The 288,358-nt window shown below is 36.6% G+C and overlaps 1 protein-coding gene, 1 long non-coding RNA gene, 1 other non-coding gene and 1 pseudogene across 6 annotated transcripts; 2 read left to right on the top strand and 2 right to left on the bottom strand.

The window, feature by feature from the left end:
* Positions 1-28,273: 28,273 nt before the first annotated feature.
* SPOPL (speckle type BTB/POZ protein like) lies at positions 28,274-110,553 on the bottom strand. 4 transcript variants are annotated; one of them, XM_047871989.1, is made up of 11 exons: positions 110,318-110,553; positions 54,225-54,361; positions 53,912-54,033; positions 53,270-53,421; positions 51,092-51,219; positions 45,500-45,677; positions 45,364-45,419; positions 43,634-43,756; positions 33,485-33,627; positions 33,342-33,395; positions 28,274-29,983 (listed from the first exon to the last, which is right to left on the bottom strand). In XM_047871989.1, the coding sequence occupies exons 2-11, from the start codon at positions 54,300-54,302 to the stop codon at positions 29,839-29,841; spliced, it is 1,179 nt and encodes a 392-aa protein (XP_047727945.1). In that variant the 5' UTR covers positions 54,303-54,361; positions 110,318-110,553; the 3' UTR covers positions 28,274-29,838. The 4 variants fall into 4 exon arrangements, with proteins under 4 accessions (XP_047727945.1, XP_047727944.1, XP_047727943.1 ...); XM_047871988.1 differs by lacking the exon at positions 110,318-110,553 and adding an exon at positions 106,640-106,722; XM_047871987.1 differs by lacking the exon at positions 110,318-110,553 and adding an exon at positions 106,086-106,261.
* Positions 107,188-198,089, top strand: LOC125173122 (uncharacterized). Its single transcript, XR_007154933.1, has 4 exons — positions 107,188-107,543; positions 188,067-188,158; positions 196,898-196,993; positions 198,012-198,089. It is a non-coding gene; the product is annotated as an uncharacterized LOC125173122 (long non-coding RNA).
* Positions 198,090-222,419: 24,330 nt separating this feature from the next.
* LOC125171644 (40S ribosomal protein SA-like) lies at positions 222,420-235,489 on the top strand (annotated as a pseudogene).
* Positions 235,490-263,536: 28,047 nt separating this feature from the next.
* LOC125174146 (U6 spliceosomal RNA) lies at positions 263,537-263,643 on the bottom strand. The gene has a single exon (XR_007155277.1). It is a non-coding gene; the product is annotated as a U6 spliceosomal RNA (small nuclear RNA).
* Between the last annotated feature and the right edge of the window lie 24,715 nt (positions 263,644-288,358).

Below are 288,358 nucleotides of genomic sequence, written 5' to 3' on the forward strand. Positions count from 1 at the left end.
AGTACCAAGTGAATTCAGTGGGGTAATGGAAAGTCTTTTCAACACAATAACACTTGAACAACAGGATATTCCATTGAAATTAAAAAAAAAAAAAAAAGATCCTTGACATTTACCTCATGCCATTCACAAAAATCAATTCAAAATGAAATCATAAAACTGTACAAGCCAAATTCCAAATGTTTTCGAGGAAAACAGAAAAAAAATGTTTCAGCAAACTTGAGACAGGCAAATTTGGGGGGGGGGGTGGGAGGAGGCAGGACACAAAAGCACTAACAATTTTGGAAAATACAAAATGGTATTTCATCTACATGTATAATTTCTTGTGCATCAAGAGTTCCCATTAAGAAAATGAAGAAAGAGGGGCTCCTGGATGACTCAGTCTATTAAGTGTCCTACTTTGGCTCAGGTCATGATCGCACGGTTCTTGGGTTTGATCTCTGCATTGGGCTCTCTGTTGACAGCTCAGAGCTTGGAGCCTGCTTTGGTTTCATTGTCTCCTTCACTCTTTGCCCCTCCCCTGCTTGCTCTCTGTCTCTCTCTGTCTCTCAAAAATAAATAAACGTTAAAAAATATTTAAAATAAGATGTCATGGGGAGCCTGGGTGGCTCAGTCAGGTACGTGTCCGACTTCAGCTCAGGCCATGATCTTATGGTTCCTGAGTTCGAGCCCTGTGTCAGGGTCTGTGCTGACAGCTGAGAGCCTGGACCCTGCTACAGATTCTGTGTGTCCTTCTCTCTCTGCCCCTCCCCCATTCATTCTCTGTCTCTCAAAAATAAACATTGAAAAAATATTAAAAAAAAAAAGAAAATGAAGAAAGACACCATAAACTAGGATGAAAAAATACATACATTTGAAAAAGGATTTGTATCTAGAATACACAAAAAACTAAAAATCAATAACACAATTAGTAATAAATAAAAAATACATTAATTATATTGTATTAAAAATAAAATAAAAAATAAATTAAAAAATCTTAAAGTGAGCAAAACTCTTGAATACTTCACAAAAGAAGATATATGACCAACAACATTTAGTGTTCAATGTCATCCATTTAACAATTAAATCACCAAAGATACTATTTCACACACAATGGAATGGCAATAATTAGAAATGTGGGCAAGAATGTGGAGAAACTGTAACTCTCATACTTTCCTGTGGGAACATAAAAAAGTACAATCACTTTGGAAAACTGTTAGTGTGTTGTAAAGTTAAACATACACATATCCTATATTCCAGTAATTCCACTCATAGGAATTGGTCCAAGAGAAATGAAAATATTCCAAAATTATGAAGCAAAAACTTGTACAGCAATGTTCATAGCAGTGCCATTCATAATAGTTCTCAGATGGAAACAATTCAAATGTGCATCAACAGGAGAATTAATAAACAAATTGTTATATCAACATATAATAGACTACACTTAGAAATTAAAAAAAAACTACTGATACATACAAATTAATAAATCTGCAAAGCATTATGTTGAGTGAAGGAGCAGACATAAAACAGTACATACTGTATGAGTTCATTAATATGAAGTCCAAGAACAGACAAAACTAGTGTATGGCAATAGAAATCAGACAGTGATGTTGTCTCTGGAGCAAGAGGATGGGCTGAAAGGGGCAAGAGGATGGGCTGAAACACTCTGGGGTAATGGAAATGTTAAAAATTATTGCAGTAGGTTGAAAATAAGAAAAGCTCATTAAACTGTACACTTAAGATCCATGCATTTTTTAATGTAAGTTGTACACCAGTTAAAAATATTGGAGGAAAAGAAAAGCCATCTGAAAAAACACTAGAAGAAATTTCTAAAGAAAATTAAAAAAATCAATGAAAGCTATAGAAAAATATGGATAGATTAATTCTCTTTAATATATATATTATACTGTACAATGTATATATATATCCTCTTTAATATATATATATTTTTCTTTTGAACTGCATATGGCTTAAAGACACCATAAAAGAATGAAAAAACAGATGGCACACCAAAAAATAGAAAGAGTTGCAACATATGAAACAGTCTTAATATTCTTAATACACAGAATTTCTTTCAAATCAGTAAGAAAATAAAAGTAGTTCAAAAGAAAATTTATCCAAAACACTTACTCAAATAAAGTACCAATAATATTTTCAGTCCAGAAGTTCCACTTTGCATTTTCTACATGTAAATATACACAGAGGCAATATGTACAAGACATCCATTGTTCATAAATTGAAAAATTCAAGAAATCAAAGGTAGATCTTATTATCATCCTTCTATTGACAAGCCACAGTATAACCATAATATAGGATTGCTCAAGCAATTTGAAAAGAATGCAGTGGAAGTATGTATATTCACACTGAAAGATTTTTAATACATGCATTAAGTAAAACATAAAACCAATTAAAGACTGGTTTTGATTTCAAAATTGATGTTTGGGTTATTTTACAATTAAAAAAAATTTAAAAATCTATCTATACTTCCTATTCCCTACTCCTTCCTGAACAATTTCATTTCTAAAGTCATTACATTACATGGGTACAACAAAATAGGTGACCCCAGAAAAAGAAGCTTCAGTGCACTACAGTGTGATATCACCCTACAGGATGAAAATGATGCGCATGTGAACTTGGGAGGTGGGTGGTGGTGGAGATAGGAGATTGATTGCACTCAGGAAACGTGATGAAATAACTAAACCTATTAAGGGTAATGTGAGACAATTTTATCACTAGCAAAAAGGGGTCTCTTCACTAAAATTTTGAATTATCAATATGAAACTGTGGTTTTCAATATACAGATGGAAATAGAGTAAGTGCAGAAAAAAGATGCAAATATATAAATGCATATATATATGTACACACACACACACACATATACATAAACATATATTCTCTAGCTTTGTCCATGAAAAAGATCTGGGAACAGAGATGCTCTAGCAGCAGTAAGCATACCAAGTGTCTAGATCCTGGCTTCTGAATACCATTCTCCACTGAAAAGAACTGGGATTGCTTGAAGAAATGGCTGATTCTAGGGCTGAGGCAGAAATAGAAGTCTGAAACATCTTACTGTATCAGGAAGCAAGGGAGTGCTTAAAGACTATCAGGAGACATGACAAAAAACACAAAAGTCACCCTGATGAAGCCCTCACTGGCCAGATCAGGGACAAATAGACCATCAAAAGAAATGATGATAGTAATGGGTTATAACCCATTGAAAAAAATAGGAAATCATGCATGTTCATATGGATATAAATAACTACATAAACAAATTCGTAAAAATTTTCATGAAGAGTGGGATACTTACTTGGTTTCAAAATAACTCCTCACAAAATGCTAATTACAAAAGTATACCAGTAACATCACCATGGCAAAATCTTGCAGACAGAACCTTAATTAAACGATCAAAGTGAATATAATCAGTAATGGGACAAATGAGAGTCATGTACCACCAGATAAGACACAATGAGAAGAACACAGATTTACTTCTGTGATATTCCTGCCACTGTGTTCCTGGGTGTAACCTGAATTTAATTAGGAGAAAAAAAAATCAAACCAACCCAAATTGAAGGACATTGTACAAAATATTGGCCAGTAATCTTCATAGGAGTCAAGATCATGAAAGTCAAGGAAAAACTGAAGGAGACTAAAGACATTACAACTAACTGTAACAAGTGAGGCTAAACTGGATTCTTTTGCTATAAATAACATTACTGACACAATTGGTGAAATGCAAATGGAGTCTCAGGTTAGATGATTTTAATGTATTGATGTTGATTACCTGATTTTGATGATTCTCTTGGATAACATCCTTGTATGTAGGAAATTTACACTACTTCCTTTAAAATGATTCAGGAAAGCAAGTCTTTGTTCTGTACCTGCAAACTTCCACATCTGTGATTGTTTGAAAGAATTATTCTTAAAGACTATGATGTAAAATGATAGTATATAAAGTACATTCTAAATATGAATATAGAAAAACAAAACTGAATAATTTCACATATGTACCTATGGAAATATACAGAAAAAACTTCAGATGAACAGTGGGTTACATTTGAGGAAAATGGTTGGTTGGGGAAGTTAAAAAGGATTCTTGTTTGTGATTCACAATATTTCTGCATTGCTTGATTTTTTTATTCAATGACTAATATATTCATATATTGCTTGTATAAAATGGGAAGGACATGAAACTGTCACTATTTGCAAATGATATGGTAATATACTTGGGAAATAAAACTAACTTGAAAATTACTAGAAGGAACAAGAGAATTCAATAAGGTAGTAGAGTAGAAAATTAGTATTCACAAATCAATAGATTTCATACATAACAGAAACAAGTTACAAAATGTAATAGGAGGAAAAAAATACTGTTTCTAATTGCAACAAAGAAAAGGTATAGTTTCTAGGGGATAAAAGATGTTGGTTCTCCCTAAATTAACTTAAAAATGTACTGCAATATCAAAAGTATCAACAGGACACTTTTAAAAACTGGAAAATTTATTCTAAAACATATGGGAAAATAAACAAGAAAAAATAACATGGAAAATTTTGACAAAGAGGAGCATTGAAAAGGGACTAAAACTATTAGATGCTAAACAGATAATAAATTTTATATAATGAAACCAGTGTGATATAGGTGCAAGAATAGACAATGGAACAAAATAAACATGGAACTATCTCTCCAAAGATAAACCTATATAAAGGTGCATCTGAAATGACAGGGGGCAAGATGGACTTTTCAATAAACAATGTTGGAAGAGCTAGATAGGCATCTAAAAAATAATGTTGGTTCAAATCTTACATTTTATAATATGATAAATTCGGTAAGAATCAAATAATTGTTTAAAAAAAACATAAAAGTATTAGAAGAAAACTTGAAATCCTTTACAAACCTGGAGCCCTTCTATGATTTAAAATCTAGAAGCTATTAAAGAAAAGATAAATAAATGGATACACTCACTTCTATAAAAATAAAAACTTCTATTCAGTTAAAAAACTAAACTATAGGCAAAGTCAAACTATAAGTGACTACCTGGGAAAAACAGTTAAGGTTTGAAGAACTTCTAGAAAATGATAAGTATAAGAACCATAACTTAACAGTAAGAGGAGAAAAGAGATGAGTAGCCTCCTTCTGAGCAGAGGGCGGGGAGAGTTCCTTAAATGAAAAATACACTAAGCTTTATTCATAGTAATAGAAATACTATTTAAAACCATACAAAAATACTATTTTACTTCTGTCATATAGCAGAAATTCTAACCATTTAATGACATATTATGCTGACAAAACTTCAAGGATATGGCTTTTTTATTCATTGCATGGCAATGGTAAATATCCAAAGTGCAAATATGTTCACCATTGGATCCAGCAACCCCATTTCTGAGAATGTATCTTAATCCTACATCTGCACACATAGGATTGTAATGTCACTGCTATTTACTACTACATTGTTTATAATAGCAGATGATTTACCTGACGATGTCAATAGTCATCTTAAAAATACCACCAACCAGAAAATCCATCAGTTGGGGCTGATAAAATAAATCAGATTCTTACAATGGAATATTTATATACTGTACTTGTTTTTTAAAAAAGGAGAGGTGCAGAGGACAAGAAGCTACTGATACATAAATTGTGGTGTTAAGTTTCTTTTTAAAAAGCAAAGCATATAACAGTGAGTATGGTCTACATTTTTTTTTTATTAAAAAAAGGAAAAATAGGGGCGCCTGGGTGGCGCAGTCGGTTAAGCGTCCGACTTCAGCCAGGTCACGATCTCGCGGTCCGTGAGTTCGAGCTCCGCGTCAGTCTCTGGGCTGATGGCTCAGAGCCTGGAGCCTGTTTCCAATTCTGTGTCTCCCTCTCTCTCTGCCCCTCCCCCGTTCATGCTCTGTCTCTCTCTGTCCCAAAAATAAATAAACGTTGAAAAAAAAATTTAAAAAAAAAAAGGAAAAATAAAGATTATGTATTTTTTGGCTTATACTGAAGTAAAGATATTTTGAATGAAGACACAATTACCATTAAAAGGAGCAATGGGTTTGGATGGAGATAAAGATGGGAACAATTTTTCCCTCTATTACTAAACTTAAACTAATGAGATATGATTTTATGCCATATGAAATTGGCCATATTTAACTATTTTGACCTACAAAAATGGAGAATTCTAATAGCTACTATTACTATGCCATTTTACAGATATTGCATATAACTGAGAGTCTTGAAGAACATGGGAGATGCTGATATTATTGGAATGTTGTAATCTGATCAATTACATTAGAAGTTGACATTTAAAAGACATCATCTGAGGAACTGGTACATTTCCTTTTATGGGATAATGTTAATTCATCAGATTTCTCTTTTTTCCTTGGCTAACTAGTGTCTCAAAAATATATTGACATTTAGTGATTGTCATGTTTTCTCTTGTTCTTTTCTTCTTAATTTTTGTGCATGCTTCAAAATATTTTTGACTACAGTATTAAATTTATAAAAGATGTAGTACAAAAACAATTGTAGTTTAAACAGCTAGTGATCTTCGCTATCTAGAGGAAATAGAAGATGTAAATAGCAGTGATATATGCTCAAATAAATTAAGCCTTGAGTTTCGATGGTCACATACAAGGTACTGATGAAGGTCAGTGAGTATACTGTAATCAGAGTTAAGATATCCACAAAATTGGGGCACTTGGGTGGCTTGGTTAAGCGTTTGACACTTGGTTTTGGCTCAGGTCATGATCTCACAGTTTGTGAGTTTGAGCTCCCTATTGGGCTCTGTGCTGACAGCCCAGAGCCTGCTTGGGATTCTCTCTCTCTGTCTCTCTCTCTGCCTCTCCTCTGCTCATGCACGCGGTTTCTCTGTCTCTCTCTCTCTGTAGATAAATAAACTTTTAAAAAATTTTAAAAAAGATATACACAAAATTTTTGTTGCCACTTGGATCTCTAGAGATGTTTCACTTGCAGTTGGAATAATGACAGAAAGATGTAAGAGATAAATTATTAAGGAGAACACTGTGGACTAAGTGAGAAATGTGGATTAAATATAAATAAAAAATGGAGGTTGGACCTTGAGTTCAGGTGGCTGGTGAGACATCTATTTTAATCCAAAGTTTTTTAAGTTTTTTATACCAAGTAAATATTTTCTCAAAATATCTTACAGAGGATTGGAGTGGTAGCTCTCCCAGAAGCAGAGAGATAAAACTTAATTTCACAACTCTAAGAAACATTTCTCTAAGTTCACAATCATTTACTTCTACTGGTGGCTCACAAAGTGTCTGTTCCTTATGTGATGTTCTGATTTCACCAATGGTTGCAATCCAGGCTGAGATCCAAATGGTTTCTAGGCAGAAACTGTTCTCTTGAGTGACGCCATCAGTAGTCATCTTGTCAAGGTGCACCGAGTCCCCTTCAGCTCCCAGTAGAGAGTATGAGAACCAGCAAGTAACTTCTTGCTCTCCCCAGTCTTCCCTGAATGATAATGAAATCAAGGGGAAGGGACCAGGGAGAGGAAGAAAGAACAGAGAAATGGAGGGAAAAGGAGTAGGAGAGTACCAGCAAAAACTCTATGTCTGAAGACTCTAAGTAGAAGGTCACTTAATAACTGAGACAACTTTGGAAAGAGGTTCTCAGCATCTTTTTCACAAAACAAACTCAAAATCCTAAGAGATATAAACATTGACCAAGAAAACAGGAAGTTGCTAAACTTAAATGTAGATGAGATACAGAGAGAGATTTCATTCCACTAGGAGGTACAAAAGGAATAAATATAGCATTATGTAAAGCCCCTTCTATAAATATGAAAATAAAGAAATGTTTTGGAGGGGAAGAGGAGGAATGAAACACTGCCTGATTGGAAACCGCAAACAAGCAGATGTCTGATCCAGGCTGAAGGAAGATAGACCATGTGAGGATCATTTAATTTACAGATTAGCAAAATGCAGCAGCTTCATGTCTGCTCTGCTGTCTTTTCATTCCCATGGCTTCTAGCTCAGGAAGTTGGTTCAACATGCTTGTTTTGAGAGTTGAGAAACCAGGGCATAGATCTTCTTATTAAAAAGACTGACGATTTTATCCTCGATAAAGATGAAAGTCAAATTTAATATCCACAATCTTAATATTTCATTTGTAATCACTGTAACAAAGAGCACCTGGTTTTATCTCAGAAACAATTCAAGCCCAATTTGTAAGACATAAAGAGATTTCCTAGGGTTTATACTTCATTAAAAAAAAAAAAAAAGGAAAGAAATTAAGATAAACTCTTTACTTAGAGCAATAACAGAAAGAACATCATAAACTTTTCTTTTGGTATCTCTAGATCCTGTGTCCTGGCTGCCCCATTTTGCTGGGAGGAAACAAGGCTTGAGAGGTCTCATGCTAATTTGAAAGAGAAAGTCATTAAGTGCAAGGATGCCCCAAGGCTTTAGCCAGCATCTGCTCTAGGATGTGGCTGATCCATTTCGGAGAATTAAGAGACCGTAGCTAGGTACTAAAAGAAAAGAAGTCAATTTCTGAAAGTAGCCCCGTCTGTGGTATGATTCATTCCAGTTTAGTGATTAACTGGAAGCTCTCAGCAGCGTTAGGAGTGAACTAATGTTCCTTTCTAGAAAAACTATTCTATCCTGCATTATCTCACTGTCCAGGCAGGGTCAACTTTTATAAGGTTTGAGGTTCATACAATTTGGTTGGGGGGTTAAGAGAAAAAAAAGAACTAAATTATTACTACAATTTTTTTTTAGAAACGCGAATATTTATTTTGAGTGAGAAAAGAAATTACAATAAATTGAAAACTTTTCAAAGCTGATATAAACATCACAAAATCAATATAAGCACAATATTTTTACTAATTGCCTGACATACACTATACTTCTTTTTCTTTACAGTGTGCATAACCTTTGCATACTTCTTCATATTGACAATTTTGTAATATAGTCTTTCTAATGAGGTAACAGAAACATAATTCAGCCTGAAACATGGCTGATGAAATTTGTTACAGTACTGATACTTTTTTAAAAAATGTCAGCTTCACAACTTCATTGGTAATGAGATGCGGTATATTGGGATGCATAAAACCTGACTTCACACCCAGTTGTACCGCATCTTCAATACTACCACAGGTTTTGTGCTTTACATACAGACATTCTGATAAATTTCACACAATTCCATCAAGAAAAAAATGATCATGCACTGATAATTATATATGGTGCATTATTGAGTATATTCTTAACACAACTTTTTTCGAGGTATTAATGAGAACTAAATTCACCTCTTGAAAATGGACATATCTGAAGGCTAGACTCTTGCACAAGCCATTTGGCTCCATACTTTTTAAACATTGTTTCTCCTCCATTACACATTACTTCAATGCCAGGTGCAGTAGGACATGTTTATACCATGAGACAACACATGGCCCTGTGCCTTTTTTTTTTTTTTTTTTTTTTTACAGGTTTTTAGGGATATTGCATAGTGGGCAGTAGGATTATTCCTGGAAACCATTCCTAACAGAACAGCTAACAATAACTTAACTGAACATGAGCATTTGTGACCCACAAATACTCATCCCACAAAATAAGCTAAATGTATTCCCAACTCATCTTTCCTTGGTAGGAGCCTCAAAATGCCTGTGGCCACTCCATCCCCATTTCCACCTCCCCCCCCTGGCCAATATGATGGGAAAAATGACAGAGAAAGCTGAAGTGAAAGGCAACTGTCTTAACCAATTGCAGTCCAATCTTTTGCAGATTTTATGAAAACACATGAATATGCAATCACATTACCAGAATTTCTCCCAGAGCCCTGGAAGGAGCTCACTTGTGCAAGTGAGGGAACTTTGAAGCTGAAGCTTTATTAGTTCATAATGAACCCGCATTTACACACTGGTCACGTGAGCACAGTTTGGAAATATTGCGTCTGCCCCTACATCTATGCTCATGACCATAAACCCAAGTTAAGACTTCAGCATCTTTGTTCTATAATTGCTCTCCTACTCTTCTGTCTCTTACTCTATCTCCTCTCTCCCTTTCCCTAACCTTCCACATTAACCTCATCTTTCTCCATTTTGTTTTCATGCTTCCTACATCAGAATCTTAAAACTGATTGCTAATTTCCTCATTGAAAGGATGAAACCTTGACTCTCTAAAGAGCAAGTTTCCTTAAATTTAGATGAGCTGGTGTTTTGTTTAACTGCTGATTGATTAATTGATGGTGACAGTGAGCGATAATAGCTACTTCCTCCTGTAGCCAAGTATATGCTTGTATGTATGTCAGGTGTGATAGGTGCATTCACATCCACTGTGTCATTCAATCCTCACAACATTCCTGTAAGGTAATAAAGTTATCAACACTTTAAGGAATGAGGCAATAAACTCAGAGTTTACATAATTTGCCCAACACACAGCTGGTAAGCAATGGGGCATTCAACTGCAGTGACACCAGCTCCCAGTTGCTCAATAAAATCTACGAGGTCTGAGAACAGGAAACACTAGTGGTTAGTGGACCCAAGTTCTAATCATCAGGCTTAGTATCCTTCAATGTCTATGCATCTTTCTCCAGTCACTATCAGGCATACCAAATCCTTCCTCTAGGCTCAAAGCACATCTACCAGGCTCTTTGATACAGAAAGTTATCGACAGGAGACTTTGTTTTGCATCCCCATTTGATTTCAAGCTTCTTTAACATTTTGACAATATATTATCCAAAGCACAGAAGGAATGCAGAAATTATGGGGATAACATAGACATTTATAATTTTTCTTCAGATTTAACACTTAATAATTTTCCTCAGATATTCATAAACAAAGCTTATTTTGGTTATTCAGAGAATAGACAAAGAACACATCTTCACAAGACTACAGAAGTCTTATGAGGGGAGTAAACCTGAGACTAAGTGGAAGAAAAAGAGAAATTATGAAAGGAAACACATACAGAATAAACTAAACAGTAAAGTATCAGGATATAAGGATGAACACAACAACAAATATAACCCAAAGGAAACTAATGGAAATTTTTTAAATGATTAAAAAAAAAAGTCCTCTCATCGTCATCACTACTGGGCCTCAGGAAAAAGCAGTGACACTTTGCTTCCATTTTATTCTCATGCTGACTTCTTCATAGAGAAGATAGAACCAGGATGTCCTTCAGTTTCCTATCACCAAACACAGAAACCTACCATCATCTACTCTGATCCTATCATCCTTTCCTCTTGTTCAATTGAGCAGAACAACTATCTACCTTTTCTTCTATTTAGGCCACTTACTTTGTTGATTATCATCCCAATGTGTGTAGTTGAAAATCTTACCTTGTCCATTAGCCTGTTTCTTCTATACTCATGTTTTTCCTCTCCACTGGGATATTCCCATTAGCTTTACAATTGTTTTAGTTATCAGATTAGTACATGTACATAATATAAAAAGGCAAATAGTAAAATTAAGCCTGTTAGGAGAAAGAGCAGTCCCCTACTTTACTGCCACTCCAACTTCCCAGAGTCAAACTCCGACAACTGTGAAATCTTCCATTTGGAACTATCTTCCCCTTTCCAAACTCCAAACTTGCTATTATGGCTATTTATTATTTTTTTACTTAATTTTTAACTTTTTAGTTTCAGACATTTTTAATTTCCCACTAAGAAATATTAAGAGCATAAAATCACAATTCATGGTTATGGCAATGTTCACTGTTTACATCATCGTGTTGGTATAAAAATATCATTCTCAGGTGAGCCACACAGTATGCTCAGGTTCATTCCCTATATAGAACTGTTTTGGTTCTCAGGCGTTAACAAATATTTTTTTTTTTGTACATTTGCTTACTTTTCAGATAATCAATCATTAACTTATCCAAAACTCTCTCCACAGCTCTCTGAATAAATGCAACTAATAGATGGGAAAGAGAGATCTATGGGTTATTCCACAGAATAGTAAAGAGCATTGAAATAGTAGAAAATGTTTTTTCATTTTTCTTTTCTTAATTTCTTTAAAAGCACTACTGACTTTTAGAATAACTGTAACATGATATTGTAGGGTTTATAGTATATACAGAAGTAAAGCATATGACAAAAGTGGTGCAAAGGAGAAGGCGGTGATAAATGAGACAGTAGTATGTGTTTTATAGTTTACATGAAGTGATGAAATATTAAGTGCAAGCAGACTGTAATAAGGACACATATTGTAATTAATGTCTGAGTAACTAACAAAAATGCAAAAAAAGGATAGATTAAAAAGTAAACAGAAGAAATAAAATAGTATATTAAAAACATTTTTAAAAACACAAAAAGAGCAGGAAAGAAGCAACAGAGGAACAGAAAACAAGGCAAAGTTCAAACATATCAGTAATTAGATAATTCGTGTAACATATTTATAAAAGGCAGAACTTATTGGACTAGATAAAAAAGACACAACTATATGTTGTCTACAAGAGACTCACTTTAGATATAAAAACACAAGTAGGTTGAAATTGAAAGAGTGGCAATACATGTACCATGCTAATGTAAGCTTTAAAAAGCTGATGTAGCTATATTAATACGACTAAAGTAGACTTCAAGACAGCATTCTGAGAGATAAAGAGGACTATTTTATTATGATTAAAAGATCAAGTCATTAGAAAAACATAAACATCCTAAGTATGTGTATGTTTGATAAAAAGAGCTTCAAATACAAGAAGTAAACGTTGACAGGACTCAAAGGAGAAATGAAGAAATCCACAATTACAGTTGGTGAGAACATTTACTAGGCTACTGCTACCTCTAGGAAGCTGCATTAATCTTACACATATGATTTCATTTACTTTTTGCAATTTCCTAAGGTTACCTGGTTTATAGTAGCTTAAAAGAAAATAATTTTCAGTAGTTACTTTAATTCACGTATCATGGGAATGATCAGTTCCTAGGAAGTTTGAAATCATTTCCATATAAAGTCAACCTAATTCCAAACCTTTTGTGGAGGTAATATTTCCATTTTTAACTTGATCTAGTCAATTTGAGTTAGTCTTATTAGAATTCTCTCACTTGGATTTCTATCGCCAAGAAAAGACACACAGAGACACTACACATAAACAAGAAGCACTGCCCTTCAGCTCTACTGAATTTCAGTAAAATCATCATCCCCTCTTACCCCTGAGCCTTCACACTTGTTCCTTTATAAAAATGCTCTTCCTCCTCTATGCTGGGCTAACAATTGTAGACTGTGAGATGTGCTACACAACACCTTTATTTCCCATTGCACAAGGCTTATTTTTTATTTTAAACTACTTAAAAAAAATTTTTTTTATTTACTTTGAGAGACAGAGTGAATGGGGGAGGAGCAGAGAGGGAGAGAGAATCCCAAGCACAGAGCCTGATGCGGGGTTCAATCCCAAGAACCATGAGATCATGCCTGAGCCGAGATCAAGAGTTGGACGCTTAACAGACTGAGCCACCCAGATGCCCGAAGGTTTATATTTTATGATTGATTTCATCAAACTCAATCAGAAAAGAGCATTTCTCTCTCATTACATTCCCAGCTAGCACAATCTGATGAATGAGATCATTGCTGAATAAGTTTTTCTTACAGTAGGTGTGTTTAACCTATTCCATTTGTCATACTAGTTCTACTACATCTTTGTAATGTTATCTTTGCCTTCTAATTTGTGTGGTGTCCTAATTGACTTTGCCACACACACAATGTTTTGTTTGTGCTTTGGAGGATGGATATATATACATATATATGTATATATATATATATATATATATATATATATATATATATATATATAGAGAGAGAGAGAGAGAGAGAGAGAGAGAGTCTATTTTAAATTCTACCAGTGGTTATAAAGCTTCTTTATTACAAAAAAAAAAATCCTTGAATGTTTACAACTCAAAATTTAAAAATCAGTAAGAAAACATTTTTACTTCCCATTTATGCAAGAGGAAGAATTTTAGACTTTTATTTCCCAATCCCAGTTCTCCATTTTCTTCCTGTCTGGTTTCCTTTTTATTTATAATAGATGACCACTTTTACATATGTATTTATATTTTTACACTTTATATAGTTTATACTTCTAAACCAGCCAGGGTTCATCAGCAAAGCAAGATGATCCCTCTGCAGGGAGGCTAAGAGCTATCACCCTGAAGGACAGGAAGGGGGGGGGCGCAGGCGGGATCGGGAGTGCAGCAGGTTGGGGTGAGGGGGTTGTGGTCAACTTTTAGATGTGCAAATGTTACAATAAGTTAGACTTCCTTATAATAGTTTAATACTCACTGCCAGTCCTTTTAAGCCTCAACTTCCTAAGCTTGAATTAATTTTTATCAATATTCAGCATTGCCTATGCTTTGGGTACTATGTTAATATACTACTTCTATATAATTTAAATGTTAACTTCAGAAATGAATCACTATAAAGCTAAGAGTTACTGAGTAAAAATTTTTTTCATGTAAACTATTGTCAGAGAAATAGGACTTTAAAATATTTACTTCTTGGAGGCTCATACTACCCATCTTTCCAATTTACAAGTCACCCAGTGTGCCTAGGTTTGGACAATTGTTCATCAATTCTGCCTGGAACCTATATATTTTCTCATTTCCAAAATGTTTTTTTTTTTTTTTTAAGATTTTATTTTTAAGTAATCTCTACACTCAGTGTAGGGCTTGAATTTAAAACCCAGAAGTCGAGTTGCATGCTCTACTCGCTAAGCCAGCCAGGAACTCCAAAATTCATCTTTTTTAAAGAAACAGGATTAATATCTTTAGTCACTGTTTGTCTTCCAATTATTTCTCTGGTAATATCAATTGTGCAGCAAATATTTGTTCTCCTCATCCTCTGTAAAGTCATGGTCTCCAATCGCAATTGGGCCATCCATATTTTTTTTTTAATTTTTTTTTTTCAACGTTTATTTATTTTTGGGACAGAGAGAGACAGAGCATGAACGGGGGAGGGGCAGAGAGAGAGGGAGACACAGAATCGGAAACAGGCTCCAGGCTCTGAGCCATCAGCCCAGAGCCCGACGCGGGGCTCGAACTCACGGACCGCGAGATGGTGACCTGGCTGAAGTCGGACGCTTAACCGACTGCGCCACCCAGGCGCCCCTATATTTTTTAACCTTATCAGTTATTCCAAAACTCCTCTGGTCTCCTCAAACCTTTGAATTCAGCAAACTATAGCACAGAAGTCAAATCCAGCCCACTGCCTACTTTTGTAAATAGTTCTAATGGAACACAACCACATTCATTTGTTTACATATTGTCTAAGGCAAGGGCTTTCACACTATGGCACAGCTGAATAGGTAAAGTATTTATTACCCAAGTCCTTTAAAAAGAAAGTTTGCTGACCCCTGCTCTAAACCTATCACCTGCCCCTTTTACTGTGAATTCCTGACTTCACAAGGAATAAAATACATAAAATAAGTATATCAACTTTCAGATCAAACCAAAGTCTAAATCTGACTCTGTATCCATACATGTGTCCCTTGCACATGTTAGGGGCAATCTTCCTGTCAGGCATCTGATTTCCATTTCTCTTCTCTTCTGATTAGAACCTCAGTAATCCCATCTGTTTTCTACTTTCTAACTCCTTATCTTCATTGTAATATACTGATACTTCTTTTACCATAAAAGAGAACAAATTAAGAAACTGATTCTAAACTCCATCCCATAATGTCCCATGTTCTATACTTGGAACATCCATTTTCTCACTCCAATCCTACTTCTTTCCCCATTTCTGACTCTGGTCATGTCCGCTTTCAAATACATGTGGAATTCATATTTTAGCTTCCTATTTGCTCAGCATGACGCTGTCTTGAAACATTCTTTTTTCCAACTTCTGGGATGGACCACTCTTTGTTTACCTCTGTGACTATTCATCCTGTTTTGTAAGCTGCTCTTTCTCTATCCTTGGTTCTGCCCTGTGCTGTCTTCTCATTACTAGCCTGCACGCACCTATTGTCTTCTGTATTGAGGATTCCTGACTTTATAACCCAGATCACTCTCCCGTTTAAGATTCACATACCCAACCAGAATGTCCCATAGGAACCTTAGGCTCAACAGGCTCCAAATTGAAATAATTGGTTTTTCTCTCAAAGCTTCTGCTACTCTTGTGATTACTAGGAGTCACCTGTCTCTTCCTTTTACCATACACAATTTATTTCCAACCCCTTGCAGTATTTCATCATAAATCTCTCCCTTTTGCTCCATCTCCGCGCTCCTAGCCTAGCACAGAGCACTAGCATTCCTCACCTCTTCAGGGTCTCCTTACCTTCTCCTTTAGTCCCATGCAATTCATCTGAAGATTGATGGTGTTGATCGTGACATAACCTCACTTAAAACCCCTCAACACTCAGGAATCTACTCCTGAGATCATTGTTGCACTATATGCTAACTAATTTGGATGTAAATTTTAAAAAATAAAAAAATCATTAACTTCACCTTCTGGTTTACTCTTCTTTTCCCTTCACTTACACATTAGCACACAGCCATGTTCATCTTCATTCCCATACACGTTCTATATGAACCTTGGTCAACCTCTGGGACTTCACACAAGTCCCAGTTGGAGGACACTCCCACGAACTGCCTAACCTCCACTCAATTTCAATGTAGACATCACTTCCTCAGAAGCTTTCTGGGATCTCCATCCCCGCCTCATATTAGGTGCCCCTCTTGTACTCCTATCACAATTCACATACTGTGTTATATAATTATGCTTTCCTCAAGAATATAGACTTAGGAGGATATGGACCATTTATACTTTGTTTACGTTATCAAATTCAGTACAGTGCTTGGCACTCCATTTGTTGTTGATAGAATTCTTGTCTTTGTGATCTGGGAGCATTTAGGAGCCTTGTCTTCTACTTATTCAAATTTCTGCTTACATTTCTGGTATTTATCAAGTTTAATGCATCTAATTTTACTAATTTTCTTCAACTGCACGTCATTTTCATTTTTCCTCATTTCTGCCCATTCCATTTTCGTAAACTGCATTATCTTTTTAGCTAAAATTAAGTATACATCTAATAACCTATGACAATAAATCTATTTTAGAGCCAAGTAAATATCACAATTGCCAGGTCACTATTTTTCTGGGGGGGTGGGGGGGTGTGCTGTATTGTTATTCCTTTTTTTTTTTTTTAAATTTATAAATTTTTTTTTTCAACGTTTATTTATTTTGGGACAGAGAGAGACAGAGCATGAACGGGGGAGGGGCAGAGAGAGAGGGAGACACAGAATTGGAAACAGGCTCCAGGCTCTGAGCCATCAGCCCAGAGCCTGACGCGGGGCTCGAACTCACGGACCGCGAGATGGTGACCTGGCTGAAGTCGGACGCTTAACCGACTGCGCCACCCAGGCGCCCCTGTATTGTTATTCCTAAATAAGGAAACAATTCTACAATTGTTTGGCTATACCTGAGTCCTTTAAAAAAAATTAAGGATGGAAGGCAAGAGAAGAAGAGATGAAAAGGAACCATTCTTATCAGGAAGGACAAACTTTTTTGCCAATATTCACTGCAGATGCATACAAACCTCTCTGGTACCCCAACAAGTAGCAACAACATATGAAAGATTTTTGCCAATGTGCCTTCTATTTAAAAATAGTGATCTAGGTGGGGAGGAACCAAGATGGCGGAACAGCATGGAAGATTTTTGTGTCTCGCATCCATGAAATACAGCCAGACCAACACTAAACCATCCTACACACCTAGAAAACTGATTGGAGGATTAACACAACACTCTGCACAATGTGAACCACAGAATTCAGCAGGTACGCGGTGCGGAGAGCTGAACTTGGGGAGTAAGAAACCGCAGAAGGTAGGGAACTGCTTTTGTGGGCGGAGAGAGGATGGAGACTGGGGAGAGGGGGAGAATAGGGGAAAAGCACCCCTCCCCAAAAGCAGCTGGAGAGAAAGTGGAAAACTGTAAATAGCCACAGGGACTAAACTAAAAAAGGAGAAGGGAGAAAGGAGAGGGTTTAAATTCCAGTAAGACTGTAAACAAGGGGAATGCAAAGGCTGCAACTCCGCAGCTCCATACCTGGTTGTGCTCTAGTGGGAAGGGTGAATCCCCAGGAACAGAGTGGGGGCCGGGAGGTTCTCGGGCCACACGGGGAAAAGCGGCTCCACTGCTGGAAGGACATTTGGTAGAGACTATTGAAGCCATCTGGTCCCAGCAGACCCTGGAAAGCGGCCATATACGCTGGTGCTGGGGGAAGGTCATCAAGGGTGAAGCCCGGTGCCAGATGTGTTGTGATTTTCCATAATCCCTGCAATGCTGCTGCTACACTGTCTCTCGAACTTTATCTGGGGCGGGCTGGCACCTGCCCGCAGTCCCGGGGAACTGGCAACAGCAGGGTCCAGCAAGCATTCCTGGATGCAGCTGACATTTGGCCATTGCTCATTCGGCCATTGCTCGGTGAGACCCTCCTGCAGAGGGGCAGAACAGGTCAAAGCTGCAGTCCTTCGGAAGTAAGGGGCCAGGGAAAACAGCCGCATGAGACAAAACTTGAGAGACAGGTACTGCCTGGGGCCTGGTCACGGAGAGTGAAAAAGTGGGGAGTGGACGAGAGCTGAAGACAGAGGTCAGGTGCTCGACTGCTGATCCAGAACAGACTGAGTAGCTGGGTGGAGTCATTTCACCGCTCCCGCGCATGCGCATACGCACCTAAGGAGCACGGCAACAATCCACCCGAGTAGGCTAGCAGCGCCATCTACTGGACAGCGGAGCTGTTACACTGAGCCCGCCCAACTGGGCCAACTTCGCTTTTTAAGAACACAAGTCTCAACGCCTGCTTAGTTTATGGACAATAAAGCACTACATAGACTTACTTCTAGGGGAAAACGAAGCAATTTTAGTCCTACTTCAATCTGTTAGCAGATTCATCTATTCAATTTTCTTTCTTTTACACTTTTTATTGAATACAGAAAGAAAAAATTCATTTTTATTTTCGATTTTTATTAAAAATATTTTTAATTTTTATTACTCTATTTTTTACTTGTGTAAATTTTTTCAAATTCTATTTTACTTCCATCATTTTATTTTAGTCTACTACAGTGTATTCACTTTTTCAAATTTGCAAACAATTTCCTTTTTTTCATTTTCATTTTTCTTTTTCTTGAATGCAGAAAGAGAAAAAACTTCATTTTTACTTTCAATTCCTATTTCAAGTATTTTCATTTAATTTTTTTACTATATTTTTTGCTTTTATGTAATTTTTTTCAAATTCTATTTTACTTCCATCATTTTATTTTAGGCTACTACAGTGTATTCACTTTTTCAAATTTTCAAATGATTTTTTTTCTTTTTTTAATCTTTTTTCTTTTTCCTTTTTCTTTTTTCCTAAATACAGAAAAAGAAAAATTCACTTTTTTTATTACAAATATTTTTCTTTAATTTTTTCTACTAAATTCTTTATTTTTGTGTATATTTTTTCAAATTCTATTTTACCCACATAACCTCATTTCAGTCTACTTCAGTGTATTCATTTTTTCAAATTCTCAAACGATTTTTTTTATCCCCCCCCCTCTTTTTCTCTAATCTGTCAAGCCACTTTCAATACCCAGACCAAAACACACCTAGGATCTAGCATCACCTATTCGACTTTTGTGTGTGGGTGTGTTTTTAATTTTTAATTTTAATATTTTTTGATTTTAGTTTTTTTAATTTCAATTTTTCTACCTCATTAATTCCTTTTCTCCCTTCAAAATGACAAAACGAAGGAATTCACCCCAAAAGAAAGAGCACGAAGAAACGACAGCCAGGGATTTAACCAACACAGATACAAGCAAGATGTCTGAACAAGAATTTAGAATCACGATAATAAGAATACTAGCTAGAGTCAAAAACAGATTAGGATCCCTTTCTGCAGAGATAAAAGAAGTAAAAGCTAGTCAGGATGAAATAAAAAATGCTGTAACTGAGCTGCAATCTCTAACGGATGCCACAGCTGCAAGAATGGCTGAGGCAGAACAGAGAATCAGTGATATAGAGGACAAATGTATAGAGAATAATGAAGCAGAAAAAAAGAGGGAGATTAAGGCAAAAGAGCACGATTTAATTAGAGAAATCAGTGACTCATTAAAAAGGAACAACATCAGAATCATAGGGGTCCCAGAAGAGGAAGAGAGAAAAATAGGGGTAGAAGGGCTTTACGAGCAAATCATAGCAGAAAACCTTCCTAACCTGGGGACAGACACAGACATCAAAATCCAGGAAGCACAGAGGACCCCCATTAGATTCAACAAAAACCGACCATCAACAAGGCATATCATAGTTAAATTCACAAATTACTCAGCCAAGGAAACAATCATGAAAGCAGCAAGGGAGAAAAAGTCCCTAACCTAAAGGGGAAGACAGATCAGGTGGATCAGACAGATCAGCAGACCTATCCACAGAAACGTGGCAGGCCAGAAAGGAGTGGCAGGATATATTCGTGTGCTGAATCAGAAAAATATGCAGCCAAGAATTCTTTATCCAGAAAGGCTGTCATTCAAAATAGGAGAGACAGGGGCACCTGGGTGGCTCAGTCGGTTAAACGTCTGACTTCAGCTCAGGTCATGATCTCACACTCTGTGCATTCGAGCCCCGTGTCAAGCTCTGTGCTGACAGCTCAGAGCCTGGAGCCTGCTTCAGATTCTGTGTCTCCCCCTCTCTCTGCCCCTCCCCTGCTCATGCTGTCTCAAAAATAAAAAAATAATAATAAAATAAAAAAACAAAACATTATGAAGGAGAGATAAAAAGTTTCCCAGACAAACAAAAATTAAGGAGTTTGTGACCACTAAACCATTTGAGGGGAGAAAAGATGAAAACAAATATATATAAATAAATAAATACCAAAAGCAACAAAGGTTAGAAAAGACCAGAGAACACCACCAGAAACTCCAACTCTACAAGCATCATAATGGCAATAAATTAATATCTTTCAGTACTCACTCTAAGCATCAATGGACTCAATGCTCCAATCAAAAGACATAGGGTAACAGAATGGATAAGAAAACAAGATCCATCTATAATGCTGTTTACAAGAGACCCACTTTAGACCTAAAGACACCTTCAGATTGAAAGTAAGGGGATGGAGAACCATCTATCATGCTAATGGTCAACAAAAGAAAGCCAGAGTAGCCATATTTATATCAGACAATCTAGACTTCAAAATAAAGACTGTATCAAGAAATGAAGAAGGGCATTATATCATAATCAAGGGGTCTATCCACCAAGAAGACCTAACAATTGTAAACATTTATGCGCCAAATGTGAGAGCACCCACATATATACATCAATTAATCACAAACATAAAGAAACTCATGATAGTAATACCATAATAGTAGGAGACTTCAACATCCTACTCACAGCAATGGATAGATCATCTAATCAAAAAATCAACAAGAAAACAATGGCTTTGGATGACACACTGGACCAGATGGACTTAATAGATATATTCAGAACATTTCGTACTAAAGCAGCAGAATATACAATCTTCTCCAGTGCACATGGAACGTTCTCCAGAATAGACCATATACTGGGCCACAAATCAGCCCTCAGTAAGTACAAAAAGATCAAGATCATACCATGCATATTTTCAGACCACAACGCTATGAAAGTCGAAACCAACCACAAGAAAAAATTTGGAAAGGTAACAAATACTTGGGAGACTGAAGAACACCTTACTAAAGAATGAATGGGCTAACCAAGCAGTTAAAGAGGAAATTAAAAAGTTCATGGAAGCCAATGAAAATGATAACACCACAACCCAAAACCTCTGGGACACAGCAAAGGCACTCATAAGAGGAAAGTATATAGCAAGCCAGGCCTTCCTAAAGAAGGAAGTAAGATTTCAGATACACAACCTAACCTTACACCTTAAAGAGCTGGAAAAAGAAGAGCAAATAAAACTCCAAACCAGCAGAAGACAGGAAATAATAAAGATTAGAGCAGAAATTAATGCTATCAAAACCAAAAAAAAAAAAAAAAAAAAAAAACAAAACCCAGTAGAACAGATCAATGAAACCAGAAGCTGGTTCTTTGAAAGAATTAACAAAATTGATAAACCACTAGCCAGTTTGATCAGAAAGGAAAAGGAAAGGACCCAAATAAAATCAAGAATGAAACAGGAGAGATCACAACCAACACAGCAGATATAAAAATAATAAGAGAATATCATGAGCAATTATATGCCAATAAAATGGGTAATCTGGAAGAAATGGACAAATTCCTAGAAACATATACTACCAAAACTGAAACAGGAACAAATAGAAAATTTGAACAGACCCATAACCAGTAAGGAAATCGAATTAGCAATCAAAAATCTCCCCAACAACAAGAGTCCAGGGCCAGATGGCTTTCCAGGGGAATTCTACCAAACCTTGTTAACAAGGAAGAGTTAACACCTATTCTCTTGAAACTGTTCCAAAAAATAGAAATGGAAGAAAAACTTCCAAACTCTTCCTATGAAGCCAGTATTACCTTCATTCCAAAACCAGACAGAAACCACACTAAAAAGTAGAACTACAGACCAATTTCCCTGATGAACATGGATGCAAAAGTCCTCAACAAGATATTAGCCAACCGGATCCAACAATACATTAAAAAAATTATTCACCACGACCAAGTGGGATTTATACCTGGGATGCAGGACTGGTTCAATATCCGCAAAACAATTACCATGATTCATCACATCAATAAAAGAACAAGAACCATATGATCCTCTCAATAGATGCAGAGAAAGCATTTGACAAAACATAGCATCCTTTCTTGATAAAAACCCTCAAGAAAGTAGGGAGAGAAGGAGCATACCTCGAGATCATAAAAGTCATATATGAACAGCCCAACGCTAGTATCATCCTCAATGGGGAAAAACTGAGAGCTTTCCCCCTAAGGTCAGGAACAAGACAGGGATGTCCACTCTCACCACTGTTTTTCAACATAGTATTGGAAGTCTTAGCCTCTGCAATCAGACAACACAAAGAAATAAAAGGCATCCAAACTGGCCAGGAGGAGGTCAAACTTTCACTCTTAGCAGATGACATGAAACTCTATATGGAAAACCCAAAAGATTCCACCAAAAAACTGCTAGAACTGATCCATGAATTCAGCAAAGGTGCAGGATATAAAATCAATGCACAGAAATTGGTTGCATTCCTATACACCGACAATGAAGCGACAGAAAGAGAAATCAAGGAATTGATCCCATTTACAGTTGTGCCAAAACCCATAAAATACCTAGGAATAAATCTAACCAAAGAGGTGAAAAATCTATACACTGAAAACTATAGAAAGCTTATGAAAGAAACTGAAGAAGACACAAAAAAGTGGAAAAAGATTCCATGCTCCTGGATAGGAAGAACAAATATTGTTAAAATGTCAATACCACCCAAAGCAATCTACATATTCAATGCAATCCCTATCAAAGTAACACCAGCATTCTTCACAGAGCTAGAACAAATAATCCTAAAATTTATATGGAACCAGAAAAGACCTTGAATAGCCAAAGTGATCTTGAAAAAGAAAACCAAAGCAGGAGGCATCACAATCCCAGACTTCAAGCTATCCTACAAAGCTGTAATCATCAAGACAGTATGGTACTGGCACAAGAACAGTCACTCAGATCAATGGAACAGAATAGAGAACCCAGAAATGAACCCACAAACATATGGCCAACTAATCTTTGATAAGTGGTGCTGGGAAAACTGGACAACAACATGCAGAATGAACCTGGACCACTTTCTGACACCATACACAAAAATAAACTTAACATGGATGAAAGACCTAAATGTAAGACAGGAAGCCATCAAAATCCTTGAGATGAAAGCAGGCAAAAACCTCTTTGATCTTGGCTGCAGCAACTTCTTATTCAACACATCTCCGGAGGCAAGGAAAACAAAAGCAAAAATGATCTACTGGGACCTCATCAAAATAAAAAGCTTCTGCACAGTGACGGAAACAATCAGCAAAACTAAAAGGCAACCAATGGGATGGGAGAAGATATTTTCAACTGACATATCAGATAAAGGGTTAGTATCCAAAATCTATAAAGAACTTATCAAACTCAACACCCAAAGACAAATAATCCAGTGAAGAAATGGGCAAAAGACATGAATAGACACTTCTCCAAAGAAGACATCCAGATGGCCAACTGACACATGAAAAAATGTTCAACATCACTCATCATCCAGGAAATACATATCAAAACCACAGTGAGGTACCACCTAACACCTGTCAGAATGGCTAACCTTAACAATTTAGGCAGCAACAGATGTTGGTGAGGATGCAGAGAAAGAGGATCTCTTTTGCATCATAGATGGCAATGCAAGCTGGTGTAGCCACTCTGTGAAACAGTATGGAGGTTCCTCAAAAAATTAAAAATAGAACTACCCTACGACCCAGCAATTGCACTACTAGGCATTTATCCATAGGATACAGGTGTGTTGTTTCGAAGGGACACATGCACCCCCATGTTGAGAGCGGCACTATCAACAATAGCCCAAGTATGGAAAGAGCCCAAGTGTCCATCGATGGATGAATGGATAAAGAAGATGTGATACACACACACACACACACACACACACACACACACACACACACACACACACACAATGGAGTATTACTCAGCAATAAAAAAAAATGACATCTTGCCATTTGCAACTACATGGATGGAATTGGAGGGTATTATGCTAAGTGAAATTAGAGAAAGACGAAAATTATATGACTTCATTCACATGAAGACTTTTAAGAGACAAAACAGATGAACATAAGGGAAGGGAAACAAAAATAATATAAAAACAGGGAGGGGGACAAAACAGAAGAGACTCATAAATATGGAGAACTGAGGGTTACTCGAGGGGTGTGGGAAGGGGGATGGGCTAAATGGGTAAGGGGCACTAAGGAATCTACTCCTGAAATTGTTGCACTATATGCTAATTTGGATGTAAATTTTTAAAAAATAAAAAATAAAATTAAAAAAAAGTAGTGATCGAAAACCAATGCCACTCTTGGCATTCTCTTGGAAAGAAATGATTCTTGAGTGGTAGAACTGAGGAATACTATATCCCAATGTTCTAAAAAAATCTGTTTTTTCAGGGTGCTGGCTACTGCAAAGTAGAAGGGGAATGGTTATACACAATCCACTTAAAGTTTAGAATATGACCACCATTTGTCCTATTTTACTTTAATTGCATAGACAATATTCTTAAGTGTTTCAATCCTTCCTTTATTCTTCTAAGGAAAATTCAGTGTGTGTGTACATGAGTATGTATGTGTATGAGAGATTTTTCATTGCATTCGTACTGTCACTTTGGCCATAATTTTTAAGCATTAATTGTGTTACTAAGTTAGGCCAAGAATGCATTGCCCCAATTCTGGTCTTTTTGATGGAAGCAAATAATTAAGTTGTCAGTTAAAAGTAAGAAGGGATAGAAGGACCAGGGAAAGGGGATCTTTACTTACTACATTAAAGTTATATGACATAAAGTCTTTCAATATTGATGGCAATACATACGTCAAAGCAGATATAGGTATAGTATCTCACAGTTAAGGAATAAGTCTTTAGTAGGTTCCAAAAAATACTAGCTTTCCTATGGAGGAAAGACAATTAGTATGCATAATTTAAAGTTACCATATCAAACACATGGCCCTTTTGCAAAGCATCATAGCAATCTGAAAAAGAAAAGTTCATATATTGAAATAAACACAAAATAAACCAATTAATTCTGAATAAGTAGTAACAACTTTATTTTAACTCAACGTGCTGAAATGCAAAAAATATTTTCAGCAACAAGATACAAAAAGTATGTATCTTATCATTAACATCAGCTGATTAAAAATGAGGCTGAAAAGTTCAATATAAGTCTTTACACATTTTAATCTTGAAAATCAATTTCCCCCAAAATTAATTTTTAAATAATTTTAGCATAATTTTATTTTCAAAAATGGGACTCACTTAAGTTATATCTTCATTCTAAAAAACTGGATGTGAAATTAGCTGGGTTACAGTATACAACAATAAACTCTAACAGAAAAATATTTAAATATAAGAATTCCTTTTCAAACATAAAGTCCACATACTGCAAACAGAAGACACGGTGTGGTGATTTCATTCCTAGTGAAGAGGAAGTCTTGCATATGTTAGGCACTCAATATTTGTTCACCTGGACCTAAAATTGACATCATTCCATGAACACTTAAATAAAGTAGAGCTCATAATCTGTATAAAAGAGGTTTGCAAAATACTCTTCTATATGCTGAAAGTGCTGTCTTTATAATCTGAAGACACCCACCCACCCACATTATTTTGCAAGAATACACTGAATTTTATCCATCAAAGAGCATGAAGGTCCAAGTCAGAATAATTCACCTTTTCATATATACATGGTTATGAGGAAAGCTTTGTTGAGGTGGATTTTAACAAAACAACTTACTGAAGTCTCTAGTGTTCTAATTTAGTAACATTGGGTAGCATATATGACCCATATTTTAATAAAACTTTTACTTGGGTTTTAAATTTATGCACAAAATTTAAATGGATAAATAAATTAGTATAACATTTTTGGCAATTTAAATTCTAACTTAGGTCTAGTTTAAAAATAAGCTAATAATGCTCATGGTTACTTTTTAAGAGTTCTTTGCGAATATTTTAAAACTGAACTTTAAAACTGATGTCCTAAAAAGGCACTGTTTTCATATTTCATCATGCAGTAAAGGTCACATTTTTGAAAATTATAATTGCTTGTCCATCAACTGTCCCCCCAAATAAAGCACATTTAATGAAATATTTCAACTAACCTGAATTTTCAACATTTAACTGAGTCCTATTTTCAGAAATTCACTCTTCTGAACATACCACACACAAGTCTAAGCAAATACAAGCATATGTACACACACACACACAAACACACACACACACACGCCCAAATGACATAATACATGCATGGTTCTCCAATTACTATTTCAAGACAATGACACATGAGTATTCAAGGAGGTAACAATGGCAAGCCATAACATTATGGCACCTTCATATTTGTGCTCTAAATACCAATATACGTTAAAATTTAAAAACAAAAAAGGCACAAATATAGTGTTTCTGTATCTCAAGCTGAAGAACAGTTTTCTAATGGTTACTGTGATAACGTATAACATTTAAAACCAGTCACTTCTTTTTTAAGGAAAAGTTCTGTTTAGGTGACAAAAGGAAAACAAGAGCAGGCTGATAAAAGGCAAAGCTGCTCAGGACAGTCTGTGCCTACTGAACACAGTAGTGTGTAGTTTCAAAACGAGAAAATAAAAAGGCTATTAGAGCACTTTTGTCAGAATACATTAAGTTTTTTTTTCATTGCCTCAAGAACCCACAATACCAAAAAAAAACCCAACAAAAAACAAAAACCAAAAACAAAAAACCAAAAAAAACCCCAAAAAAACAAAAACCCCCCAAAAACCCCAACCCATAATAAATAAAAAAATAAATCAACTATGATAGGATTCTGTTAGTATAATGGTAGGCATTATATTATCTGAAACGTGGACATTTCTAGAGACATGGATATTCTCACAGCACAGTGTTTGACGTTTTTGGTACAAAATGTACTACCAAACTACAAACAAAAAACGAAAAAAACCCTTTATAATAAAACCCTTAGGATTTGCAATAAACACTAAATTAAGTAGGTAAAAGCAAGCCGAAATGTTCATTATACGGGTGTTATTACTGAAGTCACTATGGTTAGAAACGTAGATGCAAGCAGTGAATTAATTCACAATGTGCCTACGTGCATTTGATATAAATGGATACACCAATATATATATATATTTTGACACATGACAACAAAATCTATAGCCTGAGGAATTTTGTTTTGTTGTAAGACCCTGGCAAAATATTAAAAATCTTAACGTGTATATGTATGTGCGTATGTACTTTTTAAATTGTACATTGTAAATTTAATGGACTCAACTTGGTTAAGGAAGTGAGTTTCTGTTTCCTATAGTATTCTTACATAGGATGAAGTTCAATCACATGTAAGAATCCTTCTATCTCAAGGGATTCTTCCAATTTCAAATTTAACAAGATTCCAATTAAACTACATAGAAAGAAATGAAGATATCTGAAAATATGATCTTTTCAAACTAGTTTGCTGTGGTTAACAAATGCTTATCTGATAGTGATTGTTCAATGTAAATATGAATCACTCTTGATATATTCTGACTGCTTCAGTGAATATGTAACAAAGAGATAACAAAAATAAAATCTATTTTAAAACCTCAGGCTCCTTTTTTTTCCGTTTGTTCTAAATTCAAAAACTAAATAAACAAATTATACAAATTTTAATATGGAGAATAAAGTATGTGTGAATATATAGGTATATGCATTTTTTTCCAGTGACACACTTTTCCCCTTGTGGTCAAGTATAAATCTTGTCTAAGAAGCATATTGTCACTATTCCATGAAATCAGATGCAGTGACTTGCCACTGCTCCTACTTCTCCGGGACAATGCACCAGGACAGACCTTCACTGCGAACAGAGCTATCAAACACTGAACATGTGTATGTGTTTAAAGCTAAATTCATTTATAATAAAGAACTGGCCCATGAAAAGCAGTTTATAAATAGTTTATCCTGTTCACATTATGCAGAATTTCAGTATCATCCACAATGTTAGTACAGTAACTGAAACAGAAAGGAGAAAGCTAGGGGGGGAAAAGGTTCAGAGTGTGGCCTAATATATTTCTAAGGGTTCTCTCCTTTAGTCTGCAAATATCAGTTCACTATTTTTAGAAGGAGAGTAGAGTGTCCAGAATTTTATTGTTCAATTGCCTTCTCCAAAGTGGGATAAGACAGAGTAAATTCAATAATAAATATCTGAAATTCAAACCAATTTAACTATAATCAAGAATACCTTTCTTATCTATTATCATAAACATCCCAGTTGCCTCCCTCAGTCTTAAAAAATTCTTGCAAAAGTTAAGACACAATTAATTATACCTTATTAATACCCTCAAAAACAAACAAAAAATATATGTACCATTTAGCATACAAAAGTTACACATGAAAAGTGCATATATAGCTTTCTTAATTGGCCCACTCATTAAATTTACATTTGGTCATCCTTACTTTCAACATGGACAGAATGTAGGTCATATAAATGTAGGTCACTACAAATTAAAAAAAAATTAATTCAGCACAAAACATGCTTTCTTTTTATTGAAATCTTAACCTCAATCAGTTCTCAGTCATTGTAAACTTGAACAAACCCACAAAGAAACACAAGCAAAGGTTTGTTATGCTTCTCTTAGTCTGCTGGACAGTCAACACACAGAAAAACATCCAAATTTTACTAAAAATTTGGGCCAACTCATTGCATATTTGCCCCCTGAAATGAAAAATAAATTAGAATTGAAGCAGTGTATTGCCGTAACTTACTTTGAAGGTAAGCAGGTTCTCCTATATGTATAGGACTTAGACTGGAGACATTACCAGTAATCTCCAATACGAGTGCTTTTAAGAAGAACCTAGTTTTAAACTTTGAGATAGCATAGGACAAACCCTATAAAATTCATTTTGCTTTTCTCAAACTAATGGAAGATCCTTTTGAAACTTAATATCTTCAGTTATCAATATTACTGCATTATGGAGCTAGTGCAATCCTGCATAGCCTTAGTCAAAATGACAAGGCACAATAAAAAAATTAAAGTATTATATGAACAAGAGAAGTCATTGAAGATAATTTAAGGCCTTGAAGTGAATTAGAGTATAATCAGTCTAATTTAAAGCTGAAGAATAAACCATAAATTATCCACCTGAAATGCAAGCAATATGCTTTTTCAGCTTCTGTTCGTGGACAAGACAACAGAAACAACTCTTGCTTATGGTTTGTTATTAGAATCCTTCTGGACCTGGAGGAGTAAAAGTCAATTCCATTTTTCTACAGTTCATGGAAGATTTCAGGACTGTTTTAGCCGTTTGCGTGGAATGCCAAACTGTGGACATTGTGCAGATGCTAGTGCTCGGAAGGCTTCTGCTACTAAATGAGGGTGAGACTGAATCATGGACTTCCACCCTGATGTTTCCATTATGTCTGCTGCTTGGCTGAAAAATAAAATTAAGTGATGTTTATTAAAGAGTACTTTTCAAAATGCATTGTTGCATTGTTAGTTTTAGAAAAAATCACACATTTCAAAATGTTTCAAGCACTTTTGCCTCTCTATATCGTCAAGCCATGTGAATTCATTAAAATACCATCTTTATGTTACCGGTATTTTCTGTTGCAATTGAAACTTAAATTCTTCTGGAAGTTCTATACTCTGGAAGTATGTGACACTTTTCTCCATAGTCCCAACTCCCATTGTTACCATTTCTGTACCAGCTTTTTAAGAGCTCTTTTCCCTGGCTGTTACACATAGGTTTTCTCTAGAGTTCCAACTTTTGCCCTCACTCTTCTCTCTTAACTTCATCATTCATCCTATTGTATCCACTCTTTACAATTTTAACTATCATACTCAATGATGGTAAACTACTGATTTGCTAAATCTAGCCCTCCCCACAAGATACAGTCCCAACCACTTGTTCTCTTTATTTGGACAGCCTCAAGCCCTAAAAATTCAGGATCACCAGGAAAGAACTCAACACGTCTCTATCCAAGCTGCAAATTCTTCTTCCCTCATTTCTAATCAGCTGATGCTTCCACCACCACCCAGAGGTAACATCAAAAACCTGGGAATCATCTTAGACTCCATCCTTTCCAATCAATCATTAAAGCCCTATTTTAATTTCCAAAGATATTTTGAATTCCCAGTCAAGGTTCACATCATCTCACATTTGGATTATCACAACAGTCTCCTAAATTGTCTTCTAGTTTCCTATCTTGCTCCTCTCAAACTGGCTTCCATGAACTGCCTTAGTAACACAAATATGACTATGTTACACCCTATTTATTGTTCCCTAATGCCTGTATCCAAGTTCTTTAGAAAAAGAAACAATTTTTCCTACTTCCTCTCTCTACCTTTGTATCTCTCCTTACATGCTCAGGTAACTGCTCATTGTATACTGAATGTACAACATGGTCTACTGAGCATGCAGAGTAAATACCTAATCTAGTTATCCTGGTCTCTTTTCTCCCTTATATCCATCCACCATCCAAATAATATCCAAATATTATAGACTGTCCTTTCAAAATGTTTTATCCTTTCATTTCTCTCTAGCCCCAACTGTCACCAATCAACTCTAATTTCAACTCTCATCTCTTGCTCATCTCTTGCCTGCACTACTCCAGCAACTTTCCAATGTATCTCCTATATTTAACCTTGCTCAACTGTCACCACAACCACCACCTCAAGCTCCCCACAATATATTCTCTACCTTGTATGCAGAGAGATTGCTAAAATTGAAACTCTGATCATGCCCTGTACTAGGTTAAAACCTTTTATTGGATACCCATTTCTCTTTGAATGTCTAAAAGTCCCAATGTTATTTACATGGCCTTCCAGGATCTGACCTTTGTCTGCTTTCTCCAGCTTCTTCTCATAACCTCTCTCTGACTCTATATTGTTCTTTCTTTATCACCAAAACTTTGCACACGTGATTCCCTTTTTTTGGGATAAACTTTCATGCTTCTTCCCTCTTCTTTACCATGGTAACTCCTACTAATACTCCAGGTGTTTATTTATACAATAATTCCTCAAAAAGGCTTTCTTTCACTCCTAGTTTAGGTAAGGTTCTTTTGCTGTATGCTTGGGATATACATTATCTATTGTTATGCTTTATTTCAATTACTTGTTTAATTCCTATTTGTTTCTTGCTAAACTAAACACTCCATAAAGGTAGGGGAAACATTTGTCATGTTCATCACTATATTTTTTTGTACTAAGCACACTGCCTGAGGTATTTACTTGATAATAAATATAAACGTATGTCAAATGAATGGATCACCTACTGCTTCATGCTTCTATACTTTGGATCAAGTGATCCCTTCTGTTTATAATGCTTGTTATTTCCTTCTTAGTTTCACTAACTCCTATTTGTGTTTAAAGACTCAGATGTCATCTGCAGGAAGCCATTCCTAAACCATCCAGCCTTTGTCAAGTGCCCTGCACATGTCTTCCTTTATCATGTTACTTACCACATTATGAAATAATATATACATGTATTTCTTTCATTAGACAAATTTCTCAAGAAAAGGATTTTTCCCTATTTTTATATGCAGCACCCTAGCACAGTACTTGAGACACAGATGCTAGGTAAATGTTTGTGGAACTAAACAGTAGCTGAATAAAACAACTTTTTAAAACTTTGCCTGACATCATATTACCTGTATGTAATTATGTTTATCATTTTAACTAACTGTTTGGAGTCACATAAATACCTCTTAATATACCTGGCATTTTCATTTATTTAATTCAAAAAGATCTACTGAAAATCTGTACATACAACAGCTACTCCAGGGGATATAAAATAAGGGGATAAAAAAATTATCATTGAATGCTAATATATTTTAAATTTAAATAGATTTTTCTGTGATCATATACCATGACAATAACGTATCATCAAATACTAACCAATATACCACCAGTGACTTAAACGTAGTTACTAATTTTTACTTTGTGAAAACAGAATTCACAAACTGATAGGAATTCAGAGTTAACAACATAATACAGTTTAAAAGAATGGGAAGTAATCAGGTCAACATTCATTTTATTGTCTCTAACACTGTCTTTTTTCACGTAAATCTACTTTTGATAAAGTGTGAAAATGGAATTTAAGGGTTTATTGGTAAAAACTAATCAAAAGCAGGTGAAAATTCTTCAAACTATCAACTCTTCACCTTTTCTGATTTTGAAAAATTACAAAAAGTAGAAAATCACTCTAAAAATAGGAGAAGAAAACAAAAAAAGGAAATAATAAGTTCTAATAGTTCATATTCAGAAGGTTGTCTTAGAAAAATGTAACAACTACCACACAGTTTCAACAGGGAAAGGAAAGAACAAACTGCTACCAGTAGGGAATATGAAGCAGCTAGCCTAAAATACTATATGATGCAAGGTACTTGGCTAACCTAAGAAGCAGTGGGTGAGCAGTCAAATATAAAGACTGTCTAGGCAAATGGGGTACATTCCTCATAGGAAAAAATAAGTATTTCCTAACATCTTTAGAAATGTTTTCTGAAGGGACAGGGAAAAAATCTAGTAGCCACTGAAATACATGGGCTCAGCTATATACTGTGCTTAAAAAATTAAACTGTCTATCCCAGTTCACATTAGAAGCTGATCTACAAGGGAGCATAGCCTCAAGAATCCACCAAATCATATTATTATGTTTTAAAATAACTGGCAGTTTGCTTCATACAACTAATATCTGGATTCATACTTATTGTAGATGAGCAAAAGGCTATGCAAACACTTAATTTCATGTATGCAGATCAACTTTAAGTCAGAAACTGATGTCATCTTACTTGCTGTTCCAGTTTTTCCCATCTTTACACCCAAGTTGTCGAAGTACACTGCACCTGCATTAAAGATTTAAACACACTTAAAAAAAAGTCCAGTGAAAAAATGTTGAAGGTGTCATGCCCACTGAAATACAGGCATAGCTTACCTATTAATAAAGTCTATGGCTTGTGCTTTCAACTGTTCTGCACTGTGCAAATCTGCAAGGACAAGGGTATCAGCAACATTTTCTACCGAGAGGTTACTACACAAAGCTTCTTCACACATGACCTTCAGCCGTTCCAGTGCATACTATCCAAAAGGAAAACACAGCAATTAAACATTTACTCAAACTACCAAGTTTTAAATACTTGGTATTTATAACTTAGAAAATAAATTTAAAGCACATTATACTTTGAACTGAGGGTAAAAAAAAGTCCTGAAGTTATTTTAACCTAATATTAAGAAGATACAAATCAATGAATTCAAGAGAAAGACCAATTTTCTTTAGGAAATTTCAATCTGTGCAAAATATGTACTGTCAATTTTAAAAACAGGGTTTTATTCTTTAAAAACAAAACAAAACAAAACAAAAAAACCAAAAAAACAAAAACCCTTCTTGCTCAAACTCTTAATGAGTGAATTTCTCTTCTCTATTTTAAACACCAGAGTGTACCAGCCAGTACACTGTCTGTTGCCACTGCTCAATCTTGAAGAATGAATTATAAAAGGCCAACAAATCATTTTGATAACCACTTCTTTAGTTATTACGACTTTAGCAGCTTTACTGAAAATTTATAATTGATATACAATAAACTGCAAATGAAGTTTATACAGTCATATGACCATCATTAAATCATGACACTGAACATAATCATCATCCCCAAAAGTTTCCTCCTACCCCTTTATAATCCTTCCTTTTCACCCCACCTCAGGCCACACCTCTGGTATGCTTTCTACTGCTGTAGTTTAAATTTTCTGGTATCTTCTATAAATGGAATCATATAATTTGTGACTGGCTTCTCAGCATAATTATTTTGAGATTCATACATGTCACTACCATTTTATCAACAGTTCTATGCTTTTTATTGCTGAATAATATTCCATTGTGTACAGACATACCACAATTTGTTTCTGCAATCCTCTCTTGATAAACAATTGGTGTTTCCAGTTTTTATCTATTACAAATAAAGCGACTATAAACATTCATATAAGTTACTGTATGGGAATATGCTTTCTTTTCTCTTAGATAAAGTAGACTCACTGAATCAGATGGCAAGTGTAAAATGTTTTTTCTTTTTTAATATTTGAGGGGGAAGGGAAGGACAGAGGATCAGAAGCAGGCTCCGTGCTGACAGCAGATAGTCTGATGAGGGGCTTGAACTCATGAACCATGAGATCATGACCTGAGCTGAAGTCGGATGCTTAACTGACTGAGTTACCCAGGAGCCCCAAGTGTAAAACTTTTTAAGAAGCTGCCAATCTTCCAAAATGGTTGTTACCATTTTATATTTCCATCAGCAGTGTATGAGAGTCCTTATGCTTCCATATCCTTGACTATACTTAGTATGGTCTTTGTAATTTTATCTATTACAATACATTTGTAGAAATATCTCATGGTTTTAATTTACATTCCCCTAGTAACTAATGGTGATGAGCATCTTTTGATGTTGTTAACTGACATTAGTTCAGGAAGTGTTTGTTCAAATATTTTCTCTATTTTTAGAAATAACATTGTTTTCTTATAGCTGAGTTTTGAGAGTTCTTTATATAGTTTATATACAAAAGTCTGTTAGCAGATATATTCTGAATATAAGGTGCTCATCAGATATATGCTTTGCAAAGAATTTTCTCCTAGTTTGCGGCTAGTCTTTTTTATTCTGTGTTTTCTGAGGAAGTTTTAAAATTTTATTTAAGTCTAATTTGTCTATTTTTCTTTTATGTATTGTTTTTTGGTTTTATAGCTAAGAATTCTTTGCCTAACACAAGATTACAAAGACTTTCTCCTATGTTTTCTCTTAGAAGTTTTAGATTTTAGGTTTAAAATCAATTTTGCATGACTTTTTGTACTTGGCGTGAAGTTCACATAAAAAGTTCATTTTTTTCAGGAATATAGGTATCCAACTGTTCCAGCACCACTTGCTGAAAAGACTATCCCTTCTTCACTGAATCGTCTTTGCACTTTCATCAAAAATTAGATATCCAGGTGCACCTGGGTGGCTCAGTCGGTTGGGCGTCCGACTTCGGCTCAGGTCACGATCTCGCGGTCCGTGAGTTCGAGCCCCATGTCGGGCTCTGGGCTGATGGCTCAGAGCCTGGAGGCTGCTTCCGATTCTGTGTCTCCCTCTCTTTCTGCCCCTCCCCCATTCATGCTCTCTCTCTGTCTCAAAAATAAATAAAACGTTAAAAAAAAAAATTAGATATCCAGATATGTGAGAGCCTATTTCTATACTCTCCATTCTGTTCAAATGAGTTGTCTATCTTGTCACCAATACAACATGGTCTTAAATTCTGAAGCTTTATAGTAAGTCTTGTCATCACGCAGTGTGAGTCCTCTATTTTGACCTTCTTTTCTCAAAGTTATCAGATTTCTCTAGGTCCTCCCACTTGCACATAAATTTAAAATTCATTTGTCAAAAAACCGCACACAAAACCTACAAGAGACATGTTGGTTCTACTAATGAATTTTAAGAACTGAAATTTTAACAATATTGAGAGTTCTAATCCATGAACAAAATTTCTCTTTCCATTTATTTAAGTAGTACCTGAATTTCACTTATCAATATATTGTAATTATTGGTATAGTCTTGAAGATCTTCTCAGATTTATGCCTATATGTTTAATATTTTTGATACTACTACAATGTCATTTTTTTAATTTAAATTTTTATTAAGACAGTTATAGATTCATGTGCAGTTGTAAGAAATAATAGATTCCAGAGCTGCCTGGGTGGCTCAGCTGGGTTAAGCGTCTAACTATTGATTTCGGCTCAGGTCATGATCTCACAGTTCATGATCAAGCCCCACATTGGGCTCTGCGCTAACACATGGAACCTGCTTAGGATTTTCTCTCTCCTTCTCCCCGACTCACACTCTCTCTAAATAAATAAATATTAAAAAAAGAAAGAGAGAAATAATAGATTCCAGCTCAAGAAGAAAGTGGCAGAGTAAGTAGACCCTAGGCTCCTCTTGTCCCATGAACACAACTAGATAACTACCAAATCATCCAAAATACGCCAGAAATAAACCAGAAGATGGACAAAACTAACAACTAAAGGGAGAGAAGAGGCGATGTTGAAGAAGGTAAGAAGTGTGGAGACGTGGTTTAGGGGAGAAATGTATCATGGGTGCTGTGGAGGGGAGGAGCCATGGTCATGGAGAAGGGCCAGAGAGAAAGAAGCATACAGGGGGATATAAAGGAGAATGTTTCCCCAAAAATATTGGTTTGCAAAACGAGAAAAGCTGAATTTCATGAGTTCTTGCAACACGTGGAGATTAAAGCCTAGAGATTTAAAGGTCAGTAAGTGGGCTTGCTCTGCTCCTGGAAGGAAAGCAGACAAACAAGCCAGGAACAGACAGAATGAAACAGCAATCTGAAGAAAATCTGGGACAAACAGGGGGAGATTATTTGCTCCTCTAGGAGGACATTCTTGAGAGGCAGCATTCATGGAGACACTTCTCCCAGAACAAAGGAGCTGGCCAGCACCAGTTACTTCCCCAACCCCTCAGCATAAACACAGAGCCACATGCAGGAAACAGCACAGGATGGCACTGGCTGCTGAACTTGCTTACACCAAGCTCCACTCCCCTGCGTTCAGGCAGAACTGCCCTTCTCAGTCAAGCTTCCCTCAGTCCCAGCACAGAGAGACCTGAACAACGCCCAGCCCATACTATATCTAACCATGAGTTCTGCAGGGCCTCAGTTCTGGATAAAGTTGTATCAGGTCTCATTTCACAAGCAGATCAGAGCACATCTAGGTAAAACTTTCCACAATGAGGCCAGGTACCAAACACTGCCTACAGCAGGCAAGGAGAGCATCTGTAGACAATCAGCCTGAAGGATAGAGCAAACAAAACACAATAGGAGAGCTCACACAGCACATATCTGAAGGACTCTCTGAAGCATCAGGCCCTGGGAACATGACTTAGGCCATTACTTTCAGAAACAGGAGACATAAATCGCCTTTCTAACACACAGAAGCAGGCAGACATAGACAAAATGAGAAGACAAGGAAATTATTCAAGAACAAGATGAAGTCACAGCCAGAGGTCTAAGTGAAACAGATATAAGTAACATGCCTGATGGAGAATTAAAGTAATGAACACAAGATACCCACTGGGCTTGAGAAAAGAATGGAAAAAGTTAGTGAGACTCTTACCACAGAGATAAAAGAGTTAAAAAAGAATCAATCAGAGATGAAGAATACAATAAATGAGATTAGAAACAGGCTTGATACAATGAACAGCAAACTGGAAGAAGCAGAGAAATGAATTAGTGACTTAGAAGACAAAATAGAAAATAATGAAAACTGAACAAAAGAAAAAGAATTATGCAACCTGAGAATCGAGTTAGAGAACTCAGTGACTCCATGAAATGTAGTATTTGTATCATAGGAATCCTAGAAGATGACAGAGTAAAAGGTGTCAGAAAATTTGAGGAAGTAATAGCCTAAAACTTCCCTAATCTGGGGGAAGGAAAGAGACATACAGATCTAGAAGGCAGAGAGCTCCCATCAAAATCAGCAAAAGCAGGCCCACACCAAGACATACTGTAATTAAGTTGCACAGTATAGTGATAAAGAAAAAATCTTAGAAACAGCAAGACAGAAGACATCTTTACTTACAAGGTAAGACCCATAATGGTAGTTAGAGATTTCTCAACAGAAACATGGCAGGCCAGAAGACAGTGGCACGACATATTCAAAGTGCTGAGTGGGAAAAATCTGCACCCAAGAATACTCCATCCAGCAGGATACAATTCAGAATAGAAGGAAAGAGAAAGAGTTTCATGGACAAGCAAAAACTAAAGAGTTTGTGACTACTAAACCAGTTCTTGCAAGAAATATTAAAGGATATACTTTGAGTGCAAAGGAGAGGCCAAAAGTGACAAAGACAAGAAAGGATCATAGAAAATCTCCAGAAACAATAGCAAAACAAGTAATAATATGGCTGTAAATATATATCCATCAGTAATTACTCTGAATGTAAATGGACTAAAAGCTCCAATCAAAAGACATAGGAGGTCAGAATAGATAAAAAATAAGACCTATCTATATGCTGCCTACAACAGACTCATTTTAGAACTAAAGACATCTGCAGATAGAAAGTGAGGGGATGGTGGGGGACTTGAATGGTTCAATCAGCTAAGCATCCGACTCTCGATTTCAGATCAGGTCATGATCTCCTGGTCATGGGATTGAGCCTCACGTCAGGCTCCATACAGAGCATGCAGCCTGCTTGGGATTCTCTCTCTCCCTCTCTCTGCTTTTCCCTCTCTCTCTCTCTCAAAAATAAATAAATAAACTTAAAAAAAAAAAGTAAGTGAGGGTATGGAAAAACATTACCATGCAAACAGATGTCAAAAAAAAGCTGGAGTAGCAATACTTATATCGGACAAACTACACTTTAAAACAAAGACTGTAACAAGAGACAAAGAAGGGTATTATATCATAATAAAGGGGACAATCCAACAAGAAGATATAACAATTGTAAATATTTAAGCACCCAAATACATAAATGTCAATAGCAAACATACAAGAACTAATTGATAAGAATACAATAATAGTAGGGAACTTTAATACCCCACACACCAATGGACAGATCATCTAAACAGAAAATCAACAAGGAGACAATGGCTTTGAATGACACACTGGACCTGATGGACTTAACAAATATATTCAGAACATTCCATCCCAAAACAGCAGAATACACATTCTTTTCAAATGCACTTGGGAAATTCTCCAGAATAGATTACAGATTAGGCCACAAATTAGGTCTTAACAAATACAAAAAGGCTGGAATCATACCATCCATCTTTTCTGATCACAATGGTATGAAACTAGAAGTGAACCACAAGAAAAAATTTGGAAAGACCACAAATAACATGGAGGTTAAACATGCTACTAAACAATGAATGAGTCAAACAGGAAATCAAAGAAGAACTACAAAAAGTTCATGGAAACAAATGAAAATGAAAACACCAGGGTCTAAAACATTTGGGATGCAGAAAAAGTGGTCCTAAGAGGGACATATATAGCAATACAGGCTTACCTTAACAGGCAAGCAAAATCTGAAATATACAACCTAACACTACACCTAAAGGAGTCATTAACAGAACAACAAATGAAGCCTAAATCCAGCAGAAGGAGGGAAATAATAAAGATTACAGCAGAAATAAATAATACAGAAACTAAAACAAAACAAAACAAAACAAACAAAAAATAATAGAACAGGTCAATGAAACCAGGAGCTGGTTCTTTGGAAACATTAACAGAATCTATAAACCTCTAGCCAGACTTACCAAGAAGAAAAGAGAAAGGACTTCAAAATAAAATCATAAATGAGAGAAGAGAAATAATAACACCACAGAAACACAAGTATAAAAAAATATTATCAAAAACCATATGTCAACAAATTGGACAACCTGGAAGAAATGGATAAATTCCTAGAAACACATAAACTGCCAAAGCTGAAACAGGAAGAAACAGAAAACCTGAACAGACTGACTACCAGCAAAGAAATTAAATCAGTAATCAAAAACCTCCCAATAAACAGAAGTCCAGGACCAGATGGCTTCACATATGAATTTTACCAATCATTTAAAGAAGAGTTAGTGCCTATTCTTCTCAAACTATTCCAAAAAATAGAAAAGGGAAACTTCCAAATTCATTCTGATGAATGAATTACCCTGATATCAAAACCAGATAAATTCTTCATTAAAAAAGAGAACTGAAGGCCAATATGCCCGATGAACATGGATGCAAAAAATCTCAATAAAATACTAACAAACAGAATCCAACAATACATTAAAAAAATCATTTACCACAACAAAGTAAGATTTATTCCTGGGTTTCAAGAGTGGTTCAATATTCACAAATCAATCAAGGTGATATACCATATTATTAAAAGAAAGGATAAGAACCATACAATCATTTCAATAGCTACAGAAAAAGCATTTGACAAAGTACAACACCCACTGATGATAAAAACCCTCAACAAGGTAGGTTTAGAGGGAACATACCTGAACATAATAAAGGCCATATATGAAAACCCACAGCTAGAATCATCCTCAATGTGGAAAAACTGAGAGCCTTTCCCTTAAGGTCAGGAACAAGACAAGGATGTCCACTCTCACCGCTTTTATTCAACATAGTACTGCAAGTTCTGGCCACAGCAATCAGACAACAAAAAGAAACAAAAGGCATCCAAATCAGCAAGGAAAAAGTAAAACTTTCACTATATGCAGATGACATGATACTCTATATAGAAATCTGAAGGCTCCACAAAGAAACCACTAGAACTGATACATGAATTCAGTAAAGTTGCAGGATATAAAATCAGTGTATAGTTATGTGTTGCATTTCTATACACCAATAATGAAGCAGCAGAAAAAGAAATCAAGGAATCAATGCCACTTACAACTCTACCAAAAATGAAAAGATACTCAGGAATAAACCTAACCAGAAGTGAAAGTACTCTGCAAACCATAAAACACTGATGACACAAAGAAATGACACAAAGACATTCCATGCTCATGGATTGGAAGCATATTGCTAAAATGTCAATACTACTCAAAGCAATCTACACATTTAATGCAATCCCTATCAAAACACCAACAGTACTTTTCCCAGCAATAGAAGAATCCTAAAATTTATATGGAACCACAAGAGACCACAAATAGCCAAAGCCACTTTGAAATAGAAAAGCAAAACTAGGGGCACCTGAGTGGCTCAGTTGGTTAAGTGTCCGACTCTTCATTTTAACTCAGGTTATGTTCTCACAGTCATGGGATTGAACCCCGCATCAGGCTCTGTGCAGAGCATGAAGCCTGCTTGGGATTCATTCTCTCTCTCTTTCTCTCTCTCTCCCCACCTCCTGGATATCGCCTGCTTACACGCTCACATGCTCATTCTCTCTTTACAAAAAAAAGAAAGAAAAAGCTGGACATATCCCAATTCCAGATTTCAAATTATATTACGAAGCTATAATAATCAAAACAGTATGGTAGTGGCATAAAAAGAGACACACAGATTAATGAAACAGAGTAGAAAACCCAGAAATGAGCACAAAACTATATGGTCAATTAATCTTCAACACAGCAGTAAAGAATATCCAATAGAAAAAAGATAGTCTCTTCAACAAATGATGCTGAGCAACTGTACAGCAGCATGCAAAAGAATGAAACTGGACCACTTTCTTACCCCATGCACAAAAATAAATTCAAAATGGATTAAAGACCTCAATGTGAGACCTGAAACAATAAAAATCCTAGAGGAGAACACAGGGAGTAACCTCTTTGACACTGGCTGCAGCAACTTCTTTCTTGCATGGGCTAGGGAAACAAAAGCAAAGATAAACTTTTGGGACTTCATCAGAACAAAAAGCTTCTGAACAACAAATGAAACAATCAACAAAACTAAAGGCAACCCATGGAATGGGAGAAGATATCTGCAAATGATATATCCAGTAAGGGGTTAATATTTCAAATATATAAAGAACCTACAAAATACCCCCCAAAAAGAATAATCCAAGTAAAACATGGGCATAAGACATGAGTAGACATTTTTCCAAAGACATCAGATGGCCAACAGACACATGAAAAGATGTTCAACATCACTCATCACCAGGGAAATACAAATCAAAACTACAATGAGATATCACCTCACAGCTGTCAGAATGGCTTAAAATCAAAAACATAGGAAACAATAGGTGTTGGTGAGGATGTTCAGAAAGGAGAACCTCTTGCACTGTTGGTGGGAATGCAAACTGGTGCAGCCATTCTGGAAAACAGTATGAAGGTTCTTGAAAAAATTAAAAATAGAACTATCCTATGATTCAGCAATTGCCCTACTAGATATTTACCCAAAGAATACTAAAATACTAATTCAAAGGAAAATATGCACCCCCATGTTTATAGCAGCATTATCTACAATAGCCAAATTATGAAAACAGCCCAAGTGTCCATCAACTGATAAATGGATAAAGAAGTTGTGGTATAGATATACAATGGAATATTACTGGGCTATAAAAAGGAATGAAATCTTGCCATTTGCAACAACATGGATGACACTAGAGAGTATTATACTAACAGAAATAAATCAGTCACAGGAAGACAAATACCATATGATTTCAGACAAATACCATATGATTTCATTCATATGTGCAATTTAAGAAACAAATGAGTACAGGGGGGAAAAAAGTGAGAGAGAGGTAAACCAAGAACACAGGGTCTAAACTACAGAGAACAAATTGATGGTTACTAGAAGAGAAGTGGGTGGGGAAATGGTTTAAACAGGTGATGGGGATTAAGGAGTGCACTTGTGATGAACACTTGTGTGTGGAATGGGTGAATCACTATATTGTACACCTGAAACTAGTATTACACTGTATGTTAACTAACTGGAATTTAAACAACTTGGGAGTGGAGGAAAGAGAAAGAATAGATTCCATATACTCTTGGATTGGTAATGGTTCCAATGGTAATATTTTGCAAAACAAGTACAATATCGTACTCTCTTCCCTACCCTCTATGTGGTATATGTGTATGTGTACATAAAGACATGTACATATGTGCATAGACAGGCATACTCATAAACTTATTTATATGGACAGAAGCATAAACATGAAAACGTTCAAGAAAACCTCCCAATGTGCTTTCAGGATTGAAAACTACTGGCTTTGAGATTTTCTGGTATTTTTGCATTGCTTCTGAAACTTTAAGAAATAACCATTACAAAAGAATATTATAAAATTAGCATTATTTTTTCTCTTTCTATGCTATCATGTTAAAAAATATATATCTCTGAATACAGGCAATTAAGTTAGGAAAAAATCCAATACTTTTTTCCTTTTTTATTTCATTATTTTATTTTATTCATATATTCTAACTGGCTCAAGATATTTATATGCCTTATTGATTAAAAAAAATCTCATTTCCATATCATCTCATTGCATGCTATTTCATAATACACTCAAGAGCCATCTACAAACAGTATAAATTAATTCCTCAGCATTTCAAGTTACTTAGGATTTTCATTTGACGATAACTTTCTAGATACATCAAGCTTGAGTACAGTTTTCAGTGCTTTAGACCTACTTACTTTGTCTGCAGCTGCCAACAAGTTGTCAGCCATTTTATCAAGGTTTGGTGCTTTCCCTGTGTAAATGAATCTCATCATTTCTTTAAAAACCTCAGGGTCTACATCATTTATTTCCACTCGATTCTGATATTGAAAAAAACACAAAAGTTATACTCAAACAACACACACACACAAATGAACCTAAGAGAAACTTTGACAATAATTTAACTAAATTTGCACTCAAATACTCTATTTTAAAATGGAGGTAAGTAAATCTTCAGTAACCTAAGCAGGCAAAGTGAAGCAAGCAGGTTAATAGGAGAAGTATACCGAGTCAAGCACTACCACGTGGGTATATAAAACCTCAATATCTCTTGGGGCGCCTGGGTGGCGCAGTCGGTTAAGCGTCCGACTTCAGCCAGGTCACGATCTCGCGGTCCGTGAGTTCGAGCCCCGCGTCAGGCTCTGGGCTGATGGCTCAGAGCCTGGAGCCTGTTTCCGATTCTGTGTCTCCCTCTCTCTCTGCCCCTCCCCCGTTCATGCTCTGTCTCTCTCTGTCCCAAAAATAAATAAAAAAAAGTTGAAAAAAAAAAAAACCTCAATATCTCAATTAAAAAGGGTAAAACAACAAACCAACAAAAAGAAAACCAAATTAAGGTCTTTAGGCCAAACAAAATACGTATGTTCAATTTCTAACCTGTATCTTAGAAGAAGATACCTATTAACTTTTTCTTTGTTGAATTCTGAGGTCGTAGTACAATGCCTAAGACTCTGTAACCAGTGGGTTTCAGCAAAAGTAGGGTCAGGTATTTGAGATACTTCCAGAGCCCACTACCTCGGAACTCTCCCTTTGGCAAAAATGGCATGTCATACTATCTATACACTGGCATTCCCTCTTTGCTTGAAACACACTCCAGTCCAAAGAGTAGTAATTCCTTTTTTATTCCTACATCTTTGTATTTGGTTTCTCTCATGGGATCAATGAAGCTAAATATCTAACACTAAACAATACCAAATTTTTCTGACCCTCTGCTGACAATAACATTTGCAATTATTCACGTCTCCTTATGTGAAAGTGGTCAGAAGGCTAATCATAGTACCTGGTTGACCAACAATCAAAGGAAAGAAAGCAGCTATGTATTTCAGCCTTTAGTTCTACAGAAAGAATGAAGTTGAGCCACATAAATAAACTTTGGAGTGGTCCCGTTAGAGCATGAAGGCTCACATGTAATGCAACCAGCAAAGAATCAATCTCTGATCTTTAATCTGACTACATTTCAAGATGACAGGTGACAGAGAAACATTTGGGAAAACCAAAGAGGTAACATACTGATTAAATATATAATAACACTACTGTGATTTGTCTTTTTTTTTTTTAAATCTTTCTTATTTTAGTGGCATTATTTTTGTTCTAGAAAAAAAAAATTCCAAAATCAATGTATAATTTAGAAAAGAGGAATAAACACCTTAAGTAGAGAGATCTCAAATAGCTATGGACCAGAACCACCCTTTTGGATAAAAACTACTCATTTATTTTGCCACTAGATGGACATCAAAATAGTTATTATTTGGAATATTCACCCACATTAGGCTATATCTATTGTTCTACTACAGAACATACTTTTTCCCTTTCTACTTCTATTTCTGAAATTTTAGTGTAACAATAAGATCATGCACAATTACTTTCAAAATATACATTCCACTATTCTACATTTGTACAAATTAAATATTAGCCTTTAAATGATGTTTACCTTTTTGCTTTCTTCCATTTCATGTTCAAACATTGCATTAAAAACTGGGGATCGAGCTGTAACAACATTAAGCATCATTATTTAATGTACAGATTTATGGAAGAAATGTACAATATTACCCAAAAGTTGTAAGTACCTGCAAGTACAGATTTATGAGCCTTAAATTCTTGTCCTCTCACAAAAAAACTGCAATCTGTAAATCTTGTGTTTTCCCAGAGATTACCTAAATCTTCTGCTAGTCGACATTCAGGCACCTTCAAAGTATTTGTATTAGTATGTCCTGATATATTTACTGAATCTTGGACCACACTCACCTAATAAAAAATGGACAGCAAGAAAAACACTTTTATAAATTAGTATCAGTAATTAGTAAGTCTATACTTAAATTTCTTATCATTAGAATTATTGGGATAATTCAAAATACTGATTAAAAACACTAATTCTTGGGAATTAAATTTAAGGATATAATTTAAAGAACATAGAAAAAAAACAGAAACAAATTTGATCATTTTCAAGTAACATTTTATGTAAATAAATGGCTTACCGATTGGTTAGAATGCTTGGTTATTAAAGTAATTAAAAAAACTCCTCAGCAAAATAAAAGTCATAAAATGATATCAAATTGAAACAAGCAGGAGACATTTTTGTGAGGTGAAGCAAGAAATTTCTTTAATTTTTATTTTCTCACTTACACCACAGACCTATCAACATTTAAAGTCTATTACATATGTAATAAACATGGCATCACACTCACAAGGACTTTTTATAGTACTAAAAAAGGTTATAAAACTATAGTCTATGATATTCAATTTGGGAAGTATTTTAAGTGTAGTTCCTACATGTTTCGACTCCAGTAAAATTGATTTAAATATTTAGTAATATTAATTTAAATTGTAAAGTACAAGAATTCCCACAAAAGCAATCGCACTTATTAAAATTCATGTAAATCTTTTATAATAATCAACAGTACAAATACAATTTAGTTCTATTTGCAGACCTTTTATTTATCTATGAAATAATAAAATTAGTATGATGAAAACACTGGTTTTATAAAGATTTCAATATAACATAGATTAAATTTTCTCTCATTAGAAAAGACTATACACTGAATAAAATCCTAAAACACTACTGGTGAAGTCTTGTGCATCACTTTTAAGAAAACGTATGGTACTGGGACCCTGGCTGGCTCAGTCAGAGGAGCACATGAGTCTTGATCTCAGGGCTGTGAGTTCGAGTCCCATGTTGGGTGTTGACATTACTTAAATAAATAAAACTTTAAAAAAGTATGCTACTAATATTAGAAATTTAATGTTACATTTAATAAACAAGAAAATACTACTCAACTAGTAATGCAAATATTTCAGAGTAAATGAACCATTACTGTTATATGTTAGTTATCTACTGTTTTAAGCTTCTAAGTTTTGTTGTCATTTGTTATGCAGCAAATTATATTAATTGAAAAACATTTCATAAGGCTTTTATTAAATAATGATAGGCATAAATAAGGACACATACCAATAAAGTAAACTACATAGAAAATGTAAATTGGAAATGGATAAACTAGACCAAACTACTAACATGCTAATAACACAGCATAATAATAGTCCAATAAACTATTTAGAGAATATTAAATCTCAGAAGTGCTCCTTCACCCTGATGTATCAAATGGGAATGAATGGATACTTCTAAAGAAAAACTATTTTTCTGAGGATATTTTTATTAACCACTTTGTTTTTTTCCAACTGGCATTATTAACCATTTGGAATCATACATATAGAAATCATCTAATCCAATCAACTTATTTTATAAAAAGATGTCAAAGGGAGATCAAAGAAGGTAACTAATGCGTCAATCAATCACACTTCATTCAATACCAAAGGAAGGCTAGACATGTAATTATCAGATTCCTTTTTTTTTTTTTTTTTTTTTTTTAATTCTTGGCACTACACAAATATTTCTTTGGATACATTTTAAAATCAGTAGTACTACTCTGATGCAGTTATGGCTCAAAAAGGATCTATTACAACAATCTTGTGAGATGATTTTCTAAATATAGGAACCAAGATATTGTGTAAACAAATAAATAAAATCCAGTAACAAAGGTTCTCTATTCTATTAAGTTTTTAATTATTGAAACTGTTTCTAAAATGACTACACATAAGAAAAAAAGCTTCACTAATCCTTACCTGATTGCTCTTTTACACCATCCACTATAACTTAATGATACTTTAAAAATGTTGGTGTTGATATTGAAGGTTTAGTTAGAGATCAGTTTTTTATCACATAGACAGTATTTCTTTGTTCCTATCAAGCACTACTCTTAAAAATTTGTAAGACAGAAGGAAGTGGATCAGTTCAATTATGTGCATAAAATATGCAGTGGATTTATAAAAATGTTACAACCTATTTAATTTAGGAAAGGATTTCTTAAATTCTATTTATTGCCTATTATCCTAACTCAAAAGAATATATTTAATGTAAAAATCTTACAAAAATAAAGTGACAGAAGAAATAAAATGATCAATAATTACAGCCATTTTTATCAGGCATAGACACTGATGTTTTATTTTTATTTTGCATATGTAATCATAATTCAGAAGTTATATTACTGACATACACATCTACGTAGCATTATTATGCGTACCACAAATTTAAACTAAGAATTAACATTTCATACTGTAAGGGGTATTCAAGGGACTATTTATATGGCAAATTTAATGACCTAATTAAAAACTGATACAGAACAAATTCTAATGATTATTTTCTTGATGCCTATAATTAAGAAATTGGTATAATTTTAGCTTTTTTCCTAGCACATATTCAAAAACAGGTAATGAACATTCTTACTGCATGGAACCTAGAGTAAAAAATTCAGAAAAAAGTCTGAGATTCTTTCCTACAGTTAAGTGCTGTTCTTTCAAAATAAAAATGCGAAGGTATAATATTCAAAATTGACAAATACTGCAAAGGAAACACTCATTTGAAAGCTCTTTTTAAAATCTGGTTTCAGCTAAACTGTGAGAATATAATTCAGACTAAAGATAAACATGTGCAAACTCTAATCAAACATGACTGCCCTGAAAATCTGGGTCTCCGATAGTGTGGAATAGAGGTGACTATTATTTCTAGTTTGAAAAAAATCTCAATTCTCCAAACTAGTTTTAAAACTAGGAATTTACAATAGTTCACAGTGTATAAATTTTGCCACTCTAATCAACTACCTAACCATTCCTCACACTGGCTTCACAGTGAGAAACTTTTCAATAGTCCAATTTCACATCATCTACTAAAATAGTGGGTCTTAGACTTTTTGACTGTCATAGATAGGCATCCTTTTTAAAAATCTGGGTGACAGAAATAGGGTTGTCAACTTTTCATTTTGCCATAAAAGGGCTTTTTTAAAGAATGAAACCTAACTTCCATCCATTATCACAAGTATTTTAAAACACAAACGATATCTTGGCAACAAAAAACAGGATGAGAAAAAAGGTGTGTCCTTCTAAATGAATTAACTTTATGAAAAACTCAATTTATACACACATTCTAACTGTACATGTATAATTTTCTGCAATCAAGAGATGGTATGGGTCTATATGAGATTATTTAAAATCTGTTGGACTTAAAAAAAATGAACTAAAGTTTTCTATTTCTCATACTTATTCCTCAATTCCTGTCTTCTCCGTCACTTTGGGAGAGTATGGGCAGAGCTGTTTACACTACTAGAAATATCTACTCTGGCTACTTGATTCACAATATGGAACTTGCAAGATGAGGTTATTTCTTGCAGAAAAAGGGTAGCACCAAACTGCCTTACCTGTCTACAGCACCACTTGCAGGGGAGGGGGAGGAGGCAGTTCTTTAGGTAGGGCAGTGCAATGCTTCCTCCTCTTCTGCAAGCAGTGCTGGAGGTGCTGTAGAAGGAAGGGCATCAATGAGAGGTATGGAAGAAACGGTGGAGCACATGAGGAATGTTCGTGCAAAGTACTTTTTGCCCACCGATGCTAAATACAGTGCCCAGGGTATAAGTCTCCACATCAGTAAAAAAATACCTATTACAGTCTCCAAAACTGAATACGATCAATGCCAACTTAAAATGTAAGGCATGGAAGGTTATGTTTTTTGAAGTTACTAGCATGTGGATAAAAAATATACTTCAAAAGTTATGTATTGAAAAAAGATCTTAATTTCAGCCTTCATTCTGAATTTCTTGTTGACTAGGTTCCGATATAATATACTTAAAATATCTATAAACATAATTTCAATTCTAAAAAAAAGGAATATTTTCTTAAAGAGTTTATTTACATAAGATTTACCTGCAGTAAATTTTTGAAATTGGATTGCATAGCTTTTTTTAAGGTCCTTTAAATTAAAAGATTGTACAATTTAAAAAATTAACATGTTGGAATTTAAGATAACTCCTAAAATTCTGAAGAGTCTATATTACGGATGCTAAAATTCTTAAATAATATAATCTGTATTTGTTTAAGATACTACTCTGAATATATGTCTATTGGCAACAAATGCTTTATAGTATTTGTTTTTCAAATTATTTAATGATAAATTCTGCTGAAGACACTTGTGGTATGTGCTTTACCAACCAAATAATTATATTCATAACAAATTTATCCTACAGTTCGTTTAACTTGTCTAAGTGAAAATAAGATGCACTATATTTGCATTATGTAGTCTCTAGAGCCACATTTCAATTATTTTTCTGACACAGCATAATAACATAAAATTACTTTATAATGCTGCCATGAAATTTTATACATTTTCTACAAAGAAATTAAAGCTAACTTAATAGCAGTTAAGTAACTTATCATGCTTCTAATACATTCATTGATCTAAAATAACTTATTAACATATATCTAACATTGAGTTTACTTGATCATAACCTTTCAATTAAGTTTTCCTATGAAAATTATCAACTACCTTAAACATTTTGATAAACTATGTTACTGATGTATATTCTCTATAAACTGTATTGGTAGATAATATAATCCTCGAAGTCACTCCAAGGAATAATCTCAACAATTTGTACAGACAAGAGCAAATTCCAGCCTCAAATTAAAAGAAATCATTACTGTAAATTATTGGCAGGGCTATGTTCATAACTGTTAAAATATGACACTTTATGAAAATAAATAAATCTCACAAGTTTGTCAACAGACATGGGTATATCTTAAAAATTTGGGATGCTATTGCTTATAATGCCAACATCTATTTAATTAAATGAACCCAAATGTATAAATATCAAGCTTCTCAATCTTTTCAGGCACTTTCATTATGTATGGATGTACATATTTCAGTCTGTATTCAAACTGATAAGCTACTAATCATGTTTAATATGGTCAACCTGAATATGACAAAAAATAGTGATTACCTATTTCAGAATGAAGAAGATACTTAGAAATTTTCATATAAAGATATACACATCCATAGTCTTTCTAGAAGGAAGAAGTACTTACTATGTGGTAGTATAACTACCATATATAATTTATAGCTGTAGACATGACAGATTCTTTTCAGAATGGGCTACTTACTATATTGAAGACAATCTAGTCTTACTGGTAAAACATCTACAAATGAAACCTTATCAATTATACTGATTACTGAATTTTAAAAGTATTCGCAATAAAAGAAAGTATGCCAATATTGTTCTAGCTTATATTTTTGCTTTATCATTAAATATAACTTTGGAGTTCCTTGAAATAAAAAACGTACCCACCTCACAAAATAATGTAAGCTTGTCATCTGGTAAAAGACCATTAGCTTCATCAAGCAAAAAATCCCTTCGAATGAATTTTTTAAAACCCCAGTCTTTCCCTTGTACAAATCGATATGCTCTTTGGCTTTCTGGTGGAAAACAGAACAGAAGTTTAAACAAAAGAATCATCTAAGAATGTTAATGACAACACAGTTAAATGAATGTACAAAAATAAAACTTGGCCAATACATTCATTATAAAAATTATAGATATGTGTGTTCATAAAATGTCACAAGATTTACATCAGGTAGGACCAGATTGGTTCACAGCACTACTCAGATTTTGGCCATTATCAGTGAGCTCACTTTCAGATTCCTCCATCTTTAAGCAGAAGAAAAGCAGATCAAATCTCTTGGAGAAGGAAGAGATCTCTCTAACAATGCAGGCTCTTTAATGATGAAAAAGGATCAAAATACATTGGCATAGTCATACTCCTCCTCCTCCTCAGAACCTGATAAGAAAACATAGCTCTCATTTCTTGTTTCTCCCTTTAAAAATGGATGCTCTAAATCACAATGGCATCCTTTAACTTTCCTGGGGCATCTACCCCACCAGAGAAAAATCCATTAACTGGTAAAAAGAAGCTAAATAAAGTCTCTTATCACCCTAGATCTTTGGACATAATCTCTTCATCCCTAAAAACAACTTTCATAAAAGTCTAAAAGATGGATTTAGTATAATCTGTAAATGCCTTAATAATGTCGGAGGTAAATTTTTCAAATGTCTAACATACTGGAGAACTGTATATTAAAAAAATAAACAAGATCCTCTACAGAAAGTATTCACAATCTGTTATACAAAGAATTAACTGGAGGTGAAAAACCAAAAATAAATTTAATTGAAAGACTCCATGTTACAGGCTGAATGTTTGTTTGTATCTCCTCAAAATTCTTACATTGAAATCCTATCCCCCAATGTGATGGTATTAAGAGGTCAGTGAGGGGCGCCTGGGTGGCTCAGTTTGTTGAGCATTCGACTTCAGCTCAGGTCATGATCTCACTGTCTGTGAGCTGGAGCCTGCTTCAGATTCTGTGTCTCCCTCTCTCCCTACCCCTCCCCTGCTCACGTTCTCTCTCTCTTCCTCAAAAATAAACATTTAAAACAATTAAAAAAAAAAAAAAAGAGAGACTGGAATTAGAGGAGTTCATAAAGGTGGAGCCCTTATGAATGTGATTAGTGCTTTATAAAAGACACTCCACAAAGCTCCCTAGCTCAATCTGCCATGTGAAGATGCAGCAAGAGAAATCAGTAGTCTACAATCCAGAAGATGGCCTTCACCAGAACCTGGCCATGCTGGTACTTTGATCTTGTACACTCAGCCTTCATAAGCCAGCCAATCTATAGCACTTTGTTACAGCAACCTAAACTAAGACACTCCACTACCGTAAATGTCAGACACCATGAAAATATATGTGAAACTATGTTATTAATTCGGCAAAAGATAATTTTTAAAAGTGTATTTTAAAAGTTTTTTTTTTTTTGTAAAGACATTACTTGATTCTGTGATTCACTTCTAGAAATCACTTAAAATTTAATGTGGCGGTTCAAGATATATTTTCTTACTATGCACATTGTATATTTCCTACAATGCTCTTCTTTATGAAGCTCCAGACCACATGGTTTCAGTTGGCTATATATGTGAAGCTTGAGATGAATTAAATAGATCTGGAGACTAAGAAAAACTGATTTCCTTTCGGTCAGTGTTTAGTCCACCGCTTAAAAAAATTCTAGTGACAAAATATCAGAACATTCAATCTCCTTTCACACTGTTCCTCAGATTTTATTATCTGGTAAAAACAGCAAGGGAGAAATATTTCCTGAGCACCGATTATATTTGCCAGAAATTGAACCAGGCACCTTGCCCTAAAAGCAACAATTTTTCTAAGTGACAAGTATATATTGTTTTAGGACAAGAAAAAGTAAAATTTTAATATTATTTTTAACAAACTGTACATGTCTTATGAAGTCTAAGATTTAGTAAAACAACCATAACTACACTGGCATTTAAAATTAAATGGCCACATTACATGTTTTAGGTTAAGCAGATTTCAGTGGGGAAAAAATATCCTTTCCAGGGAAAAGTATGTAAGTTAACATGTAGTTAGTTACTCAGAGACTTCTTTATCCCAAATCACTTACCCATTGCTTTTGTTTCTTCCCTTTTAGCGTTTAGAAGGGAAAATTTGAATTTTGCTCGAACTTCACTTTTTGGGCAGCTGACTAAAAGCAAATATAAGGACAAGTAGTCTTTACTTTCATCATCTAATCCCTTTGGGTTTACCCTCAGGCACCTAAAACAAAACAATAGGCTCATATGGAGGAATACAAAACGTAAAACTCAAAAGAGAGAGGCAATACTGAAATTCGTTGTCAGATAATATCACAAACAACACTCCCATCAATATCCCCAGTTCTTTGTAATTCTCTATACTTTTAGGAACTTACAAATCTAGTATAAAATTAGACTAATGTCCATGAAGAAACAATAACAGAGGCGCCTGGGTGGACCAGTCGGTTAAGCATCCGACTTCAGCTCAGGTCATGATCTCACAGTTCGTGGGTTTGAGATGCACGTTGGGCTCTGTGCTGACAGCTCAGAGCCTGGAGCCTGCTTCTGATTCTGTGTCTCCCTCTCTCTCTCTGCTCCTCCCCTGCTTACACTCTGTCTCTTTCTATCTCAAAAACAAACATTAAAAAAAAAAACAACCAAAAAACAGTAACAACCAAACTATAAAGTAGATGAAAATAATATCAAAACAAAATTCAAAACAAAAATCTTACCATTTCATTTTGTCACTGGGGCTAGATGAGAATGTTGAACTTTTTAACACTTCACCCATTTCCTCTCGACAAAAGCTGAAGTTATTAATGGTCCACATGTAGGAAAATTTTACTACTTTAACCTAAGAGATTCAGAAAACTATTTTTACAATGATGACTTATATGCTTTTAGCTTATCACATGTTAAACATCCTATGACTCACTTTTCTTAATACTTGGAATAACTATGACAAAGTGCTTTACAATATTCTCAAAATGCTATAACATTTTTAAGTGACATAACATAAAGTAAGGCATTTTTAACAGCATGTACCTGTGTATAACACCAGCTTTCTGCTATAGGACCAGTAGACATATCTCCAGGGAGAGGTGGGGTAGGTTCCCGGGACATTGCCACTTTATTGCAGTCTTCCAAGATTTATGCAATATCCCACACAGATGAATACTTTACTACAAAGAAAAGAAGTTTCATTGCTGATGAAAAAGTTTGGATCAAGATAGTACTTCAACAATCATAAAACAATTACTTTCTCAAATTTGATTATGAGGGAACATGCAAGGATTTCATTATTTCAATAATTAAAAAAAATCATAACCCTTTGGGACATATAACACTTAAAATCTAAACAAACAGAATGCTTATAGATAAGACATTATTTTATACAGGTATATTTATCAAAATACCACAAATCAATAAATAACCTACATATACACATAAAATCACAAAATAACATGGAAGCTTACCGGCAACAATTACAATTTAGCTTTGAATGAGGCAGGAGTTAGACCTCCAAGCAGTCTAAAATCCACCTATATGACTCCCCAAAACTTACTCATGGCCTAACGTTTACCAGAACACTTACCAATAACATGTTGATTAACACATATTTTGTATATGTGTTATATGCTGTATTCTTCTAATAAATTAAGCCAGAGAAAATGTTAAGAAAATCATAAGAGAAAATACATTTACTGTACTATATTTATCGAAGAAGAATCTGCAAATAAGTGGACCTGTCCAGTAAGTGGACAGTTTAAACCCATGTTTTTCAAGGGTCAACTTTAATATCTGATTCACCTTTCTTCATCTTTTCATTGATATATTCACAAAAATCTAAAGGGTTGCAAAGTTAGAACAGTCCTGAAAACTACAAATATTAGTCACTCATCTGTCAAAGTTTTGGCCAACTAGAACAAAGAATGAGAACTCAGAAGCAATGCTGTATTAAGAAGAATTACACAGATTTCCACAGAAGTCCACCTATATCTCAGACTAACAGGTGTCTCTGTTAATATTTTGTTCCTATCAGAGTGCCCCCTACTACATAATATGTACCTTATCAGAAAATTTCTTTCTCGTTAGCTGTTCTCATACTACATTCACTTGGGCATATAATTAATTCAGCATAACTTGGCCAGGACATTAGTAACTGGAGAGTGATACTTTGCAACTTGGAAGGTCTATAAAAGAAAGAGGAGAAACCCAAGAGCTACATAGGTAGTATAGTTTGCAGGGGTGTGGGTGAGGATGTTTGAAGCTTACACTCAAACATAGAAACATCATCCAGAATTCAAAAGGAAATATTTGTTTTGTGTCTACAACCAATGTAACAATAGTATGAAACAAGAAAACAAAGACTGAAGAAAACTATGGGAAAGATGCACAGAAACAAAAATACCTACAAAAGGTATGAAAAAATGTAGACGTACAAATGAAGAAGTATGTTATAAATTTGCACCAGAAATAAACAGTGAAAATACAAAACTACCACTGAGATATACTGCTGTGAAATTCAAAGTGAGAAAAAAATGTTATAAGTATACATGTGTTCCTTTAAAGGAACAAAAATCAAGATGGCCCTATTTTTCTCCACATTGTTAAACGTCTGAAAGTAACAGGATAATTACTAAAGAGTTCTAAGTGAAAAAGAGCTGTAGCACAAGGACTGTACATTCTATCATGTTTTTATTCACGTTTAAAGCAGCAAAAATTCACTTCCAGATGTGTGAAATATGTAAACCACCTCCATAGCTATTTGGTGAAGGAATGAATTCACTCAAGTTATTTTTCTGCCAAAGACAGATGAATCAAAAGTAAAAAGAGACAAAAAACCTCCACTATGATGCTAAGTTCTGATTTTTAAACCTCTGAACATGTACAACAAATCTATAATGTTTTAAAACTGCAGAGACATGCAAAAAAAGCTTTTAGAACACAGTAACAAAATAAGTGAATAAAATATTAAGTAAAATTATGAAATAATTGGAAATCTATATATGAAAGGGTGACATTCATCTGACCCTCAGATTAAGAAACAGCTGATTCAAATGAAAAGTCAGGTTTGTGGGGGAAAAAAACTACCAACTTAAATGACTCAAAGTTTAGTTTAAAAGGAAGAAAACCTGACGAATTAATTGTAATTCATTCATCCACTGGTAACTACTATTTATAATATGTTCTTCAAGCACAGGAAACATGTTGGGGCAAAAACATAAACTAGTAAATAAATAAGACAATAAATTATAGTAAATGAAACTAAAAGGAAACAAAGAAACAGGAAAAGTAATTGTTATGCAACAGCTGAAAATTCTTCAATTAGGTACTGAGAAAATCAGTTAAGTCGGCTCTGAAGGGTAGATATTTGAGTTGAGAACTAAAAGATAAAAAACAGCTGAGACACATCAAGGAAAGGTGTCTATCAGAGAGTAGAAAGAACAGCCAACGCCAAGGCCCTAGTTCAGGAAAGAATTTGATCAAATTTCAGGAAAAGGAAGGAGTCCAATGTGGTTGATGTCACTGATGGATTTTTCAGTATAATTTAGACAGTAAGATCAGAATTAGAGTGAAAATACTTCAAATGGAACAGTTTTAAAACTAATCCTTTATGATTAGATTGTTCATGTAATTTCTCTTTAAAAATATTTTTTGAATGTTTATTTTTGTGAGAGAGACACACCATGAGTGGGGGAGAAGGAGGCAGAGGGGGTGGGGGAGAGGAGAGAAGGAGAGAGAGAGAGAGAGAGAGAGAGAGAGAGAGAGAGAGAGAGAGAGTGTCCAAAGCAGGATTCAGGCTCTGAACTGCCAGCACAGAGCCGGACTCAGAACTTGAACTCAAGTACAGTGAGATCATGCCCCCTGAACCGAAGTAGGCATGACCTGAGCCGAAGTCATATGCTTAACTGACTGAGCCACCCAGGCACCCCTGTTATTTCCTTTTTAAATTATGGCATTTATACTAACACACTCACCCAAATGTATTTATATTTATGTTAACTTCCTCACATACAAGAAGTTCTTATCATGTGATGTACCTGCAGGACAGCACAATGGGAGAATCAGCAAGGTAGGCAGGCAAGAAAGTGAGAATAACACTAGGAATACTGTACCAGGAGTACTTAAAAGTTATCAGTATTAAAGAAGAGGGGTGAAAACCAAGTGGATGTTCCTTAACTAAACAAGCAAAAATAGAATAGAGATGAATGATGGCAGAAGAATGGCTCAAAGAAAAGGGAATATATAATTTAAGAGCATTGCCCATTGTCACTTCAACAAGAATTACTCATTTCTGATAAAAAATCAGATACTCCCCTTAGGTACCTCCAAGTTGTTACCTTCAATTGCTTTTATAAACCACAAATGGTTATTTTTATTTGAAAACAGAACAGCAAACAGGCAATCATAACAAGATCACTAACAGAACACTATCATTTTAAAGATATTAGTCCTGAGAGATTGAAGAAGATGGCGGCTTAGGAGGACGCTGGATTCACCTTGCGTCCTGCTGATCACTTAGATTCCACCTACACCTGCCTAAATAACCCAGAAAACCGCCAGAGGATTAGCAGAATGGAGTCTCCGGAGCCAAGCGCAGACGAGAGGCCCACGGAAGAGGGTAGGAAGGGCGGCGAGGCGGTGCACGCTCCACGGAATGGCGGGAGGGAGCCAGGGCGGAGGGGCGGCTCACCGGCCAAGCAGAGCCCCCGAGTCTGGCTTGCAAAAGCTGAGGGGCCCAACGGACGGAGTGTGTTCCGACAGCAAGCGCGACTTAGCGTCTGGGAGGTCATAAGTTAACAGCTCTGCTCAGAAAGCGGGAAGGCTGGAGGACAAAGGCAGGGAGAGCTGCTGAGCCCCCTGACGACAGAGCTCAGTTTGGTGGGGAACAAAGGCGCTCGCCAGCGCCATCTTCCCCGCCCATCCCCCAGCCAAAATCCCAAAGGGAACCAGTTCCTGCCAGGGAACTTGCTCGCTCCGCGCAAACACCCAACTCTGTGCTTCTGCGGAGCCAAACCTCCGGCAGCGGATCTGACTCCCTCCCGCTGCCACAGGGCCCCTCCTGAAGTGGATCACCTAAGGAGAAGCGAGCTAAGCCTGCCCCTCCTGCCCCCGTGCACCTTGCCTACCCACCCCAGCTAATATGCCAGATCCCCAGCACCACAAGCCTGGCAGTGTGCAAGTAGCCCAGACAGGCCAAGCCACCCCACGCTGAATCCCACCCCTAGGAGAGGGGAAGAGAAGGCACACACCAGTCTGACTGTGGCCCCAGCGGTGGGCTGGGGGCAGACATCAGGTCTGACTGCGGCCCCGCCCACCAACTCCAGTTATACACCACAGCACAGGGGAAGTGCCCTGCAGGTCCTCACCACTCCAGGGACTATCCAAAATGACCAAGCGGAAGAATTCCCCTCAGAAGAATCTCCAGGAAATAACAAAGCTAATGAACTGATCAAAAAGGATTTAAATAATATAACAGAAAGTGAATTTAGAATAGTCATAAAATTAATCGCTGGTCTTGAAAACAGTATAGAGGACAGCAGAGAATCTCTTGCTACAGAGATCAAGGGACTAAGGAACAGTCAGGAGGAGCTGAAAAGCGTTTTAAACGAAATGCAAAACAAAATGGAAACGACGACAGCTCGGATTGAAGAGGCAGAGGAGAAAATAGGTGAACTAGAAGATAAAGTTATGGAAAAAGAGGAAGCTGAGAAAATGATAAAAAAATCCAGGAGTATGAGGGGAAAATTAGAGAACTAAGTGATACACTAAAAAGAAATAATATACGCATAATTGGTATCCCAGAGGAGGAGGAGAGAGGGAAAGGTGCTGAAGGGGTACTTGAAGAAATTATAACTGAGAACTTCCCTGAACTGGGGAAGGAAAAAGGCATTGAAATCCAAGAGGCACAGAGAACTCCCTTCAGACGTAACTTGAATTGATCTTCTGCACGACATATCATAGTCAAACTGGCAAAATACAAGGACAAAGAGAAAATTCTGAAAGCAGCAAGGTATAAACGTGCCCTCACATATAAAGGGAGACCTATAAGACTCGTGACTGATCTCTCTTTTGAAACTTGGCAGGCCAGAAAGAATTGGCACGAGATCTTCAGTGTGCTAAACAGGAAAAATATGCAGCCAAGAATCCTTTATCCAGCAAGTCTGTCATTTAGAATAGAAAGAGAGATAAAGGTCTTCCCAAACAAAAACTGAAGGAATTTGTCACCACTAAACCAGCCCTAAAAGAGATCCTAAGGGGGATCCTGTGAGACAAAGTACCAGAGACATCACTACAAGCATAAAACATACAGACATCACAGTGACTCTAACCGGTATCTTTCTATAATAACACTGAATGTAAATGGATTAAATGCGCCAACCAAAAGACATAGGGTATCAGAATGGATAAAAAAACAAGACCCATCTATTTGCTGTCTACAAGAGACTCATTTTAGACCTGAGGACACCTTTAGATTGAGAGTGAGGGGATGGAGAACTATTTATCATGCGACTGGAAGCCAAAAGAAAGCTGGAGTAGCCACTTATATCAGACAAACTAGACTTTAAATTAAAGGCTGTTAACAAGAGATGAAGAAGGGCATTATATAATAATTACAGGGTCTATCCATCAGGAAGAGCTAACAATTATAAATGTCTATGCGCCGAATACCGGAGCCCCCATATATATAAACAATTACTCACAAACATAAGCAACGTTATTGATAAGAATGTGGTAATTGCAGGGGACTTTAACACCCCACTTACAGAAATGGATAGATCATCTAGACACACGGTCAATAAAGAAACAAGGGCCCTGAATGAGACATTGGATCAGATGGACTTGACAGATATATTTAGAACTCTGCATCCCAAAGCAACCGAATGTACTTTCTTCTCGAGTGCACATGGAACATTCTCCAAGATAGATCATATACTGGGTCACAAAACAGCCCTTCATAAGTTTACAAGAATTGAAATTATACCATGCATACTTTCAGACCACAATGCTATGAAGCTTGAAATCAACCACAGAAAAAAGTCTGGAAAACCTCCAAAAGCATGGAGGTTAAAGAACACCCTACTAACGAATGAGTGGGTCAGCCAGGCAATTAGAGAAGAAATTAAAAATATATGGAAACAAACGAAAATGAAAATACAACAATCCAAACGCTTTGGGACGCAGCAAAGGCAGTCCTGAGAGGAAAATACATTGCAATCCAGGCCTATCTCAAGAAACAAGAAAAATCCTAAATACAAAATCTAACAGCACACCTAAAGGAACTAGAAGCAGAACAGCAAAGGCAGCCTAAACCCAGCAGAAGAAGAGAAATAATAAAGATCAGAGCAGAAATAAACAATATAGAATCTAAAAAAACTGTAGAGCAGATCAACGAAACCAAGAGTTGGTTTTTTGAAAAAAATAAACAAAATTGACAAACCTCTAGGCAGGCTTCTCAAAAAGAAAAGGGAGATGACCCAAATAGATAAAATCATGAATGAAAATGGAATTATTACAACCAATCCCTCAGAGATACAAACAATTATCAGGGAATACTATGAAAAATTATATGCCAACAATTTGGACAACCTGGAAGAAATGGACAAATTCCTAAACACCCACACTCTTCCAAAACTCAATCAGGAGGAAATAGAAAGCTTGAATAGACCCATAACCAGCGAAGAAATTGAATCGGTTATCAAAAATCTCCCAACAAATAAGAGTCCAGGACCAGATGGCTTCCCAGGGGAGTTCTACCAGACGTTTAAGGCAGAGATAATACCTATCCTTCTCAAGCTATTCCAAGAAATAGAAAGGGAAGGAAAACTCCCAGACTCATTCTATGAAGCCAGTATTACTTTGATTCCTAAACCAGACAGAGACCCAGTAAAAAAAGAGAACTACAGGCCAATATCCCTGATGAATATGGATGCAAAAATTCTCAGTAAGATACTAGCAAACCGAATTCAACAGCATATAAAAAGAATTATTCACCATGATCAAGTGGGATTCATTCCTGGGATGCAGGGCTGGTTCAACATTCGCAAATCAATCAACGTGATACATCACATTAACAAAAGAAAAGATAAGAACCATATGATCCTGTCAATCGATGCAGAAAAGGCCTTTGACAAAATCCAGCACCCTTTCTTAATAAAAACTCTTGAGAAAGTCGGGATAGAAGGAACATACTTAAACATCATAAAAGCCATTTATGAAAAGCCCACAGCTAACATCATCCTCAACAGGGAAAAACTGAGAGCTTTTTCCCTGAGATCAGAAACACAACAGGGATGCCCACTCTCACTGCTGTTGTTTAACATAGTGCTGGAAGTTCTAGCATCAGCAATCAGACAACAAAAGGAAATCAAAGGCATCCAAATTGGCAAAGATGAAGTCAAGCTTTCGCTTTTTGCAAATGACATGATATTATACATGGAAAACCCGATAGACTCCACCAAAAGTCTGCTAGAACTGATACATGAATTCAGCAAAGTTGCAGGATACAAAATCAATGTACAGAAATCAGTTGCATTCTTATACACTAACAATGAAGCAACAGAAAGACAAATAAAGAAACTGATCCCATTCATAACTGCACCAAGAAGCATAAAATACCTAGGAATAAATCTAACCAAAGATGTAAAAGATCTGTATGCTGAAAAGTATAGAAAGCTTATGAAGGTAATTGAAGAAGATATAAAGAAATGGAAAGACATTCCCTGCTCATGGATTGGAAGAATAAATAGTGTCAAAATGTCAATACTACCCAAAGGTATCTACACATTCAATGCAATCCCAATCAAAATTGCACCAGCATTCTTCTCGAAACTAGAACAAGCAATCCTAAAATTCATATGGAACCACAAAAGGCCCCGAATAGCCAAAGGAATTTTGAAGAAGACCAAAGCAGGAGGCATCAAAATCCCAGACTTTAGCCTCTACTAGAAAGCTGTCAACATCAAGACAGCATGGTATTGGCACAAAAACAGACACATAGACCAATGGAATAGAATAGAAACCCCAGAACTAGACCCACAAACGTATGGCCAACTCATCTTTGACAAAGCAGGAAAGAACATCCAATGGAAAAAAGACAGTCTCTTTAACAAATGGTGCTGGGAGAACTGGACAGCAACATGCAGAAGGTTGAAACTAGACCACTTTCTCACACCATTCACAAAAATAAACTCAAAATGGATAAAGGACCTGAATGTGAGACAGGAAACCATCAAAACCTTAGAGGAGAAAGCAGGAAAAGACCTCTCTGACCTCAGCCGTAGCAATCTCTTACTCGACACATCCCCAAAGGCAAGGGAATTAAAAGCAAAAGTGAATTACTGGGACCTTATGAAGATAAAAAGCTTCTGCACAGCAAAGGAAACAACCAACAAAACTAAAAGGCAACCAACGGAATGGGAAAAGATAGTTGCAAATGACATATCAGACAAAGGGCTAGTATCCAAAATCTATAAAGAGCTCACCAAACTCCACACCCGAAAAACAAATAACCCAGTGAAGAAATGGGCAGAAAACATGAATAGACACTTCTCTAAAGAAGACATCCGGATGGCCAACAGGCACATGAAAAGATGTTCAGCGTTGCTCCTTATCAGGGAAATACAAATCAAAACCACACTCAGGTATCACCTCACGCCAGTCAGAGTGGCCAAAACGAACAAATCAGGAGACTATAGGTGCTGGAGAGGATGTGGAGAAACGGGAACCCTCTTGCACTGTTGGTGGGAATGCAAATGGGTGCAGCTGCTCTGGAAAGCAGTGTGGAGGTTCCTCAGAAAATTAAAAATAGACCTACCCTATGACCCAGCAATAGCACTGCTAGGAATTTATCCAAGGGATACAGGAGTGCTGATGCATAGGGGCACTTGTACCCCAATATTTATAGCAGCACTCTCAACAATAGCCAAATTATGGAAAGAGCCTAAATGTCCATCAACTGATGAATGGATAAAGAAATTGTGGTTTATATACACAATGGAATACTACGTAGCAATGAGAAAAAATGAAATATGGCCTTTTGTAGCAACGTGGATGGAACTGGAGAGTGTGATGCTAAGTGAAATAAGCCATACAGAGAAAGACAGATACCATATGGTTTCACTCTTATGTGGATCCTAAGAAACTTAACAGAAACCCATGGGGGAAGGGAAGGGAAAAAAAAAAAAAAAAAAGAGCTTAGAGTGGGAGAGAGCCAAAACATAAGAGACTGTTAAAAACTGAGAACAAACTAAGGGTTGATGGGGGGTGGGAGGGAGGGGAGGGTGGGTGATGGGTATTGAGGAGGGCAACTTTTGGGATGAGCACTGGGTGTTGTATGGAAACCAATTTGAAAATAAATTTCATATTAAAAAAAATAAATAAATAAAGATATTAGTTGTCCTTACATACTTAAGAGTATTTATTAAGGTATAATTTACAAATCACAAAATTCACCCATTACAGATGAATGATTTTTAGTGAATTTATACAGCTGTGCACTCATATAAATATAAATATTTAACATTTATATATTTAACATTTAAATATAAAACAGTTTTAGAATTCACCCATCATCCCAAAAGATCCTTCCTACCCCCAAATTTAGGCAATCTGTTTTCTACAGTTAGACCTTTACCTAGATACCTAAATACAATTGTACAATATGTAGTTCTAGTTGACTTCTGCTTTTTTTTCCTGAATATGTGTTACAGTTTCCTGCTTCTTGTCTCATAATTTTTGGCTGAAAGCTGGACATTTTGATTAATACACTGTAGCAACTCTGGATTCTGAATTGAGTTACTGTGGGTTGTTGTTGTTGTTTTTAGTAACTTGCCTGGACTCAACTGCAGTGTCTATTGCCACCATACCGTCTGGATGCTGATGTCCCTGCTTGGCTTTTTCTTCTTCTTCTTCTTCTTCTCTTTGCCTGGTTAAGCAAACCTTGCAGATTGCCCCCTTCCTTCACACTGAGTTTGCTAGTTTTCACTGACAAAACCACAGGTTCCCTGCTCCCTGCCCAAAATCAAATCACCTGATCTGCTATTTTCCTGGCTGGCCCCAGACTGATAAAACTATCACTTTTGCCTACTGGGTTAGGAGTGGAAATAGAAGCACTAAGTGGAGCTGGATGTTTCTCTTAAACAAATTCATAGTAAATGTACTAAAAATGTACTGAAAAAATTATCAGACTTACCTATTAGAAATATGGGAAAGGGCCCTGTCCTAGTTAATAGCTTTTGCCAATTGGTTCTGAAGCGAGCTGATAAACCTTTACGAACAATTTCAAAAACATAAACCAAGAAAAGTATTTGCACTCCATGATAGCACATGAGGGGTTAATTTCCCTATGACATAAGAAATTCCTGAAAATTAGAAAAAGTCAAGAATACTAATAATTCACAGAAAAAGAACTTTACTCATGACTAAAGAAATACAAATTAAAAGAAAATTAAGAAGTCATTTTGTAACCTATCAGACTGGCAAAAACAATCCAAAAAATTGTGACAATATAAGGACAGGCACTCTCATATGTTTCTAGTGGGAATATAAATTATAAAGTTGTTTTAATAATCTCCCTTCTCATTTTTTATGGTGAAATTCCTGGAAAAGAAGAGAAGGAAATAATGCTAATAAGCCACTAATTTTGTAAGTTTGAAAATACCTATAGCATTACTTGATGGCCATGAAAACAATTTATACCATTTCTGGTGGCTAAGAAAAAATTTAACCTCATTTGTAATCAATAAAATACAAAAAGAACACATATAATTTTTTACTTATAGTATGGTCAAAGATTATTTAAATCATTAATCTCTACAACCAGCAAAACTGCAGAGATGCAGACATTACTGATATGCCTGTTTGTGAAACAATTTTACCATTAATATCAAAAGAAATTCTTTATCAGATTCAGCCTAGAATTTTATCACAATATTACAACTGTGGAGAAAGAGAATTAAGTATTAACACAGTATGTTTCTATGATCTACATGAAGAAGTATGAAACTATTAAGAGTATAAATTTTCTTAATGACAGGAAAAGTATTCAAGATCTGTAGGATGTGTATGTACACAAAATTTTTAACAATACATTTAATAATATATAATTTTATATACCTATGAAAATATGCCTAAAAGGATCTCACTTTTATAAATATAAGTAGCATACAGAGTTAATACACATGCACGAAGAAAAACAGATTGGCACATAGATGCGCTTAATTGTACTTTATCGGTGTAATGTCAACACTGATAAGGTGTACACCTAAATATTAATAGAGTCTATGTCTGGGTGGTGAGATTTTTATATTAAAAAAATTTAAGTCATATTTTTAAAAATAGAAAATACAATTGTTTGCATACCATACAAACCCACAGAAAACATGTGTGTGAGTATATGTATCACTTTCCAAGTAGTAGAGATTGAGAAATGTTCCAAGAAGATGGTAGGTCAAAGAAAATTTTAATGTAACCTTTAATGTTTAACTTTTCATAAGAAGACCAACTAATTTAATATTAATAAAATATATAAATAGGGGTGCCTGGGTGGCTCAGTCGGTTGAGCATCCAACTTTGGCTCAGGTCATGATCTCAATGGCTCATGAGTTCATCATGCCTGGCGTGTGGCTCTGTGCTGACAGCTCAGAGCCTGGAGCCTGCTTCAGATTCTGTGTCTCCCTCTCTCTCTGCGTCTCCTCTGCATGCATTTGGTCTCTCTTTCTCTCAAAAATAAAAAAAACAAAAAAAAATTTTTTTTAAAAAGCAACATAAATACATTTAAAAAACTAGAAGAGTAAAAGAAAGTTCTTTAATGCCTCTTCAAGAGTTATTACTCTCTTCAAGTGTACTCACAGCATAATTCATATATAAACGCCAACTAGAGGTACCTGGGTGGCTCAGTTGGTTAAGCGACCAACTCTCTGATTTCAGCTCAGGTCATGATCTTGCAGTTAGTGAGACTGAGCTCTGTGACAGGCTCTGTGCTGACAGCATGAAGCCTGGTTGGGATTCTGTCTCTCCCCTACTCTCTCTGCCCCTCCCCCACTCACGCACACATATGCACTCTCTCTCAAAATAAACATTTAAAAGCCAACTAAATAAAAGGCTACAAAGATTTTTGCTTTTTTTCCCCAACTACTCCTATAAATGATGCAGTCATGGAATGGGGGTATGAGAATGCTGGTGAGCAGGCTGTATTTGTGAGTCCTTACAAGACATCATGTACCTTGCGAAAATGACCAGATAGGTTAGAAAGATTACTTTAAAGATTGCAGATAATCAGAAAATGGTTGAAACGTGGAGCCAGTCTATACTCTTTCCATGGAATCAGCTACCCCTTCTGAGTTTAGAGAGCTGAAACAGCTCATACCTATCTGGTCCAGCTCTCCAGGAGTAAGACCAAGAAAAATGGAGGAGCAAGGCAAGAAAAATGGACTAGAGAAATAAACTAAGTTTATACTGTTAGATGAATAGTATAAGATAGAAAAAGATCTCCCAATATCCTTTTCAGTGCTCTTTCCAGTATTCTATTTTTAGTTCTCAAACAAACAAACAAACAAACAAACAAAAAACCAAAAAAAAAAAAACCAAACAAAGAAACCCCACAGTGGACTATCAACTACATCCGGGACATTCAGGACATCCTAATCTTGTTATTGCAGAAATGCTTACAGGAAGAGAGAGCAAAACTAAAATAAGTACTAAAGAAATAGCCCAAGATAATCAACACACATTAGTAAATACATAAAAGTTTCTTCCACATTACATACATGCTTTTCAAAATTTTTAGTGTAAAACTTATAGCATAAGTTTTACTTATTAAAGGAAATTAAGTATAGGAGTTAAGATGGCAGAGTAGCAAGAGAACCCTATGCTTGCTTTGTCTCCTGAACACAGCTAGATAAGTATCAAGTCATTCTGAACACTCAGAAAATTGATCTAAGTGCTAAGAGGAAAAAAAAACTGCACCACTAGAGGGAGAAAAGAAGCCAAATTGTGGAAGGTAGCAGGGGAGGAGACATGATTTTTGGGGGTGGGAAAGAATTACCAGTGCTGCGAGGAAAGTGAGCACTGATCAGGAAGAAAGGAGAGAAAGAGAGAGAGAGAGAGAGAGAGAGCGAGCGAGCGAGCAGGGAGCAGGGCACTGTACAAGAAAAACTTCCCCAAAACCACGGACAGGGAAAACAAGAGGAGCTAATTATCACAATACAAGCAGTGGAGCTTAAAGTCTGAAGTTTTAGAAGTTATGCCATCAATGGGTAGAATGTGGTGTTTGTAGAGGTGCTCCGGTGGAGGAGGGCAGAGGCCCAGGAGCAGATAGCATGGTCTGAGAATTCCCTGGGTCATACTAGGTGAGACAGTTCCCTTTCTTGGAGTGCGTTTAGGAGAGGTGGCACTGCCTCTCCGGGGACAAAAGCCAGCAGGCACCATTGAGCTACCCCATTCATTAGATAGGTACAGAGGCACCTGCTGATCGCAGCTAACCTGGACACCGGCTTTTTGCTGAGCTTTTACTGTAAGCTTCAAGCCCCTGCACGTTCATGTGACTGCCCTTCTGGGACAACCCTTCTGGGACAACCCAGCACCAGCCACAGTGTGGCAACATCCTCCCCTAGATGATCAACACCAGTCTGTAAGGTTTGGAGTTTTGAAACCCAGCCAACGTCCCTGGGATAAAACACAGGAGGACTGCACTGCAGGTACGCAGAGGGCTCAGACACAGTGTGAAGAGAGGGATCTGAGGGATGCCTAGGACAAGCAAGGAAAGGAGAGATTGTTTGTTCATCTCTGAGGGCTTCCTGAACAGTGGCAGGCATGAAATCCCCTCTCTGGGGATGAGAGATCTGGCTAATGCCATTTTTATCCCCTGCCATCAGCAGGGATGGACTTCAGTGAGCAGCACAGTGCCACAGCGGATGTTTTGGTGTCATACACCAAGCCCCGCCCCACTGCGCTCTGCAGGTGTTTCTGAACTAGGGAAAGTGTACCTGAGGGTCAAAGCAGCAACAGGCCCCTCCCCCCAGAAGACCAGCACAAACCTCCAATGCACCAAGTCTACTGACCATACTGTGCTGCAAAGCTTCAGCTCTAGGGAAAATAGGATCTAGCCTATTTTAACAAGCAGACCATAACACACCAAGTTAAAACTCACCAAATACTAGACAAGGTCCAAATACTTCCCACTGCAGGCAAGGAGAAACTCTGTAGAAGACTGACCTGAGGGAAAGAGCAGCCAAAACACAGCAGCAGAGTGTACACAGCATATACCAGAAATACTTCCTAAAGTGCCAGGCCCTGAACAGCATATGACTTAATATAGCCATTACTCTCAGAAGCAGGAAACATAACAGCCTTTTCTAACACACAGAAGACAGAGGCCTAGGATGAATGCCAAGACAGAGGAACTCATCCCAAAAGAAAGAAAAACAGATCGTGGCCAGAAATCTAATCAAAACAGATATAAGTAATATGCCTGAACCAGAATATAAAACAATTGTTAAGGATACTAGCTGAGCTTGAGAAAAGCATAGAAAACACCATGGAGTCACTTACCACAGAGATAAAAGACCTAAAAACTAGTCAGACTGAAATAAAAACATTCTCTGAGATGTAAAACTGACTGGATGTCATGACCACAAAGATGGAGGAAGCAGCAGAACGAATAAGTGATACAGAAGATAAAATTATGGAAAATAATGAAGCTGGAAAGAAGAGGGAAAGAAAAATACTGGATCACAAATATAGACTTAGGGAACTCAGCAACTCCATAAAGTGTACTAACATTCAAATCATAGGAGTCCCAGACGAATAGAGAGAAAAAGGGGCAGGCAGAAGGCTTATTTGAGCTACTTAGAGCTGAAAACTTCCCTTAATCTGGGGAAGGAAAGAGACACCAAATCCAAGAGGCACTGAGAATTCCCATTAAAAGCAACAAAAGCAGACCAAAATCAAGACATATGGTAGTAAAATATGCAAGATACAGAGATAAGGAAAGAATCCTGAAAGCAGCAAGAGAAAAGAAATCCCCATCTACAAGGGAAGACAAATAAGGTTAGCAGCAGATCTCTCCACAGAAACATAGCAGGGCCAGAAGGGAGTGGCATAATATATTCAACGTTCTGAATGGGAAACATATACAGCTAAGAATACTTTTTCACCAAGTAGGAGAGATAAAGAGTTTCCCCAAAAAACAAAAACTAAAGGAGCTCATAACTACTAAATTAGCCTTGGAAGAAATATTAAAGGGGATTTTTTTTTTCCGGGAGGGAGGGGGGAAGCAAAAAAAGATAGCAAGGAACAGAGAAAATCTCCAGAACCACTGATTTTACAGGTAATACAATGGCACTAAATTCAATGGAACTAAATTCACTAAATATCAATGGACTAAATGCTCCAATCAAAAGACAAAGGGTATCAAAATGGCTAAAAAAACGAACCCATCTATATAGCACCTACAAGAGCATTTTAAACCTAAAGACACCTGCAGGTTGGAAGAGACAGGATGGAGAAACATCTATCATGCAAATGGATGTCAAAAGAAAGCCAGAGTAGCCATACTTCTTTCAAACCAGATTTTAAACCAAAGAATGTGGGGCGCCTGGGTGGCGCAGTCGGTTAAGCGTCCGACTTCAGCCAGGTCACGATCTCGCGGTCCGTGAGTTCGAGCCCCGCGTCAGGCTCTGGGCTGATGGCTCAGAGCCTGGAGCCTGTTTCTGATTCTGTGTCTCCCTCTCTCTCTGCCCCTCCCCCGTTCATGCTCTGTCTCTCTCTGTCCCAAAAATAAATAAACGTTGAAAAAAAATAAATAAATAAACCAAAGAATGTAACAAGAGAAGAAGGGTACTATATGAAAATAAACAGGTCTATCCAACAAAGAAGATCTAGCAATTGTAAATATTTACACCCCAACGTGGAAGTATTTAAATATATAAATCAGTTAATAACAAACATAAAAAAGCTCATTGACAATAATAATAGTAGGAGCCTCTAACACCCCACTTACAACAATAGACAGATCATCTAAGCAAAAAATCAACGGGTAAACAATGGCTTGACAGACATTGGACCAAATGGACTTAACAGACATATTCAGAACTGTCATCCTAAAGGAGAATACACATTCTTTCCAAGTATACACATGGAACATTCTCCAGAACTGATCACAGACTGGATCAGAAATCAGGCTTCAACAAGTACAAAAAGATTGAAATCATACCACACATATTTTGAGATCAAAACACTATGAAACTTGAAGTCAACCACAAGAAAAAAATTGGAAAGACCACCAATACATGGAGATTAAACAACACCCTACTAAAGAATGAATGTATTAATCAGGAAGTTAAAGAAGAAATAAAGAAATACATGGAAGCAAATGAAAATAAAAACGTGACAGTCCAAAACCTTTGGGATGTGACCAAAGTGGTCAAAAAAAGGAAGCACATAGCAATACAGGCCTACCTCAAGAAGCAAGAAAGTCTCAAATATACAACCTAACCTTATACCTAAAGCAGGTAGAAAAGGAACATCAAATAAAGCCTAAAGCCAGCAGAAGAAGGGATATAATAAAGATCAGAGCAGAAATAAATGATATAGAAACAACAATAAAAAAGACCAGTAAAACAGATCAACAAAACTAAGAGCTGGTGGTTCTTTGAAAGAACAAAATTGATAAACCCCGAGCCAGATCTATCAAAAAGAAAAGAGAAAGGACCCTAATAAATATGGAAAAAATAAATAAAAATGAAAGTGGAGAGATCACAACCAACACACAGAAACACAATTATAAAAGAATATTATGAAAAATTGGATGCCAACAAACTGCAATTTGGAAGAAATGGCCAAATTCCTAGAAACTCACAAACTACCCAAACTGAAACAGAAAGAAACAGAAATCTGAACAGATAAATAAACAGCACAGAAAACGAATAAAAAACTGTCACAACAAACAAAACGCCAGGGCCAGATGTCTTCCCAGGGGAATTCTACCAGACATTTAAAGAAGAATTAATACCTATCCTTCTCAAACTGTTCCAAAAAATAAAAATGGAAGGAAAACTTCCAAACTCATTCTATGTGGTCAGCATTACCTTGAACCAAAGAACTGCTAGAACAAAGTAGGATATAAAATCAACATACAGAAAACCATTGCATTTCTATAAATCAATAATGAAGCAGCAGAAAGAGAACTCAAGGAACTGATCCCTTTTACAGTTGTACGAAAAACCATAAGGTATGTAAGAATAAACCTAACCAAAGAGGTGAAAGATCTGTACTCTGAAAACTACAAAACATTTATGAAAGAAACTGAAGATGACACAAAGAATGGAAAAACATTCCATGCTCATGGATTGGAAGAACAAGTATTGCTAATGTCTATACTCCCAAGCAATCTACACATTTAATGCACTCTTTATCAAAATATCAACAGCATTTTTTGCAGAGCTAGAACAATCATAAAGTTTGTATGGAACCACAAAAGACCCCAAATAGCCAAAGCAATGTTGAAATGGAAAAGCAATGCTGGAGGTATCACCATTCGGGACTTTAAGCTCTATTACAAAGCTGTAGTCATCAAGACAATATGGTACTGAACACAAAATTATTCATTTCGTGTTCATAAAAAGTGAGGAAGTACTGATATATACTACAACATGAATGAACCACAAATACCATGCTAAGTGCAAAAAACCAGACACAAAAGGCCACACACACTGTACGATTTCATTTATGTAAAATATCCAAAATAGGCAAATATATACAGACAGAAAGCAGAGTAGTGGTTGCCAGGGCTGGAAGGAGCGGGGACTGGGGAGTTCAGTACTCAGTGGGTATTACTTTCCTTCTGAAGTAATAAAAGTTCTGGAACCAGTCAGTGGTGATAGTTGCAAACCATCATGAAATGTACTAAACACCAATGAACTATATACTTCAAAACTTAAAACACTGAGTTTTATATTATCTGAATTTTACCTCATTAAAAAAAATATGCAACACATGTCCATATCCACATATACATTTCTTTTTGACTAAAAAGTAAATAATTATAAAATTTCTATAACTGCTGAGTCTAAACTAGCCATTATTAGATAATAAAATACTAAACAGATTGTTTTTAATGATTCTTAAAAGAAAAAGTAAGGGTTTTATTTTTTTTAAGAATTGTCTTCAATTAGGCAGTATTCCTAGTGTGTTAGCTATCAAGTTTCCACCAATGAAATAAACAGCAAAGTAGAGTTGTTCTTTTTTTAAAAAATCACTGAAGAATATTATCAAAATTCTATTCAGTTATAAAATGTGACTACCATGTTAATGAGATGCCACTTTGTGATATTAATCATCTAGCATTTTATTTATTTTATTTATTTTTTTTTAATTTTTTTTTTCAACTTTTTTTTATTTATTTTTGGGACAGAGAGAGACAGAGCATGAATGGGGGAGGGGCAGAGAGAGAGGGAGACACAGAATCGGAAACAGGCTCCAGGCTCTGAGCCATCAGCCCAGAGCCCGACGCGGGGCTCGAACTCACGGACCGTGAGATCGTGACCTGGCTAAAGTCGGACGCTTAACCGACTGCGCCACCCAGGCGCCCCAATCATCTAGCATTTTAATTAATTCTTCAACAAAATGTAAATCATTCAACTGTCAAATACTACCTATCTATGCTAAAAGTTATTTGAGCTGCTTCATGAAGTTATAACTGAAAATACTGTCTGAAATGGCCAAAGCTATTTTATTATTTTTTAAAAATTTTTTAGAGGGGAAAGGAGCAGAGAAAGAGGAAGAGAATCTTAAGCAGGCCCCACACTCAGCTCAATCTCAGGGTCCTGAGACCATGACCTGAGCCCAAATCAAGAGCTGGATGCCTAAAATGACTGAGCCACCCAGGTGCCCCCAAAGCAATTTTATATATATGATGATTATGATTACAAAATGAAAGGAGACGATCTAATATATAACAATATACCGTGTTCAACAATTTTGCTAAAACTATCAGGAAGAATAATTACAGTAATAAATATTTATAAAAATGATAAACTAACAATACATGTTTCATAAAATTCTTAAATCTCTTTGAATTAAGCATATGATGACTTCATGGGAATGAAATAAGCATTTATTATACGCTTAGATATATCATGCACTCTAATGGGCTTTGAACTACAAAGATAAATAACATATAGTCTCTACTCTGGAGAAGATAATAATATAGTAGGAGAGAAAGATACATGCTAGCCTACTTCCAATATAGTAATATGACAGAGTAACCTATAAAGTAATAATGAAGCAGGGCAGGAAGAATATCCAGAAGATAGACCCTGAGCTCGATTCCAAAGGAAGTGAATAAATAATAGGAAGACTATATAAACTACAGTACAGATCTTATAGCAAGCATTCTACACTGAGACCAGTGTAAATCAGTGTTTTGTCATGTATTCTTACATGACTTTACAGACATTGGTCCTTTCTCTATTAAAGGATTATAGTACCTCATTTCCCTATGGTTTGTAAGAATAAAATAAAGTGTGTGTGGGGGTGGAGGGATGGGGGTGTAGGCTTACACTTAGTACAAACTGAATACCAGAATAGACATATAATAATGAAAACTTCACAAGTGACATCTGAGAGTAAGTGGGGGTAAGGGCAGTGGTGGTAAAGGAAGTAATAACCAAAACAAATAATTAACATATATAAAAGGTACTTAAAGACTATCACAGGTCTTCTGCTTCTGAGGATAATGGAATACCTGGCAAGTAACTTAAGTTCTGCTGTTAAATAGAAAACTTGAAATAAAAATAAAATATCTATTTAAAGACATCTAGAATTGCTCAAGCAATCAGGACAGGGGATCCCAAGATTCCAGAGAAGAGGGAATAATCTAAAGGCAAACTGACAGATCCTAGCTACATTTTTTTTTTTTTTTTTCCTGAGAGTACTTGCTCAATCTAGCCACAATGCACAGTGAGAATCCAGGCTTTGCCCAGGCCAGGGGCTGCTGCCAAGGGAAGGAAGTATCTGCAAAGATTCTGTTCTCCTTGTGGGCAGGAGATAAAAATAGGATACTGGAGGGGCTAAGACCCTGATGAAGAGTGACCTTTAAAATTTCTGCCAAATGGTGACCTTGCATGGAGCAGGAAGCCAAGAAAAAAAGCTTCCAAAAAGCACAGCAAAGTTTTCAGATATTTTATACGGCTGAAGAGATAAGGATTAGAGTTCAGGATCAGCCAGAGAAAGGGACCTGAGTAAGAACATGAAATTCTCATTTGGAAGGCCTGGAAAGCTAGGCTGAAAGATGGGAGAAAGTAGATGAAAATAACAGCTTTATCTCAATTCCCTAAGAAACAGTCAAGCGGAAATTCTAGGACTGGAAAACAACTTAAAATGTTAGTTTGACAGCAGACAAAACAGCAAAAGATAGGACTAGAAAACTTTTAAAAGAGCAATAAAAGGTACTTGCACTGAAGCACAAGAAAAAAATTTATGGAAAATACAAAAAGGACCTAGGACAAATGTGAGACACAGTGAAAGTCTAACATATATTTGAGTGAATCTACAACATTTAAAAAGATAACTGAAAATTTTTCAAAACTGGTCAGCAAAACAGTAATTATAATGTCTTTTAGGAATTAAATATATGTACAATTAAAATGTATGACAACAATAATGTAAAAGACATGAGGATAAATGGAATAAAAAGTGTTCTAAGGCTCTAGAATTCTTGGGGAAATGGTAAGCATAAGTACTGGTATTAGTTGTAGTAAGTCATGGGTAATTATTAGGGTAACCACTAAAAGAAAAGCAAGTCAGCTCAACTAAACATATGGTAAACAACAAAAAGTGGGAAAAATACAGAAAAGAAATAGTAAGATGGTAGATAACGATATAAATAATTCGTTTATATGTAAATAGGTTACCTATGCCAATTATCAGACTGGATTAAATAAATACTCAAAGACTTAACTAAGTGCAACGCCACATCTTAGAATGGTAAAAAGAAAGTGGTAGGAATACTGGTACAAATATGATTCAAGTCTTCAGTTAGTTAAGAGTATATTATACCAATATTAATTTCTTATTTTTTAATAACATTGCTATTTTATTCAATATAATAACAAAGCATTTACATTTAATTGCTGTTTAATATGGGGCTTAATATAGTATTAACATTATGGGAAGCTGTGTGAAGAAAGAAAAAGATGCCATTATTTGCTTTTTGCAGAGACATAAACACAAGGGTACTGAAAGGTTTAAACTGAAAGAATGGAAAATGTATACCTTATAAATCCTATCCAAAACAAAGCAGGTACAACTATACTAGGATCAGACAAAATAGACTTTAAAGCAAGAAGCATTAGGAGAGATAAAAAGGAAAGTAATAAAAAGACAAAAAAGGTCAATCACAGAAACATAATGCTAAGTGTGTCTGTATATAATAGGATTGCTTCCAAAAATCATAGATGTTAATTCTCTCAACAAGTGAAAGAACGACCTTAACGACATATTTACATACATGTACAAAAAGAGAACATGGCACCCGACAGCAAAAGAATGAAAATTCTTCTCAACTGCAGAGAAAACATTCACCAACCCTAACCATGTTATTATTGCAGGATAAAGAAAGCCTCGCAAACAAATTTCAGGCTGCTGAAATCATTCACAGTATGAATCTTAATCATAGTAAAATTAAATTAATATCAATTGGGAGAAGATAACTAGAAAATACCTAAGTCTCCAGAAAGTAAATAGCTTTCCAAATCTATTCGTGAAAACAGAAATCATAATGGGAATTAGAAAATATTTTGAACTTAATATTAAAGATAAGAAATTTCCATACTTGTAATTTATAGTTAACATGGATGCTTAGGAAATTTATAGCCTTTCATGAATATACCAGAAAAGGAAAGCTGAAAATCACTGGCTTAAGTTTCCATCTTACAGAAGTTAGAAAAAAAGTCAAACCCAAAGAAAGCAGAAAAAATAATAAGGTATGAGCAGAAACCAATGACTGGGACACACACACACACACACACACACACACACACACACACACACGAGAAAATACAAAGCCAAAAGCTGGCTCTTGAAAAAACAGTAAAATTAATAGCTTTAGTCAAACTAATCAGGGCAAAGAGAGAGGACACAAATTTATAACACCAAAATGATGCCCTAAATGATGAGGCTATCATGAAAATGTTACAACAATTTAATTTTTTATGGTTTTAATTAATTTATTTATTTTGAAAGACTGGAGAGGAGCAGAGAGAGGTAGAGAAAAAATCCCAAGGTGACAGCACAGAGCCTGATGTGGGGCTCAAACTCACAAACTGGGAAATCATGACCTGAGCTGAAATCAAGAATCAGATGCAACCCAATGTTACAGCAATTTAATTGATAATTCAAATGAAATAAGACAATTACTTGAAAAACATAACTTATAAAACTGACATACAATATGAGAAAATCATAAATAGTCCTATCTTGATTAAAATTAAATTCATTATTAAAAACACTATCACAAGGAAAACTTACACAGATGGCTTCACTCATAAGCTCTACCACAGAATAGGAGACAAAAACAAACTTCACAGTTTGTTTGATGAAACCAGTGTTAACTTTTATAGCAAAACCTGTCAAGCACATTAAAAGAAAGGAAGATAAAGAAAATCTCTCAGGAACACAGATGTAAGAATCCTAAGCAAACCAGCAATAAATCAAACCTAGCACTGCATAAAAAGTATACTATTTCATGACCAATGGAGTTTTATTTGAGTAATACAAAGGAGATTAACATTAGAATCTATTAATGTAATCACCCTGTAACAAAGAGGAAAAACCACCTTGATAAATGCAGAAAATGTGTTTGATAAAATTCAATACCCATTCAGGACAAAAACTCTTTACACTAGGAATAAAAAACTTTCTTAATTTTACAAGTGTCTTAAAATGCACACCTGCATGCCTACAGTAAGAGTTCCCACTGAGATGATATAAGGGACCACTTTCAGTGCTTTCATTCAACACTGTACTAGAAGCTCTAGCCAGTACCTTCAGGCAAGAAAAAGAAAAGAAAATGATCATCATTCAATGATAACATGATTGTGTACAAAGTAATGGAATTAACAAGCAATTTGCCCAAGTTGTTGCACACAAGGTCAACATATAAAAATCTATATTATTTCTATATGTTAGCAACAATCAGAAAATAAAATGTTAAAAGATGACATTTATAGTAATTAAAAAATCCACTTCTCCTAGAAATAAACCTAATTAAGGATGCTCACAATCCCTACAGTGAAAGTACAAAATGGTATGAAAGGGTAAAGATAAGCTAAATTAATGGAGGAATAAGCTTAGGTTCATGAAATGGAAAATTCAATCTTGTGAAGAATTCTCCCCAGATTGACAAATAAAATCAATGTAATCAAAATCAAAATACTAATAGTGCTCTTTGTGGAAACTGGCAGGTGAATTCTAAAAATTTATATGGAAATGAAAAAGAATCAAGAACACCCAAAACAATTTTGAAAGAACAACCAAGCTGAATGACTATAAGTAGATCAAATATAGAACACCCAGACCTAACTATAAAACCTAAGTATAAAATATCAAGACTTAGATCTTGGCTGCAGCAACTTCCTACTCAACATGTCTCTGGAGGCAAAGGAAACAAAAGCAAAAATGAACTATTGGGATCTCAACAAAATAAAAAGCTTCTGCACAGCGAAGGAAACCATCAGCAAAACTAAAAGGCAACCAATGGAATGGGAGAAGAGATTTGCAAACGACATATCAGATAAAGGGTTAGTATCCAAAACCTATAAAGAACTTAGCAAACTCAACACCCCAAAAAACAATCCAGTGAAGAAATGAGCAAAGACATGAATAGACACTTCTCCAAAGAAAACATCCAGATGGCCAACTGACATATGAAGAAATGCTCAACATCACTCATCATCAGGGAACTACAAATCAAAACCACAATGAGATACCACCTTACATATGTCAGAATGGCTAACATTAACAATTCTGGCAACAACAGATGTTGGCGAGGATGCAGAGAAACAGAATCTCTTTTGCATTGCTGGTGGGAATGCAAAACTGGTGCAGCCAATCTGGAAAACAGTATTGAGGTTCCTCAAAAAATTAAAAATAGAACTACCCTGTGACCCAGAAATTGCACTACTAGGTATTTATCCAAGGGATACAGGTATGCTGTTTCGAAGGGACACATGCGTCCCAATGTTTAGAGCAGCACTATCAATAATAGCCAAAGTATGGAAAGAGCCCAAGTGCCCATCAATGGATGACTGGATAAAGAAGATGTGGTATATATATACAATGGAGTATTACTCGGCAATCAAAAAGAATGAAATCTTGCCATTTGCAACTATGTGGATGGAACTAGAGGGTATAATGCTAAGCGAAATTAGTCAGAGAAAAACAAATATCTTATGACTTCACTCATATGAGGACTTTAACACACTCAACAGATGAACATAAGGGAAGGGAAGCAAAAATAATATAAAAACAGGGAGGGGGACAAAACATAAGAGACTCTTAAATATGGAAAACAAACAGACAGTTACTGGGGGGTTGTGGGAGGGGGGATGGGTTAAATGGGTAAAGGGCATTAAGGAATCTACTCCTGAAATCATTGTTGCACTATATGGTAATTAATTTGGATGTAAATTAAAAAAAATAAATAAATAAAAAGGCACAATGATATCCAAATTTTAGGAATCAGAGTCCAGTATCAGTAAAACAACATTTGGGTTCTGGCCACTAATGTATGTGTAATTATTTAATAAGTGTATATATGAATCATTTTAAAGATGTAAGGCATGTATTACAAGCCATAACACAAAAAGAGAACATAAAATATTTTCAGTAAAATGATATGGATAACAAAAAAAAAATATATCAAGACTTAAAATATAGCCACTGAAATTAAGACAAAGAGCAGTACTTGGGCAAAAACAGAGAAACTTACCAATGGAAGAAAATAAAGAGTCCAGAAACTAACGCACCTGCATTTAGCTAGTTCATTTATGACAAAGGTAATAATGAACTTCAATAAAGAAAGGTCTTTTAATAAATGGTGCTGTGTCAAATGGATAGTTATACAGAAAAATAAAATCCTGACTCCTACATCATATACAATGACCAATTCCACATATACTTCAGATATAAATATGAAAGTAAAACAATAAAGCTTTTGAGGGGAAAAATTAAGTCTAATACAGGACTTATATCCAGAATCATAGGGAATTCCTATGAATCAGAAAAAAAATGCAGGCAAATGAACAGAAAGATTGGTCAAATACTTAAATACAGCACAACAAGTAAAGCAGGGGAAGGAAGAGAATATTCAGAAGGTCAATAAACATGAAAAGGTGTTCAACTTCATTAGTTATCAAATACATTAAAACAACAATGTAATACTGCTATTCAAGCAACAGAAAGGCTAAAATTTTAAAAGACAATACAATAAATGTTGGTAGATAAGGAGAACTGAGTTTTAAAAATTACACTGACAGTGAAAGTATAAATTAGCATAACCACTTTGGAAAAATGTTTACAGTATTAAAGCTAAACAAATGAATAGTTTATAACCCATCAATTCCACTCCTGTGTATATATTCTAATGTTCATCAAAAGATTGTACAAGAATGTTCCAGGTGGACTCTAGATATAAATACAAAAATAAAGCAATAAAGCTCTTGTGACAGACAAAAACTTTTTAAAAGACCCAAATGTCCGTCAACAATAGAATGGATAAAATGTGGTACGTTCACATTGTGCAAATCTATACAGCAATGAGACTGCAGCATGGATGAATCTCACAGACATAATGTTAAGACAAAAAAAGCCAGAAATGCTGTATGATTTCATTCAGACAAAGTTTTAAAGCAGGGAAAACTAAGATATAAGAAGTTGGAATAGCAAAATTGTAAGTAGCAAGATTTTGAGAAATTATGAATGCTATCAAGGTTTGTAGTTTTGAAAACAGACTTAATTCAATGATCAAGGGGGTTTATGTCAGTGACAGAATAAGAAGTTGGGTTAAAAAAAATTTTTTTTTAAGTTTTATTTATTTTGAGAGACAGAGTGCAGAGGAGGGGCAGAGAGAGGGGGAGAGAGAGAATTCCAGGCAGGCTTACGCTGTGAGCACAGAGCCCAATGCGGGGCTCGAACTCACAAACCATGAGATCATGACCTGAGCTGAAACCAAGAGTCGGACACTTAACTGACTGAGCCACCCAGGTGCCCCACAAGTTGGATTTTTAAACAATTTAAGAGTTTGAGCTACAGGAAGGGGGTGGGGGGGTGGGCAGAGGTAGAACTGCAAACATATTCAAAAAGGCCAAAAAAATACACATCATGTTTATTATAGTTTTACAGATGTGGGCACAGAGAAAAATGAGACAATCAGATGAGTGTTATTTATTGGCTTCCCATGAGCACAATAATGCAGAGCTCTACTATTCCAGTAGGTATTTCCTAAGAAGGAACAAGACTCTAGCAGCCAAACCCCTGCAAGTATGCTTCATATGGATACTAGAACAGCACTAACAAACTTCACCAAAAGTTTTCAATTAACAAAGGGATTTTTCTCTGCAAACAAATCTTCAGTATTACAAAGAGAATCATGTAAAAATGTTTTCTAATAATCCACTTCATTGTCAACATTTTGGAAACTTACCTGTTCTATAAGGAAAGTGCTATTTAAAATGTGTAACTTTTAGGGTGCCTGGGCGGCTCAGTCAGTTAATTGTCTGACTCTAGATTTTGGCTCGGGTCACAGTATCACGGTTAGTGAGTTCAAGCCCTGCATTGGGCTCTGCACAGACAGCGTGGATGAAGCCTGCTTGGGATTCTCTTTCTCCCTCTCTCTGCCCCTCCCCCACTTGTATACACTCTCTCTCTCTCTCAAAACAAACAAAAAAATAAAAAAAATAAAATGTATAACTTTTTCCTAATAGAAGCAATTTAATAGTGGCAAGAACACATATTTTGTAAAGACTTTCCACATGTCAAACTATTTATCTAATTTGACCCCCAAAATAACTCAATAAGCCAGTAACTGCCTCTGCCAATGTTACAGATGAGTAAACTAGGGTGCAAAAAGGCTATGAAACCTGCCCAAGATTTTAATGCTAAAATATGGCAATACCAGCCTTGATGTGAGCCTAAGCTTATACTAAATTCCTAAAGATATCCTTTCTTGTGTGTTAGTAACAGAAGGGAAAACAAACAAACAAACAAAAAGACTGGTTTAAAAAACCTAGAACAAAAGGGATATTCCGTCTTCGAAACTCATGTGAAAGGTATGTAGCCTTCTATCAATTTTCTAATTTCTAAATACCTGGATCATATATTGCACCCATATATTGCACCTGGATCATATATATCCACCCAAGATGAAACTTTGAAAACAGAATATGGTTCTAGGCAGAGAAGTGAGCACACTTATGTCTCTTTTATTTTCTAATTTATCAATGAGACAAGTTCTTACAAAAGAATAAAGCCTCAACAGGGCTCGAAAATAAGGGTGGTATCAGTAGATCAGACATTTTGAGAAATTCAAAGCACATGAATGGGAATAAATTAGCAAAAAAAAAATAAATTAGGTGGGAAGAGATTAGTGGAGAAATTAAGGGAGAAAGTCACAGTCCCAGACACTAGAGGTATTCACAGTTCTTTGAAAGGGGCCCAAAGAAGAACTGACCTTTCATCAAATACAAAGGGCAGGAAAAGGCCAAGGGGCAATCATAAGGTTAATTATTTTAGAAACAGTATTTGGGCTAGCTGAGACAGCTGGGACCCTCCCCTTTCCCAAGGCTGGCAACTGTGGCTTTTACCATCATGCCAAAGTCGAAGAATTGCTCTCTAAAGGAAGTTGGCCACCTGTCTGGGTACATTCTTTATAAGAGTATCAAGTGCTTAAGAAACAAATTGGACACAAACTGGACTAACTCTGAATATCCTAAGAGACATTAGGAATGGGACAGGAAGAAGAGATGATACCTAACAGAAATTAAATACTCGACCACACAAAATAAAGCCCTCCTTACTTTGATGTGGGGGGCGGGGGGTCCCCAACCTACCCATACAACCTACAGATAAGTAGGTAATGTTGAAACGCTTTGCCCACTTACACCAAATGCATCCACAGCCTTTCCATTCAGGGAAGAAGCCTGGTGGGAAAAAGACCTATGCAACTTCAGGGAAAACCATGCCAGACAGACACTAGTAACTTAGTTCTTACTAGTTAAGAACTAGTAACTTAGTTCTTCATCCCAAAATATTAATGGAAACCAACAGACATTTGGGGAAAGATCCAAAACTGAAAAACAAAGCAAAATAACTCTGGTAGAAATGGGAGAATACAGGGAGCAGCATGGTCACTCAAAAAAATTTCCCCTAGGGGCACCTGGGTGGTTCAGTCAGTTAAGCGTCTAACTTTGGCTCAAGTAGTGATCTTGCAGCTCAAGAGTTCGAGCCCCATGTCAGGCTCTATGCTGACAGCTCGGGGCCTGGAGCCTGCTTTGGATTCTGTGTTTCCCTCTCTCTCTGCCCCTCCCCCACTCATCCTGTCTCTTAAAAATAAATCTACATTACAAAAAAAAAAAATTATCCTAGAGTATACTTCAGTAAAACAACAATAAGCCGCTTTGAAAACCTGGCTAGAAAAATAATTCTTCTAAATTCAGTTGGTGGAATGAGAACAACAAAGTCATAAGTGATGCATAAGTCGAAGGATAAAGACTACTTTTGAGGAGACAAAAAAACACAAAGAATGTAGGAAATAAGAGAAACTAGAGACCTGGAGATCAGGTTGAAGAGATCGAATATTCACCTCACAGGTGCTCCTGGAGGAGATATAAACAGGAAAAATAGGGACATATAAAGGGGAGTAGGAAAAAGAGAAGACGATTACCATGATCCAAAGGAAGACACAAGTTCATCTTACCAAGTACCAAGAATGTTTCATGAAACACTGTCTATACCTAGACACATCCTGGTAACACTGTTCAGAGTGTTGCCATTAAGACATAGAATAAATCCTTTTAAGATTTATAAGGAAAAAAAATTTAACTTAGAATTCCATACTCAAATTTATTCAAGAATGTGAACCAAATAAAGGATATTTTCAGACAGCAAATATTTGAAAAGTTTGCCAGTCTTTATTGAGAATTACTCAATAAGACATTCTGAACCCAATGAAATCTAAACTTTTTTGTATGAAATTTAATCAGATAAAAATTAACAAATAATTTACAATATATTCTGACACCCCCTAAAATTACTTTGTGCATCCCCTTTAATGTGTATGGATGTCTCATTTTGAAGACCACAGCTCTAAACCAAATGAAAAAGAAATCCAAGGAGAAAAAAAACATGGAACTGAAAAAACAATAAAACCAAACAGGTCTCAGAGGACGAGAAGTAAACTGAAGAAAACTAAAAGAGAATCTACTAGAAAATGACATTTGGAAATTTTTCAATTGGTAAAGTTTTAATGTACATAGAATTATATTTCATTCTCTGTGAGACCATTCTACTTTGTTTTACAGTGGCATATAATCACATTATAAATATTTCAAGGTTTAAAGTTTTTAGAATTGATGTGTAAATAAAACAAAAAAGAATTTATAGGTACAAAACATAAATACCTTGATGATATAAAATTAATAATGAATAATTAGGAGATGGACGGAGTGAGGAGAGGAACAGGACTATTATTCACAGAGGTAATACTGTCCAGAACTAATAAACAAAAAATAACATTGTTAATAAAAACCACTAACAGAAATAAAAGGAGGCACCATTTACAGCAAAAAGTGGAACTGGGGGTGGGAAGGTGACTTCTTATCTTTTTCACTCTCATGGAACATGAAACTCAACACAATTATGACTAAAAAAAGTATCATATTAGAAGTATTATAACAGTATATGACGTAGTATGCCCATTTAAAAAACTGAAATTGAGGGGCACCTGGGTGGCTCAGTCGGTTAAGCAGCCGACTTCAGCTCAGGTCACGATCTCGCGGTCCGTGGGTTCGAGCCCCGTGTCGGGCTCTGGGCTGATGGCTCAGAGCCTGGAGCCTGCTTCCGATTCTGTGTCTGCCTCTCTCTCTGCCCCTCCCCCGTTCATGCTCTGTCTCTCTCTGTCTCAAAAATAAATAAAACGTTAAAAAAAAATTTTTTTTAAACTGAAATTGATTACTCATTGTCATAGTCAGCTCACATTAGATACTTCTAACCACCTCTATCACCCCCTTCATTTACTGCATTTTATTACTTAATCTATGACACCTGTGAAAGTTTTTGTGTTTTTGTCTATTTCTGCACTGCAAAACCTCAGTGTGTGTTTAAAAGAGGGAGGGGACTAATTATATCATCTGAGGGAATTAATAGAATAGCTAATTCAGACCTATACACGAAAATAGAAGTCATCTTGTAGTTCTGATCACGTGAAAATCTGAAGTTCACTAAAATGTGCATACTACGAGACAAAGTCTCTTCTTCCAATCAGAAATTGCTTTGACTCTCAGTAGAACAATCTGACTCAGTGACAGTGTATCTGGACACAGGTGCTACTGAGAAGAATCTTAGGGGGCAAGAACAAGGGGTGATAAAAAATACAGCAACAGCAATATTTAAAATTTTGTGTTTCTTTATTTTTTTGAGAGAGAGGGAGAGAGAGGGAGAGAGAAATCCCAAGCTGGCTCCATGCTGTCAGCACACAGCCCAATGTGGGGCTCAACCTCACTAACTGTGAGATCATGACCTGAGCCGAAACCAAGAGTCAGATGCCCAACCGACTGAGCCACCCAGGTGCCCCAACACCAATATTTTAAACCCTCAAGGGAAAAACTGGCTAGGGATAGGAAGATCACTCCTTCTTCCTGGCTACGAGGGAAAACCAAAAGAGCTGGAGGGAGTAGGAGAACATGGGCACCCAGGAGCCATGGCTGCTGCTGCTACTGCTGAAATTATACAGGGCCTTAGTTCTAAAAAAGAAAAACAAATGCATGAAGGTTGAGCCAATACCTTTGTTTACCTTTTAGTCTACTGACCTGGGCTCTTAATTCTTTCCTACTTTGACTACTGAGAGGCCTAAGTAAAATAACTTTTACAGTTTGAACTCTCTGTCCCAAATAAAGGATGCCCTTCCTTCAAAGCTTGACAAGTTTGAAGTTTTTATAAGTCAAAAGCAGGAGAATATTGGTAATTTTATATGGTCCAATTTAATAGTCCTAGTCTCTGAGTGATTACAAATGGCAGACTTACAGGTTATATTTCTCTAAAGCAGTGATTCTCAAATATAAGTGTGTATTAGAATCACATGGAAGTGTTAGCCAGAAAGCTAGGCCTCAACCCCAGAATTAATGATTTAGTGGGTCTGATTTGGGCCCTAGAATGTACATTTCTTTTTTTTTTTTTTAATTTTTTAATGTTTATTTATTTTTGAGTGAGAGAGAGAGAGAGTGAGAGGGAGGGAGGGAGAGAGGGAGAGAGCAAGCACATACAGGCAGGGGAGGGGCAGAGAGAGAGGAAAACAGAGAATCTAAAGCAGGCTCCAGGCTCTGAGCTGTCAGCACAGAGCCAGATGTGGGGCTCAAACCCAAAACCGTGAGATCACGACCTGATCCTAGAATATGCCAAACCTGAAACTGCGAGATCACGACCTGATCCTAGAATGTGCATTTCTAACAAAGATCTTAGGAGGTGCTGGTGCTGCTGATCTAGGGATCTCACCTTGAGAACCACTGTTCTAGTCTGAGGGTTACCAGAAAGCTATTAATACGACGAATACAAAAACCCCATCCTCACTGCCCTAGCTATCCACGTGGCCTCTAACTCTGATTGAATCTTCCATTTTACCATGGTATTATCCTGAGGATTGAGCTAGCTTTCAATTTCTTTGTTCCAGAGTCTTATTCCAGTGTTATGGAATCTATTTTGAAATTCGCAACATCCTCTAACACAAAAAGTAAGCAGGTAATTTCAATGGCACACACACATGAAAACTTCATAAGGATGGGCAAAAGACTTAGAGACACTTAATACCAACTCTTTTTCTATTTGATAATTCATAAAGGCCATTAACACACAGAGGTGAAGGCTTCTGCACAGAGATTTAAAGCCTCTGCTTACTGTTGCCTTGTCATTCAATAACAAAGTTCTCCCTTAAACAAAAAAACAAAAACAAACTAAAAGGCAACCCTGTGTACACACACTGTAGCTCCACAAAAATCACTGCATTTCTGTTACTTTATCGTATTTTCAAAGAAAGGACTAAAAGTAAAAAATCATTTAACAATATTTCTAGGTACAGACATAATATGTCATCTTCCTTAACAACGGTAAAAATGGAAGGAAAAAAAAAAGGCTCTGGGGCCCATGTGTTGAGAGATGTGTATTTTATTCCTAGCCATTTCAAAATGGTTTCAGACCCAAGCCATTTTGCACATCACTGAACTTTAGCTATACAAAGAGTTTGAGGCAAGAATCATTAAGTCCCATCTAGTTGTACAAGTTAATGTTTAGTAAGACATATACTCTGTAGACTAAGACTTACTTGATATCACCACATAATTTCCTCACAATGAACTTCTTTAAAAAAAAATCTACTATAGATCATAGAGCACCTGATTGCTTTTCCTATAGCATAACATATTAAGAACACACTGGATCTTTGGAAGCCACCTTTGAAAATCATCATTCGCAGGGCACCTGGGTGGCTCCATTGGTTAAGTGTCCAACTTCAGCTCAGGTCATGATCTTACGGTTTGTGGGTTTGAGTCCTGCATCAGGCTCTCTGCTGTTTAGAACAGAGCCTGCCTTGGATCCTGTGTCCCCTCCCCCACTCATGCTAGCATTCTCTCTCTCTCTCTCTCTCTCTCTCTTTCTCTCTCTCTCAAAAATAAATAAACATTAAAAAATTTTTTAAATGGTTAATTCCTGGGTTTTGGCACCAAAAAAAAAAATTTTTTTTTTTTTTAAATCATCATTTGCAAACAACTAAAATTATATGTCCCGCTAGTTCAATTATTTTCTTATCACTTATGTAAAAAATTATATACAGGGCATAAGAAAAATATAAGCCTATCTGCAAATAAATATTTCACTTTTTAGAAGGAGGTTATTTCCAGAAATCTTGTAAAGACAGTACTGGGGTTTTTAAAAATCAGGTTTAGTTATCATAACAGTTTTTAACCATGGTTAATAAACCTCATAAGGTAATCATTTTAAATTGTAGTAATATATAAACTGTAGTGAACTTTTTAAAAAGGGGTGAGACTAGCAGTCAGGAGACTATTCAATACAGCCAAACTGCAAAACATCTCAGTTTTTTTTTTTTTTTTTTTAAATCATTCATTTGTTGTTTATTCACTCTCTTATTCACTGACCCACTGGGGAACCTACACTTAGGCCCTGTGGAAACAAAGAAGGATTACAGACAGCCCAGCCTCATAATTTGAACTAGACTTCATAAGTCCCCCAGGAAAAATCTTCTATAACTTCAAATGTGCTTAAGAGAACAATGAAAAAAAACAAAAACCTGACCACGTCTTTTTTGGTACAAATTTCAAAAAGTTGAAACTAAACGTTGTTACCCAAATGTGTGTATGTGTATTTTTAAGCAACACAAGCATGATTCAGAAAACAAGATAATGCTTTAATACCAAAGCATTACCTCTGAATTCACTATAGTCTCTAAAGCAAGTTTACTTAGGCATTAGCCTATTAAGTTTTGAAAATTTCAGCAGTGTCTTAAAGCTCCTAACAATTAATCGGAAATTACCTATGCATAATTGTGTAAAACGTGTGTCAAACAACATGGAAATATATACATGCTACAAACTTTTGAAGCAATTAAAAAATTTCAAAGTTAATTTAATTCAAACTCTAATTTATAAATTACAGTACTATCCCACACTTATTTTACCCAACTCAGAATAGTAATGATCTCAATTAACAAATGATAATTTAATCTTATCCCTTCTTTAAGTACCAATATTTTTTTAAATTTACTTTATTATTTTGAGACAGATAGAGAGCATGCAAGCACAGGAGGGGCAGAGAGAGAATACCAAGTAGGTTCCACACTGTCAGCACAAAGCCTAACACGGGGGCTTGAACTCACAAAACTGAGATCATGACCTGAGTGGAAATCAAGAGTCAAACCCTTAACCAACTAAGCTACCCAGGCATCCCAAAGCACCAACACTTTTTTTGGTCTGTCCATCTTAATTGCCACCTCTTCTGCAAATCTTTTACTAATCAATCTATAACCCCACACCATTTTTCTCAGTATAATGAATTACTACTCTCTAGCTACTCAAGTACTTTTATAACCAATGCCTCTTGCACAAAATAAAATTTATTGTAGTTATTAGTACAATAATCCCTAAGGTTTAACTTCACACTTTAGAACTTTACTCTTACACATATTATCTCATTTGATCCTCTAAACAACCCTGTGAAGTAGTTACTTCTATTTTACAGACAAGGAAACTAAAACATGGAAGTAATGTGATCTAAGGTCATACAGTTAAGAAACAACAACAAATTATAGCCAGTTAGTCACAAATTGAATATGAGTTTTAATTGACAATACTACAATTTTTCTAACTGATCAAATATGTTAAACTCCTTGAGATTACTATATTTTCAAATTTATGTAACCAATGGCCTCATAAAGAAGACAGCAGATAGTAAGCAAAGATACACTGACTGGATTTGAAGTTAACTACTGGAAAAGTATTATATATTTCCTAGCAGTGTATAGCTTAATGCCTCCTAAAAACAAAGTACCAAATATAACTTAGTATTACAAAATAATCCAGGGAATACAACCAGTGTTAAGAATTTGGTTTCTGATATTAGACTCAGGTTCAAATCCTGAAACTGTGTGAGTTCTCCGAGCCTCAGTTTTCTTGTTTGTAAGATGATGATGATGATGATGATGATGATAACATAATAATAATAATAATAGTAAAATGGTAATATCTCAACAAATGGAATAATATATGATAACCACCTCAAATAACTGGTGTACTTTTTTTTTTTTTTAATTTTCTGAAATGTTTATTTTTGAGAGAGAGAGAGAGACGGAGTGTGAGGAGGGGAGGGACAGACAGAGAGGGAGACACAGAATCTGAAGCAGGCTCCAGTATCTGAGCTGTCAGCACAGAGCCCGATGTGCTGGAACCCACAAGCAGCAAGATCATGACCTGAGTTGAAGTCAGATGCTTAACTGACTGAGCCACCCAGGCGCCCCAAATAACTGGTATATTGAGTGGGAATGTATAGGAGGCACCTAGCATTGTGTCCGGTACACAGAAATCACTCAATAAATTAGCTTAATGTGTGTGAATATCAATATGAAACTCAAAGACAGAACTAGTTTATAAAACATGAACTATTCAGAAGAGCAGAGTGAAATTTCCTTAAATATGTATTTCAGGTTTTATTTTTGCTTTTGCAACCTTTATCACTTGGCTCTCCAACAAGTATTACATCAGCTATTAACACTGTTGCTCTCACATTGCTTATCTCTAACAGCTTCCATCTCCCTTTTAATGCAAGAAATGTGGAGGTATAGTTGGAAAAAGACTGATGTCCAAATGTCTCTTAGGAATTATGTAACATTTAAGGGAACTTTCTGGAGGAATGAAAATGATCAGTATCTTGATGGAGCTGTTGTTATATAGGTGAATACATCTGTCAAAACTCATTGAAATATAGCTCGAAGACCTACGTAAAAAACAATACAAATTAAAAAACAAACAAACTAGGACTTATAACCCTTGACTAAGTTACTTTCATTTTCTGGCCCTTAGCTTTCTCATCTTCAGAAAGGGAATAATTTCTTTACTCAGAAAGATTTTAGTGACTATGAAAGGAAATAAGGGCTATAAAGTACTTACAGTAGTTTCTGCACAGTAGTTGCCAATTCTGGATCCACTAAAATTAACCTTAGACCAGACATTTTTCAAATTCATCTAAGTCTTAAAACGTTTATCCAAAATAAAAGCTATAATATCTCCTCTTCCCTTTTCCTGCTTTCACCCCAACCTCATTCGATTGAAGTTTTTACCCCCCATTGGGTTTTGTTTTCATTTTTTGCAAAATCATAATGGAATCTTTTGCTTTCATATTTTTCCTCCTGCTCATTTAGAGAGGATCAAAAATGTTTACCTTAAATAACTGAAGACTTCTTTACCCAACTTGCCCAAAGTTAATCAATCTGCTACAATTCCTTCCTCCAAGAGATTAATGCTCCAATGCCAGGAAATGACACAGAACCCATTGCTAGAGATTAGAATTGCAATAATTGCTTAAAGATCTGAAAGACAGCAATGTCCTATCAACATCTAAAAGAACAGTCCCCCAAATATATTAACTACCCTTAATAACCCATTAAGAAACTACCATCCACTGATTTATGTAAAGTTATATAATTCATTTCCCATATTACCACTTCAAATACAAACATGTCTAATTAAAATGGGGTAATTAACTCCATTCTTTGAAAATATGATTGTGTTAAAGTAACAGTTCCTTTTTACTAGTTTTCAAATCATTTCTTTAAAGTGTCTAAGCAACACTCTTTGTTCTAGGATTCCAGGGCACTAGAACAATTTCACACTCGCCTAGCATTTATTGAACAAACATTTATGAAGTATGTAAACAGGTCGGGCGCTGGAGCAACAAACATAAGGTCAGAGAGGAAAATACTTAACTAAAGCACATAAAATAGAACTGCTAAAATAAGGTCCTTTCTTACACCTGCGAAGAATCTAGAAAAAGGGAGTTGAGAGTAAAGTTCTTCTGATTTCATGCTGTTGCTTCTAGACCACTTTTATAACCTTTTGCCAAAACTGCAGGACAACTGCATGAGCCCAATGCCACATTCTCTTACTCTCTTCTCCCTTCTATCATCTTCTTGCACCTCTTGCAGTTAGGTTCCTTTATGGAGGACTTCAACACTTGTCTCCATGTCTCCTCTGCAGTTCCTGCCATCACCTTAGATAGCTGCACTCCTCTGGACTTCCAATCTACCAGCAGCAGAATTCCTTAGGATCTTAGCCACTTGAAATTTTAGCAATCTTTTTCAAAGATTCTGACTTGGAACTTACTTAAAATATAAAATAGCTTGAGCAACTATGAAAATAAACTTCAGGATATCATTTTTATAACAGAACTAATTCCCATCTGTCACCAATTTAATCCCCCAATACTTCTTATTAACAACACTTCATTGAGACCTTCCCATTCTTAAGACATTTTGACTTCACTTCCTTCTTTATCAAACTCAAACCCTCAATGCCCCCACTTCAAACACTCTCCAGCAAACATGCTTAACATTTCACTCCTTTGTTCTTTTACTACAACAATTCTGTAAACCCTCCACTCCATGTCAATCTAACTACCCACTGTTCCTTTATTTGGGTTTCTGAGCAATGGTGTAAAAAATCTTTATAGGCAAAAGAGTAGTTTCTTAACTGGATGCTTTCATTAAATACATATTTCTATTTTTAACTCTCTGTTGTCAAAAGGGTTTGTTGTGAAAGAAGTCTTACCAATTAATGATATAATTAAATTAAATTAAGCTGAATTAGAAATTCAGCTCCTCAAGTTGTACTAGACTCATTTTAAGGGCAAAATAGACAAAAGTGGCTAGTGGCTATCATAATGGAAAGTGGAGATTATGGAACATTGCCACCATTGCACAAAGCTTTATTAAACATTGCTGCTCTACACATTCCATGGCAAGACTACTCAGCCACTATTCCAGCTCATATAACCTATAATTTCCCACTATATATTGCATTCCTTTTGACTTTACTCTTGCAAGCTATAGCACCAACCATGGAACAGGCTGGTACCTAAAGTGGTCAATAAGGGCAGTGGCATCATAACTATCTCTTACCATCACCTAAGACCAAATGGAGTTTGTTGCCCCAGTTATTTGTGTCCCAGCCCACTTAAAAAAAAATTTTTTTATTGTGTTTATTTTGAGAGAGAGAGAGAGAGAGAGAGAGAGAGAGAGACAGAAACTGAGTGTGAGCGGGAGAGGGGCAGGAAGAGAGGGAGACACAGAATCTGAAGCAGACTTCAGACTCTGAGCTGTCCGCACAGAGCCCAACATGAGGCATGAACCCACAAGCCATGAGATCATGACCTGAGCCAAAGTCAGACACTCAACCGACTGAGCAACCCAGGTTCCAGCCCACTTCTAATCGTGGAAATCCCCATCCTGATACTGTCATTAAAGGAAGGTGTTAGTTACACTTTATCTGAGAAGGGTTAGAAAAAAAGAGGCATACTCATTAAACTCCTTTCATATTTTGTTACCTGTTAAAGGCAGAACTCATTACTGCACATGTATCTCACATATTACTAGACTAGAGCATGGCAGCAGCTGGAGTAAAATTTCCATAAGATAAGAGAAAATACACTTTTGGAACCTTTTAGTTATTAAAATCTAGGTGAGAAATTGGCAAAATAGCATGCCTTAGGATAAAGGGTAATAGAAATCTTTATGTCTACATCATTACACCCTGCATGCCCATCACCATTAAAATGACTTCATTTTCCTTAAAGAAAAACATTCTTGGGGCACCTGGGTGGCTCAGTCAGTTAAGGGTGTAACTTTGGCTCAGGTTATGATCTCATGGTTTGTGAGTCTGAGCCCTGCATGGGGCTCTGCACTGACAGTGCAGGGTCTGCTTGGGATTCTCACCACACCCCCCACCCCCCACCCCCCACCCCCCCACCCCCGCTGTCTCTGCCCCTCCCCCACTAGTTCTTTCTCTCTCAAAACAAATTGTCAAAATAAATAAAATTTTAAAAAAATTTAAAGAAAAACATTTTTGTGGGGCCTGGGTGGCTCAGTTGGTTAAGCAACCGACTTTGGCTCAGGTCATGATCTCAAGGTTCATAGGTTTGTGCCCCGAGTAAGCTCTGCAGCTAGGAGGCTGGAGCCTGCTTTGGATTGTGTCTCCCTCTCACTCTCTGTCCCTCCCCTGCTCAAGCTCAGTCTCTCTGTCTCAAAAATAAACAAACATTAAAAATTTAAAGAAAAACATTTTTTTTTAAGGAAAACATTTCACAAAGCTGTTTAGTTTACGAGAAAAAAAAAAGAAATAAAAAGAAGTCAAAAAGAAAAGAGAAAGAAATACAGCAAAATGATCTATGAAGAACAACGTGTTAGGAAATCCTGGGTTTTAAGCCAGTCTTTTCTGAAATGATGTAGCACATGGTTGAACTGGACTTAATAAGAGATTACTGCCATCCACTTACCAGCCCTACCTCTCTCACAAGGAAATGCTTTGCAAAATAAACTAAATCACTCTTGTACCTCATGGGAACACTCTAAGGACATGAATGCCATCTCAGCTCTTCTGATGAGCTAATAATTCCAAGGTTCTTATGACTAGCAATAATCAGTAACTACTTAAGAACATGTAGAGCACAAGTATTTACCAAATGGCTGCTCTACCCAGGAACAGTATTTTGCAGCAGTAAGAAATGAAGTCAGATATAAAATATAAGCTATTTTATACATACATACATACATACATACATACATATTTTATACAGCCAGGAGTACCTGGCTGGCTTAATCAGTTCAGCCTGAGACTTGATCTCAGGGTCATGAATTCAAGACCCACATTGGGTATGGAGCCTACTTAATTAAAAAAAAAAAAAAAAAAAAAAAAAATATATATATATATATATATATATATATATATATATATATAAAAGCTATAAAAAGGCATATAAAAAAAGGTATATGAAAATGTTAAAAAGGGAAAAGTACCTTATCGGCAGTTACTTGAGTCTATGTGTGTCTTAATAGAAGAAATCAACAACAACTAATTAAGAACAAAAGGTGCAGGAATGGCACTTCCCTACATATAATTCTAAAATGATCTATACTCAGTGAGGAATAACCACAATCGTAATACTGAAAAGGATACACAAGAGGAAATAAGTTTTTGAATCCTTGGTTTTCACTATTTTATTCAATAATGAAAAATATATTAGTAACACTGCCTTCTCTTGACACAAGAAAAAATTCCATACATAATAAGAAATTAAATATAAAACAGCATACAGCATGCTGTGGGCATATGGTTAAAATTTTCTCAATTTTCAAGATCTGAAAGCTGAGTAAGCTCTGCTGTGTAGACAATGTTTCCCTTATTTAAGGGGTAGCAAAACCTCACACGCACACACAAATGAACTTACACAACCTACAATCTGGGTAGACAGTCAAGTAAGAGCAAGAGCATTCCAGCATTATGTAATGAGAGCTTTGAGCCAATGTTGCAGACTCATTCAATAAACTAGCCTACAAAACTTTTCACCAGCTTGCAAAATCTTAAAACCATTCCCATGTTTAGCAATAGTTAGGGAGAAATGCGCCATCTGTCAGAAAGTCAGTGAACTATATAGTGAAGCTATCATTTTCATGACAGACTCATTTTCCTTAAATTATACTTAAATTTGTTTTATATTCAGCATCTTATCAACTGACAAGGCAGCCAGAATCATCTGATGGGTTTTGTAAAAATAAACATGTCTCTATTCCACTTTTCCTGGGTGTGCATGTGGGAGGGGTATGTGGTACAAATGGAGAAAGGAATCATGCTTATTTTGAAAAACTAGCTTATCCACAATGCAATACCACTTTACAACCACCAGAATGGCTAAATAAATGAAACAATATCAAGCAAATGTTACAGAGTATGTGGGACAAATGGAACTCTCATTCACTACTGATGAGAACATAAATTGACACAACCACTTTGGAAAACACTGGATAATACATACTAAACCTGAACACAAGCACACACCACAATGTAAACAGTTTCACTACAAGGAACATAACCCACAGAAATACATATGCAGCAGCAAAAGACACACACAAGAATATTTTATAGGAGCACTATTCACTGTAGCTCAAAACTGGAAACAACCTATATGTTCACTAACAGTAGAACGGATAACTTATGGTGTATACAGTCATACAATGGGACAGAATACTACAGAACAATGAGAATGAGTAAGTTATGCTATGCACTACATGAATGAATCATAGAGAAAGAAATATTTTGGATAAGAAGCAAGGCATAAAGGTGTACATGCTGTATGATGCTGTATGCATGTCTTCAAATGGATATTAAACTTCAGTAAAAATTTACCTAAAATTAAAAAAACAACAACGAATATTTAATAAATAAATAAGCAGCTTGACGCCTGGATGTCTGCAATAAAATCCTGTACTCAGGGCCATGTTACCTCCAGTCTAAAACTGGGACAGAACACTTTTTAAAATCTTCCTTCTTGCTCACTTAAAAACATTTTTATATTAAAACAAAGAATGCTGTATTAAGGTAACAGAATGCAAGAGTCAAATCCTTTTTAGAAGAAAACACTAAAAGTTGGACAAAATGTTAACACCAAAGCTCTCCCCCACTCCACCATTACCTGGACCACTCAGATCTTCACCTCCCTTCCATCAGCCAAGAGTTCACTCTTCTGCCAAACATTTAGAAGAAACATTTGAAAAGTAATGACCTACCCTAGCAGGGTAGTCATGAGGATTAAAATAAAGAGTGCATATACAGTTTGCAGCACAGTGCCTAAACACTCAATGGCTAGACAGTTTTAATAGATTCGAAGTAATGAAGCTTACAGGTCAAGGGCTATTTCCAATGCATCACTGTAAACACAGAACCTGACATTCAACAGTTGGTCAATAACTCTTTGTGGAATAAATGAATGATGTGCACTCAAAACAAAAAATAAAAACAAAGTGAAAGTGAGAATGAGAAAAATCAAGAAGTTCAAAGGAAGGTCTTAACCTATTTTTTTAAATGTTTGTTTATTTTTGAAAGAGAGAGAGAGAGAGAGAGAGAGAGAGAGAGAGAGAGGGATAGAGAGAAAACGAGCAGGAGTGGGGCAGAGAGGGAGACAGGCTCTGTACTGACAGCAGAGAACCTGGTGCAAGGCTCAACTCATGAACCTTGAGATCATGAACTGAGCCAAAGTCAAATGTTTAACCAGCTGAGCCACCCAGGGGTCCCTTAACTTACTTTTATTATTAAAGTATACGTTAAGATTTTATATCTCAATGAACCAACAAATCATCAACATATGAAACCATCAAAGTAAACAAAAACTACCTCGGTATTATTTTTACTCCATATACTTCACTATGCGGAAGTAGGATGTTTTAACTAAAATTAAAACATGGTTCTTTAGTTTGAAACCCTTTAAAAATATTTCTGAATGAATTCCTTATGAGGTTGACAGGAATCATAAGTATATCACAGGTTATTTTCAAGACATCCATCATAGCATGTCAGTATTCTGAGTAACTATGTCACAACACAGTTGAAAGGAGATTTCAGCTGAAACTATACAGTATTATTTTTATGAAAATAGAAATGTAATTTAGATATCAAAGTTGTCAAGACTGCTATCTTACATTAGTTTTAAAAGACAAATCAACAATACTTTATCTTCATTGTGTGCCCAAAATACCAAAGACCCATTTGATAAGGCCCCTTTTCCCTATCTTTTAAGCAAATCATCTACTTATCCTACATCAAAAATAGCAATATTGTTCCTAATTAACCAACATTTACACATGTAATTATGTAAAAAGCACTATTCTAAACGTAAATGTAACTCATTTACTACTTACAACTCTTTCAAATGATAAGTACTGTTTCATTTCCATTTTATAGACAGGAACATTGAGGCAGAGATGGTAAGTAACTACTTAAATTCACAAAGTTGTTAAATAGCAGTCTGGATTCATGCTCTTAACCACTGTGCTATGCTGCTTAGAGAGCTCTGAAGTAAAGCAGAATTTTAGAATTCTAGAGTGTAGCAGAATTTTAGAATTCAGAAAGCTTTGAGGTAAAGCAGGATAAATTTTCATCTCATTTTGGGAGGTTAGTATTTTGAGGATCTTGGGTGCTAATCATAAAATGAGGCAGTATTAATGCCACATTTCATTAAATCTAAGATGCCCATTTTTCCCCCCGTATTTCAACATTTCTAAAGTTGGTGGCATTTTACAATTATAATTGATAGTGTTCTCTCTCTCTCTGGGGTACTAAATAATATTGCATCTGGTAATTGATGGTAAGTACAATTCAAAGCCTTATAGTATTACCCGTACCTAATGGCATAAAATACCTAATGTACTTGACATAATGTCTGATAAAAGTTCGGTAAAAAAGGGAAGTTCTGGGGGCGCCTGGGTGGCTCAGTTGGTTAAGAGTCTGACTTTGGCTCAATCATGATCTCACCATCCATGAGTGCGAGCCCTGCTGTCAGGGTCTGTGCTGACAGCTCACAGCCTGGAGCCTGCTTTGGATTCTGTGTTTCCCTCTCTCTCTCTCTGCCCCTCCCCTGCTGGTTCTCTCTCTCTCTCTCTGTCTCAAAAATAAACATTAAAAAAAAAAGTTTTAAAAAGGGAAGTTCTGGGGAACCTGAGTGGCTCAGTTGGTTAAGCATCCAACTCTTGGTTTAGGCTAAGGTCATAATTTCACAGTTCATGAGTTGGAACCGACATCGGGCTCTGTGCTGACAGTGAAGAGCCTGCTTGGGATTCTCTCTCCCTATATCTCTGCCCCTCTCCCGCTCTCTCTCTAATTAAATAAATAAAATTTTTAAAAAAAGGGGGGGGGGCAGTTCTTCCCTGTAAACCAAAATGATCTATGAAAAAATTCCATGTAAAAATACCTTTACACCATAGTAAGTTGTCAGTTTCTCATATCCGTGTTCAAATAAACTTGGTTATACTTTGCTAGGAAAAAATACTGGCTTCATTAGACAATTTGATGATGAAACTTTTGATAAGGAACTTGCAATAGGGAAGAGCAGACAAAAAATAATGGTGAAAATAAAGACACCTGAGAAAATAAAAATCATCAAGAATAAAGCATAAACCAAGATATTCCCAAATACCCTTTGATTCAAGCCAGTTCTCAAATGCCATTGATAAGATGCTCACATAAAAAAAAAAAAAAAAATTCAAGTTTTAAATAATACATTTTGAATGCAATGAGAAATGACCAATCCAGTTAGTGTATGCCCACACTCCACTTGAGATCTAACAAAACTGGGAATACTAAACTTGAAGTTCAACTGCCATTTTAGCTTTAAAAAAGGTTTAAACTGATCCTAATTGGGGGCACCTGGGTGGCTCAGTTGGTTAAGCGTCCGACTTCAGCTCAGGTCATGATCTCACAGTTCGTGGGTTCGAGCCCCACGTCAGGCTCTGTGCTGACAGCTCAGAGCCTGGACCCTGCTTTGGATTCTGTGTCTCCCTCTCTCTGACCCTCCCCTGCTCATGCTCTGTCTCTCTCTGTCTCAAAAATAAATGAAACATTAAAAAAAAATTAAAAAAAAAATAAACTGATCCTAATTGCTACCAAAATTTTAATTAAATTAAAATAAATTAACTTATTTGGAAGCTTCCTGTGTTGATACGTGCCTTCACAATTTCAGAATTAATTTATATTCAATAATGGTTTTGTGGATTTGTTTTTGTTTTTTACTTACATGATAAAAACTATTTACCTTTCAGGGGAATTTCCCACTAAAACACCAAAAATTATAACCAAATTACAAGTGAAAAAAGTGCCTTGGGTCAATTGTACTCTTTACCTTGAAAAAAAAAAAAAAAGGAAAAGAAAAAGAAAAATCACTTAATTCCCTTGGGAGGGGGAGTAAGAGAAGCACAAACGCATCTACACAATAGAAAACTGTTAAATTTGCTTCAAAAAATATACCCAGAGAGGAAACAATGATTCCTTCTTTGCTAACAAATCTCTAGTATTTTAAAAGCATCATACTACTTTTCAGTCATACTACAACCTTTGAGATCTTACATTACTTAATAGGAGAGTAAACATCTCTTTTTAAATCGTCATTCCTGATTATGTTTATTCCTGTATCGAACAAAGAATGAAAACAAATATGACAACCTCAAAGGAAGATTTTCTAAGCATATTCATATTGTACAGATAAATTACTCCCATTATATGTTAGTTCTAGGTATATAAACAACCTACCCCAACTATGGTCTAAGGTAATGCAATTTCATATTTGTAGACAATTTTTTTTAATCTATCTTTTACCTATGTAAAGTTTTGTTTCACATGCAGTAGTTATAGAAAATAATTCAGAACATAATACTAATAATTATTCTGTCCTCCTTTAGAACATGTAGGCAAGTCTGAAGAAGGCAAGAAAGAGGAGCTCTACACATGTACATAAATAAAAGCCCTGAAAAAGTACACCTTTAAGAACCATCGTAATATATAAAAAATATACAGTTGTTTTACAAGAACTCAGTAAGATTTAAAGAACTAAAAACCAGGGAGAAGGCAAGAGCAAAAGATACTAAAGCCAGTAAGAACAAAAAAAATAAACTTAAAGAGTTACAATTTTCTTTAAAAATTTTAAAAAGTTACAATTTTCATAATACAAAATTTAAGCAAGACTGCTCAGCAGATTAGAATAGCAACATTTTGGGTGGCTCAGTTGGTTAAGAGTCTGCTGATTTCAGCTCAGGTCATGATCTTAGCTCATGAGTTCAAGCCCCATATCGGGCTCTATGCTGACAGCGTGGAACCTGCTTGGGGACTCTCTCTCTCTGACCTTCCTCGTTCAAGCTGTCTCTCTCAAAATAAATAAACTTAAAAAAAAAAAAAAGGCAACATTTCTACAATAACTCACTGAATTCAGAAGAAAGTTTCGATAAAGCCCATTTCCCTCTTATTTTAAAGCAGGTGAATTCTAGGGGTGCCTGTCAGGTTTGGTTGATTAAGCAACCGACTCCTGATTTTGGCTCAGGTCATGATCTCACGGTTCCTGAGTTTGAGTCCCGCGTTGGACTCTGCATTGACAGCACAGAACCTGCTTTGGGTTCTTTCTCTTCCTTCTCTCTGCCCCCTCACCCTGCTCATGCACTCTCTCCCTTTCTCACGATAAATAAATAAATAAGCAGATGAACTCTAGAATATTTACTGTGTTTTTAAAATTTTTTTTTTCAACGTTTTTTATTTATTTTTGGGACAGAGAGAGACAGAGCATGAACGGGGGAGGGGCAGAGAGAGAGGGAGACACAGAATCAGAAACAGGCTCCAGCCTCCGAGCCCTCCGCCCAGAGCCTGATGCGGGGCTCGAACTCACGGACCGCGAGATCGTGACCTGGCTGAAGTCGGACGCTTAACCAACTGCGCCACCCAGGTGCCCCATTACTGTGTTTTTAAAATCCATTTAACATCATTTTCCCTTTTAATACACTATTTTCTAAGAGACTGATCTTGTCAATTAGGTTTGGCCTATTGCAGTATTTTTCAGAAAGTAATCCCTGCAATTAAACTGTGTCCTCCTCTGGTGCAAGAGGGTAAATCCAGAGACATTTAGACAACTACCTAAAATAGTATTTATGGCTTCAGGGTACTGTTTCTGAGTCCAAAAGCACCATCATTGACCATATACCTGAGGTTTGGTAGCAAACTCTTAGCAATTCTTACCAAGGCCTTCATTTTCAATTCTCTACATTTGAGAAAAGGTTATACATATAAAATTTCTCCTGTAAAAAAAAAAAAAAAATCACTAAAGCATAACAGATATTTAAGTTATGCTATCAATTACTTAATGATTCTATAACATATAAAATATAAAGCTAACCAGTAAAAATAAAACATCACCTTGGACAATAAGTGCTACAACAAAGATCATCTTTAATTTTTGAAGATAATCAGCAGATATCCCCATGTTTGGTGCCTATATGGGTGGTAATAATATTAATCAAAATGGCAAACAGAAAGAGGTATACAAGTTCAAGAAAAGAACTTCTGAATGGCAAGTCAAGCTCTCTAACCTATGATGCACATGCTAGAGCCACAATTCCTTGACTTTGCATGCTTCCAAAATACCTATCATTTCTTTGAACCCCTCAACACTGCATTGCCCTCTCCACCTCTCTACTTGTCTTTCAGAAACACTCTGCTCAAGTGTCATTCTCCTAAGAAAGCCTTCTCTGATGCTACTTCTCTGTGCTTCCAAGGTAACCTGAATAAGCTGCAACGACAGCACTGATCGCACTATAACAATATTTAACTGTCCATTTCCCCTAGTTTCTGAAGTGTAATTGCATTTCTAAAAGTTTAGTATTCAATGCCTAATAGTACTTAAAAAGCATATTCTGTTGGAATATGCTCTGAATAAATGAGCTGTAGAAAGAATGTGAGATACTTATAGAACATCTAGATGGTGATAAATGGAAACACGGGTCTGAAGTGAGGAAGATGGCTCATGCTATAAATATAATTTTATCCTAAATTTAGGACTGTTGCTTTGGCAGATTAAAACAAATTCATCACCAACTAGTTTATGGATGGACAACTACTGAGAAATATAAAATTTTCTTCATGTTGTTCAATCAAAAGTGTACTTTTTAGTTACCAACTTAATTGATTTCTCAGCTTGATTCAATACAGTTGACATAGTTGATTACCCACTCCTTTCTTTCTCAAATAGTCTCCTGCCTTGGGGTAAATTTTTTTCCCAACTCTGGTTACATCTTCTCAGTCTCCTTTGTTCCATTATTTTCTCCCTGATGTTTCATGTTGAAGATTCATAGGGGACTACTATATTCCTTTATTACCTCTCTCCCTAGGGAATCTCATCCCCCACTGCCCACACTAAGATATTAATTGAAAGCCATATATTAACAATTCCCAACTGAACTATCATCAATACTCTCTCTACTTCCCAGAAACAAATAAACAAGAAACTGCTCATCTCCCCAGTATTCCCTATGTTAGGCACAAGAACCACCAACCCTGGAAATCTGCCTTCTCCTCCCTCCAGATCCCTTAGTCTAATTCACCACCAAATCCTATCAATTTTACTTCCCCCCAATCCAGCTACTTTCTATCACTGCCATCCTGGCAAAGGTGTGGTTTATAGACCAACACTGGTCCATGAACCGTTGTTACTGGTCTGAGACAAGATAAAGACAGAAACCGAGAGAAGTATTTAGAAATATTTATACCAATTTGACACTGCCACAACATTCATTTCTGTGTCATTCATATTCTGTGCCACTAAAGTACCAGTACAGATTAGAAACCAAATCAATCCAAAACAGGTTGTTCTCCACAGATGAGTTTGAGAAGCACTGGCCTAACTGGTCTCCCTGCATTTATGCTTGCCCTTCTCCAATCTGTCCTCCGCAGAGCCGCCAAGTGATATTTTATAGTAAAAACGTAAGTAACTTATTCAGCCTTTTAACATTACCAAGTGGCTTCCCACTGCACTTGGTATTTAAGTACAAAATGCTTAGCAATGATTAACCATTGTGGTATGTTTTACATCACCCAGCTTCACATACTAAGGTCCAGCCCCTACAGGACTTTTCAGTTTTAAAAAGCTGAAATTGCCAACATTACTTGGGTAACTCCAGTTACTCCTTCAGGTTTAGCCTAATAGTCATTTCTTCAGAGAAGCATTCCCTGATACATTAGTGGGTTTTCATTGCTTACAATAACTTTCTTGTGTGGCAGTTATCATAATTGTGATCATTATTTTTGTAACTATCTGTTTAGTTTCTTTATGCCAATAGCTTTTGCTTCCATGAATACAGGTAGACTCCTTCGATTACCTCACCAGAGCCTAGCATGGTGCCTGGCACAGATCAGTTGTTCAATAACCTTTTCGTAAGTGAATAAAATGCAAGTATCTTCAACATCTAATCATACACAAGACTTGGGATAAGTCTGTGTACCATGCGCTTTACGAAAGTTACAACTCCTTTACTTCCCTAAACAACCTAAAAAGACAGGAAAACCTCACTGTCAAAACCCAGAAAGGTAAAGAACTTTGTGTAAAGTAACCAACAAGGAACTGGAAGATCTGAGAGACAACAAAAGGTAATAGACCACAACAATACCGTCTGGCTTCATTGCTCAGAAAGCTGTATGATTTTGTGGAAGTTAAGTAATTTCTCACTTTCTCAGGTTCCTTATTTGTGAAGTGGAGATATAATAAAGCCTTCTTCAAGGGATTGTTAGGAGGTTTAAACAAGACATTAAGTTATTCAAAACAGTGCCTGGCACAGGGTTTTATAAGTGTGATTATCATTATCTGTAATATTACCAGTGCTCTCTTATAAAATAATTTTATCTGTTTACTGGCTTATTGTCTGTCAGTGCCATTCTAAAATAAATTGCAAAAAAGCAGAGTTCATATTATTATTTGCTGACGGAGCTCTTCTCAGCCAGGGTTCGCTAAGAATTAAGCCCTACAGAAACTGAGTTAAGTGATTATTTCCTCAGTTCTCGCTCTCAAGGTAGACAGCTAGTACCATCTCAGGTACACGGGAGAGGAGTCAATTCATTACATACCTTGGATGCCTTAGGGCATTAGGGCTTGATATTCGTTGGAACTCTTGGTTCAAAAGGGCTGTTCTTATGTATCCTCAATGCCTGGCATGAAGTAAGTGCTTATTAAATATTTTTAGAATGAATGAATATATACAAAACCAAAGGAAGAGTGCTTAGCACAGAGTAGATGCTGAGTGTCAATTTTATTCCACACCTTCAAAATTCCTATAAACTTCCAAAGTCTTTCTCTAGAGGAGTCATTTTTCTTGAACCAGGGCTTGTATTATTCAAAGTCAAAAATGCAGAATGTAGACAGGAGGAAAACCAAGAGACAGAGAAACCAGTGTTGACAAAAACGATGTGGAAGATAGGTAGACTCTGGGTATGTAGGGAAAAGAGTAGAGGCTATTGTAGGCCAGAGAACAGCATAAGCAAAGGCGCTGTCACTCAAAAGTTTGGAGTACATTTCATTGGTGACACAAAAAATAATTTTAAGCTATATGTGGGCAAACATCTTTATTTTGATAGTTGCATATATCACTATTTATAACAATACTAAACAGTACCTATTTGGATTTTAACTGTGTTGTTACAAAAAAAAGTATCAAGAAAATAATAATGCCCAGGAAGTAAGCAGATAAGACAAAAATTGTCAGGGTTTTAAAGAGTGAGTAAAATCTGGGGAACATCAAGGCATGGTCATGTTAACAAACATAACATCTTAAGAGAGAAAAGCCACTAGTCTTTTGAATGAAGCCAACCTCATGAACAGCAATTCAATATAAAGGACAGATGGGTGTGAACAGTTTTCAGTATTTAATTTGTAGCATACTAAAATTCTTATCAGTAAAATCCTCATTTTCCACTATGATAAACCTGCTATGTATTTCAATTTCATTTATTCTCAAAACAAAGATACCTGAAGCTGGGACTGACCTGCTTGTGGCCTGGTAACTTACCTGAAAATAGGGAGCTAAAACTGCACTTTTCACACCAGAAGGAATTAATTTATACAGTAAAAGAATATGAATCATACCTACATCAAAAAAGGTGTTAGATAAAAAAGAGCAAAAAGCAGCTCTCTATTCCCACCTTCCTTCCCCCAAAATAACCTACCATTAGCCAAACCAAGTTAAGCTAAGAGATGGTAAAGAATATTTACCGTGCCAGGTACTGTTGTATTTTACCTGCATTAAGTTATGCAATTATCACTACCATCTTATCAAGTATATCACTATCCCCATTTTATAGTTGTAAGAATACTGAGGCATAAAGAGATTAAGTAATTTGCCCAAGGCCAGAGCTGGTAAATGGCAAGGCTGGGGTTTAGATCCTGGCAGTATGGCTACATCTGAGCTTTGAACCATTAGGCACCATTTCTCTCAAGAATAAACAGGATGATAATTTGAAATATTCCACCTTTCCCATTATGGCAGCGGAGATGTAATTTCCCAAAGTATAAACCTTTTATTACTTAATTTCTAAGAAACAGTGGATTCTGAAGCTGCAAGGAAAAATCGGGAAGACAAGTACTATAAAGGATATCTAGGCCCAAGATTATTCAAATATAGACAAAGAACCAAAACCCTAAAAACTATGGCTGAATGACACAATTCACAGAGAAAGAAGCCAAAAGTTAGGCCAAGCAAAAGGTGAATCTTATGTGTACCGACTCTACTGCTCTGAAGGAGAAAACTCGATCATTCCCTTCCCTTTATTCAGCACACATAGGCTCAAGAGGAAGAAGAGTTAACAGAAAGGATAGCACAAGGGAATAAAAGGGGAAAGTGAAGACTTGGACCCTGAACCACAGAGTTAGCTTAATGTAACCTGGTGAACCTGAAAGAGAATCTGTGACACGGCAATGTGTGCTTGGAGGGAGAGGTAGGTTGCATGAACACCGCAGTAAACACTGAATGGTCTGGCTGGAGAGCGGAGAATTTACCCTAAAATGGGCTTAATGGGAATAACTTCACACATACATATGTTTCGGATGAGAGGTGTGGGTGAGGACGCTGGGGGGTGGGGGTGGGGTTGGGGCTTCCCTCTCTGGGCTGTACTCCCGGTGGGGAAAATAAAAGGGCGGGAGTGGAGGTATACAGGTATAGAGGAGGCCGACTAGAGAAGGAAAGGGGCGAGGCTTGTAGAGGAAAGTCTAGGGGATCCTGGTAGGCGGAGGCTGGGAAATCGATGGGGGGGCGGGGGATCGCCAGGGGAAGCAGAGACTAGCGAGGGGGAGGACGGGCCCGGAGGGCGGAGGGTGGGGCTGGGGCGGAAGGCAGCCCTGAGAAAGGGAAGGCACGCCGCCGGAGCAGGGGTCCCGGGCCAAAAGGGATGGGGGCGCAGTGAGGAAGAAAGCCGCCTCGCTCCAGCGCCGGCGAGTGGGAGGGGTGAGGGGTTGGAGGAGCAGGCGACCGAGGTGCGGCGGGGACCTCGGAGGGGGAGGGGCACCTACCCTGACGTGCGGGGCGGCGGCGGGCAGTCCCGGCAGCGGCTCCTCTCCCGCTGAGGCGGCGGCTGCGGCGGCGGCGGCAGCGAAGGTGATGGCGGCGAGTCCCTGTGGCGGCCGCCTCCACCGAGCCGCATCCCTCCTCCCCGGCCCGCCCTGCTTCCCTATCTCCCGCTCCTAAACTTCTTCCCCGGGATAAACAAACCCGCCGCCAGGGGCGGCCGCCTCCGCTGCTCCCGCCCCCGCGCAGCCCCCCCCTTCCCGGCCCCGGGCCCGTCCGGGCTCCGGCTTCCGAGTTGCGACTCCAGCCCCAGCCCCAGCCTGCGAGGGCGCGTGCGCGCGGCGGCGGCGTGGGCTCGCAAGGCTCTTCCTCCCTCCCTCCCGCGCCGGGCACTTCCGGGCCGGCCCGGATCCGTCGCCGGGTTTTGGAAGCCACCGCCGCTCCCTGCGCCAGGCGCTGGGCTCTCAGCAGGGCGCGTCCGCCCACCGGCCGCTGTGGAGAGGATGAGTTACCTCGCCTGGCGGGGATCTCCTTCGACCCAGCCTTAAACTTTCCTTACCTAAAAAGTCCACTGATAACGCCTCTTTAGTCGAGAGACGTAGGGTGCGAAAGGAGGCCAACTGTTTCTCCGTACGATTTCCTTGAGGTTGTAGCAGACTAGAAAGCCAATATGCAACTTTTACTAAACCCTTGTTGCGAGCCCGTAACTATGTGAAGGGATAGAACAAAAACAGCAGTGTACGTCTCCAGCTAGAAATACAGACGACTCCGGGTAGGCAAATGAAGTGCCACAGTGGAACGGTTTTCGGTTAGAGAAGATGAGCCTCAAAAGGAAGTCTCAGGCCTAGGAAGGGAGGGGGTCCGCCGAGAGGCAGCCGAGGTTGCTTGCAAAGCACTGAACAGGTGGCATCCCATGACTGACGTGGGTAAATTATGCTGTATCTAAGCAAATGTCTGAAGAGATGAGGAGACTGCCTTATGGAGTTTAAAGAAAGGTGAAAACAGAACGTCATTCAGCATTCGTGAGAGAAAACTTGTAGCTGCCAAGAATATTCTCCTTTAAAGAGGTTTGAGGGACCAAAGCAGGCACGAGTATCATTGAAGGACCCCCGCCCGCATTCCTTTCACTTTAACTGCGCATCCGTGAACTGTTTACCTCCTTTCCCCCCAAAAAGAGAGGTGGAAGAAAAACATTATTTTGAGCACTGTAATCAAAGACCTGTACGATCTTTTTAAATCCTCTCAACTTCATTGCAGTTCCATGGTGGAGATTATTCCCACCTTACAGATAAAGCAACTGAGGATCAGAAGTAATAAGTAACTCATTCAAGGGTGAGTGGAGTTTGAATACTGGGAAAGCAGATTTCTCTCACTTCAAATTAATACTACTTTACCTTATTCAACGTATTTAACACCCAAAACGTGTGGGATACAACCAGCATCAAAGATTTTCAGAAAAAAAGGTAAGATCAGCATAACCATAAAATTCAAAATTGACTTAGCCAAAAGTTAAAAAGCAGAAGTGGAAGTGACCGTTATTATGCTAGGGACTGGCGGGGAGAGGAAATATTAGTGAAAAAGTTCACGTCCAAACAAAGAAAAAGTTAAAACTAGTTGCTGTACTCTTGTAGGTCTCTGTTAACTTTATGATATGTGACAGTGAAAATTATGTATAATTTTTGCCCAGGCCTTATAGCTCTTTCAACCCCTTAAGATTCTGTCACACCCTCTCTTCCACTGATCACTCGTTGTTAGGCACTAATACATGTAATATACTCAATCAATCAAATTATAGTAAATCCTTGAGGTAGATTTTCAGTTGGGAATTAAGAAACGAGTGGGGACTTGGCTTACCCTTGACACTTGACTGGGTTCTAGTTAGGGGTGATTTTACTATAAGGATGTCAAATAGCTCCTCACAGTATTCTCATAGAGTCCTTTCCCTAGGCTTGATCTCTGTGTAGTGTTATGACATACCATTCTTTTTTCTTGGTGACTTCAGCCTCTGATAAAGAATAAATATGGCTTGTAACTAATGCTAATAATAAAACTGTGATGGTTTGGCAAAGTAAAAGATGGCTCTACGGTCAATAAGCTTGGATTAAAGCTTGTTCTATAGTAACAATTCCCTAAAGAACTACCTTTCTTGATTTGATTTCGAAGTTATTGGATACCTATTGAAAAACTACACTATTCTAGGCTATAGTTTATTGCCGCCATAAGTGGTTTTTATACAGGTAAGTAACAGTTTTATCACTAGTATAGAGCATAGTATGCTTCCACCGGTCATTTATCAGGTTTGCATTGCTTGAGGCATTAACCATTAGGGTCATCCAATTCCTTAGACAACAGGAAACTTTTGGTACTCATTTTTCTGTTCATTGTCAGTTTTCTATAGAAAACCATCCAGGTTCCTCAGTGGACAACTTAGAAGTTCTACTTATTGTAATTAATAGGTTCGCAGTTAGTAAAGATCAGGAGAATCATTTTCTGAGCTTCATGAGCACAGATCAGAACTTGCCTGTGGATCTTCTTGACCCAACTCTATGGGGCTCATCTGAAGAACCAACCAAGCATCCCACTTTGATAGTTTAGTGACTGCAGCATTTTATTCCTCTTTTGTGAATTCAGAGATGCTCCCATTTCATGACTGGGTAACCATACAATGGACTGACCACTGCCTTCCATACTACCACCTGTTTTGTACTATCATTTTCCAATTCTAGCTGTTAAAAACTAAAGCATGCAGTGGCAAACAGTTTGCAAATTCATTACTATATTGGGTTTAGAGTCCAGACAGTAGTAACATGCTTTTTAGCAAACACAATATACTTCATGAATCCTAAGTGAGGTACTCTCTGTGCTTCCCTGGACATTTTGCCATTACCCTCACCCTTCCTAAAGTGGTCCACCAAACTCTTCTCTCCGAGTGAGCTGGCTTCCCCATATTTTTCTAACTATTATCCCCTCCTATCTTGAATTTTCTTCAAGGGAACCAAACTCATGCCTTACTTTCATAAACTAACACTTGTGATCAAACATTTAACATAACATGTAGCTTTTGGAATTTATTTTGAAAGAAAAGAACTTGGTTGTTCATTATTTATTACTGTTATAAACTTTAGCTTCTTTATTTGAAAGAAAACACTAAAGCTCTTGTTTAATAACTTGTGAGTTATTTTACATGTAATTTCATTTTCTCTCTCCATGTCTCCATTTCTTTGTTTTTTTACCTTGCTTGTGAATTCCTAGTTTTGTAGTAGTTTTGCATTATATGATACTCATCTATTAAAGATCTGAAAACTTGGGGTACCTTAGTGGCTCAGTTGGTTAAGCGTCCGACTTCAGCTCAGATCATGATCTCACAGCTCACGAGTTCGAGCCCAGCGTCGGGCTCTGTGCTGACAGCTCAGAGCTGGAGCCTGCTTTAGTTTCTGTGTCTTCCTCTCTCTCTCTCTCTCTCTCTCTGCCCCTCCCCATGCTCGCTCTGTCCCTCTCTCTCTCTCACAAATAAGTAAACATTAAAAAAATTTTTTTGAGGATCCAAAAACTTTAGAATTCTAAATTAATACTTAAAACCCTTGTGTACTGATGCCTATAGCAAGAAAAGATCAGTAAGTTTGATATACTTATTATTGAAAAATCATTCCCAGAAAACTGAGATAGGACCCACCCAGAATTATGAGAACAGGATCATTTTTGTTTAAGTCCTTCCTTGGCACCTTTTTTTTCATGTCCCCAGCCACATTATGTCAAATATTTCAGGATACTCTCTTGTTTCAAATTAAATATGCATTCATGTATTTAATGCTTTGGTCCTTTGGCTAATCTATGAGGTCTCCTATAAGAGATGATTTTTGCTGATTTTCTTCTATCACCATTTGAAGAATAAGGGTTGAGTTGCAGTTCACTGGTTGGCATTGTTACATTTTATAGCCACTCAATTAAATATTAATTTTAATCAGTTTTGAAACATTCTGAGGCTCTTAAAACATTAGTTATCCCTAGATTCTGGATCACTAATACCCAATGAATGAGAAAGAGCAATACTGTACGTCTACCTAGGCAATAAATGCTCTTGGAAAAACCTTGGTTACCCTATATACAAGTTCTCTATTTACAACTATTAATAAGGAGAAAAACAACAAAAAATGATCTCTGTGACAGGATTATCCAAAGCTTCTATAGCATCCCTCCAGGCATTCCCTGAGAACTTGCTCTCTTCAAGGTTACTTACAGCTGCTGGAAATCATTTACTGTGCCAGGATCCAGGCGGCTGCTGCTGCCATGATCTAGTAGTCCCTAGTGACCTCTGTCTTCTTCAGCTTGGCTAGCTAAGCTCTTTCTCCTCTGCTGGTGTCCTGGCCCTGCCCCTGCTCTGCTCTCAGGTAACTTGAGAAGTTGTGGTTGATTCTGGACCTTGGAAATAGTCCCAAGGGAAGCCTAGAGCTCTCCACTGTGCTCTCCAGCTAGAGGTCACCAGCCTCTGCAGCAGCCTCAAATGGCTCTAGAAGTACAGCTACTCAGTCTCCTCCTCTTTTATCTCCGCTCAGTCATCACAATGTCTCCAGGTCAGGGTCTTTGGTCCCCTCCCAGAGAGACACACCCTTCTGCCTATCAGGGCAATTTATGGCTGGGGGAGTTTACTTAAACATCTGCCCCTGCAAATCCCATTGGATGGTTCCCTGTCTAGCTTTGTCCTTGAAAATTGGGATCACTTCAGTTTACTCCCCTCTGACCGTGACTTAAACAACAGCTCCATGGCCATTTTCTCTGGACACATTAAAGGGCCCTGCCTCCAGAATAATCTCCAATGACCTGTTTCACTCAAAGCCACCACTCCTCTCAAGGGGCCCTGCTCCCAGACCCCTGATCTAGTAGTCCCAGAGGTCCCATTGCATGAGCTCCAGGAATGTTCCTAGGATTGCCCAGTAGCCAATCACGCTAGGTGAACCTGGGAGCCTTGGAACCTCTATGCACCCAGTGTTCCTTGACTCACTGATTTTCACTGCTTCGCTGCTTTAGAAGGACTGAGTTCTCGGCTCAGTCCTCTCTTCCCTTCTGCCACCTACCCCCTTTAGAAACTAAGACCTGCTGTCTAGCTGTTACCAATTCTGCATTCATACCCCTCCATAACATCAAGTGGCCACCTACCTCCAGATGGTTCTTTCTGCTAGTCAGAGCCCTCTGCTGCCAGCCTGCCTGCCAGTTTGGAAACCCTGGTTTGGCCATTTCCAAAATTAGAAACGAGACTGTGCCATCTTCAGGGACACTGCTGCACCTCCCAGCACCCGGTCAAACCCAACCTCCGCATCTGTCTCAGACACCCTTCCCCAAGCTTCCCTCTTCTCCCCACCCCCACATTTTTGGGCTTCGTGATTTGGGTTTCTGCCTTCCTCTCCTTGCCTGCCCATCCTTACTGAATTTCTAACACATTCTTGACCTTCCCTGCCTGAACTATGCCAGGCTAAAGATGGACCAACTCAAGGGCTACATAATCCCTGGAAATTCTTTTAGAGGCCTTATCCCACATCCTGTCAAACACGAAAATATAACCATACCCTACATGAAAAATACAATGTCTGGTTATGCAAAATGAAAGAGATTCATATAATTTTCCTCTTGAAATATTTATTAATGTCATTTAGCATTTTTCTGCATATTTTAGAGCCAAGACATTTTCTTTTCCTGCACTCAATCTTATAAAACCTGGAAAAGCTTACAGGCTCTGGGGGCTGTGCCTTTATTTAGTGAGAACCCGAACCTTAAAAGGATTTAAAAAATGGCTCTGGAAGGGAAGGACATAAGCACTTCCACACTTGATTCAGGTTCAAGCCCTCCCCTCTACTTCCTGTCATCACTTAAATCTTTTTCTTTTCCAGTTTTTAATAGCTGGGCTTCTCTGTTTGATCCCCTGTCTCAGTCATTCACGTTTTATTCACTCTGTTCACACAGACACTCCTTTTATTACAAATGCCAGCCGGCCTGCTGGGATTTCACAGCATCACAAGAGCCTGGATTTGCTTTCATAGTGCTCCTTCTACCACTGTGGGCCCACCATTACTATCTTAAAGCCCCCGGCCCCCAGGAGACCACAGCTTTGGATTAGGCATTTGTTTGCTTGACCCTGTAGCTATGATGATGTTGCACATCGGACTCTCGTAAGTCTGCAGCTGCATCCAGCTCTCTGGTGGCTCCTCCATTCAAAGTGACAGGTCCAGTACTGCATTTTAGATGCTACAGTCTTACCCTGTGTGCTGGGACTGACCAGTGAGGCCCACTTGTATCTGAGGCAGGATAGCTACCAGAAATCATACTTTACATTTTTATATTTAAGTGCCTTGTTCACATTTATCTACTTTAGGTATCTCCTTCCCTGGAGGCCTTTTATGCCTCAGTTACAAACAGCATTACTGCTATACTTTTCTGGAGGTTTTTGTGATCACCCACTATTGCAGATGGAGAGTATATATAAGAAACCAAATGTCCCCAGTAATTATCCTAGATTATGTCTCTTCTAAATATTAAGCATTACTTAACTGAAATAGCCACTAGAAGTTTGGCTTTTACTTTCTATGATACCTTGTTTTTTGGTAGTGATTCTACAATTTCAGTATACTTCTTAAAATCAAATTATGCATATTCAGTGCACATAGTGAACCAGTTAAGGAGAGTCTACAACAATACATTATTGCCTCTTTAGTCTACTTTCTCAGTTTTGTTTTTTCCCAGAAAGAAAATTAGGCTGGCCTTTTAAAAACTGTGTTCTGCTGTAGTCTACGAATTTGAGAGGAAAAGGTGACAAATGTTTTCATTTTCATGTTATCAAGAGCTCAGCAAGAAATTGCTTCTACTTTGAATATAGAGCCTACTGTGTGCAAAAGAGATGTGACAAAATCCAAGTGTCCTTTCTGAACACCTATTAGAGCTGGGTTGTTTGCTTCTTTTTTGTTTGTTTGTTTCTATTTGTTATTTCTCTCAGTTGTAATTACTTAGGTCTAGATATTTACACAAAATGTTTTTGTGCTTCATCTGTCAAATTCCTTTTCTGAGTTTGAATTTTAGTGTACTTATTTGTTTGTTCCAGGGTAAATCTAAGATGTTTTTCTTACCTTGAAGGAAAAGGTGATTTAGTACTGGAATGTTTACTTGATGTCTTGATCTAATTTGTGGTATCCTTGCATTGGCAAAATGCCCACAGGCCAATGTGATGGTTCTGAGCTTGTTTCCTTCAGATCCTTCCCTTGCTTTTCTCTGCTCCAAATCTTAGTCAGTTCCAGGTTGTTTCCCAAGCCCCTGTGTCAGCTGACTACCTGCTGGGTTAAGCCAGGAACCTACTATCAGGAACCTCAAGGGTGGGAGGAAGGAAGAAACCAGTGTATTTCTTCCCTTCTCTTTCTGCCATAGTCATTGTTCCCTGCAACAACTAAGTATCCTCCCACGTCCCATCTCCTGCTGGATAAGTCTACCATGGAATTAGCCTTGGGCCCTGGCAATACCTTTTCCTCTCTCTTGTCTGTTTAAAAGTGCTATGGCTTCCTTTGGTTGCTAATCCCTGGATTCTCAGTTTTTCCATCACCTATACAATAAGATTCCTTGTATCAGATTCTCTGTTTGAAGTAATGAATGTGGTTTCTTTTTTTCTGGTTGGACTCAGCACATTTATCCATTTTATGTTTTCATAAGAATCTTTTCCCGTTTGTTGGACAAAGAATGATTTTCAGAGAGAAGTAGTAGTCATTTTAAACTTATGGATCTTTCTGTACTTATCCACATGTCTTGAGTAATGTCTTTGTTCTTTCTCCTTATCTCCCATCCTTGCTTCCCACTTCCCATAATACCCAACCTATTCCCTTTTCTCTGCCACTTTCCATCCTTAGAGCATATGACATCTATCTTCTGGAGTCATATCACCATGGATGCACAATGATTTGGTTTTTTAATGTTTAAATTCCTTTTTATATAATGTTCTTAACAAGAATGCCACAGCTGTAGGATACCAAAAAAGGGCACTGGATTTTTCATCCAGAATCTGAATCTGCGTGACCTTGCTCGAGTTCCTAAGCCTCTTGTACAATAGGGCCCTTGGTCGTAAAACAGGAAAAATATAACTTCATCAGATCTAAGAGCAAATGAGATTAAAACATATGAAAGGATTTTGTAAAGGATAAAATGCTAAGCAATTGCAAGAGGTTATTTAAAAACAGTAAATAAGACTAGTTATTTTTTCTTAAAACAAATGTAATTTTAAAAGTCAGCAGCAAAGGTATTTCCCGATTGGAATTTATACAGAGTTTAGCGGCATCACATCTAACACATCACTTCTTAATCTTAGTTCTATTGACATTTGAGACTAGATAATTCTTTATTCTAGGGGGCCATTCTGTACAAGGTAAACTGTTTAGTGGAATCCTTCCGTCTATCTTCTAGATGCCAGTTAGCACCCTTGCCTTCAGTTTTGACAGCCAGAACATCTGTAAACATTGCCAAGTGTCCCCTGGGAGACAAGGTTGAGCAAAAGCACTCCAAATTGAGAACCACTGATGTAACCAAACTTACTTGGAAAAATGTCACCTTGTTTTAAATTTAAGTTGTTAAAAAAATTAATAAAGGAGTTTGGCTTTCTAGAGAAGATTATGGGGAAGGACTTTTTAAAAATGTAGCCATGAGGGGCACCTGGGTGGCTGAATCTGTTAAGCGTCCAACTCCAGCTCAGGTCATGATCTCGGGGTTCACAAGTTCAAGTCCGACATCAGGCTCTGTGTTGACAGCTTAGAGCCTGGAGCCTGTTTCAGATTCTGTGTCTCCCTCTCTCTCTTCTCCTTCCCTGCTCACATTCTGTCTCTCTCTCTCTCTCTCTCTTAAAAATAAATAAAACATTAAAGAAAAAATTTTAAAATGTAGCCACAAAGGATAATCTGTCTTAAGAGATCAATAAACCTTGCAGTGAAAGTCAGTTATTGTCACAGCAGTGATGTGTCTCACTAAGTATTTATGTTCGAGAGATTAATCTTCCTGCTTAGTATTGAGGTTGGGCTACCTAACCAAGATGGGCTTTCTTCATACAATTAATTCCTTTTGTTATTTATATTAGGTATTAAAAAAACACACTAATACTTTATATCTGACTATTGTATGTTGGTATCTTTTGATATCCTTTCAGGCATCATTGAATACTAGTAGGAACATATATTTCAGTCATAATATGACTCAGATTTCTGGGTCTGTACTTGTGTAGACTACCTTTAGTAGCAGCAAGAGTTAGAATTTTATGAGCATCATGATGAGACCATAATCAGTAGAATCCTTCATATTATTATAATTCATAATATGATACTCTGAGCTGCCATTGACTTACCATTGGAGACCAAACCATAGCTATTTAAAATCTAGAAATTATTATTTTGAAAATATTGATTCCAGTTTTCCAAACATGTCTTTTTTAGCTTATATTGTCAGCAGATTTATTTTTTTTTAATATATGAGATTTATTGTCAAATTGGTTTCCATATAACACGCAGTGCTCATCCCAAAAGATGTCCTCTTCAACACCCATCACCCACCCTCCCCGCCCTCCCACCCCCCATCAGCCCTCAGTTTGTTCTCAGTTTTTAAGAGTCTCTGTCAGCAGGTTTCTAAGACCAGTTTCTCATTTCCAACTGTGTCAGTTAGCTTTCTTCCTAGCTTAAGAAAATATTGATCAAAGCAGATTGTAGAACAGGAGCAGCAGGTTGTAGTAATAGGGCTACTTTTGCTGAGAAGACAGAAGAGATGTGCTGTCCTTGACATGAGTATATTGCTAAGCTTTGTGGACACATAGCGTCTCCAAGTCTGGTAAAAAAGATACTTACTGCTTCAAGACAATTAGATTCATTTCCTCATCTATGATTTACATTCTCCTGGTTAATTTTTCTTTGGGGAACTATGGACTCTTTGAAGGATTTGTCAGCACGAATAATACTGCTATAATTATTAATATTATATATTGTTCTTTTAAGGTTTTTTTTTCATATAGTATTTCAATAAAAATAGTCTTAATGATTGAGGTAAGTAGTAGGGGTTTAGGATGAAGACACTGCAATTAAGTTGGGCCAGAAAGTTAGGGTCCTCTTGTTTGTTGTCCTACTACTGAATTTAAATGACTAGTTCAGGCCTACCTCCACATTCACTGCCATTTCCCCAGCTAATAACATATTGGGTCTTTAAACTTCCCATCTATCAGACCCCTGTGGAGAAATTGGATGTGTAAAGTGTCAGGATAAAGCTTGGGCTAGGATACCACACCATAAATGAGCATTTCCCAGTGGAATTCTCTTGTTTCTGGAGAAAGAATGTGTTTGTGGTACCAGTGTTTGCTTCATCTGTGTTATTTTTTTTTTTTTTTATGATCTTAGAAACAAAAAACTATGTAAACACACAAATATATATATATATAATATTTATGTATATTTATACATGTATATATATATATATATATACACACACACACACACACACATATATATATATATATATATATAATCTGAGCCAAATTTCCCACCCATTCTCATTATATATAAAGAAATAAAGACATTGATGATAGGCTATTTCAGAGTCCTTCCTGCTACTACCTTTGCTTCTTAAGAAAAGCTCACAGATGGAGTTACAGAGTCTAGATTCACCTTTCCACCTATAACAACCAAAACAAACAAAAATAAAACAGACAAAATACATTAAACAATGGTTTTAAAGACACTGTGTATCAGGTGTTAAAGGACAATGATTCTGGAAAGACAAGAAACAAAAGAGGTGAGATCCAGTGTTGCCCCAGCATACTGACTTGATACAGTGTTCAGGCCCTGACATATGGAAGGGAAACTGAGGTGAAGCCCAGTTAGGACCATGAATTGAAGAGACAGACATGAGAGTCCAGGGAGATCACGGTAGTGAGAGTTAATAGGATGAAAGACAAAGAGCAGAGAACTGCACAGAAAGCAAATGTGTGTCAGGTGTAGGGGTACTGGTGTCAAATATTCAGCAAAATCCTGATCAGCACATGCTGTGAGGAAACTACCTGAGGCTCAGGAAAGTATCCTCTAGATGGAATAAAGAGAACCTATGCCTGGAGCACATATAGGGCCAGAAATAGTGCCTGTTCCCTTCAGCCCAAGTAGAAACACTCATAGTTCATAAGGCACTGGGTAGCTTACTCAAAAATGTCTTGCTTCATTAGTGGAGAATAATTAGCTCTAGATTGAAAACTGCTCTCAATCTGTCAAACAAACCATAAAAGCAAAGCCTGAAAGGATATCTGTTTTCAATAACTTAGCATCATTCCTGAATAAAGCTCAAGAAGATTTGTGAAAATTCTAAAGTATCCAGCACCCAAGAAAATAAAATCACAAAGTATGCATTTAGTCAAAGACTACCAGGCATGCCAAGACATAGGAAAACAACCCACAGTGAGAATAACCAATTAGTCAAAATTGTCCCCGAATTGACACAGGTGGTATAATTAATAGCAATGAACATCAAAACAATTTTTGTGATTATATTCTATATATTTAAAGGGCTAAGTAGAAATTAAAAAAAAAACAATCAAATTTCTAGAGATTAAAGCTACAGTGTTTAGGATGGAAAATACACTCAATGGGATTAACAGCAAATTACATATGGCAGAAGATGAGATTAGTGAATTTGAAGGCATAGCAATAAAAACTATACAGAATGAAACAGAGAAAAAGGACCCTCCCTCCCCAATTAAAGAGTATTGGTGAGTTATGGGACAACTTTAAGTGGCCTAATATGTGGTGTGGGTAATTAGAGTCCCCCACAGGAGAAAGATGGGTACAGACAGAAAAAAATTTTTTTGAAAAAATACGTCAAGAGCCTTTCCAAATTTAATCATTATAAACCCACAAATTCAAGAAGCTCGATGAAACCCAGTTGCAAAAAACATGAAGAAAATTACATCAATGTTTATCATCACCAAATTGTTTAAAAATGGTGATAAAAAAAGGAAAAACCTAAAAGTATCCAAAGATAAAAGACATGTACAAAACAACAGAGAATGAAAAGAGGTTTGTTTGTTTGTTTGTTTTAATTGGAAGTAATCCAAGTGAAAACACAGTGGAGTATTATCTTTTAAAGTAATGAAAAAACTTGTCAGCTTAGAATTTTATGTCCTGCTAAAATATTTTTCAACAACAGTGATGTAAAGATATTTTCAGACACATAAAAGCTGGAAGAATTCATCACCAGTGGACACATAGTATAAGAAATGTTATAAGAAGTTTTTAAAGCAGAAGGAAAATAATACCAGGTGGAAATATAGATATACACAAGGGAATAAATAACTCCAGAATTGGTGACTACATAGGTAAATACATCAATTGTTTATCTTATTCAAATCCTTTAAAAGATAATTTACTATTTAAACAAACAAAAAATAACACTGTACTGTGGGGTTTATAACATGTATAAGTAAAATGCATGACAACATTAGCATAAAGGTCAGGAGGAGAGAAATTAATGTGTGCTATTATAAAATTATTTTTGAGGAACTTAAGTGTTATACTCTCACTTGAACATAGGCTGTAATAAGATAAAGCAATCAATAAAATAACTAAAGTAAAGCATAGTGAAGAGCCCAATAAAGCAGAGAGCAAATTAAAAAAAAAAAAAATCCAAAAGATGGTAGAAAAAAGGAAAGGGGGAGCAAAGAACATATTTAACAAAGATAAATAGAAAACAAACCAAACCATATTAATTATCACATTACATGTAAATATTGTAAATATTGCCATTAAAACAGTAAAATTATCAGATTGGATTTAAAAGCAAGATCCAACTGTATGCTGCCTACAAGAAATGGACATCAGGGGTACCTGTGTGGCTCAGTCAGTTGGGCATCTGACTTCAGCCCAGGTCATGATCTCACAGTTTGTGAGTTCAAGCCTGGCATCAGGGTCACTGCTGTCAGTGCAGAGTCCATTTCAGATTCTCTGTCCCTCTGTCTCTGCCCCTCCCCTGCTCAGGCTCTTTCTCTCTGAAAAATGAACATTAAAAAAAAAAAAAAAAGGAAATGCACTTCATACATAAAGACAGAAATATGTTAGAAGGTTAGAAAAAAATATGCTAACATTAGTCACAAGAACACTGAGATGGCTATTAGACAAGAATTTTCAGAACAAGATTATTACCAGGCATAATCCTTCATAATCCTTAAGAAATTATTTTTATGTCTATTGTAAAATTTTCATTTTGTAATGATTATGATGGTCATTTCGTAAGGATTAAGTAGTCAATTCATCAAAATAATGTAATCCTAAAGATTTATGCACTTATTAACTGCTTCAAAATACATGAAGTAAAAATTGATAGAACTGCAAGGAGAAATACACAAATGAACTTGGAGACTTAAATACTCATGACAAACTTGATCTGATTGACCTTTATATAACACTGTACTCAACAAGAGTAGGATACACATTCTTCTCAAGTGCACATGAATCAATTACCAAGATAGATCATACTCTGTGCTATAAAACAAATCTCATTCCAATCATACAGAGTTTGTTGTCTGACCACAGTGGAATTAAACTGAAAATCAATAACATAAGATCCTTGGAAAATTCCTAAATACTTCAAAATTAAATAAAGGAATTTTAAATCATCCATTAATCAAAGAAGTCAAAAGAGAAATTAGAAATTATTTTGAATTGAATGAAAATAGAAACACAAAAGAATCTGTGGGATATTTCCCTTGGAAATTTATACCATCAAACCTGTATTTTAAAAAAAATTTAAAAAGGGAAGGTCTTGAGTCAATGACCTTTCACCATGAGAAACTAACAAAGTAAGGGAAATTAAATCCAAAGTAAACAGTAGGCATAAAATAATACATATCAAAACAGAAATAAAATGTAAAAAATAGAGAAAAATCAATTAAACCAAAAGAGGATTCTTTGAGATCATTAAGACAGATATACCTATAGTTGGACTGATCAGGGAAAAAAGAGAAAAGATGTATAACATCAGCATCAGGAATAAGAGAGGACATCACTACAGAATCTACAGATAGTGAAAGGATAATCATTTTGAAAAATTTTATAACAAAGCCATTTGACAATTTGGATGAAATAGATATATTCGTTAAAAAACGCACTCAGGAAGCTGGAAAAAAATGATATCTGTTAAAGAAATTGGAGAGCTTTCCACCCCCCCTCGAAAAAAACTTTCTGTAAAGAAAATTGCAGGCCCACATGGCTTTACAGGTGAATTCTATCAGATTTTTAAGGAAGAAATAATATCAATTCATAGATGAATGGATACACACACACGCACACATCTCCGCACATACTTACAATGGAATATTACTCAGCAATAAGAAAGTATGAAATCTTGCCATTTGTAATGGCTGGATGCAGCTAGAGAGTATTATGCTAAGGGAAATAAATCAGTCAGAAAAAGACAAATACCATTTAATTTCACTCAAATGTGGAATTTAAGAAACAAAGCAAATGAGCAAAAGGAGAGAAAAGAGAGAGAGAGATGCATACTAGAAAGCAGAATCAAGTGCAGTGAACAAACTGATGGTTACCAGAAGGGAGGTGGGTGGGGGTATGGATTAAATATATGATGAGGATTAAGGAATGCACTTGTGATGAGTACCAGGATGATAAATTGAAGTGTTGAATTACTATACTATACAACTGAAACAGATATTATATTCTATGTTAAATTTTAAATAAAAACTTAAAAAAAGTTTTAAAAGTATGATTGTTTGGACTAGCATGTTGACAATGGAGGTATAAGTGGTAGTTGAATTCTATATATATTTTTAATGTAGATCCAAATAAATTTCTTACTAAAGTAGATGTGAGCATGATATAAAGAGAAAAATCAAATAATTATACCAGGTGTATGGTGAGCAACTGGAAGGAGGGGAATGCCATTTCCTGAGTAGGGGGAGACAATTGAAGGAGCATGTTTGGGTATGAGATATGAAGTTTGAGCATTTTCAGTTAAAATCATTTATCAAATATCAAGTAGGAGATATAAGTTATGAATTCTGATGACAGAGCCCAGCTAGAGAAATAAATTCTGGAGTTGTCGCTATATATGTGGTATTTAAAGCCATGAAACTAGATAAAGTCACCAATGAAGGCAGCATGGATATAGAAAAGGCTATGGACTGAGCCCTGAGGCCCTCCAATCATTAGAAGTCAGAGGGATAAGGCAGAGCCAATGAGGAAAGCTGTAATAAAATGACCAGTGAAGTAGGACAAAGACCAAATGAGTTTATTATCCCTTTAAGATTGGTTTAATTGCAGTATATTTGAATCTTGCAAGTAATGGCTTAGTGGAAAGGGGAAAATTGATGATGCAGAAGGAGAAATACAAATTGCTGGAGTGATGTTCTTGAATAGGCAAGAATGTATGGGATTAAAATACTAGACAACATATTGGGGTCTAGGTGCGTTATGGGCAGTGACAGTTCATTCTTGGTAACAGAAAGGAAAGCAACATGGCACAGATGCAGAGGTAGATACTGTGGTGGGAATTTCTCAAGGTTCTCTTTTGAAATACAGATAAGATCACTGGAAAAGGGAAGAGAGGTCAAGGAACTGAGAGGCCATGGTAATATAATCACCAAGAATTATGATAGAAGTGTTAGATAGAATGACAATGAACTAGGTGCTAAAATCTTCAAGGAATAAGGAGGAGTCTTCAAGGGGGTACTCCTAGGATGAGAGATACTGGTATTATGGTGGGAAGATGAGATTCAAAGCTGGAGTTTTGGGGGAAGATGGTGGGAAAAATGATCTAGAAGCAATAAAGAGCTGTTAGGAGGACACTTAGCCTACCATCAGGCACAGCGGTTTGAGGCACCTGAAAGAAGTAATTGGCACTACTTGTGAGGGCTATAGCAGAAGCTTTGTTACCAGGGAAAAGATGGGACATATGGAAACATGAATATGCAAAGAATAAGTTTTGGGTTGTCACAATGACTAGCAACTGGAGGGCTATAAAAGTTTATTGTTCAGGGAAGAGGGATGTTAAAAGTCCTAAAAGTAGGGACAGACCTGTGAAACTGTCTGTCCAAATGCCAATAGCATCCCCTATTAGGAATATAAAGGTGGAAAGTACATTCAGGAAAGAGCTTGAAGATTCTTAGTTGGGTTCCTCCAGGAAGCAACATTGATTGTGAGTAGTTTATTTCAAGGTGCTGAGAAAACCAGTAAAGGAAGAGGGAAGTTATCCAGAGAAAAGAAGTCAACCACTAGTACACTATTAAACCAGGTATCAGTCAGTACTGCAACTTAACCATATGGGAAGTTAAAAATGAGGAAAACTGAGGTAGGAACAAAACACACTTCTTACAATTATTCAATGTCAAGGGTGAGAGAGCTGAAGTAAATATACATCAACATCTGAGAGTCCTTGATTAAGGGCTGCAGATCTCAAGAATATGGGCAAAGCACTGACAAGCCTCTGATACAAGGATGTAGAATAAAGGTTTATCTGTAGGATAAATTACATAAGCAGAATTGCAGAGTCTTAGGACAAGTACATTTGTGATTTTGATAGACATCTCCAAATTGTCCATCACCCAGCATATATCAGAAATGTGTGAATGTCTATGTCTTTGGGCCCTCCCCAATCCTATGTTCTGTTAAACTCTTTGCTTTTTGCAAGTCTTCTGGTTAAACAAGTATTTCAGTGTAATTTTAGTTTTCGTTGATCTTACTAGGAGTGAGTTTGGGGAGCTTAACATATTTAGAAGCTGTTTTTATTTCCTTTCTGCAAACTGCACGTTAGTATTTATTTATTTATTTATTTATTTATTTATTTATTTAGTCTATCAGTCTTTTTCTTACTGATCTGCAGCCCTTTGTGATATGAGGTGCAAGTATTATTCTAGTTTATTATGTGTCTTTATTGTGAATCCTTATGGAATTCTGTTCATTACTTTGTCTACACTGTTGGTCCAAGCCTCTATCAGCTCCCACCTGGGCTAGAACCCTAACCTCCTACCAAATTTCTACTTCTACTCCTCCTCCTGGATACTGTTATCCATGTACAAGACAGAGTGGCCTTTGTAAAATATGAATCAGATCATACTATATCCCTACTAAAAATACCCCAATGACTTTTTCTCAGCACACTTAAGTCTAAACCCTATGCCATGGCCATCATGACCCTGCATGATTCACACCTTTCCTGCCCCTTTGAACTAATCTTCAGCTCTCTGTGCAGAGAATGACCTTCTTTCAGACCCTGGAACAAGTTGAACTTGTTCATGCTTTATGGCTTTTATGCTTTGTGTTTAATATTTCTTGTGGCTGGAATGTTCTTCCTCCAAACTGCACATGATTCTTTCTTCCCCATTTGGCCATCAGCATGCACATCACCCCCTGGGAAGGGCCTACCCTCCCCATCAGAGTCAAAATAACACACACACCCATACCCACACCCCCAGTTTTCAGGTCTCTCTCTGCCTCTTTGTATTATCTTTGTTTTTGTACTGGGCACAATGTCTAGAATATAATAGACTCTTAATACTTTACCCAAAAATATGCCTCAGGATAAAAGGATATTGTCTTACATTCAGATTCTTGTAAGTTGTTCATAATTTAGGGTATTTTCTAAATCACTTTATTTTGAACACATATTGTATGGGAAATACAATTAAGCTGAAATGACCAAAATCAATGCTAGTTTTAAATGTTCATACAGGTCACTTGACTGAACTATTTTAAAGGTGGGGGGAAGGAGACACAATAATGTAAACAGATTTAGTTTTTTGGGCTGGGGGTTATGACCTTAAAATTACAAAGTTAATCATAGAAACAAGCCTTTCAAATATCAAAAGCAATGTAGGGGAGCAGGTAAAATAGGTGAAGGGGACTAAAATATACAAACTCCACTTAAAAATAAATAAGTCATGGGGTTGTAATGTATACCATAGGGAATATAGTCAATAATATTGTAACAACTTTGTATGACAGATGGTATCTAGGCTTATGGAGATCATTTCATAATGCATAAAAATACTGAATTGCTATGTACACCTGAAACTAATAGGTATATGTCAATTATAGGTAATTTTTTTTTAGAGAGAAAGAGAGACGGCATGAGTGGGGGGTGACAGAGAGACAGAGAGATGTAGGGCTCACTTTCATGACTCTGGGATCATGACCTGAGCCGAAATCAAGAGTCAGATGATCAATAGACTGAGATATCCAAGCACCCCAATTATACATCAATGTAAAAAAAGGCAATGTAACAAGTGTAAATATCGTGGAAATAGATGAAAAAAAAAACTACCCTAACATTACATTAATAGATGCTTGTAGTTTAGAATAAAAATTACAGTTGGTAGCATCATACACATATTTTAAAAATGCTCTCATTCGAGTAATTTTAATAATACTTGAAAAATCATATGCTCTGGGGGTGCCTGGGTAGCTCAGTTGGTTGAGCGTCCGACTTCAGCTCAGGTTGTGCTCTCATGGCCTGTGAGTTCCAGCCCTGAGTTGGGCTCTGTGGTGACAGCTCAAAGCCTGGAGCCTGCTTCGGATTCTGTGTCTCCCTCTCTCTGTTCCTCCCCCGTTCATGCTCTGTCTCTGTCTCAAAAATAAATATAAACGTTTAAAAAAATTTAAAAAAAAAGAAAATTCATATGCTCTGTAAAACCATTAGAAGATGATAAAAGCAGCTTAAATTTCTTGAGTCTCCTTATGAATTCAGCATATTTGCTTGAAGAGCTACCTTGACTCACAACAGATTTATAGCAAACAAGAAATAAAATGTTTTTATTTTTATTAAGCTACTAAGATTTAGGGTTGTGTTTTCGTTGTCTTTTGTTTTGTTTTTTAACCAAAGTATGATGTAGCCTATACTGACAAATACAACTGTCTAAAATGTAACCTTGAGTCAACCTAATCATCTAAAAGTAGATTCTCTTGGTTTATATCTCTTCCATCTACCCTACATTCTTTTAGGGACAAAACAATGTATAAAATAATACTTACATAAATAAGTAACTCTGGACATGCTGCCCAGAAATATTCTCACTTATAATTATAAAATTTAAAAACTATTACTTTTTTTTTTTAATTTTTTTTTCAACGTTTATTTATTTTTGGGACAGAGAGAGACAGAGCATGAACGGGGGAGGGGCAGAGAGAGAGGGAGACACAGAATTGGAAACAGACTCCAGGCTCCGAGCCATCAGCCCAGAGCCTGACGCGGGGCTCGAACTCACCGGCCGCGAGATCGTGACCTGGCTGAAGTTGGACGCTTAACTGACTGCGCCACCCAGGCGCCCAAAAACTATTAATTTTTAAAAAATAAAAATAATTCCTTAATTATACCAACCATATAGAGTTTATACTAATTTGTTTTGAAATATCAAAACCATGGTGTTTAAAAAAATCAGTTTGTATATGTTATCTTTTAAATGTCTGCATTTTTGCAAGAAATATAAAGACTGAATATTTTGCAAAAAAATATAAAACTTTTCCTGCTTTCTTCTAAAACATGAAAAGAATATACGTGGTCATCTGTACTTGGAGATAGGAGTATTAATTTACCAGATAGAGGCATTTGTCCGTACTGTTAATACAAAGAGTCAAATCTCCAGTTTCATCAAATATGCTAAAAACATGTCGTTGAAATATCTGTCTTGATTACTTGAGTAACATTTAATAGCAAGATGTATTTTTAATAGTAAAGTATATTTTCCATATCCCCATTTTCCACTGAATATGAGGATTTCTCAAAGTCTGGCTTGAGACTATCTGTGGAAATACCATTTCCCTCTTCTTGGTGCATGCTGTACAGTAATCTGCTCCCTTGGAAAACCAGAGTTTTGACTAAGCTGTGCTCAGTGGAGAGTGATGGCATTCTCTGGAGCAAGGGTAGCATATTTAAAAGCTCTTCATTCCTATTTGGAAATGTCTAGTCCTATATCCTATATCCACTAATTTTAGACTCATTTACCAAGAGACATAGGGACCACAGTAAATTTCTCACCATTTGCACCAGCGTGTGCTACCATATCTTTCTATGATTGTTTCTCTAATTTACAATTCTTCATCCTAGAATTTTATCTCAGACCAGAAATACTCACTATGATATATAGGAATTCTATAATTATATGCATTGGGATGAGAATCTAAATTGCCAATAATGCTTCCTATTATTACTATTTTATTAAAAAGAAAAAAATGTGTTTTATTGCCTACAGTATTCTACAAATGCTTCATTTGTTAATTATAGAGTTGTTATTGTGAAGACACTCTTTAATCAACATTATCTAGCTTGGAAACTTCACAGAACTCAATTACTAAGTTTATGTCTATGGCCTGGTTTATAATAATATGGCTTAAATCAGCCACGATCCCAAAAGAGAAATAGCATGGTGTGGTGGCAGATCAAGGCCTTCCATAAGAGGCAGATGTATTGAATTCTCATGCCCCCTGAACTGTAGAGACCTCAGCATAACACTGTACTTCACTCCATAAAATGAAGACACAGGCATATGCAGGATAGGGCAAAATGATTTTTTCAGGCCTCTCCTAAGACTAAAACCATTGGCTGACTTAGAATTAGGGTCATATTAAGAACTGAAAGTTGTAAAAATATTTGACATTTTTTGGTGAAGATCTATTTATCCAGGTATAATATGTCTATCTATCCAAAATGCCTAGCTAGCTAGAAAAAATTACCAATCCTTAAAAAAAAAAAAAGTACCTAAGTTAACAAAAGATCCTAAATTTTGTTGGTAAATACTATGATTCTGGGAAAGAAAGAAGAAAAGCCAATGAATGAAAGTTCTGTGAATCAGACAGCTCTTATAAGGAGTGAGTTCATATTTTTCCCTTGCACATGTCACAGAAGGATGGGTAAGGATTTATTCCAAGTTTCCTGTGGACTGAAAGGGAAGCAGTGGAACTAGACTGCAAAGGAAAGCTTTTTTGGTACTCTAATCTCTTCCCAAAGGAAGTAGAATGACAGCACATTTAGATATAGGAAGGTATTGATTGATAGAACACCTCGCCACCAACACTCTGGGATCAGTTGGGATGGAACAGGGGAAAAAAACAAAACCTTCAGCCTGTTCATTAAAAACATATGTTTGAAATCTCTTTTTGATTTGTGGATTTTCTTGATGACTTTTCCAGACATCTGCTTTTATTTTCTTACAAGTTATTTCAAAGGATAACGAAAGGTGGGTAAAAAAGATTTTTCAGGCTCTATGGGGAAAAAGAAAGTATAGATTATTTTTGTTCTTGCTTTGATCATTCTTTCCATGACTCTCCAGTCAGCTTCATAAACTATTACTGAGATCAAAATATAACAATTTCTGTTACAATTCTGAACAAGTATCTGCCTGAGTAAATGTGCAGAAGTTTCTTTTCATTGGCCTACTCAGGAGCGTAGTTCTTAGAAATATATAACATAGAACTCCCATAACCCTATTCATTAAAAACTGATTTGTCACTGACAAGGGTTCCATGGACTCTCAGCATATATAACAGCTTTGAAATAAGACTCAAGTGTCATTCCTTTTTATGTAGCTACAGATATGTACCTGTTTTCTTTAATGATCTCATTTTCCCTACTTTTGTTGTCCCCAGTTTTTCCAAGCTCGAGATAGTAGTATCTGTCTCATGCTGGACCAGGCTGACCCTAGTTCCACAGCAGAGTCTGACCAGGTCAGGAGGTTAGAGGAGTTTTGTTATATTGATAGAGCCTACAACTATTCTTCCTGGTTTATAATTGGCGTGGCCTTTGGAAGCTCTTGGATTGGAGTTTATAAACATTTTGTTGCAGATTTTTTCCTCTTTGTTACCACCATCTCAGTCTAGATTATGCATTTGCTCTGCTTTCCCTGTTGGACTTGAGATACTCCCTGAGCCGGAGTTCACTTGGTTCTTGCTCCAATTCCTTATTTGGTTTGCATCAAGCTTCTTTTCTGTGGACCCTGGCTCCAGGCAAGAGGCTTCATGTGAAGAGAATTATAATCAATGTCAGATGGATTCCTGATGTTGCTCTTTGCCTTACTGATGAGAACCCTTACTTACTCAGCCTTGGGGCTGCCATGTCCTTTGGCTTTGGAACATTTGATTTCCTGGCTACCCCCTGAGAAGTAGTGTCTCAAGATTGCTTGGTATTCTCATGTCCTGTTCCTCAGCCTCAGCTTCTCTTTCTTTGGTTATACATGTTGCTAAGTATGCCTCATGCCTCAATCTGTCCAATTTATGATATTCTGGCATTTGTCTCTACATGAGCATATAAATGCATTTATTTCCAGTACTTTAAGATTAACTCAGTAAAGATTAAGGGCACTGTATCTCTGACTTTTCCTGGAGTCCTCGAATACTAATGTGGAAGAAGGCAGTCCTGAAGCCCTTTGAAGCCCTTGAAACCATTGTTCGATTGACCTTAGAGAATTATAGTTACTGTTTAGAACCTGTCCATCTTCTTCTGGATCTATGATGTGCCTCAGTGACACTTCATATATCTCCCTGAGGCTAATAGAAATAACTTCTCATAATTCCATCACTTGATAGTTTTTGGATTCCCCATAACTTCAGAAGGCATTCCTTCTCTTAACAATCCATTCTATATCTAAAGTTGTTTTAAATTTTGTCTTTGACCCAGTTGAGCAAAAAACACAATGCTGATATTTAAATAATGTGTTTTATCTTACAGACTCTGGAAGCTGAGAGATATCAGAGTTGTTACTCTAGCACTGGAGTTTTATTCCCCAAAGCACAAGTTTAGTAGTACAGAGTTTCTTCCCATCTACTAAAAGCAATTTTCCACCCACACTTTTTAATTCTCCTTAGCTTCCTAGAAATCTTTCCCTTCTTGGCATCTTTCCCAGATCATTTCTTCAACCCTATTCAGAAATTTTCATTTTCTCTAATATATCAATTCAGAGAAGCATTCATTTTATTCTTGTCCTTTGTAATAGAGACTGAATTCTTCTTCAGAACACAGAACACAAAAGCAATAATAATCTCAGGCAAAAGCATAATTATGACACATCTAGAGCACTGGAAGAGTCTCATTGGTGTCCCTGCTTCCTGTGGTCACAATGAACCACAAAATTTTGTGGTTCCACCAGTAAACATCCAGACAACTTATTTTTGTCTTGGTCACTAAGAAATCTTCTCATTTTGTTTTAAAACCTGGATTTTGCCTTCCTCTCAGGCTATTAATCACTGCTAATCTGAGACACATTAGTAATTTGCACCTTATGGGTATTCGTTCCTGTTTCCCTAATGGTTATAAGACATCCTATTCAACATGGTCCATAACTATTATTCCGGGGATTTTTAGTCATCATTATCCTGGGATTCTCTTTATCTCTCTAAGTTAAATTCTCTGTTTGCTTGATCCTGGTTTTTCTCTTCTTTGTTGATGAAGTATATTCTCTTTTAGTTGCCTGATAAAGGTTGTATGAGCATATATTACTCAGGGTTCAACCAGGAAAAAACAGAACCAGTAGGAAATATACAATAAGGGATTTATTTCAAGGAACTGGCTTACACAATTGTGGGAGCTGATTAGGCAAGTCTGAAATCTGTAGGGTAGGCTGTCAGGAAAGGCAGGCTGGAGGACTCAGAAGTGAGGCTGCAACTGACAGGTGGAATTCTTTTCTTCTTCCAGAAAAACCTCAGTTCTGTTCTAAAAGCCTTTCAACTGATTAAATGAGGCCCATTAGTGTATCTAGAATAATTTCTTTTAATTAAAGTCAACTGATTATATATGTCTATTTTCTCATGCTTTCTTGAGTTCCTGAAAGTTGTCTAAAGACTATAAGAAAAGCTTGGTGAGCCATCCTTATTCTATGAGAGTGGACCTCTGGTGACTTAGATATAGTAATCTATTAGATAGTGTTAGGTAAATTTTATGAATATTAATTTTTGGTCCCCCCACTTTTTAGCCTCAGTTTGAATGACGGTGCTTCCATAAGCACATCCCTGTCCTTTCTGCAGATAATAAATGGATATAATTAAGTTACTGCTTTTCTTATTTACATTTGATTCTTTGTTTGGATTTAGATCTTCTCAAGAAAACAAAATCTTTTGAGTATGGATCTATATAGTCTATGTAGATAGAATATATATTCTATAGCTGGCTACTTTTGTCTACTGTGTTTTAGTTCTCATTACTTTCACTTTCATATTTTGAGGTTTTTTTCTGATCTTACCTAAGTTTTGAGAGTTTCTTATTGTAGCCATCCAAATAATATAAACCATATATAAATTTGAACTTCTAGTATGAAAATTCTAAGAATCTGGACATTCTGTTCTTTAATCATTAGAAAGCAAATTGTAAAGTTTAGCATCCAATTTCTTACTACTGTGATAAATTCTACCCAAATCAACCTGGGAAAAATTCATTCCAGCTTCATCCATATTAGCAACAAATTCCAATTCATAACCTTACACAGTTGGCTTTAGAAGTACTAGCATTCCCTTCCCACATCCTTATCTATACCTTCAGCCTCCAACCAAATCCCAGAGACATATGATTCTGTATTTTTTTTGGAAGGTTTGCAACAATTCATTACTATGTTCAAAATCCCGTGAGTCTAGCTACAATGCTGGGTAATTAATGTGGAGAAGGGTCAAACTGCATCGAACATGCTTCTCAAATAATTTCTAATCCAAATCTTCAAAATGCAACACATTCTTGCTTAGCTTTTGCAATTGTAGGATGGGAACTCAGTTAAGTATTGTGTATAATGTTACTTTGGGCAGTAAGCAGCAGTAATACATTGGCTATATTCAACATCATACCCTTGGTAAATATTTAAAAAGATTTCTACACTAAAGAAAATACTTGTTAGCATTCCTGTTACTACTCAATAGTAGCTTTGTCAGGACACAACTAGATCAACCAAATGAAATATTCACAATTAGTAGTGGAGGCAACATTACTTATTGTCAAACTATTTTTATGATGTGGAATCCTAATTTATAAAACAGCTAAGGAAGGGGGCGCCTAGGTGGCTTAGTTGGTTAAGCTTCTGATGACTTTGGCTAGGGTCACGATCTCATGGTTTGTGAGTTTGAGTCCCACATGGGGCTCTGCATTGTCAATGCAGAGCCTGTTTGGGTTCTCTGTCTTGGGAGAGAAAATCTTCTCTTTAAAGTTTTCCTTTCAGGTGGCACTGGGTGGCTCAGTTGGTTAAGCATCAGATTCTTGCTTTCTGCTCAGGTCATAATCTCACGGTTAATGAGATCAAGTCTGTGCCAGCCTCCATGCTAAAAGCATGGAGCCTGCTTGGTATTCTCTCTTTCCCTCTCTCTCTCTGCCCCTCCCTCCATTCAAACAAATAAACTTAAAAAAAAAAACACATAAGGAAGTTATTGCTCAAGTTGAGGAGTATGGGATGCATAGAAAGAAGTGAGTTTATCTTTCTCTTCATATCATGGTGGCCAGCAAAGCACATGTATAGAATCCCAGAGCTCTGCAGAACATGCTAGGAAAACCTTAAGTCTATATTATTTCCAAGAACATTTTGGTTGTTTGCTTAATAATATATTGTTTATTTGCTATATAAAAATGTAGCCAGGAAGCTTTTGGAAGACTCGTTGTACATAGCCTTAAAATAAACATCCAAGGGAAGAAGTTGGAAAATTTCAGGAAAATTTCATGGAAAATAAAATCTTTGAGCTGGGAGAAAATCTGAAATAAAGACATAAAAAGGGCACTTTTATGGAAAAATCTTGGAGCACAAATGAATTATAATCACAAACAAATCTTTTTTTTTTTTTTTTTAATTTATTTTTGGGACAGAGAGAGACAGAGCATGAACGGGGGAGGGGCAGAGAGAGAGGGAGACACAGAATCGGAAACAGGCTCCAGGCTCTGAGCCATCAGCCCAGAGCCCGACGTGGGGCTTGAACTCACGGACAGCGAGATCGTGACCTGGCTGAAGTCGGACGCTTAACCGACTGCGCCACCCAGGCGCCCCACAAACAAATCTTTAAAACAATACTGAGCACACCTGATTCTGTTTGATCTGAGAAGATAAGTAGAGCTAATCTTGGTAAGTTTATAGACAGAAAATGCCTAGGGTCACCAAGAGCTATCTACATACCAAATAGTTTTGGAGCAAAGATGTAGTTGTGCTTACCAGAGATCTATTAAACAAATGCTCTGCTCACCAGCACTTTGGCACAGATGTTTTGTTTGCTGTGAGCACAAAAATAACTGCGACGCACCAGGATCCTAAAGTGCTTTATAAGTCACCAAGAGAAGATTACACTACATCCAGGACAGGTATATTTATGATTATAATATACTGTAATGTCATATAGTAGTAAATAGATAACTGTGTACTGTTGTTAGAAATCTGTTGGTGGGGGTGCCTGGATGGCTCAGTCGGTTAAGCAGCTGACTTCAGCTCAAGTCATGATCTTGTGGTCTGTGGGTTTGAGCCTTCGTGGGGCTCTGTGCTGACAGCTCAGAACCGGGAGCCTGCTTCCGATTCTGTCTCTCCCTCTCTCTCTGCCCCTCCCCCGCTCACCCTGTTTCTCTCTCTCAAAAATAAATAAACATTAAAAAAATAAAGAAAAGTAAAAAAAGAAATCTGTTGGGAACCTTGTACGGTATGTCAGAAGCATAGTTTTCCAGTAACCAGAATATTTATAGGACCTGGATATTGTATTAGCTAACTGTATTATATGAGAAACGTTCTGTGTACAATTGTTAAAGAGCAGCTAAAGTTCCTGAAGGTACCGGAATCAAGGATATGAAACAGGAAGGTTTTGAGGACTTTAAAGGTTGAAAGAGTTGGTAAGAAAAGTAGAAGAGGGCATTAATTATAAGATGAACACATTCTGGCAATTTCATGTACAACATGGTGACTACAGTTAACAATTCTGTATTGTATACTTGAAATTTCCTAAAAGAATACACCTTAAATGTTCTCATCACACGCATGTGTACACACACACACACACACACACACACACACACACACAGACTGGTAACTGTGTAATATGAAGGATTTGTTTAACCTTATTGTGGTAAACATTTCACAAAATACATATGTATCAAATCATCATATTGTAAATCTTAAATTTACACAATGTTATTTCTCAATTATATCTCAATAAGGCTGGAAAAAATTAAAAATTAAGAAAAGAATTGCTTTTTTTCACATATGCTTAAATTCACTTTGTTTTTCAATTGGTATATTTATAATGCATTTGTTTTTCAAAAGTATGTGTTTCAATGACAATGGCACTAATGCTTCATTTGTAGGTCCTTTCCGAGTGACCTTGGCCAAATCAGACTGGGCATAGCATAGAGCATACATTTGCTTTTTCCCGGTATTACTTCCTCTTGGTGGCTGTGCCACATGGATGGCATTCAGAAATAACAGTTGTATCTCCATACAGTGATGGGCTAGTCCCTGGTGATTCTAAAGGCTGAATGCTTCGATTCTGCAAACAAATGAATACAATCATAGAGACTTTAGTCTATCCTGACTAGGCTTTCATCCTTTCATTAATTAACATCCGTAGTTAGTTGTTTTTTTTTTTTCTTAATAGCACTTACTTAGGCATTATATAGCTGCTATAGGGCATATAGTTTAATCCAATATGGCTCCCCCCCCCTCCCCCAACAAGGATCTTGTTACGGTTATTCTTATATTTTCCCTTCTGGCCATCTCTGAAAATTTCTCACTTTTCTTCTTGGAACACCATACTAGGATTAGATTTGCTTCCAAGCACTGGCCATGGCTTGGAAAAATGAGTCTTTTTCTTGCCAGGATCCCCATACAGACTCTGCCGAGTCAAATTTAGTGCCAAAGGGAATGTGTGCTGTGTTTGATCAGCACTGATTTCTGAGCTGGGCCCTGGAAAAAGCAAACATGGATTTTGTCAGTATCGATGGAGCCAGAGAAAAGTGTCCTGATCGCAGTCTGTCCTGATTACAGCTGTGCTGCTACCAAGTATGGCACTCAGAACATCTACTATAGTCTCATGGCAACCAAACTCAATTTCTGAATGCAGCAAATTTTAGGGCCTGTTAAACAGATGATTTGTACAACTGGTAAACTATTCAATTCTTGAATTGGAAGTGACTTTGTCTTTAGTAACTTTGCCTTCCTCAAGAAAATCTTCTCTTAGTACCCACCCAGAATTTCTATGGATCCTCATGATGATACATAAATACCTCCCCTGAACTCATGATGATGATTGGATTCAACATTTTAATTGCATATGCCTGACTTTTCGATTTTGTCAACAGCCTCTTCCCTGGAATCTCTCCCAGTGAGCATGTCATATCCTGTTAGGTAGATTTTGAGCCTATAAGACTGTATCTCATAGTTTTATGAGCAAAGATCACATTTAACTCTGTCATTTTCATCACTTATCATGTTGTTAGTGCTTTAAAAAGACGAAACAGTTCCTTAACACATGTAAGTGCAGGGCATTTATAAACTTTAAAAGTACTTCTGTGTCTGTTACCTTCTGCAATTTCCAGAATTCCCTGTGAGAGATGGCAAATCCCTCTTTGACAAATGAGGAAACTGAGGCATAAAGGTTAAGTGGCTTCACTGAAGTCACACAGACAGTGACAGACTAGATTTAGGATCTAGTTTCGCTGACTCCTACTCTTAGACTTTTTACAATATTGTCTAGTCATCACATCATTACTCCCTGAGAGCTATTCCCACCAGAAATCTCATTTTAATTAGATATTTTATCTCTTGAAACTCTGTCTTGTGGCTAGCATTTACAAAATCATGCTGAATGGAGGCAAGGATAAAACCATCAGACAAATTTTCTTTATGACTCTTAAGACAGGATAGTGCAACCTTAGATCCACCTTGGCACCTGGTTAGTTTGAAACTCTGTCTTAATCACAGGACCACTGTGTGCCCTTCTCACGGCCACTCTAGCTTGGTTTTACAATGTTCAATAGTGAAACTCTGTCTCATATCTTCATTGGGTTTCCTGCCATATCTGTGGATCTATGATTGTGACTTTAATTTTAGAGCATGGAATGAATATTAAGGATCATGAATCACATTTTACAAATGAGGATAGAGGATGTGAACTTAAGTTATCAAGGCCATGGGGTTAATTAGACTTCTTAATTTATTAACTGATTTATTAAAAAACATTTATTTGAAAAACCTATTTTGTTCCAGGAACTCTCTGGGTACTGGAAATACAGTAGTGGGGGAAAAAGAAAGAAACACAAAAATCATTGCTTCAGTGGAGTTTGTATACACACACACACACACACACACACATGTGTATACATATACGTATACGTATATATGTAGTCTATTTGGGCTGCTATAACAAAATACCACAGACTAGGTAGCTTGAAAATAACAGAAACTTACTTCTCACAGTTCTAGAGGGTGAAAGTCCAAGATCAAAACACCAGCATGGGCACATTCTGGTAAAGGCACTCTTCCTGGCTCATAGTTGGCACCTTCTCACTGTGTCCTCACATGCTAGAAGGGGCTAGGGAGCTCTGTAGGACCTTTTTTTTTTTTTTTTTTAATAAAAGCACTATACTAATCCCGTTCGTAAAGTTTACACCCTCATGATCTAAGCACCTTCCAAAGGCTCTACCTTCTAATACCATCATATTGGGCATTAAGATTTTAACATATGCAGTTGGGTAAGGTGCGGGAGGGACATTCAGAGCATAGTAGCAGGAAAAGAGGGTAATGAGTTCTGGGAGCCCTGGATAAATTTTAAATAGAGTAGTCAGTAAGTTTTCATTGACAGGGTGACATTTTTCAGCAATAACATGAGGGGGGTGAAGGAGTAAGAATGAGAGTATCTGGGGAAAGCCTGTGCAAAGCTACTAGACAGGAGTGATAACATCTTTGGGAGGCCAGGGCTAGGTGGCTAAGGCAGAATGAGTGAGCAGAGAGCACAGTAGTGGGATACAAGGTCTTAGAGGTCATGGGGAACTAGATGTACATAGGGCATTGTAGGCAATGGCCAAGGACTTTGGTTTTTACTCTGAGTGAGTGAGATGAGGAAATATTGGAGAATGAGGGAATGATATATTGGGGCTTAGTTTTAAATGGATACCTTGGGCTCTCAAAAATAAATAAATGTAAAAAAAAATTTTTTTTAAAAAGGGGGGCACCTGGGTGGCTCTGTTGATTAAGTGTCCCACTTCAACTCAGGTCATGATCTCACGGTTTGTGAGTTCGAGCCCCACATTGGGCTCTGTGCTGACAGCTCAGAGCCTGGAGCCTGCTTCAGATTCTGTGTCTCCCTCTCTCTCTCTCTCTGCGCGCCCCCCCCCCCCCAACTTGTTCCCTGTCTCTGTCTCTCAAAAATAAATAAATAAATGTAAAAAATAATTTAAATGGATATCCTGTGTTTTGTGTTGAGAATAGATTAGAGTGAGTGGAGGGTAGAACCAGGAAAGCCAATTGTTAGCAGGCAGTTGCAATAATCCAGGCAAGAGAAGATGGTGGCTCAGACAGGTGGGAGGGATAGGTGTTTGTAGTGTTTGTGGGAAGTTTATGGAGGGATTATGATCTTGAAAGAAGTCCTTAAAGTGGATTGTATTAAATCAAACTAAGTGTATGTCATAGAAAAGAGGATGTGAGTCCATATAACGGAGGTTTTCCTAATAACTAACTTTATGGGAAAGCTGCTTGTGAATAAATGTGTCTGAGGAACAAAAAAAACCAAAACGTTAATTTGAAATGGCACAGATTTTCTCTTTGGTAGTAAGGTTTTGCTAGCTGACTTCTAAAACCACCATAAATTATTTTTGAAAACAAAGCAAGGAGGGGAGCCTGGGTGGCTTAGTCTGTTAAGTGTCTCTGTTGATTTTGGCTCAGGTCATGACCTCATGGTTCATGAGTTTGAGCCCCGCAACGGGCTCTGTGATGATGGTACAGAGCCTGCTTGGGATTCTCTCTCATCCTCTCTCTCTGCCCCTCCCCTGCTTGTGTGCACACACTTTCTCAAAGTAAATAAACTTAAAAAAAAAGAAAAGAAAGAAAGAAAAAAGGAAACAAAGCAGGAAATGTATAAAGAAGTAATGTCTTTAGGTCCCTACAAACTTGCAGACATTTTTAGTGTTTTGAATGTACTCAAAAGACAGAAAAAGAGCTCATGTTTTCATCATGATTTTTCTTTTTTTCAAGTTTATTTATTTATGGGGGGGGTGGGCAGAGAGAGAGGGAGAGAGGGAGAATCCCAAGCAGGTTCTGCACTGTCAGTGCAGAGCCCGATGCAGGGCTCAAACTCATGAACCATGAAATCATAACCTGAGCCAAAATCAAGAGTCAGACATTTAACTGACTGAGCCACCCAGGTACCCTGGTTATCATGATTTTTCTCTCTTACCTTCAACCCAGGAACTTTCTGGTGGGATAGAGCAATTTGAAACCCTTTCCAGATATTCTGCTGTAAGTTTCCTTACTACTGTGGTCAATACAAAAGTGAAACCAGCATACAAAACTTGGATTGCTACAAACTTTGAACACTGCATGTAAACCACAAGACAAGAGAGACTGTTATATGAAGAGTCTGTGTTGGATGATTTGTAAGTGCTAAGGTCTCTAAAATTCTAAAGCTCCATGAGTTCCCAGAGAGTCCTTATCTACCCTTATGGAAAGCTGTGTTCTGTTTTCAGGGTAACTCACAGAATCACTTCTCTATAACTCATTCTGTGAGTAAATTCAGGAGTAACACGTCACACACCAATAACCCAGCTCTTTATTCCATCTTTTAAATGATTTATAGATATCAAATACTTAATTCTACCAAATGCCTCATTATAATCAAGGAAAACAGTTATTGCAGTTTACAAAAAAGGTTTTAATTTGCATGTAATACACCTTTCAAAATTCATTTCAAAATGCACTCATTGTCTTGTTTTGAATTCTTAGTGTCTTTTTTTCTTTGAGTGTTCTGTATGTAATGATTTGTCAGTCAATGGCATTCCTATAGGTACATCTCTGTCAGAATTCCAAAAGCACATTAGCAGTGGTAAAACAAAGCCCTCAGAGGTAGGCATATTTTACTGTAAGATAACATTCCCCTTTTAGGCATTGTTTGCCATGTGTCTTTGAACACCTAGGAATTGTATTATCTCATTGTAGCAGAAGGCTTAGTGTTTTCTAATGTAATTATGTGATGAAAGAAAATGTAGTTTAGAATGAACTATATTGTGCTGCTTATGTTTTTAAGTGACAGGTTTAATAACAATAAAACAGGTAACTGTAAATAGCATACTAAGAGAATAATATAAAACTACATCTAACTCGAGGTACTGAAGACTTACTAGAATAAGTCTCTGAAATGATTAAATAGGACAATCTTAAATCAGCTTCATTTATTTGGTTTACCTGAGGCAAATCTTTCCCTTATAAAATTTAGTAAATCTAAATAAGACATTTTGGTATTTGATTTGATTTGATTTGATTTTTAGCAGTCCAGCATTCTTCTCTCCTTTGGTTATAGCACTATGGTTTCCTGTTAGGAATGTCTTCTTGCCCACTGTTTGCACTCTTTTTTTAATCTTTATTTATTTTTGAGAGAGAGAGAGAGAGACAGAGTGCAAGCAGGGGGAGGAACAGAGAGAGAGGGAGACACAGAATCCGAAGCAGGCTCCAGGCTCGGAGCTGTCAGCACAGAGTCCAACCCGGGGCTTGAACTCATGAACGGCGAGATCATGACCTGAGCTGAAGTCAGATGCTCAACTGACTAAGCCACCCAGGCACACCTGCCCACTGTTTGTACTCTTAAGTGTCAGCTAAGATTTGAGTCTTGAAAGGAGTGATAGAAAGAAAGAAAAAAATAGAGCCCATTCATTCTTACAGAGGAGACTTGGATATACTCTGACTGGTTCCTGATACCTGGTTCTTGGTACCAGTGTCACTGGATCTCTTTGCTGAGCACACTTCTGCAGTGGCTTCTTTGGTTCTGAGTCACTACCCCCACATCCTTCTAATAAGTCCTTTATTTATTTATTTTTTAAGTTTCCCAAAGCTGGACTTGGTTGTTGCAACTGAAGATCCCTGACTGATGCACTCAGAACCTGCACTCCTCCTCAGTGTGTGTTATTTTTCTAAAGGACAATACAGAATTTAACACTTTATATCAGTATATAGATATGAAATATTTTTACTTCTTTCTATAGATGTTTGTGTATATGTGTACATGCTTGTGCACATGTGTGTTGGTATTTAAGACACATATACAAATGCCAGGATTACACCAGCATCTTAATGAGGCCTTCATCTTTCTTAATTAGGGAAAATTACTAGACTCAAAGCAGAAAACTGGTGCATTCTGAGGAGACTCCCTTGAGCATTCTGTCATGTTCATTGTTGAGTTTGTAGTCTTTAATTTACAATAAGGCCAAATGAGAAGACAAAAGCTCTTTTACAATCAGTAAATAATGCTAAACACTTACAAATTTCCTAACAGGTTTGTGCTTGATACCTAGAGAAAGAACTTATAGCTGGTTAAGTTCTATTAACTACCATCAATTTCCTTCAAGGGAATATTAAAAATACTGTGGAAGCATAACCATAACATTTGTGGAATGTCAGCATAGATTCCTTAAGAGACTTAAGAGAATCTCAAAAAAGATATTATGGTCTAGAGATCTAAGGCTTAGGAGGCTAAGATTTTGGACTTAGTCTTGCCTCTGTCATTGGATGACCTTTGATATTCATTTCACCTTTCATGGCCATAATTTTCCCATCAGTGGAGTGAAGATGATAATTTCTTTATCAACCTCACACAAAGTTGTATGTAGTTTAATTGAGATTTCCCCTCATTATGCTAAGTGAAGTAAGTCAGACAGAGAAAGAAAAATACCATGTGACTTCACTTATATATGGAATCTAAAAACATTGAACTCACAGAAAAAATAAAATAAAAACATTGAATTCACAGAAAGAGTAGAATGGTGATTTCCAGTCATTTAGGGGTGAGGGAAATTGGGAGATATTTTGGTTAAAAGGCACAAACTTTCAGTTATAAGATGAATAAATTCTGGTTATCTATTGTGACTATAGTTATCAATACTTCATTGTATATTTGAAATTTTCTAGGAGAACAGATTTTAAGTGTTCTCACCATAACAACAAACAACAACAACAACAACAACAACAACAAAACAGTAATTATATGGGGTGGAGGATGTGCTAACCTTATTGTCATAAACATTTATATATATGGGTGATGTACTTTCAAATTAGAAACCCGAAAAAGTAAAAGATCATATGACAAACAAAAGAAATAGAAAATAATGCAATCACCACATGGAAGGAATTACATAATTTGCATGGGGGACCTAAAATGAAAAACTGAGAAGCATATTTAAAGCAGTGCTAATCACAACTGTACAAAAATGCAACACTTCTTCAAAGGGCAATTTTATGAGATGAGCAACCAATTTACTTTTTAGCAAGAAGTACATTTTTACAAGTGTGTAATAAGTGGGAATTACTATCTACAAACTACTTACCTATTTCTTAGCACCTCTGTTAGCTCTATTTTCACTGTCTTATTTAACCCCCCAAATGATGTGAACTAGGTATTCATTTTATAGAGGAAACTGAGAGTTTTGAACTTTCATGAATTTAAGAAATTTCAGTAATTTAAGAAATTAAATTACTTACCAAGATAAAAAATGATCGAGTTGAGATTCAAATTCTTTGGGGACAGGCATGCTCATTTTATTGCACTTTATTTTATTGCACTTTACAGATAATGTGTTTACAAATTGAAGTTTTGTGGAAACTGCTTCCAGCAAGTCTATTGGCACCATTTTTCCAACAGCATTTTTTCACTTTATGTCTCTGTGTCACATTTTGGTAACTCAGAATGCTTCACACTTCTTTATTATTATATTTGTTATGGTAACCTGTGATCAGTGATTACAGTTCACTGAAAGCTCAATGATGGTTAGCATTTTTTTAGTAATAAAGTATTTTTTAATTAAGGTCTGTACATTTTTTAGACATAATGCTATTGCACACTTAATAGCCTACAGTAAAGTGGAAATATAATTTGAATATGCAGTGGTGGAAAATCATAAAAAAATTATTTGACTTGCTTTATTGCTGTCTTCCGGAACCAAACCTACAATATCTCCAAGGTATGCCTGTATGTCTTTCCACATTGAGTATGAGCCTGACCATGTGATTTTCTTTGGCCAATGGGATATTAGCAAGCATGACAAAGCAGAGGCTCAATAAGCACTTGCACTTTGGGCGTTTGTCTTCTTTGCAGTGCTTCTTGGAACCCGGAGACTACCCTAGAGAGGCCATGTGGAGGAGAAATGAGGTGCCCAGTTGAGAGTTAGAACCAAATTCCAGGCATGTAGCCTCAGTTGAGTCATTCCAGCCATCCTTCAGGTGTTTAAGCCACCAGAAACAAGTCAATCTCACTGTGCATTGCCTAAATCCCTGACCTACAGAGTCATAAGTATACAAAATAATGGTCACTTTATACCACCTAACTTTGCATTGACTTTATCATGCAACAGTAGGTAATTGATTTTTAATTTAGGATCAGTCTAAAACTGGAGTACTCTTTATCCTACAATATTCTGTCTCAAATTATTGAACCTTTCTATATCTCCTCAACTGAAATCTAGTATGTTGTTTTGCAAAGACATTAAATAGGAAACTTTTATTAAAAGCAAAAGAACATCAAAATGATTCATTTCTCTCCACACCAGATTTACTAATGTTAACATTTTGGCTTGTTTTCAGGCTTATTTTTAATAAAAAAAATTATTCTATCTTTTCTTATAAATATTAAGTTTATTTATTATAAATATTCAAATACTGCAGAAAAGCACAAAGATTTAAATATCAGTTAAGTAGCACCACATAGAAAGAAATATTAAATGAACTTCATCCAGTCACATTTGTTTTATTTATTTATTTATTTATTTATTTATTTTATTATTATTTTTTTTAAGAATTTTATTTCAACGTTTATTCATTTTTGGGACAGAGAGAGACAGAGCATGAACCGGGGAGGGGCAGAGAGAGAGGGAGACACAGAATCAGAAACAGGCTCCAGGCTCTGAGCCATCAGCCCAGAGCCCGATGCGGGGCTCGAACCCAGGGAACGCGAGATCGTGACCTGGCTGAAGTCGGAAGCTTAACCGACTGTGGAAGCTTAACCAACTGCCACCCAGGCGCCCCCAGTCACATTTGTTTTAAAAATAGAAAGATACACAGGAAGAAAAAATACTTAAAAAAACTTTTTTTTTTTTTTTGAGAAATTGAGGCGGGGTGGAGAAGGGGAGAGGAAAAGAGAGAGAAAATCTTAAAGAGGCCCTCATGCAGGGCTCCATACCACGACCCTGGGATCATGACCTGAGCCTAAATCAAGAGTCGTGCACTCAACTGACTGAACCACTCAGGCACCCTGAAAAAATACTTTTAAATATGATTATATTATATATCTCTTTCTAATGTAAAAAAAAAAGGCAAACTTTTATTTGACCAAAAAAGAAAAAATGAAAACAAATAATACCTGTCCCCCTTCTCCCAAATCCTGATGGAAGTGTTAACTTCAAATACTTATTTCTTCCTTCTATATAAAAGATAACTCCTAAAAGTCTCATCTAAAGTTATGAAAGAAATTTTGGAAAAAACAAACTTTAAGAAATTGGAATCATTTTTTTTAAGGTCTCAATTTTAATAGAATGGAGTGATTTCCTGCTATTATATAATGAGGATATTAGCTGTCACATATTTTCTCTCATCTCCCTCTATCCACTTTCCAGATTTACTTAAACATTATCTTACATTATCTTTTTTTTTTTTACCATATAGAAATATTATGTACTATAATGATGATTTTCTTTCCCTTAGAACTCTATAGACCCAAGCTCTGCTGTCAAAGAGTCAGAGGCCAGTGTGATTTCTTCTCTCATGATAGTGACTGACTTTTTCTGTTTTATGCTTGGATATTTTTTCTTTATTCTTGATACTATTATAACTAGCATATAGGGAATAGCGTAACTAGAGATTTTCTGCATCAAGTTTACTTTGAAAACAGTGTGCTTCTCCAGTATGCACCGTTTATTTTCTTCATTTCAGGGAAATTTTTCTGTTTCATATTTTCAAATATGTTCTTTCTGCTTTATTTTTTAAATTCTTTATGATCTAATATATTTGTTAGACCCTTTTTACCTATCTATCATATCTATCATATCATATCATTTTACCTACCTATCATATTAGCTTTTCTTTAATCTCTTAGATTTTTCTTTCTTCCTTTTTTTTTGCATCATTATTATTTCTAACCTTTTCTTTGAGAGCAATTCCATATGCAGTAGAACCTTTTTAATTTTTTTGCTTTTTCAAATGTATTTATTTTTCTCAGTTTCACCAAGATCAGTTTTGTTGTTACAACTCAAGATCCTGGCAGAAAACAGAATTCACCCTAGATGCTTAAAATTTAGAGATATTAGAGACAAAATTAGTTAGTGTGGAGGCAAGGCTAAGATAAAATTTAAAAACAAAACAAAACAAAACAAACAGAAACAAAGAAAGAGTAAGATCCCAGAGACTTATAAGCACTTGAAGCAATTACCACCTCTAGGACTGCAGGGACAAGAGGAGAAAATAGTGTTTGTGGAGTCCACTAATAGTGGACGTATGGAAGAGGGGTCCCTCCAATGTAAGCTAGAATTGTGGAGGTCACATCTATGGCCAGAGTTGTGTGTGTAAATGTGGAGAGAGGAGAAGAACTACCTAAGCTTCTCCCGCTCCCTACCCTCTGATCTCCTGTCCATATGGAAGCCAAAGGGCATGGGAACAAAGGTGATAAGGTTCAGGGGTCAACTTCCCCTGGACTAGAAGCAGGATAGAGGGGAGGAGAGAACGGTGGTAGTAGCAATGGTGGGTGGGAGGTTGCCAATGAGAATAACTAGCACATACTTGTCAATTTATCAAAGATTTTAACTCTTCAACAAGTCTCAAATATTTAGTCCTTTCCACTGGTGGTGTATGTGTGTCTATCTATATACACATACACATTTGCCAAGTACCCACTGGTGTCTTCATGAAGTCTTATCTTTCCAAATTTTAAGGAAGGTCTAATTTTCAAAAGAAACAGGCAGTATCCTAGGGAATATCCTCCAAAGAATGAATCCACTTCATTTTCCTAGTTTATCATTTATCAGCTCAATTTTATTTAAAGGAAGAGAGAAGAGCCAAAAACTGTTACAGCCAGAGAGCAATGTTATCCATCCTCAATTATTTTTTCTCAGATTGGCAAATTACCATTGTATCTCATACTGTTGTGTTATCAATTCCTTTTTTAAGTAATTTTTTAAAAAGTTGAATTTATATCCTTTTTAAGTTTGTCTATAGCTTGAGACAATCATAAGATTTTTTTCCTCATTTTAAGCTATAATTTCTTGCAAGTTGGATTCTTTTACTTTGCATTAAATATTTACTTTGGCCATGCTGTCATTTCCATCTTGAGCATACTCAGGTAATGTTCTATTGTTATAATACTACAGTGTTGATACCTTCTCCCAACCACATGAGGAAGATTTATTTTCTTCACACCTACAAGTGGTAGATTGAATATTTTACATTATTTTCACTTTTCTGTAGCATGGGGGAATGGCTGGGCCAATGGACAAGCTCAGCTGAGGGGAACATGTGCAATCTTCATCTTGGTTAGTGTGATGGAAATCTGCCCTCTCTCAAAGCTTGGCACTTGCTATATTCTGGTCCATGGAGACAGCTTTATAGCTCTGTGTTTGGCAACCATTGTTAAAGAATGTTGGAGTAAAGAACAAATCAACCATCAAGGAATTAAGTAAGTTTACTTTCCTATATGAAGTTAGAAGACATTAGATCTAAATAGCGTAGAATTTTTCTATGAGAAGGAAATAAATTTTACTTGGTTCTCTTGGAATCTATCATCTATAACTAGCAGCTACATAATTCCATTCTGATATTGTATCTATGAATCAGAAAGAAAGAATGCCAACAAAGATGTTGGGAAAACCCATGAGCATCATTCTGGAAAGCAAAACTTAAATAAAGGAATTGGGTAGAGATGTTTCTAAATGAGTACAATGAGAAATGAATCAGTGAAAGGAGCTAAGAAATAGCAGACTTAATTCCATTTTACATTTCCATGAACTCCAGAGAGAAGTTCACAAAAATTATTAAGCTACATAGTTCCTTTTCACTGTAATTTAATCATGTTGTGTTCTTTAGTTAAAAAAAAAAAATCTTAGACAATATTAGAGGAGTTCTGTGTGAAGTGGCTATACATTTTTTTCTTCCTAGCATCTTTCTGGTGAACAATCCCCAAATTTTTGCTGTAGCTTTGAGGAAAGAGACAATGGGGCATGACTTGTGGGAGGAGGAGATAGGATTATTACTTAATAAGGATGATGTAATCCAAGAGCTCTTCCTGGCTATGTTTGCCACTTTGTGGGGGGAGAATCTGCCCAGAGAAAACAAAGAGTAAGAAAGTCAAACCCTTGAGGACAAAGTTTAAGTACCTGAAGTTCATTGTTTAACGTTCTCAGTTAGAAAGCTAGAAAAGTCTTTGTTTCAACTACTTTGGTTAGGATTTCTGTTACTGAAAAAGTTCCTTTATTAGATATATTATGTCTCCTATTGATTGGTGGGTAAGAGAAATACTGGATTACAGAAATAGCTAGGCCTGCACTTTGGAAAAGAAGACCCTGTTGGGGAGATGAATGTAGTCAACAAAGAAAGGGAGCTACATAGCAGCTATGTTGAGAAAAATACAACAAAACAAGCAATAACAACAAAAGAGCTAAAGAACTTAAGTCCCCAAGTGACCCCACTTGTAGGTAAGGCAATCTGATGACATTTATCACCCTAGTTGATCGTCTGGTTTGCTAGCTAAGTGTCTTTTCTGTTTGTTGTATTTTCCCCACAAAGTTCCTCATCAGGTAGAAGACGATTCTGGGATTTTCTGATGGAAGGAAGAACCATTAGGAAGTGAGATTGGGATGTTATTATCACTGCTGTTTCTATTTGTGTTTTTGATGCCCCCAGGAGACTGAAAGTTTTTTTAGAAACATGAAGTGCATCATGTCTTGCTTGCTCATCCCAGTACATCAATGCCTCATACAGCACTGAATATCCAGCGAACTTATTACATGTTTGTGGCAAAAGCCAGTAACTTTATCTCAGGGTCAAAATCAGTTGCCTTTGATGAGATGGAAGTATCTTGCTCAGAGGAATGGCACAAAAATAGAAGACTCAGAAAGGTAAGGGACCAAGTGTTGGCTTAGAGGTATCATTAGGCATGTGACCTACTCTGATATTGCTAGAAAATTGTCTCCAGAGATGGAAAAAAAAAACAAAAAAAACAAAACCTGAAGCAACATAGTATGCATTTGTTTTATATAAAAATTTAATATTGTGCTAATTTTATGAATGACAAATGGTCTATTTTATAGCACAAATTTAACTTTGAAGCCATCACTTTGTGACCATCAATATTTTGTCTTTTAAAATTTTGGGGCGCCTGGGTGGCGCAGTCGGTTAAGCGTCCGACTTCAGCCAGGTCACGATCTCGCGGTCCGTGAGTTCGAGCCCCGCGTCGGGCTCTGGGCTGATGGCTCAGAGCCTGGAGTCTGTTTCCGATTCTGTGTCTCCCTCTCTCTCTGCCCCTCCCCCGTTCATGCTCTGTCTCTCTCTGTCCCAAAAATAAATAAACGTTGAAAAAAAATAAAATTTTGTCCATAGATAAACCATGAAAATGTAAACTTTGGTCAGAAGAGAAACAGCATATCTTAACTTTTTTTAATGGAAAGTTGTAAAGCATATTTTGATACTCAGTGATAAAGATTCCAAACTCAGTTCAAGATTTGCTTACCTAATTGCTTGGCTTAATAAAATATTACTGAGCCAGTTGACCAGCTGTTCAAAATTAGACAATAGGTTAGAAAAATATGACAGCCCTAGACAAAGTTATAAAGCAGGTGAATTTGGCCTTCAGAAAATGCCATCTTCTCTTTCTAAACTGATCCCATTTTTCATTGCTTCTTCCTTCTATGATGACCATATCTAAGAAAATAATCAAAATACTAATTGGGTCATGTCACCTTTGATTGAAAATGTGCTAATGGCTTTTGCCTGCTTGTAGGATAAAATCCAACTTACTTAGGACTAGATAAAAAAATCTGTGTGTGTGTGATTTGGACCTTTCTTATCTCAAGAATTTGCCAGTATATTTGATCCAGTTCTGAGTTCATTGTTTTTTGTTTTGTTTTGTTTTGTTTTGTTTTGTTTTGTTTTGTTTTGTCCCACGCTATTGGAGGCCAAGTAGGTCTTCTAAATAACACACTTATTCCTCATCCAAATTTGAAGCCAATTGAGAAATAAGACAAAAATGTAAGGTATGTGGAGACCAAACTATGGCATTTTTTTTTTTTTTTACCAGAGCTGATATAGGAAGAATTGGTGGACAAGTGGGCTTCCTAATACCAGATCCCCAGAACTATTGTCCTAGTAGGTACCTAGTAGGTAACCAAGTTGTAGGAAGTGCTGGATGAGTGCAGGACTCCCTACACTTGGTCCCTATGTGCCCTATAAAGTACTTCACTGAGGGCAGCCTATGTCCAAGCAGAATAGAAGAATAAGAAACTGGCTTCTTTCAGCACAGTATCTCCTTTCAAGTTTTCCAGCCATGTTAACTCACTCTTCCTCAGAGGAGGATTGAGTAAGCTGCTGATGAAGTGGGCTGAGTAAGGCCAGGATTGTGATGTGCTGGAGGATCTTCCATATGATACTAAAGCTAAGAGTGGAGAAGAGGCATCACTCCAGTAAGGTGGACTGCACTTTCAGCTTCACTTCTCTTATTGTCAAAGTATAGAGTTCTTTTAGTGAGATTTATGGATGGTGGAGTCTTGGTTGTTTGTATGTCTGAAAAGATCTTTATTTTCCTCTCACTTTTGAGAGATTATCTAGTCTGGTGGTTTTCAGAAGTTCCACAGATCGTTCTCAGTTGATCTTTCTCAGGGAAAGGGAAGGAACAGGACTAAGCTGGGAGATGTGGGGATGATCCAGGTCCTGCCTTCGAGCCATAGATATTCTGTCTTTATTTCTTTTACATATTGGGTTTCTGCATAATATTATTTTCAACAAAGATCTTATCCCTAGATAAAGTTTGAAAAATATTATTGTAGACTAATCCTTCTTATAATCATAATAATAGCAAACACATAAATAGCATTTATATTCCAGGTATTAAGTGATGTGTGTGTAAACAAACATTAATTCTCAAAACAACGTTGTGAAATAGTTATAATGATACTCCCTTTTTATAGATAAGGTATTCAAGGCATATAGAACTGAAGTACCTTTTATGAACTTATGCAATTAGTAAGAGGTATAGTTGGAATTTGACCCCAGTATCCTGAATTTGGAGTATATATTATAAACAATTGCACCATTTTGAGTTCTAGAAAGTAGAATGAATCCCACATCTAAAAAATTGAAGGGAGGAAACAAGAACCCAATTTCCTCACTTTCTGCTTGACTTTCCTGCTATGTCACACCACTATTAAGGATGGCCACTTACTCTGTGCATAAGTAATGTCAACACTGACCAACATTGTGTTCACTGTTGCTGATTTAGTAGCAATGACTCCAGACTGGGATATTCAACATCCTACTTGCTTTCACCAGTTGGATGACTCACAAGCTTCTCAAACTTAGGAAGTCCCAAACAGAACTCATAATTCCACACCCCACAAACCTGTTCACCCTACCCTTATCTGCTTTCAGTAAAGAGCATCATCTTTTATCATTTGTTCAAACCAGGAAGTTATTCATAATCTTTAATTTCTCCTTCTCCTCACCTCCCACATCCAACTCACCAACAAGTCTTTTTGATACCAACCTCAAAATGCAGCTGGAATATATATAATTCTTTCCAACACCACTGCACCACCCTTAAAGAAAAGAAAACACAGTAACTATTACAACTCATAATTTTTCCTTTTTAACCATAGAATGAGCTTCCCTCTATGTATGTCTATTTTTCAGAGGTTTATACTCAATATACTCAATAACAGTAGTCTGTTAGGATCCAATCGTTTCCTACTTTGTAAACTTATTTTGTGGGAAATAAATTAGAAGTCACAAACATCTCATAATTTACTCTGAAAAAAATTACATTTTCCCTCAATTTTTTTGAAAAGCATAAACATTATAAATATACATATACTACAACTAACTTATCCCCAATTATTTAATACTTAATCTAGTTTCTAATTCATATGGTTGCAAAGTTGTTATATTCAAAGTAAGCTCTTCAGGCATATTTTATGGAGATTTGCCACCAAAAACTTTTGCTATCAGTTTTAGTATTTAACTATTCAAGATTTGATATCAAAATATATACTTGGGAAAGTTTAATTTCAAGCAAAGTATTTAAGCTGTATTGAACTTGTTTAGTTTAGACATATTTTAATCTTCTTGTTATTATATTGGCATGTTACAATTAATGGCCTATTTGAAATTCCATTAAATCTTCTATTATGAGAGGTTCATAACTGCAGCATAGAAAATTTTCTCCAGGCTGAAACTTCTTATACAAGGTCTCAGTCTAGAACCAATTAAAAAAATTAGTCATTAAATAGTTTGTCTTTGAATGCAGAGTTGTCATTTTCATTAATTTTTTGACTAAGCTGTTTAGCCAGGTCTATACTCCTCCATGCTAATACTCTAAAATTTGTTTTTGAAATGTTCATAGGAATAGTGATGAGAAATATAAGGAAAAATACTTCATTATTTTATACTGGGGAATGGTACGGCTCCATGTGCCCTCTCTAATGCCCAGTGTCCTCCAATCCAGTATGCTCTGGCTCACCATCACCATCATGTAGCCTCCATTCTTCTTCCAAGGTTGGGAGGACCCATTGCTTGGCTATACAAGATGGAGAGTGGAATTTTAATGAGACTTTCAGTGAATCTTCCTGTTCTCAACCCCCCTATTCATCTTCTATTTTTTTTAATTTTTTTTATTTTTATTTTTTTTAACATTTATTTATTTTTGAGACAGAGAGAGACAGAGCATGAGCAGGGGAGGGTCAGAGAGAGAGGGGGACACAGAATCCGAAACAGGCTCCAGGCTCTGAGCTGTCAGCCCAGAGCCTGATGCGTGGCTCGAACTCACGGACCGTGAGATCATGACCTGAGCCGAAGTCTGACGCCCAATCGACTGAGCCACCCAGGCGCCCCTCATCTTCTATTTTTAGGAGTACCAGTACCACCAGTTTCTGAGCCTCCTCAAGGTTCTGCAGTGAAAATCAAGTTGCTTCTTGATTAAGCAGATGGGATGATGATAATGATAACGTATGAATGATAACGTAAACAATTACTTGAGTTTACATCTTGCATGCCATTCACTGGCCTTTTAATCTTAGATTAATTATTCAACTTCATTGAGTCTTAGTCTCCTGATCTGTAATAGGGATAGCAAGCTGTCATAGAGTTTTTAGGTTTGGTGAGTTAATGAAGATGAGGTTAAAAAGGTAACAGAGTGGCAGATTAAGGCAAGACATGATAGGTCATTGTAAGACTTGGCTTTCCCTCTAAGTCAAATGGAGAATCATTCCTAGGTTTTGAATGGAGGAGTAAAATAATCAGGGACTTTTTTTTTAAGTAAAAAAAAAAAAATAGAGTATTTTGCCATTAGGATTTTCTGACACACTGAAAGAGAAGAATCAGTGTTGATTCCAACGATTTTTCACTGAGCAGTGATGGAGTTTCCATCAAATGTGGTAGGGAAAGCCATAGGTGGAGTGGACTAAGAGTGACAGGAGATCAGGGATTGTATTTCTGTTTTCTGCTGAACATCTAGATAAGATGTTGGGGAGAGAGTTGTGGGGAGGACTTGTAATTTTGAGAGTCTTTGCATGCAACATATAAGTTGGAAGTTTTGATAAGGATGCCTTCAATCTACTGATACTTGTTGAATGTGTGACATGTGCCAGGCAGTCTTCTAGGTGATGTGGTCTTGTAGCAGAACAAAACAGAGATAATAAATGCTAATGATTTTTCACAATGTCTGACACATAGAAATCACTCAATAAGTGTGGGTTGTTCTCATTATTATTTTCATCTTTATTATCATTCTCATCCATATAAATACTGACTAGAGAATATCTGGAGGAGACCAAGATTATAAAATATTTGGAAATCTGGAATATAATAAATGCTTGAACAGCAGTGAAATACCATGAGGAGAAGGGGCAGAATTAATCCACCCCTTTAAAAATCAGAACTAGGAATAAAAGGTAGAGGGAGGTATATTATAGTTTGATACAAAAATGAAATGTCATAAATTGAATAGGAAGCCTAACTGTAAGGGAGTGATTAGCTCTCACAGGTACTCTTCAGGCAGCACCATCAGGAATATCCTTTTGGGTATTTCTATTTGGGAGTGATATGTTAGTCTTATGAGTTTCTAAGATCACTTATGAATCTAAAATGTAAGAATTCTATAACATTTCTAGAAGTGTAAATTATTTTTCCTGCTTGGAATTTTGACTTATTTGTTCTTATATGAGTCACTTAACCTCTTTGGGTGTCAGTTTTGGGTCTCATCTGTAAAATGAGGCCACTGTAAATGACTTCTAAAACACTGATACTAATTAATGAAAACCACCAAAGAAATTTTTCCTACTTGTTTTCATTTTCCCCCTCCTTTGGAGCAAAGAATGTGAAGATTTCTGGTATACTCATAGTATATAATTCTTACTTTTTCTTTCCATTTGACTTTAAAGGTTAAAAATTACATAAATTAGGGGTGCCTGGGTGGCTCAGTTGGTTAAATGTCTGACTTCAGGTCATGATCTTGCGGCTGTGAATTCTAGCCTCATGTCAGCTCTGTGCTGACAGCTCAGAGCCTGGAGCCTGCTTCAGATTCTGTGTGTGTCTCTCTCTCTGCCCCTCCCCCACTCACATTCTGTCTGTCTGTCTGTCTGTCTGTCTGTCTCTCTCAAAGATAAACATGAAAAAAATTACGCGAATTATATTTGCAAGAAACTTTGAGCTTTTACAAATAAGCACAGATGCCTGAGCAAATAAAAACTATATTACAGAGAGAATAATGTGCAGTGTAGGTAAAATCAAACATTTACTCTTGGTTCTGAAACCTAAGTTATTAGAAGTATAAAAATATTGCAAACAATTATTTCTGTGAGAAACAGCTTCTGCTTTGCAATCTTAGGATGCTAATTTTGATCTGCACTGAGGGTTAGTTCCATGACACCTGGGAGAACTATTGAGAATAAGACAATTCTTCCTAATATATGCAGTTCTTTTTCTTTGTATTTTTTTCTTTTTTCCTTCAGTGTTCCATCTTTCCCTCTTCCTCATCTCTTATTTTTCTGTGCCATTTCTTTTTGCTACTTCTAATACATTTAAAAAAATTTTTTGTAATGTTTATTTATTTTTGAGAGAGAGGCAGAGTGTGAGCAGGGGAGAGGCAGAGAGAGAGAGAGAGAGAGAGAGAGACAGAGTGTGAGTGGGGAAGGGGCAGAGAGAGAGAGAGAGAAGGAGACACAGAATCTGAAGGCTCTGAGCTGTCAGCACAGGGCCTGATGCAGGGCTCTAACCCATGAACCAGGAGATCGTGATCTGAGCCAAAGTGGGACGTTTAACTGACTGAGCCACTCAGGTGCCCCTTTTTGTTATTTCTAAATCAACAATTCTTTGAGCATATATTATGTGCTCAGTGTAACTGATGAAGGATAGGGCAAGGATGGGGCAATGTAAGACCTGGTTTCTGATTTTGAGGGATTAGTAGATTATTTAAGGAAGGAAGGATGGAAGGAGAATGCAATAAACAAAGCTCTTACAGTGACCTTGGCATTGTTTTTAGTGCTGAGAAGACAAAGATTCATGTTTTCAAGTAGTTTATAGTTTAGGCAGACAATGTCTTGGCAGACATTGCTCATTTAATCCCCTTAACAATCCTAAAATACTTTGCAATCCTCATTTTGTAGATTAGAATTTGAGAAATTTGTCCATATGTGTCTGAATCTAAAGCCATATTTCTTTTTACTACATTGTGCTGCCTTACAGGACCAATAGAATATAATTGGATCAAGTGCTTTGTGGGGGTGGAGTAAGCTATATTTATAACAGGCATATGAGAAAAGGATATTAACCATTGGTAGAAAGGTGGGTGAGAACTTTATGGAGAGGTAGGGACTTGAGTCAGTTTCTCCATTCATTCTTTAGTGAAAAAAATGTTTAAACACTCTGTGCCAAGCACAGTGCTATACCTGGCTTAGCTCCTTGTGAATCACTGATTTTAAAAAGGATTGATGCCTATAGACAAAATTATAACTAAAATTTTGTAAAAGATTTTATGTAGTGGGAAATAGCCGTATTTCATACTATTTTTTGTTTTTTCAAGTTCTACTGACATAAATTAATTTTAATTTCTTGTATTAAGATGAACCTTTAAGATCTTTAAAAAAAGGCAACCAGGATTCCTGCATTATATTTGATTTTCACTTAAAATGAACACTGTTTCCCAAAATTAGTTGAGCAAGGTAATAATCTAGGGACACTTCTTACAACTGGGGATCCCAGAAAAATCTAGAAATCTATATTTTTCACAATGGCCCCAGGTTATTTTTTATCATCAGTAAATTTGGGAATCCCTAATTTAGCCCAAAGGCATTTGAAATTTAGCCTTGAATTTCTTGATAGTCAATTTAGACGTGCACAATTCTAGCTGATTTGACACTGTTGTAAACATCAGTTGGTTGATGGGGCCAGATGGACTTGAAATTGGCCTCAAATTTAGATGGGAAAACAGCATTTCCAAACCAGATTTAGGTGAATGAAATTTAACACAGTTAATTTTTAAACTATTAATGAACAAAAGAACAACTGAATTGAAATTAGTGCCATTTCAAAATCCCTAAGACTTAGCTTTTAAGGGAAGAAAATCTAATGATGTAGGTATAAGGACAGTGGCAGTATCAATTATTTTAGTTTTATGCATGGATATTTGAAGCAAAGCAGATACAGTGGGGAAAATGGAATCTGGTTTTTAGGAGACTGTTGTTTTGTTTTCAGTTTTAATAGTTGAAGCCTGAATAACTAGGAATGATCAAGAATTTTAGTGAAAAAGTTTTTAGGTGCTGGAGGAGGTTAGTAAAGAAAAAAAATTTGTTTTAGATATAAAATGTCTAATAAGTATTTTTTAATGGTGATTATGATTAGCTTTCTCAAACTTGGTGCTTTGTTCATTTTATTTTTTGATTAAGCAACTAAGGCTGGCTTATGGTACAGGGAAGAAAAAGTACTTTAGCTTGTTAGTCCTTAGTGATAAAATTAGTGTGATCTGTTTTGGATATTAATTAGTATGCTTAGGTTGGGATTGGTTTTGGAATTAACCTGTGTGATTTTGAGAAAACTGCTTAACTTGTCTGCTTTTAATTTTCAACCTCTGTCAAAGGAACCTAGCAACACATATTCCATGCATCTTAGAGGATTGTGAGAGTCAGATGAGATAATGGGTATAGATAAAAAGTTATTAAACTCCATTGATAATAAAAAGAATTCTGTATATTTTGTTTCAAAATGGTTTGAAAATCATTCTACACTGTTTAAAAAGAAATATTTGTTCAAGGAACCTAACTCAGGTCAAGGAAGTCCCCAGTAAATTCTTCAGATCCTTTCAGTACCCAGATTCTGTCATATGACACAGTTAGAAGTACACCTCAACACCAGAAATCATTTGAACATCAGAGAACACAAGAACAGTGGTATGGGAGCCACTCGTAAACCCTCCCATTCCCTGCTCTACTTGTTTAGCAGCTCAGGAGAGGCTGTCCCTATCTACTGCTGTCCATTTTCACCCTTTTCATGGGCCTGTAACTCAGCAGCTTAGGATCCTTCCTAATTTAAATGCTGTTACTCACTCGGAATGCCAACTGGGAAAATGCTGGCAATGCAAAGGTTAATGGAAGCGCTGACACAACCCTAATTACAGGAGCACAAACATATCTCTATAATTGTAGCTAGCACTTATCTCTGTTTCTCATACTCCTTCAGCCCACTGAGATCAGCCTCAAGCTGAGGATGAAAAGGGGGCCTCCAGAGTTGCTTGAATGAGCAGGGGCTGATAGAGCTATCAGGCTTTTGCAGATGGGATGCCTGCCACTCTTGGATATGTTGTCATAATCAGTGTTTAGGCAAAACACCTGGACTACTTCAAGGACCACCACTCCCCTCCCCACCCCAACCCTGTACTGGTGCCTAGTTATTCCACTGGCTGGGAGGGGCAGATGAAACTACAAGGGATAAAGGTGCCAGTCTGAACTGGCTCTCAGATGCTTGACTGAACATTTCCCATTAGGTCATTGTTTACCCTCATTTGAATATATGTTTATTTTCATACTAAGAAAGGCATTGGAATCATGCCCAACATATCCCCAGCAACTGACTCTAGCATTTAAAGCCCAAACATGCTGATGCTTGTTGAGTGTAATTGGCCATGCTACATAGTGATGGCTTTGGGAGGGTGGAGATGCTAATTTTGCAGCTATGGGATCTCAAGTCAGTTAATTTAATGAGGACCCAGACTCTTTACTGTCAAGAGACTCTAATGAGATTGACCGTCACCCTTGTTCATCTTGTTGTTGGCATTGACTTTTTACCTAAATAGTGTACCATTATGATGATAGTTAGACCAAAGTTGTTGAGTTAATATATGTAAATGGAAATGTTGGAACTGGGTTTCTTAAGTTTAATTTTCATAGCTTTTTGTGTTTGGTTAAACATCTCAGGGAATTACATATATTAAAAATCTCAGGGAAGTACATATATGTGAAATTATCTATAAATCTACCTTTCTACTTACTTTATTTTGTTTATGTAAGCTAGTTATGGATTACCGGTATGACACTTCTATGTGTATGTTTGGCAATATTTGTACTTAATATTTTTACCTTAATCCTATGTGGATCATGGAGCTAGCCTTCTCAAATGAAACTGTGTACACAGAAAGATACTTCTGAAACTTTGTATTAGTTTCAAAGACAAAGGCCTCCAGCTTTTGCAGAGTAATGTCTAATTTGCAGGTTTGCTTTTGATGCCTAGAGTCATCCTTTGGAGAACTTTTAATCCTTTCACTCCCTATCCCAGGAGAATCCAACACACCCAAGATCCACACTTCTCTCATTCAGTTTGATCATTTATTAGTGCCAATGGTTTTGTAAGTTCCCATTTTCAGTAGCATTTTTGTTTGAAAGGGATAGGGTGGAGAGGGAAGAGTTGACCTTAACACCACAGAATGAATGACTAAAAATGTCAGAATTCCAGTGATTGGTGGCAAGGATACTTTCAGAGAAAGAGTCTTCCATAGTAATCTTCATTCCTATAATCAGCTTTGGCAAAGAGGCTTGTACACTGGACTGTCAGGATAAAAACCTAAGTCATAAGGATGAGTGGATATATGAGTATATGGGTTTGTGTAGTGGGGAAGACAAAATGCAGAAAAAATCACTATTGAATATTAAAACTGTTCTATAAAACATTGTGAGGGAAACAGCATTCTGAATAAACAAATATAAATAAACAAATGACAGAACAGGAACTCAGTTGTAGTATCTCACATGGATAATAATAGTAATAATGCTAATAATGATAAGCATTTATTGAGCTTTTATTATGTGCAGGAACTGTGTTAAGTGCTTCATTGAGTTATCTTATAAAGTCCTTGCAACCACAGAATGAAGTATGTACGGTTCTTAATTCTGTTTTATTTTTTTTTATTAAAAACTTTTTTTTAACATTTATTCGTTTTTTTTTTCAACGTTTATTTATTTTTGGGACAGAGAGAGACAGAGCATGAATGGGGGAGGGGCAGAGAGAGAGGGAGACACAGAATCGGAAACAGGCTCCAGGCTCTGAGCCATCAATCAGCCCAGAGCCCGACGCGGGGCTCGAACTCACGGAGCGCAAGATCATGACCTGAGCCGAAGTCTGACGCCCAACTGACTGAGCCACCCAGGCGCCCCGTTAATTCTGTTTTAGATGGTGAGCTGAGGAATAAGGAACCTAAATTAATTGTTTGACTGGTAAGTTCTTGGAAGTTGTGTAAAGTCCATGTTATTCTGATGCCAAAACCTGGGTCATTCTATCCTTCTTCCAACAAAGTCAGTTCAGAGTTTTCTTTAATTTTTGTACTCTTCTTAGAATATTTTATAGGTTTGCTCAAGTCAAGGAAGAAAAAATGGCTAATTAGGAAACAAATTACATGCATTCAAACCATGAACTCTATGAGCTACTGTACCTATTAAGCATCTACTCCTTGTCAATATCAGATCAGATTTTTTTAAAAAAATTGGGTCTTTATTTTTTAAGACCCAATAAAGAGACATTCTGAAGAAAGCACTGAATAAAATGAATATAGAGCTCTACTTAGTGAGTCCCTCCTGATCTCTACTTTCAGAGCAAAAACCATTATGTGTTTTCTTTTAATTAGGAAAATTATATATCTACTTCTTTGGTCTTATTTACTTCTTTTGGTTTACATGTAAACTTATTCTTAAGAATCTTTAAAATTCTGGAATTGTGAGGCTTTTCTGGGAGCTGCATTCATCTTTTCCCTTCCTGAATTTCAACTGTAGTATAGGGCTGGCCTTTTATTTAAAAATTTTTTGCAGGGGTGCCTGAGGGGCTCAGTCAGTTAAGCATCCGACTTCAGCTTAGGTCATGATCTCACAGTTCGTGGGTTCAAGCCCTGTGTCAGGCTCTGTGCTGATAGCTTGGAGCCTGGAGCCTGCTTTGGATTCTGTGACTCCCTCTCTTTCTGCCCTTCCTCTGCTCGTGCTCTCTCTCTCTCTCTCAAAAATAAACATAAACAAATTTTAATGTTTATTTATTTTTTTTTGGGGGGGGGGGTCAGGCAGAGAGAGAAGGAGACACAGAAGCTGAAGTAGGCTCCAGGCTCTGTGCTGACAGCACAGAGTCTGATGTGAGGCTAGAATCCATGAATAGTGAGATCATGACCTGAGCCAAAGTTGGACACTTAATCAACTGAGCCACTCAGGCACCCCATAGGGCTGGCCTTTTGAGGCTGACTCCCCAACATGAAGAAGTAGGGTACAATAGTGAGAGATTGCCATGGGTGTCTGGATTCAATTCCCAGCTCTGTCTTTCCCATTTGTAAGTGACGTTGGGCAAACCAGACTGTTTAAATTTTCTAATGCAATGGTTCTCAAACTTTAGCATGCTTGTTACAACTCGAGAGTTCTGATCTTCTCCCCAGAGTCTCTGATTTAATAGGTCTAGATTAGACCTAAGAATTAGCCCAGGTGATGCTAACACTACCAGTTTAGGGCCATGCCCTGAGAAATGCCACAGTAATTCTCAGTGTTCTCATCTTTAAAATGAGGGCAATTGTTTCTACCTCAGCGAGCTGTTATAGGGTTTGGAGACAGAACATTAAGCTGACTTTCTTACCTGTGCATGTAAATATCCCACACTATAGACACTAGTTTATTTAGTGCTTAAAGTCCACCATTCAAATCCTCTATTTGGATTATTAACAGGACATTGATAATCCAAGTGTCTCTGAAGGGGTTACTTCTTAAAACTTATCAGTGACCAGGATTATGGAGTTAACTTGCAAAAATTACAGGCATCTGAGAAGGTGGAAGAACAGAACTAGAGATCTGTGCTTATTCAGGGTCAGGAGAAAATGCCTGAAACAAGACTTCCTTCCTGGATATATAACATTGGGGAAGGTCTCTCCTTATTTTCAGTATATTCTAAACAAAAAGATGAGAAAGATGATATCATGAGGATTATATGATTCCTGGCTTCGGGAAACTTTATTTAAAAACCCCTGCATCTCTGTTTCTAGGTTAAATTCAGAGTCCCCAGCCATAATTTTAGTGTATTTATTATTTTATAAGACTCACTGATCTAAATAGATCAATTGTCCATGAGTATTGAACAGCACATTTTTCTCTGATCTTTATTAGGCTTTGTGGATGGTACAAGGAAAGTATAGTGAGGATCTCTGAATTCAAAGAGCTGAGCTTATTAGCCACCTTATATTTGCATATTATGCCCTGCCAGTGCTAAACTGCACATATTTATTAAAAGTTAAGGAGTGGTCAGAGAGGAAACCTAAGAAATATTTCCTTGTGACTGAAAGTGCTTCCAACATGTGGTCGGTCTCCTTCAACCTATAATTCAGAATTGATTTAAGATTAAGAGTTATTAAAACTATGACATTTGACCTCAATCCAAATGTGTAGCCTAACTCAAATTTAGCTCATCCACAATAGTAGGGTGCATGGAACACATATAAGAGATACCCCTGCAGCACCAGGTTCTGGTGAACAGGAAACATTGCACTGTAGGGCACTACAAGACCTCTTCTTCATAAGGGCATTACTTTCAAGAGCAGGAGACATAGTGAGAGACTTTCCTAATATACAGAAACAGATACAGAGAATTAGGCAAAATGATCAGTCAGAAGGATATGTCCCAAATCTAAGAACAAGACAAACCATAGCAAGATACCTAAGCAAAATATAATAAGTAATATGCCTGATAGAGATTTAAAATAACAATAATAAAGATACTCATTGGACTTGGGAAAAGAGTGGAAGACATCAGTGAGACCCTTAACAAAGAGATTTAAAAAGAACCAACCAGAGATGATGAACACAATAAATTGATTTAAAAATACAATATATGGAATAAATAGCAGGTTAGAGGAAGCAGAATGATTTAGCGACTTGAAAGATAGAGTAATTGAAAGTAATCAAGCTGAACAGGTGGGAGAAAAAAGTATGGAAAATGAGAATAGACTTAGGGAATTCAGTGACTCCATCAAGTCTGATACCATTTGCATTATAGGTATCCCAAAAGAAGAAGAGAAAGAAAAGGGGGCAAAAAATTTATCTGAAGAAATAATAGTTTAAAACTTTACTAGTCTGGAGAAGGAAACAGATACCCAGTTCCAGGATGTACAGAGAGCCCCCAGCAAATTCAACCCAAATAGATTCACACCAAGGCACCTAGTAATTAAAATGACAAAGAGTAGTGATGAAGAGATAATTTTAAAGCATAAAGAGAAAAGATGACAGTTACATATGAGGGAAACCTCATAAGGCTATCAGTGGATTCTTCAGCAGAAACTTTATAGGCCAGAAGGGAGTGGCATATTCAAAGTGCTAAAAGAAAAAAAAAAAACTGCAACTAAACTGTCTGGTTTTTGTCTGTTTCTCAGACAAACAAAAATTAAAGGAATTTAATGTGGCCATGAGGCCACAAACCAGTCCTGAAATAAGTGTTAAAGGGGACTTTATGAGTGGAAAGGAAAGACCATAAGTAGGAGTAAGAAATGTAGGAGCAACAAAAGCAGTAAAATTAAGCATATTTATAAAAATTAGTCAAGGTTTTCACAAAACAAAAGGACGTAAAGTATGACACCATATACCCAAAACATGTGGAGCAGGGAGAAGAATAAAGGATGGGTTCAAACTCAAGAGACCATTAATTTAATATAGACTGCTATATGCGTATATTATGTATAAACCTAATGGTAACCACAAATCAAAAACCAGTAGTAGATAGGCAAAAAATAGAGAAAGGAATCCAAGTATATCTCTAGAGAGCCAACAAACCACGAGAGAAGAAAGCAAGAGAAGAAAGGAACAGAGAAGACCTACAAAAACAACCACAAAAGAAGTAACAAAATGACAACAAATATATGCCTATCAATAATTAGTTTGAATGTAAATGGATTAAATGCTCCAGTCAAGGGTGACAGAAGGGATAAAAAGCAAGACCCATATATATGCTGCCTACAAGAGACTCATTTCAGACTTAAAGACACAGACTGAAAGTGAAGGGATGGAAAAACACTTATCATGCAAATGGGAGTGAAAGAAAAAGCCAGTATAACAATACTTTTATCTGGCAAAACAGACTGGAAAACAGAGATTGTAACAAGAGACAGAGAAGGAAACTATATAATCATAAAGGGCACAATACAACAAGAAGATGTAACAATTGTGAATTTATGTTCCTAACATGAGAGCACCTAAATATAGAAAGTACCTAATGACAAGCATAAAGGAAGTAATTGATAATAATTCAATAATAGTAGGGGACTTTAGCTCATCACTTACATCAATGGATAGATTATCCAAACAGAAAACAAGGAAACAGTGGCTTTGAATGACACATTGGACCAGATGGATCTCATAGGAATATTGAGAACATTTCATCTTAAAGCAGCAGAGTACACAGTCTTTTTAATTGACCATGGGACATTCTCCAGAATAGGTCACATATTAGGCCACAAAACAAGTCAACAAATTCAAAAAGATTGAAGTCATATGATGCATCTTTTCCAAACACAATGCTATGAAACTAGAAATCAACCACAAGAAAAAATTTGGAAAGAACACAAATACATAGAGGTTAAATAATATGCTAATAAATAATGAATGGGTCAACAAAAATTTAAAGAGGAATAAAAAAAAAACACATGGAAACAAATGAAATGAAAACATAATAGTCCAAAACCTTTGAGACACAGCAAAAGCTGTTTTAAGAGGGAAGTTTACGGCAATAGAGACCTACCTCAAGAAGCAAGAAAAATCTCAAATAAACAGCTCAACCTTACACCTAAAGGAGCTAGAAAAAGAAGAACAGACAAAACCCCAAATCAGTAAAAGGAAGGAAATAATAAAGACTAGAGCAGAAATAAATAGCAACTAAAAAAACAAAACAAAACAAAAAAACAAAAACAATAGAACAGATCAATGAGAGCCGAGCTGGTTCTTTGAATAGATCAACAAAATTGAGAAACCTTTAGCCAGACTCATTTAAAAAAAAAAGAAACAAAAGAGAGGACTAAAATAAAATCAGAAATGAAAGATAAAAAATAACTGGCACTGCAGAAATACAAAAAATTATAAAAAATATTATGAAAAATTATATGCCAACTAATTTGACAACCTAGAAGAAATGAATAAATTCCTAGAAACATATAACTTCACAAAAATGAATCAGGAAGAAATAGGAAATTTGAATAGACCAATTATCAGCAATGAAACTGAATCAGTAACAAATAAAAGTCCAGGACCAGATGGCTTCACAGGCCAATCTTACCAAACATTTAAAGAACAATTAATACCTATTCTTCTCAAACTATTCCAAAAAAATAGAATACATTCCAAATACATTCCACAAGGCCAGCATTACCCTATTATCAAACCCAGATAAAGACACCACAAAAAAAGAGAATTATAGGCCACTATCTCTGATGAACATAGATGCAGAAATCCTCAACAAATATTAGCAAACTGAATTCAACAATACATTAAAAAAATCATTCACCACAATCAAATGGGATTTATTGCCAGGATGCAAGGTTGTCTAGTATTTGCAACTCAATCAACATGATACGTTGCATTAACAAGAGAAAGGATAAAAACCATTTCAATAGATTTAGGAAAAGCATTGACAAAGTTCTGCATCCATTCATGATAAAAACACTCAGTAAAGTAGGGTTAGAGGAAACATACCTCAACATAATAAAGGCCATATATGAAAACCCCACAACTAATATCATACTCAATGGTAAAAAGCTGAGAGCTTTTCCCTTTGGTCAGGAACAAGATGAGGATATCCACTCTCACCATTTTTTTAAAAAAGTTTATTTATTTTGAGAGAGATAGCATGCAAGTGGGGGAGGTACACAGAGAGAGGGAGAGAGAGAGAATCCCAAGAAAACTCCACACTGTCAGTATGGAACGTGATGTGGGGCTCAAACTCACAAAGTGAGATCATGACTTGAGCCAAAATCAAGAGTTGCTTACTTAACCAATGGAGCCACCCAGGCACCCCATCACCATTTTTATTCAACATAGTCTTGGAAGTCCTAGCCACAGCAATCAGACAAGAAATATGAATAAAACGTATCCAAATTGGTAAGGAAGGAATAAAACTTTCACTATTTGCAGATGACATGATACTATGTATGAAAACCCAAAAGACTCCACCAAAAAACTGCCAGAACTGATAAATGAATTCAGTAAAGTCACAGGACACAAAATCAATGTATAGAAATGTGTTGCATTTTTATACACCAATAATGAAGCAGCAGAAAGATAAATGAAAACAATCCCATTTACAATTGCACTAAAAATAATAAGATACCTAGGAATAAACTTAACAAAAGAAGTGAAAGACCTGTACTCTGAAAACTGTAAAATTTGATGAAAGAAATTGAAGATGTCTCTAAGAAATGGAAAGATATTTGATGCTCATGGATTGGAAGAACAAATCTTGTTAAAATCTCAATATTACCCCAAGCAATCTACAGATTTAATGCAATCCCTATTAAAATTTCAAAGTACTTTTCACAGAAGTAGAAAAATTAATCTTAAAATTTCTATGGAATCACAAAAGACCCAAATTGCCAAAGCAATCTTGAAAAAGAAGACCAAAACTATAGGTATCACAATCCCAGATTTCAAGATCTACTACAGATCTGTAGTAATTAAAACACTATGGTACTGACATAAAAATAGACACATAGTTCAATGGAACAAAATGGAGAGCGCAGAAATAACCCATGATTGTGTGGTCAATTAATCTTTGATAAAGGAGACAAGAATATGCAACAAGACAAAGTCCCTTCAACAAATGGTGTGGGGAAAACTGGACCACTTTCTCACACTGTACACAAAAATGAACTCAAAATAGATTAAAGACCAACATATGAGACCTGAAACCATAAAAATCCTAGAAGAGTACATAGACAATAATTTATCTGACATTAACTGTAGCAACATTTTTCTCTACTTGAAGAAAATCTTTACTTGTAACTAGTTGTGCATATCAAAGAAAATGAATGTACAAGGTTTATTATAGAGTTTGATTCTAGTCATAAAATCTTCTCAGTAAATCTCTGGATACTTAACAAAAGATAGTATCCTTCATTGACAAATGTGCTAGTATTGACATAAACTTATCAATGTTAATTCAATAGATTTGTTGATGTTAATTCAATAGATAGATACTTAACATCTATTTCATATCAACAATCATGGAGATGATTTTGTACTAATTTTTGCATACATTCTAGCTTGATCCCACTGGAATTGAAAGGCTTTCCTTTTCAAATTTTCAAATGGTACTAAAGAGACAGGCAGAATTCACAAAAAAAGAGATATGTCATATATATGAATACATTTTATGTAATAAGCTAAATATAATTTTTTCAATTATGTATATTAAATATTATATGAGTTTTATTTTAATATAAATAACATAAGATACATAGACCAGATTTTAAGATTGAGTCACTACATTTATATAATTTAATATATTTATGTAATATATAATGTATGTAATATATCTATAGCTTATATGTTACATAAATTATAATTTGTATGTAAATTGTATGAATAATATATAGATTGTATCAATATGTTTTATATTATATGCAAATATATAAAATAGATTAAATATAAATTTATATATAAATATAATAATAAATCTGTCAGGTATTTTTTTTAATTTTTTTTAATGTTTATTTATTTTCAAAGGAGAGAGAGACAGAATGTAAGTGGGGGAGGGGCAGAGAGAGAGGGAGACACAGAATCAGAAGCAGGCTCCAGGCTCTGAGCTGTCAGCACAGAGCCTGGCACAGGGTTTGAACTCACAAACTGTGAGATCATGACCTGAGCCGAAGTCGGATGCTCAACCAACTGAGCCACCCAGGTACCCCAAGTATTTTTGTTGTCAGTGATTCACTGTTATTTAGAAAATTCGAGCCTGAATGGGGAAAGGATGGGAGAGAGTTGAAGGGATCTAGATGGTGTTCCAAACCTACAACTCTGGGATGCCTTATGGCTGTTTAAAAGATTGCTCACTAAAGAAAATATAATTTTTGTTGAAGGTTTTAAAGGTCATTCTGAGTTTATTTAATCATCAGTGCTTTATTCTCACTAGTTTTTTGTTTGTTTGGGTTGTTGTTTTCTTGTTTTTTTGTTTCCTTTCCAAAACTATATTTACATGGTAGATGAAATAGGTTGTGGTTATAGTGGTTGGGTAAAATTCATATTTTAATACCAGTTCAGCTTCTGCTATGTCAGATGGGAACCAGAAAGGACAGGAATAAGGGTGATATCTGAATTAGGTGGCCCCTTTTTTGGTGTTCTTAGAGTATAATGGTTCAGTTAGATAACCAAGGTCCTTGACGAACACAGAGACCTAAGAAAGGATTACCAACTACAGAAGAAGAATTCAAAGTAACCATTTTCCTAGGGCTTATCCTGTTCTTTTTTTGTATTACTTATCTAATTAAGCAATAAATAATACCTGTAAACTCAAGGTCACGTCTTTTAAAAATATACGTGAGAGCTTTAAAGTATCTTTAAAGATTTCACTCTAAAATTTTTGGGTAAATTGCAACTCAATTAACATTTGACTTATTGAATTAGTAAGAACAAAAAAAGAAAAATAAAGCCAATTTTTCATCAATTCAGATTCTTAGAGTTTTTTGAAAAGTAAAAAAACAGATTTCTTTATCCCTTGGTAATCTGATTAATTTAATAATAATTAAAGTTGACTTTTAGCTATAAGTTAAAGCATTAAAGTATCTTTATTTTCAGACGGTGTGATTATATGACTAAAACCTGAAGAACCTATGTAAAAACTACTACAAGCAATAGTGTAATTTAGTTCAGATTGACAGGCAAAAGTTGAATAAACTTCATACATAAATTTAAATGTGTATATATAAACAAAAACTATTTGAAGTTATAATACAATACAAGAACCAATGCATGATTAAACACAGACACACAGATACATCTAGGCATAAGCTCAATAAGAAATTGCCAAAACCTCTGTAAGGAAAATGATAAATCACTACTGAAAGATTTAGAAGTACAGTTGAACAAATCGAAAAGATATACATTTTTGGACAGGACAGCTTAACATCCTAAAGATGTCAGTTATTTTTGGGGGGCACCTGGGTGGCTTAGTTGATAAAGCAACCGACTTAGGCTGAGGTCACGATTTCAACTTTCGTGGTTTGATCCCTACATTGGGGTGTCTGCTGACAGTTGAGAGCCTGGAGCCTGCTTCAGATTCTAGGTCTCCCTCACTCTCTGCCCCTCCCCTGCTTGCGCTCTGTCTCTCTCTGTCTCTCAAAAATAAATAAACATTAAAAAATATTTTTAAAAAGATGTCATGGGCAGCCTGGGTGGCTCCGTCAGTTAAGTGTCTGACTTCAGCTCTCGTCATGATCTCATGGTTTGTGAGTTCGAGCCCCACATCAGTTTCTGTGCTGACAGCTTGGAGCCTGGATCCTGCTTCAGATTCTGTGTCTCTGTCTCTCTCTACCCCTTCCTTGCTTGCACTTTGTCTCTCTCTCTCTCAAAAGTGAACATTAAGAAAAAAAAAGATGTCAGTTGTTTTTAAGTTAATACATGTAATACAATCTCAATAAAAGTTCCATTATTATTTTTCTTTCCTGATACTAGAAAAGTTGTCTATAAAGTTGATCTGGAAAGAAAAAAGTGAAAATAGACATGAAAATCTTAAAAAAAGGAAAAGAGCAATAAGAGGAATCTAATCCTAAGATACATTAAATCATACTACAAAACCTCTATAATTAAAATAGTATATAGCATTATAGCATGAGTAGAAGGAAAAAATAGAGCCAAATACATATGGAAATGTAGTTTAAAATAATCTCACATCAGTAGGGAAAAGGTGAACTCATTTAAATAACTGGTATTGGCATAAATGGATAATAATAGAAGAAAAGAGAAAATCAGTCCCAGTTTCCATCCTACACGCCAGAATAAATTCTAAATGTATCAGAGAGTTAAATTAAAGTGCTGAAGTACTAAAGCAAAACATGGTCTGTAGCTTAGGAATAAGAGAAACTTTCCAAACTATAACTCAAGATATAAAAGCATTAAGAGAAAATATTGATAATTTGACAGCAAAAACAACAACAACAACAACAACAACAACAACAACAACAAACTTTTCCATGCATGAAAAAAAAAAACAACAAAGAATACATACCATGAGCAAAGAACAAATGGGAAAATGGGAAAAATATCTGCAATTTATATTAGAGGCAAAGGTTAATAATATTCAGTATATAAAGAGCTTATAAATGTAGAGAAGAAAAACATTCTATAAGTCCTATAGAGAAATGGACAAGAGATTTAAGTGGACAGATAATAGAAAAAGAAATATAAATAACCCTTATTTGCAAAGATGCTCAAATCATTGACAGTAAAAGAAATGTGATTTAAAGCTATCTTGAAATTCCATTTCCCATTTATGAGATTGGCCAAAATATAAAATTTTGACAACATCATCTCCTGGGTGGATGAGGCACTCACAAACATGGCTGGTAGAAACCCAGAACTGTACGATTTCAAGTGGAGGACAAGTTGGCAATGTCCATTAGTTGGCAGAAAATCTTTAATTTTAGGAACCTAGTTTTAATAAACCACAGGGGAATAAGGTGGGAAACAAGAAGACATTTGCACAAGGCAATTCATTATAGTAAAAAACTGGAAAAACCCCAAATAGCTGTTATTAGGGGACTGGTTGAATGCTATATTACATCCACTCAATGAGATACTATTCTATGAAGTGGTAAAGAGAAATGGGAAGGGTCATTATATACTACTATGAAGTCTTATAACTGGAATTAATAGAGAGACTTGAGAGACCTAGCCACTTATTATAATGTATAGATCTTATTCATGAGTTGGCAAAACTTCTCTTAAGATCTAGATTAGTAAATATTTTAGGCTTTGTGAGTCATACAGTCTGTCACAACTATTCAACTCTGCCTTTGTAATGCAAAAATAGCCATAGACAATATGCAAACAAATGGGTTAGATGTGGCTGTGTTCCAATAAAACTTTACTTAGAAACATGAGCAACAACTGGATTCAGTTGGCTATAGTTTGCTGATACGTGAACACTATTAAAAGAAATACATGAGACAAATTGAACACTAACTGGGTGGAAGAATAGGGACAGAACAACGAGAGTAACCTCTTCTATTTGGAAAGGAGAACAAGGGGAGGCACAGAGCAGTTACTGGCATATAGAAATTCTGAAATCCTATTGAACAAGATCTCCCTGCTCTGGAATGGGGACTGTTCCAAGTTTACATGCTAGCTTTTGTTCCTTTGAATAGATTTCCAGTTTGCTGTATTTTCTATTAACTCTGCCTCTGGGGGTTCATATCTTTTCCATTATTGTTCTTGGTGACATCTGAAAATACTCTCCTTGTGAGAGTCCCTCAGCCTGTGCTGGGTTGTGTATTGTTGACTTAGCACCTAAACTCCTGTCTAAGGTTGGGAACTACATTTCTCAGAATCCTCTTCTCTGTACAGTTGTGGGACAGAGTTGGCCAGTGAGATGAACTTTTATTACATTTGGAAAGAAGATGAGAGCCGAGGACATAACTCTGTGAAAGCTATGATGGTCAGACATGATGTGTAGCAGAGGTACCTGGTGGGCTGCCTGTTCTCTCTTTCTGCTTCAGCTCATCTTCTTGGTTGCTGGCCATGCTGACCAACAGCTGCCTCAACCCACAAAACCTTGGCTATAGGCCCACAGAAGCTTACATAGAGCTCTCCACAAACTCTTCCTTTGCCAGGTCAGGCCTCTCTGACAGTGAGATTCACAGTCCTTGTATTTTCCTGCAAGATCCAACTTGTCTCTGTGCCAGGGCTTCAGATGAAAGTCATTAATAACTATTTCTCTGATCTTTCAACTCCTACTTCCAAGATCTCCACTTTCCTAGCTCCATCTACATTTAGATAAACTGTAATTCCCATATTACATCATTTCTTGTAATACTTACACTCACTCTGGTTTCCTGACTTAGCCTCAGTTGATAGAACTGCCCATTAAAAGTTAAAAATTAAGAGTCATTTTATGTCTAAGATGGTCATTCTTTTTAGTCCTCCCCAATGTAGAAGAAGATATTTGAACTAATAATAAAATCTATTTTATTTCACCACTTCTCAAAAAGAATTTGGTATCAGTTAGTTTTATGCCTGTTTTTCAACTATATTTTAACTGACCAATTGGATTCTAAACGTCATGATGCCAGATACTACCTTTTGCCAATTAAAAAAAAATCCTGCTCCAGGCGTGCCTGGATGACTTAGTCATTTAAGCATCTGACTCCTGATTTTGGCTCAGTTCATGATCTCGTGGTTCATAAGTTCAAGGCCCACATTGGGCTCTGTGCTGATAGTGTGGAGCCTGCTAGGGTTCAATCTCTCTCTGTCTCCCTGTCTCTCTACCCCTGTCCCATTCACACTGTCTCTCTCTCTCTCTCAAAAAATAAATAAAACATTTAAAAAAATCCTCAGAATTAAACATGGGTTAAATTGAAAAAAATATATATCTTTTGAAAAACATCATTCATTCAAGGAATTCCATTATAAAAAATTCCTGCCTTGTGATTAATCTAAAATGTTATCATTAATTTTTTTTTTCCTGAAAGATATTTGTCTGCTGAATATGGCATGACATCTAGTTTTTCATAAATTTTCTAGTAATATTTGGGAAAGAAAACAAAAAATAATTCAAAATATGTAATTGCCTGAATATTTACAATCATTTTTTATCCTCCAAGCTTAAATTACAACTGTACAAATTCTTGGCTATTGTACTATTATTTGTGGATTTGCTTAAAAGAAAGCCCTTTAGTGTTTAGTCAGACAGTAGACGGATTTCAGTAGGTAACATTATTTTATGACAGACTCAGTAGCTGAACGGTATTCATTTTTTTAAATCTAGTAAAACATTTTTTTTGTACTTATTTATCATTTTTGCAAAAGGTGACACATTAATTTGTGATGGGCTTTTAATTATACAGTTTTTGTAAAATTACTCCTTTTCTCAAAAAGGAAATTTTAAAATAGCCAGGGCAAGCCATGAAAATAAGCCTGTGCCATGCACCCCAATGTTTATAGCAGCACTATCAACAATAGCCAAAGAATGGAAAGAGCCCAAATGTTGTCCATTGAGTGATGAATGGATAAAGAAGATGTGGAAGATAAACACACACACACACACACACAGTGGGATATTAACTCGGCATTCAAAACGAATAAAATCTTGCCATTTGCAACAACATGGATGGAACTAGAGTGTATTATTATGCTAAGCAAAATTAGTCAGAGAAAGACAAATACCATATGACCACTCATATGTGTAATTTAAGATACAAAACAGATGAACATAGGGAATGGAAGCAAAAATAATATAAAAACAGGGAGGGAGAAAAACCAAAGGAGACTCTTAAATATAGAGAACAAACTGAGGATTGCTGGAGGGGTTTTGGGTGGGGGCATGGGCTAAATGGGCAAGGGGCATTAAGGAGGACACTTGTTGGGATGAGCACTGGGTGTTATATGTAGGGGATGAATCACTGGATTCTACTCCTGAAATCATTATTTCACTATATGCTAACTAACTTGGATGTAAATTAAAACAATTAATTTATTTAAAAAAACTTGTGCCAAAGTCCAAGGTCAAAGCAGTGTGATTGAGTGAGGTAGATTTAATTATAATCCCAAAGATTCCTTTGTTCCAGTAAGATAATCTATTTATTCTTTTGCCATGCCTTTGTTTTAGATAGTATGTGCTTCTTGTCTCCTTGACTTTGTATTTGGCTATGTAACTTTCTTTAACCTATGGGAAGTTAGCAAATATGGTGAAAGCAGAGCATTGAAATGTGCTTGCTAGGTTGGGCAGGTTCTCTGTGCTTCTGTATCATGAAAGAGCATACCCTGCACAGTACTGTTCCTCTAGCATGGCTCCCAGACTAAGACACAGGAGACAGAGCTCCCCAGCCTAGCTACAGGCACATGAGCCCAAAATATATGCTATGAAGGTTATATTTATAAGAATAGGAAGAGAAAACATTTTATGTAATGGTTTTTAGGTTGATCTATAATATTTACATATTTAGACATATGTTATACGGGCCTCCATTTTCTTTTTTTTTTTAAATCTTGCCCTGGACTTTGCAAAGGTTAAAGGCTGGTCTACAGTCAGATAAAATTCCATTTCAGTAGTAACACTTCTATTTGTAGTCTTCACGTGTATTCTCTGAATTTATGTGGGTGTTGTGTATGTGTGTGTGAGCATGTGTGTGCTATGACTATATGGGGCCCTCTGAAGTGCAGGGCCAGAGGAGGCCCTGGACTGTTTGTGGGGAGGCGAGGAAAATAGTAAGATTATTCACAACATTAATGCCCATTTTGAAGGCGTTTAATGGTGGGCCTTTTAGTTGTGGCTTTGAAGGTTTTTAGCATGTCCGAAGGAATTGGCCAGAACCATCACTTACATCTTTGAGTTTCAAAAAAAGTATGGCAAGTGCTTATAGAATGAATGTTTATGTTCCCCCAAATTCCTATGTGGAAACCTAATCCCTGACATGATGATGTTTGAAGTGGGGCTCTTGGGAGGTGATTAGATCACTAAGGTGGAGCCCTCAAAAGAAGCCCCCCACTCTTTCTGCCCTGTGGGAGGGCTATCTGTGAACCAGGGAGCAGGTTCTCACTAGACATTGGATCTGCTATTGCCTTGATCTTGGACTTCTCAGCCTTGAGAACTAGAAGAAATAAATGACTGTTGTTTATAAACCACCCAGTCTATGGTACTTTGTTATAGCAGCCCTAGTGGACTAAGACAGCAAGTCTAAGGCATCCCCTTTCCTTTCCATACCTAGCAGCCACTCCTAGGAGGTGTCCCACTGCATGCCACTCTTTGCCCTGTTGTGGCTTCTGTTACCCTTCAAGATTGTGACCAATGTCTATTTAAATTTAAATTTGATTACTGAGTAAAACTTCTAGAACACAAGACCTAACAAAATGTTTTGTTCTAGGCCTTGAAGTCCTATGGATTTTTTTTTTTTAGTTCATTCTATGTAAACAACAACAACAATAACAAAACCCAAAAAACCAAAACATCTCCTTTGCATAAGAATACCCCAGAGTACAGACAATGCACATTTTCTCTCTTGGCCTAGAAATATTCTTAATAGTTAATTCTGATTCTTTCTAATAGTTTCAATGGAGATGTAACCCACTTAACTGGATTTTAAGCATCACCTACATTTCTAGGTACATTTATAATGTTAAAGATATTCCCAGAACATACACCAAAGGAAAAAAAGTGGGGGGGGGGAATGCTTTCGCATTGTAGGATGATGACATATGCTTGTGCTTAATCAAATTCCCAGCTAATCACAAATACCAAAGTCATTGAAGAAATCAATTGCTTTTGCATACTGAAGCTCTGATTTAAATTTTCAAGCCTCCATAATTTTAAAATCAATAAACATTTATTATTGTTTCTACTTGTACCTCTGAATAAATCACTGTATAATTTTACCTCTTAATTCTCAAAGGTATAATATAAAAATATTGATTTTAATAGTTTTTTTGTGCTTCTAAAAGGATGTGTAATTTATTCATACACAGCCTATTGGCATGATGCCTAAGGCAATGGATATTATTGTTACAAATAATGTATGAAAACCTTTTATTTTAAAAATCTTTTATAGAAATACAGAAGTCTTACAGAAATGTGCACACAAATGATAAGTTTTCAATTTGATGGATTTTCACAAGGTGAACACACATATATAAACTCTAGATTAAAAAATAATAGAATACACCAGCAACCCAGAAACTTCCCCTTTTCCCCTCCTAGTCACTATTCCCTGAAAAGATAACTGCAGTCTGATTTCTAACACCATTGATTAATTTGGCCTGATATTGGACTTTATATAAGTTGAATCCCACAATGAGAAAAATTTTTGTGCCTGCTCTAAAAACAAAACAAAACAAAACAAAACAAAACAAAACAAAACAAAACCCAAATCCCCTCAGCATTGTGTTCATGCACTTCACCCATGTTTTGGATTTAGCAATGATTTGTTTATTGCTGTATAATATACCTTTGTATGAATGTGCCACAATAACTTTATCCATTTTCTGTTGATAGATATTTGTTTCCAGGTTTTAGCTTTTATGAGTAGTGGGATTATGAATAGTCTTGTACATGTCCTTTGATGAACACATGAATGCAGGCATAGTCATGAATTGCTGCTAGGTCAAAGAGCTTGCATGCCTGTGTACGACTTTAGTTGCTACCATCAAATTATTTTCTAAAGTGGATGTATCAGTTTACTGCTATCACGTACTCCTAGTAGCAGTGCATTCTTGTTTACTTCCTCAACTGCTTTCTCCATCTTTTTAATTTTAGCCATTTTGGTGGATATGTAGTGGTGGCTTTTTGTGCTTTTAGTATATATCATTTCTTTGATGATTAATGATGTACACATTATCATACATTTATTTATTGGCCCTGCATATCCCTTTCTCTGAAGTACCTGGTCAAGTCTTTTGCCCAATTTTCTGTTAAGACATTTATCTGTATTTAAAAAAAAAAAACACAACTTGATTTGCAAAAGTTTTTTTTTCAATGTCTGGGTTTGAGTCTTTTTAAAAATTATTATTATTTTTTTAATTGCTGTGGGGGAGAGGCAGAGGGATAGAGAGAGAATCTTAAGCAGGCTCCGTACTCAGCACAAATCCTATGCCCCTGAGATCATGACCTGAGCTGAAATCAAGAGTTGGCACTTAACCAAGTGACCCACCCAGGTTCCCCAATGGGTTTGAGTCTTTTATGTTTATTACAGTTTTTTCTCTCACTCTATGGCTTACCTTTTCCCTTTCTTTTTTTTTTAAGTTTATTTATTTATTTTGAGAAAGAGAGAGAGCGAGTTTGAAAGGGGCAGAAAGAGAGGGAGAGAGAGAATCCTAAGCAGACTTCTTAGAAATAAGTTTCTTACTTAGTACAGTAAAATAATACAGATAAATGTCAATAATGTCTTGTGTTTCTTTCTTAAATAGTTTTTATTAATTTATATATTTATGTATAAATACTCCCTGAAATGGTGCTTGCGCAAGAACAGGGAAGCTGATCTTGAGTAGCTTCATATCTGAGAAGGAAGATTATGAGAATAAATAAATAATTACACAAATATGAAATGAAATAAAAGTTGTAAGATAAGGAAACATGGCATATAAAACACATTTTATCTTCTTTTAGGTGGGTAGCAGGGAAGGTTACATGGAAAAGAGGGCATTTAAACTAAACCTGGCTGTATGGGTGGAATCTGGACATGATGAGATAGATTGAAGGCATTTCCTTGAGCAAGCACAGAATAAACAAATGGCCAGAATTGAAAAGATGTGGTAAATGTGTAAGGACAGGGGTAATTTAATCAGATAGTTTACATGAACTGTGACTAAAAAATTACTGACCTTGACTATTATAAAGGAAACAACAGAAAACATAAATCTAAATGCCTGCCATTTCATATGAAATAGTTGTATTGAATTGCACTTTTCCAGTTGTATTAACAGAATCCAAATCTAGCCAGTTTAAGCCCAAAGAGAAATAGGGTGACTGGGTATTTCATGGAATCTAAGGGGGACATGAGCAGGTAGGCTTTGGGAACCAGTGGGGGCTAAGTGTGCCACTCCATAGTGACCCAGGTAATCCTCTCAGTTCCTATTTATCAGTTCTGCTTCTCAAGCATATCTGGTTCATTCTGCTGTCTTGCTGTAGAATGGTGTCTTAGTCTGGCTGTTTGGGCTGCTACAACAAATACAGACCTGGTGGCTTATAAACAAGAGAAATTTATTTTTCACAATTCTAAAGGCTGGAATTCCAAGGTCAGTACACCACCATGGTCAGGTTTTGATGAGAACCCTTTTATGGTTTCAGACTGCTAACTTCTCATTGTATTCTCACATGGCAGAAAGAGAGCAAGAGAGTTATCTGGGCTCCTTTTATATGATGATTAATCCCCTTCATGAGAGCTCCACCATCATGGCCTAATCACCTCCCAAAGGCTTGTCACTTAGTATGATCACATTGGGGGTTAGAATTTCAATGTATGAATATTCGGGAAACATGAACATTCAGTCTGTAACAAATGGCTTCCCTGCTTCCCAGGCCAGATATTAGAAAATAACTTCTAAGGGCTCTTAAGTAGATTTTCTCCATTCAAGAGATCAGACAGATGTACCTGGAATCTCAAATTCCTGGAGGAAGGGGCTCATCAGCTTTGTTTGGGTCAAGTGTCCATTCTTAGTTCAATCAATTATGACAGAAGAGAGGATAGGAGATACGTGGTAGAAAACATCATATTTGCTGTGATTACTTAGAGCCTTCCCATTATAGCGAAAAGGATATTTGAGGCCGGGGAGGGGGTTTTTAGAAAAGGGGAAAGTTAATCAATTCAGGAGGTGTCTCTTTAGAAGACTGTGGTGATATCTAACTTGAGGATATATTATTGAGGTAATAATTGAGCATCTTAAACAAGCTAGGTCCTTGTTTTATTTTGTTTTTTAACTTTTTATTTTAAAATGATTATAGATGTATAGAAGAGTTGTATAGATAGAACACAGAATTCCTGAATATAGTTCATAGAGCTTCCCCTAATACTAATATCTTATATAACTATGGCGCATTTAATGAAATTAAGAGTTAACATTGTACACTCTTGTCTAAACTGTAGACTTTACCAGTGATTATACCAGTGTTTCCACTAATGACCTTTTTCCATTCTAGGCTTTGATCCAGTATACTACCCATTGCATTTAGTCATCATGTTGCCATGGTCTTCTCCAATCAATGAGAGTTTCTCAGTCTTCCCTTGTTCTTTGTTATCTTGACTGTTTTGAAGAGTACTGGTAAAGTATTTGTAGAATGTCCATCAGTTTGGGTCTATCTGATGTTTTCTCATGATTAGAATGGGGTTATGGGTGGAGAGAATACCACAGAGGTGATACGTTCTTTCTTCATATCATGGTCATGTTATCCGGGGAAGAAGGGAGCAACATGACTTATGACTAGGGATGTAAACCTTCATCACTTGGTTAAGGTGGTGTCTGCTAGGTTTCTTCACTGAAGAGTTACTATACATTTGAAAGCAAATGTTAAAACCACCACAGTAAGGAATGAATATTTCAGGGGCAATACTTTGACCGGAAGGAAATACTTTCTCACTCCATAAAGGTTCATCTATTTGAGCATTAAGCTATGGGTCTTGCTTGTAGCAGTTGTTTCTGTGTCTAATGGTGATGTTCTTTTCCCTTAATCTTTTTGTATTTATCCTTTGGAATGATTTCATAAAAAATGTTTATTTCTTCTTCCCAGTTTATTAATGGTTTCAGTCATTTGTGTGGATCGGAGTGGGCACATGGATATTTATATTTTGGATCATAATCCAATACTAACTTTATTTATTGAGCTGTTCGAATTGTTCCAGCTTTGGCTATTTCAAACTCTTCCAAATAGGATTTTATTCCTTTTTCCATGTACCCATTTTTTTTTTCTTTTTTTTTTCCCCCTTAAGGCACTTTCTTTTACATCTTTATTAGATGGTCAGATTTGTCAGCATTTTTTCTTGTTGCAGTTCTAGAATCTTTCATTTTCCGCAGGAAATCATAGTTCCTTCTATTGGGGAATGGGATTTAGAAACTCAGATGTAGACCTTAGGTGTGCTGACAGCTACTGGAGTGTTACTGCTTCTAGGTCCTCTCTGCTCACAGAGCTAGGAAATCTCTGTATGTATATTAAACCGTGTATACACAGATATCTATAATTACTCCTGTGTCTATCTTCAAACATTTAAAAATAAAAATGAGTTGATACTGATATCTTTGACTCTGATCCAGTATCACAGGATTTGTTTTAGCCTTACCCTCTTATTCATTTGTAATTTTATTCTCCAACAGTGAGGAAACTCATGCCAGGTGCTTTTTTTGTGATATCATATTAAGTTGTCGCAGCTATGCTTTGGAGATTATCTCCATTTTACTGATGAAGAAACACTTAACTTAATATGCTTAAGTGATTGTCTGCAGGCACAAAGAAAGTAAATGGTGGAGCCAGTGGATTCAAAGTTATTTAAATGTCATGATTACTCACTGACTTATGGTTAAGGATATATGCTTACTATGATAAAACTCTCCTTGCTCAAAGTATTTTTAGAGCTGGTCTTTTAAAATAACAGCCTTATTGAGATATAATTCACATCCTATAAAATTCACCCATTTAATCCCTACAATTAATTGCTTTTTAGCATATTCACGGAGTTGTGCAATCATCAACACTATCAGATTTTAGAACATTTTCATCACCCTCTCTGCCTCCAAAATCTATAGCCATTAGCACTAACTGTCTGTTACCCCTTAACCTCCAGGCCATGACAACCACTAATCTGTCTTATGCCTCAATAGAGTTGCCATTTTTGGACATTTCAAGTAAATGGAATCATACAATACATGGTCTTTTGTGATTGGATTTTTCCTCTTTTCTTGTTTTCAAGGTTCATACATGTTGTAGCAAGTATCAGTACTTAATTTCTTTCTTTTAAAAAATTGATTTTATTTTTTTAAAGTACTTTCAGATTCACAAAAAAGATGAACAGAAAGTACAGGGAGTTTTTACGTATCCCCTCTGCTACACAACCTCCACCACTATCAACATCCTACACCAGACAGGTACTTTTGCTGTAATCACTGAAAGTGTATTGACACATCATTGTTACCCAAAGTCCACAGTTTACATTAGGGTTCACTCTTGTATATTCTGTGGGTTTGGACGAATGTGTAATGACATGTATCCACCATTACAGTGTCATACAGACTTGTTTCACTGCCCTAAAAATCCTCCATGCTTCACCTATTCATACCTCCTTTCCCCTAACTCCTAGCAACCAGATCTTTTCACTTTCTCCATCATTTTGTCTTTTAGAGAATGTCATCTTGTTGGGTGCATATACTATGAATTCTTTTCAGATTGAATTCTTTCATTTAGTAATATGCATTGAAGTATTCTCCATGTATTTTCATGGTTTTATTGCTCATTGCATTTTAGTGCTGAAAAATATTCCAATGTCTGGATGTACCACAGTTTGTTCATTCATCTACTAAAGGACATTTTGGTTGCTTCCAAATTTTAGCAATTAATAATAAAGCTGCTATAAACATTCATGTGCAGTTTTCTGTGTGAATGTGTTTTCAATTCCTTTGGGTCAATACCAAGGAGTATGATTGCTGAATTGTATGGTAAGAGTATGTTTAGTTTTGTACAAAACTGTCAAATTGTCTTCCAAAGTAGCTGTACCATTTTGCATTCACTTTGACAATGAATTAGAGAGTTTCTGCTGCTTTACCAGCATTTGGTATTGTCAGGGTTTTGGATTTTGGCCATTCTAATAGGTGGGTATTGGTATCTCATTGTTTTAATTTGTGGTTCTTGATTACATATGATATATATCATGTATTCGAGTGCTTATTTTCCATTTATCTATCTTCTTTCCTGAGGTGTCTGTTCATCTTTTGCCCCTTTTAAATCATGGCATCTGTTTTTCTCAGTTACCATTGTTTTGAGGCAGCTGGTTGTCAAGGCTACCATAAAGCTGGTGAGAGGGGAATAGGAATAAGGCAAGCTAAATTACCCACAAATGTTGATGTTCTTATCAAGATTCAGCTGTTTTTCTTGAATAAATGCTAACCTGAATCATTGAAAGCCTTTGCTTAATATTCAGAGTTCTGAAAAATTGATTTTGACAATTATTATCAGTATTCTGACAATTTTTTAATGTGGGAACTGATTTTTGAAGGTCCTTACTCTGTTATTCTAGAAGTACTTCTCCTTTGAAATTATACTGCAGGGCAACTTGGTTATTCATTTTGATTTTGGCATTAGCATTTTACTGTGTCTTCTGGAGTTTGGTATATTTCATTTTAAACTTTGGTACTTTAAATTCATACCATATTCCACCTTAAACTTTGGTACTTTAAATTCATGCCATTTTGAATTAGTGTGTTACTTCACTTTGCAACTTTTCTTAGGCACTCCAATCTTAAAGGTATAGAAGACCTTTCAGAATTTTAAAATGTTAATTGGGGTTAGTTCCTGTTTTTTCCTGCTTCTATGTAATCTTTAAAAAGAGGAAAAAGCCCTGAGGATGTAAGTGGCTCAACACAGTCTTAAGTGCACTGAATTAGTTGCAGACTGATGACCATGTCATGCTGAAGACTTTCTTCTGTGCTACATTCCATGAGAGACGTGTTCAGTCTATATGGTTCCTCACCACAACCAACGCAGGAGAGATGCATTAAAGGCTATTTCCTCCCCACCTTCCATTCCCTTTTGGTTCCTGGCATATGACTTGGTAGAGTTTTCCAAAATCGACTCTTATCAATGACAGATACCATGGACCTAAACATATACACCTCACTTAAAAATTTGCATAACAGTATTCTAGAAAATCACATGCACTGTCTGAACATATGGTGTCATGCAGGATTACACACTAATGTGTCATATTGGTCAAAATCATTTTGGTTCACAACAAAGGAAAATTGAGTTAAATGAAATTTTATCATATATACCACTTTATATAATCATATTTTTGAGCGTTTGGGGAGAGGCAAATGTATCTTTAGCAATTGCAAATGTATCTTTAGCAATTTGAATCTTTTTCAGAAAAAAATGTTTTTCCTTTTTTTTTTTTACTTTTTTATTTCCATTTTGTTCTCAGTCATTATTGTACCTCAGAAATATCTAAAATATAAAGGTTTAATGGATGAAAAAAATCTAAAGAAAGGGTGTTAATTCAGAAGAATAGTGAACTATTACTGGATATTCATTGGAATTATTTTATATTTTATTTTTTGAATTTCTTTTAATTTTTTTTATTTATTTTTGAGACAGAGAGAGACAGAGCATGAGCAGTGGAGGAGCAGAGAGAGAGGGAGACTCAGAGTCCGAAACAGGCTCCAGGCTCTGAGCTGTCAGCACAGAGCCCAACACGGGACTCGAGCTCATGGACTGTGAGATCATGACCTGAGCCAAAGTCCGATGCCCAACCGACTGAGCCACCCAGGCACTCCTCATTGGAATAATTTTAATGCCTTTGATAAAGACTGAAAACTATTTCCTATTATTTTTTCCTTTCTTCTCTAATGGTAGAAGCTCTGATTTTTACCTTAGGGGGGGAAAATATAAATTATCCTCTAATCCCTATTGCCATTTGCTAAGTTCTAACAAATAAGATATAAGTATAATATCATAGGAATATTGTTATTCCCATTTGGCAGTTGCACCACAGAGCAGGTAATAACTTGCCAAAGGTTATACAGCTCAGGATCTAGTAGGATCTGGAATCAACCAGCATCCTTATTCCTTTAAATATATTTTAAAATACATGATAATTATTCCTTTTCTTGTTGCTTGGTTACTTTTTCTCTTGGGTACATTTAAGTTGGTTGTTACAACTGATCCTTATTGCTATATAATTCAGATACTTTGTCTAATCCTTTGTGGTTTAAAATGTTGGATGTTCCACATTTCATTGAATCTAAAGCAGTATTAATTTTAAAACACCACTGTTTTAAATACCATTGAGATGTTAGATGGTGCTATTAAATATAACCATAAGATGACACCAGTAGTAATATGCATCCTATTTCAGAGATGATAGAATTAAAAAATAAATGTCTTAGAATAAAAATATTATCATCCCTTTTTGTTGGTCATTTAGGTTGAGGTTTTCCCAGATTTTGTTATTTCAGAAAGCAAGCAGCAACCTAACACCTCATACCCATTAGGATGGTTACTATCAAAAACCGAGAAAATAACCAGTGTTAGGGAGGATGTGCAGAAATCTGAATCCTTGTGCACTGTTGGTGGGAGTGTAAAATTGTGCACCTGCTATGGAAAACAGTATGGCAGTTTCTCAAAAAATTAAAAAATAGAATTGCCATATGATCTGGCTATTCCGCTTCTGAATATATATTATATACATATTCAGAATATATATATATATATGTATATAATATATATACATTCAGAATATATATAATATATATAGTATATATATTCAGGACATATATATATAATATATATATATATATATATATATATATTATATATATATATATTTGAAAGCAGGGATTCAAAGAGATATTTGTATATACCCATGTCCATAGGAGCATTATTCGCAATAGCCAGAAGGTAGAAGCAACCCAAATGTCCATTGACAGATGAATAGATCAACAAATTGTGATGTATTAATATGATGAGATATTATACAGCCTTAAAAGGGAAGGAAATTCTAACATGCAACAACATGGATGAATCTTGAGGCCATTATGTTACGTGAAATAAGCCAGACATAAAAGGACAAGTACTGTGTGATTTTGCTTATATAAGGAGGTATCTAGAGTAGTCAATTCATAGAGATACAGAGTAGAATGGAAGTTGGGATGGAGAGTTATTTAATGGGTACAGAGTACAAAATGAAAAGAGTTTGGAGACAGGATAGTGATGATGGCACAATAATGAGGATGAATATACTTCATGCCACTGAACTGTACACTTAAAAATGGTTAAGTTGGTAAGTTTTATATTATGTACTTTTTACCGCAATAAAAAAATGAGGAGCAAAACAAATTTCTGACAATACAGTAAAAAATTAAAAAACAACAGCAACACCGTAGTCTCAATTCTTAGAATTCTACCAAAATGCTTGAAGGCAAAGCCTTTTCATGATACCCTATCCAGTGTGCTTTTAAATTTAGAGAATTAAAAAAAAAACTTAAAGAATTCTAGATTTTAAACATTTTTAAAAATTTTGTGATCACTTCAAATGTGAGGAATATCCTTATTTTAAAAATGTATACCGGGGTGCCTTGGTGGCTCAGTCGGTTGAGCGCCCGACTTCGACTCAGGTCATGATCTCACAGTTTGTGAGTTCAAGCCCCGTGTCAGGCTGTGTGCTGACAGCTTAGAGCCTGGAACCTGCTTTGGTTTCTATGTCTCCCTCTCTGTCTGCCCCTTCCCGGCTCATGCTCTGTCTCTCTCTGTCTCAAAAATAAACATACGTTAAAAAATTTTTTTTAAATAAAATTGTATACTGTTGACTAATTTACAAATTACATTAGCCAAATTATTCCCTGACATTTTTTTCATTCATTCAACATATTATATTGAGTGCATTCTATGTGTCAGATTCTTTTTTTTTTTTTTAATTTTTTTTTAACATTTATTTATTTTTGAGACAGAGAGAGACAGAGCATGAACGGGGGAGGGGCAGAGAGAGAGGGAAACACGGAATCGGAAACAGGCTCCAGGCTCTAAGCCATCAGCCCAGAGCCTGACGCGGGGCTCGAACTCACGGACCGCGAGATCGTGACCTGAGCTGAAGTCGGACGCTTAACCAACTGAGCCACCCAGGCGCCCCTGTGTGTCAGATTTTCAAATAGGCATATAGAGCCCTAGACACACATGCTCTCTGTTCCCATGAAGCTTCTAATCTAGCAATTATTTTGCAAAATCATCTGACAACAGGGTAGGCTAGGTTTCTCAAGAAACCCAAGGATAAGCCAAGTATGTTTTCCTTAGAAACAAATTATAATAAATTTAAAAAATAATAAAATATAAATTGATAGTATGTAAAATGTGAAAAATTTCTTCTCATTACCATCTCCTTGCCATAGTCCCTCTATTTAAAAGTAGAAGTAGTTGACAGTTTTGTATCCTTACAAGTCTATTTCTATGCATTGATAGACAAATAGTTCTATACCTCATTCATAATTATTAACATTGTATCACAGATATTATCCTGTGCTAGTCCACTTAGATTCTCCTCATTCTTTTTTAACAACTACTTGTTATTCATTTCTTTGTGTCACAATTTATTTAACCATTGATGGACATTTAAGAACTTTGCAAAATTTTCACCTATTACATATAATCTGCTGTAAACATCCATGTATAATTTATTATTGATTTATTTTGACTATATTAATAAGACAATAGATAGAAAGAGAAATATATAGCCCCAAATTTAAAAGTTGTTAGATACTGCTAAATACTCCCCTCCAAAAGTTGTACCAATCTAGAGTTCATGTTATAGGGTACATATTTTAACCTCCTTGACAACACTGGATTTTACTCATCTTAATTTTGTACTGATCAGATGGGAAAGACATGATATATTTGTCTGAACTTTAGTATTATATGTTGGCCATTGACTCTACCAATTTTTGTTCCTTTCTTCCTTACTAATAAATATTGAAATAATATTGAATGCAATGAGGCAGGCATTGCTCCAGTAACAAGAATATAGCAATGAAAAAGAGAGCCAGAATTCTGCCTTCATAGAGCATAGACACTAGTAAAAGAGACTTCCATGTAAACAAGGCAGTAAAACAATCTCTGGGAGTGGTAAATGCTCAGAAGAAAATCAAAGGGAAGTATAGAGGTATAGGAAATAGGAAATATATGTATAGGAATAGGTATAGGTATAGGAAATGTTGGGGCACAAATATAGGAATAGGTATAGGTATAGGAAATGTTGGGGCACAAGATAGGATGGTCAGAAAAGACTTCTTTGGGAGGGAAAACTAAGCAGAGATTGAAAGAGGAAAGGTATGCCCCTTTTGAAGAGTTGGAAAGACAATCCTTTATAGAAATGCCCTGAGGGGTTCGACCTTGGCTTTCCTGAGGAATGTTGGGAGGTGAGAGCTACCGGAGAATAGAGACTTAAAGGAAGAGTGGTAGATGAGGTCAGCAACAGGACCAGTGTCTGTAATGACTAGGGGTTTTCCCTCTCTAAATTTTAGGAATTCCCATAGTAATCTATGTGAATAACTGTAATCTCTGAACAACTAATATTTTGGTGTGAAATTAGAGACTTGTTTTGAAAATAACATCTTCATATTCTTTCTATTTTCCTTAAAACCTGTGTGCTATTCTCAAATTATTCTTTGCTTTACTTACCTCACTTACTCTCCTAGAATCTCAGAGACAATTTTCTTTTTTATTTTTTTTAAGTTTATTTATTTATTTTGATAGAAAGAAAGAGAGAGTTTGTGTGCAAGCAGGGGATGGGCAGAGAGAGAGGGAGAGAGGATCCCAAGCAGGCTCTGCGCTGTCAGTGTAGAGCCCAACATGGGGCTCCATCTCACCAACCGTGAGATCATGACCTGAGTGGAACTTAAGAGCTGGACGCTTAACTGACTGAACCACTCAGGTGCCCTGACAATTTTCTTTACCCTACAAAGCACTTGATATTATTTGCTCTAAATATACATCCATTTCAACACGGACATGAAAGAAAGTCTATTTCTAATCCCATGCTTACTTACACAAAACTTATAGAACTGGTAAGTTCCTCTATACAGATTGACACATGGTGTGACTTCTTTTTTACACAATCATATACTCTTAGAATTAGTCTTATTACTCTAAATTTACACATATAATAAAAGTGATGTACTTTGTTTCCTGCAAAATAGCATTGCATTGGGAGTTAGAAGAATGGAGAAACAGTTTACCTTCTGCCACATACTAATTCTGTGGTCTTGAGAGTCTCTTGGTCTTCTTGGAACTAAAGTCCAATAATTGTTCAAAAGAAGATGTTGGAAATTATTTTGAAAGGATTAAATTATTATCATTATCATCCCTAGCACCAATTATGGTAACTGGCACATAGTAGATAGTCAATATTTTAGTGAAAGAATGAATTCACTAATATTGCTTCTCAAGGGTGCAGTTAAATGCCCCATTAGATAACTTACTGAGTGATCATGATGTTCTCTTTCTTAGAGTGTTTGATGGAGAAGGGATGGACCAAAATGATGTGGGTAAATCAGCAAACATTAATTAAGCCTTTATATGTGCCAGAGTCTATGCTAGTTCTTGGAATGCCAGGAAGGAGTAGGAAGAATGTTTGTTCACAGGTATTTTTGTTTGATTCTTACAAGGAAACCAATTATCTAGTTATTGATAGGTTTTTATATCCCTCATATATTCTGTGAAATGTTAGGACTATTCAGAACTATTAGAATTATTGAGCTTTGAGTTCAGATAAACTGCATAAACAACTCTAATCAACTGTATTTAGTTTTAACCACTTCTCTTCTTAATTCAGTAAAGCCAGGTTCACAAGACATGAAAGTCAGTGAGCTCTCCCAAAACAGTGGGTTGGAACCAAGCTCTTCAGTGGAATTATCTGGAGAGATTTTAACCACTCCTAGTTCCTGGACCCCAGTTTGAGAGATTTTGATTTAGTTGGTCTGATATGGCCCTGAGTATCCGTCTTTTTAAAAACTCCTCAAGTGATTCTAATATGTGGGTAGTATTGAACATCACTGTTTTATTAATTTCATTGTTATATCTATTCTGGGCATTTCAGGAATGACTAATTTCACATATATATTTAAAATTGTTTTTAAATTAAATTAAATTTAATTTAATTTGATTTTTTAAGAGAGAGTGAGCAGGGGAGAGGGACAGAGGGAGAGAGAGAGAATGAATCCCAAGCAGGCATCATGCTCAGTGTGGACCCTGATGCAGGGCTAGATCCCAGGACCCCGGGATCATGACCTGAGCGGAAATCAAGAGTTGGATGCTCAACCAACTGAGCCACCCAGGCATTCCTAACATTCTTTTTTAAATGGAGAGAATTTAAATCCTATTAGTCTTTAATAACCAGCAATACTGTTGACTTTTGTAAGTTTTGCTCCCTGAGCAGTACAGCCTGGCAACCTAAAGCCCTTTGGCCAAGAAATCTCTGTGCAATTTTTAAGCTGAAGAACTCTTGGATAACAGTCTACTGTGTCTAAGCCAGTTTGAACCCACTCCTCATAATACAGAAAAGTATTATTTTTTTGGAGTGGTTTCTAGGAGTTTCATTGGTCTTTCATGGCCCACCTAAAATTTAATGCAACATTTTCTATGTAGATACCAGTGGGTATTTTGGGTGAGGGAAAGTCCTCTGTTTTAAATCAGATATTCAAAGGGGACTGTGAACTCTTCTAGGAATGTTAAAAGAACCACTGCCCACTAGTATAAAAACACATGGAATACCTCGTGTTTGGAGAAGAAAGTGCTAAGGTTTGATGTCTAAAAACCAGTCTGATAAGAATTAGGAGGGTGGTTCTTGACACTCCAGAAAAAAATTGAGAATGCCTCCTACTTCTTCCCACTACGTTTCTAAGAATGACTCCACCACAGAGGAAGGTGAATGTGAAAGGCTTCAATATATCCAAGTATCTTTCCTTTCTGGAAGTGAGTCATTACAGTTTCTTCTTACTGCACTTTCTGTTCCCTCAGAATTTAAAGAAAACTTTTTTTACTTCTTGCATTTTGAAACTTTGTCATATACTTATTATTGTTTGGTATTATAATTATGTGTATTTGTTTCTTTGTTTATTGTCTGTTTTGTTCAGTTGAAAAGCATCATATGGCCTGGATGCTGTCTTATTACAATTATTGTATTTTTCACTGATACTGTTTAGGATGGTGCCCGGCATGTATTAGGTGCTCATGAAATGAAATGTTTGCCAAATAAACCATAAATCAATGTTCAGTGGCAGTAGCCACTATCCACTTCCTCACTTGACTCTGGGGAAGTTATTGCAAAGTCCATTCACTGTCTCCATTTATGATATTTGGAGCCAAGGTGATTCCAACAGAAGGTATAACTCAGTTTGTGGAATAAACAAATAAATATATGCCAGAATAACTGGCATATAATCATGGTTGATTATAAGACATGTATAGGTCTGACATGTCTCTTAAATTATTGATTTGTTGATCAATTGAATAACAGAGACCACTTGACTTCATTCTTAAATTTATGCACATAGGCTGATGAGAAGTACAGGGAGGTTCAGTAGGGAAAACAAAACAAAACAAAACAAAACATTGAAATGGGATTCCAGATACTTGGGGTCTAGATTTGCCTCTGCTACTATGAGACTTGGGAGCAATAAGTTTATCTCTGAATAAGTGGGTTGAGCCAGCTGATTAGTGAGGTCCTTTCCATACCTAAGATTTCAGGCACGTTTGATTCCCAAAGCAAGGATTGATAAGTATGGGGGATTGACATATAGGATTCACATCTCTTGGAAACCTTTAAAACAGTAATGAATAGCAAAGGAATTTACCTTTCTGTGTTTTGGCTCACTGATAAGCAGTGTATGAGAGTCTATCATGATTTAATCTTCAAAATACCTATTTTCTTAACTATGGCCAGCCCTATCTGGGATGTGTTAACAAATTACTACTTTTGTCTTAATAGAATTCATTTTCTTGTTCTTGTAAGACTTGAGCTAGATTTCCTTTTTGACCTTTTAGAGGGCTTACATGTATTCTAACACAGCCCACAGCATTTTCCATACCATACTATCTCTGTTTCTCACTAGAGGGACTATGAACTCCAAAGGCTAGGCATAATAAGAACTTAGCCCATAGTAGATGTTCCTTCAATTTTGGTTAAATGAATGAATAAATGAATAGAACATTTGCTATGGTTACAGCTAAATAAGCCAGTAAGTCAGAGTTTTCCCTACTTTTTTGAAATTGGAATAATTGATTTCCAAATAACAGTGTTACACTGGGATTATTGTTTATTTGCAAAAGCTCATGCTCCATGAGCATCAAAACTTGACACTGAGGTTCAAATGGCAGTGGCACCATATGGTGTAATTCTATACATCCGTGAAAAGGCACAAAACCACAGTATCAGATAAAAACCTCACCAAATGTTAGAGCTACTAGAAACCTTGACTACAACATAGTCATTTTGGTGGTAAGGAAACAGAAACCCAGGAGTTAAACTAATGTGTTCAAACTTCTTGATAAGGAGTCCATAAACCTGAGCCCATAACCCAAGCTTTCTCATTTCCCCTCTTATCCTTTAACCCTTGTGTACTACACAGTCTCAATCTCCTGTGCTTAGATTCAGAACAAAATTAAAATTCTGTTGCTTTCTCTGTTTTCTGTTCTTCAGCCTGGCCACTTTTTGGGAATTGAACACCTGTAGTAGTGTCCTCTCCTTCATGTACCTCACAGTGTTTCAATGCAGTTCACTTGCTGCGCCAGGTAGGTTTCCTCCCTCACCTCTTTCTCTCTTTTGTTCAGCCTTTGAATGGACCTGTAATTCAGGAAGTTGACAGGGAGCATGAAAGGATTGGAAAGGCAGCAGATGGAGTGGAGGGAGGAGGGAAACAGGAGTCTGAAAATGGCCTGGAGGCAGCTACTACCTGGTGGCTGAAGCCCACAGATGCGTTGCTTGACTTTGAAGAAATGTACACACATATTCTCATGAATATTCTCACATGACAGTAATATCATACAGTTGCAGAGCACGTTGCAGACAACTCCTGAGAGAGGTGATACAGGGTGTGAGGCAGCCTGGATTTAGGTATTATTAAGATTCCTAGTGTAAAAATTTATTGTAAGTAATTTACTGTAAAACAATCTGCGGGTTTTTGGTAGGCTTTAAAAATTCTCTAAATTTTAGCTTCTTGATCTATAAATAGGGTGTATAAGTTTCCTAGGTCTGTCTTTTCGCTCTGTCTCCACATGGCTTTTCTTCTGCATGTGCAACATGTCTGTGTCCAAATTTTCTCTTTTTTTTAAAGGGCATCAGTCATATTAGATTAGAAACTACTCTAAAGGCCTCATATTAACTGAATTATTATTTTAAAGACCTTATCTACAAATAAGGTTACTTTGTGAGATACTGGCAATTGGGACTTGAGCGTATGAATTTTGTGGGGAACACAGTTCAGCCTATAACATGGAGCATATTTTATAATCCTCTTAGGGTTTGTCTTGAAGATCCAATGACTTTTATATGTGAAGTGCTTTTCAAATTTTAATTTGCTATATAAATGAAGAGCCTGACATTTAGCAATAGGAATCTTTAAATCCTTATTTTTAGAACCCACAAGCTGAATGGTTAAATGTTCAGTTTTATAGATTTATTACAGGGTCGTGATGTTTAAATATTAATACACTTCTATATGTTTTGATATATATTTTTTCTTTCTTGGTATTTCATACACGCTTTTCTCTCCCATCTCCCACCTGTTAAACGTATCCCCTGGTATGGGTTGCATAAGGTGGACAGAGCAGAGAGAGAGGGATCTCTCTGCCTTTTGCCATTCTAGATGCACAGACAGAGTGAGTGCACACAAAGTCTAAGCAGAGGGGATCTTGACAAACCCACAGGCATTCCTAGTCTCTGGTGTGGCACAGAAACATAGTAGGGAGAGTTACAAGACCTGCAGGTCGAAGTGGACAACAAACATGAGGAAAGTTGCTGTGGAAACCTTATGATCTGACAACTAGGAGCCAGACAGAATGAAAGATGTCTCAGAATTTCTATATGGAAAATGGACATCTGGAACTGTATCTCAGCAAGAAACCACTGGCATCCTCACAGAGGGACTAGCTGGGGGAGGGATTATTTACCAAAGGAATGATTACAAATGTGTGAGTACAGTGTAGAGTGCAGGAACCTGGGGCTAGCACTGTTAGCTCTGCTAGGCCTGAAAGGCTGAAGGGAGAGCATGACATTAGAAACCAGAAGAAAAAGAATCATATAGAGAAGACTGATTCTGTCTGGAGCAGAAAGAAGGGAACCCTGTCGACGTGCTCCCTTTAATTCAGGCTCCAGGACAAATTGCTGGGGTGGAGGTGAGGTGAGAATGAATCTGGAGTAGCAAATAGAAGATTTTCCATGGCCATAGTTCTTGGCACTACACATGTCCCAAAACATTGGCATAATCCTAGGGGAAGGGAACAATGTGGGCATGAACCGGTTAATACTGAGTTTCTACCACTGTAGCAGAATGGGGACTCGAAATAGAAAGTGAACTGAATTATAGAAAAAGACATATGTTATAACTTCTTACAAAATATGAGATTTGGACTGAGAATTGTATCCACCTCATATAATCCATAAATCTAGTGTTATATATACCATACACATGTGTATCCATACACATATGCATGCACACACACACACACACACACACACACCACCACCAAATGACAATGCAGATGACATTTACATTGGAGTATAAGATAGACAAAAAAGTGCTGGCAGAGAGAAAGAAAGTCTGAGATGAGTAAGAAATCAGTAGGAGTGCATTAAGTCAGAAATGTCAAGCAAGGAATGAGGAAATGGGATTTGGAATGGCAGGAGCCACTGGTATTATGAGCTGGAGACTCCTTGACTGACACTGAGCACTTATGGGGAGCAGCAGAGAAATTCTTTCTTTGATCTAGGATGAGGCCGAGAGGCAGAGCAGCAAGTATCAGCTAGGAGAAGACAAGAAGGAGGAATGGGGTCCTGGTGGGACAGAGGGAAGCTTGCTTTTCCACCTTCTTATTCTCACTTCCAGTAGACCTGCAGGCTGGCTGTGCCTCTAAGTCCTCAGTAATCTCCTCTTTTAACCTAGTGTGACTGGGGCTCAATTCCATGGTGTCTGTTGTAAATTTTACATTTATTTTCTACAGCTCATTTAAGTTTTTGAAACTCAACCCCCATTCTTCATGACACAGAAAATGAAATCTAAACATTTGATCAAATTTATTTACTATTTGTCACTTCGTGTTGGAAATTGTCAGTCAGGATTGTTTTACTTTCTTTTTCTTCCTCTTCCCAGGTTGAGGTTCTGAGGGCCCTGAGCCATGGTTATTGATGGCATTAGTAATGAGGGAAAGTCCACTGTTAGTATTCTGTTTCACATAGTACTTGACCCTTTAAGTTATAGCTAGTTATTATCTGGTCCTAATGTTGTCCTCATTGACCTTGGCAATCTGCTGAAATGTGGTCACATCCTATTCTAACCTTCTGTGCAACAGTCCACACCCTTTGTAGCAGGGTTCCTACATCCCAGCCATGAGTTCCATCCTCCCCCTCCTTTCAACTTCACATGCAAAATTAACCTTGAAGAGTATAAAAGCTTCAAATTGTCACTGATATTGAGATAATATTTCAGGAAAAGAAATGATCTGGGTGAGGGAGAGGGAGAGAGACACAGAGAGAGAGAGAGATTGATTCCAACTAAGGGCTTTTTCTTTTCTTTTTTTTAAATAAATATGATTTTTAATTCAGAGTGGTCTAGTTTCAAATCCTATTTTGGTTACTTATTAATTGTGTGGTATTGGGAAGCTTAGTTAAAATTGCGGAATGTGTTTCTATAACTGCAAAATTAGGAAAAGAATGTCTACTTCTGGGGAGGCGGAGGGGATACAAGGACCTGGAACACTATATGTGATTGATAAATGTTGCCTGCATTCTATTTCATTCCATTAATGATGCAGGCTTATTGTGGGCACAGTGAGAGGAAAGGAATGACCATAAATTAAAATGTTGACTTGTTTTCAGTTACTCTTTATTCTCCTTTGTGCAGCATCCTCTCTGGTCTTGGCAATCTCCTAAGGCCAGTGGGTGTGGGAGATAATTATGGGTGAGGGTTGCCTCAGGGATCTTTAACAGCAGCTCCTCTTCCAAAAGCAGATCAGGTACAATGGATAATATCTTTGATTAATTTTGGTGCCTTGTAAAATTAAACTTTATTCTGTGTAAAAGTTTTACACATCATAATGGAGACATTGTAGATCAATAAGTAAGAGAAAGATTGCTTAATAAATCTTATTTGGGCAAAGTGTTTAGCTACTTGAAGAAAAATTAAATTTGGATTCTCATTTAACAGCATAAACCAAAGTCTGTTTTATCAAGATTAAAAAGGCAGGGGCGCCTGGGTGGCTTAGTCGGTTGGACGTCCGACTTCGGCTCAGGTCATGATCTCGCGGTCCATGAGTTCGAGCCCTGCGTCGGGCTCTGTGCTACAGCTCAGAGCCTGGAGCCTGTTTCGGATTCTGTGTCTCCCTCTCTCTGACCCTCCCCCATTCATGCTCTCCTTCTCTCTGTCTCAAAAATAAATAAACGTTAAAAAAAAAAGATTAAAAAGGCAATTTTAGAATATCAAAGTTAATTTGACCTACCAGAAATAAAAGGTGATTATTTTCCAATTTCTGGATAAGGGAGAAAGAATTCATAAAGGAAAGGAATAATAGATTTGACTGTAGAAAATACAAAATTTCTCAGTATCAGTATTATGAACAAATTTAACTACACATATGACATAATATTAATATCCCTAATGTTTAAGGCAGTTAGTTATACAAATTGATACAACTCCAATATGTTAATGAGTACAAGACACGAACAGATAATTTATTTAGTAGGTAGAAATGATTAATGCATGCTTTAAAAAGTATAATGTTACTAAATGCTCAAAAAGATAAAAGTGAAATGAGATAACATTTTCACCTACTGAATTAAAAAATATGAGAACACTCAATTTTGCTCGGGTCACTTCTTCTATAATACTGATAAGAGCTTAAATTGGTTTGCCACTTTGGAGAATAATTTGACAATATGTATGAAAATTCTTAAAAATGTTTACATCGCTGGGGCGCCTGGGTGGCGCGGTCGGTTAAGCGTCCGACTTCAGCCAGGTCACGATCTCGCGGTCCGTGAGTTCGAGCCCCGCATCGGGCTCTGGGCTGATGGCTCAGAGCCTGGAGCCTGTTTCCGATTCTGTGTCTCCGTCTCTCTGCCCCTCCCCTGCTCATGCTCTGTCTCTCTCTGTCCCAAAAATAAATAAACATTGAAAAAAAAATTTAAAAAAAAATGTTTACATCGTTTAACCAAGAAATCCAATCTCAGGGCATGAATGATAAACAAAAAATTCTTAAATTTAAGAAAAGCTTCATTATAATAGCTTTAATTCATTGATTGCTTACCATGTGACTGGCTTTACTTGAATAATTCACTTCTCACCAAAACTCCTAAGTAGCTGGGCCAGAATTTGAACTTCATCTGTCTGCTTCAAATTCTGCTGTATTCTTTGTTACTATTTTATCATACACAAAGATACCTTTCATGATATAATAATGAAAATTTAGAAATACTTAAAAAAATCCATTAATAATGTAATAGTAAAACAAGCTTTGGTTAACCGATTCCATACAATACAGTGCAGCTAGAAATGATATAGAAAGTGTTTATTTTCAATCATTTTAAATGAAAATAGTGTAAAATAAATTGGTATATTTCTTCTGTGATTTTAAGTATTTAAAGGAGATAGATACAAAAACGAATACCAGTTAATAGTAGTTGCCTTTGATTTGTAATATACTGGTCCTTTTCTTCTTTATCTCTATACTTTTGTGGTCTTCTCAGATTTTGCAATCAAAATAGATTATCTTATATTCAGGAAAAAGTAAATTTGAATTAAAAAGTTTGTGGAGACTTTTAGGTTTTTAAGGCTTGATAGGAGATGTATAATCTTCATTAGGTTAAATTCTTAGTCACATACTCTGTCAAAAGAAAAGTGCTCTAAAAATTGACAAATCCAATGAAAATAGGCAATGGTTGTGAGGTTAGGTTATTAATAGTGTAATTAGATAAAATCTGTTAGTGTCATATAAATAAACAACAATATCTGTATCAACGTTATAGACTTAAGACTGTTGATTTACCTATTGAAAATACAAGGATTGAGAACCAAGTTATAAATCTAATAAAGTTTCCAATATAATGTAAAAAGAGGTTATCTTAGTAATGACTTTCCCTATGACTATATATGATCTTTAGGAATTTAAATATCTTAATCAATTGGCTGAGAGTTTTCTTTCCTTGACTTACATGGCAAAACATGGATAAATATTTTTTAGGTGCTATCATCAAAATTGCACAACCTGATTTTTTTTTTTTTTTTTTTTTTTTTTTTTTTTTTTGGACAGAGAGAGAGACAGAGCATGAACGGGGGAGGGGCAGAGAGAGAGGGAGACACAGAATCGGAAACAGGCTCCAGGCTCCGAGCCATCAGCCCAGAGCCTGATGCGGGGCTCGAACTCCTGGACCGCGAGATCGTGACCTGGCTGAAGTCGGACGCTTAACCGACTGCGCCACCCAGGCGCCCCAACCTGATTTTTTTTAAAGCAATTTCTGCAGAAGTGTCATCTTTTGGGAGCCCCATCTAGCTTTAGAAAATAAGCTTTGCCATAACACATTTAGAACAAAGGCAGTGATTTTATATTTATTTTTATTTTAATGGTTACAATCCCCTTAATTCCATAATTAACATTGTAATGATTTGATTATGATCAGTTTGTAGGAATATTAACCACTCTTGGTTTCTTCTCACCTCATTAACTAGCAAACTAGGTACTGACTATTGACGATAACCAGTTTCTCATGGACTGTTGCTCAGTATTACCAAATCTTTTTAGTTTTATGAAGCCATTTCCATTAGAGAATGAATAGATTTTCTATTTTTTTTCCTTTTTAGCATATGTTGGGATCACATGAAAATAAATATGACTTTATCACCTCGTTTCCAATTTTTTCATCCTAAGAAGCAGCAGCACCTATTCATTGTTTCAAATAGTGCAGAGTTAAAAATTGTTTCTTAAATCAATGTTTCAAATAAGTGGAACTAGTTTAGCTAAAATGGCACTGCTCATTTAACCTGGTATATTGCTAACAAGAGTGTTGGGTGGAAAAAGTTGAAATTAAAAAAAAAATAGTGGTGGTAGCTTGGTTATAATCATTAAGGAGTAATAATATTGAGTTTGATTTATAAGTTGGAAAGATTATGGTGAGGGAAACAAACCAAATTCAGCCAATTTGAGAGTGTATTTGTTCTCAGGACCCTGATAAATGTTTATGGTTTGAGTGAATTGGAGCCCACTAGCATTGCCAAAACACCCGGAAGGGATGTGCATGGAAGAGAAGAGTGTTCTATGTTATACATCTATTTAAGGTAAATAACTATTTAGACAAAAAAGAAGAGGAAGGTCATCATTTACAGCACTATTTTCTCAGCATTACAATTTTCACTGCTTTTCCCCCTTAAAAAAAAATAAAAGTAATTTATGCATATTTCCTATGAATTCTCAAATAAGTTTCCCTTTTCCACTTTTCTAATGGAATATCATTTTCTTTTTGTTTATAGAAACTTTTCATGTAACACAGCTATTTTTGTGCTTATTTCAAATACTTCCTCTCTGTTACTTCATGTGATTTTATTTGTGAATCTCTTATATTGGTTTTACCTTTCCCCTCTGTATAACCAACTAGATTTTAAGGATATAACTAAAGAGAGGAATTATATTTCATTTTTCTTCTAGAGAGGTAAATTGGAGCTCAGAAAAGTTAAGTAATTTAATTAAGCCAATAGACCAGTGTTTACTAAAATTTATCTTGTGGGTCATTAGATTTAAGGCAGGTATAATCATACACACATACACATGGTTTAGTGGCCAAATTTGTTTAGGAAAGACTGCGTACTATGTAAATTCTCAGTGAGTAACAATAAATATTATATACCAAAAACAGAAATATTTCTGCAGCAAGCAAAGTGATCTATTCATCTATTAAGCTTATTTGAATGCATAGTGTCATTTGTTTTGCTCTTACATCTTTCGTTTGAGGGTTTTTGTTTTCTTTTTGCTTCTTGAGTTAAACTTATTCATATACATATATTAAACTTATATATATATAGGTATATTAAACATATATATATATATGTTTTTCAGTAAATGCCTTTTAGGTTATAAATTTCCTTCTAAAAACCTCTTGAATTGTATCCCACAGGCTCTAAAATGACGTAATTCTTTAACACATAGTTCTAGATATTTTGTTTTTTGCATTAGGATTTCAGGTTTAATCCATAAATTGCTGAAGATATATTAATAAGTATCTTTACTCTGTGTATTCTTAGTGGGCCACAACTAATTCACCTTTTAGATATAACATGGCACAGCATATAGTAGATATTTCCTGAAAGCTGGTTTAAGTGAACTGAATCTTTTTTGAAATCACTTAGACTGACAGAAATGAGTCTCAAATATACATCTCTTGATTTTTTAGTCAGATTTATTGAGAAATAATTTACTTATAATAAAATTCACCCTGTTTATAAACTTGACACATGTATACAGTCATGCAACCACTACCACAATTAGGATAAAGATGATTAGCTCCCCACAAAGTTCTTTTGTTTCTTTTGTAGTTAGTGTCCCCCTCCCACCTCCAGGCAACCATTGAACTCTTTTTGTCAGGATAGTTTTGCCTTTCTAGAATGTCATAGGAATAGAAGCATATAGTAGGTAGCCTTTGTGTCTTCCTTCTTTCACTCAATGCATTTGAGATTCTTCCATGTTGTTACATGTAATAGTAGTTTTATTCCTTTTTATTGTTGAGTAGTGTTCCACTAGTTGGCTATGACATAGTTTATTATCCATTCGCCAGCTGATGGATGTTTAGTTTGTTTCCATTTAGGTAGTTTTTAGCAATTATGAGTGAGGCTTCTATAAACATTCGTGTACAGGTTTTGTGAGGACATAAGTTTTTATTTCTCTTGGGCAAACACCTAAGAGTGAAGTTGCTGGCTGTTCTGATAATTGTGTTAGTGGTGGGGATTGGTGGTGGAAGAGGAGTGGATAGGCTCTGTGATGTCCTACTGTAGGATAGTGTTTCCTGGGCCTTCCAGCAGTGATAGCACACCTGTAACACATTAACATAATATCATGGGGCTGACTCCATACTGTTTCCTGACCCCCCTCCAGGGCCAAAGGAGTTTTTCTTCTACATTTTCCCATCAGCAGTGGGTCTTTACCTGTGCCTGGTAGTGACAGAGTTTTCTCTGCCCCTCTCACAGAGGTTTAAGGTTTTGCTACTTATGAGAGGATGGTCTGGGCAGGGTGTCTGGGGTTCATGCTTTCCCCACAGCAGCAGTCGCTGTCTTCCAGCTGGCCCGTACCACACAAGGGACTCTCTCGGGTTGTCTGCTGTGCTATCATCTTTCTCATGAGCACCTGCTGGGGTCCACGGAAAAGAGCCTGGGAGTAAGTACCAATTCCTCTTATGTCCGGGGCTGCCAGGGGTTTCATACTGTCATACTACCCACACTCAACCTTTACCAATTCTTTAAAGGTTTGGTTGATGTTTTTTAAAACTCAATTGTAGGGTGGTCAGTGCTTTTTCTCCCATTCTCTGCCACCTGTGAGCCAGTCCATGGGTACTTGATTCAATTTAACTTTATTCAAATATAAACGTAAACTAAAAACAATTCAGCATAGTTTAATTTCTTTTATTGCCTTTCTATTGGGGCATTAATGGAGGGAAAGGTAGATGATTGGGAGGATCAAAATCTGAATCCAAAGAGATGTGTTCTCAAACTAGCCTCCCGCAGGCACTGGGGTTTGGCTACAAAATTTGACTGAGTTGCTTTTTTCCCAAATACTCAGAAAATAGTTAAATTTATGGGTTGAATTTTCTGAATTCTAAGATTCTACCTCATAATTTGTTATTATTGTAAAACCTTGGTAACTGCTGCTGATTGTTTGCTCAGTGGTACATGCAGCTGGGTAAACAATCAGCATGAAAATGGCAAATTGGACAGCCAATCAAGCTTTTTCATCACTTTATAAGGTAATTTGGGTTCATCTTATATGGTTTTAACTTGATAAAACATTTTCCTGAAAATTTTTGTGTGGTTTGGGAGTATAGAAACACATATCATTTTAGAGATGCTTAAAAAATTTGCATTCCCTGTAGAAACCCAAAGTAGTTTTGTTGAGAAACACTGCAAAGCAGAGGGGATGATGTAACCAAAAAATAGGACCAGTAAAAGGTCTTTGATTTCAATCTCATTATTTCTGTTACTGTGCAAATTTTTACGATAGTGGCTCATGTTATGTAAAGTAATTTGAAAAGGAAGGATTTCAGCAAAACATATTTAAACACCTAAAAGGAAGATATGTGAAGCCTAAATACAAAGCTTAATCATGTACTTAATCATGGGGGAGAAGCTAGGGGTGTTTCAATAAATTTTAATTTATGCCAATTTTTATCTTATAAAAGGATGTGGAAAGTCTTCCAGGACTGATTTGAAAATAGCTGAAATATATCCTGAAGAATTTTCAACTTTTGCAAAATTCAGTGAGTGAAATAAGTGATAATTCTGTAAGGCATAGGGTGTCTGTACTTATTAGAGTTGAAGGCATTCTGGGATATAAGGTCCCTCTCCAAATCTGAAATATATTTGTATATTTAAACATATGCAGTGTGCACTCTCAACAATAGTCAAATTATGGAAAGAGCCTCAATATCCATCAAGTGATGAATGAATAAAGAAATTGTGGTTTATATACACAATGGAGTACTACGTGGCAAGGAGAAAGGATGAAATATGGCCCTTTGTAGCAACATGGATGGAACTGGAGAGTGTGATGCTAAGTGAAATAAGCCATACAGAGAAAGACAGATACCATATGGTTTCACTCTTATGTGGATCCTGAGAAACTTAACAGAAACCCATGGGGGAGGGGAAGAAAAAAAAAAGAGGTTAGAGTGGGAGAGAGCGAAAGCATAAGAGACTCTTAAAAACTGAGAACAAACTGAGGGTTGATGGGGGGTGGGAGGGAGGGGAGGGTGGGTGATGGGTATTGAGGAGGGCACCTTTTGGGATGAGCACTGGGTGTTGTATGGAAACCAATTTGACAATAAACTTCATATATTAAAAAAAATAAAAAAAAACACATGCAATGTAAAAATAATTTGGTTAGGGTGGGGGTGGGGTATAATGGAAATAGGCAAAGGGAGGTACAAACTTCCAGTTCTAAAATTATATATAATATCTATAATTTTGATATATGTCATATATAATTTATACATAAATATATAAATAAGAATAATTATATAAATATAAATGTGTGTGTGTGGATGGGTGGATAGATAGATAGATAGATAGATAGATAGATAGATAGATAGATAGATAAAACTTAGTTGGATGGGGTGCCTGGGTGGCTCAGTTGGTTAAGCATCCAACTCTTGATTTCAGCTCAGGTCATGATCTTGGCTCAGGTCATGATCTCATGGTTTGTGAGTTCGAGTCCCACGTCAGGCTATGTGCTGACAAAGCAGAGCCTGGTTGGGGTTCTGTCTCTCTCCCTCTCTCTCTGCCCCTCCCTGTTTCAAAATAAATAAATAAACTCTAAAAAAAACTTGATTGGTACCTATATATATTTTCTAGTAATATTTTCTTCTAGAAAATGTGTTTCTAGTTTATACAATAGAACTAAATATATCAATATTTCATGGTACTCTGCGAAGAGTACTATGATTTCCAAATATATATCACATGTGTTTGAGTGGGCTTTGATGTGTTTTCCACATGACCTATTTTGGATTTGGGGCATACTCTTGGATAAAAATTTGGCTCTGAAAAGTGATTGTGTTTCAATTTCCTCATCTGTAAGATGGGAATAATAATAGTGCCTCCTTCACAGAATTGTTATGGGAAGTAAATGAGGCATTGCTTGTAAACTGCTTGTTTCAGTGCCTGGCTATAATAAGTGTTCATTAGAATTTAGTTATTATTAGTACCTAAAACATAGAGGTGGTCATGGGATTGTTTTCAGGCCCTGGAGAAGAGCTATGTATCTTTGTAGTGATACCTCCATTTGAGACGGAAGGGACAATAGTGATGATGTTCCCTGACCCATTAATTTACAGCATTTGTTGTAAGAATCAACTGAGATAATGCTTGTTAATCCACATTGCTACTTTTGGGTATGCAGGTTAAAAACTTCACAATAAGAAAGAAACTGTCTTTATTATTTTATACACATCATTTTAAGAGAATCTGTCAACTTTTATTTTACATTTTTTTGTTTTATTCTCCTAGGTTTCTTTTTCTTGTTTTTAACCAACAGCTCTTTTAACCTTAAGTTTCAGACATCTCTTTCCATAACATCTTTCATCTGACAAGCATGGGTATCAATGTGGTGTGTTAGTTCAGTTCAGGTAGGAAGCCCTTGTTGCCAGGATGACTGACTGGAGTGGGTTTTCCAGTTCCCTTTTTATCTCTAGAACCAGCAGAGGGAGCACCAGTCTCTCCCTATCTAAACAATCGTGATGACTTTTAAACATATGGTGGCCCTTTAATGATTAAATTTAAAAAGATGGTTTTTGAATGAAGATGTAAAATTTAAAGTGTGAATGTCCATTAATTATTTTAATAATGCAGACATGTTTAAACTTATTCAAAGGGGAAATTTTCTTTTCAAGACTACAGGTCATTATGGAGTGAAACTGGGAGCTACCGAGTAACTTTACCACAACATAATTTAGAATATATTAGTTTTCATTGGAAGTAGAGGGAAGGAGGAAGCTGAGAATGTCTGGAATCATTTAATAAATATTTATTGAGTGCTTGCTATGTTTCAGGTGATAAGCTAAATTATGAGGCTATAGAAATGAACCAGACTCAATCTGGGAGGCAGACCGAGAAGAAAACGTTGGGAAAATTACTTGAAAATGTCTAATTGTTAAATAAGAATTTTAAATAAAATGTTTGTTGAAAGAATGAATTATAATAGTATGTGTATTAATAATATAAAATTAACATTTTTGTATGGTGCTATAATAGCATGTGTATTAATAATATAAAATTAACTTTTTTATATAGTGCTTCCACATACATTACTCATTTAATTAGACTTAGGAGAGGTTTAAAGTTCCACAAATATGAGGCACCTGGGTGGCTTAGTGGGTTAAGCATCTGATTCTTGATTTCTGCTCAGGTCATGATCTCACAGTCATGAGATCCAGCCCCACTGTGTACCTTGGTTGGGATTGTCTTTCTCTGCCCCGGCTGTCCCTCCCCTCTAAATAAATAAACTAATTAAAAGTTTCACAAATAGTGAATATATATAAGGTTTTTATACTTTAAAAGTAAGGATTATCTGCTTAAAAATAAATTGTTAGAAAACGAACATCCTCCTTTAGTATATTGGGCAATAATCCTTTTTAGAAGTTATTTTCCCACTCAGTGGAAACTATTAAATATCTATGTTTAGAAGATCAAGAAGGTTGACCAGGGGAAATAACACTAAATATACAGCAAAAGCCTAACAAGAATTTCTTTGAGGTCATTAGACAAATCTTAGTTGAAGGAAGTACAGGGTAATGCCATTCAGAAAATTTCATCTATATGGAGAAAAAATGATCCAATAAAATTAGTAGTAACTTTGATAGAACATCTGGGATAATATAAAATGTACATGTTTTAGATTAGGCAGTTTACCTAATATACAGACCTCAGTTCTGCACTAGAAGAGAGTAACCCAGTGAGTTAATTTTGACTTCATTAAACTTTGTTGATAAAGCAAACTTTTGGTTATGACAGACATAAAGTGAATGCATATTATGATACTTTTTAGAGATCCTAAATAAATAGGCACCCAGATCTTTCAACAGCCAGACTTAATCTTACCAAGGAGGGACAAGAACTCCAAATTGATCAAATACAAATGAAGCATGTAAGGTTATGAGAAATTTGATTTAGGAATAAAAATCCTACAACTAACCCAGTTTTAGATATAGGCTATTTCAATGTTTCTCAAGATGAGATATAGCCTTATGACCCTACCAATTCTTTTTTCTATTTTGGGGCTTAAAGTAGCCACTTTATTTATTTCTCTCAGTTCTTTTTCCAACGTTTTTTTGTTTTGTTTTGTTTTTTATTTATTTTTGGGACAGAGAGAGACAGAGCATGAACGGGGGAGGGGCAGAGAGAGAGGGAGACACAGAATCGGAAACAGGCTCCAGGCTCTGAGCCATCAGCCCAGAGCCCGACGCGGGGCTCGATCTCACGGACCGCGAGATCATGACCTGGCCGAAGTCGGACGCTCAACCGACTGCGCCACCCAGGCGCCCCTATTTCTCTCAGTTCTGTTGGCTGACTAGGCTCAGTTGGTTGGAAGGCTCTTGTTCAGGGTTTTGATCAGGACTTACTTTTTTTTTTTTTTCTTTAAAACACCTTCACCCATTTCCTCCACCTCTCTGCTGCCCCCTGCCCCACCCCATCTCAGGCAACCACCAGTCTGTTCTCTGTTTCTGTGAGTTCAGTTTTTTTAGATTCTGCATATAAGTGAAATCATATGGTATTTGTTTTTCTCTATCTTATTTCAGTTAGCATAATGCCCTCAAAGTCTATCCATTTCACAATTGGTAGGAGTTCTGGCCCCACTCAGAGGGGTAGAGCTTGCTTTCTTCTGTTTTGTCCCCCAAATGCAATGGGCTTCCAGTAGTGCCCTAAGGTAATTGGTTTCACGTTTGTTCTCCCCCCTGCATATTAAGGCTTTTGTTTTGTAGGAGACATAGAGGTGATTGGTTGAGCCAGGGTTTTGGCAGCAGCTAGTGTTTCCTCCTCTACCAGCACCCCAAGAAAAGCCTTCTCAGGATTCTCCCTGACCTTCCCTGTGAGTGTCTGGTGGGATTCATGGAGTCCAAGCCTGCAAGAGTGTGTAAAGTCCTCTATAGCTGAGATCCTTAGGAGTTGGCACTCTCATGCTAGTTCATTCTCATCCTCTAGCAATTTGTTTAAATGTTTTAGCTACATCTTCTTTTCAGCTAAGATTGTATCTAGTATTGTCTGCCTCAAGTCAGTAAATACTTGGCCTTGTTTCTCCCCGAAAACACTGTTTCTCCCCAGACTTCAGGTTACTTGGTGGCCCTGCAACCTCAGTTTCTTAATGTGTTAAAGAAAAGTTATTAATTTGCGGTTTGTATAGCTTTGTCCTTACTCCAAGATTGGAGAATACTCTACATCTCTGGCTGAAAACCTTTATCTTACTTGTCATCTGTGCCATTTTTTGGTCTTCATTTGCCACCACCATGTTTCTCAGGATTTACTATGCTTAAGAATCAACTGAGAAGCATGTTAATACTACATATTTCTGTGTCCCACTCTAGAAATAGTGATTCAGTAGTCTCAGGTAGACAAAAGGGATTTGCTTATTGCCAAAGCTCCCCAGAGAGTCCCCAGGCTAAAAAGGACTTTGGAAGGCAGTATCTTCTCAAAGGTAAATTCTCCCTGAGGGATGGTAGTGTGCTCATTCATTTTTCTGTCTTCCGTTGTGTCCATGCCTTATATATGTTAGCCTGTCAATAATTATGCAAAATATGCATTGAATTTAAATTAGTTGCATAGGATCAGAGGTGGGGAAGAAACTTCCCTTGAAATATCCCACATTTATTAAACCTATCCACAATTCAAGGTTCAGCTGAAGTTCTAAATCTTCCAACCAACTTCTTGGAGTAAATAGCATTGGAGGAGTGGGGGGGGGGGTAGTGAGTCAAGAAACCTGCTTTTAGCTTCTAGTTTGAGCTTCTAGTTTTGTCAGTAATTAGTTATGTGATTTGGCTAAGGCACTTAAACTTTTCTGCAATTTATTTTTGGCTTTGATTTAACAAAATATAAGAATGGAATACACTTGGAACATAAACATGAATAATCATGAAAATCAGTTAAGAAGGTGTTTATTTTTACTTATAATGTATGAAGATATGTTTATAAACACATACATTATACATACATACAGACACATGCATATATGCACATACATACAGTAACCATATCGTGTACATTATATATTTTGCATATGTAATTACAGATTCCAGTGCCTCCATCTGTAGAGATGATGAGTCAGTAATTTGAAATATATATATTTTTTAACATCTCTAGATGATTCTAATGAATGGTCATGTTTGAAAACCACTCAGCTAAATGCTTTGAAAATTTTCAAGTCTAAGCCTCTATCTCCCTTTACTGAACTCCATCTGATGGCCATGAACTACCAAAGAGTAGTGACTAAAAATATATTTAAGTTTTGTTTTTCATTTATATTATCATCCCAATACATCCCAATATGCTTAGTGATAGAAAACGCATCATATTTTTTCTTGAATAGAGTTCCTAGTATAGTTTATAGAATCCTGCAAGCAAGTTAGTAAATTTTTGTTGCTGGATAGATTAAAATAAAAGTAGCCAGAAGTTAGAAGTCAGGGAGGAAAGGGAAGTTAGAGATAGGTGGGAAGACGTAACTGTCTTGGTCTTAGCTATATGAATAGAATATCTTGGCAGAGGAATTTTAAATAGATTGGATAGGTGACAAAGGAGAATTGGCAGAGAAGAAGGTGGCAGTAGTCAAGGTAACTAAGCAGTTGATGAGCATCTGAGTTGGGAGCTTCCGGAATGTGGAGGAGGAAATGACACATGTGAGTATCTGAGGGAGGAGTATGTGAGAGGAAGGGAGAGCTAATGAGGGGAGGCTGCTGTATTTCTAAGGGCTAATGATAGATTTCAGAGAGAGAGAGAGAGAGAGAGAGAGACAGGAGGGTCTAGAGTTGGGAATGTGCAAACATGTGTAGCACAAAGACTCCAGAAAGCTTTAATTCCTGGAGCTCAAAGGAAGGCAGTTGCCCTGGAGATCAGCTAGGATCTGCAACCATCACTGTGAAAGTGAGACATAAACTTTTGCCGAGGAGAGCCAGTAAGATCTGAGAATCCGTGGCATAGCCTAAGCCTATCCTGTCTGCCCTGAAAAAAAACTTTAATAGAGTTTATATAGGATGTTTTTATTGATCCTGATGGATCTGTCATTTTGAGTTAACAGTAAAATAAGACCCCAAGTATCTGAATGAGTTTGCCTGTTGAATGGATTTGTGTAATGCCATTATTGCTAATTGTGAAGAACATTTGCTCAAAATAAAAAACTTGAGTTTTTAAATTTGACTTAACCTTTAGATATAAGAAGCAAATGCTGTTCCGCTCATCAGGGGAGGTCATGTTTACTACCAAGTAAGGAGGTGGGATTTTGATTGACTTTATTGATTTTATTAGTAGAATAACATCCAGGAAGTGTAAACATCCCAAAAGATATTTTAAAATAAGGTTTTTGACCTAACACTGAAGTTTCAGTGCAAGGACTGGAGTGAACAAAGATCAATGATTTTGAGTGGTCTTTTTCAGAAATTATCATGGTATCCATGTTTCCTTACAAAGGAGAATCAGTGTTCAGTTGTTATGACAAAGAAGTGATTTCCTTTTTAAAAGGTGTACTGTATTGCATAGTTGCAGCCCAGAGATGACTGATGCTCTGAAGAGACGTAGTGATCAGAGAAGACATAGCCACAGATTAGAAAGTTCAGGTCTGAGAGGCAGAGTGCTGCGATAAGTGTAACAGAATATTTGATGGAAGGCAAACTTTGACTTTAAATAAGTTCAGGAGCAAAGATGTGGGGCCCCGAAAACAGAAGTAGGTGTCGCAGCATTGAAAATCATGGAACCCAGAGAGGAGAGTCTGTTCTGGCAGAAACCACTCCCTTCACCTTCTTGTTCCAGGTTTATCATAAATTCTATGTGAGATAAACAGGTTTCAGAAACTATGTATCCTTTCTAGTTCATTGTATTTTAACAAGTTTCTAGGTAACATTACCATGTATGGAGTTATTTGACCTCAGTAAAATTTTTTGTCATCTCTATAAAGTTTTGAATAAAAGCAACCTTCCAATCTTCCATCACTGAATGTAGATACTAGAATTGGGAATAACTTACTCAGTACTCATGGTCAAGGCTGTGGCTCTTAAGTCACTACTGTAGAATAGACACTGCTGTGTTATTGTTTGGCTGCCTAACAACCATCAACAATTCTTAATCTTCTGTGACTTTTGAAGGAATTTCTTCTTTTCATTTATGGGAATTTTGAGTGTAAATGTCAGGCATGTGTCTTGCATGCCCTAACTGAAAACCAGGTACAGAACTCAAGCTGATTAATCTTGCCTAGAATCTTGAGCTGAATCAAAAAAAAAGTTGCTTGAAGCTCATTTACTCCAGCACTTGGACCCAGGTTCCAGTTGTGTTGTTGAGCTGCTTTGATTTGTGTTTCTGCCTGTTCTTTCTCAAAGCTTAGTTGTTTTTCTTCCTTTTTATGACAAGTATAATTATAATATATTTAAAGTATACAATATGTTTGAGATGTATATATTGTGAAATGATTCCCATTATTGAGTTAATCAACATAGGCATCACCTCATAAAGCTTTTTTTTTTTTGTGAGAATATTGAAGATTTAGTCTCTTAACAAATTTCAAGTATACAATATAATATCATTAACTATAGTCACCATATTATACACTAAACCCTCAGAACTTACTCATCTTATAACTGGAAGTTTGTAGCCTTTAGCAGCCTCAAAGCCTACTTTTCCAGTTTTCCCTTTATTCGGTCAGCACTTGATATCTTTCCTATAAATTATATTTTTAAGTTTACCCAAATTTGTCTTTGATACTTGAACTCTTTGCAAATGTAGTGCAAACTCTTTTAGTAAATATAGTGAATAATTCTCAGGAGGAGAGTAATTTATCTCAGTTGGTATTTCATATTATAAAGGCCAACAGGAGGGGAAAAAGGAGGAAGGAAAATGTTTTTTTTTTTACTTGTGGGCCCCCCAGATACTCCCTGCCAGCAATGTTAGTTCAACACGGGGTTCACTCACATTAGGTCCATCCTTTTATTTTCAGTTTGTGGGATCAAGTGCTACAAATATCATCTGAGCAGATTCAATGAGCATTAGTTTGCCTTTAGTCACATAGGTTATATAGATGAAGAAGGAGCCAAGAAAGGTAAAAGAGGAGGAGCAATCAGGTCCCATAGGAATACAGGCTATTCCTGACCTCTATAGAGGTCACAAAACAGTAAATATAGACCCAGGATATGAGCGTGGGAATTAACAATGTCAGGCACAGGTGCACAGGCGATATAGAGCACCTGAGCACCATGTGATGTGCATCTAGGCAAAGGCAGAGACAGACACTGGAGTGCCATTCCTCCATTTGAATTCACACTCCTCCACTTATTGGCATTGTGACCTAGACAAGCTATATAATTTCTCATCTTTTGGTGCCTCTGTTTCCTCATGCATAAAATAAGGACAATTGTATTTCCTACCTTACTTACTTACTGAGGACTGAGTGAGTTAATACAAGTACAGCAATTAGAACAGTGGTTGGTGCGCTTAATAAATGTGATATATAAAGAATAGTACTTGTTAAATAAATATTAACTATTAAAAGGTATTGGTAAATACAGTTGGGGTTCAACAGTCAGCTTTCGTTCAGGCACTTGACTGAGAATGTGGGAAGGAGGAATGAAGAGCACTTAGTTGGTATCAGCAGTGAGTGGGTGAGGATCCAGGAATGCTTCCTCCCAAATGCAAGCCTGAATTTGGAGACAAATAAATGTGGCATAATATAACCTGGAGGGAAACTTGCAGAACCCACATGGAAGAGACCTAGATATAATTCTCATCCGGTTCCCCCCTTTTATTTTCTCTTACTTAAAAAAGAATCTGCTCGACTATAGCGGCAGGCAAATCCTTAACCTCTTTTTGTTCTGTCATCCATAAAATAGCACATTCTCTGTGCCTAAATGAAATTATCTGTGTGAAAGAATTTTTCACAGTCATAGGAAGTTTGTATTATTTAGGACTCTTTCAGTTGCAAGTGATGGGAATTCAAACGAGCTAAGAAAGTAATTAGTAGACTGATAAAACCGGACAGGATGTTGGGTATTTCATAGGACTGAAAGACATGCCGTAGGAACCTGGTCCTGGGAGACTGGAACTAAGTATTCAAAGTTACCTGCATTTTTTTTTCTCATTACTAAGACTACTTTGTGGCACAGTTTCAGAGGAACTGTTCACATGGTATTCTAGAGGAGTTGTATAAAAGGCACAAGGTAATGTAAGGGGGAATGTACCCTTTGGAGATGTGACAAACTTTTATCTCTGATTTTGCTTCTCTTTGCACCTTATTCTTTTTGATACTAGATAGGTTTCCTCCTTAAGGCTGGGAAATGTGGCACAAATAGCTATAGCTTTTATTCTTCCAACACTGTAACACAGAGAAAACAGAATCTTTCTTGTTAGTTTAAGTAGAAAATTCCCAAGAAGGACTCTGATTGGCCTGAGCTGGGTCACATGCCTATTCCTAAGTCACCGTGGCCTAGGGGATGGGGTCCTCTGATTGCAGGAGCCTGGATCATGTGCTCACCTTTGCAAGTATGCACGGGGAGTATGGGGAATGTTTGGGATTGAAAACCCAAAGAAGGGAAGTATGAAAGACAAGATAGAGTTATCATAGTCCACTGTAAACAAAAGCATTATTATTTTTTGATGTTTGAGATTATTCACCACCCTCCAGCCAACATTAATGTGAAGAGTGTGTTGTGCAGTAACAGTAGTTATATACATATGAGACATATATTAAGCCAAGATTTTTCTGTTGGGAAAATAGAGTGGCTGAATTAAGATACTTCAACACAGCTGTACTATTTTTCTTCACCATTACCCCTTTGGAACACTCTAATACTGTCATGAATGAGGAATTACTTTTCCATATACTATCTTCATGTGGACATGCTTTTTAACAATCCTGAAAAGAACTGGTAACTATCTCTGTTACTAAATGGGAAGTAGGTGAAAATAGGAATTCAACGGGCATTCATTTGCTTAGTAAGTCTCCTGAGTGTGCTCACAATACCAAGAGTCAGCATGGCTTCGGGAAGAAAGCGTGTGTTTATCAGATGTTCTTGCTGAGGCGCATAAGCAAATAGTACTGGGACTGTGGAAATGATATGTGGATATGTTTCTGGAAATTTAATCAGGAGTATTATTCAGTGAGCAGAAGACTTGGGCTGGGAATTGATAACCCTTTGAGGGCCACTAGAAAGATCAGATATGTACAGATGAATAATAGCATGCATAAAAACTGAAGGTGAACTGGTAGTCAATCCAAATTTAATATAACAATAAAGAGTGCTTCCTCTTTCCCCCCAAATTTCTTTGCTCATCATTTCTAAGTTTCTATTTTAAAGACCATGATTTCTAGTCTATATACAACCTTATTGATAGAATTTTACCCTTTCATTTCATCCAGAATTTTTATTACTATTATGATCCTTACCTTATGGATAAGGAAACTGAAGCACAGAGAGTTTAAGAAACTTGACAAAGCTTCAAAGCTAGTTGGTGGCAAAGCCAGGATACGGACCAAGACAGGCTGGATCCAGAGCATATGCTATTCTACCGTGTTGCATTTTCACTAAATTCAAGGTAAATGTTTGAAATCTGGGGCATGGTCAAGCTCTCCTTTTCCAGGAGAGTTTTTGTATGATCAGATAAGGTCATTGTATTCATCCATTTGTTAAATGTAGCAACAAGATTATAATTTTTTTTTGAACATGGGTATGTTCCGAATATAGGTATAATTTGAGTGCTAGAACTGTCTCATCCTCTTACTAGCTGTGTGAATATGGGTATACTCAGATTCATCACTTGAAACAAAGGAACATTACCACTTGCTTGACATGCCTTGCAAATTATTGGGAGAAAAAGAGCTGGGAAGTGTGAATTCAGGACGCATTAAGAACATTTGCACCATGAAAATGAAGTAAATTGAAACCAACACCAGCTTCTCACAACCTTTTGCCATCTCATTTTCCTGGTTTTGTCCTGTCTAATTTAGATCATAAACCCTCCAGTCAGAAACCATCACCTCTTTATACAGAGTACGATGACTGGTGTCACTATTTAATAAAAACACAAGAAGCAGCTGCAAAGGTTTGAAATTGAATCTACAAACGTAAGCTGAAAGTTATATTGAGTTCCAACTGTAGGTCATTATGGCAAAATTAAGATAAGGACATGGATTTGTTTTCTTAATTTTCTTAAAACTGGTGTAATGTAGCAATTAAGAGAATGTGGTCCAGAGTCAGGTTTCCTATGTTACAATTCTAACTTGGCCTCTTACTAATTATATAATGTTTTGAACACACTATATTTTATAGATTCCATGAAATACAATATTTTACATTTTCACATCTCAGAAATTGAGATTATTTATACAAGGAACAGTATTTTATGATTACCATTGCCCACATAGCAGCTAAGATACAGCTGGCATTGCCTGAGCATGTGCGCACACACACACACACATGCACACACACACGCGCACACACACACACACACACACACACACACACACACATACTTGGCCATTGCTGTTCACGTTGTCATGAGTTTACCTGAGTTATAGGCATTGGTGTTAATGCACATGCTGAGGTAATTTGCTATTTAAACTGTCTTGAGAAAAATTACACAGTGCATTTGGCTTTAAGATAAAAAGTTATTGTATATGCAGAAACAAAGCAGTGGGGCTTAAATTTGTTATTTGTGAAGCAACAATTCATCACTGGAAGAATGACTGTTATGCCAGGTTTTCTTGCAAAGAAAAAAGAAGGGGGCTTTATGATATCCAAGAAAGGAAAATACCCTCAGGTAGCTGAAACTGTTCCTTTTGTTACTGAGGTGCAGCAAAAGGATTGCTTATCACACACCAAGTCATGCAACCAAAAAGCAGGAGAAATCCCAAATCCCTTGGTATATGGAGAAAAAAATTGCAAGGCAGCGAGAGGCTGGTGTGACAGAAGAACACTTTCAACAAGTATAAAATAAAAATCTGAAGTGGCAAGAAAATATTATATCACAGTTTGGCAGCATTTCCCCCCCTTTTTATTTGTATATTTAAAAAATCATATAATGTGCTCATGGCTTCCTTGAAATGTGAAATACAGAATACCTCATTAGCTGTGTGAGAATTAAATGAAATAACATAGGTGAAGTGTTATTGGTGTGCTTGACACATAGTAAGTGTATAATACATGTTGGCCATTATTATCATCATCAAATTACAAAGGCCTTTCATTTTCGTATCTGCTCTCTAATAGATTAATGGGGATTGGAAACAATTCAAGTGGGATACGTTTCATTTGAAAATAAAATGTGGTTTTGTGATCTCAGGGAGAGCTGGGGAAAGTTTAATTGGCAATATCAGGTATTTCACAAGTGGGAGGGATGAGTGAAGTGAGAACTTTTCACAGTGTGGCCAACATGGGATGACTTTTCCTGTCATGGACTGGAAGTTATATGGTACTACCCTAAGAAATTGCTGCCTGGCAACATGATAGATACAGCTTCAGCCGTATTTCCTTAGCCAACAAAATTGCAGACATTTCTATGTACCACCTTGGTGTTTTATTCGAAAGTGTAGTGTTAATTTCAGTGTACCACTTCACACACACACAAAAAAAATTCATGGCTTTAGAAATTGTGATTTTAGCAGCTATTTGGAGCTGCAAGTACATTTAAGGATTTTATTGAAAAGTTCTCAAGTAAACAAATGTGGGCCTCGGCTCAGTGAATTTACACAATGTTCAAGTACACAGATGAATTCAACCTCTGAATTTTAATTTTCATCTAACTTGAGCTGTTGCATTCCTCAAAACATAAAAGGAAGAATTTGTAAAGTCATGAGTGACGCTAATTGGGATGTGATTTTTTTTCAGAATCCATTTCCTGGTTAGAAAGTCAACATTTTGAGATACTTTCCCAAAATGTCTTTCAGATTGTGTTCAAGAGTCTCTATTAAAAGTTAATTCTTTTTTTCTTTAACAAATTAGCTTTTGAAGTCTGAAATATCTACTTGAATATATTTGATTTTTATTTATCAAGATAACTAAAGTAAAGGCATGTCATACACCACTCCTCTTTCGCTCACTACGTTTTTTAAGTTCATGTTTGTGAAGGACAAGCAAAGCTTGTGTGTATTTGATTTTTATCACTTTTGTTATTTCAAGAGTACAAAGATGATAACACAAGATATTTGAGACCTTAGGATTGAAAATCTCTCTTACGGCCAGAGGAATTATGGAAAGTTCAGTGCACAAACAATTCTGGGCTTATTCATTTGGCCAAATTAGTTTGTCTTGTTTTTGCATTATAATTTTGATTGCTGCACTCCAGTGTCTTTTCTGTCCCTGAAAACTATCTAGAAATATTTGGCTATTGAGTATCATAATAATTGTGTCACGAGACAGTTGTTCTAGCAGTAAAGTTAACCAGTCATGATAGAGTGCCTCTGGACAAGTGGACTTGTGTGTGTGTGTGTGTGTGTGTGTGTGTGTGTGTGTGTGATTGCAAGTTAACTTGGTGTGTTTACTTATTAGTCTTAACAAAGTTATCCCTTTAAAAAGTGGGGAGGAAAGGGGGCACCTGGGTGGCTCAGTCAGTTAAGAGTCTGACTCTTGATTTTGGCTCAGGTCATGATCTCACGGTTCATGAGATCGAGCCCCCATCAGGCTCGATCAGCGTGGAGCCTGCTTGGGATTCTCTCTACATCTCTCTGTCCCTCCCATCTCTCAAAATAAATAAATAAACTAAAAAAAGAAAAAGTGTGGAGGGAAGAAAAATGCTGCCCTGGGACTTCGTTGACTTAAATTTGTCCCTCAATGTCCAATTAAGGAATGTCTTTTCAGTATAAACTACTTAAGAACAATCTTCCATTTTTCACATTTGGCTTCTTTTCCCCTAAAGGTCAGGTAAATAAACAAGGAATGGATATAACTGCTAAATGTGGTTCAGTTCTTGACATTGGTACTGAGGGTCTATCAAAATGGAAAAAAAACTTTTTTTTTCTTCATTTTATACCTTCTATTAATTTTGTTTAAGAAAAAAAGTTGGGACAAAACTCTAATCAGTGATGGTAGAACTTTCTCCAAAATGTTGTCTTTCATTTATTTATTATTATCTAATATTGTAGCAGGATTCTTGCACAGAGTCATGACACCGAGGCTTTTCTTTCCAGGAAGCAACTGTATTCCTGCAAGCACCACTCAGTTGGGTTCGAACCTGAAGAACTGAGCCCTGAACGCCATGTAGCATAGTTTTTTATATATTTTTTACTCTTTGTCTCCCATATGTGGTAACACACAAACATAGTCTGATTAAGTGGTCTCATGTTACAAGGTCAGGAGTGATGTTGTCAAGTAAGCAAATAGCAAGGTTGCCTTGAGGTGTTTTTTTTTTCTTTCTTTCCTTAGGGAGGGGACCCCACCACATTGTGAACTAGTTTGACTAGTGCTAGATAAATTACACAATGGAAGAGAATTTTAAGAAAACAAGTGTTTTATTGTCTCGTTCTATTTGATGGTCTACTCTATTTTTGGAAGTTTCTTTTAAGCTCTGGGATTGTAAAACAATTACCTTTCAAACCACTGAAGTGCAACTTGAATATGGTTAACACTTCATCTGGCTTCCAGGGTGTAAATTAGCCTTGTCTACAGGCCATCAGGAAAATTTAATATTCTTTATTTGTGAGTCATCAACATTCTAAAATTTGACTAAGTATTATAAAAGATAAGCAATGTAATAAGAATTCTTGAATGCAATTAGGAAGCAAGGCATTATTTCAATAATTTTATTGCAATGTGCAATACACTTTTCCCTGATCCCTGAGTTGATTAGTTTATGCATTAATTCCTTTTCACAAGGACCCCTAACAATGTAAGGAATCAGTACCCACCCACTAGCTGTCACTTCAAATGTACACATATTTATAGAAAGTCCAGGGACCCCAAAATATTCCTCCATTAGTCCACAGGTCTTTTGGTGGAAAGGAGACAGCAGTAGGCATTAGGAACGGAGGTGTAGTCTCAAAGTCTGCCACAGGAAGGTCCCACCAAGATAATTTTCTAGTGGGGTGCTTTAGCAATGCACAGACTTGACATAAGAATAAAAATATGGCTAGCCTCTGTTAACTGAAATGTAAAAACTTTTTCTTTGTCCTCTTTACCTTTTTCCTCTTTTTCTCTTTCCTCTATTCTTTCTCTGTTGTCTCTTCCTACTTCTCGTCTCTTTTTCTATCTTGGTCTTTTACTATCCCTCCTTCCCCTATCTTCTTTTTATGCATTCTCCCTTTGAAAGCATATTTACTCTATGGCACATCAATATACATATCATTTCAGTTCTCTATCTCCAGTCTTGATCTCTTTAACCTCCAATCTGCCATTCCCACCTGCCTGTTGGACACTTGCAGATGTCATTCTTTAAATACTTGAGATTCCTCTTGTTGTCTACTGAACTTGTCTTCCCCTCATTCCTCAAAACAGCTCTTGATCTTCTCTTACCTATTTCAATAACAATGTTCTCACCAATCTTTCAGTTACCTCAGCCTCTCACCTTGATGTAAATCTTGCATTTTCTTCCTGTATCCAATCAGGCATGAGTCCTCCTGATTCTTCTTTTGCTATATCCTTAAATCTTCTTTTTATTTTTATTTCTAATATCAAGTAGTAGACCCTTTTCATCATTCACCTAAATTGGTCTTCTTACTTCTTTTCTCTGCTCCTTACTTACCTATCCTCCAAGTCAAGAGAGAGCTATGAAATCACAAGATTCCTAACATAACACAAGGTTCATTTCACCTGCTCATCAAAAGTCTTAGATGAGAGACAGGAATAGGCCAGACACTCTGAGAGATAAAAACAAAGTTGAGTATGTATAATACTAGATATCAATATGTGTTGTAAATGATTTATACTACAAGATATCAAATGCAATGCAGACAATGTGGTACTTATTCAGCAAAGATAGACAAATAGACTTGGTGGGGCACCTGGGTGTCTCAGTCAGTTGGGCATCTGACTTCAGCTCAGGTCGTGATCTCGTGACTCATAGGTTCAAGCCGCGCATCAGCTGTGTGCTGATAGTTTGGAGCCTGGAGCCTTCTTCAGATTCTGTCTCCCCCTCTCTCTCTGCCCTTCCCCTGCTCACACTCTGTGTGTCTCTCTTTCAAAAATAAATAAACATTATTTTTTTAAAAAAAAACATAGACAAATAGACTTGGAATAGATGAAAAAATTGCAAAGCAGTAGGAATGGTATGACAAAAGAACTCTAAGTACAGACATAATAGACAGTCCAGAAATTGACTCACACTATGTAGTCCCTTGATTAATGAGAGAGACCATGCTGCAGTGTAGTTGGGAAGGATAGCCTTTTCAATAAGTGGTGCTGGATCAATTGAATATCCATGTGGGAAAAAAAGGAAATGTTGACCCCTCTCCCACATTGTAAAAAATCAGTTTTAAATGGGTCATAGAGCTGAATGTGCAAGATAAAAGAACCAAAGGGACACATATGAAAAATTAACTAAAAAGAAAATTACTGGTAAACCAGATTGTGTTAAAATTAAGAAACATAAAGAAGTAAAAATGCACACCACAGAGTGGAAGATGTTTGCAATACATCTATCTGACAATGGAGTAGTATAGCATATTTGACAAAATCCTACAAAACAATAATAATAAAAAAAGTAACCTAGTAGAAAAATGGGCAAAAAACTCTAACAGGTAATAAAAGAGCATTTATAAATGGCCAATATACACGTGAAGAAATGCTACATTTTATTAGAGGCTAAGGAACTGCAAACTAAAACCTCCATGAAATATCACTACACACCAACCAGGATGGCAAAACTCAAACAGTACCAGTACTGGGAGAGATATGGAACAGGTATAACTTTTATAATTCTTGACAGAAATGCAGACTTTATATAATTGCTTTGAAAGACTGTTAGGTAGTTATCAACTAAAGCTGAGTATGGGCTTTGGTTGACCCAGCAATTCCACTTGTAGGTAAATACCCAAGAGAAATGAGTAAATAAGTGCATTAAAGCATATTCATAGCAGCACTATTCATAACAGTCTCAAATTGGAAAGCTACCTCAATGTCCATCAATAGTAGAATAATAAATACATTTTATTATGCTTGTTAATAAATACACATTCTACCAACATTTTGGAAACCAGTGGCTTCCATAATACTCTTTCTTTGTACTTACTTTGCATCTCCCTAAACTTCTCTGGATGGTGGGTCCAGCAGAATTCCATGCTCTTGGGGCATCCCCAACATTATATGTAAATAGGGCAGTAAGAAACAGTAAAGGCAGGGGCACCTGGGTTGCTCAGTCAGTTAAGTGTCTGACTTCGGCTCAGGTCATGATCTCATGGTTCATGTTTTCAAGCCCCGTGTCAGGCTCTGTGCTGACAGCTCAGAGCCTGCTTCAGACTCTGTTTCTCCCTCTCTCTCTGTCCCTCCCTGGCTTGCACTCTGTCTGTATTAAAAATGAATAAACATTAAAAAAAATTAAGAAAAAAAAGAAACAGTAAAGACATTTTGTCAAGTTCCTTTGTTTACACACATGATCCATTGTACCAGCAGACATACCTTACAAAACACAAATTCAAAGATCAAATCATTAAGATTTTCAATAGCAGGGCAATAAACTAAGCATGGGCCCTTCTGAGTGAGGGGCATTCCCATGAACCCAGCCATTCATGTTAATCATCCTTCAATAAAGGGTTTATTAAAAGTAAAGTGAACAAATAAATATTTCATTTGGCTTCTTCACTGTTGAACAAATAAAGGCAAAATCCCTTACGCTAAAACAGGGTTTTTAAAACTTTGGTTTAAACTCTAGCTTGCTCACTTTTCATTTCCCTCTCTGTACACCAACTAATTGTCCCTCAATTAGGTCCAGTTAGGTCCTGGAGCCTAACTTCTTTTAAAGCCCAGCTGTGTCCTCACTTCCTCTTGTTCTGTCTTGCCTGCATTCTAAAAATAGGATTTGACTCATGGCATGGAATACGGATACTGAAGACCTGGAAGATACACTGAAGACCCCAGATTCAGATCTTCTCATTTTAGAAATGTTACTTGATAGGGAACTTTTCTCCCCCAGTACCGGTGCAGCAAATCCAGTAAAGGGTTCTGCTTAGTTTCCCTTGAGTTATGTGCCTATCTTTGAGTTAATCAGTATGTTGATGGAAATGGATCCTATATTTGATCAGAACTGGTTCATATCCTGAATCTAATGTCTATGACATGGAATCCATTAATAGAAGAAAGTGCTCACAAAAAAATGCTGGGCAGTGAAAACAATAGATTTCATAATTTTCCTGACTCATCTTTGCTGGGTCAGAAGATCTAGAAACCAGGGTACTAATAGCTCAGACAACCAAACAATTCATTATCAACAGTCTTCTAAAATTCTTAGAATTCCCAAAATCAACTTCAGGTTAAGGCATAATTTTGAGGATGGATTTGCACATTATATAGCTGTAAAGGACCATGAGAAAGAAGATGCTAAGCAGCAAGAAAGGCCTGGGTTTAGGTCCTGGTTCTGATACATACTATGACTTTATATCTTGGGACCTGAGTTCTCTCATTTGTGAAGGATTTTTGCATGGACGAGGTACTGTAAATTAAAAATTCTGTGCATATATGATGTATTTAGTTTCTTACCCTTTGTCCCCAAATCACCAGGGCTTAACCTTTCTGAATCATAGCCTTTTGATGTCTCTTAGAATCATGGAACTACAACTCCCAAGGATAAGTTTAGAAGCTAAGTATAGATCTAGATAGAGAACCTTGTCCAGTTGGGACACTTGGGACCTAGAGTGTAAAATAAAAGTGAGTTCTCCGACTCTAGCCAAGAAGGAGAATTAGCAGAACATTGAGTCTAGCAAAAGTCAAGGTGAGGGCAGCTTCTCTGAACCCCAAGTTGCTTGGGATCTTCTGTGAGCTGTCAGGTATTTCTTTGGCGCTAAGGAAACTCTGATAGTGCCTTTTACAACTCTCTGTCTCCATTTCTTGCTTGTAGGGTTCAGTAGCTACTGATTATATACTGTCATGTTTTATGGTTACAATGCTTCTGCCTATCACTCCCCTATTAGATTATCAAATCTTCAAGAATAAGAAATCATTCATTCAGTAAAACCAAATGAGAAATAGTATGTGGAGACTGGAACCACAATGTTGAGGTTTAAGTGGCAGTTTGCCACTAAGTGGCTGTATGACCCTAAGCAAGTTACTTATCCTTTCCATGCCTCAGTGTTTTCTTCTGTCAAATGGGGATAATCATAATATCTAGCTCATATGGTTATTTTGAGAGAAAAAGGTTTTTCAATGACATGTTGCAAGCCCTTAGTGCATGCGTGCCGGCTATTATTAAGGCAGCACTTACTATGTGGTAGGTGCTGTACTATATTTACATCATCTAAGTTATTCCTCACAACACCTCATGATATTGTTAGTACTCCCCTCATTTTACAGATGACAAATTTGAAAGGTGGAGCTCTTTGCCCAAGGTGATGCAGCTAGAAAACGACAATGGTGTGGCTTCAGAGCTTATATTTTCAAGAATATCTTACATTGCCTGCTTACCTGGGGAGTCCCTGACTTTGGTCCTGGGCACCCAGATGCTCCCTTAGAAGACTGTGTGTTTGGAGCAGATTGGTGCTCATGGAGCTTCCAGGTTTGATTGCCATCTCACCCGCAGCCCAGGGCTTTTTTCCTGGAGCTAATTCACATCATAGTTTCACAATACAGAGCTGAATGTGGAGGCTGTGTTGAACCATTTTTTTTCCCTCCTTGTCATTTAAGGTCAGGATTGGGTACAGCATGTTGAAATATATATTGTTCACAGCCTTTTTCTGTTCACTGAACTTTCCAATTAGTGTCCACTTAAATGGATGCCGGGGAGAATTTCTTACAAGTCATGGTGTCATGTTGAATTGTGGTGATTATGAAGGCTACAGTGACAGGAAAGACCAAAGATATTTTTTCTCTCCTCATGTTGCTTGGCAAAAACTGGCTGTGAAAAATAAGCCTTGAGTTAAGAATTCCCTGATATAAAAGGACATTAAGACTTTTTTTTCCCCCTTCTTGCCATTTTTTTGTTGTTGTTGTTAAAAGTCCTTCTAATTTAAATGTTCCATTTCCTTGAATTTTGTTTTTAAGATTATAGTTGTATATGGCGCCCTCGGGGTAATGTTATATTGATTATCAAATGTCTCCAGTGCATTCCTGCTCTTGGTCTATTTAAGTATAGAACAAAATATCTTTCATTCTAAATGTCATTTGCTGTGAGCTATTTTCTTGTACCCAGTTGCTTTCTTTCCCTTTTGTTTATCTTATTTTGCATACACTTTCACTTTTTATAAAATTGGTTATAATATGGGATGATTATGCTGTGTTCTGAGGGTGAATTTGAACATTAAGTCAGATATTTTATTTTGTGACAGAAAGATTAGGGTATTCCCCCCCCCACACCTTGTATTCTCCTTCAAAAAAAGAAATGCCCCAGTCAATGAATAATTTAAGTCCTTGAATTCTGAAGAACATTTTTGAGTATTTCATGGTACAGGCATCTTTATTTTATGTTTCCTTCCCTGAGGCAGGAGAGGTACCCGGTATTATAATATGAACTCAATCAGTCATGTCCTTTCCCCCAGCTGCATGGTGATGAGAGTCTCACCTCTAAGAGAATTTAATTCAGGGACAGGAAGAGAATTCAAGGAAGGCCGCTGTCACCCTTATTCAATCTCCATTGCATTTTATGTTAAGTCTAGGACCACAGGCTTCAGCTTTTCTCATGCTAAAACCAAGAGGGACTGGTTTTCCTGTGAAAATACGGTTGTCTCTGGAGTTTTTCTGGGGATCACCAGGTTGTGATCAGGGGTTTAGAACAGGCTGTCCGCCTAATTCCCTCCTGGTTCTCTTAACAGATCAGTGGAAGGAATTGGGTACAGGAGTGTTTCTAATTCTACTTTGGTTCTGGTCTCTAGATCAATTTTATCGAGATTTATTGCAACATACTGGCTATCTCAATAAAAAGAAGCATGTGCACATTAAAGAAATGTGATGAGTTGACTTATCAGCAATTCAGAATATAATGGTTGCAGAGGATTATTTATGCTGAACTGTGTTCCTTGCCAAGTTTCAAGGCTATTTCAAGGTGTGGCAAGTCACTGCTATAGCTAGTCTGCCTTTTATTTGTTTGTTTGTTTGTTTGTTTGTTTGTTTATTTATTTATTTATTTATTTATTTTCAATATACAATTTATTGTCAAATTGGTTTCCATACAACACTCAGTGCTCATCCCAACAGGTACCCTCCTTATGCCCATCACCCACTTTCCCCTCTCCCTCACCCCCCATCAGCCCTCAGTTTGTTCTCAGTATTTAAGAGTCTCTTATGGTTTGCCTCCTTCTCTCTCTGTAACTTTTTTTTTCCTCTTCCCTTCCGCTCTGGTCTTCTGTTAAGTTTCTCAGGATCTACATATGAGTGAAAACACATGCTGTCTATCTTTCTCTGCCTGACTTATTTCACTTAGCATAATACTCTCCAGCTCCATCCACGTTGCTACAAATGGCCATATTTCATTCTTTCTCCTTGCCAAGTAGTATTCCATTGTATATATAAACCACATCTTCTTTATCCATTCATTAGTTGATGGACATTTAGGCTCTTTCCATAATTTGGCTATTGTTGAAAGTGCTGCTATAAACACTGGGGTACAAGTGCCCCTATGCATCAGTACTCCTGTATCCCTTGGGTAAATTCCTAGCAGTGCTATTGCTGAGTCATAGGATAGATCTATTTTTAATTTTTTGAGGAATCTCCACACTGTTTTCCAGAGCAGCTGCACCAGTTTGCATTCCCACCAACAGTGCAAGAGGTTTCCTGTTTCTCCACATCCTCTCCACATCTATAGTCTCCTGATTTGTTCCTTTTAGCCACTCTGACTGGCATGAGGTGATATCTCAATGTGGTTTTGATTTGTATTTCCCTGATGAGGAGTGTCTAGTCTGCCTTTTAGAAATGTATTGGACCTCCTTGTAAATTGGCTGTTTGGAATTTAGGAGTGTAACAGTCCATAGAAACGTTTTTTTTTCAAGTTTTTATTTAAATTCCAGTCCGTTAACATACAGTGTAACATTAGGTTCAGGTGTAGAGTCCAGTTATTCATAACTTACATAAAACACTCAGTGCTCATCACAAGTGCCCTCCTTAATCCCAGTCCATAGGAACATTATTAAAAATAGTGACATAATTCCTAGGGTAGCCTACTAAAATCTATTCAACTCCCAATGCAATTGTAGTGTGGTATAACAGTACAGCAAAACCAACAACCACTTATGCTTGGAAATGTTTTTGGATTTCCAGTTACCTCCATTGTGGTCCTGGTTTTATGATCTGATGTTTTCCTTCCACTCCCACCAACTCCACCACTTCCCTGGCTTGCTACAAAGAGACATTTACTTCTCCATCTCATGCCTTCAAACTCTACATTTAGTCTTTGTCAATTCTTTTCAGATGTTCAATGTGCCATCCTTCTATCAATTCAAGGCCCTCATTGTGTGTGTGTGTGGGGGGGTGGGGGGGTATTAAACTGAAATCAGTTCATCTGAATTAAGGTTTCTAAATCTTTATTCATAATTAATATCAGCCTATAGAATAAACCTATACATATAAATACAAACTTATTAAACCAAAATTGTAAAATTACCACCAACCTAACACCAAGTGACCAAAAAAAAAAAAAAAACCACCACCACCAACAAAACAAGGCCCTCAATTTTGCTGGCCACTCTACCTGAAACTCTCCGTCATTCATACTTCTATTGGCTAACTCCTATTTGTCCTTCAGTAGGGGTGTCACCTTTCTGTGTAAGTTCCATGGTTCCTCCTTCTCATGTTTCAAGTTTATGTTAGGTCTCCCCACCTTGAAACTGTCCAGAACCTCTGAGAGTGTAGTTAGTGCAAGGAAGAGAGGATGGCCAGTCCAGCAGCTCTACTCACACGGAGAAACAGCTGCTGTTTCTATTGGCTGTTGGTGGTACTTATTGTTCCTCATGAGCACTGGTCCTACAAAGATGTCAGAACCTGCTCTTCCACTCCCCTGACAATGACAATGAGACCCTCCAGGGACTTCCATGTGTTTTTGAAGAAGGGTGACACACCAGCGCCAGTGCTAAGCTCAGTCACAGCTGCCCCACTCTTGGCTCCCAGGGTTGGATCCTACTGCTCAGTTTTTCCATTCACATGGATAGCTCCCTCCTTGAGGAATGAGTTTCCACTGACACTGGGTCAGGACTGATCTGTCCTATACCTCACAGATCCAGACTACTCTCTTCCTTCTCTCCCCAGGGATTTACATCTAGTGAATGAGCAGTGTATTAGTTTCCCAGAGCCATTGTAACAAATGAGCATGCACTGGATGGCTTAAAATAAGAGAAATTTATCCTTTCACCATTGTGGAGGCTAGAAGTCTGAATTCAATGTGGCAGCAGGGCCACTCTCCCTTCTAAGACTCTAGGGAAGAATCCTTTCTTGCTTCCAGTAGTTTTCTGAAAGTTGACAGCAATCCTTGGCATTCCTTGGCTTCTAGATATACCATTCTAATCTCTGCTTCTATCTTTAAATATCTTTCTCCCCTCTGTTTCTGTGTCTTTGTGTCCTAATTTCCTAAATCCCATCATACTGGGTTTAGGGCCTGTCTTAATTCATTGTGGCCTCATCTTAACTTGATTACATCTACAAAGATCTTGTTTCCAAATAAGGCCACATTCAGAGGTTCCTGGATGAACATGAATGTTGGGGAAAAACTTTTCAACCCAGTATAAGCAGTTTCACCCTAAATGTTCACAATCCAAATGGTCTCGTTATACCTGTTTTCTCCACAAAATGACAATAACTTCCCACACTTCCCTTACTTCTAGCAGTTATAAGATGATTCATCCTCATAAAGGAGATTCCCCAAAAAGGCTGAGAGGTAAGGAGGCAACTAGAGTACAAAATTTAAGGAGGTACTCATTGTCTGTGTCATGTAGATTATAGGGTTGTGCTTACATGAGCCTTAAATTTTGGGTATAGATCTCTTCTTGCCTCACCCAAGTCCCAACACTATTCCCCAAGGCAACACAAAGAATATACCCATGAAAATGGCAGGTGGGGTGAGCAACTTTCGTGGTATCTTTGTCAACAAAAAGAGAAAAAAGTCTATAGTTTTCATTTGTGGCATGTCACCCTGAGACATAATGATAACAAATGATGGGGTGATTCCTCTGTGTAAGCACTGAGCTAAGGTCTTTTTATATAATTTATTCCTCAGAACCCTAAGAATGTAATAATATTTTCCCCATTTTATAGATGTAGAAGCATAACTTCAATTCTCTTTCATTTCATAACACTTTGACTGCCATAGTACCTGACACAGCAGGTGTTCAAAAAATGTTTGAAAAAGAAATCCTGGAATATTTTGAAGAGATTTGTTTATTTGACAACTAATCATAGTGGTTCTTTTTGTATTCATCTGCTTAGGCTGCCATAACAAAATACCTTAGACTAAGTGGCTTAAAGAAACTTATCTTGTCATAGTTGTGGAGGCTGGGAATTCCAAGATTAAGGTGTTAGCTGATTCAGTTTCTGGTGAGAGCTCTCTTCTTGGTTTGCAAATGGTCACCTTCTTACTATGTACTCGTATGGTCTTTCTTTGGTAAGTGGAGAGAGAGAGAGAGCACATGCGAGGTCTCTGGTGTTTCTTCTTATAAAGGCACTAATCCTATTGAGTCAAGGCCCTACCTTTGTGATTTCATCTAACTTTAATTATTTCCTTTCTCCGAATACAGCTGTACTGGGGTTAGGGCTTCAACATATGAATTTTGTGGGAACACAAACACTGAGTCTGTAATACTTTATGTCAGATATTGTTATGGACACTAGCATGTAGAGATGAGTGAGGCATCATCCTATTCTTAAGGAACTTAGAGTCTATTGGAGCAGTTCCCAACTTGAGGATGTGGAACAGGGAAGGAACATTGGAATTACCTATGAAGCTTCTCCCAAACTAACTGGAGGTCATTCTAGGAATCACAAGATTTCCGATCTTAAAGCTTGCTTACCCTGAGAAGTACATCACTTCCTAATCCCCAAGTGACCTGCCTAAGCCATGAAAATGCTATTATGCAAATCTCCCTGCTTGTCCAATAATTGAGTTGTGCTTAAGTGCTGTGTAACAACCTCGAATTGTGCTATTTCCTTAATAAAAAAAAGGAGATGTATTTTGGAACGTTTTTTCTCTGAAATCCCTCTGCATTAATTAGGCTTAATTGTGTAAAGTGATTTTATGATTAATTAAAAATCTAATAAATTATTAATATTCTAATAATGAGGACTCACTAACATAAAATATTTAGGATTCCATTTTTTTCCATAATTTATTTGATATAATTTGATTATATTTGATATATTTTATTTTATATAATTTATTGTCAAGTTGGTTTCCATGCAACACCCAGTGCTCATCCCAACAGGTGCCCTCCTCATGCCCATCACCCACTCTCCCCTCTCCCCCATCCCCATCAACCCTCAGTTTGTTCTCGGTATTTAAGAGTCTCTTTGGTTTGCCTCCTTCTCTCTCTGTAACTTTTTTTTCCTCTTCCCCTCCACCCTGGTCTTCTGTTAAGTTTCTCAGGATCTACATATAAGTGAAAACACATGCTATCTGTCTTTCTCTGCCTGACTTATTTCACTTAGCATAATACTCTCCAGTTCCATCCACATTGCTACAAATGGCCATATTTCATTCTTTCTCCTTGCCAAGTAGTATTCCATTGTATATATAAAACACATCTTCTTTATCCATTCATTAGTTGATGGACATTTAGGCTCTTTCCATAATTTGGCTATTGTTGAAAGTGCTGTTATAAACACTGGGGTACAAGTGCCCCTATGCATCAGCACTCCTGTATCCCTTGGGTAAATTCCTAGCAGTGCTATTTCTGGGTCATAGGATAGACCTATTTTTAACTTTCTGAGGAACCTCCACACTGTTTTCCAGAGCAGCTGCACCAGTTTGCATTCCCACCAACAGTGCAAGAGGGTTCCCGTTTCTCCACATCCTCTCCACATCTATAGTCTCCTGATTTGTTCATTTTGGCCACTCTGACTGGCATGAGGTGATACCTGAGTGTGGTTTTGATTTGTATTTCCCTGATGAGGAGTGACGTTGAGCATCTTTTCATGTGCCTGTTGGCCATCTGGATGTCTTCTTTAGAGAAGTGTCTATTCATGTTTTCTGCCCATTTCTTCACTGGGTTATTTGTTTTTCGGGTGTGGAGTTTGGTGAGCTCTTTATAGATTTTGGATACTAACCCTTTGTCCTATATGTCATTTACAAATATCTTTTCCCATTCTGTCGGTTGCCTTTTAGTTTTGTTGATTGTTTCCTTCGCAGTGCAGAAGCTTTTTATCTTCATGAGGTCCCAATAGTTCATTTTTGCTTTTAATTCCCTTGCCTTTGGAGATGTGTCAAGTAAGAAATTGCTACGGCTGAGGTCAGAGAGGTTTTTTTCCTGCTTTCTCTTGTAGGGTTTTGATGGTTTCCTGTCTCACATTCAGGTCCTTCATCCATTTTGAGTTTATTTTTGTGAATGGTGTAAGAAAGTGGTCTAGTTTCATTCTTCTGCATGTTGCTGTCCAGTTCTCCCAGAACCATTTGTTAAAGAGACTGTCTGGTTTCCATTGGATATTCTTTCCTGCTTTGTCAAAGATTAGTTGGCCATATATATGTGGGTCCAATTCTGGAGTCTCTATTCTATTCCATTGGTCTATGTGTCTGTTTTTGTGCCAATAGCATGCTGTCTTGATGATTACAGGTTTGCAGTAGAGGCCAAAGTCTGGGATTGTGATGCCTCCCACTTTGGTTTTCTTCTTCAATATTACTTTGGCTATGCCAGGTTTTTTGTGGTTCCATACAAACACCACTTCTATTATTTATTACAAAATCTGATGAAAATATACCTGCAAGGAACTCCACACTTAAAAAAAATTTTTTTTAACGTTTATTTATTTTTGAGAGAGAGACAGAGACAAAGTGCAAGTGGGGGAGGGGCAGAGAGAGAGGGGCACACAGAATCCAAAGCAGGCTCCAGGCTCTGAGCTGTCAGCACAGAGCCCTATGTGGGGCTCGAACTCATGAACTGTGAGATCATGACCTGAGGTGAAGTCGGACGCTAACTGACTGAATCACTCAGGCACCTCCAATGAACTCCACACTTTGATCATGGTTTCATTTTATTCTATATCCCTGGCTCACTATTTTGGAAAGGAACTAGTAAGTTTGTTATATTGAATATGTCACAGAGAGAGAGGAAGTGGGGCTTATTTCACGTGTTTAAGAATCTTTCTCTTCATATCTAGCAGGAATTGGAGGGAATGAATGACCTTCCTGTGTTCTCATTTAGCTTCCTAGAATATCAAATGATTCCTTAGATTATAAGTTTCATACACTACAATATGTCAGCATCTAACACAATGCCTTAACACAGAGAAGATGCTAAAAAATATTTGTTGAATGAGTGAATAAATAGCAAATCTGCTATTTAGCCCTCTTCTTTCTCTATGAAATTGGCTGTTCTATCAGTAAGAGAAATAGAAATTGTTCAATGACTTCAGAAAAGGGCCTAAAAATATGATTCCTTTCATTATATGGGGAGATTTGAAATGTGTGTTAATAAACATGTATACACATATTATAAATATATGTATATGTTGATGCATATAAAATATATACAAAATGTATTATATTGAAACTTAAATTTCTTCATTTAGAATTAATCTTTTATGATGCTAAAGATACGTATCTGTTAACAACAAAGTTCTAGAATGCTGTCCCAGAATGTTTTCCCACAAAAATAGCTCCCTAGCTACTGGACAGAACTGAAATGTTTTAGTAGAAAATAGTATGCAAATACAGAAGAACACTGACTTTTCTTTTTTGGGGGGGTTGGGAGGGTAGAGAATATAATTAGTTTGTATGTTAATACACTGCCAACTTGCAAGGAATAAACAACTTTGTTTGCTTCCAAAATGTGCTTTTATTACTTAGCAGATTCAACCTGTATTTAATCAGACTGCTAAATATTTCTTCTTGTAATGGTGTTAGAAAGATAATAATGTCCTTAAGGAGTTTTCCTCAGGCAGTAAGTATTTGCAAGAAAACATATATACTTAGAACATGCTTTTTAATAATTGGACAGGATTTTCCCAGCATTCACCCCCTAGGTCCTAGAAATATTTTAAGTAGAACCACAAGATTGACTTTACCTTAGACTTAACATCTATTGATAAGAAGTCATGCTAGAAACTAGAAAGGCAAAAATTGTTTTGTTGCCAATCAGTGATGTTTTAATTTAAACTTAAGTTGTTTGGTACATAAAGTGCCTCAGTTACTACTAGTGATTGATGGGGGTTGTTCTTCAAGTGCTAAACTGTAAAACTATTTTATATAGCTGAAAGATATGGTAATTTTTTTCTCACTGATTCAGAAAAAAAAAAGTAGTTTAAAAAATAAACTCTGAACTTGAAGAGTTATTTCTGTGGAAATGAAGAAAACAACTTAGGATATTAAGTATTAAAAAATTCACACTCTGAATCTCGAAGCAATTGTAAAAATGTATTCATATTCCTAGGTGGTACATTTTCTTTCTTTCTCTCTCTCCCTTTTATTTATTTATATTTTATAATGAGATGCACCAAGTTTATTTGGGTTAAGTAAAATTCCCCACTTTCAAATGTATGCTGGAAGGGAGCTTGTCTTCTATGTTAATGTTAAAAAGGCTAGCAAAGCAATTTTGTGTTTTGAGAGACTTTTCAGCTTCACTGTGACTGTATAAAGAATGAGAGGAAGATGATGTGTGATTTGACTAGGATTGCCATTGCTTGCTGGGAGAGCAGTAGCGATCATTCTTCTTGATAAAACTGGACAGAATTAAATCCTGCTTCCTGTCCTCCCACCCCCTGTTCTGGTATTCCTAAGGTCCAATGCAGAACTCAGGGAAAGCACTGGAACTACTTCAGTCTCCAGTATTGTGTGCCTTAGAAGAGCTGTGTCCTTAAAGACTTGTTTTGGAGGAAGCATTGAGGGGTTTCCAGTGCTGAAATCTCTTGTGAAAATGCGAACACTTTAGATAGTTTAGATAGTTAGATAGTATCTAACTATCTAACTCTTTTGAGCACAGGCCCTAGTTAGAGCCAAAACAGCAAGGAAGTGTTGCTTTCCTTTCCCATTAACACTTATTGAGTGCCCATCATGCATCAGTTGTGGTGGGATGTGATGGGAAGTGCAATTGCTAAGGCTTAGTCTCTTCTTCCAAGGAAGGGTGGGGCAGGAATTTACCTGTGAATATGTGAAAAGCAGGAATAAGACAAAAGGGAGAGTTGGGGCTTGAGGCAGTTGAGGATACCTGCCAAATCCTTCAAATTCAGTTGTTTACCAATATTGTGCTTTGTGGTAGCCAAACAGATTAATCCGTGGCATGATTTTTGACCCCTGGGCTGGCTATTTGGTTGTCTATCTACTTTACTATAAAACTTAATAGTATCTCCAGGTGTTTCTCTCCTTAAATATCTCTGAAGCTCTCCAGGAGAGTATATAGTGTTCATGAACCATTTCCTACCATTCTCCCATGCTGCTTCCTGCTGGGGGAGCAGAAACTGATGCCCTCCTTAAGGACAGCCACCATATTGACCACTCTTTCTGAGACCTCCATGCCACCATTAGTGGATCTAGAAATCTACCACCGATGGCTCTGCATTCCTTCCTGCCATGAACATTATTAGCTGATTTGTCCCGGCAACAGTAGCTTCATGAGTGGTAAAATCTCTTTCAATTCAGAGCCACTCACCCTGTGGCCCATAAAGTACACTCGTATTACCAAAATTAATTGTGCTAATAGTAATTGAATTTTCAATGTTATATGTGGGGAGAACCAGAAGTCTCAACTCACCCATAGCTTTGATAAAAAGACGTACTCATGCTTCCAAACTACTTCTATCTTGTATGCTGTGTTCCCTCTCAGAGGTCTTATTGCTCTTCGTTAGAATCTGCCTTGGGCCAGACCCTTGCCAGTTCATTGACTTATTTTAATACCTTTGCATGTCAGTAGAGAAAGGTCTTGGACTCAGATTCATTACCCTTTTTTCTAATAAGTCTTATTTGTTATGTTTTCATTTGTTTTCACAAATAATTACAAAGAAGGCAGGCTGCTAATCTGGCAGCATCGAAAGATGAAATGAATGCACCTGGGTTTATTGGGAAAGGTATGCTAGAATTCAATGGGTAAGTAGAGTTTAAGCCCTGGCCCCGTTTGTAATGCCATGTGACACTAGTCACTGAAAAAAGATTTAACAGAAGTTAGCAAGAGGCTAGGAAAAAGCAGTCAGCAAGAAGTGGTGTGGCCAGGGAAGGAAAGATCTGTGACAGAGGTAATGAATTGTGATGGATACAGACAATGGACTGGAGAAACATCTCTTTTGCATGGTGATTATGTGTCATGAGGAAAGTGATGGCATTTGGGAATGGGAGCAGTGTCATCAGAAATTAGAGATAAAAAAAGATGAAAAAAATAAAAAGAAATTAAAAAAAAAGAGAAAAATTAGAGAATATCACTGACAGAAAAATTAGGAGGACTCCTGAATTTGATTCCCTTCCTTGTTTTTACCCAAAGCCAGTAATATATATGAGCATTTTGAAACTATTCCCCAAAGTATTTTTAATGATTGTAATTCATAATTAGTTCAACTTTAATATCAGTTCTAAAGAAATGACAGTTTTCTTGTGCTTTACAAAAACTATGTTATTATTAACTACTTTTGAATATATTAGGTTTATTCTGGAGTGATGTTAGAAATTCTCCCACCCCCCAGCATTTTCTTCTATAAGTATCCAATGTGTGCATCTTGGGTCTTTAGAATTTTAACCTTTTAATAGGGGTTAATGGCAGAGACGTTAATTACATTACTTTATGGAACAAAGGGATTGAACATGATTCCATTACTACTTCCACACATAGTAGAATGGTGAACAACAGAACTTACCCTTATTTTGCAGATAGAGAAGGAGGAGGCATAGAGTATTAGCAGAACAAGGTATCCAAAAACATGATTGTGGACAACTGGTGGCTGCTAGCATGATCACTACTACCAGGGGAGGGACCACAGGACCACAGACTATAACAATAGGAAATTCAGTATTCCCTGAGATGATTTATCTCAGTCCAGGCTGGCAGCCCTGGGAGAACAAGCCCCAAGAAGGGGAACTAGGGATGTGGGGATCAGAACTACAGTCCTGAGGCACTAGGGAATCCTTGAAGGATACTAAAAGAGATTTAAGTATACAGAATAAAGTAGGAAGGATAGGGTCAGGGCTTGAAAGAACCGTGAACTGAATTCATCTGTAACATTCTCCATACGTTCTAGATGGCATCATCATCAAGTACAGAGATTTGGAGCTCGTTCCAATTCGTGAACCTTGGGGGATTCCATTTTGCTTGACTGGAATTACTCCATATTCACTGGTACATGACAATGAGCACCCTCAGACTTAAAACTGACAGCACATTCTCCAGTGTCTCTTCTCTTCTCTCACCATGTGATTGTGTAGCTGTGCTAAAAAAGAGACTGATTAATATACTAGTAAGTATTATTTGAATATAAGACTATGCTAAATACATCATACCTATTGCCTCATTTAATTCTTAAATCTTAAAACTACATATTAGGAAATTGAAATAGAGGAATTGGGATTTGGGTCATCTTTCTTGAAAGCTCTTAACCGGGGTGCCTGGGTGGCTCATTCGGTTGAGCGTCCGACTTCAGCTCAGGTCATGATCTCGCGGTCCATGAGTTTGAGCCCTGCGTCGGGCTCTGTGCTGACAGCTTAGAGCCTGGAGCCTGTTTCGGATTCTGTGTCTCCCTCTCTCTCTGACCCTCCCCCGTTCATGTTCTGTCTCTCTCTGTCTCAAAAATAAATAAATGTTAAAAAAAAAGAAAGCTCTTAACACTTGACATTTTTATATATAAAAATGCTGTGTGCACCACACTCCCCCCCACCCCACAAAGTGGAGCAAACAGTTTCTTACCCTACCTCCTTTCCAATTATTCAGTTAACAAAGTGTTTGACATTGACATTTTTGAGACTTCCTTTCATGTTGATTATAACGTATTAGTAATTTACAAGAGGAAGTTCCCTAGTATAGCTGTGCTTTTGGACATCTCCTGTGGGAGATGATACAACATCATATATAATTATATAGCCCTCAGCTTCCCATAGATCTTGGTTTAAATCAAGTTTTTCATTATATCAGATGTGTATCCTCAGGAAAGCCGCTCATCTTCTCTGAGCCATTTTCCTCATCTGTAAAATAGGGATAATAAATAAAATAGAGTTATTTTGAAGATTAAATGAGATCATGTGTATAAGGAGGCATGGTTTCTGCTTCATGCAGTCTTGAGCCTGGTAGGGGTGGGTAAACAGGCAAACTGGTAAAACCAAAACAAAAATGAAAACTACCCGTAATAAATGTATTAACAAATTATAATGTATTGTGAAAAAAATAATTTTATTTGAGACATAAAGGGTGCAAGGTATATGATTTAAATTGTGCTTATACTTTATCTTAAATACAATGGGAAGTTCTTGAAGGCTTTTAAGAAAAAGTGACATAATGGGATTTTCACTTTAAATCAAAAAATTTTTTAATGTTTATTTATTTTTCAGAGACACAGAGAGACAGAGCATGAGCAGGGGAAGGGTAGAGAGAGAGGGAGACACAGAATCCGAAGCAGGCTCCAGGCTTTGAGCTGTCAGCACAGAGCCCGCTATGGGGCTTGAACTCATGGACTGCAAGATTATGACCTGAGCCAAAGTCAGAGCTCAACCAACCAATCTAGCCAGGTGCCCTGCAATTTTCACTTTCAATTGGTCATTTGGGCTGCCATGTGGAGAATGAATGGAGGAGGGAGGAGGGCAAAAAAGGGCAAATGCTGGGAGGCCAGGTAAGCAATCAGAATGAAAAGAGAAATGTAAGTAATTTAAGTAATATTTTGAAAGTCAAGTTAACCAGATTTTATAGTGGACTAAATATAGGAGTCAAGGAAAAGTGGTAAGGTATCAAGGACAATTCTCAGATTTTTCTGGCTTTAACAGTATAGAGATTGAGAAATCGAGAGAGGAAGCAGATTTGGTGTTAAAGAAGGATGATCGGGGCGCCTGGGTGGCGCAGTCGGTTAAGCGTCCGACCTCAGCCAGGTCACGATCTCGCGGTCCGGGAGTTCGAGCCCCGCGTCGGGCTCTGGGCTGATGGCTCAGAGCCTGGAGCCTGTTTCCGATTCTGTGTCTCCCTCTCTCTCTGCCCCTCCCCCGTTCAGGCTCTGTCTCTCTCTGTCCCAGAAATGAATAAACGTTGAAAAAAAAAAAAAAAATTAAAGAAGGATGATCAAGAGATCAATTTTGGAAAGGCTAAATTTTAGAAACATCTGAGATATTTGAGCAGATGTATAAGCTAGGGAAGAGGCTATCACGTTTAAGGTCTGTACTGGGCATTACATTCAGGAAGCACCAAAATTTGTATGGTTTCATAGCCATAGGAAAGGGTGAGATCACTGAAGGACTGTGTAGAGAAGGGGGTAGAAAAATTAGCCCTAAAGATACCCAATATTGAAAGGTAGAGGGGCTACTAAAAGAATAGAAAGATCTTAGGAGTGACAAAAATAGAAAGAAAATGAAGATTTACTGTCTGTATGGCACAATTTTATACTGCAATAGAATATTTAATTTTCTACTTCTTCTTACCTAGTTGTATTATTTTTCTAATGAGATGAACATTTTTAGGTAAAGATTATGATTCTTCCTCCTCTGAGTGCTTTATATTGCAAGGGCCCAAGAAATATTTTTGATTGATTTGAGAAGAGATGATAAAATAAAGATTCTAACTTACATCAGAACACTGAAAGTGATCTTACCTTACATATCAAATACTTATAGTCTTTAATGGACCATTAGGAAGACTTTAACTCATCTCTTTGCATAAGCGAGAAGGAAACTTTTCATAGCAAAACCATTTTATTACTTGTCTACTTAAATCAGATATCTTATTTGTTAGTCGATTAGGGCCATTCAATTGCAATAAAGACTCTAAATCAGAGGTTGACAAAATAGGCAAGTATCTGATTATGTTTCTGGACTTATTCAATGGCTAATCAAAACTATAATCTTTACTTGATTACATGTAAGAGGGGGTAACACTTCAGTTTTCTATCAGTTAATCATGAAACCAAAAAAATCTGTTAAAATACTTCATAGCCTTTATACCACCTGCCCACAGGTACACTAATTACTGGAAGGCAAAAAAGAAGAGTAGGAAGAAAGATTATTTCTAAGAGGATTTTAGCTTTGACACTTATTTAAATTATGGCTGCATGATTGTCAAGACAGATCCACAGAATAAATGAAAGCATTTTAGTGGAAGATGACACTTAAGTTTAAAAGTAAGAAGTATAGGTGGTTGTGTTTATCATCTGACTATGGTGACACTCTCACCTCTGATTTTCCATCTATTTAATCTGGGGAACTGGACATTTATGGGATGAGCCTTCTTTCTAATCAAACAAAACCAATACCAAAATCACAGCCCCCCAAAACAAAAACACAAAAATCTTGTTCTTTGGGTAACATCTATTGTATTGCTCTGCGTTGATTCATATAAATTTTAAGGTGTGTGTGGTCTCCCTTAGATTCCTAACATTAATGAAAAAGAAGTCAACATGGGCACCTGGGTGGCTCAGTTGGTTGAGCATCTGACTTTGGCTAAGGTCATGATCTCACGGTTTGTGAGTTCGAGCCCTGCGGCGGGCTCTGTGCTGGCAGCTCGGAGCCTGGAGCCTGCTTCGGATTCTGTGTCACCTTCTGTCTCTGCCCCAACCCAGCTTGTGCTCTGTCTCTCTATATCAAAAATAAATAAATGTGAAAAAAAACTAAAAAAAAGTAGTCAACAAATAATATTGTGTTTCTTAATATTTATTAGTATTTTAATAGAAAGCAAAAAATGTCCTATAATCCCATTTTCTAAGTAATTATAGTAGACATGGAAAAATAAGGAGGAATATATGAATACTAGCAGAAAATGGAAACAATATGAAGAAGTATAAAGTGAAATTAAGAGCCCAAATCCACCCTTCCTTATTGAAGGTTTTTGAATAGTGCATGCATAGCTTCCAAAAAGCATATATGTGTATATTGATTCTTTCATTCATTCAACAGATAATTATTGAAGATTTATTATATAAGTGTTAATATATGGTTAATATATACATAAGTATAATGTATATACACATGTCATTCAATGGGTTATATATGACACACATATATGTGTATATATAATGTATTAATATACAGTATATACATATATGTACACATAATACATTACATCTATAAGATAGATGTATATGCCTTCATACACATATATGTACCCTAGTATAACCAGAAGTGACTAAAAATGATTTTCAGTTATTTAGATTATCTGCATACCGGAGATTTTTCTAGGGAGACAGCTTGCATAATTTTTTCTCTATTTTATTTGTATTCAGTCTTATCATTTTACTTTTTTATTATTTTTCTTTCTCCAAATTTTTTTTAAATTTTTTTTTTTTAACGTTTATTTATTTTTGAGACAGAGAGAGACAGAGCATGAACGGGGGAGGGGCAGAGAGAGAGGGAGACACAGAATCGGAATCAGGCTCCAGGCTCTGAGCCGTCAGCCCAGAGCCCGACGCGGGGCTCGAACTCACAGACCATGAGATCTTGACCTGAGCCGAAGTCGGACGCTTAACCGACTGAGCCACCCAGGCACCCCATCTTTCTCCAAATTTTTATTTAAGTTCCAGTTAGTTAACATACAGTGTAATGTTAGCTTCAGGTGTAGAATTTAGTGATTCATCACTTACATACATATATTTTTCTTACCTTTCTTCCTTTTTTTCCCATCTTTCCTTCTTTCATTTCTACATTTCCAAATGATACATGATATAGGAGACATTATTGTCTTCTAATTAATTTACAGAATATGCCTCTACTTTCTCATTTTAAATATAATTTTTAAAGATATTTGTTATAATATTAAGGATATCATAGGGTCCTGGAGCCAGAATACTTGAGCATAACTTCCTAGATGATGACCTTGAGCAAGTTTTTCTGAGTCTTTGTGGCTCAGTTTCCTTGTCTGCAAAATAGAGGTAACAATAGTGCTGATTCGAAGGGTTGTTGTGAAGATTAAGTGAGCATTTTCCCCCAAACTCCTCAGGGAGGGGTCCATATGGCATCGTTTTGCATTCCTGTCAACTTAAAGGGAAACTTTCACAGTGTCCAGAGTCCTTGATGTCCTGCAAATGAAGGAGGAGTATGTCCTCAAATTCCTTGCAGCAGGAACCCACTTAGGTGGCACAGTACATCTACAAAGTGATGTAGATACAAAGTGATGGTATCTACATCATAAACCTGGGAGAAGCTTCTGCTGGCAGCTCGTACTATTGTTGCCACTGAAAACCCAGGTGTTGTCAGTGTCATAACATCCAGGAATACTGGCCAGTGAGCTGTGCTGAAATTTGCTGCTGCTACTGCAGTCATTGCTATTTCTGGGGGCTTCACTCCTGAAAGCTTCACTAACCAAATCTAGGCAACCTTCTGAAAACCAAGACTTCTGGTGGTTACCGATCCCAGGGCTGACCACCAGGCATTCACAGAGGCATCTTGTGTTAACCTACTTGCCATTATTCTGTGTAACACATTCTTTCCTCTGCACTATATGGACATTGCCATCCCTTTCAACAATAAGGGACTTCACTCTGTGGGCCTGATGAGGTGGATGCTGGCCCAGGAAGTTCTGTGCATGTGTGGCACCATTTCCCGTCATGTGTGATCTCTATTTCTACAGAGATGCTGAAGAGATTGAAAAGGAAGAACAGGCCACTGCTGAAAAGGCTGTGACCAACGAAGAATTTCAGTGTGAAAGGACTGCTCCAGCTCCTAAATTTACTGCTACTCAACCCATAAGTTGCAGAGTGGTCTCCGACTAAAGGTGCGGTTCCCGACTAAAGACTGCTCTTCAGCTCCCACTACTTAGGCCACATGGATAGGACCAGTGAGTGGTCTTAAGCTGCTTTTTCACAAAAGCAAACAAGATGGAAATAAAGTTTACAAAAAATAACCAGTTAAAAAAAAACAACGAAATGAGTACGTGTAAAGTGACTAGAACAGAGACTAAGGGCTCAATACACCAATACATGTTAGCTATTGCTATTTTCCTTCTAATCTTCACTTGCTAAAGATCTTTTTTGTTGCTGTTTTAAAATATGTAATATGGGTTCAAATTTGTTAATTGCTCTTGAGTCTTTGCTTCCTTTTTGCCGGCTCTGCGTTTTTGCCTTTGGAAAAAAATCTGCCTTAAAAGAGTCAGTTTTCCTACTTATAAAATCATCTAATTACCACTTTGCCTAAAATAAAACCCTCTTGAAAGTTTTTACATTCATTTGGTAGCTCCTAATTTCTGCCATATTTTAAACTATATCCAGTCTTTGAAATTAATGTACCTAAATATTTACTATGACAAATAGCTGTAAGAAATAAAAAATAATCAAATTTACAGCATTTTGTGCTGAGACTGTTTTGTATTTCTTCGGTAAGCCTTCTTATTTTTGTCCATTTTCATGACCTAAAAACTCTTTTTCCTGAACAATATTTCATTAATGCAGCATATTTCTAATATTAACTCCTTATTAGGTGAAATATTTCATATAAAATATATAATTTCCAAGGTGGTTATGTAATTTATTATGATATAGCTCTGACAAAATAATAGCTCTGACAAAATAATAGACAAAATGGAGCATTATAACTCTCTTTGAAGCACTAGTGCAATTTAGTGTAAAAGTCTGGGCATATATACTCTCTGTAAATTACTGCATATTATAATCCAGTATTATTTTATGAATTAGAGATCTTTTCCAAAATCTGAGTTTAATGAAACTATAATTCATTTCTCACGTCTTTGGTAATATCTTTGATTAATGTCAATTCCTCACTAAACAGAAGCTAGTATTTGGTTGATTTATAAGCATTTAATAAATACACCAGACATACAAAACATAGAAAGTTAGCATTAATTTATAAAGACTAATCACAAAGATAGAATATGAAATAGCTTTTACAAAACTGTCAGATTTGATAAGTACTTGTTACTAGAAACCAATCTTTGGGGTGGGATTTCTTGAATAACTGATAAAAATTGTTTTCAATATTCAATAAAATATTAGAATGTGCCTCCCAAGAATATACACAATGCCACCATTCATGTAATGCTGCAAAAGTAATGATTTTATGTATTTGCAATAAGGACTCATATTGGAAATTCCTTAATAAAAATAAACTATAAGATTTTCTCAGAGGGGTGCCTGTGTGGCTCAATCAGTTAAGCATCTGGCTCTTGATCTCAGCTCAGGTCTTGATCTCAGGGTCATGTGTTCAAGCCCTGCATTGGGCTCTACAATGAGCGTGAAGCTTACCTTAAAAAAAAAATTCTTTAGATAACAAAAAGATGGCGAGAAAAACATTGGTCTCCAAAATGATTGCAAAAAAGACATTGTATTTAAGAAGATTTGTGTGTTAGACAATGAGATGGAGTTTAGCTTTTAAAACAGCTTATTTTGGAGACAATGCTTAGAAATAGGCCTTTTCAAAATCAGATAATCAAAGAATGTTTTATTAAAATTTGTTTGTGACCAATTCAGGTATTCATTAAAAGGTGAGATCCTTTAGGATTGGATTTTTATCTGTTTTGTTTCCTACTATTTCTCCAGTACCTAGAAGAGCTGGGGCTCATAGATATTAACTGAATGAATGAATATATGAACTTGTTAATAATTATGTTTACATTTTTCCAGGCCAAAGTTAATGGAGCAAAATTAAATGCAATAAAACTTTGGGATCTTGACGATACTTTGGTGTGAATATTGAAGCTGATCCAAATAAATGCATAAGGAAGACTTTGACCTGTCTTTGATTAATCCCTGAGCAGATGTGGGATATCTTCCAGTTAGTTTTATGTCCTTGTAAGGTGTGATTTTTATGAGAGTGCTGTCTTATAAAACCCTACCGCTACTGTTAAGGTATACTGGTTGGTTTTTAACAACACAAGAGCAGAAGTCCAGGGGCTAGAGAGCAAACTCATTGCCCCTTGTAGCTGTCAAAGCCTAAATGAGAGAATTAACCTTTAAAGCAGATTTATTATACTTTGAACATCCATTCTTATTTCCACAGTCTTAAGCCTATTCCTTTATTAATTATGCCAGCATAGAGCTAACCCTTATAACTGAACCAGCTTCACCTCTTTGGTAGAATTAGGCTTTATCATGATGATACTGGCTTATACTTAAGAGTACTACAAGAAATGACCCTAAAATATTGCAGTTGTGTTTTTGGTATGTTTGTTATTGATAAGTATTTTATTACATTGTACGAGGGGATTTTGTTTCAGCTTTCATGTTTAGCTGCTTTTATCTAATGGACCTTATAAATTGTTTGATGAATCAGCTACTATGGTTGCATTTTTATGTTCTCTGTTAGCTTAGAGATAAACTCTTAGGCCACCTATTGCAATACAGTTGTTTTGAGCTCAGGGTATACTTGTGTGTGTGTGTGTGTGTGTGTGTGTGTGTGTGTGTGTGTGTGTGTGTGGTTTTGTCATTAGCTTCACCTCCAGCACTGTTTTATGCCTTATCCTTATTTTGCTTTCTATTTTCTCAAACACATTTAAATTATTTTAATAAAATATACCTGTTCTTATAAAGTAAAATTAATCAATTTTAAATATGTGGGATTATAAATTATAGCTTAATAAAAACAAAGCATTTTATTTTATAAATTATGAAAAAAGTAAATTAAGAGAAGTGATTGGGTTATAAATGACTACAAATGGCAAGGTGATTTCATCATTATTAAAAAGCACCAAACACCCTATAAAGAACAGCTCTTCAGAGACGCCTGGGTGGCTCAGTTGGTTAAGCCTCTGACTTCGGCTCAGGTCATGATCTGACAGTTCGTGAGTTCGGGCCCTGAGTTGACCTCTGTGCTGATAGCTCGGAGACTGGAGCCTGTTTCGGATTCTGTGTCTCCCTCTCCCTCTGCCCCTCCCCCACTTGCACTCTGTCTCTCAAAAATGAATAAATGTTAAAAAATAAATAAAAAAAAAAGAACAACTCTTCAAAATACAATCTCTTATAGGGAAAGAACTTTAAAATACCTCTTAATTTTGTTCATTTGTTGTTCAAACCTACTCTGATAATGAAGGTGAGTGTGGAGAGGAAGGACAGACAATGCCAAAGGAATAAATGAATAAACAGATGGATAGCATTGATACAAGAAAGAGATAAAGATCTTTGAGGACTTTTAGCTGCTCACTATGTGCTCTTCAGTGCATTCTGAGATCTTGGATATCCCCAGGGAATAAGTGAAGTCCACACTCTGTGGGAACACTTTCTAAGTTGATGGGAAGGTGTTGTTGAAAAGATATGTCAGAGCCACTAATCTGAATCTCTCTTCTGTCTGTAACCATGTCTCCTCACACTAGACTTCAGGTTTCTGAATTCTCATGGAGGTGACTCTCATGGTCATCTGAGGAACCCCACTATTCACTCCTTAATTACCTGACCAAATACCACCCCCTCAGAAGAGGGGTTCAATCTGACTACAGTAGCCTGGGTACATCTGTGGATACTATCTTAGCCTCGTATTCTGTGCAAGACAGATGAGGCTGGATATGTGGATTTAGAAAAGGCTTCAGGATAACCTGTCTGCTGAGTCAGCAGAAGGGTCAGTCCTTCAGGCCCCAAGGGAAAGCTTAGCCAGGCGGGTTGTAAATGGCCAGGGAAGTTTTTGCAAGGTTGTATTTCTTTGGGACTGGAAGGCAGGTGACCTTAAGATTCCTGAAAAGGTTCTGAATAAGTAGTATATTATGGCTTTACTATACCATATTCCCCCTTTCCTCCTAAGAACTCAACCAGACACTCCTCATTTACTGAACTCGTAAAATTTCCACTAATGGATGGAACTAATTGTCCCCTAGCTCAGACCTGGGTTCTGCTGCCTCTACTTTTTACTATTATAAGTAGGATTGGGGCCAAATCATTATAGATGGTGCCAAGGTGTCCAGTTATGCACTTGAGAGGTCAGGGAGTGCCTTTCTCCCCCCTTGTAAAACATACCAATCTATATCTTAAAAGAGTTTAGTTTTGAAGTGCTACATAAAGCCATAGTGTTTTCTTAAAATTTTTATTTTGAAGAATAAAAAATTAGAATGAAAATTGTATTTTATTTTGAATACACTCTCTGGTATGAAGCTCTGGTATTATTAAAAAATATTATTGATTCAGTAGTCTTGGTCTCCTTATCATAGAATACCATTTCTTTGGATTTGTTAGTTTTTTTTTCCTTCCAATTTTAAAGTAGGAAAGAAGGGAAAAATCATTAAGAATGTCAACATTTAAGCATACCATTGCTCAAATTTTGAATTTTGACATGAAGTAGAGCCTTATTGCTAGGTAAGGAGGATGGAAAGAAAAGAGGTGGTACGAACATAATCTCAATTACCTTGAGAGCTTTAAAAAATATAGTATTCATTTTTTTTTTTATTTCTTACAGTTTGGGTGAGAGACATGAGGAAAAGAATGGTAGTAGTGAGTAAATATTACTTGTACATTCCATTTTTCTGGCTAGAAAGCATTTGACAGTTTGAGATAAGATATCGACTAATTTACAAATATTGTTTGTGCTGGGCCTCAGCTTATTTGCTCTGAAATCCATTCATGTTTACTTAGTATTACTGGATGCAGAGCATGATGGGGGAGGAGAAGCAATTCCATGGTTTCAAATTCCTCCAGGTAACCTTGGCTGTTGGACTTCAATACCCTGCTGCCTCTAGGCCTCCTCCTCCTGCTGCTGCTGCTGCTGCTAGCAGGTTGCTTCACCATCCCATTTCTCTTTCAGCTCTTTCGTCACCTGGGGAACCAATTGCCAGTATTAAGTTTCCTCTGTTTTAAATACTTAGAGTAATTTTTATTTTCCTTCCTCAAACCTAATGATATACCATTATAACCTTTAACTTGTGCATAAAATAAAGAAAAACTAAAAAAGTAAGTAACTAAAACTTCCCCATTAGTTAATGTTCATCCAATCACAAGATGGAAGAAACCAACTTCCGCGAACAAGGCAGTGTATTTAGTGGCTCTCCTAACTAAAAGACTACAGATTGTAGTTTGATTTGGAAGTCTAATGATGTTACCAGACATAATCTGACTGGGTGATTTCTTGCTTGTTTTGTTACCTCTAGAGGGAATTTTAGTTCCCTCAATTTTAGTTTCCCTTTATCATGATACAAATTCCAAAAGAAGAACTGACTTTTTTTTAATTTTTATTTATTTAAAAAAAGCTTTTTTAATGTTTATTTTTGAGAGAGACAGAGTGTGAGCAGGGGAGGGGCAGAGAGAGAGAGGGAGACACAGAATCCAAAGCAGGCTCCAGGGTTTGAGCACAGAGGCTGACATGGGGCTCAAACCCAAGAATCGTGAGATCATGACCTGAGCGGAAGTCAGACACTCAACCGACTGAGCCATTCAGGCGCCCCAGAACTGACTTTCCTAATAGCAACCAACCTCCTGGAGGCAGCCAGTCGTGGTTGCTGGGTCAGTTTCCCAAGCTCTGCCCACATCAGTGATGAAGTCTGTACCAATCCCAGATCGCTCCACTTTCTGTTAAGTTTGTAGAGCCAGGCTCTATCTTGTCCTTTTCCAGTTTTTATGCTTTTTTACTTCATCAGAGAGATGTTTCTCTTTGAAGGTGTTCACAGAGTTTGTCATGTGATTCATGAAGATCAGACAAAGCCTTAGGAAATTAAAAGGACCATTAAAAGACCATTTCTTAATGGTCACTACTGACTTATAGCGAACACATAACCTATCAGGCACTGAAGTGAATAACCACTTTGTTTTGAAGTTTAAATAGGTGCCTTGTTAATTATCCATCCCTACTAGAAAAATGTTTAGAGGTTTAAACCTCAGTGTAATACACATTCACAAAAAGTAAGTCCCCAAAGCTGAAAGTAGAAAACTAGGCAATGAGATTGGTGAGATTTTAGGAGCCAATAAATAGCACTCTTCTCTTAGTCTCTTGAGTTCTGAGCAAATTTATGTAAATGAACAAAAAATAAAAAAGTATGGAATATCATTTTTCTCATTGGAAAGGCTGGAATGGTCTTTCCAAAGCAGACACACTCACTGAGGGCTAATGCTTTATACTCTGAGTTCTCAAACAGAATGAGATAGCTCTTCAGAACTGCTTCCAGAAAGTAGGTCTTGGTCCTGACCCATGTGTGGTCACCCCCCTGGAAAAGCAATACAGAAGAATGAACTCATCCAGTTAATCCAGAAATGGGAGAAAGGGCCCAAGTTGAGTATGGTCAATTGTTATTTCAATTCCACCAATGAAATGTCAGTCTTTCCTGTGGCAGTGAGTAGAAATTACCAAATAGGTAGAGGATTTATTTTCTGGGATCAAGCTAGAGTATTAGAGCAGAAATGATCCACAGAAATTGGCCCCTTGACAAATACCTATAAAATATGTGTAATCTTTTTTTACTAAGAAAGTTTATCTTGGGATAAATGCTTTATAACTCGAATATATTAAAATGTAAAACACATAGCAAATGACTCCAGAAAAGTCAGCATAATGATTATCACTTAAGTGGGAGTTCAATATCAAATCATTAGTGGACTTAGCATTAAAAAATGACCATGAATAATAGACCAGGCCATTAGTATTATTGTCTGGTGATTGTAAAAAAACACAACATTTTGGAGCCTTATTCTAAAAACATGATATATCAATCAAAATAAATTACGTTCACATTAAATGTTACTTGTTCTCCCATGGGAAGTTTAATATGATTTTACATGACTAATGACACTAAAGCCTACCATCATGAAGTAGAGGGGTAAGGCTATTGGCTGGGTAAGTACAACAGAAACCAGAGAGAAAGGATCTTTAAGATCCTGCTTTTTTTCCACTGGGATAATGTGTAGAGATTAAGGCACTACCCAACTAAGACATTTTAGTTTCTTCACAGAGATTTCTGGAAAGTGTTTTAACCCCTAAGTATAATTGCCATAAAATTAAAGATGCTGAATGGGGAGGTAGAGTGTATTGTGGTGTGAGCATGTCAAACTTCCAACATGGCTAGGGTCCCAATATTTAAGAAGCCATAATCCAAAAAAAAAAAAGCAGCCTTAATCTATATTATCTATATTTATGATTAGTTCTAATTTGTGTTCGCTTTTTTGTTGTTGTTGCCAAAGCCTTTTTTTTTATTTTTTATTTTTTTATGAAATTTATTGACAAATTGGTTTCCATACAACACCCAGTGCTCATCCTAAAAGGTGCCCTCCTCAATACCCATCACCCACCCTCTCCTCCCTCCCACCCCCCATCAACCCTCAGTTTGTTCTCAGTTTTTAACAGTCTCTTATGCCAAAGCCTTTTTTTTTTTTTTCAACGTTTTATTTATTTTTGGGACAGAGAGAGACAGAGCATGAACGGGGGAGGGGCAGAGAGAGAGGGAGACACAGAATTGGAAACAGGCTCCAGGCTCTGAGCCATCAGCCCAGAGCCCGACGCGGGGCTCGAACTCACGGACCGCGAGATCGTGACCTGGCTGAAGTCGGACGCTTAACCGACTAAGCCACCCAGGCGCCCCTCCAAAGCCTTTTTAAAACAACTTTGTTTTGAAATAACCTCAAACACAGAGAAATTTGAAGAATTATACAGAAAGCTGCTGTATAACCTTTATGCATTGCCTTGATCATTAATGTCTTGCCACATTTATCATTCTTTTTCTCTCATCTTCATATTTATGTATGTGTGCCTGTATATCAATTTCCATACATGTAAATATTTCTGAGCTATATAAAAGATGCAGATATGTTTCTTTATCCCCAAATACTTCAGTGCATATTTCTTAAGAACAAGGGCATTCCCTGTGCAATTATCAAAAGTGGAAAATTAACTTTGACATAATATTATTATCTAATCTATGGACCTTGTTCAAATTGTGCTAATTGTCCAATTACTATCTTTCATATAGTTGGGCTTTTGGATATGACTCTCTCAGACTTCAGATAAAGCATAGATAACCAAAAACAAGAGATCCCTTTTAGTGGAAACAGGTGGCTTTTCCTATACTGGGATTACTTATTCTCTTGTGTAAATATAAACTTTGACCTGCAAAGAGAATTCTGAAGGCTTCCTTTCAGGGAAGCTTCCCTAGCATCTCTTCTAAGTCATAGTTAATGTTAAATAGCAGACCTCTTGGTTCTTTAAAGACTTTCCACCAATTTCTGACCTCCCCCTGGATGGTCCCACAAATAGTTCCCAACAAACACTTCACTCAGTGTGAGGCTTCTGCCATTATTTTTTCCAAATCTGCTCTCATTCCTAGGTGGTGTCAATCCCTCAACATGCAACACCATACTGCCAGTGTTGGTCCTTGTATTTTGTTGCTTCCTATTTGATTACCCTGAGAGATTTCACTGGATTGTGTGATCCTGAAATCTGGATGAGACCTGGCACTGTGCTCTAATTTTCTTTTCTGTATGCACTGTTTCCACACTCCTTTCTCTCCCTGATAAACCCTCCCTCTCCTCCAAGACATTTCCATGCCCATTAGAGCTCTAAGTCAGCCCTTTGGGCCTGAGATTCCTAATTCACTCTGAAGCTTTTACCACCCATACTTATCCTGCCAGGATGAGGCTGGTTTCATGGTGTAAACCTCCTGTGACACTGATTCTTGGAGACCAGCCTGTGTGTCTCATGTTATAGAAAATACATGAAAATTTACAGGTCCACATATATGTTCACACACATACACATGTACTATGTGACACTTTAACTGAGACCCTTATACTGCCCGCATTAGAACCTGTTATCTTATTCTTCATGTGAGGCAGGAGATGGATTCGATATTAGATTTGATATTTGTTTTATTGTTTTTTTTAAAGTTTATTTCTTTTGAGAGAGGGGGGTGGTAGAGGAAGAGAAAGAGAGAATCCCAAGCAGGCTCTGCACTTCAGCATGGGGCTCAACGTGGCGCTGAAACTCACAAACCATGAGATCATGACCTGAGCAGACAAGAGGTGGACATTTAACCAACTGAGCCACGAAAGCACCCCAACATTAGATTTGTTTGTTACTGTTCAGATAGCTAGTTTAAACTTTTTCAGCCAGCCACCCCTAATCTCATGAGATATCTATCTATCTATCTATCTATCTATCTATCTATCTATCTATAAACTTATATATATGTAATTGAGCTGCTATTGATGGCAAGCTAGAGCGAGTCAGATGCTAGCAAGACAGGCAGAAGAATAGTTTGTGAGTCACAGAGCCTGCAAAACTAGGTGCTCAATGCTTTTTTGCTGAATAAATGACAAAATAAAGAATACTTAATTTAAAAATATGCTAGGTCTAGCTCCAAGAAATTAGAGCATTTCAAACAAAGTGCCTACCTGCAATTTTGATAAGATTCTTTTGAACGACCCTTCTTAGGTTAGCAAATGTTCAAGAGATAAACAGGGGGTTAAGCTTTCAATGCTCATGAGAAAGCAAATTACAGTATTTTTATTAAAGTCACATAATTTTGACAATTAAAAACTAGATACGTATTGACCGCTAATTATCTATATTCACATATTTAGAAAAGGATTTTTAAGTAAATGCTACTAGTTGGCCCAGATAAATACCTTTTCATTTCTATATATTTATTTTAAATTGCTACTTAAAAACCACTCTGTTTTTTTTTCCTAGAGGTCGGAAATCTTCCCTGTCATTCTTATAGTGGGCAGCAATGCTATGGAGCTTTCCACATGTATGACCTGTGCTAATTGTTTAGCGTTCTCTAAAATCACTGTATCTGACCTGCTTGGTACTTCTCAAGCTCCTGACTGCTGGGTTTCTTCCTAGTTTTTTCTCTTTAACTTTCAATTTGATTTTATAAAAGGAACCACAAATTTCCTGATGTGGACTCTTTGGTTCTTTCATTTTCTCTTTGATTGATTGCGTTAATTTTTAAAAATTAACAAGCTTTATTTTTTAGAATGGTTTTAGGTTCACAAAAACCTGAGGAAGTAGAGAGAGTTTCCACATCTCTCCCATTACTGTAGCATCTTCCCCATCATCCATACCCCCATTAATGTGATACATTTGTTGCAATCCATGAAACAACACTGGTACATCATTATCAAAAAAATCCCCATAGTTTACATTAGGATTCATTCTTGGGGTTGTGTATTCTATGGGTTTTGACAAATGTATAATGACATGTATCCATGACTATGGTATCACACAGAGTAGTTTCACTTCCTTAAAAATCTCCTGTGCTCCACCTACTCATCTCTCCCTCCCCCCAACCTCTGACAACCACTCATCTTTTTTTACTCGCTCCATAGTTTTGCCTTTTCTAGAATGTCATATAGTTAGAACCGTACAGTATGTAACATTTCCACATTGGATTCTTTATCATGGCTTCATAGCTCATTTCTTCTTACTGCCAAAGAATTTTTCATTATCTGAATGTACCAGTCTATTGTTTCATTCACCTCCTGAGAGACACTGGTTACTCTATATCTTTGATAGCATTTGGTATTATCTGTGTTTTGAATTTTAGCTATTGTTATTTTGATTTGAAATTCTTTAATGATGTATGGTGTTGAGCATTTTTTTCATGTCTATTTATCACCTGTATTTCATCTTTATTGAGGTGTCTAATTCAGATTTTTTGCCCATTTTTAAATTGGGTTCATTTTCTTATTTTCGAGTTTTAAGAGTTTACTGTATATTTTGAATAATAGTTCTTTATTAAACATGTCTTCTGCAGATATTTTTTTCCCAGACTATGGCTTGTTTTCTCATCTTCTTCACAGTGTCTTTTGCAAAACAGAAGTTTTTTATTTTAATGAAATCCAACTTAACAATTTTTTCTTTCATGGATTAAGCCTTTTGTGTTGCATCTAAAAAGTCTTGCTGAACCTAAAATCATCTAGATTTTCTTTTATGTTATCTGTTGAGAATTTATAGTTCTATGTTTTATATTTAAGGTTGTGATCTGTTTTGAGTTAATTTTTGTGAAGCATGAAGGGTGTAAGGTCTATGTCTACATTCTTTTCTCTTTCTTTCTTTCTTTCTTTCTTTCTTTCTTTCTTTCTTTTTGCATGTGGATGTCCAATTGTTACACCAATAGTTGTTGAAAAGACTATCCTTTCTCCATTGAATTGCCTTTTGCTCCTTTGTCAAAGGTCATTTGACTATATCTATGTGCGTTTATTTCTGGACTCTCTATTGTGTTCCATTGATCTATTTGTCTATTCTTTTGCCAGTACCTCACTGTGTTTGTTAGATTTAAAGTAAGTCTTGAAGTTGGGTATATCAGTACTTCAACTTTGTTCTTTTCCTTCAATATTGTGTTGGCTATTCTGGTCTTTGGTGTCTCAATATAAACGTTAGAATCAATTTGTTGATATCAACAACAACAACAACAAAAAAACCTGACTGGAATTTTTACTAAAGTTACCCTGAATCTATAAATCTACTTGGGAAGAATTGGAGTCTTAAAAATATTGGACAATATTAATAGTATTAAACTTCCTTTCTATAAACATGGAATATCTCTCCATATATTTACTTAATTTATTTCATCAGAGTTTTGTAGCTTTCCTCATGTAGGTATCTATCTATCTATCTATCTATCTATCTATCTATCTATCTAGTTAGATTTATACCTAAGTATTTTTCTCTCTCTCTTGCTCTTTCTGATACTAACGTAAATAGTATTATAATTTTAATTACAAATTCCAGTTGTTCCTTGCCAGTATATAGGAAAGCAATTAACTTTTGTATATTAACCTTATGTTCTGCAAACTTGCTATAATTGCTTATTAGTTTCTGGAGGTTTATTTTTTGTTGTTCTTTGGGATTTTCTACATAGACAATCAGGGCATCTGCCAACAAAGACAATTTTATTTTTTCCTTACCAGTCTATATACTTTTTATTTCCTTATCTTATTGCATTAGCTGGGACTTCCAGTACAATGTTGACTAAGAGAGATATGGGGACATCCTTGCCTTGTTTCTGACCTCAGTGGGAAAGCATTTAATTTCTCATGACTAAATATGATGTTAGATGTTAGTTTTTTGTAGATTTTCTTTATCAAGTTGAAGAAATTCCCCTTTATTCCTAGTTTGCTGAGTTTATTATGAATAGTATTAGATTTTATCAGATGGTTTTCTTTGCATCTACTGATATGATCATGTGATTTTTTTTCTTCTTTAGCCTTTAGTTGTGATGAATTATAATAATTGATTTTTAAATGTTGAACCAGCTTTGCATACCTGGAATAAATTCCACTTGATTCCACTTTTATATATATTGGATTCAATCTGTTAATACCTTGTTGAGGACTTTTGCATCTGTATTTATGAGAGGTATTGGTCTATAGTTTCCTTTCTTGTAATGTCTTTTCAGGTTTTGGTATTAGGATAGCATTGACCTTATGGAATGAGTTAGGAAGTATTTTCTCTCTTTTTGTCTTTTGGAAGAGATTGCAGAGAATTGGTGTAATTTCTGATTTAAATGTTCACTAGAATTTACCAGTGAACCCCTCTGGGCTTATTTATTTATTTATTTTTCCTCTCCTAGTTTAGAGTATTCTTGAAGAGAGAGATGAAAGCCATCAATGTTGTCTCTTCCAATGAATGCCAGTGTTGACCTTTGCTAGGTTTACTGGTGATCTTACTATTATATCATCTGCTACTCCTTAAGATCTATATATTCTTTAAAAATTTAATGTTTATTTTTGAGACAGAGAGAGACAGAGCATGAAGAGGAGAGGGACATAGAGAGAGGGAGACACAGAATCTGAAGCAGGCTCCAGGCTCTGAGCTGTCAGCACAGAACCTGATGTGGGACTCAAACTCACCAACTGTGAGATCATGGCCTGAGCTGAAGTCGGAAGCTCAACTGACTGAGCCACCCAGGCGCCCCTAAAATCTACATTCAAAAGGAAAATAGGGGCACCTGGGTGGCTCAGTCGGTTAAGCAATTAAGTGTCTGACTTCAGCTCAGGTCATGATATTGCAGTCCGTGAGGTCAAGCCCTGCATTGGGCTCTGTGTTGACAGATCAGAGCCTGGAGCCTGCTTTGGATTCTGTGTCTCCCTCTCTCTCTGCCCCTCCCCACTGCTCACGCTCTCTCTCTTTCTCAAAAATAAACAAAGATTTAAAAAATTTGTTTAAAAAAGAAAGGAAAATAAAACCCTACATATTTTTACAATTAAGTTCTCCTTTTCTCCTCATCTAAATAGACTTAGAATTTCTGCTTCAAGCTTCTGATCAAAATACTTACTTTTCGTTCTTTCCAAACCTGAGTTTTTAAAAGTTTTTGAGCATTATTTAAATATTTTGAACTCAGTTTCACAGTGATCATTTCACTTGGGCATAAAGGTTGAGACTCTTATGTTTTACTATCCTGCATTGGTATTACTACTTGTGTGCATATTGTGACTGGAAAGACAAAAGATCAGCAATACTTTTTATATCAACTACTAATGAAATGATTATAGTTTTAATTTCAGACTCCTTTGGTGAGCTGCCCTTTATAAAAGGGTAAAACCAGCCTGCATATGAGTGATTGCTGTGCTATAATTTAGGACTGATACGCTAGTGTTTCCTATTCATTGTATCCAAATTACATGTCAGGCACTTTATATATAACACCTCATTTATCCTTACAACAACCCTATATTCCTCATTATTCACTGAGAAAAAAATCATGTTGTGGTGAAAAAGCTTGCCACACATCATACAATGACAAAGTCAGAATTTGAACTCAAGTCTGTCTGATACCAGGCCATGTTTCTAATGCCTATGGTAAATAACCTCATTTAATAAGTATATATTGAACCCATAAAATGTTAGATACTATTACGGTATGATACAAAGTTTTTTAAAGGTGTGGTCCATTCTTTCATAAGACGTATAATTTAATTAGAGATACAAAAAGATGCAAATGAAGCACCTTAAAACACAAGGGAGGGGAAAAAAGTATGAATTTGCGATGGCTAAAGGCATTATGGAGGTTGTGATGCTCAGACTAGGGTTTATATGAAGAACAGATTATAGAGACATGGATAGGATATGGCAGGCCACTGAGGAATAGCACAGAATGGACAAAGGTGAAAGTAAATGAGTAAAAGGTGCATTCAGTTGTAGCTTTATGACAGAAGGGTCAGTATTTGATTCATTTATGATTCTAGAGCACCCAATGTGATACATAATAACCAGGAATTCAGTAAATGTTTGTGAAGTGAGACATTGAAGAATTATGCCTGAAAGTGGATGGGTTTGAATGTTTTGGAGGAGACATAATGAAACAAGTATTGGAAAGAAATAAACTAAGATGGGGGAGAGAAAGATGACAGGGAAACTAATTAGTAAGACTATTACAAAAATCTAGTTATGAGGCAACAAGAGTATCTCCCAGCCTAAAAAGAAAATCTAGACTATAAGATCTTAACTTTTGCTTGACACCATCAGAGTTGGTAAGTTCACAGGGCAGCCAATTAGTCTGAAATCTAAGAAAAGACAGGTGCCTCCAAGAAGCTGGAAGGTGAGCACTGACTTACTAGTGGCAAAGTATGGACAGAATTAGGGCTGCAATAGTAAGAAGCATTAAGCTAAAATTTTTTAAGAAATTGCTAAATAGACCCTAGCTGCTGCAGACAGGGCTATTGGCACTCATTTGTAGGATTTTCTCCATGACTTTCTACGGGGCACTGTAGAGAAAGATCGAAACATAAGAGATCTGGAAAAGTGTCCAAGGAAAAGGTTTTATCCTGGATGAGAACTTTGTCTCCTATAGAACAAAGTCTTAGGCCACTGGGAGAAAGGCAGCAAACCCTGTTGTCCCAAGGCACAGGGAAGGCCCACTGCTGCTTGGAGGAAGGTAAAAGAAAAGCCTGTCTCTGGGGAGGGGCAGAAAACTTCCCTGACTCAGTGCCATTTGAGGACTCCTGCTGCTGGAGGAGAGCAGAAAACAGTGACCTGCAGAAGTCTCGCCTGAGACACAGAGTGCAGCTTAGCTGCCATGGGAAAGAAGATGGTTGATCAACTAAGCTCCACTGCCAAGACTCAAGCACACAGGACCTACCTGAGAATGAGGCTGGACCAGGACAACAGAGAACCTCCGAGCCCCTGCCCCCACTAATAAGTAAACCCTGTCCAACATGGGGGTGGGGGGAAGGACAAGAGTGTGGAGAGAAATACTTTCTAAGGCACGGGCATAGGGGTGTCTGAAAGCTGAGTACAGAGTAAGGAGGGAAAACCTTTCTCTTTTTGGTGCTGTTTAGAGGATAAACTGTAGGGAGGTGAAGATCCTGTCGAGGAGCCCAGATAGCAACTTAAATAGGGCGGCAGCAGTTGAGCAGGTATACAGTGATCGGATTTTGATTTTGTTTCTAAGCCAGAGCCTACAGGATTTGCTGATATATTAGATATAGGATGTAAGAAAAATATAGGAGTCGAAGATGACTGAAGCTTTTGAACTGAGTAGTTGAAAGGTGGGTTTGGGAGGTTAGGGGGCAAATTAAGAGTTCTAGATATTTATTGTAGAAAACTATTCATAACCATTTAGAAATTTCATAATTATCTCCACATTACCCTTCATATCCTTGTGTATAGGTGCTAAAGGAAAGGCTTGCAGAACTGAAGGCATTCTTATCAAGGTGCTTCTTCCATGAACTGAACATTTCCCTGGTCCTTTTATACTAGTGGGCCTTGCTGTCTAGTTTTGCAACATGGGGAGATTTTCTCTTCATCCATAGTCTTGGTTGGTAGAAAATGTGACTTGAGACTTTAGAGATGATATTTACCACTGTGTTTCAAACCTTGTAACTAGATTTGCAACTTTTATGGTTCCTTAATTTTTTGATGTCATCTTCCCTTCTCAATCTGGAGTCAGCAGTGCGTGCGGATTCATATGCTAACACGTCTTTTCAAGTAGGAATTACAAACTTTATTGGAAGAAAAGGGGATATCGAGGATATTAGGAAATGGTTTCATTATTCAGTCCCTCAGAACTATTTATGATGCTCATAAGGGAAATTGTGTTTCAAAATAAAATGGATCTGCAGGTATTATTTTTTATTGGCTTAAAATGGAAGGGACAAACTGTTCCTCTTCAAACTAGCTTCCCATGGTAATCTGACCATAGGAAATGAAGTAGTGCTTAATTGCTGAGGGTGGGGAAGAACTACTTTCTTCAAAATGGGAAATGTTTAGGAGCAGGATTGTAGAAACTTCAAGAATGCAGCCTTCCAGCCACCAGGATCACAATCCTGAAGTGCTACAAGGCTCACAATGAGGTTTGCAGACAGTGTCCCTCAAAACAACTGAAACGCTTGTTGAACATTCAGTTTCTTGGGCTTCATCCCAGATCTCCTGCTTCACATTCTGATGTTGGGGCCAGGACTTAGCATTTTTAAAAAGTGATAACCCCAAGTTTAGGTCTCTAGTGTACCCTGCAGCTTCTGGTTTTCTCATTTGTGTCTCTCCCAAATAGTAGTATTTACCATGTATTGAATGTTGATTATGTATCAAGCATTTTGAAAATGTTATCTCTTTGAAATTTCACCCTTAAAAGAGTATATAGTCATGTTTGCAGATGGGAGTTATATTCAGAGAGGTTACATAGATTGCTCAAGTTTATATAGCTGATGAGTTGGGAATCTGGATTTGTTTCTACGTTTGTGGATTTCAAAGTCTACACATTTCCTGTTGTGCTTTGTGCTTCTCATATAAGTCAATATTTTTAGGCCATATATCAACTACTTGGAATTACCCAAACCAGCAAATTCCTGTGTAGTCAGCAGAATTGAGTGCTGTTATTATTCTGATTAATAAAGTCACTATGGTACATATAAAATACCGGCATTCAAAACCTAGAATAAGACCTACATAAAATAATATCAAATGAATTTAATTTTCTTTGATAATGCCAAAGGTACTGGAGTATTTTGCAGTACTCTGAGATTATTATTATGAACCTCAATTATCATTATACAGTATTGAACAAAAGAATTATATTCATTTTAGTGTTCTTGTTCTTTGGATAATTAATAACAGACAACACATGGAGTTCCATATGACAAAAATGAATGCTGTGTTTTGTAAATTCAAAGAACATGCAAATCTTCTATCAACTCTATTCATTCTATGAGCAAGGGCAGCCTTTTTCCAAAGGATATTGCTAGCTTATGTCAGTGTTTTCCAAATCTGGCTTTATAGCAAAATCAGCCATATGGATTACAGGTTATAAAAGGCTGGAAAATTCTTAAAAATACAGATTCCTGGGTTTTACTGCTAAAGATTTTGATTTGGCAAGTCTTAAGTGGAGCCAGAGAATCACTGTTCAGAAAGCTTCCAAGTGATTCTCATGGAAGCCAAGTTTGGGAATATCTGGCTCCTGTAATTTGAAGATGAATGAATTTGAAGATGATACTAGGAGTATACAGTCACTCAAAATACCTTCATAATATGTTTTCAAACTCTAAAATTTCTCTTTGGGACAGCCATTCATTTAGATTCTTCCCTTTGAAAACTGCTTTTACCAGAGTCTTACCTTTGTGAATACATGAAACTAAGACATAAAGTATTTGTGGCTTCTGGTGCTTTCCTCTCTCAAGAGTGAGGCTGCATAAGAGAATTTTTGAGAGAATAAGGGAGTGGAAGATTGTGGGCACATGGATGGGTTCAGAATATCAAAGTGAGGATTACCAAAACCAAACTGGTCCATTCTGTACATATGCCTAGAATAGTATTAGTATTAGTTAGTTTTGTGAGTTAGTTTTTGTTAGTTGTCTTCAAGGTTAGTATTGTCTTCAAGTCAGTATTTGTTGTTTTTCAAGTTAAGGCACATATTTCCAGAATCCTTTGAGTGTAACTCCTTTTTTCAATATTCTTAGAAAGAAGAGGGAACATTGTTTCCTGCTGTTTAAACTATTTCTAGTCTCAGACTTGGAATTATGGGACATTGGCATCCTGTTTTGTGAGATCAATAATTCCTGCTCATAACCATTCAACTTCAAGGAAAAGTTGATTAGAGATTTCCAGAAAATAGAAAAGAAAAAGAGGAATTATGTTTCCCTGGTGTGTTCTGAAATGCAGTGGCACCCCAGACCACTGATAAAGATATGTTACATTTTTGGAGGGGGAAGGGTCCTAAGTCTCCATAACATTTTAAACTGAGAACATTTTTTATGTGTTATATGGTACCATGAATGTTTTTACCATGAATCTGATTGGTATATTCCTCCTGGATTTTTAGACAGTGGCTCAATATTTATTTTGGTTTGTTATATCCCCCAAATAAAAATGTGTACATATGTAATTATAGTCAACAAACAAACCATTTTACTAATTGGGTAGAGGTACTTTTTTCTAATAAAAAAATTATTTAAGGAGCGCCTGGGTGGCTCAGTCGGTTGAACGTCGATTTTGGCTCAGGTCTGATCTCACTTGAATCTTGAGTTCAAGCCCTGCATTGGGCTCTGTGCTGATAGCTTAGAGCCTGGAGCCTACTTCAGATTCTGTGTCTCCCTCTCTCTCTGACGCTCTCCCGCTCACACTCTGTGTCTCTCTCGCTCTCAAAAAAAAATAAACATTAAAATTTTTTTAAAATTATTTAATCAGTTTTTTTTACCAGAAGGATGGAGGGAAGCACTGGTTATCTGTATCTTGAGTATGGTTGCTAGTTTCCAGTTTGCCAGTATTACTTAAGGACAGGTTCTGTTTGCTTGTTAGATATCACATGAGGGAGAGCCTACAGAATCAAGGACTAGCCATAACCCAAAGACATCTGGATTCAAAGAGAATCTGATTTATAAAGAAAGAAACACTAGGGGCAAAAGCAAGAATATTCTGAAAGGAACAATTGTTTCAGGAGTTTAAAAATATTTTGATAAAATGTTGCTGTGCCCTTTCCCTCAATATTTAGACTCTGTAACAGGTGGACATGGGACACCTAGAATAAGAGACTATATATCCCAGATTCTGTTATAATCACTGGCTAAGTTCCAGCCAATGCAGCATATGCAGAGTTGCTTGTGAACATTCTGGAAGGAGTCCTTAAAAGAGGAGTTTTAGGGGCGCCTGGGTGGCTCAGTCGGTTAAGCGTCTGACTTCAGCTCAGGTCATGATCTCGCGGTCCGTGAGTTCCAGCCCCGCGTCGGACTCTGTGCTGACAGCTCAGAGCCTGGAGTTTGTTTCAGATTCTGTGTCTCCCTCTCTCTCTGACCCTCCCCCGTTCATGCTCTGTCTCTCTCTGTCTCAAAAATAAATAAACGTTAATTTTTTTTTTTAAAAGAGGAGTTTTATCACATTTTTTTTCTTTCTTTCTTTCTTTCCATCTTCTGGCTGACTGGAGTGGTTGGTGCTAGAGGAGCCATTTTGGAATGTGATGTAGAAACTGTATATAGAAGATAGCAGAACAATAAGATAAAGGAAACTTTGGCCTAGGTTATTGTGTATTCACATATCAGCTTGTCATGGCCTGCTAACCTGTAATTATACATGGAACAGAATGCACTGTTATTTAGTTGAGGGACATTTAGCACCATGGTAAAGAGCATAGACTCAGAAATCAGAAACCAGACTTGTTTGAATCTTGAGTCTATTTCTTACTAGCTATGTGACATTGAACAAATTAAAGTAATGAATGATGCTTCCATATCCTGTTATAAAATAGGTTAATTATAACATTTAACTCATGAATTTGCTGTAAGGATTAAATGGGACAGTGTTTATAAAATACATAGATAGCAGTGTCTGGCACATGGAAAGCTATAAATAATAGCTATTATTATTTGAGCTATAATTATTTTTATACTTTTGAGATCACAGAAGAAACTAATCCTAATTAACGCAGATGCTTTGGTACGTACAATAGTGCCTGGTACAAAGTGGGTGCTTAATTAATATTTGGAATGAATTTCTGTTTACCTTTAAGTTCACATACTATAACAACCTGAAAAGTGACATTAAAGAATATTGCAGCATTCATTAACCATTTGAATTATGAGCAAACCAATTAGAGACCAAAAAGGATTATTAGCTTTGTGTTCAGGTGATTACCTGGATATAGTAGTGTTCTTGGTACGGAATCCCAAGCATCAATGGCCATTAACCACATACAAGTTCAGCAACTGCTCACATGGTCACTGCTCTCAGTTCTCAGTCCTGTGCATCTGTCACGGCATAAGGCTGTTAACCCATTGAAGGCTCCTCTGTTCCTGGCATGTGTACAGACTATCCCTGTGGCACCAGCCATTGGGATACACTCAGAAAAGACCAATCCATTTATTATTAACCATATAAAGACCATAATTAAGAAGGAAGTCCACAGCCAAGAAAATGCCATAATTTACTGAATTAAAACAAATTACTCAAAAACAGAATTATTCAATATTGAGGAAAGAGGTGCTTAGCTATTGTCTTTTTTTCTAAGCACCAATAATTTGGGTCCACCAAACTTTAAGAGTGAGTTCTATTTTGTAAACTAGCCCTATGTTCATACCCTATATGTATGACATGCTTTTTCAAGTAGTGTTGAAGGGAACATATGATCTCCATTCTATTATTTCTCCAAATATAGAACATACAAAACTTCAGGAAAAGTGTATGACATCTGTAATATTTATAGATTTCTATTAAAAGCTTTGCTACTATATAGAGCATACAGTTAGTTTCAAGTTGCTCTTTTGTAATCAGTCCATACATTTTCTTTAAAGTTACTATAAATTAGACCTACACTATCTAGAATTTGACTGCCTTATAAAGAAGATGAAAGAGTCTATAGTATAGGTATAAAACTGATAAAGAAATGTATCTGACTCAACAATAGTATACCTGGTATTTTCTTTCCCTTATATGCACAGTTTAAAAAATTTCATTACTCAATGGCGCAATTTTGCATTTAAATATGAATTCATTTAATTTTGCTTTGCAATCAGGTAAATTAGTGAGAAGGAATCTAAACAATATGCTTTAATTGCGTTTATAAATTATTCTCTCTGTCCTTCATGAGCATTCTTTCTTTTTTAGATATTGAAATGTAGTGTCTAAATATAAAGTGCAGTAACATCTGGTTCTAATTGCCGGTTTGAATAATATAGACAGACCTTCAACATTTCATGCTTTTGAAAGGATGCATTTAGTAGGAGGTACTGAGTCAAAGGTTGTAAAAATTTTGTGCCACTAAAAATAGTTGAAATCTCAGATGCATTTAAAATGGAAATTACCACTTTCTGAGCAAATAATTCCTTCAACATAAGGTGTATGTATGCTAGAAATGGTTCATCAAAAGAATCTTTTTGCTTTTTTTTATATCTTATATATCATCATTCTTAAAACCACAGTACTTTTATTTTTTACAGAGTCTAATTCTTATTCAAATCCTGAAGTAAACATTCAATTCAAAAATCACTGAATCCACATGTAACGCAAAGTTTTATGTTTAGGGTTATCTTTTAGATTATTTTTAGATTAACCATGATAAGCTGGAGTAGAACAGCTCAGTTGCCCTCATGGATTGAGGCAGATTGGTTGTTGTACTGGCAGGACTGTGTGCCCAAATGTGTGTGTATCTTAGGAATTATGTGTGACAGATCACCGTCTCATCAAAAAGTCCCAAGGAGTGCATATTTATATGTTTAAGCCTTTCTTCCTTCTTCCTTGACCATAAACATCTTTCCCCAAATACTTATCCCATTCATAACTGTTTTCCAAGTTCTGATTTTGTAGCTTTATTGCTGCAACACTCTTGAGAAAGAAATATAAATGTAAAAAACTTTCATCTGATAAACTCTCCATGAATAACTCTTGTCTTATGCTTAAATCAATACAATAATCTGATGTCTTAGAACATTATTGTATTAGATAATTCAGTAGGTAATAATGTATTTGGACATATAATTGTATTTAGAATAAAATCTAGTATATATCTGAATTCAAGATGTCCTTACAAAGAAGCATTACTCCCTTTCTTGAAGGTCAGTGCCACTGAGAAGGTCATCTGAATGTTCAGGAGGTGTCTCTTTATAAAACTTATTGGGCACCTGAGACCATGTGGGCTGTGAACATTCTGAGATGTTGAAAATGACCACTTCTGAAATAGTATTTTACAATTCATCTTGGCAGATTCCTGCTTTGAAATTATCAATTAAACTGATATTTTGAACTGATTATTATGGTGACCATTTGAGATAGACCAACATCTCTCTCCATGGTATGACAGCAATGGGCCTGCTGCTTAGTGCTGGGTGTAAAACTCATTGTGTTTAAGACTTGGAGCCAGACTTCTGGGTTCAAACCCAGATTTTCTATTTATTAGATGTGTTACCTTGAGTAATTTATTGTTTATTTATTTATTTTTTGAGAGAGAGACCAAGAGCAAGCTGGAGAGGGGCAGAGAGAGAGAGAGAGGGAGACACAGAATCCTAAGTAGGCTCCAGGCTCCAAGCTGTCAGCACAGAGCCTGATGCAGGGCTCAAACTCACGGACTGTGAGATCATGACCTGAGCCAAAGTCAGACGCTTAACCAACTGAGCCATCCAGGCACCCCTGTTACCTTGAGTAATTTAACTACCTTCATTGCACCTCATTTTCTCATCTGTAAAATGAGAAGAATAATAGTTCTTACTTCACAGATGGTAGTGATACTTCAATGAGTTAAATTACATTAACTGCTTATTATTACTGAGATTATTTTGGGCTCTTTTTTTTTTAAATGACTTTATTGAGAAGCTAGGATCTAAGTAATCTCTCCATAGGCATATTCTAAGCAGAAAACTTGGTCAGGAAAGCAGATGTGAAGGTGAAGAATTCAATGCAGAAGGTATGAGCCAACTCTAAACCAGCACCAGCAATGAATCTAGTCAGCCTTTTTTGGAAACAGACCCAAGGCAACTAGTCATAGCTCAGACATTTTGATCCCCTGGACCAAAAAGATTGTGAATCTGCCCCAATGTCTATAGGGAAAAAGTTTTTACCCACTAAAACCTCTTAGGAACCACGCCTTCTAGTAATACACAAGCTCAGGTTGTGGTTCTGTCACAATTTCTGTGAGTTCTGGTCCCTGGGTTAGAGTAATGCTCAAATTCCTCCTATCATATTAATCTTTCTTCCTAACTCAGTTGCCAGAGACTTCTTGACTGGAAGAACTTCACAGTAGTCAATGGTTTTATAGCATGCAAATTAGCACCTTATGCACTGTGAAAATGCCCCCAAAATATGGCTGTTAAAAATACTACTAATGATGATCTCCTGATAATCTCAGCTATTGTTAAATAAAATTGGTTGAGCATATAACTAACATGGAATGAGGTGTTACACTTTGTCAATTTTGATTAATGGAAATTTTAAGGAATAAATATCTCTATTAACGTTTTGCTCCTTTATTTTACTATCCTACTGGAAAACATCATTCAATTTAAAGGGAAGTTTTAGTTTCGAGCATGATTTGTTGCAATTAATGCAACTGCCTGGCTCAGGTCCTAAACATTTATTTTTTATTTTTTATTATTTATTTTTCCTTTAAATTTACATCCAAGTTAGTTAGCATGTAGTGCAACAATGATTTCAAGAGTGGATTACTTAATGCCCTTTAGCCATTTAGTCCATCCCCCCTCCCACAACCCCTCCAGCAACCCTCAGTTTGTTCTCCATATTTATGAGTCTCTTCTGTTTTGTCCCCATTCCCTGTTTTTATATTATTTTTGTTTTCCTTCCCTTATGTTCATCTGTTTTGTCTCTTAAAGTCCTCATATGAGTGAAGTCATATGTTTTTTGTCTTTCTCTGACTGACTAATTTCACTTCTCATGATACCCTCCAGTTCCATCCACATAGTTGCAAATGGCAAGATTTCATTCTTTTTGATTGCCGAGTAATGCTCCATTGTATATATATACCACATCTTCTTTTTCCATTCATCCATAGATGGACATTTGGGCTCTTTCCATACTTTGGCTATTGTGGATAGTGCTGCTATAAACAAGGGGGTGCCTGTGTCCCTTCGAAACAGCATACCTGTATCCCTTGGATAAATACCTGGTAGTGCAATTGCTGGGTCATAGAGTAGTTCTATTTTTAATTTTTTGAGGAACCTCCATCCTGTTTTCCAGAGTGGCTGCACCAGCTTGCATTCCCACCAGCAATGCAAAAGAGATCCTCTTTATCCTCATCCTCACCAACATCGGTTGTTGCCTGAGTTGTTAATGTTAGCCATTCTGACAGGTGTAAGGTGGTATTGATTTGTATTTCCCTGATGATGAGTGATGTTGAACATTTTTTCATGTGTCGGTTGGCCATCTGGATGTCTTCCTTGGAGAAGTGTCTATTTATGTCTTTTGCCCATGTCTTCACTGGATTATTTGTTTTTTGGGTGTTGAGTTTGATAAGTTCTTTATAGATTTTGGATACTAACCCTTTATCTGATATGTTGTTTGCAAATATGTTCTCCCATTCTGTCGGTTGCGTTTTAGTTTTGCTGATGGTTTCCTTTGCTGTGCAGAAGCTTTTTATTTTGATGAGGTCCCAGTAGTTCATTTTTGCTTTTGTTTCCCTTGCCTCCAGAGACGTGTGGAGGAAGAATTTGCTGCGGCCAGGATCAAAGAGGTTTTTGCCTGCTTTCGTCTCGAGGATTTTGGTGGCTTCCTGTCTTATGCTGAGGTCTTTCATCCATGTTGAGTTTATTTTTGTGTATGGTGTAAGAAAGTGGTTCAGGTTCATTCTCTGCATGTCACTGTCCAGTTTGCCCAGCACCACCTACTGAAGAGACTGTCTTTATTCCATTGGATATTCTTTCCTGCTTTGTCAAAGATAATTTGGCCATACATTTGTGTGTCCGTTTCTGGGTTTTATTCAGTTCCATTCATCTGAATGTCTGTTTTTGTGCCAGTACCATACTGTCTTGATGATTACAGCTTTGTAGTATAGCTTGAAGTCTGGGATTGCAGTACTTTCTGCTTTGATTTTCTTTTTCAAGATTGCTTTGGCTATGCGGGGTCTTTTCTGGTTCCATACACATTTTAGGATTATTGGTTCTAGCTCTGTGAAGAATACTGGTGTTATTTTGACAGGGATTGCACTGAATATGTAGATTGCTTTGGGTAGTATCGACATTTTAACAGTACTTGTTCTTCCTATCCAGGAGCATGGAATCTTTTTGCACTTTTTTTTGTGTCTTCTTCAATTTCTTTCATAAGCTTTCTATAGTTTTCAGTGTATAGATTTTTCACCTCTTTGGTTAGATTTATTCCTAGGTATTTTATGGTTTCTGGTGCAACTGTAAATGGATCGATTCCTTGATTTCTCTTTCTGTCGCTTCATTGTTGGTGTATAGGAATGCAACCGATTTCTGTGCATGGATATTATATCCTGCAACTTTGCTGAATTCATGGATCAGTTCTAGCAGTTTTTTTGGTGGAATCTTTTGGGTTTTCCATATAGAGTATCATGTCATCTGTGAAGAGTGAAAGCTTGACCTTCTCCTGGCTGATCTGGATGCCTTTTATTTCTTTGTGTTGACTGATTGCAGAGGTTAAGACTTCCAATACTATGTTGAATGGCAGTAGTGAGAGTGGACATCGCTGTCTTGTTCCTGACCTTAGGGGGAAAGCTCTCAGTTTTTCTCCATTGAGGATGCTGTTAGTGTTGGGTATTTCATATATGGCTTTTATGATCTTGAGGTGTGATCTTTCTATCCCTACTTTCTTGAGGGTTTTTATCAAGAAAGGATGCTGTAATTTTGTCAAATGCTTTCTCTGCATCTATTGAGAGTGGTTCTTATTCCTTTTAGTGATGTGATGAATCACAATGATTGTTCTGTGGATATTCAACCAGCCCTGCATCCCAAGTATAAATCCCACTTGGTGGTTGTGAATATTTTTTTTAATGTATTGTTGGATCTGGTTGACTAATATCTTGTTGATGATTTTTTCATCCATGTTCACCAGAGAAATTGGTCTATAGCTCTCCTTTTTAGTGGGGTCTCTGTCTGGTTTTGGAATCAAGGTAATGCTGGCTTCATATAAAGGGTTTGGAAGTTTACCTTCCATTTCTATTTTTTGGAACAGCTTCGAGGGAAGAGGTGCTAACTCTTCCTTAAATGTTTGGTAGAATTCCTCTGGAAAGCCATCTGGCCCTGGACTCGTTTTTTGGGAGATTTTTGATTACTAGTTCGATTTCTTTACTGGTTATGGGTCTGTTCAAATTTTCTATTTCTTCCTGTTTCAGTTTTGATAGTTCATATGTTTCTAGGGATTTGTCCATTTCTTCCAGATTGCCCATTTTATCGGCATATAATTGCTCATGATATTCTCTTATTGTTGTTTTTATTTCTGCTATATTGGTTGTGATCTCTCCTGTTTCATTCTTGGTTTTATTTCTTTGGGTCCTTTCCTTTTTCTTTTTGATCAAACTGGCTAGTGGTTTATCAATTTTGTTAATTCTTTCAAAGAACCAGCTTCTGGTTTCATTGATCTGTTCTACTGGTTTTTTGGTTTTGAGAGCATTAATTTCTGCTCTAATCTTTATTATTTGCTGTCTTCTGCTGGTTTGGGGTTTTATTTGCTGTTCTTTTTCCAGCTCTTTAAGGCATAAGGTTAGGTTGTATATCTGAGATTTTTCTTCCTTCTTTAGGAAGGCCTGGATTGCCATATACTTTCCTCTTATGACCGCCTTTCCTGCATCCCAGAGGTTTGGGGTTGTGGTGTTATCATTTCATTGGCCTCCATGAACTTTTTAATTTCCTCTTTAACTGCTTGGTTAGTCCATTCATTCTTTAGTAGGATGCTCTTTAGTCTCCAAGTATTTGTTATCTTTCCAAATTTTTTCTTGTGGTTGATTTCGAGTTTCATAGCATTGTGGTCTGAAAATATGCACGGTATGATCTCGATCTTTTTGTACTTGCTGAGGGCTGATTTGTGTCCCAGTATATGGTCTGTTCTGGAGAACGTTCCATGTTTACTGGAGAAGAATGTATATTCTGATGATTTAGGATTAACTGTTCCTAATATATCTGTTAAGTCCATCTGGTCCAGCGTGTCATTCAAAGCCATTGTTTCCTTGTTGATTTCTTGATTAGATGATCTGTCCATTGTTGTAAGTGGGGTGTTTAAGTCCCCTACTATTATGGTATTATTATCAATGAGTTTCTTTATGTTTGTGATTAATTGATGTATATATTTGGGTACTCTCACATTTGGCGCATAAATGTTTACAATTGTTAGGTCTTCTTGGTGGATAGACCCCTTGATTATGATATAATGTCCTTCTTCATCTCTTGATACAGTCCTTATTTTAAAGTCTATATTGTCTGATATAAGTATGGCTACTCTGGCTTTCTTTTGTTGACCATTGGCATAATAGATGGTTCTCCATCCCCTTATTTTCAATCTGAAGGTGTGTTTAGGTCTAACGTGGGTCTCTTGTAAACAGCATATAGATGGATCTTGTTTTCTTATCCATCCTGTTACCCTATGTCTTTTGATTGGAGCATTTAGTCCATTGACGCTTAGAGTGAGTACTGAAAGATATGAGTTTATTGCCATTATGTTTCTTGTAGAGTTGGAGTTTCTGATGGTGTTCTCTGGTCCTTTCTACTCTTTGTTGCTTTTGGTTTTTATTTATTTATTTATTTATTTATTTATTTATTTATTTATTTATTTTTGTTGTTGTTGTTGTTTTTCATATTTTCTCCCCTCAGAGAATGCCTCTTAAAATTTCATGCAGGGCCGGTTTAGTGGTCACAAACTCTTTTAAACAAATATGGAATGCTTCACAAATTTGTGCATCATCCTGGCGCAGGGTCCATGCTAATCTTCTCTGTATTGTTCCAATTTTAGTATATGTGCTGCCGAAGTGAGCACAGGTCCTAAACATTTCCTAAGTAATTTTGTAATAAACAGCCTCTGGTTTAGGAGCCTTTCATCCAAACTTCCAAGCAGATCCATTTCACTGCCGAAGTTATAATTTTTTAAATAAAGCTTTTTGTATCTGTTCCATGACTCATTAACTTAAAACTCATCAGTAGTTCTTACATAACCTAAAGAAGAAAGCTCAAGGGCTCCTGGGTGGCTCAGTCGGTTAGGTGTCTGACTTTGGCTTAGTTCATGATCTCATAGTTTGTGAGTTCAAGCCCCACATCTGGGTCTGTGCTGACAGCTCAGAGCCTGGAGCCTGCTTTGAATTCTGTGTCTCCCTCACTCTCTGCCCCTCCATCACTCACTTTCTGTCTCTTTCTCAAAAATTAAAAAACATTAAAAATTTGTTCATAAAGCCCCTTTATTCTATATATGATCCTTCATAATCTGCACCTGCTTTTCTACATAGTCTCCTCTTAGAAAAAAAAAATGTTTTCATCTAACAGCCAACTCTTTGCTATCTTCCATGGTCCTTCTCATTTCTATGTAGTTGAGCACATTATCTTTCTATATGAAATGCCTTTTCCCACGATGTGTACTTGGTAATCTCATACTCATCCATACTGCCTTCTCTGTGAGGCCTTCTTAAGGATCTCAGATCTAAGCTAGATGGTTTTTGTTTTGGGTATCCATGACATTTCTATACTTCAATTATAGCTCTTATCATTTTGTGCTAAACTTCTCATTTATTCTTTGCTACCCTCCTCCCACTCACAAACTGAAGTCAAGCTGTTCATATCTTATTCCAAAGTAGGGAAAAATAACTAACAAAATATTGGTACTCAATAAATGCATTAGAATGAATTTTTTTATTTAAATTGTTTTCTAGTCTCTAGGTTCAACCATCAAAAAATATGATGCGATAACTTCTGTCTTGTCACTTGAAAGATGTTGTTTTAGATTCAATGTAATTCTAAAGAGAGAGAATTGTGAGAGAGGAGAAAGAAGCCCAGCTATGGGATCTTCTCAACATCTCAGCAAAAAATAATGCTCCCTACCCAACCCAGCATGGAGGTTTGCCATCAAAGATAGTTAGATGATCTCACTAGCAACTTATCTTGGCCCAAGAAGGGACATGCCTACATGAGCAGGGCTAACTGTTGCTTAATCAGGGATGAAAGATGCTTCAAAAAAAAAAAAAGATTCTATGGTGATATAAGCTTGACAAATGCTGTAAACTCTATCTCCCTCTTATAGACTCTACATGCACATAAGCATCTTAAAGAATACCCATAATTTCCCAGACATAAGTGACCTCCAGACTTTTGTTTTTCATAACATTCCTTAACACTTTGTGGAAAGAACGTCCTATGGAACACACACATTAGGAAATACTATTCTATGCCAAAGACACTTGAGTGTAGGGGCCATGGACTCGCTATTTACTATCAGTCTAATTTCTCCAAGTTCAATGCTACATCTTTGCCAAGTTTTCTAAATACAACTACTTAGAATTTTAGAGAGGAAAGATATCATCTTGTTTACCCTTGCATTACAAATAAGAAAATGGAATTATGGACAGCCTCATAGTGGGCTTGCTTAGTGCTAACAAGCCTGGCACATTAAGGTGTTGTGTTGCTTGGCTACCAGTCTCACCATGTTCTACTGTATCAGGAAATTTACGCTCTCCCTCTCCCAACTTTGGGAAGCCATGTTCTTGAACTATCTCATCACTTTATGCACTTCAGCCCTGTGTCAACTTAGTAATGCTCTAAACTTTCACAATTCTAACTTGAGTATGAGGAATCTTTGCTTTGTTTGCATATTTGTTTCTTAAACTCTGCATTGATTTTTCTTCTCCAGTCAAATATTAGTTTCTGAAAGGACATTCAACTCTTTATCTTAAATATTCTGATGGAAACATGTAAAGATTTCCTAAATAGTGTCTGCTAACAATTCACTTAGAAAACAGAAAAAGGGGGTGCCTGTGTAGCTCAGTTCGTTAAGATCTGATTTTGGCTCAGGTCATGATCTCACAGTTCATGGGATAGAGCCCTGCATCAGCCTCTGTGCTGAGAGCTCAGAGACTGGAGCCTCCTTTGGATTCTGTGTCTCCCCCTCACTCTGCCCCTCCCCTAGCTCACGCTGTATCTATCTCTAATAAATAAACATTAAAAAAAGGAAATAGAAAAAATTTCATTAGAAGACAGGAAAATAACAAATACTAATAAGCAATATACTTATAAAAGCTAATAATCCAATTAGTAACCAAAGAAAGGCAAAATACAACCAAATGAGATACTGTATTTTCATAAAATTTGTCGAAAATACTTTATTAAGTTACCCAAAATTGTCAAGAGTGAGGACAAAGAGTGAGAAAAAGAGTGAGACTTTCATATTTCTCCTAGGAATTATGTAGTTTGGACAAATACATTTGTATGGAAATTTGGAACCTGTCTGAAACCTTAAAACCTTGCCTGATGTGTTTTAGACTTATTCTCTTGTTGCATAAAACTCATGTTTGATTATCTACCCAATGCAGTGTGGACAAATAGTATTATAAAGATATTCATCAGGATATTTTTAATGGGGTACATTGGAAAATAGCTAAATGGCAAAAAAAATAGTATTGGCTAAATAAATTATTGCATGACCAATATAATGATACATGGCCATTAAAATCACATTTATATAATTTATTTGCATGGAAAGATGTTCATAATACATTATTGACTGAAAAAAAAGTATGGTTCAAAAGTATATATCCTATGACCCCATTTTTTGTTAAAATATATAAATATATTCTAGCCACACTTAGCTTATAGGCAATATTTAAATAACATTGAATAAATGAATAGGAAAAAACCTGGAAATATATATAGCAAAATAACACTGATTAGTGGCATTGAAGTTCATTTTTTTCTTTTTGTTTATATTTCTTTCATACAATAAACCCATATAAACTTTGTAGTAAGAAAAATATTTTTTACAATAAAAACACAGCTGTTCAGTTAATATCATTTCCTAGCAAAGCAATAATCACTATTTAACCCATTTTGTCTGAGGTGCTTCTAATAATATTTAAATGAAGATATTCATATCTCATTCCCTGTTTCCTCAGGGCTACAGTGGAGTTCTACCCTACCAGGCCTCCACTGTCAGCCATGCATGTATTATATGAATATCATTTTTAAGTTCTATGTTCAGAATTTTCTGAATGCCTGAAGAATAACTGCCCACCCACAAACCTCACTGTGCTCCACTTGGCAAAGCTCTCTTGTCACGTACTGTATTTTCCAGGAACACGTTTTATATAGAAAAATGGCCCCCAAGGAGCAACTGAAGCGTGTGTGCAGGCACTTAGAATTGACATATTGTGGAATGATCGAGAATTTATTTGGATAAATAGCCTGTAATATAGTCAGCGACTTCCTATAATTCTGAAGTCAATGAGGCCCTCAGTGGTTTTATTTCCCTCACTTTCAAGACACTGGGATTTGCACAGACTATGGATTTATTCATTAAATTCTGAGTGTAAGAACTTGTCATCACCATCTTATTTTGGGACAACTGAGCATGGTTCCTCTTGGTAAATAATGTGAACACAAAATAAACATTACAATGTATCTTTGTTCCAGCCTTCCCTGTGAGCAACTGTAAGTTGCTGTTGTATTAAAGTAAAATTCTCCTCATAAAGTAGTGAAACGCCTGGGTTGTGGTGTTCCACTGTGGGATGCTTTAATGTCAGAGGCTCTTGCCAACACATTCCAAAAACTCCTATGCTGTGTGATACAGGAAAAGAAGCACAAAATTCCTTCCAGCATATGAACACTTTACCTAGAGAATATTGATTTTGATAATCGATCACTTTTTAAAATCTTGATCAACTAGCTTGACTTCTTGGAGTCCCATTCTTTCCATCTGTAAAAAGAGAAACTATCAGCAGCCACCTCATAGGGTGGGTGTGAGGAATAAGTGCAATAATGTTTGAAACATGCTTAAAAGTGAATAGCATGTATTAAGTGCTCAAAAATGTAAATTCCTTTTGTACCATCATCATCATCATTATGATTAGTCCAGAGAAGGGGATCTAGTTTTACTGTCATGGCTGTGTGTCAGTTGATATTTGCACTCTGGGTTAATGCTACCGAAAGAAACCTAAGGAAAAACAAAGGTAGTAAGAAGTGAGGAGAGAAGAGTGGGAAGAAGAAGACAGAAAGGGAAAGAGAAATATCAAGGCCATTGAAGTTGTCTCAGGCACTGGGATAGCTGACACCTGCCTTAAATGATGCAAAGGACAAAATTTGATTGGAGGGTATCATCCAGGTGAACATTAACCAGCTGTCTACATCAAGTTCTTTTAAGGTAAGAGGACACGTTCTTACTATGATTCCCACCTCTTCACCTGTGCAAGATAAGTTTTAATCATGTGGCTACTGTTCTAATGGCTCTACTTTATACTCTCCCATTTTCTTTGTTGTTGGTGGGTGGTGGATGATAATGGTGATTTGATGATGATGATGATGATGATGATGATGATGATAGCAGTAGTAGCTCAGTTACTGAGACTCTATGATGAGCCATACACCACATTTTACAGGTGAAGACATTAAGTCTTAGGTGGTAGAACCAGAAATCAGCTTCTGGGCTGTACCTCACAAGAGATATACATCAATGCATATATTTTCAATCCTAGGATCTTTCTGCAATACTACTGTCTCTATTTTCTTCCTTTCAGATTAAAAAAAAAAACGGTTGGCTTTAGAGTATTCAGGATTCAGCAGATTGTTCTGTTGCCCATTGTATGAGAAAAAGGGCAGTAGGATTAGATTACCTTGACCTTAGAAAGTACACAGGTTCCTTACCAGGCATTCTTCATTTATGCTGGACATAAGTACCAGATTTCCTTGCTACCTCACTTTTCCAAATATCAGGTATTCAGTGAGAATTTTTACAATGAAGAAGCTCCCTACTGCCTCTATCAGGTCAATTTAACCAAAATTAATTTCTCTAAAACAAACACAATTAAAATCAGTTTGCCTAAGTGCATTTTTGGTTATAATAATTGTTAGTGAGTAATATTGATCATTTTAGCACATTTCTTTTTCAATATGAGATATGAAACACTATGGAAGCTCATTTGTGCCTTTTATTTTTTTTTATTTTTTTTTCAACTTTTTTTAAATTTATTTCTGGGACAGAGAGAGACAGAGCATGAACGGGGGAGGGGCAGAGAGAGAGGGAGACACAGAATCGGAAACAGGCTCCAGGCTCCGAGCCATCAGCCCAGAGCCTGACGCGGGGCTCGAACTCATGGACCGCGAGATCGTGACCTGGCTGAAGTCGGAGGCTTAACCGACTGCGCCACCCAGGTGCCCCCATTCGTGCCTTTTAAAGTACTTTTCTGTTTTTCTTATCCACCAAGGATCTTGCAAACAGGTTGAAAAGTATTTGCTTGATTACTTAAATGGTTATTTGCTTAGATCTTGAATATATCTCCTGGGAGAAAACTTATCCTGAAGGGAGAGGAAAAGTAGCATGATCCAGGACAAAAGCACTAGACATTGGAGGAAAGGACTGGCTGGTTTTCCACTTTGAAATCTAAATTATAAATCATTGCTTATTTAGTTATTGCCAGATAGAATTGTTCCAAAGGTCAGTCTGTCAAATAAGTATTTATTGATTAATGACATGCTCAGTATGTAATTAGTGCTATAATTGGATATTCATAAAACTTGATAGCTGCTCCATTTCTTTTTCATCTTTGTATACCCAGAATCCACAATGGTGCCTGATTTAGGTACATGATAAACAACTAATTGATGGTAAGTTAGGGGGTGAACAAATGAATGAATAAATGACCTAGTGAATTTCTATTATATCCTGGTCGTGAAGGCAACACAAATGAGAAGTAATAGCAGTCTTAGAAGAGAGAGAATGTAATTCAGTATTGAATTATGTATATTGTGGTAGACTGAGTTAATATGTGGGTTCCATTTCTACAATGCTTTTGACTTGGTGAGTGACCATGCATGTTCCTAAAATAAGTGAAGCCTAACAGGTTTCTAAGATCTTTTCAAGTTGTAATATATTTTGATTGAATAGAAATGGATTCTGAAATAGCCCAAGATTTCTCAATCAGAAGAAGCTAGTGGAGACTGGAATGATAGGGGAAGGCTTCAGTGAATAGTTTATATTAAATTTGGGTAGGATTTTGATTGGATGGAAGAATGAAAAGTAGTATTAGCTTCCTTCTATGTAGCAGATGCCAATACAAATATTATCTTTCAATCTTACAGTATCAAGAGGCTACTTAATCACCATTTCTATAGATTAAAAAAATGAGAGTGAGAATAGAGACCAATATCACCAGTTGAAGGAAGCCAGGATTGGAGGCAGGGCAGTCACATTCTAATGCCCTTGCCCTTCCCTGCACACTCCATTAAGGGGGCAGGTGAGGGCTTGTTATATAAGGAGTCCCTAGATCATTGGTATGCATATCTGCATTGCTTATGCAAATTAACTCTCTTGTCTAGAAAAGGTTCCTCACCAAAATGAAGTTTTGTCAAATTTTCCATCTGTGGTAGATAATGCTAGTTGCTTCTTCAATCTATTCTCCCTTTCTGTTTTACTGGAAGTAAATATTCAAGTTAATAATACATAACTCCCTAGATTCACTTCTAGCTAGGAGTGGCCATGTGACACATTTTTGGCCAATGTGCTCCAAGTGAAAATGTACTAGTTGGAAAGTCTAAGAAAGCAGTTATTTCCCACAGGGATGAATTCACCTTGCATATTTTTTTTGTGTGTGTGTTGAACTTCCAACCTCTTACTACATGAAATTCTGACACTGCCGAGAGGTAGAACAGACATTCTGTAGGCATGATGACAAAAGCCTCATGCTAAGAATTACAGTACAGAATGAATAGAAAACATTTGGGTTGTTAGTAATGTGGGGAAACCTGAACTCCCCATGTTACACAAGGAAACTAAGTAACTAGGGGTAAGGTTTCAGTAGCTGGCAGCTAACTGATATACCAGGGGGAAGATAATATGTTCACTGAGTACAAATTTCTGGTTCTGTTCTTCAACTGCAACTCTGGGGATACTGAAAAAAAATATCTTTAGGTAAATTGAAATGTATTATACCTTAACAGGAAAAAGAAGTGGTTGGGTCTTTGTATTAGTTTCCTAGGGCTGACCTAAGAAAAGTGCTTGCCCCCCTTCCCCACCCCACTTTCTCTTAAAAATAAATTAACTTTAAAAAAGAGAGAGAGAGAGAGAAAGAGAGAGATGGTCTCAGATGGTAAAAGGCACTAAAGGAGGGGTTTCTTTTATAAGAGCACTAATCCCATTCATGAAAGCTGCACCCTCATGACCTCCTTAAGGCCCTACCTCCAAATGCCCTCATCTTGGGCATTAAGTTTCAACGCATGAATTTGGGGTGAGTAGACACAAATATTCTGCTATAGCAGTCACCAACACTATCCTTTCCCTCTTCTTTTTGCTTTGAACATGGAAGTGATGCTAAGAAGTATGGGAGCCACCTTGCAACTAAGAGGGAGGGAAAAAATGCAGAGATGCTGATAGTGATATTGGTGAGCTATTGGCAACAACTACTTACTTCAATCTTTCTTCTTATGTGAGGAAAGTAAACTTAATTAAGTCATTATAAATTGGCTTTTTGATACTTTGACCTAGAACATTTCAAATTGAGATGGTAATCCAGCCAGAAAATAAATGAACCCAGAAAACTGTAACATATAATTTGGGAAGGTTTATTATCTAAGTAAGCAATGGCTACAACAAAAATAAACACAGAAAAAATCCACAAATAAAACTTAGGGAGATACTAACCTGAGGAAGTGAATGGTGAGAAAGGGAAGGAAAAAGTCAGGGAGCAGGAGTTAAAATGGGACAAAAAGAAAGAAGGATAAGTATAAATACAAAATAAAATGCAGAAACAAGTCTTTCCATAGTAGTATTTATAATAAATGTTTATTAGCCTAAGATTAACTCAGATTAAAAAAAAATTATCTCAATGTGATTAAAAACAGCATTTGTCTAAAAAAGATGTTTAATACATAGGGACATAGGGAGGGGAAAATGTAAAAAAATGGTTTACTATATAGTAGGTGAATACAACCTCCTCCCCCAAAGAGTCAGGTTAATGGTTTTAATATCAGATAAACAGAATATAAGGCAAAAATAAATAAATAAATAAATAAATAAATAAATAAATAAATAAATAAAGACATTGAGGGCACTGATAATAGCAATAATAGGCATAATAATTATGAACATTTCTACAACTAATACTATATATTCAAAATAATAACTAGTCACTCTGTGAAGATAAGTAGATAATTTAACAGCTGTAATTAGAGATTTTAATAGACAAGTCTCAGAAACTGGTGAATCAAGCAGACCAAAAATATGCAACAAGGCAATTGAGCTTAAACAAATAGATATGTAGTAGTTTATACACTCAAGTAGAAGATACAGAAAGACCAGATACAAAAATGGACCATTTGCCAGCCACAGAGGAAAATCTCAATATAGCCTAATTTATCAATACCAAGTAGACTCAGATCAAAATGCAATAAAATTAGAAATAAATAACAAAGGAAAGCTCAAATGATCCTGTATGCCTGAATACTAAAAAACATTTTAACAAATGACTTTTGGGAAGAAATGATAAGAGACACTATGGAATTCTTAGAGCTAGCATACATACTATTTGATTATAGAGCAATATTTACAGCATGAATCTACAACTTAAAAAGAAATGTATAGATTTAAATATATCACAACATATGCAGAAGAGAAAACAAATGAGATTAACATTTAAATTAGGAAGCTACAAAAACTTCATGAGCATAAAGTCAAACATATAAGGACAGAAAGAATAATTACAAGGTCATACATTTAAAAAGTGGAGAACAACAAAATTCCCATAGAAATGCTAAATAAAACAAAAAATCAATTCTTTGAGTATAGTAAGACATGAATTTCTGGTAATCCTGATCAAGAGAAGAGGACAGAAGATAAAAGTACTATAAAATGTATAAAAATGGAATTACTGCCTGCATAACAAAGAATAAAAATTATGAGGCTATAATAACTACCTCAAAAGATTTGAAAATCTTGATGAAATAAATAAATACCTGTAAACACAGATTTTGCATGAAAAGAATTATAACACTTGAATATTCTAATGGCTCCCAAAGAAAATTTAAAAAAAGGTTCCCACTTCTTCATTCCCCTTCTTCTCCCTCAAAAGGCAACGGATCAGCAGTTTAAAAATGAGGCACAGAAGGCACAGAAATTCCCTACCATAAATAAGTCGATTTAAAACACAAATAAAGAAAGTTGGACAACCCATGATATGAAACTGGCTTGAGTTTTGACTTCCTCTCTGACTCTGGGTGGGCTCAGCCCCCCTGGGTAATAACAAAAGTAGAGAGAACAGCCTAAACTTCAGGTTATCTGGACTTCTTCCATCACACTTCTTCTCAGACTTTTTTTTTTTTTCCATACAGTGAAGCCAGTTAATCAAACAGCTAAGGTAACACTATGCAACTCCAGCACTATGCAGCTGACTCTGATTAGTGTCAGTGGAAGGACCAGCAATCATACAATATGCTACCTAATGTGTTCTAAAATACATAGATTAGCATTTACATTTTTATACAAAATTTTAAAGAATGCTGTTTTCATCATTTCCTCTTTTTACTCTACCAAGTTTCTAAGAACCTACTTTGGGATGTACCCAAAACCTTGAGAACATATTAGGCCAAGACTTCTAGGTCTTTCTATTATCATGTCAGTATAATATGGGGTTAGGTTTGGAGGCCTAGGCTCTCTTCTTTGCACCTATCCAGTCCTTTCTTTGTGATATGCTTTATACAAGTTGGTTTTCCAAGAAGGGTGTAGAAGTCTTTTATTATTATTGTTTTGTTGTTATTATTATTATTTAAATTGAACATGTATAAGAGCTAGGTTTTCTCTTCTTGTCAGGATAAGAGTTGGTATTAAGCCAACCGTTTTTTTTCACTGTCCCATATTTTTGAGTCTATTTTTTGTCAAATAATTTCTGTGACAGATTATTTTTACATAGATCTACTTGTTTTTAAAAAGCTATCAGACAGGGGCACTTGGGTCGCTTAGTTGGTTAAGTGCTCAACTCTTGATTTTGGCTCAGGTCATGATCTCACGATATGTAAGTTTGAGCCCCACTGAGGTGACAGCATGGAATCTGCTTGGGATTCTCTGTCTTCCTCTCTCTCTGTTCCTCCCCTGTTCACATATGTGCTCTCTCTCTCTCTAAAAAATAAATAAATAAATATTTTTTAAAAAGCTATGAGATAATACTCTTATTATGACTTCAATAGTCTGATTTTTAAATTAGAAAAAACATAAAGCATAAAAATTATAAGCTGGCTTTAAATAGAAGGAAAGATATAAAAATCATTGAAAGTGTTTAACTAAAAAAAACTGACTTTATTTTTTTTTTTTCAACGTTTTTTTGTTTTTTTTATTTTTTATTTTTGGGACACAGCGAGACAGAGCATGAACGGGGAAGGGGCAGAGAGAGAGGGAGACACAGAATTGGAAACAGGCTCCAGGCTCCGGGCCATCAGCCCAGAGCCCGACGCGGGGCTCGAACCCACGGACGGCGAGATCGTGACCTGGCTGAAGTCGGACGCTTAACCGACTGCGCCACCCAGGCGCCCCAAAACTGACTTTATTTATTTACTTCTTTGGTATGTGTGTATTTATTTAAATTATATCATGGTCTAGTAGAGTCCTTACTGGAGACTAACGGATGTTTTGACACAATATGCAATAATTCACCACATTTATGGCCCTTTGGAAAAAGAATCCCATAATTATTTCAATGAATACACCAGAAAACATATTAGTAAGGTAGGAATAGGAAGGAACTTCCTTAACATGATAAAGTTAATCTACCAAAAAAGGTAGAACAAGTATACAGTGTAGAGTGTTTACATGTATTTCCTTTAAGTTTATGAATAATACAAGTATATAAAATAGCACGACCATGTTCCCTATAATACTTTTGTAACTGAAAAAAAATAAACACAAAGTATGAAAAAGTAGAAAAAAAAAGAATCCAAATTGTCTATTGTTATTTCCAGATTATTTGCATATCAGACTGAAGAGGTATGGATCTGGATGTCTCTGGATACTAATTTTCTCTCGTTTTTTAGAAGCATATTTGATGGCCAAGCAGATCTGAATTAGCTCAATGAAGGAACAGGCTAATTCAGCTTGAGTTTCAGAGATTTTCTTTTTCTAAAAACACAACAACCTCTATCCAAACTTTCCTTTACTTACAGTGATATAACTGTTCCTTGTGACCTCTCCTAGAAATACATAGTGTTTTGCAGGAGCAGGGTCCATTTCTTTTGTAACTTCAGCCTGGCACATGTAGTCCATCTTGGCACTGCCTAAATTATAGAATAGTGAGAGTTCATAGAAATGTGTGTTTTACTATTTTCCTACATGTAAGAGCTCCTCCCGCTCTGCAATTATATCTGTACCATATGATACTAATATTCCGTCTATAATTCCTTGGCATATTACAAAATAAAAGTCACATACAAATCATTATAGCTATTAAGATAGTTTGGCAAGTTTTTAGACCCAAGATTACTGTACAAAACCAAAATCACTAACCAACAGTTGAAAATAATGGATAATAAAATATTTCCAAGAATAACAAGAATCATATATATCTAGGATTAAGTTAACAAAGAAGACACAGACTTGTACAGAGGGAAAAAATGAATTTAGTAAAGAATATAAAAAAAAATTTCTAGGGGCGCCTGGGTGGCTCCGTCGGTTGAGCGTTGGACTTTAGCTCAGGTCACGATCTTGTGGCTTGTGAGTTTGAGCCCGCATGGGGCTCTGTGCTGACAGCTCAGAGCCTGGAGTCTGCTTCAGATTCTGTATCTCCCTCTCTCTGCCCCTCCCCGGCTCACACTCTGTCTCTGTCTCTCTGTATTTCTCTCTCTCAAATAAATAAATTCTACATAATGTGTAAAACTATTCATGGATTGAATGTAATTCAGTTAACTAGCCAAAATGGAATAATGTGTAAAACTATTCATGGATTGAATGTAATTCAGTTAACTAGCCAAAATGGAATTTTAAAAAAAATGTATAATAGAAAGGTATTTAGAAAATCCACAAATTTTGGAAAGTAAGTTGTGTCCTTGTAACTAACACGAGTCAAAAATAAATCAAAAGGAAAAACAGAAACTACTTTTAAATGAATAAAAACAAAACAAAAACATATCAAAATGTATGATATGCAGATAAACAAGGATCAGAAAGAAATTCATAATATTAAAGCCTTATATTAGAAAAGAAATACTAAGATAAATGATCCACAAAGTGGACGAAAAAGCACCCCCCCCAAAATTTAAAAAATCAATTGTATTTCTAACTGCTAGCAATGAATGATATAAATGGAAATTAAAATAAATACCACTTGCAATGGCATCCAAAAATAAGAAATACCTTGGAGATAGGTCACCTTGGTGGCTCAGTTGGTTAAGCATCTGACTTCAGGTCAGGTCATGATCTCACAGTTCCCAAGTTTGAGCCCTGCAATGGGCTCTGTGCTGACAGCTCAGAGCCTGGAGCCTGCTTCAGATTCTGTGTCTCCCTCTCTGTCTCTGCCCCTCCCACGCTCATACTCTGTCTCCCTCTCTCTCAAAAATAAATAAACGTAAAAAAAAATTAACAAAAAGAAATACCTTGGAGATATATTTAACAAAATATGTGAAGATTTATATCCTTAAAACCTCCAAATCCTGCTGAAAGAAATTTAAAAGTATCTAAATATATGGAGAAATAAGCTATCTTAATTCTGCCCCCTGCCCCACCAAAGATTTCCACCATCCAGTGTTATATGGATCATAATCCCTATAGTATTTCTTATTAAAATTAATAAGCAGTTTATAAGATTTATTTTAAATTCAAAGAAACATTTATATGTAACACTTTTGCGAAAAAAATAAAAGAGCAAACCAGGAGGACTCATACCATTTGCTTTCAAAATTTATTATAAAGCTACAGTAATCAAAATAATTTGGTATTGATGTATAGATGAACACATAGATCAATAAAATATAATTGAAAGTCCAGAAATAAATGAAATATACGGCCAGTTAACTTTCAACAAAAGTACCATGCTTATTCAATTGGAAGAAAAGTCTTTTTAAAAAGTTGTGTTAAAAAAATCTAGATATGATATAGAAAAAAGGGAACTTTGATTTTTACTTCCTGGCACAAACAAGAATTAACTCATGATGGATCATATATCTAAATATAAAATTTAAAGCTTTAAAACTTCTAGAAAATAGGAGAAAAACATTTAAGACCTTACTTTAGGCAAAGATTTCTTAGCTAGAAAACAAAAACTGTAGTTAAAAAAAATGATAAATTAGAATTCATCAAAATTAAAATGGCCTGTTCTTCCAAAGGCACAGTAAAGAAATTGAAAAGGCAGGCCATAGACTGAGGAAAATATTATAACCAGAAAGTCTTACAACCAGAATGTAAAGAACTCTAAAAATTCAATAATAGGTGACTTAGTTTAAAACACTGTACTTGTTGGGATGAGCACTGGATGTTATATGTATGAATCTACTCCTGAAACTATTATTACACCATATGTTAACTAACTTGGATTTAAATAAAAAAATAAATAAAACATTGTTAAAAGATCTGAAAAAATACTTTCAAAAGACACACAGTCAATATACATATGAAAATATGTTCCACATGAATTCTTTTTAATTTTATTTTCTATTTTTAAAAATTTACATCCAAATTAGTTAGCATATAGTGAAACAACGATTTCAGGAGTAGATGCCTTAATGCCCCTTACCCATTTAGCCCATCCCCTCTCCCACAACCCCTCCAGCAACCCTCAGTTTGTTCTCCATATTTATGAGTCTCTTCTGTTTTGTCCCCATTCCCTGTTTTTATATTATTTTTGTTTCCCTTCCCTTATGTTCATCTGTTTTGTCTCTTAAAGTCCTCATATGAGTGAAGTCATATGTTTTTTGTCTTTCTCAACTAATTTCACTTCTCATGATACCCTCCAGTTCCATCCACATAGTTGCAAATGGCAAGATTTCATTCTTTTTGATTGCCGAGTAATGCTCCATTGTGTATATATACCACATCTTCTTTTTCCATTCATCCATAGATGGACATTTGGGCTCTTTCCATACTTTGGCTATTGTGGATAGTGCTGCTATAAACAAGGGGGTGCCTGTGTCCCTTCGAAACAGCATACCTGTATCCCTTGGATAAATACCTGGTAGTGCAATTGCTGGGTCATAGAGTAGTTCTATTTTTAATTTTTTGAGGAACCTCCATCCTGTTTTCCAGAGTGGCTGCACCAGCTTGCATTCCCACCAGCAATGCAAAAGAGATCCTCTTTATCCTCATCCTCACCAACATCGGTTGTTGCCTGAGTTGTTAATGTTAGCCATTCTGACAGGTGTAAGGTGGTATTGATTTGTATTTCCCTGATGATGAGTGATGTTGAACATTTTTTCATGTGTCGGTTGGCCATCTGGATGTCTTCCTTGGAGAAGTGTCTATTTATGTCTTTTGCCCATGTCTTCACTGGATTATTTGTTTTTTGGGTGTTGAGTTTGATAAGTTCTTTATAGATTTTGGATACTAACCCTTTATCTGATATGTTGTTTGCAAATATGTTCTCCCATTCTGTCGGTTGCGTTTTAGTTTTGCTGATGGTTTCCTTTGCTGTGCAGAAGCTTTTTATTTTGATGAGGTCCCAGTAGTTCATTTTTGCTTTTGTTTCCCTTGCCTCCAGAGACGTGTGGAGGAAGAATTTGCTGCGGCCAGGATCAAAGAGGTTTTTGCCTGCTTTCGTCTCGAGGATTTTGGTGGCTTCCTGTCTTACGCTGAGGTCTTTCATCCATGTTGAGTTTATTTTTGTGTATGGTGTAAGAAAGTGGTTCAGGTTCATTCTCTGCATGTCACTGTCCAGTTTGCCCAGCACCACCTACTGAAGAGACTGTCCTTATTCCATTGGATATTCTTTCCTGCTTTGTCAAAGATTATTTGGCCATACATTTGTGTGTCCGTTTCTGGGTTCTATTCAGTTCCATTCATCTGAATGTCTGTTTTTGTGCCAGTACCATACTGTCTTGATGATTACAGCTTTGTAGTATAGCTTGAAGTCTGGGATTGTAATACTTTCTGCTTTGATTTTCTTTTTCAAGATTGCTTTGGCTATTTGGGGTCTTTTCTGGTTCCATACACATTTTAGGATTATTGGTTCTAGCTCTGTGAAGAATACTGGTGTTATTTTGATAGGGATTGCACTGAATATGTAGATTGCTTTGGGTAGTATCGACATTTTAACAGTATTTGTTCTTCCTATCCAGGAGCATGGAATCTTTTTCCACTTTTTTTTGTGTCTTCTTCAATTTCTTTCATAAGCTTTCTATAGTTTTCAGTGTGTAGATTTTTCACCTCTTTGGTTAGATTTATTCCTAGGTATTTTATGGTTTCTGGTGCAACTGTAAACGGGATCGATTCCTTGATTTCTCTTTCTGTCGCTTCATTGTTGGTGTATAGGAATACAACCGATTTCTTTTTTTTTTATGAGGTATTTATTTATTTATTTTTATTTTTTTATTTTTTAATTTTTTTTAATATATTAAATTTATTGTCAAATTGGTTTCCATACAACACCCAGTGCTCATCCCAAAAGGTGCCCTCCTCAATACCCATCACCCACCCTCTCCTCCCTCCCACCCCCCATCAACCCTCAGTTTGTTCTCAGTTTTTAACAGTCTCTTATGCTTTGGCTCTCTCCCACTCTAACCTCTTTTTTTTCTTCCTTCTCCTCCCCCATGGGTTCCTGTTAAGTTTCTCAGGATCCACATAAGAGTGAAACCATATGGTATCTGTCTTTCTCTGTATGGCTTATTTCACTTAGCATCACACCCTCCGGTTCCATCCACGTTGCTACAAAAGGCCATATTTCATTTTTTCTCATTGCCATGTAGTATTCCATTGTGTATATAAACCACAATTTCTTTATCCATTCATCAGTTGATGGACATTTAGGCTCTTTCCATAATTTGGCTATTGTTGAGAGTGCTGCTATGAACATTGGGGTACAAGTGCCCCTATGCATCAGTACTGCTGTATCCCTTGGATAAATTCCTAGCAGTGCTATTGCTGGGTCATAGGGTAGGTCTATTTTTAATTTTCTGAGGAACCTCCACACTGCTTTCCAGAGCGGCTGCACCAATTTGCATTCCCACCAACAGTGCAAGAGGGTTCCCGTTTCTCCACATCCTCGCCAGCATCTATAGTCTCCTGATTTGTTCATTTTGGCCACTCTGCCTGGCGTGAGGTGATACCTGAGTGTGGTTTTGATTTGTATTTCTCTGATAAGGAGCGACGCTGAACATCTTTTCATGTGCCTGTTGGCCATCCGGATGTCTTCTTTAGAGAAGTGTCTATTCATGTTTTCTGCCCATTTCTTCACTGGGTTATTTGTTTTTCGGGTGTGGAGTTTGGTGAGCTCTTTATAGATTTTGGATACTAGCCCTTTGTCCGATATGTCATTTGCAACTATCTTTTCCCATTCCGTTGGTTGCCTTTTAGTTTTGTTGGTTGTTTCCTTTGCTGTGCAGAAGCTTTTTATCTTCATAAGGTCCCAGTAATTCACTTTTGCTTTTAATTCCCTTGCCTTTGGGGATGTGTCGAGTAAGAGATTGCTACGGCTGAGGTCAGAGAGGTCTTTTCCTGCTTTCTCCTCTAAGGTTTTGATGGTTTCCTGTCTCACATTCAGGTCCTTTATCCATTTTGAGTTTATTTTTGTGAATGGTGTGAGAAAGTGGTCTAGTTTCAACCTTCTGCATGTTGCTGTCCAGTTCTCCCAGCACCATTTGTGAAAGAGGCTGTCTTTTTTCCATTGGATGTTCTTTCCTGCCTTGTCAAAGATGAGTTGGCCATACATTTGTGGGTCTAGTTGTGGGGTTTCTATACTATTCCATTGGTCTATGTGTCTGTTTTTGTGCCAATACCATGCTGTCTTGAGGATTACAGCTTTGTAGTAGAGGCTAAAGTCTGGGATTGTGATGCCTCCTGCTTTGGTCTTCTTCTTCAAAATTCCTTTGGCTATTCGGGGCCTTTTGTGGTTCCATATGAATTTTAGGATTGCTTGTTCTAGTTTCGAGAAGAATGCTGGTGCAATTTTGATTGGGATTGCATTGAATGTGTAGATAGCTTTGGGTAGTATTGACATTTTGACAATATTTATTTTTCTAATCCATGAGCAGGGAATGTCTTTCCATTTCTTTAAATCTTCTTCAATTACTTTCATAAGCTTTCTATAGTTTTCAGCATACAGATCCTTTACATCTTTGGTTAGATTTATTCTTAGGTAATTTATGCTTCTTGGTGCAATTGTGAATGGGATCAGTTTCTTTATTTGTCTTTCTGTTGCTTCATTGTTAGTGTATAAGAATGCAACTGATTTCTGTACATTGATTTTGTATCCTGCAACTTTGCTGAATTCATATATCAGTTCTAGCAGACTTTTGGTAGAGTCTATCGGATTTTCCATGTATAATATCATGTCATCTGAAAAAAGCAAAAGCTTGACTTCATCTTTGCCAATTTGGATGCCTTTGATTTCTTTTTGTTGTCTGATTGCTGATGCTAGAACTTCCAGCACTATGTTAAACAACAGCAGTGAGAGTGGGCATCCCTGTCGTGTTCCTGATCTCAGGGAAAAAGCTCTCAGTTTTTCCCCATTGAGGATGATGTTAGCTGTGGGCTTTTCATAAATGGCTTTTATGATCTTTAAGTATGTTCCTTCTATCCCGACTTTCTCAAGGGTTTTTATTAAGAAAGGGTGCTGGATTTTGCAAAGGCCTTTTCTGCATCGATTGACAGGATCATATGGTTCTTATCTTTTTTTTTGTTAATGTGATGTATCAGGTTGATTGATTTGTGAATGTTGAAGAGCCCTGCATCCCAGGAATGAATCCCACTTGATCATGGTGAATATTCTTTTTATATGCCGTTGAATTCGATTTGCTAGTATCTTATTGAGAATTTTTGCATCCATATTCATCAGAGATATTGGCCTGTAGTTCTCTTTTTTTACTGGGTCTCTGTCTGATTTAGGAATCAAAGCAATACTGGCTTCATAGAATGAGTCTGGACGTTTTCCTTCCCTTTCTATTTCTTGGAATAGCTTGAGAAGGATAGGTATTATCTCTGCTTTAAACGTCTGGTAGAACTCCCCTGGGAAGCCATCTGGTCCTGGACTCTTATTTGTTGGGAGATTTTTATAACCGATTCAATTTCTTCACTGGTTATGGGTCTGTTCAAGCTTTCTATTTCCTCCTGATTGAGTTTTGGAAGAGTGTGGGTGTTCAGGAATTTGTCCATTTCTTCCAGGTTGTCCAATTTGTTGGCATATACTTTTTCATAGTATTCGCTGATAATTGTTTGTATCTCTGAGGGATTGGTTGTAATCATTCCATTTTCATTCATGATTTTATCTATTTGGGTCATCTCCCTTTTCTTTTTGAGAAGCCTGGCTAGAGGTTTGTCAATTTTGTTTATTTTTTCAAAACACCAACTCTTGGTTTCGTTGATCTGCTCTACAGTTTTTTTAGATTCTATATTGTTTATTTCTGCTCTGATCTTTATTATTTATCTTCTTCTGCTGGGTTTAGGCTGCCTTTGCTGTTCTGCTTCTAGTTCCTTTAGGTGTGCTGTTAGATTTTGTATTTGGGATTTTTCTTGTTTCTTGAGATAGGCCTGGATTGCAATGTATTTTCCTCTCAGAACTGCCTTCGAATCGTCCCAAAGCGTTTGGATTGTTGTATTTTCATTTTCGTTTGTTTCCATATATTTTTTAATTTCTTCTCTAATTGCCTGGTTGACCCACTCATTCGTTAGTAGGGTGTTCTTTAACCTCCCTGCTTTTGGAGGTTTTCCAGACTTTTTTCTGTGGTTGATTTCAAGCTTCATAGCATTGTGGTCTGAAAGTAAGCATGGTATAATTTCAATTCTTGTAAACTTATGAAGGGCTGTTTTGTGACCCAGTATATGGTCTATCTTGGAGAATGTTCCATGTGCACTCGAGAAGAAAGTATATTCTGTTGCTTTGGGATGCAGAGTTCTAAATGTATCTGTCAAGTCCATCTGATCCAATGTCTCATTCAGGGCCCTTGTTTCTTTATTGACCGTGTGTCTAGATGATCTATCCATTTCTGTAAGTGGGGTGTTAAGGTCCCCTGCAATTACCACATTCTTCTCAATAAGGTTGCTTATGTTTATGAGTAATTGTTTTATATACTTGGGGGCTCCAGTATTCGGCGCATAGACATTTATAATTGTTAGCTCTTCCTAATGGATAGACCCTTTAACTATTATATAATGTCCTTCTTCATCTCTTGTTACAGCCTTTAATTTAAAGTCTAGTTTGTCTGATATAAGTATGGCTACTCCAGCTTTCTTTTGGCTTCCAGTCGCATGATAAATAGTTCTCCATCCCCTCACTCTCAATCTAAAGGTGTCCTCAGGTCTAAAATGAGTCTCTTGTAGACAGCAAATAGATGGGTCTTGTTTTTTTATCCATTCTGATACCCTATGTCTTTTGGTTGGCGCATTTAATCCATTTACATTCAGTGTTATTATGGAAAGATATGGGTTTAGAGTCATTGTGATGTCTGTATGTTTTATGCTTGTAGTGATGTCTCTGGTACTTTGTCTCACAGGGTCCCCCTTAGGATCTCTTGTAGGGCCGGTTTAGTGGTGACAAATTCCTTCAGTTTTTGTTTGTTTGGGAAGACCTTTATCTCTCCTTCTATTCTAAATGACAGACTTGCTGCATAAAGGATTCTCAGCTGCATATTTTTTCTGTCTAGCACCCTGAAAATTTCATGCCAATTCTTTCTGGCCTGCCAAGTTTCAAAAGAGATCAGTCACGAGTCTTATAGGTCTCCCTTTATATGTGAGGGCACGTTTACCCCTTGCTGCTTTCAGAATTTTCTCTTTATCCTTGTATTTTGCCAGTTTGACTATGAAATGTCGTGCAGAAGATCGATTCAAGTTACGTCTGAAGGGAGTTCTCTGTGCCTCTTGGATTTCAATCCCTTTTCCTTCCCCATTTCAGGGAAGTTCTCAGCTATTATTTCTTCAAGTACCCCTTCAGCACCTTTCCCTCTCTCTTCCTCCTCTGGGATACCAATTATGCGTATATTATTTCTTTTTAGTGTATCACTTAGTTCTCTAATTTTCTCCTCATACTCCTGGATTTTTTATCTTTTTCTCAGCTTCCTCTTTTTCCATAACTTTATCTTCTAGTTCACCTATTCTCTCCTCTGTCTCTTCAGTCCGAGCCGTGGTGGTTTCCATTTTGTTTTGCATTTCATTTAAAGCGTTTTTCAGCTCCTCGTGACTGTTCCTTAGTCCCTTGATCTCTGTAGCAAGACATTCTCTGCTGTCCTCTATACTGTTTTCAAGCCCAGCGATTAATTTTATGACTATTGTTCTAAATTCACTTTCTGTTATATCATTTAAATCCTTTTTGATCAGCTCATTAGCTGTTGTTATTTCCTGGAGATTCTTCTAAGGGGAATTCTTCCGCTTGGTCATTTTGGATAGTCCCTGGCGTGGTGAGGACCTGCAGGGCACTTTCCCTGTGATGTTGTGTATAACTGGAGTTGGTGGGCGGGGCCGCAATCCGACCTGATGTCTGCCCGCAGCCCACCGCTGGGGCCACAGTCAGACTGGTGTGTGCCTTCTCTTCCCCTCTCCTAGGGCGGGATTCACTGTGGGGTGGTGTGGTCCGTCTGGGCTACTTGCACACTGCCAGGCTTGTGGTGCTGGGGATCTGGCATATTAGGTGGGGTGGGTAGGCAAGGTGCACGGGGGCAGGAGGGGCAGGCTTAGCTCGCTTCTCCTTAGGTGATCCACTTCAGGAGGGGCCCTGTGGCAGCGGGAGGGAGTCAGATCCACTGCCGGAGGGGTGGCTCCGCAGAAGCACAGAGTTGGGTGTTTGCACGGAGCGAGCAAGTTCCCTGGCAGGAACTGGTTCTCTTTGGGATTTTGGCTGGGGGTTGCGCAGGGAAGATGGCGCTGGTGAGCGCCTTTGTTCCCCACCAAACTGAGCTCTTCGTCCGGGGGCTCAGCAGCTCTCCCTCCCTTTGTCCTCCAGCCTTCCTGCTTTCCGAGCAGAGCTGTTAACTTGTGACCTCCCAGACGCTAAGTCGCACTTGCTGTCGGAACACAGTCCATCAGGCCCCTCCGCTTTTGCAAGCCAGACTCGTGGGCTCTGCTTGGCCGGCGAGCCGCCCCTCCTCCCCGGCTCCCTCCCGCCAGTCCGTGGAGCGCGCACTGTTTCCCCGCCCTTCCTACCCTCTTTCGTGGGCCTCTCGTCTGCGTTTGGCTCCAGCGACTCCGTTCTGCTAATCCTCTGGCGGTTTTCTGGGTTATTTAGGCAGGTGTAGGTGGAATCTAAGTGATCAGCAGGACGCGCGGTGAGCCCAGCGTCCTCCTACGCTGCCATCTTCCCTCATCCTGCTGCAATCGATTCTGTGCATGGATATTATATCCTGCAACTTTGCTGAATTCATGGATCAGTTCTAGCAGTTTTTTGGTGGTTCTTTTGGGTTTTCCATATAGAGTGTCATGTCATCTGTGAAGAGTGAAAGCTTGACCTTCTCCTGGCTGATTTGGATGCCTTTTATTTCTTTGTGCTGTCTGATTGCAGAGGTTAAGACTTCCAATACTATGTTGAATGGCAGTAGCGAGAGTGGACATCGCTGTCTTGTTCCTGACCTTAGGGGGAAAGCTCTCAGTTTTTCCCCATTGAGGATGCTGTTAGTGTTGGGTATTTCATATATGGCTTTTATGATCTTGAGGTGTGATCCTTCTATCCCTACTTTCTTGAGGGTTTTTATCAAGAAAGGATGCTGTATTTTGTCAAATGCTTTCTCTGCATCTATTGAGAGGATCATATAGCTCTTGTCCTTTCTTTTATTGATGTGACGATTCCCCACATGATTGATCCTTAGGAAAATGCAAGTTAAAACCACAGTGAAGTATATTGCATACCTACTAGAGTGGCAAAAATTAAAAATACTCACAATATCAAGTGCTGTCAAAAATGTCTAGCAGCTGGAACATTGATGCATTACTGTTTAGAATGTTAAATGATACTACTACTTTGGAAACTGGCAGATTCTTAAAAGGTCAAACATACGCTTACCATGTAACACAGAAAATCTACTTTCTAGGTATTTACTCAAGAGAAAGGAAAACCAAAGTCCACACAAAGACTTATTCACAATGCTCATGCAGCTTTGTTTGTGGAAGAAAGCCAAATGTCCATCAAGAGGTAAACTGAAAATCACCATGGCACATTCATTCAGTGGCATATTACTCAGAAATAAAAATGACAAACTATGGATACACACAACAACTTGGATGACTTCTAACAATACCCTGTGCAGAAGAAGCCAGATCACCATAGAGTATATAGAGTATGATTCCATTTATATGAAACACTCTCAAAGACAAATGTAATTTTAATGTCAGAAAGCATATCAGTGGCTGCCTGAGGCTTACTCTGAACCAACCCTAAAGCTACATCAGGGCACCAGAGATGTGCTGAACCAAAGCTGTTAGATTTCTATTTCTTTTCAGGCTGGTTCTCCCCTCACTTACACTTCTGTGTAATTCAATGGGTCCCCACTATTGATCCATGAACTAGTGTGCCTTGAACAGGAAAAAAAGGAGACGGGTGGAAGGTTTTTCAAGGTGCTGCATTTATTCAAGTGTGCCTTGAACAGAAAAAAAAGGAGACGGGTGGAAGGTTTTTCAAGGTGCTGTATTTATTCAATTGCAAGTGACTATTCATTATTGTAAAATTATCTCCTTGTAATTTGGTGTTAAAATATTCATTTATTATATGCCATGGTGACAGTCAGTGATGAAGTTGAATTTTTAATTGCCCTTATTTGGCAAAATAGATATTTGACAAGTCTGGTTATTAAAAAGAAGAGGAAAAAGAAGAATTGGAAGAAGAGAATGCAGTAGAATGTCATCTTGTTTCTTGAGGTAGGGAAAGATATCTATTTTTAAAAAATCCATAGAAGTGTAGGGATAAAAACTAGAACAGCAACCATGGAGAAACAAAATAACAAAACCAAACAGAAACTAGGGACTTTGATGACAATCAAAATAAAAGTTTTATGTTAAGTAAGACGCAAGAACTTTTCTCATATGGAAACTATAACAATGAGAACTGTTTAATGTTTAAAATCTTTTTTGAAACACATTTTATTTAGCAAAAAGAAGTAGCATCTATAAAAATGAGTATAGTTTTTGAAAGGACAATTCACATAAGTGGTTATGTAAATTGATTCTTAAACCCACTGCTAATTGACAGAAATGAATATTAAAGCAACCATTAATTACTACTTTAAAATCACCAAATTAGCAGAAGTCACAAGGCAGGTAAGGAGCAGCTAGCAGGAATGTAAAATGCTCCAGCAATGCCAGAGAGAAGCTGACCAGTACTTAATGAGGTTAAGTATGTCTGGAGTGTATGGCCCAGCTCATGAAAATCACAGGGCGTGATGGAGGATTTTCACAGCAGTACTGCTTGTACTAGCAGGCAATTGTGGGCCACCTGAGGGAATGGCCAAGTAAAATGAGGTATATGCATAGGTAGGAACGTAGTCATCGTCAATGAGCTAGATTTACATTACACAGCTTGGAATGATCTCAAAAATAGTGGTGAATAGGGGCGCCTGGGTGGCGCAGTCGGTGAAGCGTCCGACTTCAGCCAGGTCATGATCTCGCGGTCCGTGAGTTCGAGCCCCGCGTCAGGCTCTGGGCTGATGGCTCAGAGCCTGGAGCCTGTTTCCGATTCTGTGTCTCCCTCTCTCTCTACCCCTCCCCCGTTCATGCTCTGTCTCTCTCTGTCCCCAAAATAAATAAACATTGAAAAAAAAAATTTAAAAAAAAAAAGCAAAAAAAAAAATAGTGGTGAATAAAAATAGCAAGAAACATGATACGTAACAATATTGTCTGTGCAAATAAAAGCATATGTAAAACACTCTTGATTTGCAGGGATACAATATGTCTAAATAACCACTCGCTTGGATGAAGTGTGGAAAGGTGAGAAGAGTGATAAAAGGGAAAATGTAATAAAATAAGGATGAAATTCAATAAAACAAGAATATGACCTTCAACATTTTGATGATGAAAGTAAGATGAATTGAAAAGTATGATTAATCTTATAGATGCTACATTTAAAAAATTAATCAAAGACACCACAATAAATTAGTACTCTAGGTTTCCTGTGGGAAGGAGAGAGGGTGAGCTTAATGACCAAAAGTAGCCCTAATGGTCAATCCAGCACTTTTGTAGATCACCACACAGTGCTGTGTATGTTTGTATATTGCTTATCATTAAAGTATGATTTTTCTAATTCTTCTTTAGCTAGTAAACTTCTGCAAGGCTGATTCCCTGGTTCTTCTTTATCCATGATGCTCAACATATCATGTTAAAAATGTTAGGCACTCAATAATATTTAGCTCTTTGGATTCATGGAACCAAAAATCTGGGAGTCTTGTGTCTTCTTTAGTGATTGCAATAG

Source organism: Prionailurus viverrinus, chromosome C1, assembly GCF_022837055.1.
Source record: "Prionailurus viverrinus isolate Anna chromosome C1, UM_Priviv_1.0, whole genome shotgun sequence".
Taxonomy (NCBI): domain Eukaryota; kingdom Metazoa; phylum Chordata; class Mammalia; order Carnivora; family Felidae; genus Prionailurus; species Prionailurus viverrinus.

Bases quoted from the DNA above. Each gene is read 5' to 3' on its own strand.
- SPOPL (XM_047871989.1), bottom strand. From the start codon at position 54,302: ATGTCCCGGGAACCTACCCCACCTCTCCCTGGAGATATGTCTACTGGT. The intron at 54,034-54,224 runs GTACATGCTGTT...TGAATCTCTTAG, and splicing joins AAAGCTGGTGTTATACACAG to GTTAAAGTAGTAAAATTTTC. The intron at 43,757-45,363 runs GTAAACATCATT...TTTCAATATCAG, and splicing joins AAATGGAAGAAAGCAAAAAG to AATCGAGTGGAAATAAATGA.